This window comes from Lissotriton helveticus, chromosome 3_1 (genome assembly GCF_964261635.1).
Source record: "Lissotriton helveticus chromosome 3_1, aLisHel1.1, whole genome shotgun sequence".
In the NCBI taxonomy this organism is placed as follows: domain Eukaryota; kingdom Metazoa; phylum Chordata; class Amphibia; order Caudata; family Salamandridae; genus Lissotriton; species Lissotriton helveticus.
In genome coordinates this window covers 163,307,848-163,536,606 of record NC_136061.1, presented here as the reverse complement: position 1 = coordinate 163,536,606, position 228,759 = coordinate 163,307,848, and the positions used below count along the sequence as shown (strand labels likewise).

Below are 228,759 nucleotides of genomic sequence, written 5' to 3'. Positions count from 1 at the left end.
TACCCCGGTGTACCTGACCTAAGCCTTTTACGTGGGAAGGAGTAAGTAAGTAGCAGTTTAAGTTAAGTTGGTTTTGCCAAGAATCTGAGTCAAGAATTCTCTTTAAGGGTTTAGTCAGCTCCATACCTGGGTAATAGAAAGCAGGAGGTCCCCATTTGAAATGGATCGCATCTCTAAAATTTGTTGGACGCCTATCAGTTTACCAAAAGAAATTGCCGTAGGGACATAGGATGCACACAAGAGTGTTAAAGACTTTATCAGTAGAGGCAACTGCTCTGCAGGTGAGATTGCTCAATACTGCAGTCTTAAGACCAGCACTTTTCACATGGGTGAGCTATGCAGTGCTAAGAGAGAGAAGGTTTCAAAACGTTTCTGAACACTGTACAAACTTTTAATGTGTTGAGGGTATTGCAGCATACTGCCCCAGAGACTGAGAGAGAAAATGGCAAAGAATGGGATGTGAGAAGGATTCCAGTGACATCTGGGTATCCAGTGATAGAAAGCCTGTGCTTTCAGACTCCATTTTACCATTTAATGTGAATCATGTGCATGAAGCACCACGTGTGGTACGAGATGGAATGGTGCGGGCATACTGGCTGCATTGGTATAATCTACACTTCCATGCAATGGCAGAGAACCTGTGCCAACGCTGAGCGATTTGCCAACAGCAAAATGTGGGCAAAAAGGCTGTAGTGACCATGAGTCCTATAGAAAAGTCTGATGGTCCCTTTAACCGTCTCTAGGCTGATTTTGCAGAAATGCCCTGGTGTAATCAATTGAGGTATATCCCAGTCATTATATGCATATTTTCTCGACTGGTGGAGGCATATCCCACCATAAGATGCGACAGCCTTGTAGTTGCCAAACTACTACTGCAGGAGTTGATCCCCCAATTTGAAATGTAAGTTCATCTTATATCAGATCAAGGAAGCCACTTCAAGAAAGAAGTTTTGCAGTTGCTATGTACGACGTTAGGGATAGACCGAACTGGATACGTCTCCCTTACCATTGGGGTGAGACATAGCATGAGACCTGCCTGTGATATAATAAACTACACCAGTGTGTGGGTCTGCTACTGCAGTCGCTTGCTACGAAAAGGTAAAAAAATGCAACAGCGACAAAGGAGAGTGAGTCATCTCCAGTGTAAACACACATGTAGGATAAATGCTATTTTACTTCACCTATTTAGCTTATTCATTTTAATCACATTCAGCAGAAAGAGGTCTTGTTTGCACATCAAAAAAGGTTTCATATATGAGGTGAAATCTTTCAACGCTTGCTAATGCGGCCCCTGGGGAAGTAAGGTCGCAGACCAGTCTTCACCCGGGGTGTTCGAGGAAAGGCGGAAGGACAAGCAGTTGGGGGGTCAAGGGGCTGGCCAAGGGGTGGGGTAAGGGTTGGAATATAAGGGTGTAGGGAGGAGGGTTCTTCCTCTTCCTGCACCTGGCGCCATCGGGGAGGGAGAAAAAGTTTGAGGAGTGTCAGACAGTTGGGCCTAGTTAGTAGTAGGCACCAATCTGATGGTTGGTGGGGGGCTGAATAGTATTTTAGGCAGGGCTGGTTAGAGGTTACCTTACCGGGGAGCAGCGGAGATGGCGGGTCCTGACACGGAGGCTGTCCAGGCCAGGTAGGACACAATTACCTCCTGCGACCCGGCGTGCTTGTTCAAGCTTGGGTCGACATGGCCCGTACCCCCCCCCCCCCCCCGAGTTGGCATCCGCTGGAGTTGCAGATGCAGTGGTTGCATGTCTCGAGGAGTCACCACTGGACAAAAAGGTAGATGCGGCGGGGGCGGGGCCAGCCCAAAAAGGAAAATGCGAAGCGCCGGGGCCGGGGCAAGAATCTGCCTGCGCGTATGTCGGGAGACGCTACTGTTCTGAGCCCAGCCGGGCAAGGTGAGGCAGCAGGGGGGCCTCAATGCACAGCAGCTCGTGGCTGCAGGAGAGGCAAGTGGGAAACAGGGGAGGGGCAGGGCACTGCCGATACAGCTCAACAGCATGTGGGGAACTGGGGAGGCATGATGAAAGTTGCCCTGAGAGGTGGGGAGGGTGGAATGGGGGGCCTGGGAATCGGGCATGCCACCAGCTCGTTGGGAACAGCCAGGGAAATGGCAGGAGAGGTCAGGCCAGGGGATGAGTCACCCATGGACCTCACGTGGAGACCGGTGTTACAGGCCTCACTGCAGTTGGGTGGACAGGGGACCACCCCAGTTCATATGTAGTAAACCTCTTCAGGGAGGGGGGATCAGGGTCCCTCACCTTACCCAAAGTGATGGTGCAGGAAGCGGGCAGCAGGGGCACTGTCCACCACCCATACTTCCCAGATAGACGGGGTTGTCCCTTGAGGAAAAAATAAGGGAACAACACAGGATAATACTGTACACTGAGCAGAGGTGGGCGGCCATGTTCGCAGGTAGGGAAGCCAGTGGGTTTTAACCCTGGGGGGAAGGGCCGCCTTCTCCCACTTCTGAAGAAGAGGCACGGGCAGAAAGCGAGACCAGGGTTGAAGGCGCCACGGGCAAATAGATATGGGTAAAAGAGGAGAGTCAAGTGAGAGCAGGAACAGGGACAGCCGAGACGGTGGAGAGACCCGGTGGTGTTGGGGCCTCCTCCAGTTGGAGCAGCCTGGGGGGGCACAAACCAGCAAGAGAGGCCGTTAGAGTTGCGGGGGCACTGGTGGGGCACAAAACAGACCCGAGACTCTGGCACGAAGCAGCAGTGGGGTCCGCGGCGGTCTACCCTCCACCGAGGGATCGGGCAACGGCGGCGAATGTAACAGAGTGTAGTGGTGTGTCTGTAAGAAAGGAAAAAGGGCAGAAGAGGGTGGTGTACGAAGTGATGTGGGCGCTAGCAGAGAAGGAGTCAGAGTTGCAGTTGGACTATGGTGATGAGAGTGATGAGTTGGAGGAAGGCAAATTGCGAGAATATGAGGAGCCTACGTGTGGGACGGCGAGTGGTGTGGGGAAGGCAACCAGAGAGGTTGGTGTTTTGCAGGAGGCAAGTGCGGCCAAAAGCAAGACGAAGACGGTTGGCCAGAAGACATGCACCAAGATCAAAGAAAGGGAGACACAAGCAAGCCTATCAGGTGAGGGTGCCTGGTGGGAGGCATGGGGCGGAGGTCCAAAAGGGGGGACAGAAAAAAGCCTGCCGGTCGGTGGATGTGGGGGAGGGATCTGTAAGGGACACAGGGGCGCCAGCAAGGGTAGCATCGTCTACCGCGGAGGGGAGCAAAGGAGACTAGGACTAAACAATTGTTAGGAGTGACTGTCAAGATGGACAAAGTGGAGGGGACGGAAGGGAAGGAAGAAAAGGGAGATGACAACATCACAAAAGTCTCCCTTATATGGGTTAGGCCCTACCATTGGGGTCTCACTTATCGGACAAAATGAGAAATAGGATTTGGAGGCATGAATATGTGGATGTCTTTACGCTATTACATAGGGAGATCCAGGCAAAAGAAGGGTCAAATGAAGAAGAGTGGGACTTAACAAGGAGGCCCAGGGTACCCGTTAACATGGGGAACTGGACCTCGGCTTTTCTCATATATACGCTAGCATTTATTGTCAAAAACACCTAGACAGGGCCATAGCCTTCTTGAAATACATGGACATCATCCAAAAGGGGGGTTTACTGAAAGTTTTCGGGTGGGATACCAAGGTCCCAGGGAGCAGAGGTGGGCAGAGAATTTGAAGTCAGCCAAAGAATTACCGGAAGTGGTAGCAGCAAAATTGAGAAAAGAAGTTGAGGAAGGGAGGATCACGGGCCCATTTGAGAGTTGGCTGATAGAAGACCTGATCATATCACCTCTTGGGGTGGTTCCTAAGAAAGAACCAGGGGAGTACAAGATGATCCATCATTTGTCTTGGCCCGAAGGGAGGTCAGTTAATGATTTCATCACAGAGGAGGATTTGAGGGTTCTATACACTTCAGTGGACGATGTAATCCACTTGGTGAGGTTGTGTGGGCGGAAATGGCTAAATGTGAAGTGAAATCTGCCTCTACACCCTGCGGATTTCTCGTTGCTGGGGATGCAGTTTGAAGGGGCCATTTTTGTAGACAAGGTCTTGCCAATGGGTTGCGCAATCTCTTGCTCGTTGTTTGAAATGTTCAGCACGTTTCTACCGTGGGTTTTCATGCAGAGAAGCAGTCATCGAGAAGGGTCCCATTACCTGGATGACTTCTTATTCATAGGAAGAGGAAATTCCAGAGACTGTTGGAGAGTGCTACAACAGTTTCAAGCATTGGCGCAGGATTTTGGGGTTCCCCTAGCACTGGGAAAAAACAGCTGGGCCCAGCTGCAGATTGACGTTTCTGGGCATTGAGTTGGACTCAGTCCAGTGGATGGCCACGTTGCCCGCTGGGAAGGTGACAGACATGTAGGCCTTCCTGTTGAGGTGATCGGGGAGAAGAAAATGGACTTGTGACGGGTTCAAAACTCATGGGTTTTATGAATTTTGCATGCCTGGTGGTGAGATCTGGGAGTACATTTTGCAGGCGCCTCGGCATGGCCATGTCCGGGGCAGTGCTACCACACCACAGAGTCAGGATTTCAATGGGGGTCAGAGCAGATCTAATGGTGTGGCAGATGTTCCTGACTGACTTTAATGGAGTGGTATTTGACTTCGTGGAAGATAGGATGATTTGGCAGGTTCAGATTTTCTCTGATGCAGCAGGGACCTCTGGATTTGTTGTTTTTTGGAACGGGCGATGGTGTGCTGAACAGTGGCCCGGTGACTGGTTGAGACAAGGGAGAAGCAGAACGTTCCTTGAATTTTTCCCGCTGCTGGTTGCTTTAGCGGTCTGGGGTCCGGATTTCAGAATAGGTCGGTGCTGTTCCATGTAGACAACATGACGGTAGTGGAGTAGTTAACTGACAGAAGGCGAAGGATTTGAGGGTCTTGCGATTGCTGCGGAGCTTTATGCTAAAATCCTTACAGCTGAATGTAGTATTTTGTGAAAAGCATGTTCCAGGGGCAAGTAATGACATTGTGGATGCTCTGTCTCGTTTGCAGTGGCAGCGATTTCGATGGCTGCCTCCTGGAGCGATGCATTCAAGACCGAGCTGTCGGATGGCATCTGGGCATGGGGGGAATAAAAGTGATAGTCTTGGTCGAGAAGTCTATAGTGGAATCGACAAGGAGCAGCTACAGACTGGCGTGGGCTGAATTTGGATCTTTTATGGGATGGACCGTTGAGGCATGGTACAAGTTATGACTGGACACTAAACAGGGAGTTATAAGTTTTGTTCTAAGCTGTATTGATACAGGTTTGTCACAGACAACAATACAGGGAAAATTGGCTGGGATCTCATTTTACGGTAAATTGTACTTGGGTTTTGACCCAGCAATGGATGAGATACTGAGCAAGATGTTGAAAGGCTGGGGACGTGAAAGGATGGGGGGGTTGGCAGGGCTCTGAGGTAGGTCATTACGTTTGAGTTGTTGTACAGTTTACTAGGAGTTTTGCGCAATTGTTGTTAGAATGGGCATGAGGTGGCAGTATTCCGCTTTTGCATGGTGTGGATGTTTTTCGGGGCATTTAGGGTTTCGGAGTTGTTGGGCACAAAGCGGCGGTCTGGGAGAATGAATGAAGAAGTGAAATAGGATGGAGATCGATTGGTGATCTGGCTGGGCAGTCAAAAATGGACCAGATGGGTAGAGGTAAACGGGTATGGATGAATGAGAGTGGATGCAAGGGGGTGTGCCCGGTGCAAGAATGGCACTGTTTTTTGGAAAAAGCAGGAGTAGTGATGGGAGAAATGTTTTGTCACGCATCCGGGGAGAGGTTGACGGCTTTTCAGTTGTTGGTGGTTTTGCGCATGGCATTAAGGAACTTGGGAAGGGACCCTGCTAGATACAGCACTCATTCCTTTCGCATTGGCGCAGCCACAGCGGCGGCACACCTAGGTTGGTCCTGGGACAGAATACAGCAGATTGGGAGGTGGAGATCTAGGTGCTGTGAGAGATATGTGGGCAAATAGGACAGAAGGGGGGGTTAGAAGGAGGAACTGCAGTAGAGAGGATGGAGCCTTACTTGAGCACTAGCATATTCTCTCTTTTTCTAGGTTGCATGGGGGGCCCAGGAACCAAGATTGTTACCTGGATTGTAGTCTTTCATACATTGGGCAGCCAGATATGCATATCAGTAGGTCTATGGTCGTAACCAGGGTCTGAAGTGCAGCCATCATGAGGTACATTGGTGGGGAAAAGGAGGGATGCGTTAAGGGGCATTACTGCCCTGGCTGACGAAGATGGTATCGCAAAGAGGATGTCCTGATATGTTGGTCCTGCATTTGGGTGAAAATGTTTTGATAAGTTTGTCGGGTTTGGAAATTTTACAACAGATGCAGAGAGATCTAGAAGTCATAAAAAGTAACCTGGCAGGAATATGCCTAGTTTGGACGGAATTCATCCCACGTAAAGTGTGGAAAGGGGCAGAGAAATATGCTGCAGTGGAAAAAGCCAGCAGGAATTTAAGTAGGGCAATGAGAGTTTTTTTGCAGCACTAGAGACATTAAAGTGATTGCTGATGTCGGGCTCAAGCAGGGGGAGCCGTTATTTAGGGATGATGGGGTGCACCTATCTGGGTAACGCCTATTATATGATGGAAATGCTAGACTTGATCAGCAAGTTGAGGAATGAATCTACTTGGTGTTGCAGGGAGGATAAAGGTGCACTGTGAACAGGGGGTGGGGCAGGTAACCGCCCAACGGGGGACTCCCTGGTTGGCTGTACTTTGGAGGGGTGGGGAGTCACTGACGGGCTCATCCACCTCTCCGGGGAGGGCGAACAGGTGAATGATGGGGGTGTGGGATGCAGGAGTGTGACGGCACGAGATCCAAGAGAGGATGTTGAAAGATAACTGGAGATGTGAGTGAAGCAATGGAGGAGGTTGCAAAGTGAAGTGGAACAAGAGCAATATGTGTGATGGGATAGATGGATGGAATGAACGAGACGTTTTATATTGGGGCTTGTTATAGTTAAATTGATGTTTGTTTTTTAAGTATTGTGTTAACAACCTTGTCCTAATAAATGGCCTTTTATGCTCAAAGTAACAGCGTGGAGTGTAATTATTGGCCAAATAATGTTTTTTTCACCTGTTGACTTTTGGAAACTTTGCACCCAGACACATTTAAAGTTAAACACTGATGTAAATTTAAAAAAAAAGAATAAACAGTAGTTTTGTTTGTAAAACTGATGCAAGTGAAAACTGCAGCACAGCATTGTTGCTTCTTTTCCTGGTGAAATCTCTCTGCTACGCCCCTCCTTCCTGTGCCACAGATTACAAAGAGTGCCTGTCTATCCACTGTAGCCATTCTGCCAATATTAGTCACCCCATCCCTGTTGGAAGTGGAAGCCAGCTACTCATAAATTGGGAGTGGCGGCAGGAGAGGGATAGAGTCATAACATTTGCTTTTTCTCATACTTTCTCTTATATGCTGGGTTATGACAGGGACACATGCAGCACCTACTGCCGGGTCTCACAATTAAAAGGGCAGAGTGTGATGCACACGCTGCTCACCAAATCTCTTCTTCTCTGGCCTCAGATTCGACCTGACAGGGGTGGATTTGGATACCGAGGCCTGAGCTTGCTCACTCCATATTTTCTTTCAATTACTTGGTGGCAGTTTTGTTTTCTTGTTCTCGGTCAGTTCTGTGATGGACAGCAGGTAGCAATGACGCCCATATTCATACCCGCCATTCGGTAGATGTCACCTGCTTTCTACTCCTATTCACCCGCTTGACAAACAAAATGCCTCCATAGGCTTTAATGGAGTCACCCATTTTTCAAACCAGTATAAGCAGCCACAAAAGCATTCATTCCCTATTCACCTTATTGCGATCACCACCTTACACTACATTTTAGGTACCCAGTTATGCTTACCATGTGGGCTCATTTATTTAAAACCTCTGCTGACGTACTCAGAATTGAACCATTAGCAGCTAATAACAGGGGAGAGAGGTCCTTGGGCCACAGATCAGCCTCCTTCAACTCACTGGATACAACACCCAAAGAAATAGGCAACCATGAAAATGTAATGGTAAATCTTTTTAAGCTACACATAGGAGAACGCCAGGGGATCTGCTGCAGAGTTCTGTATACAGCCTCTGGTCCAGCCTGGAGTTATCATTAAATATCTCAAGAGGGTTGTGGTGTATGCTCTAGAGCACAGAGCGTGAGCGAAGGTCACAGATTTGTATTTCATGCAAAATACTACAGGAGCTTAATCCTGGCTGTAATCCTGGTAATATTGCTCACTAATGAGCCTCCTTCAAATCTGTTCATGTAATCTGCTGGGCATCTGTTTGAAACCTTGCAGGTTTTAACCAGGGTTGGACAGAGACAGAAAATAGTCCCCCATTAGAGAATCCAATAGCTAAAAAAGTGGCCCATATTTGCAAATCGGGGCTGTTTATAACTTTCTAAAGTCAATCTGTGTAGAGGTTTTGCAAGGTCTGGGAGACTGCATGCATTTGGGCCATTGCAGGAAATGTGCGTGGCAATATCAAGGAAATTTAACAGTACAAATCGGCCAACCAGACTGTTAGACCTGGCACCTTGGCGTGAGTCTCCCTTCCACTTTTTGCTGATGTGCCTCAGATGTTTTGCTGGTATTCGCTGCTCAGGGCACTGCGCCACGGCCAATCCGTGCCGCAGTGCAAGTGCTCCCCATATAACCTGTACCTATGATTGAGTTCCATGATTGGCTCATTGGATTTACTGTCAGTCCCCTGTAAAGTGCACCCGGAATGCCAGGACTTGTAAATACCAATACTGCTAGTGGGCCTGCAGCGCTGGTTGCGCCACCCACAGAAGCAGCCTTTTAAAATATGTCTAGGGTCTGCCACTGCAGAACCTGCGTGCAGTCTGGTACTGTCATGCTGGCTGGGCAAGTGCACACACTTGCAAGCCTCTAAACCTTCACTTTACTTCATGTGAGTCACCCCTATGGTAGGCCTAAGGGCAGGGTGCATTGTAAGCATAAGGTAGGACATGCCCTGGTATGTGTGGCATGTCCTAATAGTGGATTACAGCCATTTTCGTTCTTCACTATTGTAAGGCTACCTACTCTCCATAGGCCAGAATGGGCTGCTGGAATTATTACACTCTATAATCCCAGCAGACTCAGGGAGCATGGTAGAAAGTCAAGTTTAGTATGCCTGAACTCAGAATAATAAAATACTTATTTTAGTAAAGTCTATTTTAATATCCTGTGTTTGCAAATGCTGCTTTTAGAAAGCTAGCATTTGCTTGCCTAACCATTTCAGCCCGCCTCTGCCAGGAAGTGCATCTGCTGTCTGGGTTGTGTGAGTGACGGGGCTGAGGATGACAGTGGTGAATAGGGGGATTACATTACTAGGAAAGAATGTTCCGTCGTGGGCCATTGATTTCAAAGTGGTGGTAAACATCCAACATTTAAATTAGAAAAAGGTGACAGATATGTGACAATTTTTTTGTATAGTTTTTATTTTCTTTATTAATTTGACTGTTTCTTTATTTTTAGTATCTCAGTATTTCTATATTCTTCATTATATTTCAGTTCATTTTAGACCTTACATCACAAATACAGTTTATAAATAGATACATAATTCATAGAAAAAAGAGAAGGACATTTTTAGTACAAAAACTAATATGCAATAAATAACAATATACCTAAAGAGAAAACGTCCCTGGTAACATACATTCACTCAAGAATTACCACCACAGTCATACCCATACTTCATTCAACAACACAACAAAAATTAGGGGGGAGGAAGAGAGAAAACTGAGTTTTAATTGGCAGAGTCGTCATGCCAATTGGTAGGTCTCAAAACACAGTAAGAGACCCTGCAGGATGTTTTGAGACCTACCAATTGGCATGACGACTCTGCCATCTGGATCAAGAATAGGTTCTCGAAGGGGAGTCCAACTGGTCTTCCCTCTGTGCCAACATGCACCACAGTCATTGAAATGTGAAAAGAGGGCACTTGGTAGTAAGGTTTGTGTCTTTCAAATTATGGTTCCAACTCTACATGTAATATGTGGACTGAAACCTTTTTTTTATTAAACAAAAATGCTTGTTAAGAAACAAGCAGATAAATAGAATGAATCATATTGGCAGCATTCAGAAAACATACGGAGTTGTGCTTGGGAAGTACCATAGCTCTGAAGTAGTAATGTAATGGATGTAAACATATCTCATCTTACATCCATTTTTCAACAAATGCACATTCTGGTGAGTCACTGTAATCTATGTACTTTTAGTTAGTTGCAAAAAAGAACCCTTTATATCATTTGTGTGTTCGCAGTCTCAAAGTTTCGATGATGGTATTCAATGTGGAATGTACATTAGTTTAAACCTTCTCTGCCCATCCCAACACTTTCTATGCTCTAACCACAGATTTCCTGAAGGGTCCTTTAGAAGATCAGCAACTCTGCCTTCATCTATTTCGTAAGGTCGTCTTTATTTTGAATACTAGGGGCCCAGTTGATTTGTACAGCTTTACTAGCTTTCTTTAAGACCAAGAAAATCCAGACGTGATAACATAGTTTGTTGTTCCCACTTCATCTGCGGGGTATGGTACCCAGCAAATATATCTAATGTGTGGCTGAATCCAATATCTCCATTAATTGCTGTACTTTTGTAGATACATTCACACCGAATTTTTAGGGCTTGTCTTTTAGAGGATGTCGAAGACCTATTGTGTACACTACTAATGCTTAGAGTGGACTTATCATTGGTTGGCCTTCTTGTCAATTTAATTTTCTTGCTTCTCCATGGAGCATAACCTCTTTGCCATTTTTTAACTGGATGACTTGTACTCATTCACCATTGACATCAGGGAACTACCTTTTTTCTTTTTGGAACAGTACTCCATGGGAGTGCATGTGTTCTCTCTCCTGTGTGGTGTTTCTCCTTCCACTGCACTCTTATCAGGATATTCACAAAACTGAGTAATTTACATGGGTAATTTACTTTTACTCTTTTTTTTAAACTCTTTTTATTGTTTTCATTCAACACATAGGCAGTGATGACAGAATGCAAATAATCACTGTTAAGATAGAAATGCAGGAATCCAAGGTATAAATAGGATTTATTATCATAAACGATAACAACACCAAAGACATCCAGTAACCACGAAGTCCAGCCTTCAACTGCTCTGGAACAGCACGGCACGAACCTAAGACTCTAGAACATCAATAGAGTCAAAGCTAGGTTCGTGCCCTAAAGGCATATTAACATAGCAAAAATCATCATAACAATCACATATTACAGTTAGGTTACATAGTTCTGGATACATTTCTATGATGAAATCAATACTAGTCTGAATATCTCCGAATAATCCCTTCGGCAGTTCAATCCACACTGATCCCCTATCCCCCCCTTTATTCATTATCCGAGCTATCTTCATCAGATTCGGGTATCGGGTCACAAATGTCTCCCCGGTAGGCATTCCAAGCCGCCCATATTTTGGTCCATTTCCGGGGGCATCTCCGATTTATATAGACTGTCTTTTCAGTCACCATAGTGAGGTCCATGTCTCTACACCAGGTCTACAGCGAAGGCAGTTCCACTGCACCCCACTTCTGTGCTATGTTTCGTTTCGCTACCATGAGTCCCAGTGTGACCCATGTTTGTCCATGACGTGTGAGATCATTAGGCTCCCATATGTTGAGTAAGCATCTGCGCGGTTCCGGTAGAAGTGACACCCCCACCGCCTGTGATATTGTTCGCAGTACCTTCCGCCAGTAATCTGCTATTGCAGAACAGTCCCATATTGTATGTATAAAAGAACCCTCATCCTCACACCCTCTGAGGCAATATGGATGCTGCGCCCTCCCTATTTTATGTAGTGTGGTCCTAGTATAATATCCTCGGTGCAGGATCTTAAGCTGCACTAACCTAAGCCTTGCAGGAATTCCTACCTCCTTGGGCGAAGCCAGGGATTCCTGCCATTCTGTGTCATCTATGTCTCCCATGTCTGTCACCCATTTGCCCCGTAGAGAAACTGTCGGGTCTGGCAGATTGTTGATCGGTTTTCGGTACGTGAAGGATGTGGCGCGTTTCGGCATGTGGTCAGTAACCAGTCGGTCCTCCAATGGGGAAGCTTCGGGGACTTCAGTGTCTTGAGGGAGCACCGCCAGCAATGCATGACGTATTTATGTGTACCTGAAAGCCTCAGTCGGGCCCAATTCGATTGTTGCTGGAGTTGGTCAAATGGTAATACATTCCCCCTGTCCCACAAATCCCCCACCGTGGAGATACCTATACTGTCCCACTGTTCAAATTCCTTGCTATTTCGCAGCTGTCCTAATTGTTTAGTGCTCCAGAGCGGGGTGAGTTTGGTAATGACCCCCCTCTATCCCAACCGTGTCTGTGCTGTGTGACACAGCATGGCCGTATGCTTTGTGGGACCCTCCAGTTTCACTGCTTGCCCTTTGTTATATAGGATTGTGAGCATATTACTTGTTCCTAGTTGGGCCCTATCTGCCCTGTATGCTGGGTCATCCTGTGGTGCGTGTATCCATTGGTTAATGATTTTGAGGTGTGCCGCCCAGTAGTAAAACTGTATGTCGAGGAGCGCTATTCCACCATCATACCAACTTCTATGTAATTTTGCTTGCGCTACTCGTGCCGGCCTGCTACCCCAGAGAAGTGTGGACACCTGCGCAGCTATTTGCTTAAAGTATTGGAGCAGGACTGGAAAGGGCATGTTATCAAGGGCGTATAGAAACCGGGGCAGGGGCATCATCTTGCACAACGCCGCTTTACCCAGTAGTGTCAGGAGCAGGGATGCCCAATGTATCATGTCTCTCCTTAAACGCTCCATTGGTGGCGTTAGGTTTTTGGAGAAGAAATCTGCTACATCTGTTGTGATATGTATACCTAAGTATTTAAATGAATCCCTCGGGCAATCAGCAGGGAGCTGGGGTGCGGTTCCCTTCAGTATATATAAGACCGATTTGGACCAGTTTATTGTGTACCCTGACACCTTTCGGAAGTTATCACATATGTCAAGGAGCTCTGGTATAGAATGTTCTGGATCTGTGAGGTACACCAGTATGTCATCAGCATGCAAGGAGAGATGGTCTTCCCATCCTTCCTTCCATCGGATTCCCTTTAATAATGGAGCACCTCTAATTAGCGTCGCCAGGGGTTAGATACCGGGTGAGTGGCAGTAGCCTGGCTCCACTGGGAAAGGCAGCACGCCCAGGAGTGACATCTGCAGTCATTTGTTTAATCTATTTTTACATTGCAGGCTATTACTTCTAAGGCCAACATTTTAATTGTTTATTCACTTAGTTGGCAGCCTATTTTCACTGTGTTAGCGGCGTCTTGCAGAGTTAAGTGCAGGCGCTAGCGCGTAATTTTAAATACAAAGCAGTTTGTTTCTCACTGTTTTTCGGCCCACTTTGCCCTGGTCCATCGTGGCTCCTCTGCCGTTGCGTGGAGGGCTTGTCTCCTACCGCGGCTCTTCGTGCCGGTCCGGTGGAGTTTGGGCGCCATATTGAGAGGGTCCGGTGGAGTTTGGGCGCCATATTGAGAGGAGCCTGAAGGGCTGAAGGACCGGAGTTAGCGGTCCAGTCGCCCAGGCTCTCTCGCATAAAGCGATCCTCTGTTGCTGGCCTACTGTGGATACCGGGTGAGTGGCAGTAGCCTGGCTCCACTGGGAAAGGCAGCACGCACAGAAGTGAGATCTGCAGTCATTTGCTTAATCTATTTTTACATTGCAGGCTATTTCTTCTAAGGCCGACATTTTAATTGTTTATTCACTTAGTTGGCAGCCTATTTTCACTTTGTTAGCGGCGTCTTGCAGAGTTAAGTGCAGGCGCTAGCGCGTAATTTTAAATACAAAGCAGTTTGTTTCTCACTGTTTTTCGGCTCCCTTTGCCCCGGTCCATCGCGGCTCCTCTGCCGTTGCGTGAAGGGCTTGTCTCCTACCGCGGCTCTTCGTGCCGGTCCGGTGGAGTTTGGGCGCCATATTGAGAGGAGCCTGAAGGGCTGAAGGACCGGAGTTAGCGGTCCAGTCGCCCAGGCTCTCTCGCATAAAGCTGAATGTGTCTACGGGAGCGCAGCGGACGAGCGCAGCGGGCGCGACGATGGCGCGCCGGAGGTGCACCAAAGGTAAGCCCGTCTGCGCCCGTCCGCGCACGCCCGGGACCCGGGGCCTTTCCCCCTGGCCAACTTATTAAATACTCCGCCTTGGACTTAATGACTCTTAAACCTCCACTGAGCCATCCACTGCCTTTACCATCAGTCACGCTAAAACGCATTCAATTTTTGGGCATTTTTAAACCTCTTCCATTGATTGCTCATCCCAAACATAATACTCCCATACGTTCGGATTGTGGCCCTTTTCATAATGCAACGCACGACCTGCGATGTATTTACTTAAATACTAGGTCACTGATTAAAAACCAAGTGGATATCTTTCTCCTACTGACCCAGGAGAAGCCGGATATCCTTCTACTGACTGAAACCTGGATCACCCCCAATTCTTTACCAGATATCCTTGCCTCACTCCCTTCGGAGTATTACATTCTCACAGCTAACCGTACCCCTGGGAAAACAGGGGGCGGAGTGGCGGCCATCATCCTTAAGACCTACCAGTTCCGAGAACTGTCCCCTCTAGTTCTCCCAGGTACTGAGAATTTAGTTATTAAATTGGACTCCGAGAGCGGGGCTCTGATATTAGTACTAATTTACCGCCCACCTCAACACATGGCTAACTTCTCCTCACTCCTAATAGAACAGTTGGCTTCTTATGTCGTCAACTATTCTAAACCTATTCTAATAGGAGACCTAAACTTTTGGTTCGACAATGTGGGAGAAGACCCCCAGGCTGCTGAGCTTAAGGACCTACTGGAGGATCTCAATCTGACCCAACACATTCATCTCCCCACCCACCAGAAAGGTCACAGCCTCGATCAAATTTGGGCACATAACTTACCTATTCCAACACTTTCCATTTCCCCCTGCATCTGGTCAGACCACCATTTTATCCATTGTTCACTCAGAATGGGAGGGATGACCAAAACCAGGCCACCAGTGGCCAAAGAGTTTCGTAAATGGAAGTCCTTGGACCTTCCTGTTTTTTTAAAGACCCTGACCACTACCCTTCCTCCCTTGGGCGAGGATGCAGAATCTAGTGAAGGGGTGCTCTCAAACTGGCTACTTCAAGCAGCCGACCTTCATGCCCCCGTGGTAAGCCTTCCAAATCTACGAGGGAATGACGCCCACAAATGGGTTTCCCCTGAATTAAAATTACTTAAATTGGGGATTAGACAAAAGGAAAGGAAGTGGAGAGCAAATTACTCGTCACAAGATAGAGAAATATATTGTTCGGCAAGGAAACTCTATCAAAAAACCTTGCATCAACACAAGACCAACTACTTCTCTGCAAAAATTTTGAACTCTACGAATAGGTCCAAAGATATTTTTAACATCGTGAATGAGCTCTGTGATGACAACCGAACCGCCCCGTCATTAGTACCCACGCAAAAACTTTGTGATTCCTTGAACGAGTTCTTTTTTGAGAAAATCGTGACCATCAAACAGAGTATCACTAGTTCCCCCACCCCACTACCTCTGGCCGACACTTTTTACAACCCCTCTACGTTTTATGTATTTCCCCCCATCGACTCCAAAACACTATCTGAACTGATGGCACGTGTTAAGTCAGGATCACCAGATGACATTTGTCCACCTTACATAATTAAGGAGATAGCACAGGCTATCCCCCAAAGCATTCTCCCGCTCTTAAATAAATCTCTTGAACAAGGCATGGTACCTGATAGTTTTAAGCAAGCACTGTTGATCCCTTTGATCAAGAAACCTGGCCTGGATCTTCATGATCCCTCAAGTTACAGGCCGATCTCCTTGTTGCCTTTTTTGTCGAAAATCCTAGAAGCACATGTTTCCAACTGTTTATCCAATTTTATCGAAAGTACAGAATATCTTGAACCCAATCAGGCAGGGTTTCGTCCCTGTCATTCTACAGAGACAGTGATTTTGGCAGTTCAGAACACCTTGCGTTGCAACGCAGATGGGGACGTCCACCAGGCACTGGTACTTCTGGATTTGTCGGCCGCGTTCGACACGGTTGACTATGCCATCCTGGTCCACCGTGTCGAACAGGCCGGCCTCAGGGGGCCTGCCTTGTGCTGGCTGAAGTCCTTCATCTCCAGCCGCACTCAAGCTGTGAGATTGGGAACTTTCACAGCCCCCAAGAGAAAGTCCACCTGCGGAGTGCCTCAGGGATCGTCTCGGTCTCCACTTCTATTTAATTTGTACCTGCGCCCCTTACTTTACTCTTTGAAAAATTATAAGGTCACTATTTTTAATCACGCAGACGACCTGCAACTGGTGTTTCCTCTGAATTCCTTTGATGCCGTGTCGGAATTTCAACAGGTCATGTGCCACATCCAGAGATGAATGAATCTAAACCATTTGAAACTTAACCCAGGCAAGACAGAGTTGATCCTGCCTGGGAAAAGTGAAATTAGCTGGGGGCCTCACTTTTGGCCTCCTGACCTGGGTGCCCCTCCGACTAAATCTAACACTGTCAAGAGTCTAGGGGTTACTCTTAGCAACGATTTATCTCTTAAAGCCCAGATTGGAACGGTTGTATCCTCTAGTTTTTTCCAACTGCGGAGATTAAGAAAATTTCTCATTTGTTGACCCACTCTGCCCTCATTCAAGCAGTCATTACCCTAGTCTTGTCCATCCAGATTATTCTAACAGTCTGTACCTAGGACTCCCAGCTGGGCAACTGAAAAGATTACAGTATGTCCAAAATCAGGCAGCTAGGCTTATCTATAATTTACCCAAATGGCAATCTATCAGGTCAGGACTAGCCAACCTTCACTGGTTACCAATAGGTCAGAGAGCTATATTTAAAACTGGTTGCATTATATTCAAGGCTTTACAAGGGAAAGGCCCCAAATTTATGATCAACCTGGTGTCTAAATATACCCCTTCACGCAATCTTAGATCTGCTCACAAAGATCTGTTAACTATGCCCTTAGTTAGGAGGAAGCGTCAAGGTGGTAGCTCATTTCAGTTCTTGGCCGCCTCTTTGTGGAACTCTCTGCCTGCCTCCTTGAGACAAAGCGATAGTCTCCTCAATTTTAGACACGCCTTTAAGACCTGGCTTTTCAGACAGGCATATCCTTAGATTAGTTTTCTGACTCTCATGTTGTTGTGCTGTTGTGTTGTAGTTCCCAAAAGTTCCGATAGCGCCATGAAGCCCACGGGCGTACGTGCGCTGTATAAATTAAATTTAACATAACATAACATAACAGGGGTTCCAACACCAATGCGAATAGGAGCGGTGACAGGGGGCATCCCTGGCGCGTCCCTCTCGCCAATGATATCTCGCCTGATAGGTGTCCGTTAGCCGTTACACAAGCTAGAGGCCCCGTATATAGGAGGCGGATCCATGCACAAAATTTAGGACCAAATCCCAGATGTGGAAGGACCGCAAAGAGGTACTGCCATTCCACCATGTCAAAGGCCATCTTCGCATCTAGAGACAAGATGACTGCCGGCTCGGACAGGGACGGCGCCTTGGCCAGCGCTCCATGTAGGCGTCTGAGGTTTAGTGCGGTGTTTCTATTTGGCATGAAGCCAGACTGGTCCGGGTGAATTAAATGTGGTAGGTGTGTCATGAATCTATTGGCTAGTAGTTTAGCTAGAATTTTAGCCTCTGCATTTAGCAGAGATATTGGGCGGTAGGAGGTGCATTCAGATGGGGGCTTACCGGGTTTTGGGATTGCCACTATCGTGGCTATTCGTTGGTCTAGCGGTAGTTCGCCTTTCTCAAGGCCGTTATTATACATCGCCAGTAAATGCGGGCCAACAGTCTGTGCCATCTGTTTATACCATTCTATTGGAATCCCGTTGGGTCCCAGTGCTTTACCTGACTGCAGCGAACGGATTGCTACATGCAACTCGTCGTCCGTAAGATATGCCTCCAGTTCCAGGGAAGCCTCCTGCATCAGCTTGGGCATTTCTATATTTAATAAGGATGCTGCGACCTCAGCCTCTGATATTTCCGATGTCGGTGTATAAACCTCTCGGAAATATTCTGCCAATGTGTCCACTATGTCTCCGGGGTCCGTCGTGAGTCGCCCCTCTGCCATCCGTATTTGCCATATTCCCCTAGTACTATTCTCGTGCCTATCTAGCCAAGCCAGCAGTTTCCCTGCCTTGTCCCCAACGTCATATATTTTATGCCGTGTTGCTGTGAGGTTAGTCACTATTTTATTTCGTAAGTAGTCTCTGTATCGTTGTTGTGTGAGGTGAATAGTGTGTGCCGTGTCCGGTGTGGGATCTGCTGAGTGCTCCGTTTCGGCTGCATGCAGTGCTATCTCTAAGTCTAGTAGTTCTATTGCTTGCCCTCTAAGGACAGTCTTATAAGCTTCCCATACCATTGACGGTGAACTAACCGATGCAGTGTTTTCCGCGAAGAAGTTTTTTGTGGCTTTACGGAGGTCTTTTCTGATATTTGGAATTTGAAGGTACCCGGGATAAATAGGATAAATCCTCCGACGAGACTGTTGGCGGTAGGAAAAAGTCAATACCACCGGTGAGTGATCAGAGATGCCCCTAGGTTTGATTGCTATATCCTCAACATTTTGCAGGCTGGCATCTAGCATCATAAAATAGTCTATTCTGGACAGACTGTTATGCGCATTGGAGTGATACGTGCATTGGCGCGCTGTGGGATGGGAGCGCCTCCAGACATCCACAAGCCCTATTGCATCTGCGAAGCTCTGTAAGCGAGAGATTCCAGGTGTCTATGTCTTGACTGGATATTTGTCTATGGTGGCGTCCATTGTGGCATTGAAGTCCTCCCGAGAATGATAAGATCCCTTTTGGGCAGTGTAAGGAGAAAGTCGCTGAGCGCTGGGAATGCCACTGCGTGTAGAGCTGGTGGAATGTACACCGATATCACATTATTAAGCCTACCTTCCCATTGACCCTGCAGTGCAGCAAACCTTCCCTGGTCGTCTTTCTTAGTTTGGAGGACTATGAAGGGAGAATTTTTACGCACCAGGATGCCTGTCCCCCTGGAGCCCGATGAGAACTCGGAGTGCACTACCATCCTATACCCCCATCTGTCCAATGCATTACATGCCGTGCCCGTGAGGTGCGTCTCCTGCAAGAGTGCTAATGTGGCGCCTTGGCGTTTCAGGGCCTGCAGTACCAGTCCCCTCTAAATCTTATCTCCCAGTCCGTGGACATTCCACGTTACTAGCATGAGGGGGGTCACTTGTGCTTCTTGGATCGTGGCCTGGGTACGTTCAGTTTGGATGTGTGGTGCCATGGGTGCGTTGTGTAGATACCATGAACTGCTGCCTAATTAAGTCATTTGGGGACCTGCTGGTCAGTCGATAGTCTGCCCTGCCATCAGTGCTGTTACAAACTAGAACAAAGAAGAACATAATCCAAACTTCCCAACCCCTTGTCCCTCCCTCCCACCCTGCCTCCCTGCTTAACGGACTCGAAACCGCCCACCACCCCAACTCAGCAGAGTGCTTCTTCCCAAACCAAAACATAGTACTTGCTTGACGGGGGTAAGAAGTCCAGGAGGAAGCATAGACCTTCCCTTCCCTCCATGGCCTGCTTTAGTCCAGTGTCCAAAGTCGGCGCGTCCGTGGTTCTTCATTTATGGGAACTCTCTCCCGGGTGTTGTTTTGCAGTGGTAATCCTATCCATGGCCGAGAGTCTCTGTTTCGGACCGAGGTGAACAGTCTGGGTCCGAGTGTCGTAGAGCTTGGCTGCCTGTGTCTTCTTCCTAGGTACGGCGGTGATGGTCTTTGTTCCCACGACGCGGTCCATCCACTCGACGCCACCCCTCAAGCCAGTCATATGCCTCTTCTGGTGTTTCAAAAAACCATGTCTTGCCCTCCGCTACTACTCTGAGCTTCGCAGCAAATAACATGGAATAGGGCAGCTCTTGAGCCCGTAGTGCTTTTTTTTACTTCCAGAAAACTTCGCCTCCGCCGGGAGACCGCTGCTGTATAATCCGGGAAGAAGGAGACCGTTGAGTTTTGGACTCGAATTGGTGGGGAGACTCTCGCAGTTTGTAAGATGGTGTCTCTATCTCGGAAGTTAAACAGTCTGGCGAGTACAGGTCTGGGGGGCGCCCCCGATTTGGGCCTTCCGCCCGGAACTCTATGGGCTCTCTCTACAGAGAGGAAACTAGAAAGTCCTTTGGGTTGTAGTCGCGTTTTCACCAGGTCTTCAACATAGAGGTCCATTGCTTGAGCACCTTCACATTCTGGAATACCAAGAATGCAGACGTTGTTCCTGCGTGAGCGCCCTTCCTGGTCATTGAGCTTCTCCGCTAGTAGCTTGTTTTCCATCTCGAGTCGGGACAGCGCTTTTTGCAGTGCTGTTGTGTCCGTCACCAAGGTTTTAGTGACTGTCTCGACTTCTGTAACTCTGCCCGCCATTTTCTGGTAGTCCGCTCTTAGTAGGGTGACGTCAGTGGAGATCGTCCCCACTGTAGTTTGGACACGCGAAAGGGCTGCCATGATCTCCTCCAGCGTCACTTTTTTCACCCCTTCGCCCTCTACCGCTTGCCTGAGGATGTTCGCCCCTCTGAAAGTGGTGGAAAACCTTTGTCATACGCGTACTTGTCCAATTTGGCTTGCGTATTTTGAGACCTTGGGCCCCTGCCCACCATGGTGTCACCGACGGTTGTCCAGTTATTTCACTGCGCCGTGCTATCGTTTCTCTTGGGCTTCCGGTCCCCGTGGCCTGCTGGGCATGTACCGCTTTACATGCACTGGTGCCAGAATTAATGTGAAATGTCCGGTCGTGCAAGTGCTGCGAGGTGCGCCAGCACATATCGTCCTGCTCCTGCGTCTGGTTCAATTCTCAGCCTCCAGCCTGCACCACCCGCTCTCCAGATAGCATGCACCTTGCCAGCACTGTGTTAGCCAGTCACATGGGCTCTCAGTTCGATAATTTGGTCAAGTTTTTCCGCGTTGATAGGTATTCACAAAAAGGGGGGGGGGGCTGGTGCCACTTGAGCTCCTTCTAGCTGTAGTTTGTGCCCTCACGGCTTTCGCAAAGTCTTGGGCCCCCACACCCTTAAGTTCGGCAGTAGTTGCGGCCCCCAAGAAATTGAGTCCCCGGCTCTGTCCCTGCCACCAGGCCTCACCTTTCCGTCGCTGCTCCACTCGCGGATGTCCCCGCGGCGCTGGTAGCTACCCATCCTCTAGAGTGTGTCCAGGTCGGGTCTCCACTCGTCGTTACTAGGGGTGCCCACGGCGCCCGGCACGCCGCTCGCCTCGATCCGCCTCCCTCCTGCCTCGCTCTCGGGTCTCGAGATAATCCAGGCCCCGGTCTCCGCGTGAGTGTTAGGCCGCTGCAGGTCACTCTCGGCTATCGATTGCACCCGGTGTCGGATTTCGCCCGGAGTCTTACCTACCGCCGCCGGTCGGTCCTAGACCTCAGCTCAGACCCTTGGAGCGTATTCATGTGCCGGATTAGCTCGAAAGGCTGCGTCGTCCTCGGAGCTCCTTCACTAAGCAGCCATCTTGCTCGGCTGTTAGCCACGACCTCCCTACTTTTACTCTTTTGAGTAATGTTACTACATCATAAAATCTGAGTGTAAAGATTTTCGATAAGTGCAGACTTGCAAATCTTCACCGCTGAAAAAAGGGATGGAACCAAATGATACTACTGCCAAAAATAAAAAAAAACATAGTAAGTCCAGTAACACACATAGCTAACCACTAATACTGCAAAACCCTCCCATCCAAAATAATGGAGGAAGGTACTTAAAATAAAACCTCATTTGAAATAATGTTAAATTCAAATATTTAAAATAGTTAAAAATATAAATATAATTGTTACAAAAAATCTAAAAATAGTTCAGATTTATTCATTATTAAATATTTTATTAAACTTTTAAAATAATATAACTGTAAAATTCATTGATTAAAATACAATCCAATTACTTCTGCACATCACTTTTAAAAATTATTAATGCACAATAAACAACATTATATGTTTTATTTAAGGTGGGAATTACATTTTTACTTTAAACTTCAGAAAAATAAATGTAATTTAATGTAACAGATCTAAATTAAAGACGAAATTCAGAATTAAGTTAATAGAGTTGTAGATTTTTTCTTTTTTCTTTTGTTGTACATTTATATAAAATTCATTATATATGTTTTTTAAATGCAGCACGTTTTCAATAAAGTCCCTTTAAAACTGGATTACACCTTCTGCTCACTTGAGGCAAAGGAATCATGGCTGTAGTTGCTGGCGTTTTCCTTCTACTTCACTGTGCCCTTCTGCCGCCTCCCCAGGGTATCTTACCATTTGGATTGTGTCCCAGCCCTTTCAGCCATATTTTCACAGATGGGCTGGGATTAACTCCCTAACAGGTAAGTGGCTAAAGACAGCACACGGAGTGACTACTATTTCCTTGTTGTCCTCACAATAGGGCATTTTTACAGTGTGCAATGCTATCACTCTTTGTGCATACCTTGAGGACCCTTTGCTCTGAAATGTTTTAGCATGCTTTCTTTGCGTATTTTTTGTTTGTTTGTTTTTTGGAAGGCAGGGTTTGCTTTCATTCTTGTAGATACTAAACCTGCCCATACTTGATACCTGTGGTCTGCAGTTTCCTATTTGCTCTCGGTGATTCCCAAGAGAGTGCAAGGAAGGTTAGAGTGACAGGATGCCATTTTTGAGATAGAGAAGAATGATCTTCTAATGATAAGAGCCACAGGAGACCATTTGTCTTCTCCTCAAAGTCTAATCAAACCTAGCGTCAGACCAACAGGGGACAAGATTGACTGATGGAGTGATGCAGTTTTCGTTTTATGAAAGGTTCTTTTAAATCTATTGCTCATGTCTGATACCTGTGTCTTTGGCACCTTTGATTCTATGTGTGTTTAACGAATGTACAATGTGGTTCATGGTAACAGAGAGCCATTTTTCTTCTCTTTAAGTTCAATGAACTCTATAACACCCGCAAGGACACAATTGACTGTGGGAGCGTTTGACTGAGTTTTATGAAAGGTGTCCATTTTTACTCTTCTATATATTTTGGATTCTTATTTTATATTGAATGGTACCACATTTCTGGGTAAACATATCAGAACATACTGGTTTCAACACGCGTCTATCCATGATGGTGCATGTGTAGATTATGACTCATTGGTAGAACATGTCTAATTTAGGCACTGCCAGTGTTTTTGTGGGTCAGCAGATCATACCTACAGGTTCCAATGTTCTTGGGGCCTGACATATTACAGGTTGCATTCTACGTGAATGTTAGTGGGTGGCGTATGTTGGTGCAGGATATTGTACTTCTGGGAGTCAAAGGAGAATCTTTAGTCACTCTCACTATTCTTTCACTATAAGCAAAATAATATGGATTCCAGAAAGTTAAATACACAACTTTTCTTTAAGGTTTCAGAATTTTATTCTGTACATTATTCCTAGTGTTCATCCTTTTTTATGCTTAGAGTCTTCACAGCTTTTCAAATTAGACAACATACGGAAGAGACAAAGAGAAAAACAGCAAGTTTGACTGTGAACAATATCCTACATTCATATTACAACTTCTTTCATACAGAGGTTCCCCCCGCTTTTCTCTGCCAGCCAACCTTTTTTTCATTTTCAAACTGACCTGTACATATTTAATAATCAGTTTTACATGTATTCATTGTTTAAAATTAGATTACTATGTACAAGCTGCAAACCGCTTAGTGTCTCAACACTGCAGAACTCTAACTTTCTATTTACAACTCCTTTTAAATGTTATTAAGGCCATTTGATTAATAGGTTAGTCTAGAAAGTAGTGCTCCCTAATCTTTGTAATGGAACAGCTCCTGTTTCACATACAATGTATTGTAACATTTTGTCGAAGAATGTTACTTGCTGGGAGACTGACATGTGATTTTAATGTTTGTGTGGCCGAGGTATGGAGTACTAGAGTGCCTTAAAGTGCTGGTATCATAGATGGGAGTGCCCTATGAGACTTTCGGGGTCTTCAATGAGGGTACCCTTTGGAGTGCATGGTAGTTAATGGGATTCTGCTCTCTTTTGTTTTGCCCTTGCTATCCCAGCTCCAAAACATAAGAAGATAAAAGTGTATTTGTGAAACGCTTATTCAACACTGCTGTAGTTTCTTCACACTGGCAACAGATATTTATTGCAACTCAACTCAATGGTGAAGATTTTGTTAAAGAAAGAAAGGTTGAGTGGATATGCCAGGATTCAACTTATAGCCACACAGATAAAGACTGACCCTCAAAAGTAGGTGCATCAGTTCCCTAAGCCACCAACCAATTGTGCATAACCGCAACCACATTACCGTGTAGCTAAACCCCAAGTTAAAAGCTGTTGTATTAAAGCGCCCCTGTCCTCCAGCTCTATGGCCTAATATTGCATCATACTGCATCACAGTCTGACACATATACTATCTCTCAGTCTATGCAAAAGCAATCTGTAGCTCAACGAGAATGCCTCTTGCCTTGTATAAAAAGGAACTAGAGTTTAGACACAGTTGCAGTAGCATAAGAAAGGAACACTGCCACAACGGGCCTTGACTACTCCAGGAGAACACAGGGAGCAAGGAGTCTATATCAGATGTTATCCAGAGGGCTGCACACGTTCTGAGTTTATGCCAAGCTGGGCAGTTCGTGGTGGATGGGTAGCAGAAAGGCATGTCAGCGAAAAACATAAAGGCAGCTGTATGTGCAGAGTGAGGCACACACCAGAGAGAAGGGCATCAACATTTTCTGGGAATAGAGCATTGCTAGAAGGATGAAGATCTTACAGCACTAGAAGAAACAGGCAACATTATCCTTAGAAACCTAGCTTCTGAATATACACTGCATTCATAGGCATTTTCGTCTTGTGATACAGGGTTCATAAATGCAAATCCCCTACATGAAGGTCCCCCTCAATTATAAGGTTTTGAGGCATTGTTCTAGGCTTCAGAATAACACCAGTTGTCCAGGATGGTTGTGGCCGCTGACTCTGTAGAAGGACCTGAGAGCTCTTACTGGATGCCAATCCTAGTGCAGTCAGTGATTCTCACTGTTTATTTCCAGTGTGTATCCCAAGAGGGTCAAGATAATATCCTCAAATGTTCAGTGACAGTTTCCAGAGTGCTGATACTCCTTCTAGGTCCTACATAAGCAAGGGGTACACCTCCTTATGTGTCACTGAGATGCAAGGAACCACAACTAAATATCGATGGTCAGGGGTTTGTGTGACAGTCCCCAAGGACAGGCATTCTGCATTTTTACAATGAAGATTGAGGAGATAGATTTATGCGCAATGAATATTGAATGGATGTTATTTACATATGTATTAGTTATACTGATAACTAGGCCAGGCAAGGGCCAGCAACTAGTATGTAGGTCTTATGGCAATATTAAGAACTGAGCATCATGCCATCCTACTAGGTGAGATGTATGACTTTTGAATTTGCTTACCTTAGTACTGAGTTTGTATGCCCCCAACCATGAATACAATTGATAACTATGGAGTGGCAACCTTAACCACAGAAGCGTAACTGCACATGTTTAATACACATATAAGTGTTAAACAGAGATATCCGCCAGGAATGATCAAGTACTCTAGGAGCATTACCAATAGCTTTTATTGCATTTCCATATTCGCCACATTATCAGCCATGATGATGTAGTTTGACTCACTAATGAGTTTTTCAAACAATGTATTACCTTGAGAAATGTAACAATATATATATATATATATATATATATATATATATATATATATATATATATATATATATATATATATCTCCATCTCAGTTTCGGTTGCCACTTTGTAGTTTTAGTTAGCACATCGTTGACATAGTATATGGATTTTTTGTTTTGCTAATAACCTTGGTGCCGTTTGCCGAATCTTTGCAAAACTTTCCAAAAACAAATTTTAAACACCTCAGCAGCTTTCGTGAAAGTTAGAGGATGACCTGCTAAGTGGGGGCCGAGACAAGGGGGCTCCCACGTGCACTATGAGAATTGTAGTTTATTTCAAAGTCTAGTATAAAAATTTCATTACTCCTAATTGAAATGAGTCAATTACTGATTCTTCATGCAGGATGTCTGCAGAAGTTGTAGATCATCTCCAGTGAGCTTACTCAATATCTTTTCTCCAAATATGTGATGTAATTCAACAGGAATTTTTAACCGTCTGGTGGGCCCCATACTCATTTCTTCAGTCAATAATCAATTTAAACTGTGAAGCATTTATCAGGAGATGGAATACTAATGATTACATAATCATAATATTCTAAACCTGCATACATCTCTTCATCCTGCTTATGACCTATTGAGTGAGTCATAGTTAGCGTTATTATATATTTCGATTCTAGGTGTATAATTTTCCTCTCAGAGTCAATAATATCAAAGTACATCACTGAGCTCGCATTTACACCTCAGAAATGTTATCTTGAGTGCCTGTTGTCAACTGAACAGAGTTGGCCTTCACATATGAGGGAGAGAGGTGTGTGTGTGATGAATGCCTGAACTTAGTTAAGGTCCTACGCCAAGGTCCACAGCCATTTTGGGAAGCCTATTATTTTTCCCATCCTAGCCAATTCTTAACTGAACTGCATTAGAACATTTGGTGGTGATCAGTCATTTTATAGTTGTATTACTTTATCCCTCTCTGTTTACTGCACTGCAACACCGATTAGTTAAGACCCCTGTATACATTTCTTGTTTCTCTCCATTTCACATCATACCCTGACTACATGGTTATGCAGAAAATCTACATGATCCCCCAGTTGGGCTTGGAAATATAAGTTCTGACTCCAGGTATCACATACAGAATGATGTAAAGGAACACAAGCTATAGATCTATACGACTGCCAGACCTAGTGCCAACATGTTTCATATTATGTTTTCACATCTGACACTTGGGGCCCTCAAAATGATGCACAAACCCTTGACTTTGATACTGGGCAGGCATTATAAGACGTGATTCAGCAATCAGATGTCACTCTTAAGAAGTAGGTGTACAAGACTTACTACATACAATAAGTACCAGCGTATACGCTCAGCCACAACCCAACCTGTACCAGTTGACCCTAGATACAAATTCCTTTTTCTAGAATCTTTGTTCTCATCACTAAGGATTCTCACCTGTACAACTCCTTCTCATGATAGAGGGCTTGCGTTGCCAGAGATGCCCTCCTAACACCTTGGTGAGAGGCGTGCTCCACATTTGTGAGCTACAACAGACAGTAGGATGGCCCTTCGCTCACCACCAGGTTATCTTAAATTCATAGATGGGGCGTTTACAATAATAGTGGTTGATAAGATGCTTGTCGCACACCCCAATGCACTGATGATCCACAATGATCCCCCTGTCCGACAGATCAGTCACAATACAGTGCAATAGGTCATAGACATCTGCCACCGCATCCCAGGGACCGAAGGACACGTCCACGTCACAGTGATGCTCGAAGAGCTTGGCCTCGCTCTCACTTCTTTCGAACCGGAGTGGGTTGAAAGGAGGACACTCGTATGGCGTGACCGGCATTTCTTCCTTGAAAACACAGATCTTCAGCTTGGCGAAGCGGGCCTTCCTCTGCATGGCTCTCAGCTTGGCGATGTCGATGATGCGCTCCAAGTGTTCTAGACAGCAAGGGCAGAAGATGTGAGAACAGAACTATTACAGGGCAAGAAGGCAACACAAAAGCTTAACCGGGAGTCAATACGAACAGTGTAATCTACAGGGCACACTTAAAACAAGTACGTGTAACATCTGTATAAAGGCATTTCTTTATACCTCTCCTCACACTCTTGTATGCTGCTTAAAACCAGCAGTAACAAGTTGAATCGGTCAGACTTTGTTAAAAAAAAATCCATCAAACACTGAGCACTAGGAATTCACTCATTGTGGCACTCAAGAAGCAGGCTCTGTGGTAATACTGATATTCTGCAGTGTGGTAGTGCTGTTATTAAATTATTAAACACTGTTGTGCTCATCTCAAAAGTAGGCAGAGAGTGCCACCAACTGGAGGACTGTCATTAGTGCCGGTGTTGAGAATTAAGTGCTGGTGCAGAGCACTGGAAACCATCAGCTCAAATTAAGCACTGCTTCTTCAGAGCTGCTGCTCTCCTGTGGCGGGGTCGTAAGGCAGCTGCTGGCACCAGGCTGAAGTGTTTGCAGTGTTGCTGTAGTATTGTGATTGTAGTACTGTGCTGTAGTTTTAGTGCTATACGTAAAGTGATGTTGACATGTTGGATTGTTGCAGTTCAGGTGTTGCCTTGTGGGCTGTATTCTAGTGTTGCGACCCACATTTAGGGAAACACTGGTCTACAGGCTTCAGTGCCCTCTTGCCCCCTTGCAAGTTACAGCAGATGTGTACTGTGTCAAGCAGCCTTTAACACTGGATTCCTTACCCGCGCCCCATATATACGCTTTAAGAGAAAACAAAGAGATGCATTAGTTCTTGATTAATAGGAAGGGCATTTGATTCCAACCATACACTGACAGGCCGGATGCATAGCCTAGTTCAGAGACGGATTCTTGGGAATGGAAGAACTTTTGACTGGTCTGTCTTAATTGATCCATTTTGCTCTGAATTTAGATTTTGCAATATTCCTGTTACTGAATATCAGTCACTTAGTTCTTGTCTGTACTGTTTTTGTATTGTTTTTATTTTTATCTCTATTATTGTATCTTTTATAGTTATACTTCGTGTATACCAAATAAAGAAACTTGTGACTCTAAAAGGGTACTAGGGTTGGGGAAGATCAACCATACACATGTTTAATTTGGCATGCCACAGATCTGTGGTAAATAAATAAATAATACCTCTATTTTTGACTAGATATACAATAACAGATAGCTCAATAAATAAGAGTCAAGATTCGAGGTAGTAGGAGTTTGCAGGTTTAATACAGCATAAAGGACAGGAACAGGACCACCTGCACGGGAATAGGATGGCAGCGCTGCACGGGGCAGGGACAAAGGAATGGCAACTTTTAATAACAGTGCACAAGTATATATACTTAAACAAAATACATGGTATTCAATACAATAGGCGTAGCAGTGGGCAGGGCCTGTAGCAGTCGCGAAAGATAAGGCAGAAAGAAGGTGTAACAAGAGGCGTGAACAGGGCGTATACATAGACATGTGATGTAAACGTAACGGAATATGTCACAAATGGGGCGGAAACATGGAGGGGGCTACCTAAGGAGCCGGGACCTCTAACCTAGTGGTGCGCGCAAACTGACAATGACGTGTTACTAGGGAGAAGCTGGGGGCTATGACTTCTGAGCTAGAAGGAGAGACGAAAGTCTGGAGAGTCAGAGCGACATGTACCTAAACACTATCTAGTATCTGATGTTTAGAGAACATGTTGATAGAATCCAAAAGTTATCAGGGCAAAGGCTAACAGACACTAAGACTGGTGCATGCATTATTCTACATGTAGTGTGTGTTGAGGAATATTAAATGACCATAAATACAATATTTCTCTTACATGGAGACGTAAAGGCTAGACGATGACTGAAACTATTGATGCGATTCAGTAGCTTAGGAATGCAGAGAAGGAGGGCTGGACTGATAACTAGAATCATAACATACTCTTGGCAGACTGGCAGGCAGAGCCAGGCCGAGCCGGGCACTGTGAGGCAGGAAGTAAGTGAAGGGTCAGGGATACAGGTGGGGGCTGTATCGCTCCTCGGAGAGGGTTCAGGAGACAGGAGCTGAATCTGAGTCCGGGCCCTTTTGAGGCCTAGAAACGGGGACTTTCAATGAAATAACGTGCACACTGAGAAACGTGGCAATGCAGCTTTACATAGGCCTAATACTCGTAGCTTTCACGAGAACTGGAAACTGGCATACTAGAGATGGACACAACTGTAATTGCGTCTTTAATCGATCATGGGGAATACATATGCATATTAATCATGCACATATAGCATAAGATGGGGAACACGTAGGGACACAGAACATGGCAAAATTTACTTTTCCACATTCCCTCCTTGTCACTACGTTTCCATCAGGAAACATCAATATTCATGATACCATCTATCATTTCATACAGTATCATTTGCTCGTCTCGAATTTTCTTGGAACGGGATCTAGGACGGGACTTGGGACTAGGAATACAAGAGGTAGCACAAATGCCGCAAATCGCAGGGCCACATTGTATACAGAGGCAGCAACTGAATATGATCGCTACTGCAATACCTAGAAAGGACAATACTTTCCATCCCCAGGCAGAAATTATACTCCAAAACCAACCGGACCATGTCCAGGTGCCTGGATTCTGGTGTAACTGATGGGCAATTTTATGAAGTCTGGTTATAGCTGAATAAACAGACGGCGCGTTATTAGGAATGAAAATGCAGCAACTAGATCCGATGACTCTACATGCTCCTCCTCTATCGGCCAGTATGACGTCAAGAACGAGACGATTTTGGAGCACGACAAATCTCATAGCAGATTGCTCTTCGGTTAAGTTACCTAGAGCAGAGGCAGTCTCATTCACTACTGCCTCAAGGGTTCTGGTTAATCTACGGATTAACTTACTATTCTGGATAGGTCCTATAAAGAAAAAGAATCCTCTATTGAAATCTGTATACTGTTCTAGAGCAGTTTCAGTTTGATCGACAATCGGGGACTCGATCTCCCTTCTATGTCTAATGTGTACTAGATGTGTGTGTCTATGATAATCAGATGGGGCTAGAAAAACTGGTGGCAGTAGGAAGGCAATGTAACAGGTTCCCTCCCAATCGAGGGGCAGACGAACATATGCGGTCTGACCACAAATAAAATAAGAATGACGTGAAGCTTTGAAAATAGATTTCCCACTGTCACTATACTCGACAATAGTAGTACAATCACTATGTCCTACATGTACGGAACCATTATTTCGGACACATAATTCGCCTTTGACTGGTAATACTGAAATAGCAGGTAAGTCTGGAGTAGGATCAGACTGAACATTCAGAACCATGAAATTCGAAGAATAATTACCCAAATTATAAACTTCATTTTCTAGATCTAACCCTGTTCTGTGGGGAAGACCTTGCTTGTCTGGAAAACATGTACTGTTCAGAAGGGACATATCAGTTGAGGATGACGTTAACGTGGACCATGCTCCACATGAACCATTATGTGAAAACGGATAAGGAAAGAGTGGCAGAACTCCCTTCGGTGTCTGGAAAGGGGGGAGTCGACCACACACCCAACAATTAGTGGCATTGCTGGTCTGGTGTGAATAATGCAACATACGGATAAATGTGTTATTGCGCATAGCAAGACGATAAGATAGTTCATGAGGAGGCAGATCACTAAACGTGTGCTCTACTGTAGCATTAGAAAACTTATTTACATGAGAAATTGGAAAACATAAATGAAATGCATAACTCGTGCAGGTAACCATTAAGCTTAAAAACAATATAAAACTTAGAAAAACGATACATCGGATAGAGTTTTGACTAACTCTCTCACTATGGGGGTCTATCTCATACATGTCAGATACCTGTCTAACCGTTTCACCCAGGGGGACTTAGACAATTAAACTGGCTGACTTATTTTACTAGACCGGAGCTTACTTTTATACTCCTGCTGCGGAGTTTTCTCTAACAGGGAGGGCTTGATATCAATGTCATTTGCGGGACAGTCCTTAAGAATAGTATCTTGGCAGTCTTTAAAATCTTGACAATCCTTGGAGATGTTCTTGGAAACAGTTTTTAGTCCGTGAAATTTCTTGACGTGTGACAGGTGCACCCACCCCTTCCTGCCTTCCAACTTGACGGCAGTACGGGTGGTTAGAAGGACTAACTTCGGCTCCTTCCAGCGAGGCTCCAGCGGACTTGAACGATCAAAATTGCGGACGAGGACCAGGGTGCCGGGAAGGATCTCGTGTGGCTTGACTTCAGTATTGTCGGGAAATGCAGCGGCAACCTGTGAACGACAAGAGTGTAGGGCAGACATCAAGGAAGCTAGGTAATCTGTCAGCATATTACTGGAAACATCTGTAATACTTCGGGGTCTAGGTGTACCCCACATATTCGGGGGGCGGCCGAATACGACCTCATAAGGGGACAGACCTGATCTGGAGTGTGCGACCATGCGCATATAAAACAAAGCGACTGGCAGAGCAACTAACCAGTCTACACCTTTTTCTTGACAGATTTTGGCAATGCGGATTTTCAAGGTTTGATTATGTCTCTCTACGAGACCGGCTGCTTCTGGATGGCGTACACAATGGAACTTCCACTGGTACCCTAACAAAAGGGAAACGTGCTTCATTAGTTCAGATGAGAATGGCTGGCCGTTATCAGAATACACGACCCTAGGGAGTCCATAACGGGGGAAGAATTCACGAACCAACTGCTTGGCAGTGGTCGCGGCTGTATAATCTGGGACTGGATATGCTTCTGTCCACCTGGACAAAGCGCATACAACTACAAGGACATACTTGAAACCTCGACATCGCTCCATCTGAATATAATCCATCTGGAGGACTTCAAAAGGGTGGTCAGGAGGTTGGAATCCACCTTGTTCCACCGGGACACTTTTACCTGGATTGAACTGGCAACATATCATACAAGTACGGACTTTCTGCTTGGCTGCAGCTCGTAAATGCTTGTTAAACCAAATGTTCTGGATACTGTCTAACATGGCTTTTTCTCCTAAATGTGCAGGACTATGTGCGGTATTGATAATGACTTGAACCATTGAGTCGGGGAGAAACCATGTGGCTTTTCCCCTCGTCAACCATCCCTGATCTGTCTGGACCCCTCCTTGTTCGGACCATTTCTTAATTTCCTCGGGAGTAGCATGTAACTGGATATCTATGATATCTTGAGTAGGGTCCTTAACTGTCATACAAGTAGTCTGTTCGAGAGTGGATGTCGGTGTCTTGTTAACTGGCATGTCTGGAGTCTGTGCTGTAAGCTTGGCTGTTCGATCTGCTAGATCATTTCCTTGGGAAATAATGTCAGTAACTTTAGTATGTGCTTTGCATTTCATAATAGCGATGGATGTCGGTAAATGTATTGCATCTAACAGAGCTTGAATGAGGAGACCATGCTGAATCTTGGTTCCATGAGAAGTCATGAAACCTCTCTCCTGCCAGAGCACTCCGAAGTCGTGTACAACTCCGAATGCGTAGCGTGAATCTGTGTAAATATTAACTTTCAGGTTCTTGGCACATATGCAGGCTTGTGTCAGAGCGACTAGCTCTGCTGCTTGAGCAGACAGGGTGTCAATACGGTGTGTTTCAATAACTTCAGTGTCAGTAGTCACTGCATACGCGGCTACTAGTTCTCCTGTACTTGTTCTCATACATGAACCATCCACATAAAGTGTCAGGTCGGGGTCTGGTAACGGAATATCTGTCAGGTCTTGTCTTGGCTTAGTCATAGTGTTAACAACTTCCACACAATCATGCATGGCAGGATTTGAAGTAACTGACGGTAATAGTGTAGCAGGATTTAGAACGTTGCAGCGTCTGATTTCTATGTGTGGCTGGAACAGTGTCAGTTCATAACCTGTCAAACGTGCAATTGTCAAGTGCTGAGTCTGTGTTCGGTTTAAAAGAACTTCCACGGAGTGTGGAACTTGTACTGTCAAGGAATGTCCTAATACTATGGAATCACTTTGTCTAATAGCTAGCGCTGTGGCTGCAACTGACTTGAGGCACGCAGGCAGAGCCTGGGCTACTGGATCTAGTGTGCTCGAAAAATAAGCACAGGGCTTGTATTGTCCGGCTTGATCTTGTGTGAGAACGGATAATGCTGTACCATCACGTTCTGTAACAAAAAGCGTAAAAGGCTTACTGTAGTTCGGTGTAGCTAGAACAGGTGCTTGGCATAAAGCTTTCTTTAATTCATTAAAACTAAGTGTATGTTCAGATGTCCAAGGGAGAACAGTCGATACGGCTGCCTCCTGTGTCGTTAACTGTATCAGTGGCTTGGCTAGAAATGCATACTGAGGAATCCATTGTCGGCAATAAGAAGTAAGGCCGATAAAAGCACGTACCTCCTTCTGTGTCTTGGGCTGAGGGAGACTCGCTATTAACTGGATACGGTCAGGTGTCAACTGCCTACCCCACTTGGACAGTAAGTGGCCTAAGTAGATCACTTGCTGGACACAGAATTGAAGTTTTGAAGGGGACACCTTGTGCCCCATCTCGGCTAGGAAATACAGAACTGTGAGTGACGCTCGCTCGCAAACACGTTCAGAACGGGCAGTGATCAGTAGATCATCGACATACTGGAGCAGGGCAGTGTCAGTTGGCATGTGAATATTGTCTAGTTGTCTCTTAAGTGCTTGACTGTAAATACTAGGACTTTCTGTGAAACCTTGAGGAGCTCGTGTGAATTTATAGCTCCTTCCATTTAAACAGAATCCGAAAAGGTACTGGCTGTCTGGATGAATGGGGACACTGAAAAATGCATTCTTGAGGTCGATTACTGTAAAAAATATTGCCTCAGAATCAATGGCTGTCAATAGAGATGAGATATCTGGAACAACTGGGTACTGAGGAATGATACATTTATTGAGTTCTCGAAGGTCAATCACTAATCGATGTACTGGGGGTGCATTTGGATCAGTACGTTTCATGACTGGAATGATAGGAGAATTACATACATTGGAGTCAGTTTCTACAACTACTCCTTGAGCCATAAGCTCGTCAATAATTTTGGATAAGGCTGCTACAGCCTCAGGTGGCAATCTGTACTGTCTGATTCGTGGTAACACTACACCTTGCTTGAGAGTCACACGATTGGGTGTGATTCGCATGAAACCATCATCAGTTGGACCTTGCGCCCATAGATGTTCCCGGACATTTGACAATCTCAGGTCAAAATCTCGTAATACATAGTGACCCTTGAAGTCACGTAAAAACAAACGTATCCCCTCTGGGGAACAGCAAATAACTGCACCTAATTCTTTCAGTGTCTTAATGCCTAACAAATTTTCTGGACATGACTTTGTAAGCAATAGATCAGTAGTTCGGGACAATGGACCAACTTCTAAAGTAACTGGCTTTGATATCTCGTTTACAATAGGCTTTCCTGAAAATCCAAGGGAAACATTTCTAGAGCCTGAGAGCGGAGCCCCTGGAACCTCGTCGTGACTAATGGTAGTCCTACTTGCCCCTGTTTCAATCAGAAACTTTCTGTCTTTCCCTAATACTTGACTGTATACGTAGGGACCTTCTTGATCTACAGGAATCTCGATGAGAGGCAAGCCTACCTCCCTCTCTAGGCTGTTTCATGAATACGCTTGATACTCTGGATACTCGGATTGTGCATACTGGTACATCTGCTGTGTAACATGCTGTGTTGCAGCTATAGGCTGCGGTGCTGGAACTGTCTGTTGTGCATTCTGCGGTGACTGAGAAGTCTGTGAAACTTGTTCTTGTCTAGGCGGACGTGGTCTTTCTTTAGTTTTACCAGTGGCTATATTGTGTTTCAGAACTGCACACTCGTTTATAAAATGACCTGGTTGTTTACAATAATTGCATGTCCCTTTAACGGGAGCTGCAGGATGACTGGCTTGATTCGGACCCCTCTTCTGACTGTCTTGAGGAACAGATTGTGCAACTAGTACTTTCATTTTCGTGTCTTTCATACGTCTCCTCTCGTGTTCTTGCTCTTCTCTGATTCTATTCTGGTGATACTGGAGCATTTGGAGCATCTGGGATGGGGTACTAGCTTGCCAAGTACTTTCGACTTTCAAAACTCTATTCTTAACTTGTGGACTTGAATTCTCGACTAATTTAGTAACAAAAAGATGAGGGTATGACTCGCTACTCGTCTTCAAACCACTGTTTATTATAAAACATTTCTCAAATCTAGAATAAAAATCACTAGTATCTTCGTCTGGTTTCTGTTTACATGCTGAGATTGCATCCCAGTCTTCCTTTTTCGTGGCTAATAATCTAGGCAAAACTTGTATCAATAATTCTGGTAATTCTTTACATTTGTCTCCAAGACCGGTACCTGGTACACGTATCTTATCTTCAGCTTCTAGAGCTGTCCAATCGATCTTTTTCTCTCCCACCTCCCAATCCTTTTCCTTGAGTTTTTCATATATGCCCGCAGGCAACAGGACTTTTAACATTTTAATAATATCTGGATACGTGTATTCTCCCATACGGAGCATGTCTTTTAATTCTCGGTGGAACCCTGCTGGATCTTTGTCGTGACAGGGAATTAATTTCTTCATCTCTAAGAGTTCCATCTTGGTAACTGGGGTGTAAACAAATACTCGTTGCATTTCACCACCCGCTGTCCTAACTGGGTGTACTTCTCGTAACGGATGCTGTCTATCTATATAAAACGGTTTACTTTCTGGAGGTGAGACATGAACAAAATGCGGATTTAGGAACGTTCTATATTTGTGGCGCTGTTCTAGAATGACACTAATTAAATCGGTGCCTAAACCTTTCCATCTATACTGGAGTAACTCGTTCAGGACATCATGTAACGGACCTGGATCAGAATGTTGACCCTCATACAGAGTAATGAGGTGTTGGATCATATACATACCCACCAGTCGCTGCTCGGCTGGGGGCAGTTTCAGAAACATTTGTGCCACTATTTCGTCTGGAAAAGTGGTAGAATCAGTAATCCATCGGACTGCTGATCGGGCTAGTTCTTGTTCATGCATGGTACTTAACTCACTATAACCGATTCGTGATTTCAGAATGTGATCGGTAGCTTGAAATACTTGTTCTAGAGAACCTTGTTCTGGTGCTGGAAGAGGAACAGTTTTCTTGTGTTCTAGGCGTAAATGTCGGTCTGGAAATCTAGATTTACCTACATACGCTATTCTGGCGGTGTTCTCGTCGTCTACCTCTTCAGTAGGAGAGTCATTTTCTTTCTCGCTTCCTAGAGCTTCTTTGCGTTGTTCGTGTAACCTTATTATTTCTTTACGTATTTTCTTGTACATACTCTCTATACTATTGAGTGTCTTGTGCTTACCCTCGGCTATATTATCACTCCACTTTGTCAGAATTTTCATTTCGGTCGGATCTTTAGTCGGGGAATCTTGTTCCCTAATTAAACAATTGATCAGAAACTTTAACAGCATGAACTGGATCTCAGATTTTCTGTGAGACATGACTTCACCAATACTTTCTGGATCTTGTCCTGTACGAATGAAACGATACATTCTGTCTAGATCTTCTTTCATATTCGGTAGGGTGTCCAAATACTCGGTCACCCGTCTTACACGTAATGAATATATAACCATACTATCATCACCTGGGACCGGATCATAACGGCATTCGGTAAGAGCTCGTCTGATATCTGCAACAGACTGATGTTTGGGCGTGCGCTGTAACGCACGTTCATGTAACTCGACTGACGTTACACGTTTGTGTGGCGGCGGGGTTCCCGGAGGACCTCCTCCCGCGGCCCCTAAACTGGAATCGTCGACTGATACTCTTCGTGCTGGCAGAGTGACCAGTGTAGCGGGTACTTGTAATGTAGGCTGGACCGGGGGTACCGTAACAGGTGCTGTAACAGGTGCCCCGGTGACTGGAGGAGCAGGATTTACATTATTTACAGGAGCTGGCGGAACAGGATTTGCATATTCTGGGACTGTGTCGTCCAAATAGGACGAGAGAAAAATATCAGCTGCGGTCGGTTTGTGACGTAGCTTGGTCGGAACTAAGGGTGGCGGAAAATTACTGGATGCTTCCGGGGTTGCTTTTGGCAAGCCCTCGGCAAGAAGAGGATACATACCCTTAATGAGGGCATTCCTCTGTCTGTCTGACTGTTCGGTTTTAACTCGTTCACCTATTTCGATTAATTCCCTTTCTTGGGCTCTTTCTAAGGATTCTCTACTTAATTCTGACTTTCTGATTTCTTTTTCGGTTCTTTTATGAGATTCTTTGCGCCATAACTCGATGGCATCTTTCTGTGACTGTCTGGCTTTCTTTTTCCATAATGCTTCTTCTACTCGCATGATGCACTCGGCATCCCATGTACCCGATACGGGCCATCTATACTTTTCTTCTAACTGTTTGGTGTACTCCACCCATAAATCTAGATACAATATGGCACTTATGCCATGCTTTTGATACATAAAATGACCTGGACTGTCCCTAGGCGGGACAGGAACTGCTTCTTCTAACAGACCTTTTCTAGTTTTTAACTGACGTAACTTGGAAAACAATGGCATGACTGGGCTGGAGTCTAGACACAATACAATACACAATGAACACGATAATTACTGCAGAAACACCACTTTCATACCACGACATTGAAATACATGAATGACATTTAGGATAACAGTTCGGACAAAATACTACCTGGAATACTGGAAACAGAATACATGAATTTCTCGAGAACAGAACGGACTAGAACAGAAACTAGATGCACTGCTAAAACAGTACGAAACTTACCGGTCTCATAAAGAGACACGTCAGGACCCGCATCCACCTAAGTGGACACTTCGTGTTGGATCTGCGTACCCAAACCCACGGACCAGAGACAATGCAATTGACCCTGTCTAGATACTACCCCAGCAACGGTACTCACCGGGCAGCAAGAACGGAAGGCCTCGGACTGGACTGCTACGACGACGGACGGACGAACTTCGGACTTCTGTTACGGGTGGGCCTCCGGATACCTCGGACCTTGGACTCTCGGCTTGGGCTCTGGTCGGGACTCGTCGCGTTCCTCCACCACCTCGTCTGGACGCTGGACCGCAACCTCCGTCTCCTCCGTGGGCCTGAGGGATACTTGAAGCAGAAATATCTGCACGTGGCTGGTATGGTTCCGTCACGGCTGCAGAGGATCAGGGGGCTTGCGTGGCTTCACCGGCGCGTGGGGAAAGGGCAAGTCCCTATTCGGGCGCCATTATGTGGTAAATAAATAAATAATACCTCTATTTTTGACTAGATATACAATAACAGATAGCTCAATAAATAAGAGTCAAGATTCGAGGTAGTAGGAGTTTGCAGGTTTAATACAGCATAAAGGACAGGAACAGGACCACCTGCACGGGAACAGGATGGCAGCGCTGCACGGGGCAGGGACAAAGGAATGGCAACTTTTAATAACAGTGCACAAGTATATATACTTAAACAAAATACATGGTATTCAATACAATAGGCGTAGCAGTGGGCAGGGCCTGTAGCAGTCGCGAAAGATAAGGCAGAAAGAAGGTGTAACAAGAGGCGTGAACAGGGCGTATACATAGACATGTGATGTAAACGTAACGGAATATGTCACAAATGGGGCGGAAACATGGAGGGGGCTACCTAAGGAGCCGGGACCTCTAACCTAGTGGTGCGCGCAAACTGACAATGACGTTTTACTAGGGAGAAGCTGGGGGCTATGACTTCTGAGCTAGAAGGAGAGACGAAAGTCTGGAGAGTCAGAGCGACATGTACCTAAACACTATCTAGTATCTGATGTTTAGAGAACATGTTGATAGAATCCAAAAGTTATCAGGGCAAAGGCTAACAGACACTAAGACTGGTGCATGCATTATTCTACATGTAGTGTGTGTTGAGGAATATTAAATGACCATAAATACAGTATTTCTCTTACATGGAGACGTAAAGGCTAGACGATGACTGAAACTATTGATGCGATTCAGTAGCTTAGGAATGCAGAGAAGGAGGGCTGGACTGATAACTAGAATCATAACATACTCTTGGCAGACTGGCAGGCAGAGCCAGGCCGAGCCGGGCACTGTGAGGCAGGAAGTAAGTGAAGGGTCAGGGATACAGGTGGGGGCTGTATCGCTCCTCGGAGAGGGTTCAGGAGACAGGAGCTGAATCTGAGTCCGGGCCCTTTTGAGGCCTCGAAACGGGGACTTTCAATGAAATAACGTGCACACTGAGAAACGTGGCAATGTAGCTTTACATAGGCCTAATACCCGTAGCTTTCACGAGAACTGGAAACTGGCATACTAGAGATGGACACAACTGTAATTGCGTCTTTAATCAATCATGGGGAATACATATGCATATTAATCATGCACATATAGCATAAGATGGGGAACACGTAGGGACACAGAACATGGCAAAATTTACTTTTCCACAGATCCAGACAAACTCAGCTCTCTGAACCTTTCAGAGACAATGTAATCAAGACCATTGCTGTCAATTAGGTGCACAAATGGCGGCTCTCATTAAGAATCTGCTTGTTCAGCTGTAGATAGTGTCAGACCAGGACAGAAGATAGGCAGGGCCATCAAAATAAAAGTGGCCACATTAGTGAATCAGAAAGCTAAAAAGGTGGCCCTTGTTTACAAATGTGGGCAGATTTGAACTTGTAAAGACAGGTTGGATACGTGTTTTGCAAAGTATGGAAGACTCCTTGCATTTGTGCTTGCTGCAGGCACCGTGTTTTTCATTATCAGGGAAAGTAATAGTACAAAACGGCCAGGCAGAAAATAAAATGTAGTGGGCTCGTCTGTCTCGCGCGCCCTGCGCGTGATGCCTGTAGAGTGTGTCTCGCGCTCCCGTTTGGGACTCGTGAGACTGTGACAGTTGGTGGCGTTACGGCCATTTTATGTGCAACTTGCCATCGAATAGACGTGCCTGTGGGAACTGTAAATAAAGCTTTGTCTGTGAAACACTTCTGTCCCATACGAGTTATTACACTTGAATATGGCGACGAGGACAGTTCCCACGAAGAACCCACAAATGAAGAAAGAGTTTACCTGGTAAACGAAGGAAGGAAGTAGCAGACCTCAAGTTGGAACGGTTTGGCAGATCGGGAAAGGAATCACCCGGTGAACGAACCGAGAGGCGGTCTGCGACGGAGCTGAAGAGCCTAGAGGTGATCGGCTGCTACACGCATGGGTGATTTTATGCCTGTCGGCTTGCCGCCGTATCAGGAGGAAAGCTGAGGTGAGGAGTCGTCGGACGCGCTTTGGTGGGCGTGTATTAGACGCGATTTATCCCGCCTTCCTCGTGATCCTCTCAGGGCTTGCTCGTAAATTACATCACGCCCAGCCCTTAAAGGAGAAGCTACGAAGTTAAAGGCATTTGTCAGTACCGAATAGATTCGTCAAAACAAAGACTGGGTAAAAAATTAGTTCGACAATGACACCTCTGGGGCACAAATTAAACCGCTATTTGGCAAGGGAAAAATCGTAGCACGTCAGAGGCAAAAATAAACATATAATTCACTTTGTGTTTTCCCAGGATGTAGTATGTGGGAAAAAAACACATTATAAACCATTCTAGCCCTCATTGGTATTAGTGTTCTTGGGAAAGGTAAAAGAGCTACCTATCGTTGTTTAAGAAAATTCTGGGAAATTGAATTTTTTCCTATTCATAGTAAAAAAAAAAAAAGGAAAATAAAAGTTAAAAGGAGAATCACTTATCGTCAGTTTATCTTGTCCGTAATAAAAAAAAACAAAAAAAAAACTTGATGCAGTCTATCCACCCTCCACCTTCTTTTCTGGATACACCAGGTGAACCACCTGTACCATGGAGGAAATGGTTTGATGCGTTTGAAAATTATTTGGGAGCAATTGGAGCACATAGGTTCAGAGCGGAAAGGAAAAGGTTCTTACTACTTCACTCACTGGGGTTTGAAGGAATGGAAACTCTCAAACATTTACCTGATGTGGTAGGTGAAGTAGGTGAAGAAACTGATGAATACCAAGACACAGTGAGAAAATTGAAAGTGAGATATGACAAGCAACCCAGTGTCGTGGTATCAAGGCATAAATTCTTTAAAAGAGCGCAGAAGACGGAGGAAGATGTTGACACGTATATTACCGCCTTGAGGAAGATGGTGGCAGAGTGTGAGTTTGAAAACTTCAGTGAACAATTAATACGTGACCAGTTCATAAGCAAATGCCTTGATAAAACCATAAGACAAAAGCTGTTGTCCTTGGAAAATCCGTCTCTAGATGAATCCATCCGTATAGCTAAGAGCATTGAAACTTCACAATCCTCCATCAAAGAGTTAGAGAGTAAAAATGCTGAGGTGGTTACCCCTGTGTGAATAAAAAAAATTGTAAAAAGGAAAGATTACCAATAGAACAATTTCTTCAAAAGGACTGACATCTGCTTCAGACGTGGATATCCCTCTCATGCTAAAAGTGGAAGACCTTGTCCTGCGAGGAATGCCTCTTGTCGGAAATGTGGAAAATTAGGGCACTTTGATAAAGTATGCCAAACTCATAAAAAAAGTACAAACCAAGTCGCATCCGTAAAGGACTCTAGTGGTAGTGACAGTGATGACATTCTCCGTGAACTTAAAGACATGGTTTTAGTGGTCAATGATGGAAAAATAAAAAGTGGTGATCCTAATGACTGTGTAGATCCCTACGCAATCATCAGTGTGGCTGAAAAGAAGCTGAGACTGTTGGTAGACTCTAGAGCAAGGATCACAATGATCAATGAATCTTTATTCAGGGAAAAATGGGGAAATAGATCTCTGCAACCACCAGACCAAGAGCCTTTATCCTATGAAGGGAGGAGTATAGACCTTCTAGGATATTTTGAAGACATCCTGATTTTCAAAAACAGACACATATAGGGGAAAATATATGTGGCCGTGCATGGTTTAGACATATTAGGATGGTTCCATCAAGGTTTGTTCAGCATGATGCTATGCCCGGGAGCAAAAGAACAAATATTGGTTGTTCGCGACCAATCTCATGTGGAAGAATTACTCAATAAATACCCAAGAGTATTTTCTGGAGAATTGGGGAAGATCAAAGGATTCAAGCACACAATTAAGATAAAGAGCGATGCTGTGCCTGTAAAACACAAAATAAGAAGTATTCCTTTCAGCATAAGAGAAGACTTGGAAAAAGAACTCTTGTCCATGCATAAAAGAAGGGTTATTGAACCCATTGAATCGTCGGATTGGTCTTCGGCTTTGGTGGTAGCCCTGAAGAAAAACAACGAACTAAGAATCTGCATTGACCTGCGCAGCTTAAACAAGGTGATGTGGGTGGATTCGCACCCTCTACCTAATATTTCGGAAATGTTGGGGGTAGTTGCAGGAGCAAAGGTTTTCACCAAACTGGATTTGGCCTCAGCATATCATCAAATCGAACTTGACAAGGATTCTCGTCACTTCACAGCGTTCAATACTCCATCTGGATTATTCCAATTCTATCGTATGCCTTTTGGCCTGGCATCGGCAGCCTCTGTCTTTCAGAGAGTTATGGTCAATCTGCTGAAGGGAATCAAAAACGTGGCCATATTCCAAGATGATGTTCTGTTATTCGCAAAAGATCAACAGGAACATGACATGGTGCTGAACAAAATCTTGTCTATTTTCCAAGAACATGGTGTGGTGTTAAAAAGGGGCAATTGCGTGTTCTCAAAAGACAGTGTGGAATATCTAGGTCACACCATCTCAAGCGAAGGAGTCACACCTAAGCCGAGCTTGGTTCAAGCCATTGTTGATGCTTCTGCACCCAAAGACAAAGCTGGTGTAAAATCTCTTTTAGGTCTTACTGAATTCTACGCCCGCTTTATCCAAGACTATGCTACGAAGATACGCCCAATATCGAGATTGTTACAAGACAAAAGTGAATTTATGTGGGATGATGAATGCAAGCTTGCTTTCCTTTGGATTAAAGAACAACTGAGTACTGTCAAAGCTTTGAAGCCATTTGTACAGGATGTCCCATGTACTCTGACTGTGGATGCCAGCAGCTATGGTTTAGGGGCTGTCATGACACAGATGGTTGATCAAAGGGAACACACTGTAGGATTTGCATCCAGGGTACTCAGAGAGGCAGAGACATATTACTCAGTTATCGAAAAAGAGCTACTTGCATGCTGGTGGGGCATTGAGAAATTCAAAAATTACTTGTGGGGGCGTAAGTTTACACTTCAAATGGATCACAAACCATTGGTTGCAATCTTAGGTAACACCAACAGCCGCAGTTCTACACCTCGCATTGCACATCTAGCATCAAAACTTCTACGATTTAACTTTGAAGCAGTACACATTGCTGGGGGAAAAAATGTTAGGGTTGACGCATTGTCACGTTTGCCCGCAACAACCAGTCAGGACATGCAATGTTTTGATGACTGTGGTTATGACGAAAAAAAGGATTATATCATAGCAAGTGTGGAATTGACAAATGTATGTACAGTAGGACAGGAAGGTTGGAGGGAGGCACTAGCAAGTGATGAGGTTTTAAAAGAGGTGATAAAGTATATTACCCAAGGGTGGCCTAGGGAAAATAATGTGGAAGTGGCTTTACAACCCTATGTGAAAGTGGGTGAAGAGCTTTCAATTGAAGATGGTCTGGTATTCAGGTTGGAGAAACTTGTTCCACCAGAGAACATCAGATCCACTCTTCTAGCCAAAGCTCATGAGGGGCACCATGGAGCTACACTTACCAAGCGCAGAGTAAGAGAGTACTTTTGGTGGCCCCAGATGGACAGAGACATTGATGCTATGGTGCAAGAGTGCACGGTCTGTTCTTCCAGTGACAAAAGTCTTCGCACAGCTTGTTCCCCACTCACGCCCATTCCCCTTCCTGGTGGTCCGTGGGAAAAACTTGGCATTGATGTGTTAGGACCCTTCCATAGTCTACCTCAACAATGCAAATTTGCTATTGTAATGGTGGATTACTACACCAAGTGGCCAGAAGCCAAGTTCGTTTCAAAGGTCGACTCCAAAGAAATCATTGACTTCATGAAAGAAATATTCATGAGAGAAGGGTTTCCCCATTTCATTATTTCCGACAATGGAGTGCAATTTGTGTCAGTTGAGGTGGAAGAGTTTCTTAAAGAATCAGTCATCGTTCATCTCAGAAGTTCTCTCTACCATCCACAAACTAATGGTTTGGTGGAGAGACTCAATAATGTTATAGGTGACTGTGTCAAATGGGCTATAGAACACAACAAGGCTGTTCCCCAATGTGTCAGGACGATGTTGTGGTTCTATAGGACCACCCCCCATTCTTCCACAGGAGTGTCTCCTTTCGAACTATTGAGAGGCAGAAAACCTTGTACAGAATTTAGGCCTGCTTGGATGTCTAAGTGATTTAGATCTAATTCCACTCCCCAAGAAATGGATGAAAAAGTAAGGAACAGGAATGCAAAAGTCCAGTCCAAACAAAAAGAATACTTTGATGAAAGGAAGCGGGTTAAAGACAGAGAGTTTGCAGTGGGTGATTGTGTCAGGATAAAGAAACAAGGTTTTGTAAAAAAAGGTGAATCCAAATTTGGGGAAACTGTGGTGGTTGATAAAGTGTGTGGAAGTGCTGTCCGGGTCAAAGGGAAAAACTGGTGGAATGTCAACAAGGTTGTGAAAGTCAAAAATGTTCAAAATGATACCAAGAGTTCTATTGATGTAAAAGATGTTTCACATGTCATTCCTCAATGTGACCTCAGTGTTCAGGGTTCTCCTCCACTACCCTCTACTGTCAGGAGGAGCGCCAGAGTAATCAGAATTCCGGTTAGATACCGACGTTAGGTCCTTTTTCCCTACTGTGCTCTTTTCCGGTTTTCTTTCTTTCTTTCTTTCTTTCTTTATTTCTATCTCTTTCTCTCTCTCTCTCTCGTCTCACTCTCTCTCTTTCTCTCGCTTCTGCTTCTCCTTGTTTTAGGAAAAGGAGATATGTAGTGGGCTCGTCTGTCTCGCGCGCCCCGCGCGCGATGCCTGTAGAGTGTGTCTCGCGCTTCCCGTTGGGACTCGTGAGACTGTGACAGTTGGTGGCGTTACGGCCATTTTATGTGCACCTTGCCATCGAATAGACGTGCCTGTGGGAACTGTAAATAAAGCTTTATCTGTGAAACACTTCTGTCCCATGCGAGTTATTACATAAAACTTGGCCCCAAACAGCCCAAAAAGCAGCCCACATACATACTGGTCAGAGCAGGCCTTCTGTCACTACCTGATCGTCCTATAGGGCAGTTCGAGCATGGCTATTAAAGGAGCATTTTCAACTGGTGTGTCTTCCCAAACCGTAGGCCTACGTGCACTGTGTATTTCAATAAGAACAGTTTGCGTCATCTCCTGTTTCCAAATACAAGCAAAGATGTCATTGTGTCACTAATTGATCACCATTTCACGCTTTCCTGTCTCTGAAAATTCACACCTTTAGTCTTAGAGGAGGGAAATTACTTGCAGTATTTTATCAACTGTTAATTTAGTAAATTCTATAATCAATTATAGTACTTTTGTGATCAACAAAAACCAAAGGATATACACATCTCTCCCAAAAAGGATATATTCTGGTCCATCCAACGTGGGCACAAATCTCTAGCCCATCCTTGCATAATGTACATAATCCGGTAATGTAAGGTATTTTGCCAAATCCTGGTCAGACCCAAGAAGGGAGAAAGTTCTAGGTGTAACATGGGATATTTCTTGCATACCTCTACAGCTCGTGGGAAGATGGTTATTGCTGAAGCACTCATGTTATCTTTACTGCTGAGCTAACTGACAACCTATAGCCCAACAGGGATCAGATAAAAGAAAAGAAAAAGAGTACCCATGGTCAAACTTCTCATCTAGATGGCGATTTCACCGAGGAGCATGTAAACACCCTCTGACCCTTTACAACTGTGGTGAGCATCCCTTATATTATATTCAAACTTGAGAGCGGGTCCCACAGAAATGCTAGGTCGATTTCTAGCTGCACTGTCTTCCCATGGAGCAGTGGCGTAACAAGGTCAGATGGTACCCGGGGCTGAAATTTCTTGTCACCCCGGCTTGACAAAGTGGCAAAAATGTGTTTAAAACACATATCTTTGCCATTTTGTCACCCCCCTTACTGATGACACCCAGGGCGGCCCGCACCCATCGCCCCCCCCCCTTCCTATGCCACTGCCATGAAAGACTGCCCAAGCCCCTTGATATTCCTTGAGAGTGCGCTACCACAAGCTGCTTTAGTAATATATTTGCAACAGTGTGCACCAAAATGTACCACCAACTACATACTAAACTCTTACCACTCTCCTGCTGAATACATTTGCTTCACTTGTTCTTTGTGTAAAGCTTGGATTTTTCACAATCCCTAGGACTTCAGTGATGGACAAAATAACGCATGCCAATTACAAAATGTCATTTGCTCATGAGCCCTTGTTGGTACACTTCTTTTCAGCGATGCTGTTTCTATGCAGGTACTGAAAGAAGCAGTATACTGTAAATTAAATAGCATTGGCTAAAATATCGGGTGCGCACTTCTCAGCTTTTACTTACGCTGAAAACAATTTTTCTTCATCAATAAAGCATATATACAGATTACTGTATCACCATCTGTAATTCACATCTGAACAAAACATAACGGATATTAATAAGAGGCGCTGAAAACAGTGGAGGGACACATTCAGAGGACTCTAAATATACAATAATCTAAAAATGCCGTGACAATCAAAAGCAGAAATGAAAGTTTGAGTATGGACAATACAAAGATTAGAAGATCCACACAATAATAAAGTTACTTCCTATGCACACTTGATTGATAAAGGTAGTGATAGCAAGCAGCGACGGCTTACCTAAAGTGCAGTAGATGGACAGCAACTGAGATACATTATAATACATTATTGCCAAATCTGAGTTTCTTCTAGTGAGGAAATCATTTAGAGGGCACTATAGAATAAAACCTGCAATATAACTCCACGACTCACTGTCTACACCATTTACATGCCTTACTTTATCTAAACCCAACTAACATCCACCTCTTCCCTGACCCCTGCCCTGGCATCAATATGGGCTTCAGTATATTTTGTGGCTCCTGGTAAATGTTTGCCAGTACCCATGGTGCAAAGCATCACTAAAAACCATTGGCAAATTTAACAGGTTCCAAAGGCGAGACCTATTGCTTTTTCCAAGGCTTGATGTAAACTGTCACCAAGTATCCTCCTTCCAATATTCCAGAACCACTCTACTCAAAACAAATACTTGGAATGCTGCAGAAAATATTGACGCCAAACCAAACTGGAAGAGTCAGAACTACAGCATTAGACAATCTGTTCGGACCAGTTGTCACAAGCTTCTTCAAAGTTCTAATATTTGCTAGCAAAACAGACGAAACAAAATATACAGTGCTAGAATGCTGACCCTACTTCCAGCATTCGTTGGAAGAGGGTGCCACCATGATTCCCCCACTGGCAGCTTCTTAATTCTGTTCCACCTTACCTAGTCACTTTCAAGTCATCAGAGACAATCCGTTAACAAACACTTTACCACTGACTCATACGTTCGAGGCTGTTTCTGACGTAAGCACTCCTTCTACTTAGGAAAATTGTTATAAGGCTATTTTAAACTGGGCTTCAAATCAATCTGAACAACCTTATTTAATGTCTTGCTCCTCTTAGCCCAGCACAGTGCCAAATGATACTGTGCAGTGACTGTAGCCAAGTTCACACGTTGGAGTATATTGGTTGGAATGTGGTGGAGTCAGTCAGAGCTGACAACAAAACCGAAACTAAACACTGCCAAAGGCTACTCCTAAGATGGCCTCCTGGTCATACCCCCTTTTCAGTTACAGCTAGTTCGGTCCAGGTGGACATGTATAAGTGAGCACAAGATAAAAGCATCCACATCATAGCAAGACGTGCCACACGCATGTAGAGACACCTTAAAAGTGTTTTGGATTCTGAACATAGGGGAGATTTTAATCTTGACAACTGCCACCCGCGTGGGGCCGAATAAGGGAGTAGACCTTTTCCATGGTGTAATTTTCATTCCAACCCACAGTTCAAGAGGTCAGCCGGAAGTGGTCAAAAACTTGCTAAAATCAAAAGGACATTCCGCTGGAGAGAGCGTAAATTATGAAAAACATTAATGTGTTATGTCCTGTTGCCGCATATGCTGCCCTATGGCCAGCTTCACTGCAGCTAGCGTGGGATTTTAACTCTCTGATGTGGAAAACGTGGAAGACAGAGGTTTTCTGATTTTTCAGCAGATATCATAGGTTTGGTCTTGCGCCTCTGTTTCTTCGTTTCTCTTTGTGAATTACAGGGTCTAGCAAAATGTCTAAGAAACTGTGTTAAGCTCGGAACACGTTAGACACAGTGAAAAGGCTTACTGGGGAAGTGCAAGCTGGATTCCCCTGTAAAATAATATTATTGGGTAGCTAGGAATGTCCATGGGGAATTTGCCTACCCACATAAGCTCGTGTCATGAAACTGCCTTCTAAACCTTCAACAGTGTATGACAGCTGCACAGCACAAAATGAATACAATGTGGCGTAAGGCAGACGGTCACTCAGAAGCAGGAAGTGACGTACACTGTCAGAGATTCACTCTCAGAGACACAGCTCCAGTCACATGAAAAATCTTCAGGAACAGACTCCCCACCAATTGTTTGCTCAGCACAATAAAAGTGAAATAAGAGGCTTAAACACACTGCAGTGTTTATCCAGTTTTATATGAGGCAGTGCAGCGGCTCTTTGCCAGTACTAACGGCAGCGGAGGAGCATCGCACCACAGCAGTGTAAAAGGGGAAAAAAATGATAATAATGCAACATTAATAATGTGAAGTTATTAACATTGTTTTTTGTTATGGAGCCAGATTGGAGCGGGGCAGAGCTGTGTGATGTCAGAGCAGGGAGGAGGAGTAGTGGTGGGCACCAGAAGTGCACGTAACGGTTTGGCTGCCTGTTTTGGGTTGGCCAAATCATCATGCGCACTTAGCATTTCTCCACCTGGCTGTGCTGTACAGCCGGCTGGAGAACTGGCACAGGCTCCCAGTCCTTGTCTGAACGCTGAACTAGGGCACTCAGACCAATCCCAGCACTTCTCTCAAGCTGGAAATAGTATTCACAGCATGAGAGAAGCACTGGGATTGGCATCTGGGAGCCTGACCAGTGTGCACCAGCTGCCGGAGTCTATGAAGGAGAGAGAGGAGCGAAGCGGCGGTTGACGCCAGAGCGGCAGGTATATACAATTTCTTTATTTTTAATGATGTCTTTTTGTTTGTATTCTTCCCCTTCCCCGACTCACCACTTCACAATGCTTGCAACCGCTACTGACTAATGGCCCTGTGCAGACTTTGGAGGACAACATATTATCTCAAAACATTGCAGAGATCTCATCCGCCATATTACAAGTGTCATAGGCTAAAATGCACTTGTAATACGTTTAACGGGACAACTGTCATGTCTGTAACAAATTATGCTGTCTGCGTAACTCTAAAAAAACAGGCCTAAATAACACTGCTAGGGGGCCCAGCTTTCTTATATCAAAGCTATCTTTTGCCTCTTCTGCACTGTAATTCCTGCTGAGGCTGGCAGCACTAGGCGCCTGTGTAGAAGTATCATTAGTCATTCACTCATTTCCAAAGCAAATATTGACCCTGCAGAAAAGATCTTTCCAGTAAAAAAGCCAAGAAGCTGAGAAAAAAATGGAAATAAGATACATTAATGTTGTTATCAATGCAAAGCCAAGCAAATGTTAGAAGACATGCTGAAGCTGAGGTGTTAAATCATGCACAGTTCATCCAGAACGTCACGACCTTTAACAGGGATTCCTTTTTTAGGTTTCACCTAGAAAGCATGTGCGCTTTCTCTGCGAGACTTTGGTTTAGATACAGTGGCCTTACATCCCACCCATAGCTTACCATTTGTTACCTTCAGTGTTGCTCTCATTTCCTTCATCCCAGTTTGTCACACCATGTGGCATCATACCATCTTCTTGGGTTTAGCCCTATCAAGGAGCATAGACCAAGTACGTGAGTGTTTGTTCTTTCAGTCCCTCCCACATTCCCACCTATGTAGCTTATATTACCTCCTACCCGTCTCCCTTCAATGTTGCTTCTTTTCCTTCCCACCCCATACCCTGTACTCTACGCCACTGAACTCTACTCTGCACCGCTCTATTCTGTACCGCTGTATTTAACTCTATGCCACTGTACTCTTTTGCACTCTACGCATATGTGCTTTATGTCACTCTACACCACTGCACTCTACTCTGCACCACTCTACATCACTGCACTTTATATCACTGTACTCTACCCAACTCTACGCCTCATTAAGCCACTCTACCCCACTCTAAGCTACACTACTCCATACCACTCCTCACCACTCTACGTCATGCCACTCCTCTAGACTACCCCACCCCACTCCACTCAACTCTAGTCTATTCCAATCCACTCTACACCACTCTACGTTATGCTACTCCACTCCATTCTACCCCACTCTACTGTATGCCACTCTACGCCACTTCACTCTACTTTATGCCACTTTACTCCACTCCACTATACTCCACGCTGCTGTATAACATGGCTAAAAGACATTTGCAAAGTCAATAGCTCTAGGGTAGCCAAAGCTTATTTGCTTTGCCAATGCTTGTCTATCTATGGGATTGTCACTTTAACGGTTTAAATGCTTGCTTGTTTATTATTTCCCACCTAAAATACTTCGCGGTAGGGTGTCAGCTAAAGTGACACACTCTGATAAACATAGTGAGTTTAAGCATGCAATGCAGGACCACCTAGACTTTCAGCAGGACCAGGCAGTGTGCACTCAACTCTTCCACTACATTTACAGCAGAAACCGTTAATTACAAAGCTCAAGGGCAGTTCCCCCATACAAGCTATTCTCGGTCAGAGACCGAACATGGCACAAACCACCAGGTACAAATTCCTGCTAGTCAGGTGATCCTGGCAGCCACATGGTCAGAGGAAATGAGAATCTCAGTGTTCAGATCTGTGTGAAGCTCCTTTTAAGGTGGATCGTTGCCTAAAATACAGATTCAATCAAATAATAAAAATGTCTCTGGTGTTTAAATCAGCTGGGTAAAAGGAGAGTAACAGCTGGTGGAGGGGCTGCTTGCAGACCGCCTGGTTAACAGTGTAAGCGCTTTATGGATCCACCTCCAAAACCACCATTACTAGGTTGAAATCTGCAAAGCGATTCTGAAAGCCACCAGGGCTGGCCAACTCCCTTCGGTTCAACAGTGGTGGCCTAAGGCTACCTGACCCACACAAAAGTGAATACATTCATTGAAACCTGCAATAGGATGTTCTGCTCCCTCCTTTCAGCACACTACATAAAGCAGTCTTAATTACTTACATACAAGTAAGATACAGCACACTTGATTCTGTAGAACTGGAATGGGTTCAACCAACAGCGCATTGATAGACCTATTATATCATTGACGGGGCATGTCCAGTGGCGAGTGATCTAGCCTAAATCTATTAATTATGCACTCATCTATGACCAAGCAAAATACACCACCTATTCTAGAAGCCTCTTGTAAGAACAAGAGACTAAAGACTGGGACCCAATCTTTGCATGATAGCCGATAAGTGCAGAGGTTGATTCGGATGCATATGGGTGTAATTGTATATTGGTACCTACCTGTTTGATCATGAGTTTAATGCAAAGAGGATTTTTGTGTAATTCCCTTATGACTTATTAGAATAGATCATGATAAGTGCATTGAACAAATACATTAGGTACTTATAGTAACAGACATTAGTGCACAAAATAGCTCTTGGAGTAATATTAAAATGTAACATTTCTGTCATGTAAGGACTGCTATCTGTAGTACCATTTTGCAGAACCTTGGAAGGCCTGTGTGATTAACATAAGGTGTATATGTAAAGCGGATATTCACCCAGAATGGTATTTTGGTGCTGAATAAGAGATAATCATTGTTACCCAAAGTAATGGTAGCCATGCTATCTATCAAAGAAGCATAAAAGACCAACTTCAGTTGAAAGTCTCTGCAGAATTCCCCATGGCTGGCATAGCCAGTGCTGTGCACCCATAGACACGTATTTCAGGATATTTGTACTTCAGTAGAGAGTAACACTTTACATTTGGGGGTGCTGGAAATGCTCCTCATAGCCTTCTCGTGTTTCTGAAGTACTCCCAGAGCACAGGTGCATCCCAATAAGCTCCTCTGCCCACTAACTGAACATGGAGCCAATCAACAAAGAGGGGAGGCAGCATACTGCCAGGCATGCTTTTACACAATTCGCCGAGATTCACTGTGGTAAGTGTAGAGCATGATAACACTCACTTTAGTTGAAAATCTTTGCAACTTTCCCCATTGTTGGAGCAGCGAGTTTGTGTACCTCCAGACACATGTTTCAGGGAGAAATGTTTGCAGGCATGCCAGTCAGTATGCTCCCTCCCCCTTTTCTGATAGCCTCACAAGCATAAAAGGCTGTGTGGGCCCACCAGTATTTAAATATATGACCATGACGTCAAACACAGATCCATACAGTGGACGTATTGGTCCACTAAGGCACCACAAGACCCAGCAAAAATGAATGGCTGGGCAGGCTCAGTTAAATTGGGAGTTTACATTTTTAGCCCCTCTGATTTACAACATAAGCCAGACTATGCAGAGCACTGATGCAGGCTGTTGTCTACTGTTACTTCTTTGCATGCCTAGGAGCTCAAAAGGACTAGAGAATCAGTATTGTTGTGTTAAAGATATTTGGTGCACCCTCTATTGGCATTAACATTGGGGCGGAAGATGCTGCAGCACCCCTAGATAAGAATGAAAGAGTTCACTTAGAAAATCAACAAAACAGCCTTAGCATCTTTGCGTTGCAACATGTAATGCTTTTTCAAATACAGACACTATTTTTCAAAGACAGACACTATTTCTAAACAGCTACTGATAATTCTATTTACAGTGTTTACTTTTCCTCTCCCTGTCTTGGAAGTGAATGGATTTCGTAATTTCACATTAGGGACCTTCTTGCCAGGGTACAGGGGAGTGTGACAGGTGCAGCCTGCAATATGCAATGTTTCACAGCACACATACAACTGAAAACGTACTTTGTTTACAAAATGAAATTTTCCAACATTTGAAAAAGTATCAACAACACTGAAACACCATGGTTTTAAATATGACACCCATGGATTGGGAGGTGGTAATACCGCACCAAGTGCATGCACCTGCAGTATTTACCATGTGTGGTATTACCAACCCATTACAAGGAGTACACTTCTGAGTGATCGATCAAATGGTAACACATGCTTTCCTTTGTTACCAGCTGCAAATCTTAGATTATTACTGTATTTGACATATCAAATTCTGCCAGGTATTACAAGGTAAAATCTATGCACAAGTTTGAATCAAGCTCCAAGAGCAAACATCAGGACAATAACCTACACCTCACATTTTAGCCATATATTTGTAGCATCTGCTCCAAAATGGACGATTGGACTTCACATTTCCCCAGCCCTTTGCATTAAAAAGTAACCCCTATTAAGTACACTTATACTTCAAGGAGGATTTAGATTTTTCACAAACTTTTGTTAATAGTGAGTCTCCTGGATCATTAAATCCAAGACTTGAGGAAAGATTACCACATATATATCTAAATTTGTATTTGCCCATTATTGATCATTGCTATTTGCACGTCAGTCTGGAATCACTTACTACTATAATATAATACTGAAAATGTTATGTGTTTCACAATTTTGCCGACCTATTGTTGAAATTTATCATTGGATAAATACAGAATTGTCATTCATGTCAGTCTGTAATTAATTGGTTTTGCGGGGGGTTGTTGTGTTTATGACAGTATTCACTACCTCTTTATAAATACTAGGAATGTATGCAGTGTATTTTAGTAGTATTAATTACTTAAGGTTGCATATCCGAGTATGTTTTCTAGTTTTATTGTAGTTTGTGTGGACTGACCGGAACATGTTTTTCGTCACTATAAAGAGAGAGAGCGAGAGAGCGAGAGTGTGTGTGTACACACACTTTTTTTTTATCGCTCTTAGCTGGAGCTCAATGCTCTTCAGTTCAAGTGCGGTGCCCCCTTATGATTGGGTCTATGGCTGCATTTTGTTGCTTGGAAAATGTCTGTGGCTGCATTTTGTTGCTTGGAAAATGTAAAAAGAGTCAGACACGTTGATGTTTTTTTGTTGATTCAACTTTATTATATTGTTTTATAGCAATCACTTGTTCTCAACAATGCACTGTGTTAACCAATGAAATATACTTATTATTATAATTATTAGTGATTAAATAACAAAGCACATGGATATGCTTTATATACATATATATATATGTATATATATATATATATATATATATATATATATATATATATATATATATATATATATATATATATATATATATATATATATATATATATATACATATCCTGGAACCTTCATAAAGCCAATAAGCCCACTTTTTATATTTTGGTGTTCTGACCAATTCAGTAGTCTGCCATGTGACACCTTCTATTCAGTCAGCCGTGCACACCCACAGGATTTGGGTGCCAGGCCAAATGAAGTTAATTTATTTAGGGTGGATTTCAGAAAAATCAATGGAAAAGACACATGCAATGAGCAAACGCTTACAGCTACAAGGTTGCATGGCCCACATTGAAAAAGTAGGAAAACCAGTGGGGAACATGTCGTTGGATGTGGTCAATGCCTCTGACTCCCTAGAATCACCCAATAGGATTAGAGTTCTCAGGAAAATGGGCTTAGGAAGCAGATTTCTCGAGTGGCTAAAACAAACTGTTGATCAGGATGAAGATTATTAAGATCCTGTTTTTAATCTCCAAATTAGACTGGGGAAGACACAACAACCGGGTGGACGTGTTACAACCTGGAGGTGGAAATCAAAACAGTATTTCATCTAGTGTGAATAAAAATTATACATAGGACACAATCTGCTAAAGTATGCCTGAAAAAGTAGACAGTAAAATAAATAAGTGCCTTAGGTGAGGTTGGGCACATACAGTCATGCCCAAGTGTTGACAATTTTTGGTCAGGAGGGAGGATTGAATCCTTGAGACAGCACGTGGGAGTTGTGGTTGAAAAAACAATGAAATTGTGCATTTTTGGGGGGTGAGGTGAGAAACCCCCCACTAACTATCCAAAAATACTCTCTAGCCTTCAGTTAATGGTGGCTAAAAAAATGTGGTGAGGCTCTGGATTATGGAGGTTCCCCCAGACATCGATACATAGAAAAAGGATATGGATTGGTTCATGCTGGCCGAAAGGTGTATATATGAAGGAGAGGGGCTGCCCACAAAATGGGAGAAAATATGGGAACCATGGTGGACTTATATTTATGCTGTTGGACAATACCGGAAATAAGAACAGATAATAGATTCTCACTCATTGAGGCCCGATACGGGAACATAGCCAAGGAGGCTCTAGAAGTACGTTATGGGGGAATGTGTCTTTGCTACTACATGTCTGAGGCTGGGAAATATTGTGTCCAATAAATGTATAATGTACAAAGGTAATTGCATCTCTGTGACTGTACATTGGAAATTAAAAGCTAAAGCACACATACATAAAAAATAAAAAAAGTTCAATTATTCTATAATCCCACACTTCTCCTGATAAAAACAATACCTTGCTTGTGTGTCTGGGCATATCACTGACGACATGATAGGCCCTAAAAAGCAGCACAGAGACATATCATTTTCTCCATGAATATTGACCCATTTGGTGATGTAGGTAGCTGCGGTATTTGGGCCTTGGCTTAGCCGCCAACCTGGGAAACCTACTCTACCTAGATATTTTAGAAAAATAGACATCCAGGATAGGCCAAGGTGGTGAGACTTACATGGATCTCATGATATTGCTTTACCCAGAATGCTCTGCAATCATCCCACTTGGCAAAAATCAAATTTTCCTCACATTTCTGTGAAGGAGAAATCTGCAGGGACCCATAAAATGTATTTCAGCCAATGTTCCCACACTTCATATGGAGGGGAGTGGTATCATGACTATCAAGACTTGGCACTCGAGTCATAGCTCCTCCCTCCATTCAACAGGGGTAATAAAAGCATATAACACAGTGTAACGCTGCATTATATACGTGTGTGTGTGTGTGTATCTGTGTGGAGAATGGGGTAGGAATTGGCACACAAGGTTTTTCTTGGTGTATGAGACACCTAATCGTTAAATATGTTGGCGAGGGGTAGCAGTGCTGAACGGATGAGATTGGGTGATATGATTAAAGTAGAAAAGGTATTAAAAGAATGCTAAAGCTAAAGAGCTAAAGCTGAGAGTCAAACTTGGAAGGATGGGACTGATATAAGTGAAAGAGAAAATGGCCAGTAACAAGTTCCATTGGTGCTTTGTAAATGAAAGGCATCAGTTTTGCTCACTGTCATTTTTTATATGCTCATAGATAGCCCTATGACTGTGCCCTGGGATACCTTTGTGTCACCAAGAATTTCTCTTTTTGGAGCTCCTATTGCCCCATTTTGTAAATCAATAATCAATAACACCAAATACGTTTTATATGCCCTGCTGTTTCCATGACTAAAGAAAATGTTGATCTCTTTGACCCGGTCGGTATCACTAAAAAACCTACTGATAGTTTGGGAGTAAGTAGGTTGCAAAGGTGAGGTGCTTGAAAACGGCGGGTGGTAGGGTGATCGGATGCGGGGAACGGACCCTAAGATTGTGTTACGCCACTGCCCAATCCGATTTGAATACCTAAGTAGGAGACGCCATATCTACAGTTGCAAACTCAAAGTTGGAAATCGTGCGGTTGTTTTTAATGTACACCCAAGGCAAAATTCCTATGCACACTTAATTTTTCTTTTTTATGCGTACTTGTTCTATGAGATCGTTTGTGGTGTGATGTTTTCACATCCATAACAATTTTTGAGCAACGAGTAATTAATTAGCTTTGGTTTAACAGACCACGAGTCACAGCACTTATGATTTTCTCCACCATTCTGCAGGCGCGTAATGCAAAGTTCTGCAAAGGCTTTCGGTCGCATGTCATGCCTTCCTGTGACTCCAGTGCTGTTAAATGCGCTGTTATGCAACTTGAGAAATGAACGTTAGATGGCAGCAAATACCAGCTATACCAATGTATTCCCCCATCAATCTACCTGCCCTTTCTCTTTGGCTCCACCTAACTGGTCGCCGTTTAGCTCTGGCAAAATGACTGACATTTATTTGCTTATATTTGCAATTTTGTGATGAAAGGAGACGCCCGCTCAGGTCATTACCCAGCAATCACTCTGCTTAGAAGACCAAAGATTGGATATCAGACCTAAGACGTTAGATACAGCTGCCATGCAATGATTCCGAGGAGGCTTTGTCTATTTCAGTATATTTTGACTGCACTTGGCTCGCTGGCCCCACAAATGGAATATGATCCAGGGTCGGTCCACTTCCGCAGAGTTCTTCCTGTTGCCCACCTCAGATAACAGTACAATTCTTCCCCTGGCAGTCACCACAGCAGGCCTCGCATTGGAGTGTTTCTGCTGCCTGTCACCCAAGGTGGCGGGTCTCCACAAGCTTGAAGACACAGCTAGCAGGCGCCTCAGCTGAGAGCACCAGACAGGTCTCTCTTCGGCTAGACTGACACTCGGATGACTGCCCCGGCAGCTCCATCGCCCCAGGTAAACAACCGAGGCTTGTTTGCGGCAGACAATGTCGGACAAAAGGGAGAATCACAGAACAAGTCTGGCTGGTTCTTGAAGTTCACTTAAAGGGCGGCCATCGTGAATTCCTGCAACATGGCTGACCCCCACGACCCATATTAGTTCACAGGGAGTATCAATGTGTTGAATGAACGTGGGACTTACAGGCTGATTCATCAATCTCCCGTTTTGCGAGCCCCTAAGGAATCGCTATTAAGGACTTGCAAAACGGGATTCATGTAGGAATTGCAAAAAATATTGCGATTCCTACATGTTCCTTATTTGCGATTAGCAAATTGCTAATTGCAAATAAGGAATAACTCCCCATGCGGCCCATAGGAAGGAATGGGGAGTTATTCCTTATTTGCGATTAGCAATTAGCTAATCGCAAATAAGGATGCGATTTCAAAGGTGCAGGGGTGTCCAAAGGACACCCTGTAGCACCCCTGAAATGTAATCTACATTGGTGTTGCGCACACACATGTCCAAAGGACAAGTGTGTGTGTAACATGCAACTTAGAAAAATGCATTTAAATGCATTTTTCTACGTTTTTGCTATTTACCACGAGGTCTGACCTCTCGGTAAATAGCGGCCCAAAATTGCAATTTCGCAATTTTAAAATGATTCATGAATTGCATTTAAGGAATCTCAAATAGAGATTCCTTAAATGCAATTCTTCGCAAATGTGTGAATTCTTTAATAGCGAATTTTGCATTTGGGATGATGAATCCCAAATGCAAAAATTGCACTCGCAAAAGGCAAGATTCTGAGAATCTTGCCCTTTGCAAGTGCAATTTAGCTTGATGAATCAGGCTGTAAGACCTTGGAGGACCCAGTTTAAAGGTTTCACCTCTCGAGTAAAGCCCCCTCCCCACACTCAACCCCACACAAAACAAATAGTATATTGCACCGAGTATATATATACATACACACACACACATATATATATATATATATACACACTACATATACACACATATACAATACATTTACACACACAAATATACATATATCCAATGAAAGAAACCAAAGGTTAACACTTTGTTATAGTTATGATTTTTTTTCTCCTATAGAAACCAAACTTAAACTACACAATTTTTGGAAATTCTAAAGTTAGTGTTATAATTTTCATTTATAATGTATCCACCACTTGGACATTATAAGTAGTGCACCTCCATACACACTCTTTTCACCTCCCTAACCAGACATCAGATGTTATAAATGTTGGTATGAATGCTATGATTTCACATGCCCTAAGTGATGTAGTATGCAAGGGTATATATAACCAGTGCATGAGAAAGGCGTGATTTACAGTTAATGTAATGTGGCGAGTGAGGTGACAGACTTATAGAACGCTATCTCACTCCAGTGTACGGTTCTCCACTCTATGCCACTCCAGTGTTTGCTACTCCATTGGACGCCACTCCAGTGTATGTTATTACACTCTACCCCACTCCACGCCACTCCTCTATATGCTACCTACTGTATACTATTTCACTCTACACCGCACCAGTGTATCGCACTCGACTCTAAGCCACTTCATTCTGTGCTATTCCATTGGACCCCACTCCACTGTATGCTATTACACTCTTCCCCACTCCGCGCCACTCCTCTCTGTATGCTACGCCATTATATCCTGCTACCCCATTATATCCTATTACACTCTACATCACTCCAGTGTATCGCACTCCACTCTACGCCACTTCCTTCTATGCTATTCCATTGGTTGCCACTCCACTGTATGCTATTACACTCTACCCCACTCCACACCACTCCTCTCTGTATGCTACGCCATTATATCCTGCTACCCCATTATATCCTATTTCACTCTGTACCACTCCAGTGTATCCCACTCCACTGTACGCCCCTACATTCTATGCTATTCCATTGGATGCCTCTTCATTGGATGCCACTCCACTCTACACCACTCCTCTTTACAATACTCCACTCTGCGCTATTACACTGTATGCAACTCCACTTTATGCCACTTCACTCTATGCTTTTACACTGTACGCACATCCACTCTCTACTATACCACCATACACCACTCCACAATGCTCCACTGTACACTACTCCAATGTACGCCACTTCAGTGTATGCCACTCCACTCCACACCACTACATTCTACGCTATTCAATTGGATGCCACTCCATTGTACGCCACTCAACTGTATGCTATTACACTCTACCCCACTCCAGTATATGCTACTCCACTATACACTATTCCATTAGAGGCCACTCCACTGTACCCCACTCCAGTTTACGCCACTCCAGTCTACACCACTTCACTGAATGCCACTGCACTGTACGCTGCTCCACTATATGATATTCTACTCTACACCACTCCACTCTATGCTATTCCACTGTATGCCACTCCAGTGTACTTTAACCCACTCAATGCTATAGCACTCTACACCACTTCACTGTACTCCATTCTATGCTATTCCACTGTACACCACTCCATTGTGCGCAATTACACTGTACGCATATTTGTCACTCTACTGTATGGTATTGCACTCTACCCCGCTCCATTCTATGATATTCCATTGGACACTATTCCACTGTCTTCTATTACACTTTACTTCACTGTACACTACTACACTATACGCTATTATACTCTATGTGACTCCAGTCTATTGTACAACACTCTACTCTACTTTATGACAGTTTCCAATATTGTACAGCACATCATTCCACTCTACTGAATGAGACACCACTGCAATTTATAACGGCTTCCTCGACTCTACTCCATGCCACTTCAATGTACACCACTCCACTATGCGCAATTCCACTCTATGCCAGTCCACTATTCTACACTGTACGGTATTCCCCTGTATGCTACTTCATCGTACGGTAATCTAATCTACGCCACGACAGTGTATGCTGTTCCATTGTTCAACACTCTCCTGCACTCTATAAAACAATCTGTAAAAGTCTAGTACACTTTATGGCACTGTGCTCCATTCTATCCCCGTACACTCCACTGCTCAACTCTGTACTCCACTCTAAACCTGTACAATCCATTGTAATCAAATCAGAGTATATTGTTATGAACGTTCAGTCCCAGAGAAATGATCTCTAACTGAATGCAGGTACCCTAAGAAGTATGTGCTTTTGAGAACAGTTGTCTTCACTAACCCCAAGGTGACATGTATCATCATTGGAATATGCTCCTCGACAAACCGAAACTGCAATGCCTGTCGGGCTCCGCAAAAGGGGACTTTACCAGAGATCTTTTAATAAATACACTGGATAAGCACAGTAGGACAGAGAATGCTGTGTCCTACAATATAAGAAGATTAGTGAAAGTGTGAAAATTAAATCAACTGCCGACCAGATGCCACAATATATTTAATGTGATCTTCTTGGTCGATGCTGAGATTAAAAGAGGTGGCAGAGAAACTGGGGAATTAAGGGTCCCTGTCTCTGTAAGTGAGAAAGCGATGGTCACCTTTAGACCTGCCAATAGGCTAGGGTCTATACTTCAGGTCAATATGTTTCATGACTTGAGTCATTGTGGAGCGATCTGTTGGCATTTTGTCAGGACCAAAACGGAAAAACAGGTAAATGTGACCTAATCTTCTCTGCAGAGTGAGGAGCTTATTAACTCAAAGCCCCACACCGTGCATATGTGATATGGTGCCAACTGACATCTGGTTAGCACAGTTCTAACCGAGTGCTCTAGTTATGGTAGCTGCCACTGGTGAGCACCATTCTAACTGAGTGCTCTAGTTATGGTAACCCTCCTGAAAGTCAGGGCAAAAGGACCTATCTGATAACCTTGCGCTCTTAGGCGGAGTCCTCGCTATCAGATAGGTCAATCTGCCCTGACTTTCAGGAGGGTTATCATAACTAGAGCACTTTACTCCACTAAACCCCCTCTAAAGACTACACTCTATGCCACTCTACGACACTCTACTCGATGACCCTCCACTCCATTTCAAAACAATCAAGACGACGACACTCCACTGTACAACACTCAACTCTACTGCTCGACACGCCACTCCACTGCACAATATGCCGCTCCACTCCATTCCGGTATACAACACACCATGCCACTCTACTGTACAACAATTAACTATACTGTACGCCATGTCACTCCACTCTCCTCTATACCACTCTAAAATACTCCACTCTATAACACTGGACTCTACAGCACTCTCCATCACGGTATTGGACAACACTCCACTTTATGACACTCCAATGTATGACACTCCACACTACGATTTGAAACTGATATTTAGTAAAAAAATAAAAACCATTAACATACAACGAAAAAAACAAAGCTTAAGGATAATTTATAGTTAGAAATATTTTATATATTCGTTCTATACAAACCCAACTTAAAATACACAAATGTTAAAAATTGTAAAGTCATAATTAGAACTTCATTTTATAGTTTACCCACCACTTTCAAGCTACTATAAGTCGCACACCTCAAAACACAGTCTTTTCACCTCACTCACCATGTAGTGTAGTTCCTATTATCCCAATAGGCTCTGCGCATTGGAATAATACCTTCAATAGTATAGGCCTAGACCAGACGTTAACTAGGTCTACTACTGTCGATATTAGACTTAAAGTTTTGGGTTTGCCAGCTAGCTCAGAGTTCACTAGAAACTTTCTCGAATAGGCAAGGAGGAGTTGAACCTCCCTGGATAGACAAGAAGGGATTTAGTTTCTGACAACCATAGAACATGACAACTTTGCTCTCCCCTAATCAAGAGTGTATCTCGAGAGTCGTGTGAACAAAAGGCAATTTATTTTACTCAGTCAGTACGTGCATTCTTAGTCCCACCAGATTGTAGGGAAAAGGAAGAGACGGGCGTGTTCAATAAAAGATGTTATTTATTGATCAGTCTCTTTTCTCGTACAAGAGAAATGGATCGATATTATTGCAATACTTATGGTTAAGTAAAGTGCATACATTAAGAGCAGAAGTATAAAATAATACTGTAAAAACATTGATATGGTTTCTAAGCCATATGAAGGTTTAAAATGAATAAAATATAGTTATATACACATATACATTTGACTAATCGTACTCAACTGGTGTTTCTAACTACGCCTACCCCGTGTACCTGACCTAAGCCTAATACGTGGGCGGGAATAGAAAGTTACAGTTTAAGTTAAGTTTGTTTTGCCAAGTGACTGACTAAAGAATTCTCTGTGAGGGGTTATTCAGTTCTGTACCTGGAATCTAGGATGGATGAGGGATGGTATCTCTCGTCTCTGGTCTCGATATTCCAGGCTGCCTGCGAGGGCTACCCGGAAGCGCCGGAGCTGGATTTTCTCGACAGGAGAAAGGCAGCGTCTCGTTCTCAGCGCGTCAGGAAGGCGGGGCTGCGCCAGCGGGGTCTGCTCTGCTCTGGGCTTCGGCAAGTCTGGCTGCTCCGATCTCGTCACCACCGCGTGTGTTTGCATAGGGCAATATCGGTAATATTTATACCTTTAAGGTGCCGAGATTGACGTAAGGATGGACATAGATACGTCAATAAGGATGTCATACGACCAGGTCGTTAGCACATTCTTTTGCTGAAGTTCTCGGTGAAATCAAAACAATGGCCGCAGGGTTTTTCCCAGGTTGTCATAGGTTTGATTTGTTTTGAGAACTCCGTATGCCTTATCAGGGGCTGGAGGAATATCGCTTGTCTAATTAGATGGCAAGCGTTATGACCTAATCAGATAACACGTTCCTGTGCCGCAGTGTGGCTTTATCAGATAACGGTTCCTGCATCATGGGGGTTTTCTGCCTCATGGGATGGCTACTAGTTAACTTGTTAACCAGAATAGGGTCAGGAATAGGGGGATCGATACAGAACCTATAGGAATACATCACACCCACTCCACGCTAACTATGGACATATTTACTAATCTATGCATAGTAAAACATACTGTAGAGTATCGTGTATACCTTACCACCCCAAAATACATAAATGCATTTTGAAATTATCAAATATACGGAAAAAAACAGTCACATGTATTGATGTACTCAAGCTGTAGAATAACGCTAAAGTAAACACGCATTTGTATACATTATTGTTATTTTGTATATGAATATTTACACATGAAATGGCTCTTAATACAGAAAAAAAGGTTCGAGACCATTTCATCACAGAAGAAAATAGTTATGAACATACCAGCGGGCAGCTAATGTCTATAAGCTATCTAAAATCAGAAATTTTAGTTCTCTAAGAATAGTTCTTACTTTAAGCAGAAGATAGTGTCCCGAAAAATATGCAAAAATATTTTGGGGCTGCTGAAAAAATTGCTGTCCGTGAACTGGAGGGAAAATTGTTCATGGTATTTAGCTTTTCTAGTTGAAGGCCAAATTCAGGGAACGCCGTGTACGAGCTTGCTCAAAAGTCTCTATTTCTGCTCTGGTGAGAACATCATATCATTTAGACTCTCGAAGAAGTTGTCAACAGCTTCCTGGGAGAGTTCCACTAACTCGGAAATAGGTGTAACCATGCATTCGTGTGCATGATTGTCTCCATTGACATATCGATTTGGATTGCTGACAGAAGGTCGTACCTGATCGATGCTGCTTTCATCTTGAACTTCACTACCCCTTAATCGTAGTGGTGAAGATTCCACGAATACCGTCATCAGGATTGGAAGCCGTTGAGGGCAGCACAAAGCATGAGCCTTTGTTGGACTCAACAATGTTTCTGCATCCATTGGCGCATCCGATTGTAGCGTCAGACAGGTGTCTAACACGCATTCTTCTCCGCATAGCAGGCACCTTAATACAGGTAAAACACATCGTTGCCACATTGGTCGAAATGATAGAAACCAAGTCATGTTCAGGTCTCTAAGCCGGGATAGTCCCAGGATTTTTGATATCCGGTCCCGGTATCCAATGGCTAGGATTGTTTCTTCCCTTGTCGCAGGTGATTTGTCTGTGACATGGTTTGCCATAGCGAAATATGAGGACTAGGAACAGGATTCCTGCAATCAGTCCTAAAATGAGGGGAAGTCCGCCAAAAATCGAATGGACGAAATCTGGAAAAATACCCAGTATGGCTTTGAATGGTGTTAATGCCATCGAAAATACTGTCTTAAATACCTTTGAGACTCCACTGGTATCAGAAAGATTTAAGATTTCATTCAGGATTTCTGTGAAATGTATGGCGGAATTAGTTGATAACAATGAATGTATCTCTGCAGTCGTCCTTGCGACTTGGAGATCATACGTTTCTTTTGATGACGTGAGCCTTGTCGGCGTCTGAAGAAGCACTGTTTTCATTCTGCTTAAAGTATCTATTCGAATAGAAATAATTTTCAAGTTGGGCCATGCCCTTGCCTCCCTGTCTGGAAGGGAGCTGGGGAACAATAAGCGTCCACAGCACTTGACCTTCGCAGTCGTAGTTACGAGATAAGGAGTCCCGGGCATAAGACTACAGCATCTGCGATCTACAATTAGAATGTAACTCCCATTACAGAGTCTTTGAAAGAATGGTTCTATCTCTGTTGCAGGTGCGCCTAGCTGGTGACATGAAAGGTTATTTGAGTTCCCTTCACAGGCTCCATGCAAACTAATTCCGTTACACAGAAGTGTACCGCTTAGTGACATCGCACAATTATTGCCACTAAGAAACACTTTCTGTCCTTTATTACTGACACATGCATGTGAATAGGGCAGGTTCCATGTTGTTTTAATGTACCCTTTTCCCAATTTTTCGTACATGCCAGCCTGTATATATTTTTGGCAGTATTGAAACCTGAAGGTTGATATTGGAATATTAATTATCCCATGTATTATCCATTCACTGACAGGTCGTCCTGACATTGTCACTGGTAATCTCTCAAGTTTCTCAATGCTCAGGATTGTATAATCAGCACCCTTCTGGGCCATACTGATTTGTTTATCAGTAAGGTTAAAGATATGGAATAGTGACGTTGTGTTGATTAAACGCCAAGGCACAGAGCCTGAACGCAGATTTTGTAACGTCCAGCCAAGCTGTACAAAAGAGCGCAATTGGGACTGACCGTGTTGTAACAACAGTAAGTCTTGCGATAATATGTCGATTGCTGAAGACACAATGCTGTCCAGAGAAAAAATTCTGGAGGACAGAGTCATTAACCCATTGTCCACTACAGAAAGTGATTTTTCCAAATTAATACGGTCAATTTCCCGTATCCTTTCTGCTGTCTCAATTTGAGTAACCTTCCAGGCCTCATTGTATGCTGCATATACAGAGGCTGCTATGAAACGCTTTTGACGCTGTTTGCGTGGTCCCATAGTGAAATCACGCAAGTCAGCACCATCAGTAAGTAAAGTTAGGTGTTGCTTAATTTCTGCCAGTGTGGAAGTTTGTAGCCATTGAAGGCATAATTTGCCCACACTGTAGGTGGTTATTATTCCTGGGTGTTGTCTTTGGGAATATCTAGGGTCTGGCCTGGTCATTTTGAACCCCTGTGTTTTGTTCAGGAATCTGTCTTGACAGTTATTAGTATCTGTGGGCCAGATCAACCACTGTTTCCAATCAGGATGTGTTCTGTTTTGGTTTAATACATAATTTACGTCTATCTCTTCATCTGTAGAGCTATTGCTGTTTATTGTTGGTTTAGGAATAGACGGTTTATTTAAGTCTTTGATTTTGGCTAAGCCAAGACAGGTAGTTTGTTGAACAGTGTCATTTAAAAATATAATTTGTTCTGGGATCATGCAGGCTCTAAACAAAGATTCTATACCCTGTACTTGCCATTCTTTTGTGCCCCAAACACTTTTCAATTCAACATTTTTGTCCCAATAATCAAAACCAAAAGTATTCATTTGTTCAAAGAATGAGTCTGAATATATCAATTTCGTGTTTGTTATCATGGTCTTTGTCCCTGTCTTATTTGACAATTTGAAATAAAATGTTTCAGCATTACTTATGTTAAAACCTGAAAAGTATGAATATTTGTCGTAAACGGTTCTTGAGCTTCCTTTTGGAGGTGTTGCACAATGTTCCCATTGATTATAATTTAAAACATTTCTAGGTTGTGCAGATTTATGTAAAAAACGGTTACCATAGTGGTTGTAGCAATACATACTATCATAATTTGTAGAACCCTGCAAATAATCATGTTTGGTAAATTTAGCAGACATTACTAAGTCAGACATCATATTATTTATACTTTCGAAGTCCCAATCATCAGCAAATGAGCTTGGTTTTACAAAGTCACTCAATGAGATCTTAATTTGGTGTGGATATTTCAGGATTTCAACCGGACCATAGATTTCGTAGTCAGTTTTGTCCCATGCTACCCCACCCGGTATAGGATTGGCTGTGAAGTTGACTGAAGAAAGTTCTCTTTTCTCGACGTGTGAAGATGTGTGTGGTTTGAGGATCAAGTTGATTTTCTGACTTGCTGTGTCCATTTTAGCATATTTTCCCTCAATGAAACGTCCCAAAGTTAGTATCATGATGAGCCAAAGTATGAGGATAAATGCACCAAAACCCACCCAAAATTCAATCCATGGAGAAATTAGATATGTTTCTTTCAGTTGTTTCAAAAGTTCTTTAACTTTATCTTTAAAGGTTTTTGTTGATGGCTGTGTTTTTGATTCACTGAAGCCTTCAGAGGAATCATCAAAGTTTATGAAGTAGCCGGATGCAGTTCTGTCAATAGTTCCAATTGCTTCAGGATTACTGTTTCTTGCATTGTCGTTTGTTACTTCATTATAGGTTGGTGTGTCTCTGCTAAATGTTTTTATTTGGGTTTTCAGAGGTCTAAGTTCCATTGCATTGTTGCATAGTCCTTGTTGTTCTTCTGTAGGCGTTTCAAATGTGATTAGCCTCTTTGTTAGGACCTCTGTACTGGTAGCAAACCTTGGTGTTCTGCTACTTATTGGGAGTCCACTTGGCCTACTATTTGTTATCGGTCACATGATTGTGGTTTTACCAGGTCGATGGATACAACTCGGTTCTCCTTTTTACCAGCAAGTGGCGGTAGTACTACTGATCTTGTCCCGTTGACAGACAAGACAGGAACTGCTTTTCTGTAAGAAGGCCCAAATTCCTTCTTTACCGCGATCTTTTCTCTGACTAGATCCCCGACTTTTGGAATCCAGACAGGTCTTGCTGGGACAGGTGGTGGTTCTTCAGTGGTTGTTGGCTGTTGTTTCAATTTTATGTTGCTCAGGTCTTTTCTTGTTTCATTCAAGTCCTGCAAAATAGCCAAACGGTCTTTGATATCAAAGCTTTTTTCCTTTACCACTGAAGTCTGACTGTCAAGGTCAGAGATTAACATCCTAGTTCCAAATAATAATTCGTACGGACTGAATCCCTTCAGAGAATTTCTTGGCAGGTTATTTAGACTACGTTGGGATGTTTGACCCACCCAGCTCCCGAACCTAATACCCTTTCTGTTATAGATTGCTTTATGCCTTGGTTTTTTCTTTACACCATCCCGTATCCCTCAGGAAGGAAGTGAGAAGATTCCCGTTGTGCTATGCTCATTTGGCCATGTTTCCCCTCAGGCTGGAGGGCTAGAGTGAAAACAATGGTCAAACGTAGCATGCTCTTAGCGTATATGCCATTTAGACTCGCAAATCTTTGTATAACAGTCCAGACGTCAGCCGAGTGCTGGTGATCTACATTATAAGTGGAAACTAGCCTGTATATGTTAATCGCAAGCCTTGCTTTTTACTGTTGATTTTTTCTGGAGTGAAACGACACGGTATTACACCGTTTCTCTCCCCACTGCGATTTCTGTTGCAGTTTGGGCAGTTTTTTACAAACATGGTGTGATGCAGGCTCATGCCTGGCCACCGGTACCTTGATTGTAATTCTTCCAGAGAATCTTTTAGTTTGAGGTGTCTAAGACCCTCACCCTTATGCGCGTCTGCAATTAACAAGTTTCTCCTGTCCATGTTTGGAATCACTCTATCCCCCACTCCAGGGATTCGAGCAAAAGGGACGGAGTTTGCATCGATTATGTATGTATAATTGAGTGGATAGTTGATCGGTAGCGCTGAGCAGTCGCCTTTTGATGACGTTTTTACTGCCAGCACTGTTTCACCGTCAATATACTTCGCTGTACGCTTTTTTCGAACTACGGAAGCCGATTTAGTTGCTACCGCTGTGGCTGTCTCAGCCAATGAATTCCCTGCAACGTGAACGCCATCACGCTGATGACTCAGTGAGTGTGTCACGTGAGTCTTTGGTAGTTCTTTTTGTAAAAGAGCTATTTGTTCCCAAAGCAGTTTTTGCTTTATTGTTGCACCCGTGTCATCTTTGTAACCGTTTTGAATCCATGCCTGCAAATCGTTGTTATATGATTTGACGCAGTAATATGAATCGGACACTATAAGTGTCGGGAATTCACGATCCGCATTATCTAGCGCCATTTTCAATGCTATTATTTCAGTCTGTTGTTCTGAATTGGTTTCTACTGAGTGTGTTTTTGTTAATAGAGGTCTTAGTTTACCTCCGCGCCACACTTCTTTTGTAATCTCACATGCGGGGTTGTATGCTTGTTCTCCCCAAACGGAGGGTTGAGCATGTCCGTCTGTATAGATTACACAAGCGTATTGTCGTAAGGGCAGAATGTCGATTGGCAGAGGGAATGTTCTTTCATAATCTAGATTTTTTAATTCCTCTAGTTCTGGATCAAAGTAGTAGTATACTTTGTCCGTTGTAATTGAATTCACCCATTGTATCCATTCCGGATTCAATATTGTTGTTGGTAAATTACACGGTGTTGTTAATGCCTCAAAGGCTGATTCTGCTGTTCTGACTGTGATACGTCTACCGTCAGCTTGATCTTTTTCTCTAGCTATTGCGGTTTGAACTGCACGAACAATGTTTTCTTTAATGCTGAATTTCTTTTCAGCTTCTGTATACAAGTGTGATTTGAATGCAATTGGTACCTTTTCTCCCTCATTAGAGGTCAGGTATGTGAATCCGCATCTCCCTGGGATGACTCGAATCACAAGATTGCGTGTGTTATCACGTGTTTCTAATTTTGCTTTAATTAACATGTCTGTTTGTAAGGATCTCAGAATTTCTGTGTGTATTTGAGTCCAATTGGTTCTTTTAAAATCAGGTTTTATTAGATCATAAAGGGGTTTAACCCTTTCTGCGTAATTTGCAATGTATGTTCTTCAGAAATTTAGGAAGCCTAGAATTGAATGTAGGTTTTTTAGTGTTCTAGGTGCTTGGAGTACGGCACATTTTTCTAGAAAATTGTCAGCCAGGCTTTTGCCTTCACTTGATAATTCGTACCCTAAGAATAGGACTGTCAGATGGGCAATTCTGGATTTTTTAAAGTTGAATTTGTAACCCTCTGCTGCGAACCCAAGTATTATGGTGGTCACTCTCTTCAAGTGAGTCTCCAAGTCATCATCTGTTAAGTATATGTCGTCGACATAAGATAATGCTTCGTCATCATATGTTTGTAGTAATTCTGTTACTCTCGCTGAGAATACTCCCGGGCTGTTCTTGTACCCCTGGGCTAACCGACAGAATTGTTTTTGAGTGCCATTTATTGAGAACGCAGACAAATATCTGCTCTCTGGTGCTATGTTTTGACAAAAGAATCCATTAGAGATGTCTAATGTTGTTTTGTATTTTTTGCGCACTATGTTATTCATTAGTGCAGCACTATGCGAGTTTTGTACTGCAAAAGTTTTGCAACATGAGTTAAGGTGTCGGTAATCCAAAACTAGACGGTATGAATTGTCTGGTTTGGAGACCGGAAACAAAGGGTTGTTCATTTGTGAGGTGCAAGTTTCAATCACCCCCTGGTATTCTAGCTGATCTAGGATTTCTTTTACCTGTTTTTTAGCTTCTTGCTTAATTGGGTACTGCCTTTGTGCAGTAGGTTGTGATTTTAACTGGATTTTGTGAGGAGGAGAGTCCTCATCCCATCCTACGTGATTTTTATATAAAGCAGGAGCTAGAGCTACTGCCCACTTTCTAGCAAGTGTATATTTTTTATGAATTGGGATATGATTTGAGAAGGCAGGCATAATTATTTCTTCGCCATGAGGGCACTCCCTGACAAACTCTGGTGGCCAGTCTTTTTCAGCTAGAAGGATGTCATAGCCCTTGGAGAGATTATCCCAAAATAGTCCCCTTATTTTTCTGGTCTTATCCCCCTCTATACGTAAAGTTATTTCATATATTTTGTGAGGTTTGCTAACTCTGGTGTCTGCAGTTTCCACTTGAAGATATTCATTCGTGTCCACTGTCTCCAGATGATTCATAAGGACTTTGCGAGCTATGCTCACTTCTGCTGCGCTGTCTAGCATTGTCTGAGCCCATTCTCCGTTTTTCAGTTGTGTCCTCAGTATTCTCGGCATTGTTAACTACCTTGATACTGGCTACCTTCTTTTTTGGAAATTGTAATTTCTTTTTTAGTAGAGCAGGTTCCTTGTCTTTGGACTTGGCGTGCTCTTCTCTTTGTTCTGATCGTCCTCTTCTTTCCGATTTCTGCGAGGAAGTCTGAAAAGATTGAGAGGGACGTGTATCAATGTCTTGATATCTATCAGGCTTCTTTATATTATCCCTATTTCTAAGGTTATATCTTTTCCCAGAGGGGTCACTCTGGGGTGACCTGTGTCTTTGGTTCGGAGATTTTTCTCTTCGCCTAGGAGACCTTCCTCTGGACTGGAATTTCTTTTCTTTAGGATTGGATTGTTTGTTTCCATCCCAGCTCTTTTTTTGTGATGTTGAGTTATTATTAAAATATATTTTTTCAGGACTTTCAATCAGTTGTGGTTTTACTGGTATTCCACCTAAACTATCTCTACCTAGTTCCTCATAGGATTTTTCTATGATTCTGGCAATTTCAGCTGGTTGGTCTGCTATATCTGTCTCTTTTAACCTCTGGCGGATCGCCACGTTTGCTGCTTCTCCCTTTATGTTGGCTAATAATATAGCCGAGACCTGCTTGAAGTCTTTCAGTAATTTCATACCAAGAGTTAAAGCGGGTTCTGGACCATATTCATCTTGAATTTGTTTTAGCACATCTGGTATTACCGAAATGGATGGAACACCGTGCGTTTTTGTGTAAATGGAAGCAAAGACTGTACCCCAAGTGTCAGAGTCCTCAATGTGTGGTGCGATTCCCATTGGAAGATAGATAGTCAGAATCCTGTGTTTTTCTAACGGGGTGGTGTCTGGAAACACAGCCTCTATTTGGGTGATTTTTTGTGCTAACCAGAATGGTATTTGTTCCCGTTTAGCTGGTACTTTACCTAGGCAGGATTGTATGTTCTGTGGTGTAATTTTATTTGTGTTCCCCTGGTGAGGGGTCATCTGTGGAATTTTAATTGCTGGCTGAATTGTTGAAGTCCGCATCACATATTGGACTAATTGTCTATGTATCTTTATTAATTGTTTTAGTTGTACTAAAAGATCTGCTGCAGGCATTCTTTCGAACTCTGGATGTGGTGTGTATCCGGCTAGGATCGGCCACGTTGCTCCTGGTCTACCTAAAGGACCGAGCCTGGTGATGTGATTATTATGTTTTAGGGCGCCATTAAATAAGAGCAAATGCTCTTGAAATTTAAGTGGTACTTCCACCTCCTCGAAAGGAGTATACTCTGCAGGAGGTTCCTCCGTTTTGTAATAGTGGAAGTACTTTGTTACAGCATTTGCTGCTGGAAAATGTATCCATGAATAGTATACCTCTGTCTGCCGATATTCGTGTGCCTCAATTACGAATATGACTGGACCACCTCTAGGTGTCAGTCCATTTTCTATAAGTTTTAAGGTTATAGATTTCCTTTTGATGACCGGGATGAGTATTATATCCTGGTCTGCTTCTTGCAGTGCAGTATCATCTGCTGCGAGTTCAGTTGCTAATCTAACTGCCTCTCTTTCATCATCACTGTCTACCATTTTACCGACAGGATGGTTACTTTGTTTGTTTGCAGATCAGGTTTCTTATGGAATACAAAGATTAGATGCACAATATTTTGGAACGGTTTATCCTTCAACGTTGACTAAACCAAGTACCATACATAGGAGTTTCCTCCTGCGAGGTTTGGCGGATATTACCTTTTACCCACTCCAGACGTCTTTGGAGTATTATGGGAGAAAGGGGTCTGAGTGAGAAAGCACGACTGAGTTACTCTAAATGTCTTACGTTAGTTTTATCGCCCTTCCAAACGCGTTGGGCGCCATGTAGTGTAGTTCCTATTATCCCAATAGGCTCTGCGCATTGGAATAATACCTTCAATAGTATAGGCCTAGACCAGACGTTAACTAGGTCTACTACTGTCGATATTAGACTTAAAGTTTTGGGTTTGCCAGCTAGCTCAGAGTTCACTAGAAACTTTCTCGAATAGGCAAGGAGGAGTTGAACCTCCCTGGATAGACAAGAAGGGATTTAGTTTCTGACAACCATAGAACATGACAACTTTGCTCTCCCCTAATCAAGAGTGTATCTCGAGAGTCGTGTGAACAAAAGGCAATTTATTTTACTCAGTCAGTACGTGCATTCTTAGTCCCACCAGATTGTAGAGAAAAGGAAGAGACGGGCGTGTTCAATAAAAGATGTTATTTATTGATCAGTCTCTTTTCTCGTACAAGAGAAATGGATCGATATTATTGCAATACTTATGGTTAAGTAAAGTGCATACATTAAGAGGAGAAGTATAAAATAATACTGTAAAAACATTGATATGGTTTCGAAGCCATATGAAGGTTTAAAATGAATAAAATATAGTTATATACACATATACATTTGACTAATCGTACTCAACTGGTGTTTCTAACTACGCCTACCCCGTGTACCTGACCTAAGCCTAATACGTGGGCGGGAATAGAAAGTTACAGTTTAAGTTAAGTTTGTTTTGCCAAGTGACTGACTAAAGAATTCTCTGTGAGGGGTTATTCAGTTCTGTACCTGGAATCTAGGATGGATGAGGGATGGTATCTCTCGTCTCTGGTCTCGATATTCCAGGCTGCCTGCGAGGGCTACCCGGAAGCGCCGGAGCTGGATTTTCTCGACAGGAGAAAGGCAGCGTCTCGTTCTCAGCGCGTCAGGAAGGCGGGGCTGCGCCAGCGGGATCTGCTCTGCTCTGGGCTTCGGCAAGTCTGGCTGCTCCGATCTCGTCACCACCGCGTGTGTTTGCATAGGGCAATATCGGTAATATTTATACCTTTAAGGTGCCGAGATTGACGTAAGGATGGACATAGATACGTCAATAAGGATGTCATACGACCAGGTCGTTAGCACATTCTTTTGCTGAAGTTCTCGGTGAAATCAAAACAATGGCCGCAGGGTTTTTCCCAGGTTGTCATAGGTTTGATTTGTTTTGAGAACTCCGTATGCCTTATCAGGGGCTGGAGGAATATCGCTTGTCTAATTAGATGGCAAGCGTTATGACCTAATCAGATAACACGTTCCTGTGCCGTAGTGTGGCTTTATCAGATAACGGTTCCTGCATCATGGGGGTTTTCTGCCTCATGGGATGGCTACTAGTTAACTTGTTAACCAGAATAGGGTCAGGAATAGGGGGATCGATACAGAACCTATAGGAATACATCACAACCACACTACATTTAATTCACTCCTTTTCCCTGTACTGGTTATATATACCCTTGCCCAACACAACACTTATAAAACGTGAAATCATAGCAATCGTAACAACACTTATAACTTCTCAAATAACATAATTTGTCACAAAAAGTCAAATGTTCCCAATAGTCAAAAGTTCATTTCTCAACATGGCGTGATAGTTAATGTAATTCTCTATATTCAAACTGTCCTCTAACAAACTCTCAAGGAAGCAACTGTTTTTGCAAACCAATTCCTGATTAGAAAGGTTCTGATGCCAACAGCACTACTGCGCAACTGCTGAGCAAAGACACCATGCAGTACGAGAGAAGTTATACCAGGTGATATAAGATGCCCGCTGCCATCTCCAAACAACTTGAGTTCAATGACTGCTGGGAGACGTAATTAGTTGTCAGGGGTGGTCACATAGTGAGTAGAGTGGCCAGGTGTCCAAATATTAGTCTTGATAAGGAGTCTCCTGCCTGTTCTGCGATCTGTCCTAGGTGTAACGTCGTGCTACCAACCAATTAACCGACGAAAACAAACTAGAGGGAATAGGACAGACATCTCACAAGGGCAGGGGCTGAAGTGCATTCTGTTGAATGCTAGGTCCTTGGTAAAGCACAGTGTGGAGTGTTCCAGATTAATCGAGGAAGAATATATAATGGTTGCTTTCATCACAGAATCTTGGACTGATGAGGCATCCGGACCAGACAAGGTTACACCCCCAGGCTATTCTTGTCATACCTTAAATAGGCCTATTAGGAAAGGTGGGGGTCTTTACCACACCTCCATTAAGGGGACTTTTGAAACAGCATCCATCTCAGATTGTGAGGCATTGGAGTTTTGCTTATATTACTCCCATCAGGCTACTTTCAAAGGCACCCTCTTTTATAGGCCGCCTAGATGAGGAGACCGTTTGTAAAATCGGTGGGAAATCTACTGGAAAAGGGACTCTGTGCCAGCACCTAAACCTTATTGGGATACTTTAATTTCCATTTAGAGGCACACACAGGCCCAGATACGTTGACTCTTTTGGATTTTATGAAAAGCGTAGATCTCAAACAGCTTGTTGTTGGGCCTACCCATACGACAGAGCACACGCTGGATGGGATCTTTTCCAACAACTCGCAACTTACTTTTACAGGCCTGCTTCCCCTGGTCTGATCAGACCATGTGGCAGTATGCTTTGAGCTAGCCGTTTCTAACCACCATGAGATGGACAAACTAGCCAAGAAGCAAAGATCCTCCAGAGCATGGAATAAAATTGAGGTTCAAGTGTTAGAAGATTTGGTGAACTCTACCTCATTCTGTCTGCCTGTAGACATAGAAGAGGCGACTATGCTATACTCCAACTGTCTCGAACCAGCCGGCAATAAGCTAGTGCCCGAAAAGGTCTCATACTCTAATAGAGCTCGGCCCTCCGCCCCATGGTACTCTCAAGAATTGAAAGATCAAAAACTAATGTGTAAATTGTTGGAAAGGAAGTGGAGGAAGGGATACAACAACGCAAAAAAAGAGGCATATAAACAAAGCCTGATGGCTCATAAACACCTACTTTTAACAACTAAGAAAAAACTCTTCGCCAAGCCAATTAATTCTGCTATAAATTCGGCTGAAGAACTCTTCAAAATAGTTACCAACTTGGCGTACCCTGATACATCTAGTGTTTCCCCGATACAGGGGCTTTGTGATGAAATAGCCAGATTCTTCTGTAGTAAAGTGGAGGCTATTTTCACCACATTTAAAGGCCCAACTACAGATGGAGTACTGGGTGTAAGGGAAAGATATACTTCTCAACCGGGTCTCCCTCCGAGTTTTGTAGAGTTCGCACCTTTAGCCATCAGGTCATAAGTCATTGATGTCATTGATGTCAACCAAATCAAGCTCTCCTTATGATGCTTGTCCGGTGACGGTATTTGAACTAGCCCCAGAACCCATTGTCATAACACTTACCGTTATGATGAACTCTATGTTCAAGGAAGGACATTTTCCTAAAGCCTGGAAAATCGCATCAATATTACCTTTCCTCAAGAAGTCTAACCTGGACCCGAAGGATACAAATAACTTTTGGCCTATCTCGCGTTGCCCTTTGCCAGCCAAACTGGTAGAGAAAAGTATGAACGCACAACTAAGCACATACCTACATGAAACGCAAGTATTGGATCCAATACAATACGGTTTTAGAGAGGAACACAGTACTGAGTCTGCTCTTTTAAAATCCACAGAGGAAATTAGGGACCAGGGAGGTAAAGCCAGAATGATTATGCTGGACCTGTCAGCGCCCTTTGATACGGTCCATCATGACTTGCTGCTGGACCCGTTGTGGGAGTGTGAAGTACAAGGTAAAGCATGGGAAATCCTGAAGTCTTTCCTATCGGGCAGAATGCAAACAGTGTCACTTGGTACATTCTGTTCTAAACCTTTCCCACTGCCTTGCGGAGTTCCACGCTATTTAATGTTTATGTGTCCTCGTTGGTCCCCCTGATCAAATCCTTTGGATTTGCTTTCACATCGTATACAGACGATACTCAGATTGTGGTGTCCCTGTTACCAGGGTAAGAGACGAGGACGGCAAAACGGTTTCATGACTGCATGGAAGCTGTGGGCAAATGGATGTCACAAAACTGTCTTAAATTCAATTCTGGTAAGACAGAAGTCATTCTGTTTGGCAATGACCCAAAGCTCTGGACCCCAAGTTGGTGGCCAGATTAGTTGGGGGTGCTTCCAATCCCTACTAGGAAAGTAAAACAAACTTGGGAGTGCTGATTGATGACAAACTTAACTTTGAGGACCAAGTTAATTCAGTTGTCTCGGCCACTACCGTTGCTCTTAGAACGTGCAAGAAAACCTTACAGTTTCTACCTAAGGAAAATCAATGTACTGTAGTGACTGCATTAATTATGTCCAGGTTGGATTACTGTAACAGCCTTTACCTTAACATTCAGGAGCAATTTTATTTATTTTGAAAGTTTTATATAGCGCGAACAAGATCTTTGCAGATATCAGAGCGCTTTACAAAGCAGGGAATAACAACAAGAGAGTGAGTAGCAGGTCATTAGGTATATCGACATTATAGGTAGTAAGAGATGGATAGGTACATGAGGGAGCATAGTGACATGGGAAAATCAATAATGCAAGTAGATAGTCGGTAAGTGAATCATTAATACAGTTAAAACACATAGTCGTGGGGATCGAGCAAAATAATACAGGGAAAACACATAGTCGTAGGGCTCGAGCAGAATAATACAGATCGGTGCAAAGACTTTACAGATCCACGTTAATAGGTCAAATGTATTTGGCCATGAGAATAGCTTTTACTTCTTTCTTAAAAAGTGTGACGGAAGAGATGAGCCTGGTTTCAGGAGGGAGTGAGTTCCAGATCCTGGGAGCCATTCCTGAAAAAGAGCGTTTATAAGTTTTTTCCTTTCGGAATCTCCGAGGTTTTAACAGAAGTTTGTTTGTGCCTCTGATTGACAGCTTCTGAGTGAGGTATTCGGGAGAGCTCAGGTGTATAGCCTTGTGTGTCATGCATGCGATTTTCAGATGTATTCTGGCTTCAAAAGGCAGCCATTTCAAGGATTTCAGGTCAGGGGAGATATGCGAGTGTTTTTTATACCCAGTGATGAGTCTCGCTGCAGCGTTTAGAGAGGCTCTTAGGGGTGCAGTAGTGGTTAACGGGAGACCGCAGAGGGCGATGCTGCCATATTCAATTCGCGGGATTACTAGTGCTTGTACTGCAGTTTGGAAGTCTTTGGCTGGTAGGAAGGGTTTAAGTTTCCTCAGGGTATTGATTTGGAAGTTCGCTCCCTTAGTAGCTTTGCTGATATGTTGCTGCATGTTGAGATTCGAGTCGAGAGTTATGCCTAGAGATTTTGCTGAGTCCACGATGGTGGGTAGGACATTGAGTGCAGTTAGCTGTTTAAGCCAGGTTTGAGTGGTAGAGGTCTTCGCGGGAGGTGAGATCAGAAGGAACTCTGTTTTCAGAGCATTGAGTTTGAGATGATTGTTGGCAAGCCAGGATTGGGTGCTTCTGATCATTGAGTTCAGGAGTAAAATGTCATTGGGGGATTGTACTTTGAGATACAGTTGGGTATCATCTGCGTACATGTGAAAAAGTACATTGGATGCTTGTAGCAAGGTGGTGAGAGGTTCCATAGCTAGGTTGAACAACGTTGGTGATAGGCAGGAACCTTGGGGGACACCTAACGAAACAGGTATTGGCGAGGACATCAGGTTGTTACACTTGAATTTCTGCGACCTGTTGTGTAAAAAGGAGGTGAACCACTTGAGAACAGTCCCAGATAGCCCCATTCTGGTGTTCAAAAGTTCGAGTAAATTCTCATGTTTAACAGTGTCGAATGCTGAGGAGAGATCAAGGAGGATGAGGAGGCAGGTATCATTTTGATCTAATATTTGAAGGGCGTCGTCAATTATGTGAACCATAGCGGTTTCAGTGCTGTGTCCTGCTCGGAAGCCTGATTGATGTGCGTTGAGGAGATCAAACTGATCAATGTGTTTAGTCAGCTGTAATTGTGCGCATTTTTCCAATAGTTTGGCGAGAGTGGGAATATTGGTAATGGGACGGTAGTTGTTTAGGTCGGATGGATCAGCAGTAGGTTTCTTTAGTAAAGGTGTGACTTGTCCAACTTTGAGGGAGTCAGGGATGGATCCTTGTTGGAGCGAGCTGTTGATAATTTTAGTCCAAAGTGGAAGGAGCAATGAGGTGAAATCTTTGACAGCGTTGGCAGGGAGGGGCTCTGTGAGGTGATTGGAGGGTTTCAAGGTGCTGAGCAGTTTGCCTATTTCTTCTTCGGAGTAGGTGTCGAAGGATGACCATGTAGCATTGTTTTTTAGTTCGGTGGGTGTTATGCAGTTGGGCGTGGTGTAGAGTCTTGCGTCAATGCGGAGATCACTCTTTATGTTGTCAGTTTTTTGAGCAAAGAAAGCGGCGAAGTCTTCACAGGAAGGTGCTTTGCCCAAGGTACTGAGAGGTTGGGGTTGTTCCTTGGCTTGTGATCTGATTAGTTCAAACAGTTTTCTTGGACGGTTTTTTGCTTGGTCGAGCTGGAGGCTGAAGAAGTTTGCTTTTGAGCGCTTTATTTTCCTGAAGTAGGCATTTCTCTTTTTCTTCAGGGTTTTCAGGTGCAGTGCAGAGGGAGCTGTTCTCCAGGTGCGCTCTGCCATTCGCATGGCTCGTCTATCTTCATTGAGACTCCCATCGTACCATGGATTGGAGATTTTAGCGGAGACTCTTTTTAGCTGCATGGGAGCAGCCTCATTAATTATTGAGGTCATGGCGTTGAGATAGTGGTCAGTCAAGGATTGGACATCTGTAGCGCCCGACGGAGGGAGCAGTAGGTCGTGGCTGTTCGGGGGTAGGGAGTGTGGATTGAGTTTTTTCAGGTCTCTTTTCCATATTTTAGGTCTGGTGGATTGAGTCGTGTTGAGTTTGATTTTTTCATTGATGAAGAATGTGACAATGTAATGGTCTGACCAGTCACAAGGTTGGATAGACTCAAGTTGAATAGCGTCCTCTTTGGCGATGATAAGGTCGAGGATAGAGCCTTTCTCATGGGTCGGGCTGTTGCATAATTGTGTGAGGTCCAGGGCGTTGAGGAAATTTTTAAGACTATTTACAACCGCATCATTGTGATCGTTCCAGTGGAGGTTGAAGTCACCAAGGTATATTTGGGTGAGCTGTCGTCCGGCGTTAGTTGAAATTATGTCCATGATTTGTTGGCCGAAGGTGATGTTGTCTCTGGGTGGGTGGTAAATGCCGTGAAGCGAGCATATCGGTTTGCCCTCGCTGATAATATCGAGGCAGATGTATTCGCAGGATGTTGGGGAGGGTAGGGAGGGTGCGGAGAATTTCAGAACAGAAAGGTTGTTCCTGTAGATGCATGCTATTCCACCCCCTATCTTGCCAGACCTGTCAAGCCTAATGATGTGGTAGTTGGGGGGAACCAGAATGTCCATTATAGGTGTAGAAGATTCGGTTAGCCAGGTTTCAGTCAGGATGATTAGGTCAAGGTCCAATGATAGGATAAGATCGGCGATGGCGGAGGAGTGTCTAGAAGCCGATCTGCAGTTGAGGAGAGTGCATTTGAGACGGGGTGTGTCAGGGGAGGTAGAGGGTACTAGAGAGAGGGGGACTTTTTTAAGGTTATTCGGGACGGAGATTCTGTTGTTTAGTGTGGGGGGTCTACGGGGATTTGAGTGTATCGTGGGAATGGGGAGGTGCGAGGCGGTTGTGTCCTTTAGGGAAGCTGGTTCGTAGGAGCGGAGGAGGTTGAGAGTGTCGACATCCGAAAGAGGGTTGCATGTGCGACGGGGGCGGTTGTTGCGATTGTGTGCAGGGATCACCGACCAATGTGGGCGGCGGGTGCGGTTCTTGCGATTGTGGGCATGTATCACGGTCTTGTGTGAGGAGTGTAGCTTGGGCGCGTCATCAGGACGGGTGGGGAGACGGTTGAGAGGGGGGGTGGTAGTGAGTGGGGCGTGTCTGGGGGGTTTGATGAGTAGCTCTTTGATGGTGTGAATGTCTTCTTTGATTGTGTGAATGTCTTCTTTGAACTGGAGTAGGGAGGACATAATCTTGTCCAGCGTGGGATAAGTGTTAGTGTTGGGAATGGAAGTCATGGGAGAGTGGCTGACCTGGGAATTAGCGTGCGTGTGGGGGGGTGGGTTGGTGTTCATGCAGGGTTCCGTGGTGTAGGCGTATGAGATGGTGTTAGGGAGGAGAGAGGGTAAGGGGGCGATGGGAGGGGATGACGTACGGAGGGTGTTGATGGCGTAGAAGAGGGCAATGGTGGCAGGCGGAGAGGGTGGTGCGAAGGTGGAGTGTATGTTGGTGGTGATGGGGGAGCCTGAGGGGCAGTGAGGGCTGAGAGTGGGGGGGGGAAATGGTGTTGGAGATGGTCCTGTCGTGGGGGGGAGTTATAATAATAGATGTGGTGTGCTCTGTGTGGTTAATTAGCGGGTGGTAGTGGGGACTGAGATTGGGGGGGACAAAGGGTGGGAATTGTCGTTATGCGTGTCATTCTGGTGCTGATCTAGGTTAGCGGTATTGTGGGTGGGGGCTGTGGTGTCATGGGAGAGAGGAGTGGAAGTGGTATGTGTGGGGGTCCAAGTGTTGGTGTTAGGGGGGCTGCTAGTGTGAGAGGGGGAGAGATTTGTGACTGTGATTGAGGATAGTGGGGTGGTAACAGCCGGTGGGCGATTGACTAGGGTGCTGGGGGTAGAGGTGAGGTGCGTGTCGTTCTGATGCTGAGCTATGTTAGACGGGTTGCGGGTGGGGGGTGTGATGTCAGGAGTGGGAGTGCTGGAGGAGATATGGGTGGAGGTCCGAAGCTTGGGAAGGTGCTCTTTGAACTTGGGGAATAGGTTGTCTAGTAGTTCCAGGTTCTTGTCTGTGGATTGAATTAGGACAATCCCGTTATTGTAGATAGTAATGGTGGTTCTGCCAGGGAAGAGTTGGGATGGTGTGATGGAGAGAGTTAGGCCATGAGCCGTTTTCCTAGTGGTGGAGACGGTGAGCAGGGTGAGGAACGCTTTTCTCCATTGAGCTCTACGCGGGGTGTGGAAGATGATATCAGTGTTCAGGGATCCATTGACCAGTGAGAAGTAGGTGTCAGCAAAGGGTGTTTCAGGGTGGGACCTCAGGAAGTTGTGTTTAAAGCGTTTAGCGGCTTTTTTGGTGAGTGTGGTTGGGTAGTTGATTCTATATGTGTGCTTGCCGATGAGATCCATGTTGGGATGGCTGTAGAGGTGGGTGTGGGAGGGAGAACGATAATAATACACATGTGCAAAAAAATAACTGTCAACCGCAAATTACATAGCACAATAGTGGCACTAGTGAATGGCCAAAAATGACCACAATATAAGAGGTAGCAATCGGTGCAGTCCAGAAATAACGATGAGTGGGTGCAGCTTTACAGAATGTACAAGGTATGTGAGGTAGCAGTCAGTTAACTGGGGCCATAGTGACACTAGTGAATAGCCAAAAATAGCCAGAATGTAGGAGGTAGCATCGGTATATTCCAGTAATAGAAAGTGATTGTGTGCAGCTTACAAGACTGAGCAAAATATATGAGGTGGCAATCAGTGCATAATAAGGATAGAAGTGAAATGGGAGCAGTTTACACACTATACAGTATACAAATGGGAATAAAATACTAAAGATATACTGGAACCAATATAGGTGCAGACAGAGGCTACAGTATGCAAATAGAGAGCTACAGTATGCAATTACTCATAGACTCCAACTTCTACAAAACTCGGCCGCCAGATTGCTCACTGGGACAGCTAAATTTGCTTTCGTCTCCGGTGATATCAGAAGACTTCACTGGTTACCCATTAAAAAGTGAGTGCAGTTCAAGTCACTCTGTACTGTCTACAAAGCTCTTCAGGGTACCGGTCCAGAGCATCCGAAGCAGCAGTTTCAGTGGTATGTTCCCAACAGACCACTTGGCTCTCTGGGAGCAAAGCTGGTAACAGTCCCCATCTCTAAAAAAGTCAGCTGGGGAGGTAGGAGTTTTTTTTAGCAGGTTCAGCCAAGGCATGGAATGCCCTCCCACTCCATCTTAGAAATTGCTCTGATCCATTGGCATTCAGGAAAGCCTTAAAAACTTGGCTTTTTGGCGTTTAAGCTGGGGCTCATAAGTCGGGTCTCTCTGGGTGAGTTTGTAGATAGCGCCAGGACACCTTCGGGTAGCAGTTTGCGCTTTAAAAATACTAATAACATAACATAACATAGCGTGTTCTCCATACATAAGAAGCCTCATACCAGACAACTCCCACCGCTAGCCTTTGCTTCTCTGAAATGTACTCAGCGTGAGTTGATTTGGAATTTGAAATGTTGCACCCCTATGTCCGTCAAGCCATAAGCGGTAAGCCATGTCTTGTGACACTTATTTTCTCGTAAGAAACTTGCCATTTCCAAAACATAAGCATAAATTAGCGATTCAAGGAACAGTTACTAATGCTTAACAGGAAGAGATGCAATCACTAAATAAATGAACAGAAGTCGTAGTTACAACAAGAAATATTATATTAATTTGCTCACAGCTTGTTCTTGCTACCTTAACATTTGGTGGGGAGAAATCAGAACAAATAATCTGAAATCAACCCAGTAAAATACCTCAGTGAACTCATGCATCCATAGCAAATGTCTGTCTGGAAGAACGCTACGCAGTCTCCTCCTTTGCTTGTTCTGGGCCAGATGCAGACCTCGTGTGCAATGGGACACATTGACACTGTCCTACGGGCAGGAGGTATCTGAAGCCCTAGCTAGATAAATTGAAAGGTCTGCCCCACTCAACCCCATTACCCAGAGGTGTGCCACTGGATGGCACTGATATTTTGACAGTGTCCATGGTGTGCTGGGTATAGGGCATGCTGCAGCGCAGACTGAGTGGGGGCCCCCTCTACTCACCGATATTCCATAAAAAAATAATCTATGGCTTCCACTCATGGGCAAACCACTGGTACAGCGCACATACCCAGAAACCGGTACCAGGATGCTTGTTTCCGGTCCAAGGAAGACATAGCTTGGCAGTTTGGGCTAGACTGTTCCCATGAGGCACAGGGTCAAGACTGATTTGCATATAGCTGTGTCTGAACTGGGGTGGCAAAGTGAGATCAGAACAATTATGGATTCAACCCAGACTGTGACTGGGGGTGAGTGTCTGAAACGTTTCAGTGCTCCGTCCATCATCTTCTTGTGTTTGCTTTTTTCACCCTAAGTTGTCAGGGTATGCCTAGACGTGGGTCCCTTGCTCACTTTGCCACTGGATCCAAGCTAGCCTGGCTGATGACGGGTGTTACCTAGAAACCGATACCTGGATGCATGTTTCGGGTCCAGGGAAGACATGTCTTGGCAGTTCGGTCTGGACTGTTCCCAAGTGGCACAGGGTCAAGACTGATTTGCATATAGCTGTGGGTGAACTGGGGTGGCAAAGTGAGCTAAAGAACAATGATTGATTCAACCCAGACTGTGACTGGGAGTGAGTGTCTGAAAAGTTTCAGTGCTCCGTCCATCATCTTCTTGTGTTTGCTTTGTTCGCCCTAAGTTGTCAGCGTATGCCCAGACGTGGGTCCCTTGCTCACTTTGCCACTGGATTCAAGCTAAACTGTCTGATGGAGGGTTTTAACCAGAAATTGGTCAGAGGATGCTTGTTTCCGGTCCAGGGAAGACCTGGTTTGGCAGTTCGGGCTGGACTGTTCCCATGAGGCACAGGGTCAAGACTGATTTGCATATAGCTGTGAGTGAACTGGGGTGGCAAAGTGAGCTAAAGAACAATGATGGATTCAACCCAGAACTGTGACTGGGGGTGAGTGTCTGAATAGTTTCAGCGCTCTGTCTGTCATCTCCTTGTATTTACAGCACACATTATCACACTATTACTTCCGCACCATAGGGGACCTCGACCCAGATGGCCATGCAGTGCAACTCGCAGATGTTCCTAGATTCCACAATATGCCGTACATGCACCACTTTGTATTCCAGAACCTTTTTGGCACTCTCAGATCCTAGATGCCCACTTACCTCCTTTTCCTAGAAGACTTCCCACCATTAACGCTTGCAATAACAGATACAGAAGGAGCCCATTTGATTTCCAGACTCTACCGCACGTGCAAAGTGCTGAAACCCGACACAACCACTAGAGTACGAGAAGTATGGGCACGTGACCTGGGTGCCCCGTATCCGATAACGTGTGGTCATATTGCTGCATGCATGCAGATACAGAAAATATCACTCAATCATAGACACAATTTACTACAGTTCAAGTTCCTACCTAGAGCATATCCTAACCCGGTGGAAATAGATAAATATGATGCTAACAGAACGGACCGTTGCCTTAAATGCCAGAACCCGGCAGCACACTTCACATTTCTCACATGGACCTGTCCCCTCATTACCATGTAATGGCTATTAATATATTTGCACATTGCAAAATGACAGCCATTACACTTCCGCAAAATCAGCAATGGCTCTTATGGGTCATACCGCTGACCTCCCCGATCAGCAAGCAGATTATTTTCAAAGGCCCTGCTATTGGCGAAACGCCAGATAGCTGTGCACTGGGATGGTATGGCACCCCCCACTCCTGCTGCCCGGCTCAAGTCTATGGCAAAATGCGACACAGTCAGCGCAGACTACGCAACCTTACAATCCCATTGTCATGTCCTGTCGATTTATGGCACCTACTCACGCTAGAGTGAGACTCTTCAGACCCCCAGACTTCATTGCTTCCAATCTCCCCCTGACTGGCCTGGACCAGTTCTATGCTTAGATACACCCCTGCTAGTATTGGGTAATGTCATACACATACAGGATGTCTCCCCAATCTCGCTTTCCTATATACCCTATGCTTGGTCATTAGTAGGGTACCAATACACTAAAGTAGTACGATATTGTACTGTGGCATGAATATTTAAAAATGTTGACGCATGTTATATCTCATGTTTTTGTGTAAAACTACTAATTTTAAATGTTTTTAAAAAGCAGAGGTCTGTGTTGAAGTTGAATGTCATAGGCTTGAATCCTCATGAGTCCACATTCATTCTTCTGAGGCCTTTCAATAAGTGCAAATTGCAGAGCATGCTATACAATTGTAGTATTTTACACGATTTGTTATAATATAATTGTCAAAACTGGAAAGTTGTGTTTAAAAGTAATAGAAAAGTACTGTCTAACAAAAATGAAAGGCTCAAGGAGCTTGAATGAGCAGATTTGCAGCAAGGATTCTGTATTCTGTTCTTGTAGTAAAGCCAGGCCTGGACTGGGAACCCAAGGCAGTCCTGGCAAATTTGTCAAACTAGCCCTGCGTGAAGCGGGCAAGGAAGTGCAACAAGGAAGCCGATCCACCACAAGGAGAGTTTTGGGCGGCTGTCCTGCCAAAAATATATTTTTTTAAATGGGGGAAGTGGGGCTGCTTTAAGTGATGTATTATTACATTTTAAAGATAAAGATTTTCAGAAAGAGCATGTCTTAAATGTTAAAGACCAACATCAAACACCCAATGAGTGGAGACCATAATCATAGTATGAAACCGAAGATTTCTCCATCTATTGGCCAAAAAAGGAATGACGGCCAGGACTCCAAAAGTCATGAGGATACAAGACGCGGCTTGAACAGCGTTCACAGGTAAAGCAAAGATTAATAGAGAGAAGATCCCCTGACTAGTTCTAGGGCTAGAAACTCCCTCACTGAGGGCCCCTTGACTAAACATGTGAGTGAACCTGTTAACATTCTAGTAGCACGGGCTCTATTTGAAAATATGAAAATTTCTGTGTTGACTGAGTGGTCTGCATCACACAGTATGCAGCGGGTAGCAACCGTAACCACTGATCAAATACATCTATACAAAATCAAATAAGCCTACAATGATTCATAGGTCTGTGTGAACATTAAATCAAAGAGTTACTTGATCTAATAAGATTGTTAACCAACAGTGACCAAATAATCTGGTTACCAAACAGTAACAAAGAGCAACGTGAGGCATTGTGGTCAGGGATGCACAGGGATAGTTAAGGAAAGAAAGTATCCCAACTCTACAAGAGTAAAGAAATACACTGATATTACAGCCAAAATCTGCAAACAAATGCCGCATACACCAAAACAACAGTCCCTTGCACACGCCAACAGTATATATTATGTATCATTGACAATAATAAAAAGCACTCTTATTTTCCGTTCAAACACTCACTTCAGTTTAACCCCTTGCTAGTGTCGGACGGCCGTCCTACGTCACTGTGGACGTGTGCGGACGGCCCCCGGCCGTCCGAACCCCGCACGTGTGGAATTTGCCCACACCGCAGGGGAATTCTGACCACGCCCATAGGGTTAATCTTCAGATCCTTAGCCAACACGTGTTTCGTTGCACTCAATTGTTGTGCACAGCGGCTTCTTCAGGGCTAAGAAACAAACAAGTGTATAGAAGTTGAGAGTAAAAGATATCCATCACTAACATCAAATGTCCGTTACTCTTTGTGACAGTATGTTTGTCGCAAAGAGCTGCTCAAGTATAGTCCTCGAGCCTGTGGAAACCCATGCTGTTTTACTAAAACATATCGCCATTGTTGTCTCTAGACAGACTTGTGTAGTTAAAAGATGATCGCTATTCCAAACAAAAATTGTCAGCAAATGAAAATAAGCCAGTTTCTGGTGACTTATTTAGGGACACCCAATCTCCGAACATTTAGCAGTGACTCTTCTAAAGTGATTTAAGAAACACAGCCACCCCTCAATGTTGCCTCAGATCAAGAAGAAGTATATTTAAAATCTAAGAAGTATCTCTAATCTCTTAGGATGGTTCCTATATGGAGAAAAGGTACAAGGGAAGAAAATAATGCTGGATTAAAATAACGAATCCACTAGGACTGGTGAATAGTGATAAATGTGGAAAGATATTGTAGGGAAACCAACCTCAGTTCCGGTTGTAATCCCGACCCAGAATGGGTTCTAGTACTCCAGTGATATTTGCACAGTAAAGGGCAACAGTGATTACTGTGTCCAAGATTTAGTGTATTCCAGAATTCTTTCTGAGGATAAATGAGAAAGGCAGACAGAAAAGTCCCAGTTACAATTGTAAAAAAAAACACTTAAGTTAGGGCTTGTCATCACCCCATTCGTAGCTGACAACAGGAAGTACCACGTACCTTAAGTGTGGATCTTGTGTGCATAAGTCATAAATCGTTCATGAAGAATGACAACATGGTATAGTAAAACCACTCTTTGGGGGCTAAGTGAGTCCCTCTTGCCAGCAACCAAGTCTTTGCTGGCGTAAACGTAAACAATAAACACAAGAAAGGGAAGATGGGGAATTTGTTACAATCACAATATATGTCCTCCCCATGTAATACTATTAAGGAGCGAGTTAAGGGTGCGCGTCTCAAGAGTGTAAAGTATGCTACCGCTGAGTGCTACTGGGTTTTCTAACACTGGCGCTTTTCTCTGTTCAGTAGCAGGGCTGTCTCCCACAGAAGAGTTTGGCCTGCTGAGGTTTCCGCCTAAATACTGGAGAGACCGCAGACATAGTCATAGGACTACACCCACTTACTCTAACAAATTAAAGAAATGGCGTCAGCCATCTTGAAATGGAGTAAAGTTAATGTTTAAAGTACCCCTGCCTCCAAAAAGTTAGGTGGATGGTGCAGTCCTGAACCCAAAGTGTATCAAGGATCATATACCAATGTATTAGGGTATCTGCATGGTCACAAATATATTGTAAGGGGCCATTCTGTATAACGTCCAATTTATAAGTTATGAAACAGATGCTTAATAGTATGAAGAAAACGGTCGGCCATCTTGGAGCAGTGAAGCTCCACATTCTAAGTTAGATCCTATGTAGTATTGAGTGAATTAGTAATACAAAGTTATATTGAGGTCAAAACCAGTGCTAAACTATGGCAACATTGAAGCAGAGTCGAGGGAATAAATTCCAAATCTCATGAAATTGTGTCCAAAACGCTCTAGGACAAGACGTGCAAGCAGAAGTAATCATAGGACGGTTTTAGACACTCACAGAACCTGCAGGCACAGTTCTGTGAATTATCTTGAGAACATACTTTTGAGACTTGTAATATATAAATCACTGCCTGAATAAAAGCAAAGTGTTGGAACAAACATAACATATTCATACAATACGAAAGTTTGTTAAGGGAAGCAGGTTGCCAGTCAATTGTGAGAGTAAAGAAATGTCAGTCAGCATAGAAGAGCTGGATTAGAAGTAAGAATAGGGTTGTAACAAGTATAACATAATTCAGTAGTTTGTCATTTCTTAGAACGGTCTACACGTGTAAGCAAGAGAGCAAGTTGACAATTTATTACTTCTAACATTTACAACGGTAAAAGGTTGAAAGTGAGTAGAAGAAAGGTCGGTCAGCATAGGAGAGCCATGCTGGAGACGGGGATAAAATGGGGGTAGTGACGCGCCCACATGAGTAGTGTTGTATGCAGTAGCTTAGACATACTATGTCCTGGTGAAATGATGGACAAGAATGGACCACGGGTGCTAGTCACCCAAAAAGTAATGTAATTCATGGTCTGTATTCAAGCCCATCTCAACACTTCTCAATCACATAATTCAAGTTGCTTCCCTCCTCCTCAACAAAAGTTCTCTATTGCCACCCCTCACGTGTCTGGGTATGGTGTCAAATCCCAAAAAAGAGAAGGGCTTGTGGCTGTCCTGAGCTGTACAATCCATTATGTGCATTGCCACAGGGTATCTAGTGTCAGCCTGTGTGACTGCCCTGACGTGTTCTACAATGCCAATATACTTTCATTGGCATTTGCAAACGATTGCGTAAATCACATAGTTGGTCTGACAGGTGATGTTGGTGTTTATCTTGTAAGTGCGATGATTGGGGCCAGAAAACTCCTCCTTTTTATCTGAGGCCCAGGCATCTACATGAGGAGCAGCGTCCACACTTGTAGAAACCCAGACCCGGTGACAATAGCCAATTTCTCTGCGTACCCGCTTTCAAGTAGCTGGGACTCAGGAGATTCCTGTGGCTCTTACCCTTATGAAATGTCACCTCTGGTCTAGAAAAGATAAAAGCCTCCAATGTCTTTGTGTAAAAGAACAAGGACCCCCTGGTGCGAGTAGCGATCCTGGGTCAGGGTGAGAAGTATGTGTGAACTAAATTACCCAGGCATGCACAACAATTACTAGCGTATTCAGGTGCGAGACATGATATCTACAAAATCATTGTGCAACTGCTTTCAAGTATAAAAATGGATTTTAATATCTCAAAATCTTTTCAAAAAATCCTTTGATAAAACTGTTTGTTAAATATTGAGGGTTAATACAACCTTCATTGTGATTTTATATTAGCATACATGATTTGACAATTAAAAAAGATTTAATCATTAAACAATATAAAAATGGATGGTTTCCTGTCGACGCGTTTCGACACGTGGGCTGTGTCTTCATCAGGACTGTACCATCAGAGTGCTGTAAATGACATTTATAGACATGATTTTACTGTTTGTTATTTTTATATGAAAGCAGTATATATCTTGTTTAACAATTCATTGCATATTCAAGATCGCTAGTAAATAATTCATTCATTATGGTGTACCGCTGATTTCTTATTATTTGTGCTCAAAACTCGACATTAGTCCTATATATACATTTATATCACATTTTTTAACTAACATTGAGGGTATCTTAACGATAAGTACAAGAAAACACTTTGCTGTTTTATATATTATTGGTCGTCACTTCAGACTCTTCTTATATACCATTATCATATAGCATTTTATGTGAACATGTTTTATTCATACATTTCCAACGAAAAAAGGGCCTAGGAAACAGGTTCATTATTTCTCAAGCAATACGTAGGAAACAGATTCATTATTTCTCAGGCAATATAACATTGGTACATCCTATGCTGTATAGATCGTCTAATTTACTAACTTTATGAAGACTGATTATATAAGAAGGGACATGGTTATATCTGGGTTCTATACTGATTTGTTCAGTATGTATAAGTCCGTTTAATTAAAAGAATTATGTCATTATCGTTCTCTAGAGGCAGTGATTGCTGAACTTGTTTACCAGGTTCTGTTGTGTGAGACTATTTATAGGTCCCGCATGTCTATAAAGATTGTTATTTTATAACCATATTCGTACTAAAGATAGGTTGGGGTTACATTTTGGGAATAGGCCGCCTGACTGTGTAAATTGTACTGAGTTTATTTAGAGTTACATTTTGGGAGTGGGCCGTCTGACTCTTTTAATTTATACTGAGTGGTGTATATTCTCATCTTATCTTTAATAAACCACATCCCTTGGTGTTGATTCCCTTTCTCTATTTTTCCGCTCTCACCTGTTAAAATGCGGCGAAAATTGTAGCCACAGTGATGATGTTCTTTTTAATAGAGGAGTACGTTGTACGCAGTAAGAGGAGATAGTAGTTGCCTAGAGATATAAGCAACATATGTCACCCCACGAATGTGGATCGACTGGTGTTAATCTTAATTCGAGAGAACACATTTCATGACCACTAAGATGTGTATTACCTTAGTTTTAGATCTTAAAGGGCACTCGTGATGTGGTGCTTAATCTGCAGGATTAATTGCTAAATAAACGAGGCTAACAGGTCGTCTTTGGTCGATTGGATTTGTGGGACTTGTAGTCATAATAAACCATCCGGTAGGCCAGGGTTTTGGAGCTACCTGTAATTGAAAGAATGGCTATTAGGGATATATATATCTCTCTCTTTGGTTGTTAGTCAGGGGTTCTAGTTGTTCTTACCGAGAAAATATAGCGACGTTGACCACAGTGTGGATTCGGTGCAGCGCGTGAGTTTTCAAGGGGACGGCCAGACGTGAATTTTCAAGATGACGGCCAGACTTGCAATATCTCTATATTATCGGGGAAGAAGGGAAAGGGAAGGGTCACAGAGGGTATTATGGCTCTGTATTATCGTCTCAGTGGGAGTAGTTTAATTTTTATTTCTAATCTTACCGGCAACAGCGTTTTCTCTCGCGTAGACTGGGTGCGGCGTCTTCTTTTGTTTGATAGGGATCTCGACAAGTCGTTTACTGGGCTCTTTTTATGTTAGGGCTCCGGCTATTGGCTGTGTGTGATGCGTGTTTCTTAAAGGGAAACTTTGTTGGCGCCTAACACGAGAGAAATCAGGTGTTGGTATATTTTCCAAGCCTAAAAACGCTGGCCATTAACATTCTTATATTAACAGAATGTAATGTGTTCCACTCGAGGCTGTGGAAGTAAAGAACACGCAATGGCATTATTTTCTATTTTTAATTAGTTTATGTAAAGAAGAGTATAAGATTCTCCTATTTTTTGGGGTGAAATATTTGTGTGAGTCTAATACCGGGTCTTTTTATTTATTTATTGTATAGGATGGCATTGGACCACGGTAGGTCATTGTTCAAACCGTGGGTAAAAGTTTTAAGTGAAAAAATCCAGAACACCTCCTTCTTTTTTCTTATTTTTTCACCACCATTGCTGTTGGGAGTATGAATTTTTTCTAAGATGCGCCACCTGATATCAGTGGGGGCATGGCGATATTCCAAGTAATGGCTCACTAATGGGGATGTTATTTTTCTGGTCTTTATGGATGATTTATGTTCTGTTAGGCGAGTTCTTATTGTGCGCGCAGTTTCGCCGACATAGCCCTTGTTGCATGGACATAAAATCAAATAGATGACATTACTTGAATTGCATGTCCAGAGTTCCCTTGCTGTTATTTTAAAGTCGTTGTGTATTAGGGTTTCCCCTGGGATTATGTCATCACATGATTGGCATGTGCCACATCTGGAGGTGCCTTTGTAAGCATCAGTGCCTGTTATTGATTTCTGTATGAATGGATTCTTTACCATATAGCTGACAAACCGCGATCTAACTACTAAATCTTTCAGATTTTTGTTTCGACGGTGCGCATATATTGGCTTACCAAGTTTGGGTTTTGATGCGTCCGTGTTTAGTAAATGCCAGTTGGCATTGATAGTCTGTCTAATGGTAGCATTCAATGTAGAGTGTTTTGTGATGCATACCAGTTTTGATTCTTGGGTAGGTTTATCAGATTTAAGGAGAGCGTCTCGGTCATAAAACCGGGCTCTTTTGTAAGCTTCTCGTACAAGGCGGCGAGGATAACCTCTATCTATAAATTTTTGTTTCATTTTTATCGATTGGTGGTCATAATCTTTAATGTTGGTGCAGTTTCTTCTGACATGCAAAAACTGGGAAAAGGGAATTCCATCTTTTTGACTTCTAGGGTGGTAACTTGTAAAGTGGAGGAGAGTGTTCCTCGCTGTAGATTTTGTAAATAAGTCCACCTCTAGTTTATTTGATTGGCTCCTTATGTATATGTCCAAGAATTCCACCTGTGAGGCATGAACATGCGCAGTGAAACGGAGGTTGCTGTCTGCCATGTTAATCCATTCAAGGAATTCCCGTAGAGTCTGTTCCCCACTGGTCCAGATGAAGAAAATGTCATCTATAAACCGGTACCAGTGGGAAACAGACTCAAAGAATGGGGCCATTTCATTATATATATGGTGCGCCTCAAAGAGGGCCATATATATATTTGCTATAGACGGAGCCATGGCTGCCCCCATGCTCACGCCCTTAGTTTGCTGGTACATTTGGTCCCCAAATTGGAAGACATTCTCCTTTAAAACCAAGGTTAGACATTCGAGGATGAACTGTTTATTGCATGGTATGTTATGCAAATCAATAAACAACATGGTGGCCTCTACTGCTCCTGTCTGGGGGATGTTACTGTATAATGCTTCAACATCAAGCGTGACCAGTAGGTCAATGTTGGTGTTGAAGGGTAGATGTTCCACTTTAGAAATGATGGCTCCAGTATCCTTAATGTACGAGGGAGACAGTGGTATATAAGGCCTCAGAATGTTATCCAGATATTTAGACAGGGCCTCAGTAGGGGTGCCTATGGTAGATACGATGGGGCGGTAAGGTGGGTCTTGTTGATTTTTGTGCATTTTGGGCACCCCATAAATGCATGCTATCTTTTTTTGTGATTTGTTTAGAAACTCATATTCCTTTTTGTTTATTATTTTATCCTCAAGAGCTATTGTGGTGATTTGTTGGATTTTGCTAATTACTCTATCTGTGGGGTTACTGGTAACTTTTTTGTAGAACAAGGGGTCGTTTAACATGCTTAGCATGTTGGTTTCATACTTGCTGGAATCCATGAGAACGATACCCCCTCCCTTATCACTACTTTTAATGATCACAGATTTGTTGTTCTTTAGATTGTTTAAGGAAATATATTCATCTTTAGAGATATTATACTTGGGTTTAGGTATGTATCTTAGGGCTTGTTCCAATTTTGTTATGACAACTTTCTCAAAGATTGCCATTTCAGGACCTAATTGGTCTAGCGTAGGAGTGAACGTAGAGGGTAGGGCCACAATATTATTAGTTCCAGTATTTTGGTGCATATCAAGTTTATCCAGAAAGAATTTCTGCAGTCTTATCTTTCTGAAGAAAGCATGTAAATCTTGATAGAGTTCAAATATATCCACATTCGCGTGGGGGACAAATGTTAATCCTTTTGTTAATAGAGATATGTCTGATGTTTTCAGATTGTAGTTGGAGAGGTTGAAAATGGGTATTAAATACATTGTTTTTGGTATTGTTTGTTGCGTGTTTCTAGAAAGTTCTGGTGTTCTGGAGGATGTTGGTGTGTCTGGTAATGGGCTCGAGATTGGGATTGGAACCTTACTAGTTGTCGTCCCCGCCTTGACCCGCGATGGCCTAAAAAAGGCTGCCTAGTGTTATTACGTCCATTTTGTGGGTTATACGGGCCCTCTTCCTGGTAGTTGGAATCCATATCCGAATCGGGATCTGATGAGTCTGAGAAGTTGTTTATTCTCGGTTGGTTATAGTGGGCTCCTCCTTGTTGATAGTCAGTATTGTAATAGTTTTCTCCCAAGTAGGGGTAAGTGCGTTCTAATGTAAAAAACCTTTTATCTTTGGTGAACTTGTCCCCTTTTCTTTTTGATAGGTAGTCTGCGAAAGAGATAATATCTTGAGCACTTCTAACTGGTTATCTGCATCTTCGATTGTACTTGATCTTTTTATCTTTTCTTCTAAGTCTTCTATCTCTTTCTTTAGATCAGTGGCTAGCTCTTTAGATGTATTAATGATTAGGATCATAAGATTCCTTGAGCATCTGCTCGCTATCATACTCCATTTATGGAGGAAAGTTTTGATATCTACAAATAGACCAGGAATATTTCTAATACGCAGTCCCATGGGTATGATGCCTGATTTCAAATAGTTTAGCATGAATTCCCCATGGGCTTCTATTCTTATACGTTTCTTTTTGAGATTAGATAATTTGCCTACGTCACTATTATTCTGGGTTTTAGACATGAAGCCTCAGCTTGAGGATACTGAGATCCCTACTAATGTTTCAAAATCTGCATCCGAGAAGCCGAATGTTTCCATTTGGGCCATGTTGGCGGTGGGATTAAAGGGTTGGAGTAAGGGGCGTCAGGTAGGGTCTTTAATATCTACAGTGCAGTACAACACATGAGCAACAAGTTTAAGCAGTTCAAAAGAAATGAGCACTTACGGTATTTGTATCTATAGCTATCTAAATTGTCGTCCCACACGGATTAACCGTGGGTATCACTGTGTAAAAGAACAAGGACCCCCTGGTGCGAGTAGCGATCCTGGGTCAGGGTGAGAAGTATGTGTGAACTAAATTACCTAGGCATACACAACAATTACTAGCGTATTCAGGTGCGAGACATGATATCTACAAAATCATTGTGCAACTGCTTTCAAGTATAAAAATGGATATTAATATCTCAAAATCTTTTCAAAAAATCCTTTGATAAAACTGTTTGTTAAATATTGAGGGTTAATACAACCTTCATTGTGATTTTATATTAGCATACATGATTTGACAATTAAAAAAGATTTAATCATTAAACAATATAAAAATGGATGGTTTCCTGTCGACGCGTTTCGACACGTGGGCTGTGTCTTCATCAGGACTGTACCATCAGAGTGCTGTAAATGACATTTATAGACATGATTTTACTGTTTGTTATTTTTATATGAAAGCAGTCCCTTCTTATATAATCACTCTTCATAAAGTTAGTAAATTAGACGATCTATACAGCATAGGATGTACCAATCTTATATTGCCTGAGAAATAATGAATCTGTTTCCTACGTATTGCTTGAGAAATAATGAACCTGTTTCCTAGGCCCTTTTTTCGTTGGAAATGTATGAATAAAACATGTTCACATAAAATGCTATATGATAATGGTATATAAGAAGAGTCTGAAGTGACAACCAAGAATATATAAAACAGCAAAGTGTTTTCTTGTACTTATCGTTAAGATACCCTCAATGTTAGTTAAAAAATGTGATATAAATGTATATATAGGACTAATGTCGAGTTTTGAGCAAAAATAATAAGAAATCAGCGGTACACCATAATGAATGAATTATTTACTAGCGTTATTGAATATGCAATGAATGGTTAAACAAGATATATACTGCATTCATATAAAAATAACAAACAGTAAAATCATGTCTATAAATGTCCTTTACAGCACTCTGATGGTACAGTCCTGATGAAGACACAGCCCACGTGTCGAAACGCGTCGACAGGAAACCATCCATTTTTATATTGTTTAATGATTAAATCTTTTTTAATTGTCAAATCATGTATGCTAATATAAAATCACAATGAAGGTTGTATTAACCCTCAATATTTAACAAACAGTTTTATCAAAGGATTTTTTGAAAAGATTTTGAGATATTAAAATCCATTTTTATACTTGAAAGCAGTTGCACAATGATTTTGTAGATATCATGTCTCGCACCTGAATACGCTAGTAATTGTTGTGTATGCCTGGGTAATTTAGTTCACACATAAGCCTCCAATGTCTTGTCAGCACACAATAGGTGCCAGTGTTTTTGCATGCTCTTGGTGAGTGTCATACTGAGTGCATTGCAATCTGTGACAGGTTGAAAAGTTTTAGGATCCCCTCGTTTGCCTCTATCTTGAAGTGTTTGTTGTCTTTCTACTCATGAAATCGTATGTGTACATAAAATACAAAAATATACAAAAATTAAATGTTATGTTAAAAATAAATAAAAATATTTGATTATGAAATATTTTATCAATCTTTTTTAATTTAAAAATTAAAGTAAGATTAAATGTTAAAAAAATATCATCTGATTTCTTTTAGTTCTATAGAGTACTTTTAATAATCATTCATGCATAATAAAAATATGTAACTGTTCATTTGGTGGGAATTTCTTTTGTACTTCAAACATAAAAAAATATTTTTCTTTAACATTATCACCCCGATTTCGATGCCAGTCGGACAAATGTCCGACCAATATCGTCTCGAAATGGAACTGGCAGACTAATAGTCAGCAGTGCCATCCGACAAATTAGGATGCAAACCCCGCGCCCCAATCAGGCGGTCGGGAACATCCAGTTTTCCATTGCGGCTTGTGCTGCAGCCGGAAAAGAGCCGCAGCACAAGCCGTATTGGAAAAATTGATGTTTGCAAACATACATGCACTGTGTGCTGGCACCATGTGGTGCCTGGCACACGTGGCATGGATGTTTGGAGTGCACCATAGATGTCTACAGGCCTCAGAGTAGAGGCCGCAAAAGGACAATGGCCCTGCTAGGGGCCCCTAAAGTCAGTTTCTGACAGCCTTTCAATGGAAGTCAGACAGCCATTGAAAGGCTGTATGAAAATGACATCGTAATCCCTATGGCAGTGCCTGAGCAGGTACCGCCCTATTGTAGGGTATTACATTCCGACAGACGGTCGGTCTGGCTCCTTGAGCCTGTCAGAAGCATTGGTCAGTCCCTCCTCTGCTGCCTTTGACCACCGTGCGTCATAATGCGGAGGTCAGCACGAGATGTCGGTCAGACCGCAACCGATGGGCTGTCGGTGGCGATCCGTCCGACATCATAATGAGGCCCTTAATATTAAAATTAATATTAAAATGTTATTAAACATTAAAATAAATAGTGCTGCAGCATTCATTTCTTTCTTCTATATTGAAATAAATAAACAAAATTAATTTACAATATATCATTCAACATAATATTTTAAAATGTTATTCTGAGTTAAAATAACTTTTTTGTTTTCCCTATACTGTACCCCAGGAAAACTATGCAGTGAGAATGAAGAGTTAGTAAAAATATTTTTATATTAAATATGATTGTAAATTAATTTTAGATATTTATTTGAAAGTAGAACAAAAAATGCTACAGCACGATCAACTTCTTTGGAATAAAATATTTAGTCTTAATATATTAAAAAAATATATTTTTTCTGAAGTTTAAATTACAAAATAGGTATCCACCTAAAGAACCGTATCAGTGTCTTCTACAGAAGCCAGTCTAACATCGGGCAGTGAGGCGGAAAACGAGGCTGCAGGGCCCTCCACGGTGGGGTCAGGGAGACTGTCATTGGCGCAAGAAGTAAGCTGCCTATGTCAAGACCGGCGCGACACTTTAAGACCAAGAGTGAAAGGGAGGACACAGGCAAGCAACATCGTGCCAACCAAAAGCGGCACGCCAGGAGAAAATGCCGCAAGTACAAAGCAGCCCAACTCAAGTCAGGCAGCAAGGGGCCGCTGGAACAAATCGAACCGGAAAGCGACCCAAAGCTAAAAAACAGCAATAAAAAATCGATTTTTAACCTCACCAATCTCACCCTAACACCTAATGAGGAAATGATCCTAGGCTTAGGATTATCATATTGTCCTCCATCTGATTTTAATTATGTTGATGCAAGAATGGACTCCTATCGGTTTATAAGAAAGTTGAAACTTAACAAGTTTTTCCTCCTGCAACCAAAAAGAAAAAAAACAATAGGGGCACAAAGTAGTCCCTCTTTGTTGGAAGCAGGGGATTGTGGCACATTTGATGAGATCTGGGGCTTATAACAAGAAGGAGAAGCAACCAATGACCTGCCCTTAATTATATCAAGTGAGGACGGTGCTATGAGTCACACTCCTTTTAAGCCCAAATCGACTTTCCAACCTGTATTAGTTCATGACAACTTGGAGATGTATCACAAACTTGTTATCAAAGAGCTTAAGCAACTTTACATTGTTACTAATAAAAAACGTAAAGCAGCCGATAAAAAGAATCAATGTTATCACAACTTAATCAAAAAATTGGGAGTCCAATAAAAATGTGATTGTCCGCCAGGCTGACAAAGGCGGTAACATTGTTTTATGGCCGCGAGATATGTATGTTGCCGAAGCCGAGAGTCAATTATTGGGCACTACTTGCTATAGGAAAAGTAACTTGACTATTTTGAAAGGTGCATGGCAAGAACAAAATATGAAACTAATGGCATGGAGGAGTGCTAAACTTTTGTCCAATGATGAATAAAACTTCATGAAGAACGACCACCCGGTAATACCGACATTTTATTTAATACCAAAGGGACATAAGGACATTAAAACACCGCCTGGACGCCCGATCATATCGGCGATAAACATCGCGACTGAAAATATCTCACGATATATAGACTTCTTACAAGAATGGGTAAAAGGTTTAAGATCTTATGTACAGGACACATCTGATTTTATCAGAAAATTGAGCAATGTTGTGTGGAGTACGGACTGTTTATTGATAACGTTAGATGTAACTTCACTATATACATCAATCAAACATTCTGATGGGCTTAAAGCGATAGAATTTTTCTTAAATAAGAGACCCATGAATTTCTCGGCGCACAACAAAATGTTGTTGTCAATGATTGAAATGTGCCTTGAACAGAATTTCTTCCTTTTTAACAACCAGCTATATCAGCAGGTCAGGGGTGTCGCAATGGGGGCCTGCTTCTCCCCGAGTCTGGCATGTTTACACATGGGACTTTGGGAGGAGCAGGTCCTCGGAGGCACTCTGAGTGAAGTAATGCAGGAACATGTTCCCTTATATCTAAGGTACATAGACGACCTATTTTTGATATGGCAAGGTTCATGGAAAGAAGCCAACGATTTTGTGGAAGCAATTAACAACAATGGTCTGAATTTGATATTTACTTCGCATATAGATGCTAGGTCGGTGGTATTTTTGGACACTGAGGTTTATATAACGGAAACAAGTATAGCCACGAGGATGCACAGAAAACCGATGGCTGGAAATACAGTCCTGCATGCGTCCTGCCAGCACCCTTATCACCTGATCAGCAGCATTCCCTTTGGGGAAATGCTGTGGATCAGGCGAATTTGTAGTACTGATTTAGATTGTCAGAGAGCGCAGGAAGAAAGCAAAGCACGCTTTCTGTCGCGTGGCTATTCAGCAAAGACTATTCAGAAGGCTATAAACCGGTCCAATTCTATCACAAGACAAGAGGCCCTAGCAATCAAAGATAGGCCCAGCGACCAGAAGGCAGAAGATATAGTGATCAAGCCACGAGTCATTATCAAATACAGTAGACAGCATAAGGAAATTCTGCGAATTTTCTATATGAATTGGAATTTAATAACAGGGGATCCTGTTATTGGGAAGTACATCCACAACAAACCCAACATAACTTTTAGAAAATCTGTGTCCATGGCAGACAAGTTAGTGAATAACTTCCTTGAGAAACAAGTTTCGGATACATGGAGTGCCCTCGGAGGAGGGTTTAAGAAATGTGCAGTCTGCAAGGCATGTAGGCATGGGTGCAATAAGACACAATATACAGTACCCTTTAAAAGTGAGCCTGTGCTGATTAGGAAGCGCATGTCGTGTAGAACAGAGTTTGCAGTGTATGTGCTGCAGTGCCCTTGTGCTCTCCGGTATGTGGGGAGTACCCGCCTCCGGTGCACAAGCGGATACTGCAGCACATAAGGGCCATCGTGGGGAAAGATCAGTCGTACCCGGTAGCCCGTCATTTTGAAAATCTGCATAACAGTGACCCCGTATTCCTTCAATATTATGCCATAGATTGTGTCCTGCCATTAAAGAGAGGAGAAGACAGAGATGCGAAACTCCGGGTATTGGAAACCAGGTACATAATAGAATTAGACAGTAAGGCCCCGCGGGGGATGAACGCTAGTGAAGATCTCTATACTTGTCTTTAGTTTCATATTTATACTGTACCTGGCTAATTGAGAATTGAGAAATTAGATAACTTACAAACCTGGTAAGATGTCCCCTTTGTCCCCCAAGCTCGCTGTGAATTATAATTGATGTCTCTCAAATTGGTTTTTGGTACTCGCTGACTAAGGGTGGTATGAAGATGTCCTATAAAATCTGGAACTGCTTCCCACACCTTTTTATGACTTTACATAAAAATGAAATTTTGAATTATTATTTTGCATTTTTTTTTTTACACATAGGGTTAAGGTATTGACGAGGGTAAATTATAAGATTGTGTGACTTCATATGAATTAGATGTGAATGTAGTTTTTAAATATTCTGATTATTTTGTCCTGTTTTGAAAAACAATACTGTCATTTTATAAAATATGCACAAGGGTTTGCACATGTTCTGATGTTAACACAATATTTATTATGATGTTTACAGAATCTGATATTTTTTTTTTTTTTACATTGACAAGCATTTATTAGAATAATAACAAGGTGAAATTCTATTGTATTGCATTAGCAAAGCTTAAATAATCATATTCCATGACATATTCCCTTCACAAAGGAAAATAACATTACATTATTTTTGCTGCACTGATCTACATCAATTCGAAAGGGCAAGATACAAGATACGGTGCATTCCTGTCCTTTCTGCCTGCGCCGGCGCACAATTTGAGGCTGAGCAGCATCGCAGGCACCCTTGCACTAGTCTATGATGCAAGGGTGTCTGGGTTGTTGGCAGGATTGATTTTGTGCATCAAGGGACACCATCCTGCAGGAAAACAATCACAAGAGACATTTTCATCGTTCCATGTGTGCTGTGTGGAAAGAGGAGAAAACAAGGAGAAATGTAAACATCTCTCCTCCTTACTCCTGCTCTAGGGAGGTGCAAGGCTTTGGTGCCTCCCCAGGTCCACAAGACATTGTATGTCTGGGGCAGCATCAAAGTCCATGGGTGTTGCGTAGGAACACCCACAGCAACACTCATGGAGCGCCTCTTTGATGCTGAGTGAGGCAAGGCAACGACTTGCGCTACCTTGTCTTACTTCATATCTACAAGGCCATGAAAAAGCCAGGCAAGGTGACTTTACATGGCCCTGTAGATATGGCCGAGCGCAAAGCGCGCCACTGAACATCACAAAAAGTGCTGTTCCGGCTGTGCACAGGGCTTGTTAATAAGCCCCCTGATTTTCAAACCTGGCTTCTCAAATTGCTCAAATTTTGTGATCCAAGAATATTTTATTTGTTGCAGTTTTCTTATTTTCTGAAACTGGCTTCCAGCAAGAAGGATGAGGTATCTTAATAGAGGAGAGGAATTCTGCAGTTTGAAGTGTGTTTTCCCATTGCATTTAACAATATTGCGCCTTTTAAATATGTATTGTTTTTTTTTTTTTTTTTTTTTTATTGGTGTAAGAGTTGTATTTGCACTCACCACATAAGAAATACGTTACATGTGATTCGCCTACATCCGTCATCGGCCGGCTTCAGTAGGGCATGCCCTACCGGGCTCAATTGGTCATGTACACAGCCCATCAGCCGACATCCATAGGACCGGCGGCGTCTTACATTGGAATCATAGTACTAAAATCAAGTGCTTTAGACATTCATACTCCTGCCAGGGTTCTTACTTTTTTCAGTAACATTTTCTTCCAACTTTAACTGGATGGAACCATCCATGAACTCAACTTAGATGTGTCTATCAGCAACAAAAACTCTGTGTCCCAGCGACCTCCCTCCCCTCCCACACCACGGTATTAATGTACAGCGACTGGCCTCCCTCCATGTGTCTTTTCTAGTTGTTAGCATTAACTTCCCCGACCTCCCCATGCTCCAGTAAGTAGGTTCTGAGGTACTCCCAATAGTCCCTGGGCCTTGATCTAGTCGGTAGTTCCTCCTCATAGGTGTTCAGTGTGTCCCTACAGTACACCATATCTTCCACCCATCTCTTAACCTCAGGCCCTCGTGTACTGTTCCAGTGTAGTGAGACCCTCCTCTTTGCCAGTAACAGCGCTATTGCGCAGAACTTTCGCCTTGTCGCTCTCAACTTTCGTTCAATACCCAAGAGGCAAAGTTTTGCATCGCATACCAAGGATGTACCCAAGATGTCATTCAGCATTTGTACCACCTGTTCCCAATAACCCGCCACCTTGCGACAGTGCCAAGCTAGGTGCACGAAGTCCGCTCCCTCCTGTTTACACCTCTTGCACTTTGAGTCCTCTCGTAACCCATATCTATGCAGTCTCTGAGGCGTGTAGTACACTTGATGTAGGTATTTGTAATGTATGATACGTAAGTTACCGTTAGGTGTCAGCATATCAGTTAGCATGCATGCAGATGTCCATTCCTCCTCAGTTAGAGGTGTCACTAGTCCCTCACTCCACCTATTCCTAGCTTTGTCAGTTCCTTCCCCTACCGCACCCTGTAAGCTAGTATATAATTTAGACACCAGGTGAGATGCCGTTGGTGTTGTGAGTAAGAGCTGCAGTGGCGCCAGAGGCGTTGGTTCCTCCGGGTGTGTCGGGTAATGCTCCGTAAGTGCTCTCTGTAGCCTATAATAGTTAAATTTGAATAGGAGTGACTGGTTGCTGATGTATTGCATCGTGTTCAACGTTTGGAAGACCCCATCTTGATACAAATCACCCATTTTATCTATGCCTGCCCTTGGCAGCTGATCCATGCCAACCTGTTCCTGTGTTACCGAGATATGCGGGTTATGGGCCAGAGGAAGTGCCGGAGCGTACAATGGCAGAGCGTTAGCCACTTTACCCATTAATCTCCATGCTTCCGTGGTGGTGTTCACAGTGTTTATGTCTCGGTCATGTAGCCTGGGGCGTTTGTGTAGTAATATATTTGCCAGCGGTATCGGGTCCGCGTCCCCCGCCTCCACCGCTACGTGTGTCATGAAGGGTAATTCGTGGTGCCAGTAATGCGCGAATTGCGCTTGAGCGCACAAGTAATAAAGATAGAAGTCCGGCACCTTGAAGCCCCCCCTAGCATACGGAAGTGTCATGGTGTGTAGCTCCATTCTTGCTTGCTTTCCAGCCCATACCAAACTAACCACCAAGGAGTTTATATTACGGAACACTGCTGCTGGCGGCTTAATAGGGATGTTGTGAATAAGTACAGGAACTTAGGTAGGAGCACCATTTTTACAATAGCGGTCCGGTCTGCCAGGGATAGTGGAAGTTTATTCCATCGTTTTATTTTATCTTCCAAGGCCGCTATGACTCGCCCATAGTTGGTGCGTATAACTATTTCTGGGTTCCTATGAAACCACACTCCTAAATACCGCGTAGGCTCTTCCTGCCACTCGAGCGGGTAGTCCAGGGGTATAGGGCGTGTGCTGTCTGTCAGTGCCAGGACAAGAGATTTGTCCCAGTTGATTTGCAGTCCGGAGTGGCTCCCGAACTTGATGTACTCCCGCATCAGCGGATTCAGGTTTTGTGCCGGATTCTTGACATATAGCACCATGTCATCCGCGTAAAGTGATATGTGGATGGGGCGTGATGGCATCTGTATGGCTGAGTAGTGATGGTGTTGTCTGATTTTACAGGCCAACGGCTCAAGGATCAATGCAAAGAGCATCGGCGAGAGCGGGCAGCCCTGCCTAGTTCCTCTGCATATCTGAATGGGCTCAGAAACATGTCTGTTTATTCTGATGCGCGCTGACAGGTTGGCATACAGCATAGAGATCCAGCCCAGGAACATCAGGGGAAACCCCATGCGCACCAAGACCGCCTGAATGAAGGCCCATCCTATGGTGTCAAACGCCTTGGCAGCGTCCAGTAGCACTGCCACTGCTTTCGTGTCCGGAGACAAGTAGTGGGCCAGTGCAAATAGCGTGCGGGTATTATGTGTGGTAGCTCTGTCTGGTATAAACCCAGATTGGTCTGGCCTAATTAAGAGAGGCATGAGTGGCTTCAACCTGTCTGCCAGCAGACTGGCGATTATTTTAGTGTCCACGTTTAATAGGGATAAGGGCCGGTACGAGTCACATTTATCTTCCTCCTTACCCGGCTTTAAGAGCGCAATGAGTAAGGCTTCTCTCATGGAGCCTGGTAGGGTTTGGGCCTCATGCGCTGCCCCGTACAGCCTCACCAAGTGGGGCGCGAGCAGATCTGCGTATTCTTTGTAGAATTCTGTCACGTACCCGTCCGGCCCCGGTGCCTTGTTGTTCGGCAATCGCCTGATAGTATCCGTAACCTCCTCTACCGTGACAGGTCGCGCTAAGTATTCTCTGTGTCCGTCTGACAGCCATGCTAATTCCACGTCATCCATATATGCTAACAGGTCCTCCTGTGTGGGTGAGGGGCGTGCTTTGTACAATGCACCGTAGTGTGCCATAAATTCCGTTATAATCCCCTTAGTGTCATTTACCCTTTCTCCCGTGGCTTTACAGATGGCTGTTATGTTTTGAGGGGCCCTCCCCGAGCATATCTTGTCTGCCAGCGCCTTGCCTGGTCTGCCTCCTTCCCCATAGCGCCTGGCCGTCGCCCGTTTAGTGACATACTTGAGCTCGTCCGCCGCAAACTGTCTGTGTTCCGTCAGAAGAGTTTGTATGTCTCCCAGTACCTTAGTGTCCCCTGTGTGCGTGTATTCGTGCTCCAGCTCCTGTATGGCTTCCTCACGGGTGCGTAGTTGTTGTCGGATGTCCTTCAGTATACCCGAGGACGTACTAATGCACACCCCCCTGATTGTGGCCTTAAACGCTTCCCACAGAAGACATGGGTCGTCAGTAGTTGGGCCGTTTATGTCGAAGTAGTCTATGATTGCTGTGTGTATAGCTGTTACATATAGCGGGTCCCTCAGGGCAGTCGCGTTGAAACGCCAAGTGAAGGGCGGCGGCTCATACTTCGGGACCATTATTTTTAGCAAAACTGGGTTGTGATCTGATAGTGTCCTGGGCAGATGTGAAATGTGTTGAACCCAAGTTAGTATCTCCCGGGTACCCAGCCAATAGTCTAGTCGCGCCCAGCTATTGTTCGCAGCATTAATGTGAGTCGCAGCTGTGACCCCGGCGTTACTATTCCTCCATATGTCAGTCAGTTGGAGGTCTTCTATTACATCCTGCAACATGTGTCTTGCATTGCCATGGTGTTCCGTAGTATGTGCAGCTCGGTCTAACTGGTCTTGCAGCGTAACATTAAAATCCCCTCCCCATAGAATATGATCTATATGTTTGTCAACGAGTGTCTGCCACAGCTTCCTGTAAAACCCCGGGTCATCCACATTAGGGCCATATGTGTTTAGCAACAGGATCCTCTGCCCTCTAACCTTCCCCTCTACCATTACACTTCTGCCCTCCGTGTCTCTGTCCACATTCGTGATTTCAAAGTGTGTCCCTTTACGTATTAGGATACTAACCCCTCTAGAGTATGTCGAATAATTAGAGCTTGTTACTGACTCTGCCCATCTATTACCCAATGTAGGTGTGGTCGTGGTGGCCTGGTGTGTTTCCTGTAAATACACTATGTCCACACGCAACCTGTCAAAGTAAGCAAACATTTGCCTGATCTTTTTCGGGTTGCCTAGCCCTCTGACATTCCACGTGAGAAGGGTCAACGCATCAACTCTCGACATTGGCACATGTGTTTATCATGGTATATCGCACGTGGTGCAACCGCAGATTACGGTTCAGTGTAGACACTAAGCATTGATGTGCGAGGTGAGCGAGCCACGTCCAATCGGTGGAACTGTTATAACAATAGACCTGGTTATGTATGGACATGAAGGTCGCTATGCTTCTCAGACACAGAACTTGTAACTCTAACAACCCCGGTTTCCCTTCCCTCCCCCCACCCACTTTAGCGCCCGAACTTTGCCAAAGCCATCCCTTAACTAAGTATACCCTTATTTGAAAACTCGGTGTGGGGCGCACCCGCTTGGGGGTGTCGCCAGGTTCGCACATCTCCATCCACGTAGTGGACGTGGACAGACGCCTATTCCGACTTTTAAGTCGTGTGTGAGGTCCTTCACCCTCCCCCCCCAACCTCCATCCGAAAGCAAGAGCGCGCCATCGAGCAATTCCAACAATCATAGCTCAACATATCCCAGTTCCACTTGGTAGTAGAGGTACAATGCAGCACAAGCAGTGAGAGCCAGTCCGAGGGCCTCCCAGTGTGTGTGCCCCCGTTAGAAACTCAAATGTCAGGTGAGCTTCACAGCTTCTCGTCCATGGTGACTCCATGTGCGCCAACCTGAGGCCTCCCGCTCCCCAAATACTCACTGCGAGGACATTCATCCCAGGCCCACCGTTTCGATGTCCAGTAAGTACGTTGCCGTAGGTCCACAGTGTCCGGCCTAGCGCCTCGGGGCAAGTCAATGTTTGCCAGCCATGTGTGCCTGGGGCCTAGCGGAGCTCCTGAGCCATTGCTAGGGCATCGAAGTTCCATGACTGCACCTGTGTTCATTCCACATCGCTCGTTGAGTCCGTTCTGTTCTGCTCTTTCCGTCGCTTAACTTGCTGCTTGATAAAGTCATGTGCCGCTTGCGCCGTTTGTAAAAAGACCGGCTTGCCCAAGTTCGTGATTTTGAGTTTAGCTGGGTACAGCATGGCGTACTCGATACCCATTTCCCGTAGTTTCTTTTTGGCTGGTGCAAATTCTTTCCGCGCCAGCTGCACCGCCATTGTATGGTCCGGGTAGAATTCTAGAGTATTCCCCTGATGTGTGATTTTGCCCATGTCTCTGGCAAGTCGGAGGACCGTGTCTCTGTCTCTATAGTTAAGTGTACGCGCTATGATCATTCTTGGAGCAGCCCCCGGTTTCGGAACAGGCGCCAGGGAGCGGTGTGCCCTCTCGATCAGGAACACCGAGGATAGTTTGTCGGCGCCAAATATGTCTTGCAGGAGTGTCTCGACATACGTTTCCATCCTCCCTGTGTTGGTGGATTCCGGCAGGCCGGAAATTCGGATGTTGTTCCGCCTGGACCTGGCTTCCTGATCCTCCACCTTCGCGCGAAGGGTCTCCACAGTTTTCTCCAATCCTCCACACACCTTCGACGTGGTTTTATGCTCGTCTTCCACCCTGGAAATCCTCTGTTCTGCCTCCACAAGGCGCCCGTCGTGGTTCTCTATTCTGGCCGCCATATTATCCACCCTCTGCACCACACTGTCCAGTTTCCCGTTCATGTCCTGCAAACTTTTCTGGATTGCGCGTAGCACCGATTCCATGGCAGACCCCTCCGCGATGTCTACGTCTCCCTCGGCTTCAGGGGTGGTCGCCACAGTTTTGGGCTGCTTCCTCGTTTCGAAGGGGAGCTTGGTCTGTTGTTTCTCCGGCTTTCCCATAGTCCGCTGTGGCAGAGGCGAGGTGTGCTCGGTCGTTTTCGGGCTACAAGCCGTCTGCGTACTACGTCTCGCCGGAGTTTGGGTCCCCCACCTCTGGGTTCGTCTGCTCATCGACCTTGGTAGCGGGCGGAAACGGTGACGATGTGATTGGCTTCCCGTCTATGGACTGGTGGCAGCGTCCGCTGCGGGATCACACACCGGCGCGATGTACTGCCGAGTGCTCACTGGTGAGTTGCTGGTCTGTGCGGTTTCAGTTGGATTGCCATGTGCTTCTGTGCCCCCGGTGCGCCAAATAACTACCTCATGCACTCAGAGCTGTTGGCGCGCTGTTCGGGGGGGGGCAGCTGAAAGGTGCACACATTTGTTTATCGCTGGGCTGGCTCACCTCGTTGATGCACTATCCGACGCCTGCTTCTATTTCCACATACGCTGAGGCTTCATGCTGCTTGTCCCGGGGGCGGCCGAAATCGCCGATTTCATGCGTTCCAGCGCCGCCGCCATCTTACATCCGGTGGAACGCATCTCGCAAGGCTCCGCATTCTGCCGCATTTACCGGCCTCCACTGTCCCACGGCTCCACAGCCTTCACAGCTTCCCCGGTTCGTCCGGTTACCGTCTCGTGGCAGTCTTCAGCGCTCCGCAGGCACTATGTCCGTTCCAAATCAGTTACTGCCAGGCGCGGCCATCTTGACAGCGCTCCGGCGCCTCACCGTTTTTCCGCTGTTTTCTCGCTGAGTGGCTCGGGGATCGCCACCGCAATCACAGCATCATGTCGGCTTTACTTTCCGACATCAGGCGCTGCCCTTTGTTCAGCGGAGCTGGGGGTTGAAGAAGGCGAAAGGGCGGTTATGGTCGCGTCTGTCCGGCGGAGCCGACAGTTCAGCCAGCCATTCCGCAGTGCGCCCTCTAGCGCCCCCCAGAATCTGATATTTATTGCTAAAAATTGCACATACATATTATCAGTGGCAAATTACAATTATGAGTAGGAGTAAGTTCTTCTTCCTACGCACGGGCACTTTGCCTTTTATTGTAAATAGTGTGTACATAGAATAACAATGAATTTTATTCTATTTATGCATATATATATATATTTTTTTTAACTGTATATATTTTATATATATATATATTATCATATTGTATATGGATGGTATATTTATGATTGTGAAATTTGCACTATATATGTTTTGCACAGAACAAAAATCCTTGTGAATGCAATGTATGGCACTATGCCATTAATTCAGTTTTAAATGACAAATATCTCTGTCTAAAAATGTGAACAGTAAAGGGTTAACAGGGGTAGGTTGGAAATAATTAACACCACCCCTTTTTTTGAACTCCTTAAGTACCCTCGTCACTGTTTAGCAACTGTATCATGTGATCAAGCCTCGAGCTAGAGGCGAAACGCGTCATGCGGACTTGCTGGATTTTATTTCTGAAATAAAACACTAAATTTGCACCAGAAACTTTGGGTCTGACTTGTTCGCTTTTTTTAAAACTGTCCGAGCAGAGAGGACAGTGATGGCGGCTGCAACATCGAGCGGAGTACAAGGAATATATATATATATATAAATATATATATATATATTTGTATTATGCTAATTATTAGCAGCGACATATACAATGAGTTCAAAGTAATTTAATTACATTTTAATATAAGTTATTGTTACATTCATTTTTAAATAAAAAAAGGTTGCTAAACTATTTCTAATTAAATAACAAATGTTTTATTTTAGTGTTTATGATTACATTAGAATTATTAATATTTAACAATTTTAAATAATTTAATATCGTTTTTATGGGGTTCTATTTTAAGTTCCTACCTCCATTATTTTCTATGAGAGGATGCTGCATTGGTTGGCCATGTGTGATGCTGGACTTACTACGGTTTCTTTTTGGTAGCAGTATTTTACATGCTTAAATTTGGCTCCACCCCCTTTTCAGGGATGGTGACTTGTAAGTCTACTCTTTTGAGTAACTTTACACTCAGACAGCCAAAAGTAGTAAAGTTACTCGAAAGTGTAAGAGTAAACTTACATGTGTAAATTACTAACAAGCATAAGTTACCTTTGGGAATAGTCACCTACGTATTTACCTTTACTCATGTCTTGTTCATAGGCAGCAATCCCCCCTCAGCAATTTGTTCTACTTATGTTTCTAAGTTTTCTTTGGGGATTATCAAGTTTACTTTTTGACATTAATGTGCATAGGTTTCTGCAAGATGAAATACAGCCTGACCCCGTACCCCTCTCTAGGCGGGCTCTCCTCCTTCACCTGAAGGGGGTGCTATTTTACCCGATTATGGCAGTATTGCCACTATCTTAAGACATGTTTGGAATTTAGATGCCGGTCTGGAAACGAATATTGTGCAAATTGACTTCATTTTGTCCCTAGCTATAAAAAAAACACTACTGCAGATATTGCCTTAAGCTCCTATCAGGAGTTTTGAATATAACCTTTTAATAAAGCTTTAGGTGAAATAAAATGGACTGATGGCACTTTTTATTGTAAAGCTTGTCATAGCAAGAATTAATTTAGTGTAGAATGTTGTTGTGACATTTTTACAATGGTTACTTGGCATATATATTCTGCAAAATGTTATGACATGAAATATAATAAAATGTTCAATAAAAAAATAATCATGTGTTAGGGTCAGTTGGAATCCATTACTCCTACATTTTGGAATAATCAAATAGAAATAAATTGCAATTCGTAAATATTCCAGTCGCTCCAAAAAATATAAATTGGAATGAGAGTTTCCATTTGTAGCCAGAGGAGAGCTATTCGCCACTCTTATTTATGCGTTGCCTTGACTGCTTAACTCACCAATTAAGTTTATTTATGGTGCATTCTTTAGTAATGCGCAAGCGGCAATGCATGGAATAAGCCATACATAGGCTTGGCTGGCAGCCAGGACTGGTGAAATATTTCCAAGGAGGCGCAAAGAGAACGCTCTCATTTTTTAACCTAACACGTAATCCTCCTATTCTGGCGGGATCTCGCACTGGGCACGAGAATTAAACAATTTTCCGATGATCGCACAGTTTTGGTCAAACTTGGTTAGCCTGCAGCCAAGACTAGAACGGAATTCTCTTAATTTCGTAGTCTGCATCAAAAACGTTCTTATTTTGCTTTAGACAACTGTGGATGAACGTGTGACTGAGGGGCCGGCGCCGCCTCCCCCCTTCGATGTGTCACTAATAACAGGACGCCATGCGGGGGGCATGCTTGAAACGTGGACTAGACATGGGTTGTGGTTTGTCTCCATGACAACAGCCTGCCCTCTCATGGCACGGGCACATGCAGAATACAGACCTCTTATTAAGATGTTGGCCATGTCTCTAGCTAGGGCTTACAAAGAATCAATTACAGGCAGGTGGTTTGTTTCAAAGCCTTTTACAATAACTGTTGATTGACACTGCTTGTCAAAACATTTTACATAGCTAGAACTATAGATTAATGAATGGAGAAAGTACATATGCAAGGAAGTGAAACAAAGGAAGGTAAATATGCAAAGAAGAGGCAAGGGGAGATAAGTACACAAACAAGAGGAAATAGGGGAGGTTAAAACACAAGTTACAGGATCAGGTAAATACACAAGCGAGAGGAACTGCTATAGTAAATGCACAATAAAGATGAACAATGGAAGGTAAATAAATAAGGAATCGAAACAAAGGAAAGCAAACACACAAGCAAGAGCAACAGAGCGAAACAAACGCACAAGAGGAACTATATAAGATCACCACACAAGTTAGTCCTTACTCTCTCCCCCATGCCCACACTCAGGCTCTACTTTTTTAATTTACTAACTTTATTTTTTCTATTTTGATAGGGCTTGGCAGCTGCACATTGCTACTGGGATGTTTGCTTTTGGGTCCCTATCTGTTATCTTGCCTCCATCACACGCGTTTTTAATTGATTTATTTATCATTCTTTTCATGACAGCCCTATGTACTAAATAAAGCAAGCGGGACATCGGAATATTGAAGGTGTATCAGTCGGAGAGTTAATAGGAGCGGACTCCTCCCAGCTGGTCAGGAAACAAATGACAAGCTGAAGAACGGTCCGCTTCAAAACATAACATAAAACACTCCAATGCCAATATTCCAAAACACTGGAGAGCATAATAGTAAATATAACACATCTTCCCCCTTTCCACCCACCAAACAAGAACGGAAAAAATAAAGAAAAGAGGAAAGGAAAACAAAAGAAAACCAAACCAGAGAACAAAATAAAACCGACACAACCATGTTCATCGTACACAGTCTTTCAAATACAAAGGTGGTTTGCGACTCCTTTTGCTTCTTACTAAACGGGAACGCTCAGCACAGGACTCTTGAGCATCAAGACTTCCAGAGACGCTCAAAATCCCTGACAAAGGCAATGTGGAACCCTCACCTCCTGCTGCAGCCACCCCAAGCCTAACTGTAACAGCTGAATCATCAATCTCTTGTGCCAAGACATACTCCATCACCCTTTTGATTAAGTGCTACATGTCGAAGATTCCACCTCTCACCATTCTCCAATACCACAGAATGCTCCAAAACAATTTTGACCCTGTAAGGTCCCATACATTTAGAAAGACCTCTTCCTATCCTCCCACTCTTGATCTTTACCAAATCACCCACTCTGACACCGCCACCCGCAGAAGATGGCCTACCACTTTGAGACTTATCAACCCCTCTGCCATGAGATACCCACTCTTTCATCCATGCACGAACTAATTCGGAACCTGGAGACGGTCTCTGCATCAATTCAAAAGGGGATTTTCCACTGGTACCCTGTCTGGTGGTACCTTAGGAGAGTTAATAGGAGCAGACTCCTCCAAGCTGGTCAGGAAACAACTGACAAGCTGAAGAACTTTCCTGTTGTAATCTTCCTATATTTATATAGTTAATATTATGATTATTGTACCCTCCCCTACGTCTCTATAAATATGGTTCCACCCAGTCCCCCCTCCCCTCTTCCATAATAGAATCTTCTGCCAGGAGTTCATCTTAGAATGTTGAGGTGGTCCGTTAGTCTAGGAGATTGGATGACTGGAATACAGAAGTTCTCCTCTTACCTCGTTTTGGAGTATTCATTCCTTTGGATTCGCAACAGTCACATAGAACACTACAATGCCAATATGCCACAATACTGGAAAGCATAATAAGTATAACACGCAGCAGCAACACTCTGCTAACTGGCTGTTCACTTTTGCCCCCCATTCCCCGTGCCATTTTGCCCCAACCGCAAAACCCCCACGCCCTGGCCCAGCCGGTCCTCATTTTTTTGATTTTCAATTTTTAAATATATTTTTTTCAAGGGTCCTGCAACGGCACTCTGCCACTGAGCTTATTTATAGGTTTTATATAGTGCTAGCCAGACCCGAAGGTATCAGAGCGCTTTACATATAATGCAAGATTGTTTGATTGAAGTACATGCACATATACAGACAAAGAAAATCGTTAGGCACTCAAGGTAGTTACAATATGCAGACATCAGAACAGCAAAGTGGTGCACTCCCGTTGTGTTCAGCAAGCAAAATAAGTCTTCTCATGTCATCAGTGTAAGAAAATAAGAGAGAATAGTTTCTTGGTAAAGAAACTATTCTCCAGAGGTGGGACGGACACAAGAATACATAGGAAAACCACTTTATAAAGAGTAGGGAACTGAGAAAGACTAGAAAGTTACTCAGGCATGCACAAGAGGCTGACCGAAAAGCGAACTCTAAATAGGTATTGCAGATGATATCTCTTCGGCAGCAGACAATTAAGCTAATTGTAGCTCGAGACCTAAAAATAACAAGCATTGTCAAAACCAATAGGTCTAGCCTATGTAAGAGCTATTGCCTTTGCCACGCCGTACATCAGCTCGGCAGCTGTTCAGCATGGTTAAAAGTAGTTAGTGGAGTAGAGGAGAGTCGTGTGGAGTGTTGTAGAGAGCAATGGCGAAGAGTGGAGTGGCAGAGAGGGTTGCGTATTGGAGTGGCAGAGTGCAGATTCCCGTAGAGTAGCATATCCTGGAATGGCATAAAGTAGAGTGGACTGGTGTAGAGTTCATTGGCTTAGAGTGTTGCAGAGTGCAAAGGCACTGAACTCAGCGGCATGCACTGCAGCGTTGTAGAATGCAGTGGCAGAGATAACAGTGCTGCATAGTAGAATGCAGTGGCGGAGAGTGGAGTGGTGTGGAGTGGTGCAGAGTGGAGTGGCGCAGAGAGGAGTGGTGCAGAGAAGACTGGCACAGAGACGAGTGGTGCAGAGTGGAGTAGAGTGGACTGGAGTGGCGCGGAGTGGAGTGGCGCAGAGTAGCGAGGCACAGAGTAGCGCAGAGTGCACCACTCGCACACAATAGAGAGGCATATATTAGCGTGGTGTGGAGTAGAGGTGAGTAAGGCAGAGGGCAGTGTTGCACAGTAGGGTCGAGTGGCATAGAGTGCAGTGGCGTAGAGTGCAGAGCAGAGTCAAGTGGTATAGAGAGCAGTGGTGTAGAGTGGTACAGAGTAAAATAGCATAGAGAGGTTTAGAGTATAGTGCAGTAGAGCGCAGTGGCATGGAGTGCAGTGGTGTAGAGTAGTGCAAAGGAGAGTGGCATAGAGAGCAGTAGCGGAGAGGTCGTGTTGCAGAGTAGAGTGTCAGAGTACAATGGTGTAGAGTGTAGTAGAGTGGTGTAGAGTGTGGTGGCGTAGAGTGCACTGATGCAGAATAGAGTGTAGTTGTGTAGAGTGCATGAGCATTGAGAGTAGTGGTTAAGAGAAGAGTGGTGTAGAGTGCAGTGTTGCAGAGTAGGTTAGATTGGCGTACAGTGGATTGGTGTAGAGTGCAGGGGCATAGAGTTGAGTGTTACAGAGCAAAAGTGCATTGGTGTAGAGTGTGTTGGCCGAGAGTGCATTGGCGTAGAGTGCAGTGTTACAGAGTGGTGCAGAATCGAGTAGTGCAGAGTAGATTGGTGCGGCCTAGATTGGAGTGGTGTAGAGTGTAGTGGTGAAGAGTGCAGTGGTGTAGAGTGGCGTAGAGTTCATTGGCGTAGAGTGGTACAGAATAGAGTAGAGAGGCGTAGCATGAAGTGGCATAGAGTGCAGTGGCATAGAGTGGAGTGGAGTGGTACAGAGTGCAGTGGCACAGAGTGCTGTAAAGTGAAGTGGTGCAGAGTAGGGCGGGGTGGCGTAGAGCGGAGTATGAATGGTATGATAGCGCACTGCCATTACAGACAACACATTTTCAATTGAATCGACCATTACATGTGCACAGACATACAGTTTTACTAATAAAACTATAAAATGCACAAACGAAAATGTGTGGAAATTGCATCACCTAATGTAATGATTTGTTTTGATCATATTTAAGTATTTGCTTTGAACACATTTCAGAAATAACAAAAAATTTGCTTCCTTTGTGTTCCTAATTCTGATATATTCTGAAATACTTGCACAGTTCATTTAAATGTTGTGTGCTACTGAAAAACCTCTTTCCTACCCCCAGTATGCAGCACAATTGTCACATAAATCCTCTTACTTTGAAGTCAGAGAAAGAAAAGTAAAGAAGCGCCCTCCCCTAACATTTGACATTGGTCTTTGAATGCACAGCAAATGTGACAAGATCAAGATTTAAAGACCTGTTTACAGAAAGGGAGTTTGTGGAAGAATACAATGCACACGGTTTAGGCGCAACGGAGGGACAAATTGAATTTGGAGAGCCTAAAACAAATAAAGCCAGCAAATGGAAGGTCAGAAAATGTGAGTTACAAACCACAAGGTCAATGGGCAGAATGCATTCTCAGGTCAACTTTCTGAAAGTCCCCAAGATGTCTTTAGCAAACGAGAGAGCTGTGCTGGCTGGTAGACTATGACCTAAAAAAGGGAAGCTTTATTATATATTAAAAAAAACACATAACAAGTGGGCATGATGCTCCTCAAAGTGGCAAGTCAGAGTCTCCCAGAATCATTCCTTGCTTATCTTTTGGTAGCAAAGACTGTGCACGAGACCAACTCTTTCAGAAGTATGATCCAGCAACTTAAAGTGCAATATAGTTGAGATAAACAAAGAGTCCAATCCAAGGATAAAATAGTAAACATGATTAAGAGAATACTATAGAAAATAGAGAATGAAAAGCTAGAGCTCTAAAGATAAAAAATAAGTTTAAGGATTCCTATTAGTAATCACTGGGACCAAACCAAACATTAAAGCCTATGGGGCCCTTCTAATTCTCAATTAAATGTAAACTCTCAGAAAAATTAATTAGGTACAATTTTAAAACACTTTATTTCAAGTCCACCAGTGTGCATATAAGTTACTTATCCGCGAATTGTCATTTTTTGAAAGATCAAATTGGCCTGCATGGTGATAATTAAAGGTTTTTAGGTCACGAGAAATGGTCAGCCATCATTCCTGGTAGACTGAAAAAACCGACACAAACATTGGAGCTGATGGCCATCAGTTAATCCACTTTCCATTACCCTCATAGGGTGTTCGAACATCTAATGGAGGACTGACTTAAGTGAAGTTCCGTCAATTTTTTGTTGAAGCCCCATACCATACTCCCCAAAATTGAGTCCACCGTTCCCCCCAGGGGCTTTCAGCTGCATTTAGGGTCAAGTTAATGATTTGGCCTGAGAACATTACATTTAAATTGAATCTCAGGAATGGAGGCAAAATCAATCAATCTATTGCCCTGGTTCAGGCTCAATGGCTAGTGCCAATGGGGTGAATCCAGCAAGGCTTTCTTGGTTCAGATGAATGTTGGGGGGGGGTTTATGCCGGAAGTCTTTGAGGACCTGAGATTCATCAGAGTTGGGATGATGCACTTCGAAGTCAGAAGAGGCTGTGTCTTTCTTGAGTGGATGCTACCAGGTTAGTGAAGTCTTCCAATCCTTCTCCAAAGATCTTTGTTTTGAAAGCTCTTCTAGACATCTCAGTCCAGTCTCTAAAATCAAGCCTCATCCAAACAGGCACACAGGACTCCAAATACTTAGGCTCAAAACAGCATGCAATCAGGGAACAGAAAACCATAGACTCCACTGGACAAAGGAGTCTGTCATGGAGCTGGGTTTAAGATAAGTGAATAGATGAAGAGACCAGTAAAGTATTTTCACAGGCTCTGTACTAAGGTTAGTTGGCACAGATAGACCAACTATGTGCAAAAGCTATAACTGTAATTATGTAAATTATATGCCCAAGGAGTAACAATCATTAACAGATTTATTAGAATGTTGAGACTGATAATCACTATAATCAATATCTAATACTAAAAGGATTATATGCCGAATATATTTATCCTAGTAAATCCTCTGAGAATAATAAAAACATGGGAAAAGGCAAGGACAGTTGCTAACTAGTGTCATTTTGATGTGTGATAAACATGAAAATACATATTTTCGATTTATTTGGAATGAGGAATTTACACACAAATAGGACCCCATTGTTTGGAGACAAGCTGAATGGCCTAGCAATAGAAATCCCAGCATGTCTAAAGCAACTAACATATAATGAGTATTCTTATTTCTAAATTGAACAGTATGAACACCAGCATGTTTATATAAAGTAAAACTAAGTCCAATCAACCATTGCTGGCACTGTCAAAGTAGCATTAGTTTATATAAGACTAAACTTTTTGATTACACTGAATTAAATGCCTTCTGGAAAAAAAGTGGGGCAAAACAGAAGACCTTTGAAAAAATCAAAACTTCACTTAATTGTTACACAGCTATTTTGGGGCTTAGAACCGTAAATTTCACCTTGCTAAAGATACAAAACTTTTGTAACATCACGATTGTCGCTGGAGTAGGCACTATAGCACAGTTTGAAAGACAAAATCCTTCAGGTGAAATGGTGGAATATAATATGTAATATGTATTGTTTGGAAAGAAATTACATAGACTTTCCAGAAGATTTGAACATGCTAGTACTCATATAATTATTTATGTGAATGTGCTTGAAATGACGGATTACTAAAACCTACAACTTATAATAACAATTTATTATACAGAGTAGAAAAGTACTTTGTCATCTCTATTTGTACATGTCCTGTGCTTTTTTCAGATATGGTCATGTTTTCTCAAAGCCTAACAGGAAGGCATAATTAACCATGTGATTGGATTGACATAGTAATGACATATTATACATTCTACAATTGCATTGTAATTGCATTTAGATAACGCTTACTACCCATAACGAGGCGTTAAAGCTCTTTATGTCTGGCAGCGCTCCCAAAGTTAGTGGTTAGGCTAGTTTTTATTGGTTATTGTGATTAATCTTGAGCTGTTAAGGAAACCATTTCACATATTTACTTTGTTTCATTATGATAGATCAAATGAACTGTGAAAGTCTTTTCTTTTCCATTTCATTCACCCCCACCTTTGCCTTTTTACGGATCCTATTGTACAGGGCCCCAGTACCTATGCTCACTTCCTACAGGCATTCCTCGAACGGGTCACCAGCTTGGCTATTTTTAAGGCCAAATTCACTCTGCTTGGCGACTTTAATTTACATGTTGATGATACCAATAAAGGCGCCTCGAGAAATCTTCTACAAGACCTTCCTTCCCTACAGTCTACACAATTGGTTGAGGGCCGACTCCTGAAGAAGGTCATACTATTTATCTAGAATTTAGTAACGTCACTAACCCACAAGTGCAAAGTCCCCTACCTGTAAACTGGTCAGGTCATGTTTTACTCCCCATCACCTTCTCTTCTCCTTTATCCCCCTCCCACTGTCCAGGAGGAAGTAGCAGCGCTGGCCTGAGTTAAACCTGAAGGAGTGGTCCGCTTCCCTGAATGAAACTAGAACTGAACCATCTGACCATATTACCAGGTCTACTCATAGGTTCAATGAGTGGATTAACAACTGGCTAAACCAGTTCCTAGTGGCAAGATGGCACAAGAGTGCTCGGCATGGTAACAAATCTCCCTAGTTCAACTCCCATCTAATGGCCTTAAAAAAAGAATGTAAGCAACTAGAGAAGAACTGGAGGAAGTCCTATGACGGGGTAAGCAAATCCAAATATAGGAAAGTCATCAGAAATTACCACGCATAAATTAAAATCTCCCAATACTCTTACTTCTCTGCAAAGGTGAACCTCCAGTTCACCCTAAGAAAATGTGCTGATTCTTAAAGCTATTACAGAGCCCAAATCAGTCATCTCCATAACAGAAGCATCCTTAGAGCACAGCAACAATGTGGCATACTTCTTTTGAAAGAAGATAATGGACATTTGCTTGTTCTTTTCTGATAAGACAAATTTGAAAAATCCTCTTCCCAGAAGGCCCCGCCTAGAGCGACCTAAAGATGGCCTTCTAGTCTTCCCCGACCTTACACTGAGCCTTCTCATAGACTTATTCAGCAAGGTAAAGTCAGTTTCCTCCTTAGAGCCAACCCACCTCCTTGTCCTTGTTCAAGGGTCAGAAGTAGCTTCCCTATCTTGCTTGATATGCTGGACAGGTTTCTAACCAGTAGGGTGGTACCCCCTCAATGGAAGCAAGAGGTGGTGAAACCATCATTTAAAAAGCCTATCCTCTTTGTTTGCGAAACTATTGGCCTATCTCCCTACTGCTTGGAGTATCCAAGCTCCTGGAGAAACTTGTAAATAAACATCTTTCCATCTTCATTGAATGAAACAAAGTCCTCCACCCCAACCAAATGGGGTTCAGACCACAACACAGCACTGAAACAGCACTGTTGACTAGGATGGAGGAACTTAAACGCCTCCTGATACAAGGGGGCTCTGCGGCCATTGTTCTCTAGATCTCAGTGCAGATTTTGACACTGTTGATCTAGTCACACTTATTGAGAGAATCCTAGCTACAGGTATCAAAGGTAGGGCACTGAAATGGCTCACCTCTTTCCTTGAGAGTAGAACCTTCCAAGTGCTAGACCAGACCTGTTACTTGGACAGACTACAAAGTGAGCTGTGGGGTGCCCCACAGCAGAGCTCTGAGCCCTACCCTCTTTAACCTATATATGTGCCCCTTGTCAGAAATTGTACGATCTTTTGGGTTGTTGTTAGTCTCCTATGCTGAAGGCAACCAATTAGTCATGTCAATCCCCCCCAGAATCCAGCTCAAATCACATACGACTGGCCCGCTGTCTACAGGAAGTGGCCAGCTGGATGGCAAACAGTCAGCTGAAAAGTAAATGAAAACAAGCCACAGGTTATGCTGCTGAGCAACAGCTTTTTTAACCACTACCCGACACTCTGGGTGCCTTCCAAGCCCAAAAAGCCTGGTAAAGAGCCTTGGTATGTGGCGTGATTACAAAATCACGCCCAAAACGCCGCTGCGTGACTTCTCTTGAACATCCAGAGGCATCAGTCTACTAAAAAGGCACTGGTGGAACTACATTGGCTTCAGTTAGAGCAACGAGTGGAGTTCATGGTTCTATGCATTCTGCACAAAGCACTTCACAAGTACCCCGTGGTGTTAGTATCTATCCTCCCCTTGTACCCCTGGGAGACAACAAATAACATCCTCAGCCCAATGTTTGACTGTTCCAAAGTTTCTCAGAACTAGATGGAGGAGGCCATTCAGTGGCCTATATAGCCCCACACTTTGGAACTCCTTACCAACTGAATTACGCCAGTTGGACCAAGAACGTCCTTCCAGAAAGGCTCTGAAAACTTAGCTGTTCTGGAGATAGCCTCTTCCCATTCTGTTGCAGTTTGGCTAATGCTGTTCTAGCACTGGGAGGCCCCGGGAACCATGCGCTTTACAAGTCCTGTAGAATAGAATATAATTGGGTGGTAAGGGTTTTTTTAAGCTTTTGGGGTGGTTAGGGGTATAGGGTGGTAAGGGTCTTTGTAGGGTTGCATAAGGGTGTTTTAGAGTTATGTGGTGGGTAAGGGTATTGCATGGTAAGGGTGTTTTTAGGGTTCAGGGGTGGGTAGTGTTATAGGTAAGGGTATTTTAGGGTTCATAGACCTTAGGGGTGGGTAGTGGTATTGGGTGGTAAGGGTATTTTTAGGCTTTTGGGGTGGGTATGAGTATTAGGTGGCAAGGGTGTTTTTAGGGTTTAGAGGTGGATAGGGGTATAAGGTGGTAAGAATGTGTAGTGATGAAGGTCCACTCAGCAAGGTTGTATTTCAAGATGTTTTATTCATAAAGACAACAAGTAGTAAAGTACAGGACATCATGTAGATATGTGGTAGATCAGAACCCCAACCGGAGCTGCCTGGCAGCTGCTCAGCCCGTGACCAACTGCTTCACCTCTCTGAGTCCCAACATTCCGAGGCATCATCAGACTCCAACATTCTAATGAGTCAGAGCACAGGCACTGGCTGAGCAGGGGAGGTAAAACATCTTACAATATATATGCAGGATACTACAGAATGTTTTTAGGAATTAGGGGTGGGTGGGGGTATTGGGTGGTAAGGGTGTTTTTAAGGTAAATGAGTGGATAAGGGTATAGGATGGTAAAGGTGTTTTTAGGTTTTATGGTGGGTAGGTGTACTGGGTGCTAAGTGTGTTTTTAGGGTTCAGGGGTGGGTAAGGTTGGAAAAGGTAATTAGAAAAAGAGGAGTGTTTGGGGGGTTCCCCAATTTAAAGACAAAAAAAGATATATATATATATATAGTGAATTCACATTCTTATATATACTTAGCTTGCATTGTAAAGACGTGTGGTAAAGGAATATGCTTGGTAAAGACTTGAGTCGTAAATGCAATGCATGTGAAAGGCATGCGTTGCAAAGATGCGTTGTTAAGACATACAACCGGGAGAGAGGAGACCCTTTTCAGACAATTAAAATATATTGTCTTTATTTCTGTGGTTGGATATTTTACATCCAGACACTGAAGTGAGAAGTGTGGAAATAAGGCTACCATTAGAAATTCGATGAAGACCTTGTTGGCTGCAGATTAGCTCTTCCTGAGCTCAGCCATTTGGTGGATGGTAGGGGTGAGGGCTAGACTGTACTTTCTCTTCTTAAAGGTGAGGATGTTTTGCGGCAAGGCCTATTGCTTGTCTGTCCCTGATTGCTGTGTCAGGATGGCTGAGGTAGAGAGATTTTACACTTTATTGTGGCCATGTTGTGGGTGTGCCAGCCCCTGCCAGTGCTTAATTTCAGCCGGTGCTCGGTACCGGCACCTAAGTGCCAACACGAGTGCTTACGACAGTCTGCCACACGGTGGCGCTGTCTAGCTAATTTAGGTAGGAGCACAACAACAGCTCTTTATTAGTTCAATTTACATTTACAATGACTAATACATGCTTACCAAGTTATTCTTTTAGCTTTGGGGGCCTGGAATAGTTTGAATTGTCACACTTGTAGGAGTGCGGTGGTTAGTGGCTGTATTTGTACTGTCATTGGCTGATGGTAGGAGCAATTTGTGGTGTAAGCTGCAGTGATTCTCCCTCCCACACAACCCCTCCCCCCCGCACACACCCTGGCAGTTATTCTTTTACAAATTAAGAACTGGCCCTGCGCTCAAAGCTGTGAGAAGCAAGTCTGTATTGAGATGGGAGGGGTGTGGTGTTCTGCCTAAGAAGGACACTTGAAAGAAAACAACCCTACACTGGATCTGCAGCAGGAGACAGTGGATGCACTCCCTGCAGGACTGGACTCACAATTTTTACTCAAGTATTTTGTTTCCTCACGATTGTCACTTTTACCTTTACTACCTCATGTATTTTGGTTGCTCACAATTTTTACTCAAGTATTTTGTTTGCTCACGATTGTCACTATTACCTTTACTACCTCATGTATTTTGTTTGCTCACTATTACCTTATGTAAGTAACGTATGTTTTTGCAATCTGTTCTTTTGTAATGTTTCTCATTATGTTTCATGTCTGTTCCTAATGTGAAGCGCTCTGACGCCTTCGGGTAAAGTCCGCGCTATATAAAAATGCATAAATAAATAAATAAATAAAAGAACAAGTGCACCAAAGGACCACTCCAATCGAAAGGCAGAGAGGCTAGGCGCGTCGACCAATATGATCGGACTCCGCTTTGCAACCCCTCCGCTCCTAGAAGGTCATCTGTAATCCTCAGTTGCACCTCTTGTAATATTCTGTGCAAAACGTGTCGGTGCCTTCATGGCACAGCAGAGCTATAGGAAAACATTATATGAAAATCATACATCACTGTCATCAAAAGTGTGCAGAAAGGAGATGTTTCTAGACAAATTACAATAATTCTCAGCTCTTAGGAGAAGAAAAAATGCACGAGACCGCTTCCTCACATGTGTAATAGTTGCGTTGATCTGCAAATTACGTATTTTGCGAACAAATATATTACAAAACTGAACAAAACTGCCAGATTGTCTTCTGTTAGGTTAGGTTGTAAAATGCCGTCTTCGGGATTTTGCTAACTTAATGGCCTTACTGCAATAATCGCTTTTCAGATAAGGGACACTCCTTTTTAAGCCTGAATAGTTGTGTGAAATGACATGTTCTGTGTAACGATTTCCCTTCTGTATTTAATGTTTGTTATCGTAACTTTCGAGTCCTGCGATGATGTTATAAAAGGTCCACAGTGCATGGTAAGTGGTGTAACGAGGACCGCATTGTGGATTCGGTTTCAGTTCCCACTGAATTGTGAACAAGCACAGCTAGGAACAATGGACGTGCCCATGAAAGAGACCTGCACTTATTTTCATCAGACAAACTAGGGGAGTCGTGGAATTCTGAGGTGAATCACTGCCCGGCTCGGGGGAGGGTGAGGGGGGAGGGGGGTCAGGGACAGCCATGCAGGAACAGAGGCTCGGCACAGCAACAAATGCCTAACAGATGGTGCCTCCAGGTAACAACCCAGGCTGGCCTAACCATCTATAGTCCATGAATACTCCACAAAATAGAAACACGGAAGACAACAGAGACAAAACAAATGAGTCACTAAACGCACAAACTCGTCTTCTTTCCATTATGACGAAACACTTGAGTGTTCTTGTGAATATTTTCAGTTGGAATTCAAAACAGGAAGGACAAGCAAACGTGAATGTAAATGTAGCCATGTGTGCCATAAATCTGTACTCACCTCTGGTATTAGGACCTCTATGCTTTTCCCATGAGACAGATTTCAGATTGAGACTTTAAACTTGCGCTTTCTGCCAAACTGAGCAGTTGGATTTGTTGTCCGAATGAAAGAGGAAGCAAACGAGCAGCCTTGTGAGGGTGCTTTTAAGTTATTTCTTGTCAAACTTCTACCCGACAGGTTCACCGCCGGCCTTTCAGCCAGGTTGGTCTTTGATACTTGTATTATGATCAGGTTTTCACTCCCAAAGAGGTTTTATGACATGGCCACAGTGGCAAAAGTCCTTGAGCGTAGGTATATGTTGTAATGTACTTTTACTTATTACACTCTTCCTACTGTGGTTCTCTATCCCTATGGATCTAACTACATCTGGTCATCTGTAACTAAGAAGAGATCTAATGAATAAAACAGAGATCTCATTACCTACTTCACATGGACAATGCATCATTTACCGTTTTAACAGCCTACCCGAAGGTGCCTTGGTGCTAGCTCAATTGATACCTAATAACTTCTAGCTCAGGTGCAATTAATGTTTGATGGCTTTTAGATAGAGAGGTAGTGCATTCCATATTTTGCATGCACTATTGACGAAGCTTCTTCCTCCCCAAAAGGCTAACTTAAATCTTGAGATAGAGACATTTTTGCAGTCGAGGATCTTAGGGTCCTCTGAGAGGAGTGCCACTTGAATTTCTTCTTCAGTTAGTCCTGCCCTTAAATGTGATACAAAGAGCTTTAAAGAGGACTGTTTGTCTGACAGGCAGCCAGTGCAGCTATCTAAGTGCTGGTTAGACCGACTGGAATGCCCAAAAGCAGTCGAGCCGCAGCATTCTGTAGACTTTGAAATGTATTTATATGTTGTTGTTGCATATTTATGGACAGAGCTTTGCAGTAGTCAATTTGTGAAAGGACCATGGATGCCACAACTGTTTTGTGAAGCTCCGATGCTATAAAGGGCAGAACTTTCTTAGAAGTCCTCAGAGTGTAGAAGGAAGATGATGTAACTGCATTGACCTGGGTTCCGATGGTGAGTTGGTCATCCAACAACACTCCCAGGTTACAGACCTTTCTTACAGGAGTGGAAAAAGATCCTAGTTCAGGTGGCCGCCAGGAAGAAGGCCAGAGTGACGTTGACATTCCAAATAGAATGATCTCGGTCTTGTGAAGTTGAGTTATAAGCCATCCACTCATTGACTGCTCACACTCAAGTCAAGTCAAGAAACTTTATTCGGTTGTTCTTATTGACAACCATAAAAGCATTTACATTATACAATTATTAACACGATTCTTCATTAAAAGAAGAAATCAGATAAAAATAGAGACATAAACAAAACAGATCTACATTAAGCATTCAAAATGTTTAAAAAAATCCTTAAAAGAAACAGGCAATAGCAATTCATATATCAATACTTTTAACCTTCCATACTGTTTCTGAATTTCATTGCCAGTTTTAAAAAACTACATATATACAAGGTGTATTCACTTCTTAGCAGCTGAAGGAAGTGTAGAGCAGGGCGAAATTGTAGAAAATTCAGCTTTTTCAAGCAGGGTTTTAAATATAACTTCCTCGGTATAACATAATAGGGACAAAAAAACAAAGTGTGCCAGGTCTTGCGGAGACTTATCGTCGCAGCCGCAAGCCGGCAACACTTGCCCACGATGAGATCCCCTAGGAACAGCCAACAGTAAATGAAACAGGTTAAACCTGAACCTTGTCAATAGAAAACGGTCATAACTAGATATTTGCCATGTTAGGTACGGTTCCAAAAGCAATGTACTTTTTATTAGTACGTGATTTCGTACACTATCTTTTTTTAATTCACATGACTCCCTATCCTGGTATCTAGAATCAATAAAAGCCTTCTTGACCGCAATAACATCCGATTTAGTAATGGATTCAGGAAATAAGAAAAGTTCAGGACGACCTAAATCAGTAAAGCACTTATACAAGTACGTTAACCAGGGAACCTTCATCCTGTTATCCCATGTGAGTGCTTCTCTTAATATAAGTTGGGTGAGTGGTATGTTGTCATTTAGCCAATAATTCATCCAACATAATAGGGGATTTACTGCAATTTTGTCACATATGAAGGGGACCCCCAATTCCTCATGCACAGAGAAATTTGCCGTACCCCTGGGAACCCTTAATAATTGTTTTAGAAAGTTATTTTCAACTATCTCTAGGGCTTCCAGAGGAACATATCCCCATATTTCACTACCGTAGCATGCTATAGTAACACTTTTGGCCTGGTAAAGTTGGAGTAATGCAGCTACTGGACTGTTTCCCATTTTCCTGGAAAAGTCCATTATAGCCGCATTTGCCCTGATAACCTCTCCCTTCTTTTTTTGAATCACGGGTCCCCAATTTAATTGAGTGTCAAAAAGGACCCCAAGGTAAGAGAATGTGTTTGTTACAGGGATTTGTACTCCATTTACATTTAAGCGATTTGGTTTTTTATTTCCTTGGCCAACCTTCATTATGTAGGATTTAGAATTATTAATGCTTAAGTCTCTGTATTTCATAAAAGAAAAAAAGGAGTCTAATAAAATTTGAAGTCCATTGGCGGTCCTAGATAAAAGGACTGCGTCATCCGCATATAGCAGAACCGGCAGTCCCTTTCGGCCAATGTACGGGTAGTCTGTATTAGTACTTAAAAGGTGCTCTTCCAAATCATTTATGTAGAGGTTAAAAAGGAACGGGGCCAGGATGCATCCTTGTCGAACACCCCGATACACTCCAAAGTCTTTTGTCACATTTAGATCTTGTGTGTATCTGACATTCGCTTTAGTGTCAGAATGCATATCTTCTAGTAAATTAACTAAGTTCTGGTCCACACCCATTTTTGCCATGGCGCCCCAGAGCTTCCCGCGACTCACACAATCGAAAGCCGAGGAAAGATCCATGAACGCCATGTGGATCGTTCCTTGCCGGGCCTTAGTATACTTCCCAATGATAAGGTATAAATTTAAACATTGAGAGATCGTAGAATGCCCAGGCCTAAATCCGTATTGGATTGAGGATATTATTTTGTTTTCCTCCGACCACCTGACCAATCTATTCAAAATTACTCCTCCCACGACTTTAACCACGGAGTTTATTAGGGATATTGGTCTATAGCAGAGAGGACTGTTACGGTCTCCTTTCTTAAATACGGGCACAATAGTAGATACCCCCCATGATTTTGGGCATCCACATGACACAGCCGCATTAAGTACTGCTGTAAGGACCGGTGCCCAAAGTACTATACGAGATTTAAAAAGGTCAGGAGGAAGGCCATCAGGACCTGGGGCCTTGTTGTTTGCTAGCCCTTCAATTCCCTTTATTACCTCATCAATTGAGAAGAGCAATACATTTTCACTGCTTTCATTTAGTCTATATTCTGCCTGCGACTCATTATTTTTAAAAATAGAGCTGAAGTGGTTAATCCATTCTTCCTCTGGGATGTTAGTGCCCACATTGGAAATGCTAGTATGGTCAAATATAGGCTTATTAATAATCTCCCAGAACTTCGAGCTGTTTTTCAAAGTCTCAGGGTCTAGCAAAGACTCCCATAGACTTTTTTTTAACCGCTCGCTTGCGATTGGCACATGACTTCTTGTACCTAACCCGCAAGTCCCTGACAAGCATTAGGTCTCTAGGTTTTATTTTTAGTGCTTTTTTAAGTTCACGACTGGCCTTCGAACAATCACTGTCAAACCATTTTGGATTACTGTTTGGGTTGACTTTCCCTTTGGTAGGTACCGTTAAAATTGACTCCACCTTTTTGGCAATCTCCTTGAAAGATGCTAAGATTTGTAATGGCGCTGATACAGGAGATGTACATACTGACAGTTCATAGTTACACACATTATTAATAGAGGAGTAAAACTGTTCACAATCCACCATTGACCATTTTAAGCGTCGGTTACCGTTAGTACATTTTATAAGACCTCGATCCTCACGGGGATTGCGTTTTTCAAATGTATTCTCACCCATTTTAATGCATATAGGGTTATGGTCGCTATAAATGCTCAATTGAATCGAGAAATCCTCAACAATATTAACAAAGTCTGCCGATAGTAAAATATGGTCTATGTATGTCCCTGTCGCGTGACCTTTAAATGTGGGGGTTGGGAAAACAGTTAGCTCCGATACTATTGACATTGCTATAAAGAAATTATTTTCATTCAACAATTCATTTAGTTCTGTTCCCCTCCGTGAGTGATCAAAATGAATTCCTTCCGTACTATTACAACCCATTTGACCAACAATTGTCATGCTAGGGTTCCCACATAAATGTGTGTTAAAATCACCTACTATTATCTTTTGGCGAGGCAAAGAACCGACATTTGCCCTTAGGAATTCACGCAAAGACTCAATATGACAATCTCCGGACTGATTCACTGCGTTGTAAAAGTTGATCAGTACAAGTTTTGTTTTACCCCTCTTGAACTCTAAAACCTGAATATTACTGTTACCAGAATGGTGTTCAACTTTATGGCATACAAGTGTCAAGCTAACAAAAATTGCCAAACCCCCTTTTGCTCCTCCGCTAGCTGATGGAACTGCAGGAATAATAAAACTCTGGTAGCCTTCAATATGTACATTTTTTCCTGCTACCCAAGTTTCTTGGAGACATATTATCGGATATTCTTTGACAAAAGACAACCATCCTTTATCACTCAATTTATCATGGAGTCCTGCTATGTCCCACGATAATAACCTCTCCTTACATTTTTGCAGTTCACATTGTGTTGTGTCAGCTTTCTCGTATACATCTAAACTAGTGGGTATTGGACCTGTACTGCAACATACCCGTTCTATCACAGAATTGGCCGTAGTATGTACTGGGAAGGGGACTGAATTTATATCATTATGTGGTCTGGTTATATCAGTTAACTGATTCGCAACTCCCAACATCGCAACATTACTACCTTGCAATTCTAGGATTTGATTGTCATTTCCTAAACCTACATCTTCTGACAGGCGATCATTGTAGTCAGGATTAAGAGGTGTGTCAGGTAGTCATTCCACCCCTTCCAGCCCACACTCAGTTATGGAATCTCATGCCAGTGCCCTGCAAACTCTTGGTCGGAGAGACAACGATCTCAGTGTCATCGCCATAGGATGTAAGCAAGAATCCGAAAGATATAATTAACTCGGCCAGACCTGAAACAAATATTAACCCGTTAGGTGCTGGTGACGGAACCACTCCGTCACCAGCCTCGGACAGGCTGTGCTAATGACGGAGTGGTTCCGTCACGGCCCAGCCGCCACGCCTGCGGGGCAGCGATTTTACGCCTGCGGGGCAGCGATTTTGCGCCTGCGCTGAGTGTTCCATTGAGCGGGCGGGGCCGTAACAGAACCACTCAGTCACAAGCACAGCGCGCCCGAGGCTCGTGACGGAGTGCTTCCGTCACGAGCATGGTGGCGCCGCGCGGCCCCCCTCCCCCCTAGCGATGCGGCGGAATTACCGCCGCAGACAAGGGGTTAAATAGCGTCGGACTCCATGATGATCCCTGCAGAACCCCACAGGGAAAGGAAAAGGAATCAAAGTTGAATTCATTGAGTGCTACTGATTGCTTCCATTCACGCAGGTAAGAGCTTAAAAGAGCAAGAGCGAGTCCACCAACCCATGTTTTGGAGGTGGCCAATCAAGTGATCGTGGTAGACAGAATCGAAGGCTGCTGTAAGGTCTAATAAGATAAGAGCAGCACTTTATCCTTGATCAAGGGATTCTTGCCCCTTGTAGAGTGGGCTTTGGGTCTGGCAGGTAATTTCTTTTTTTTTGGGCTACTTGGTAGGTGAATAGGTACAAGAAACTATCCATCTAGAAATGGGTTGCTTAGCTGAGGCGAAGCCTGTTCTCATAGGGCCATAATTAACAGATGGTCAGAATGTCTGATGGCATTGGTCTGGTCTAAATAAAATTTCAATACTCTCTTTCCGCTGGTGTGGAAGGATTTGGAAATAATGTAGGGTGTGAAATTGTCTGGTTGATGTGGAAATCAGACACTACCTTGGGGAGAAAACTCAATGCACTGGCATGGAACACCATGTAAGGCTCTTTGGCACAGAGAGACTGACTCTCGCTGACTCTGCATGCCAAAGTAATAGCTACCAGAAAAGTAGCTTTCCAGGTAACGTCTTTAAGGATGCCTTATGTATAGGTTTGAAAGGGAGACCCATGCATTTCGAAAGAACCACATTTAGTTACCAAGGAGGAGAGGAAGAACATACAGGTGTCGTGCCTGTAGCGATGCAAACAGTCGTGGTTGGCAAAAGGTCACGGAGACTGATTGGCAAAATGAAAGTAGACCCAGCGACACGCATGCGCTGGAAATAGCGCATGCGCAGTACACTATTATTTGAGACCGCCTCGCGCTCTCGGAAGTGCTTCGCGTTCGGATTAGTTCCTGAATTCGTTCCGGGTCACGGTGAAGGGCGTCCGAGGAGGTTTTGACGTTACGAGTGGCTTTTGCGGTTGCGAGGCTCTGTCTAAAAGATATTTCTCCAAGTTGTGAGTACGGTCGGTTCCAGTCCGGTTTTGGAATTCTTAAGCCGATTTATATGAAGGTCGGTGCTACACGTTATTGTAGCTTGTTTGTTTAGTTATCGGGTATTATCTTTTGATTTACTTCTCAGAGTTCCTGAGACTCATCTTATGTTGTTTGCGCTCTATGGCTGTTTCACACGGTTTGTGATATTATTAACAAACCGGTCAGGAGAGCGTTTTGAATCTAGTGAAGTGTATTTACAAGGCTTAAGTTTCTTCCTGATAAGGTGAGACTATCTCCTATTGTAGAGAGATACGGATGTATGTATTGGCTCCAGTATAACAGCCTTTATTTTTTAAATGTTAGAATCCTGACTATACCACTCTGGAAAACTCATATGCAGAAGTCAGACACCAGAGGGAATACTTAATTATTACAGTCTCCTTGATTCAGGTAGCCTTATAGTCACACTAGTGATAATCCCATACAGTCCAGTGAAGGTCTGATGTTAACATATTGTGTTTTCTTCACACAGCTGTCCTGTTGTCCTGACGTACAGAATATCTGATATCGCTGAAGACTGCTGAAACCTTGTTTTCCCCTATTTTCCTTGTTTTGTTTCCCTCTTTCCCACTGGTCACCATTCATTGTGTTGGTGTCGTACATAACACATTGTGGTGATAGGGTGAAGGTGTGGAATTCTCTTCTGGGTCCGTGACGCTCCTGAGACAACAGATAGAAGCATTACAGAACGCGCAGCCTCCTATATATTTGTCTCCTGAGCGACATGGAACACACTCTTACGGATTTGACCACCATGATAGGGAATCTCCAAAAAGAGACCCAAGCTCTATCACAGAGATTAGACAGGTTGCATAGAGAGCGAGAGAGAGAAGAAGGGGCTAGTTCTAGTACTACTCCTCCTGTAGTACTCGTAGTAAACCCGCAGTCCATCCCTTTGGCCTCATCTGAGCGCTTTTATGGAGATTCAACTAAATGTGCAGCGTTTCTTACACAATGTCAGTTGCATTTCGTTTGTAAGGCAGCTTGTTTTCCTAACGACCAAGCCAAGGTGGCGTTCGTCATTTCCTATTTGGGAGGGTCAGCGGCTAATTGGACAATACCTCTCATAGAGAAGGATGATCCTTTGTTATTGAATTATGAGGCTTTTAAAAGAGAACTCCGCAAATTATTTGATAAGCATACTTTCACACATGCTGCAGACACTGAGTTACTCAATCTTAAGCAAGGTTCAAAAGACATAACCACTTACATATCTACGTTTAATAGACTTGTTGCTGAAGCAGAGTGGCCTACGGAAAAACGTAGAGCTCTTTTTTATAAAGGGTTGCGTGAAGAGCTTAAAGACGCCTTAGCCTATGTCGTGAATCCCCCTGAGACCTTTTACAGAGCTGATTGATTTAGTTGTTAAATTAGATCATAGATTAGGGGAGAGAAGAAAGGACAGAATCCGGTTTGACTATACCAGAACAGGAAATCGAGAGAAGAAAGCAGAAGGTGAGATTAAGACAGATGAGAGCGAACCTATGCAGATAGGCAGCATTAAAGGGCCTTTAAGTGAATCCGAAAAACAGAGGAGAAGAGATCACAAATTATGCTTATATTACGGGAAAGCAGGACATTTTTTAAGAGAATGTCCAGTGAAACCCAAACAATTCTGCAGGGCGGAAAACTAGTAGACCCGAAGGTAAAAGAGACTGCACCATCGGGTCATTCCAAACACATGGTCTCATCCCTGTTGTCACGTACTGGCCACTTCTTTGTCACAGCACAACTATATTGGAACCATACCATGATAAATATATCTATTATGATAGATTCTGGGGCCTCAGGTAATTTCCTAGATAAACAATGGGCCAAAGACAATGCCATACCTGAAGTAAGAAAGGAAGTCCAAGAAGAGGTCTTTACTATAGATGGGAGTTCACTTAAATCAGGACCCATCACGCATGCTACCATTCCTTTGACACTAAGTGTTTCTACCCACTGGGAAGTATTGGCTTTTGATCTAATTCAATCACCCCAATTTCCTGTAGTGTTAGGACTCCCCTGGTTACGAAGTCATAATCCTTGTATTGATTGGCAACAATCCCAAGTATCTTTCTTATCTGAGGGTTGTAAGGACCACATCAAAGAAACCGATTCTATGACTGATACAAATATGGTGTGTACCTCGCAACTACCAGAAACTCCTACGGTGTCTCACATTGTAAACGTGGTTCATCCATGGAATGAAAATTTGACTCCAGACACACCCGATACTATGTTGCCTTCTGAATATCATTCTTTTCAAACGGTTTTTGATAAAGAACAAGCTACCACTCTACCCCCTCACAGGGTATACGATTGTCGTATAGATCTACAACCTGGGGCACGTATACCTACCAGTAGAGTTTATTCCTTAACGGAAAAAGAAAACTTATATTTGAGGGAGTACCTTGATACCATGCTTGAGTTAGGTTTTATCCGGGTGTCCAGGTCTCCTGCTTCATCTGCTCTTTTTTTTATCCCTAAACGGGAAGGAGGATTAAGATGTTGCATAGACTATAAATCACTCAATGCTGTTACAATCAAGAACAAGTACCCTTTACCACTCATCTCCTCTTTACTCGATCAAATTAAAGGAGCCAAATGGTTCACAAAACTTGACTTACGGGGTGCCTATCACCTTGTTCGAGTTAAAGATGGAGATGAGTGGAAAACTGCATTCTGTACCAAATTCGGTTTATATGAATACCTTGTAATGCCCTTTGGGCTATGTAATGCTCCCTCCGCATTCCAGTATTTTATAAATGAGGTATTGAAAGAACTCCTCGATAAATGTGTAATTGCATATATTGATGATTTACTCATCTACTCACAAACACAAGACAAGCACATCCTTCATGTACAAACTGTGTTAAGCAAACTACAGGATAATAAGTTGTTCTGTAAGTTAGACAAGTGCTTCTTTCATAGACGTCAAGTAGCCTTTTTGGGATATCTTGTTTCTGCCCAAGGTTTGCAAATGGATCCTCAAAAGGTTGCCGCTGTTTTACAATGGCCTCCTCCTACAACCGTTAAAGATGTCCAACGCTTCATAGGGTTTTCGAACTTCTATAGAAGATTCATCAATCATTTTTCTGAAGTAGTCGCCCCTATACCCAAACTATTATGCAAAGGCGTTCCTTTTCTACGGTCCCAAGAAGCAAATGCTGCTTTCGAACAGCTGAAGACCGCTTTCACCCAAGCACCAATATTGCGGAACCCTGATCCCAAGTGTTCTTATGTAGTAGAAGTCGATGCCTCCCAAGTGGCAGTTGGGGGAGTATTGTCTCAAGCAGATGCGAGCACTGGAGAATTACATCCTATTGCCTACTATTCCCACAAGCTTTCCCCTGCTGAAATCAATTTTGCTGTCGGCGAAAGAGAACTCCTTGCTATAAAGAAAGTTTTAGAAGAATGGCGACAATATCTATTGGGCACTCACCATACAGTCAGTGTTCTAACCGACCATCGTAACTTACAGTATCTTAAGACAGCCCGACCTTTATCTATGAGACAGTTACGCTGGACCCAGTTCTTCAGTGAATATGACTTTGTTATCCATTTCAGAGCAGGAAAAAAGAATGGAAAGGCAGACGCCTTGTCACGTATTGGCTTTGAACCACCCCTTACTATGGAAAAAACCCCCTGTTATCATTAGTCCTCACAAGGTTATAGGCGCTCTTGTAGTAGAAAACCAATTCATGCAACAAATAAGAGATGCCCAGCAAGATCCCTCGATACGACTATTAGGGAGTCCACACACACCTCAGATTAGGGAAGGGTTACAATATGTCCAAGGAGGAATAGTTATTCCAACGGTGCCTCTTCAGCAACAAGTCCTCGAGTGGTGTCACACTCAGGAAATCGCCGGACATTCGGGATATAAAAGAACACTTGAGTTAGTAAGAAGGTACTGTTGGTGGCCTCAGTTAGCTAGTGATGTTGCATACTATGTACGTACCTGTCATATGTGCACAAGGGAAGGCTTCCCATAGAGGACAAGTGGGGTTGTTACAACCGATACCCACTCCTTCTGAACCATGGCATACAGTGTCGATGGACTTTATTGTCGAGCTACCTCGCACCAAGGACGGGAATACTACCCTTCTTGTAGTGGTAGACATGTTTACCAAAACAGCACACTTCATTCCTTTGACAGGTCTTCCTTCATCTCATGTCCTAGCCACGGTGTTCTTACATAATATTGTCCGTTTGCACAATCTTCCTTCTGTATTGATCACAGACAGAGGAACACAGTTTGTATCCAAATTCTGAAAGCAGCTGTGTTCAGCATTACATATAGAGATGCGGCTGTCATCCAGTCATCATCCACAGACAGATGGACAGACCGAACGCGTTAACCAATGTTTTGAACAGTTCCTACGATGCCAGACACTACAGACACAGTCAGAGTGGGATGAGTTGATATGGGTTGCTGAATTATCCTATAACAACAGTCATTCTTTTTTCCACCCTGTATACTCCTTTTTATGGCTCTCACGGTTTCCATCCTAGAGAATTGCCCTTGCCTCTGATTCCTTCCTGTAATACTCCTGCCGTTGTAGATTTGGTTAATCATTTACAAACGGTACATACAAAAATACAAGACAATTTGGATAAAGCTAAACTTGCATACAAGACAAGGGTAGATGCTCAAAGGAAACCTGAACCTGACTACAAGATAGGGGATACAGTCTGGCTGTCATCTAAATATCTAGCCTTGAAAGGTTCCTGTAAGTTTAAACCCAAGTATGTGGGCCCCTTTTCTATTTGCAAAATAGTGAATTCCGTTGCCTTTACATTAACACTTCCTGACTCTATGAAAAGACACCCGGTATTCCACATTTCCCTTCTCAAGCCTGTAGAACCTGGTACCCGTCTCCCTGCGGTCCCAGCTCCCATACTGGTTGATGCCGATACAGAATACGAACTAGGAGCTATAATTGATTCTCGTAGGGTGAGACGACGTCTTCAATATTTGATACATTGGAAGGGCTATGGTATCGAGGAACGTTCTTGGGAACCTGCTGGTAATGTGCATGCCCCACGCCTAGTCAAGGCTTTTCATAGGCGCTATCCTCACAAACCCAAACCGGTGGGGGCCCTTGTAGGGGGGGTGTTCTGTCGTGCCTGTAGCGATGCAAACAGTCGTGGTTGGCAAAAGGTCACAGAGACTGATTGGCAAAATGAAAGTAGACCCAGCGACACGCATGCGCTGGAAATAGCGCATGCACGGTACACTATTATTTGAGACCGCCCTGCGCCCTAGGAAGTGCTTCGCGTTCGGATTAGTTCCTGAATTCGTTCCGGGTCACGGTGAAGGGCGTCCGAGGAGGTTTTGGCATTACGAGTGGCATTTGCGGTTGCGAGGCTCTGTCTAAAAGATATTTCTCCAAGTTGTGAGTACGGTCGGTTCCAGTCCGACTTCATTACTTCTGTTGTTTCTGCCGACGCTCGTGTAGCGTTTTGAGCTCCGTTCCTCTTTTGTTTGTCTGCCTTCCTAGTCTGGGCAGGTTTTGGAATTCTTAAGCCGATTTATATGAAGGTCGGTGCTACACGTTATTGTAGCTTGTTTGTTTAGTTATCGGGTATTATCTTTTGATTTACTTCTCAGAGTTCCTGAGACTCATCTTATGTTGTTTGCGCTCTATGGCTGTTTCACACGGTTTGTGATATTATTAACAAACCGGTCAGGAGAGCGTTTTGAATCTAATGAAGTGTATTTACAAGGCTTAAGTTTCTTCCTGATAAGGTGAGACTATCTCCTATTGTAGAGAGATACGGATGTATGTATTGGCTCCAGTATAACAGCCTTTATTTTCTATATGTTAGAATCCTGACTTTACCACTCTGGAATACTCATATGCAGAAGTCAAACACCAGAGGGAATTCTTAATGATTACAGTCTCCTTGATTCAGGTAGCCTAATAGTCACACTAGTGATAATCCCATACAGTCCAGAGAAGGTCTGATGTTAACATATTGTGTTTTCTTCACACAGCTGTCCTGTTGTCCTGACGTACAGAATATCTGATATCGCTGAAGACTGCTGAAACCTTGTTTTCCCCTATTTTCCTCGTTTTGTTTCCCTCTTTCCCCCTGGTCATCATTCATTGTGTTTGTGTCGTACATAACACATTGTGGTGATAGGGTGAAGGTGTGGAATTCTCTTCTGTATCCGTGAAGCTCCTGAGACAACAGATAGAAGCATTACAACAGGTGGGAATACCTTCTGCAATCCTTCTAATAAATCCTTCACACAGGAACTGGGAAGAATGACCTCTTGGTGGGGGACTTTATATAAGAATTAATGACTGTGATATGAACCTTAATAGATGAGAATTGCAGACCAGAGTTTGCTAAATGTAGAATATAAGATAATACAACATCTTCCTGCCCCAGAAATGGATGGAGTTCCTGTTGAACACACCACATGTTAAATCTCTTTTACTCAAAAAGTCTGGTGGATGGCCGTTTGGACTCTTTTAGAATGTCAATACACTCCTAAGAAAGGCTTATATGTCCATACTTCAGGAGCCATGCTGTCAAGCTCAGTGGAGGAAGGTGGTGGTGAAAAACCTTTCTGCGTAGCTTGTAGAGGAGATCCTGTCTGCATGGAAGTCTCCTGTGTGATCTTTCGGACAGGTGGAGGAGATCCCGGTACCACCACTGGTGAGGCCATTCCAGAGCTATTAGGATTATTCTGGTCCTGGCTTGGTACAGTTTGTTGATGACTGTCGGGATCAGGTTAATCAGGGGAAAACACGTAGAGAAATGTCTCGGACCAGTTTATCAAAAGGGTATTCCCCTTTGTTCCTGGTTGGTAGAAACTGGATGCGTAGTCTAGACATTTTTCGGTCACTTTTATCTGCAAACAGGTCTATTTGCGGCTGCCCGCATTCTCAACAAAATGTCTTGTATGACGTTGTGCCAAATACAGTCGTGTGTGTCGGCGAAATTTCAGCTCAAAGAGTCTACTTGTATGTTCGGGACTCCTAGCAGATGAATCGCTGACTTCGTCAACTTCCTCGCTATGAGCCAGTTACAGATGGCCTGCACTTTGAGGGAAAGGGGCGAGAGAGAGTGCCCCTTGCTTAGGTTGTGCATCTAGGTCATGTTGTTCGTTTGGACCAGGGGCGCGCTGGTTGAATGAATGGATAAAGGGACTGGGGGCTATATGGACAGCCCGCCACTCCAGCATGTTGATGTGGTATAGTTGCTCCTTCGACAACCACAATCCCTGTGTCTGTAGGGCACCCATGTAAGCACCACATCCCTAGAGAGGGGCATCTATTATGATCGTTTGCATTGGAGTGTCCTGGTGAAATGGGACACCGATCAGCAGTGCGGAGTGTGGAGGCCCTTTGAGAAACTGGCCCCTGACCATGAAAATATTCCTGCCCTGGGGTTTTAAAGTAATTTTGTAGCAGCATGCAGAAGAGTGAGGTCCTTGCAAGAGTCAGTGCTTCCTGAGATGAAAATTGACTTATCTTAGAAAAATAAGGATATTACTCATAAGCACATGAAACGCATAGCACAAAAGAAGTCGAAGAGGGGATCATGAGGTGTGAGGGCTTGCAGTGATGCGGTCTCATATTTTTAAACAAGCATTTACAATGCAATGGTTTCGCCTTTTGAAAAGTTTGAGCTATTGGCATTGTAAATGACAATTTTTATTTATGTGTTGGTTTTGAAAATAAATAAATAAATGGCATTGTCATTTACAATGCCAATAGCTTAATCTCTCGCAAATGCGAGACCTATAGCATTTGCAATGCAATAGGTCGCGTATTTACGCGAGTTTGAGCTAATGATATTGCAGATAACAATGCGTTTTATTTATGTTTCAAAAACCAAAACATAAATAAAAGGTCTCTCACACACTGCTGCCTCTCACACACTGCTGCCTCTCACACACTGCTGCCTCTCACACACTGCTGCCTCACACACACCATGCTCTCCCACACACCATGCTCTCCCTAGAAGACTCACACTGCTGCCTCTCACACAGCATGCTCTCCCACACACCATGCTCTCCCTAGAAGACTCACACTGCTTTGTGCTGGATAGTGTGAGTTCGATAGCCTGTAGCTATAGGAACTGGTTACTTCTAGATAGGGAGCAGATGTAGCGATCTGATAGGTCTGCTTGCACAGTTAATTGTTGGCTACAGAAAACTGTAAGGAGGGGGGTGGAGATGGTATGGCCAGAGTGTATAATCATGGCACTTATAGTACTGGACAAACTGTGATTGAGTTAGTGTCGACGGGAAGCATGAATCGGGCAGAGCAATTATTTTTGTGCAGAGCGGGACATCACGCAACCCACCCCTGCAAACGACACCATGCACAATTAAGCTATTTTACATTTTGGCTACAAAAAAGAGGGCCCTGCCATCTACATGTTAACAGCTGTTTTGTATGTAATAGGAGCATGTAGAAAACACTTAGTTTATTTTGTTAGTCTCCTGAAAAAATGCCTTGTATCCCAAAGACATGATCACCAGTGTCACAATTTTGAGAAAGGCATAACCTTGTACAGCCATAACCAACAAACTTATAAAACATCATTATCAGCAACAAAACACCAACTATCCTTACACTTCTTTTACTTACCATAATACAAAAAGAACAATAGGATCTTGTAAACCAGGGAGACGAGGTGTAAAACCCGATTTGTACTGGGAGGCCAAACTAGCTGCAGAAAACCCAACATACGGCTATACATCACGTAATACAGATATTCTAAATCTAACAGGCATATTTCGAAACAAATACCATTTTAATGCAGATGACTACTACTTATATCTGGTGCATGTGGCGTTGTTAACTTTTCAACTAGGAAGGAAATACGACACACAGGCCTGTAAGTTTAATCGGATGCCTTTCAGTTTGGAGCACGCTCATTGTACAAATCTGCACCGTTAACCTGTCCCTATTTGGCCAAGCAAAATGAATTCAGCAGGTGGTCTAGCCCTGGCCTGGTGTTCGGTTATGGGTTGGGGCATAGGCCATGTCGGGTTCTATAGAAACCGTTGGTCCTTACCTAAGTGAGGAACAGGAGGCCCCAAGGGCTTCAATGAGCAGTCTTCTCTTGTGCTCCATTATAAGAGCCATGTATTTGGTATGACACAACTATCCAGATGGTCGTGGTTGCACGCATAGATGGAATGAACGTGCCGAGTAGCCAATAAGAAAGCTTATTACCGTTGTCGGTGTCCGGGGACTCACACTTGTTCGTGTGAATGTAGGTCACGATAGGTACTCACCCAGCAGATTACGAGCCTTCATGGGGAGGGTGAGCTCTGTACACATCTTCCCCTCCACACGGACAGCGGGAGGGGGGGCGGGAACGGACAGCGGGAGGGGGGGCAGGAACACGAACAGCTGGAGGGGGGGCAGGAACAGGAACACGAACAGCGGGAGGGGGGGCAGGAACGGGAACACAAACAGCAGGAGGGGGGGCAGGAACGGACAACGGGAGGGGGGCGGGAACACGAACAGCGGGAGGGGGGGCAGGAACGGGACCACGAACAGATGGAAGGGGGCAGGAACGGGAACATGGACAGCGGGAGGGGGGGCACGAACGGGCACACGGACAGCGGGAGGGGAGCGGGAACGGACAGCAGGACATCACACAACCCACCCCTGCAAACGACACGTTAAAAATGGCCAACACAAACATTTAAAAAAATAAATAAACATCCGCCCCCTGCCGCATGACGGGCTAAAAGGGGCAGGATGAGAAAAACATCGCCGGAACGCCCACGAATCGCCTCGGACCATGACGGACAGATCTCACTTCCAATGGCTAGCCTCCATTTATGGAGCTAGCCAATGGAAGTGAGAGGCGTGACAAAGGCACCATACTCTTCTCAAAAGTTTTCGCCTGCGCGAACGCTGCTGCGCAGCGGACGCCAGGCGAAACCTAAAAACTGAAAAAAACTAGGATGTGGTGGTTTGTGAAGGGTTCAACGGCCCACGAGCGCAAAAGCAGATGCTGTCATGGTCTGCACTTGACCCCCACCCATAAATACAACCTACCACCTGGACACAATAATATTGGAAAATAAAACGACAGATTAAAAATAAATAAAAAAAGAGCTTAGATTCCGTTGTGTGGGCGTGCACCTTATGTGGAATGACTAAAGTGCGGTTACAAGCAAACTATATTGTCCAGGCTGCTTTTGGGAATGTGTATAGCTCTGCATTCCTCCGTGTCGTCATTCACGTGCTCCGAGGCCAGGCCTGCCTCGGCAGGTCCGACGCCTGCACATTTTACGTACCCCCGGGCGGTGGATCCTAGCGGGGGAAGGCCAGACAGCTGTGAACAAGTTACCGGTGAGTAAGGGCTTCTGCGTGTCAACTGTCAGGGCTGGGGGGGAGGCCGACGAGCCCCCTCAATGTACTTTTAAAGGGCGCCAATGGACTTCCTCCAAACTCAAGAGAAATATCATCAACGGGTGCACTCAAGAAGAGGTTAATGGTGAAAACTTGCTAGATAAAGTAAATATTACACCTGGAAAAAAATAACACACGTTTGACCTGCTGCTCCCAATCGCCCTACCATCTCCTCGGCTTTTATTGTGTTTCCTAAAAAGTGAGACGCGAGACTGATGTTTACATTTTCTTTTGTTAAAGAAGTATCGCATTTCATTTTGTATAGCCTTTCCACACACCTGGTGAAAGCGGCTCACAACCCCTGTCTATATTCCCGCAAAGACGCAGGCATTGGAAATCCGGGACCGTCAGTCCTGACAAAGACAGACACTCCCCCGGGCCAGGTGAGGGAACCAGGACTTCGGAGGGCTTTCCCCGATTAGCAACAACCAACACACCGGGATCCGAGCTCGGGAGCTGCAGGAAGGGCCCGCCGGCCTGGCCGCCCCGGTGTTGCCTTTTGTATTGTACACAGTGCGTGCGCCAGCGCCTGCACGTGTTTGGCAGACAAAGAAACACAGGGCTCGGCGGCCGGGCTTTTGTTCCCACACACACCGCTCCGTGGCGCTGGAATCACCAAGCACACCCCAGAGCAAGCGAGGGTGCGCGTGGGGAGAGGGGGCACGCCCTCATCCTCAGGGGCCACATCTTTATTTTTAAAGGTCCATTTGTGTGTTTTACGAGCACAACAGTGATGTCTCCCATCCCATAGGGAAATCGGAAGCCTTCAGGTTTTTCGAATTGTGCTTGCTCAGGGACCACCCGGGTTCTCTAGATACTGAGGTGTGAGTTTTGTTGAACAGAAAACAAGTAAGGGGTCATAAACCGCAAGGGAAGAGGTCATGTGAATTCTGCACAATAGAGATGAAATGACACAACACTTGGATCATGTTAATGTGCGTATGAAATGGCCCATCATAAAAAAAATATATAAAGTTATCCTGGGAAGACAATTCGTGTTCCATAAATACCCACAATCTCACACCAGCTGAAACCATGACGCCATAAGAGACATACAACTTGGTGACATCACAATGGCTAACCCCTCAACGATGTCAGGAGTTGAAAGGCTGAGCTGTGTGACACTGTGTCCAAAGTCCACCAGAGATACTCAAATTCTGCGCACTACCTTATGAATCACCGTGTGACGCATAGTATCACAACACACGGCTCAGCCCAAGCAACCACGAGACAAGATCTTTACACCCCTCACAAAAAGTACACACATGTTGGTGTGGCCAGCCACCATGCTTGTAAGTGGTGGCATAAACTCTTGTTAGGCACTTGGAAAGCTCTGGTTTCTAGCTCGATGGCGCTATACACACGTGCCATCACTAAAGTGCACAAAGGCCACACTTGTCCAACAATAACACTTGCTCTGTAGCCAATCCCACTGCTTCCCGGGCCAACATCAGCCATGACTGGCCAGAGCCCATTCACCAGCAGGCATGAGGGGCGCACTGACGCCGTGCCACAACAAAGGCTGCCAGACAGGCGGGCCTGCGCCGTCATCAGCACCGAGACCCCTCCAAGCAGGGATGGGTACCAGGCAGAGCACCGCAGCTTCCCCCCTTTGTTCCACCACACTTCCAGGCACACCGAAAGTAGAAGCCGATTATGAGGCAATGCAAGAACAAAAGGCCGGGGACTCACACTTGTTCGTGTGAATGTAGGTCACGATAGGTACTCACCCAGCAGATTACGAGCCTTCATGGGGAGGGTGAGCTCTGTACACATCTTCCCCTCCACATGGACAGCGGGAGGGGGGGGCGGGAACGGACAGCGGGAGGGGGGGCGGGAACACGAACAGCGGGAGGGGGGGCAGGAACGGGAACACGAACAGCGGGAGGGGGGGCAGGAACGGGAACACGGACAGCGGGAGGGGGGCAGGAACGGGCACACGGACAGAGGGAGGGGAGCGGGAACGGACAGCGGGACATCACGCAACCCACCCCTGCAAACGACACGTTAAAAATGGCCAACACAAACATTTTAAAAAAAAAAAAACATCCGCCCACCGCTGCATGACGTGGGCAAAAGCCTAAAATTCTCGGGAACGCCCACAAATCTGCTCCGGCATTGACGGGCAGATCTCTGTTCCAATGGCTAGCCTCTATTTATGGAGCTAGCCAATGGAACAGAGGGGTGGGACTACACACACACACTGTAGACATAAGATTTCGCCTGCGCGAAACGCAGCTTGCGCAGCTTTCGACAGGCGAAACCTAAAAAGAGCTTAGATGGGATTATTGGACCACAAAGATTTCAGATTAGCAATGGTAGGTTGGCCAGGACAGTTGTGGTCAGTTTACTTCTAGACTAGGGAATCTGGTAATTATGTTGTATCTCTGTAACATTTGCAGAGAAACACCGCAGTGGTACCAGGTAGCACCAACCAAAGGTGAACACATCCCAGAACCAACTACTCTGCCTTAGGGAAACATGAATTAGGCGCAGGTGAGCACTCCGTATTAGATACTACTACTGTTAGAAAGCAACATTAGGCGAGATTTAGATCTATGGTGGGGAAACTAAAATATATAGTATAAAGTAGGTAAAAAAAAAAAGATGATCAACAGCTGAATTTCAAAATACCCACGTCACAAAAGACAGTGAGATTTGGCAACCCATCAGGGTAAAGCTACAGATTCTAGTGTGACTGGATGCCACCACAGCTAGAAATACTGTCAGATTTGTGTGCAAGGTCGACTTTTCCTACCATCACTACACGAATATATGAATTAAATATTCCTTATAAATACAGCATACCAGCTCCCAGTGTCTTATAACCGATGTGCCAACACATTTAGACTTACCTTTGTAATATGGCATTAGGTCCAGGAAAGACTGTCTAACTTTCTCCCCGGTGAGCGGCTGAACTTCTTCCAGGCTCTCCAGCAGTGGTCCGATGGAGTAAAATTGGGCCTCCTTATGAACTGCCTTTGCGCGTTCTCTTGTAGGCAAGTCTCCACATCGGAGGTAGTTTAGCACATCTCTAAGCCACGCAGAAAACAAAAATATTTTTTAAAACACATCTAACAAAATATTTGCCAATGATATTTGCACACTGCATTCAAGTTCAACATTTAAAAGAAAGTGCAAGAAAGTATAGGCAATCCAAATGCACAAATATTTTGCCCAAAGCTTGACAGTGGCCGACAAATCGCGTCATTCATCTGGACTTATAAGGAATATGGGCCAGAGGTGCGAAGAGATTTTGCAGTCACAAATCCTGAGCAAAAATCACAAGGTTTGTGACTGCAAAATTCCTTTTCCCTTATGTACTTACCACATTAAAGAATTTCTGAATCGCAAAATGGGTTAGTGCCCCACACTTGGAAGCGGTATGAAAGCGGCATTCCTTCCAAACTGCAGGACAGTAGAGTATTTATCAATGGTTGATGTCTGCAGCTCTGTTAGCAAACCTTGAAACAGTTACCGACTCCCAAGCTGGACCCTTCCCCTTTGCAGCCTCCATGGTGGTGGTTGTTGATCCGGGGGACCACTTCCTGCTCCCAGTTTTCCAAAACTGAAAACCTTTTTTACTCCCATCCGAACTGGTTCCTTTAATGAACACGAGCTGCTTTACTCACAGGGATGGAGGCCTGCTGTAGCATGCAGGTCACCATTCCTGTGATTTCAGCAAATAAATGTTAATTACGAAGGTTATTCTGTGATGCCCCGCAACATGTTAATTTGCAAACAAACCTGTTTGTATAGAAGTTGGTTGACAAAACCCGATTTGATTAGCAAAACGTTGGTGCGTATTTTGCAACGGTTTTTTTGACAATCTATTTTTAATCTATTTGGCTTCCTGATTGGTAAATATAATATGACAGTCTCGTTATCATAGAGAGCTGTAGCAGGGTCCTATTTATATAGCTAGTAAAAAACACAGGGTAAATCATTATTCAGTATTTAGCTTTCTGTGTGATTTGGAGTGGAGAAATTAAATTTCGCTACAGTGCATATTACAGAACTTTTTTGAACCAAGCCAAAAATGGAAGAATGGTTTGTCGAAACATTCCTAAACATTAATATCCCTTTATTGGTCTCCAATTACATTTAAAAAACTCATAATATAATTTATTTAAAGAAGATTGATACACTGATAAGCAAAAATACCTCTTAAGTACCAGCGAGGCAAAATAAACAATCAAGAATAAACAACGGCTGTACAACACAGAATTACCTCAATTGAGTTAAACCTGAAAATATAAACAATTTATAACAAATCCTATTTAACAAAGGTTACTAATTCTGCGCAGAGTAAATATAGCGCTTATAATGGTAACAATCCAACACAGTTAAGAGCCAAGAGGCAAAGTCCAGGGATTCAGGAGTAATCTAATTATGATCGATTTGTAATCTAGCAATAGTGCGCGCAATATTTTGAATTGTGGAAGACAATTTGTCCTGTATGTCATCTTAAAAAACTCAGCTCCATTATTTATTTGTTTATTAATACCGGTTAACAAATATGCCGACATTTCCAGGTAAATAATATCATTTGCCATTAGTCAACGTTCAGCAAATATAGTGCAATGCATTTACATAGAACTCAACCAACTTCTCCATAGTGTTTGCGGCCCAGTGATACCTTTATTGCCTGTAAATTCAGGCAGAGGAACGAGAAAAAAATAACACATACTCTAAAGTACTTCAATCTCTGTATTAAACTGATTTCATGGGGAAGATCATATGAAATAGCCATGAAAGAATTTGATTTGATTTAGTCAAATTACCTCCTAAATTTTACTCATACTTACCAAAATGTAAAGTCAAAAGTTTGAAATTCACAAAACATTGTTAATTCCTTAGAAATAATTGTGTGATGGAAAGAGTTTCTGAACAATCCTTTTAAAAATATATCCTTGATGCAAATACGGTTTATTTCATTCCCCACTACACACGCATCAATATTGGTTTAATTGGATTTGTTTTGCTTTGATCCAGTGCAAGGTTTCTGGAAGACGACCCTTGACACACAACACAACCCAGGATGCACACAAGAGGATGTTATCTACAAGATAAATGCCACCTACTGATGCAGTGTCTCTGCCTCTTCTCTGACGCTATATTTCAACTCCTTTAAGGCAGTTTTCATAAAAAAGCTATTGCAGGCCTGGTAGCCTATTATTATTAGTTAGTTTTGGTTGATGGCACTGGTGGAAAAATGTTGGGTTTATGGTTAAGTCTCTCATCTTTAAATCCCATTTTGTTGAAGAAGAGAGGTAGCATTTGAAAGGAACACAAATGTGGTGATCTCGCCAGGATCCTATTTGGTAAGCAGTCTAAGTGGTGTTGTGGTGGGTTGCTTTTTTTCCTTTCTGGGGTCTGCCTTCACGCATACTGTGTCACCTGGGTCCTGTCCGCAGAAGCGAGTTTGGGCGAGGAATCGTTGAGAACATAGTTATCCTCAGAGATAATGCATTCATGAAAAAAACAAATGGGAAGATCAGGTACATAAATCATGAGTTCTAACGTTTCTTAAACAAGTGTCTATTCCATAATGCTTTGTAAATTTGGCAGCTTTATATCTACTTTTCTTATTTGTACATCTTCAAAAGCTCCTCAGCTCATTTCGCTCAATTGCAATCAGAACCTGCGATTCTTTCCCATATGAAATGCCTTTCTTATTTTTTTATACTTTTCAGTTTTATGCAGAAGTTAGCTCCATAACTACCCTATTGGGTATTCCTTAGTCACTACCTGTCATTTCAGGCAGCTCTTCAGCTGAATGCCACCCTGAACAGTTCAGTCTTGGGCAGTTTCCTCAACTGTTGGTGGCTGTGGTCTACCCTCAGATAGGGTTTAAGGTATTGCATAGGCTAGATGACCCGCAGTAATCCGCTTCCACGCTTTTTGCTCAAGAGCCCAATGGTGGATCAGGGTTGAAATAGCCAAATGTAGATTCCCTCAGGAGTGAAGAGCAGGATTATGCATGTAGCCCTAGCCTGCGTACCAGTACCTCAATGCTCTTTAAATGTTTTCTAGCAACAAATTTAACTTGTAACTAATGTAACTTTGTAACAACGTGGAACCTCATGTAAAGCGCTCTGATACCTCCGGGTCTAGCCAGCATCCAAGGACCGGGTTCGGGCTTTCAGCCCTCATCAGCCAGGATAGCTTAACTCCAGTGATATGGAGAGCACGGGACTCACGTCTGAGCATACCTGTCCCACTCGAGGTGACAAATGCAAAAAGAACAATTGATGGACAGAATGCAGAACAATGCCATACATTCACCCCAGTACAGAAATCTGGGCCTAAATCCATTGTTTTTTTGCTCACCATGCCATTCTAGTTTGGGCCCAGCCAAATGCAAATTAGTCTTGACCCTGCGCCCAATGGGAACAGTCTAGCCCAAACTGCTATTCTGTCCATCAATTGTTATTTTTGCATTTGTCACCAGAGTGGGACAAATGGGGACAGATTTCTGTACTGGGGTGAATGTATGACATTGTTCTGCATTCTGTCCATCAACTGTTGTTTTTGCATTTGTCACTCCTAAAGCAGGCCACTAGTGCCCCTAAATGTTGTTAACAGAACCTACCTTTGTCTCTGGTCATGTATATCCCCAAGTTTCTGAAACTCTAAGCATCAATCATGGAGGAGAATAGCTCCTGTTATGACTCCATTGCCTTTCATTACCAACAAATATGCCAGACTTGTCCCAATTGAACTTAAATCCTGAGAACTATCCATAGATCCTAAACTTCTTAAGGAGTCTACTTATTGCCCTTTTGTTGTCTGTCACGTAATGATTTTCTATCTTTCCATTCTGGGCTCCATCTCGCACTGTTAACCAAGGTGTCTCTACCTATCCAAGAGCCAATGGGTTCCAGAGTAAGGGCATAAAGAAATGGTGATATGGTAATCCCCTTATGTTAAGGGAAAGGCTGTGTCAATGTATCGTATCATCACCATGGGATCCTTGCAAAGCAATTCTATCCAAGTAGACATCTCGGGACCTTGGCCGATCTTTCTTAAAACATGAAACATAAATGGCATTTCCACTAAGTCAATCACTTTTTTTGTATCCAATGACAGAATCATCATTGCTTCTGTCCCCCATTGTGAGCAAGTGCCACCAAGGTGAATACAATTCCAACTTCACAGCTCTCAGCACCATATTACTCTAACGTAACATAACCATTGCCTAGCCATTGCTCCATTGCTAGATGTAAGTTAGATGGGGAGATCCACTGTATTTATTAAATACTATCAATTGTCACCATCCAGTATCTTTAGCCTCTACTGTGAATGGTGGGCCATCCCTCTGTGTTCTGAGGAGCCCCTGTGAATCACACAGGTATCTGTACCAGTTTAGACATCCTCAATAGTTTTAGAAAGCAAAAGTTAACATGTTTAGGTAGGATTAATAAAGGTGACCGGTCCTAACTGGCCAGCTGGATCTTCTCCAGAGCGGGAAATCCTTCTTCCTTTTGTATGCCTGTAGCAGCAACACGGGCCAATGAATTGACACTTGTAGAGTAGTTCAGGTCCCTGAGTACCAGCAGAGCGAGGAACCCTTAAGCCTTCTTACCCCAGCAGTCAGCAGAATTTTCTTTCTTCTTCCAGGTGTTCTTCAAAGTCCAGGAATTTCCTTACTTGCACAGTTCTTGCTAAATGAGTGGATATTGAATCTGGTTTCCCTATCGAAAAAGGAGAATGTCATGAAATGCTGAGACAAATATGAGAGTGTTTTGCATTTAATGATTTATATGTAGGATTTATTTTTTCTTCTTTGTTTTTGCACCTTTTGAGTTTGTGGGTTATTGATGGGCGATCTGTGAATAGTATGGGGGTATATCTGTTAATTGTATTTTGTTAATATTTTAGAGTGTTTTCTATACTTGAATTTAATATTTAATGAAATATAAAAAAAATAGGCAGGCATGGCCCCAACGTACATTTTTCTCTAGTTGAGAGGGGCATTTTGTCCAGTCTATTGGCTAAGCCACCCTGAAGGTTTGCCGAGAGGGACGCTGGGTCCATGCTACAGAGGGACGCTGGGTCCAGACCTAGCTGAATTCCTCCTGCTTCTTTCTTTTATTTTTGTCTGGCATGGGGGTAGCTTTTTCTCTATTGAGAGGGCTTGAACAACAGAGACTGTTTGAGAGAAGAATGGTGATTAATAAACAATCTGTAAACATAGTATTAAATGACACTATTCTAGCTTGGTATCACTTCTGAATTATAATTCTGGCTGTTGCACGTGTGCAAAGATACAGCCCCCTTGCCAACCTTAATTTGGATGGAAGCAATGTTGTTTTACTTTTGTTTGTGGGTGGGGTACTGCGTTTACACTCATACTGTTTAAACAATTTTTTTCCAGTAAACATAAAAGTTTCTTTTTAAAAAGGCGCATGAAAAATGAGTTGGCATGGCCCAATCATTCTTGATTAAGATCAATTAAGGATGATTACGCGAGGAGCCAAAGAAGGGGATTGGTGGAGCTTTAATTCAACTCCTCTGTTCTGGGTGTGCAGTGTCAAGGCAGAGTCCAGGATCACACTCCGGTTTGGACTTAAGGCTGAGAGTGACTGACTGCTTGAATACTACAGACTGCCTGATGAATCAGTTGAGAGTCTGCTTTTAGAAATGCAACATTTGTTTTGTGCCTGTTAAGTTTAAGGAAAACTGAGTGACATCTTAAGTTATGATTCGGTGATATACATTCAGTTTTGAACATTCTTGTGATTTTATACTCAATGTCTTTATTTATAGCAAGCAGCCTATTCTAAAATAAATATCCAGCAGGATAGAGATTATTAGCATCACGTTTAGATTATTTTGGTTCTATACATGGCTATTTAAAATAGGACTAAGATTCGAGGTTTCAGTTATTTCAGATTTTAAAATTGTGCAGAAATAGAAAATGTAGGCGCCACGCTCCTGCAAAATATGTCCTCGTTTTCAAATACAATAGACTTTCAGCTGGCCGAAAAAAGTCCCTTGCTAGACACCAAAGCAAGACACCAACGTGCAGACTTTTGACAACGTTTAACACGTCCTACGCTGGAAACCTAAGAATGTGCACATCTGCCAAAAGCAATGGGGCCTGTTTGGCTTGTCCAACCTTCTTGCAAGAGGGCATCTCCACACCCACAAGGACCACTGTCGGCAACCAACTCCAAGACTTTTCTGGGTTTGAAATAAGCCACAGAAGTATCATTTATTAGAATGTATTTTTGGTGAAGTGTAACACCTTATTGAGTGACAACCTACGACAGACTCAGGACCTGCTTGCCTTCAGAGAACTTCTCAAGACCTGGCTCTTTGATCAGTAGCAGCCCCAGACCCCCCCCCCCCCCCCCCCAGCGCCTTGAGACCCTACGGGTATGTAGCGCGCTTTACAAATGCATTGATTGATTGATTGACAAGCTCCATTCCCAGTAGTTATTATTCATGATTAGGTTCCTTAGGGGTTTGGGTGTAGTCATAGATACGAAATATCCACTCCTCGGACACATTAGGTGTGAGAGATTTTGTCTTGTTCTCTTGCACCCAGTGCACGTATTTATTCTTGCTGGCTGCTGAGAATTAGTATTTGAGGTTCGTTTTGAGGAACCAGAGTTTCACTCTACGAAAGATTCACTTTTGCAGTTGCTGAGTCACAGGACAGGGCCATTGGTTGCATTCTTGGATGGACTTCACATTTATCAGCATATCATCGGTGAAGCGTAGTGAAACTGGAGGTTTGCAGTTAACTCACAAGGCATTCTTAGAGTACTTCCACATCAGAGATTGCTTAACGTGCAGTTCTTTAATTATTATTTTTTAATCATTTTTATTAATCAGTTAGACAAAGAAAACTGTAGTGACAGTAAACCTTTCAATACAGAAGGTCAATACAGCAGCATCAACTGAGTTCCTGTCTACAAGCATTCCACTTTCCCTAAATTTTATTCCATTTATTTGTGCAACCTCTTCCCACATATACCACCCTCTTGATGCCAGCATGCACCAATCCATATCTCACTTCCAATTCCCCAAACTCGGGCTTAATTCAGATCTCCTCATGCAAGTTATATTTCGCTTGGCTACCATCAGTCCCAATGTGAGACAGAGTCGGTCCATAGGATTGAGGAGGCACCATATGGCCGGTAGTGCCAGATCAGCCCCCACCACTTCATTAAAGGAAAGTCAGTATTCCCCCCATGAAATGTTGAAGCGCGGGGCAGCTCCACAGCATAAGAAAGAACATTCCCTCTTGACCACACTTGCTGGGACTCCAAGCTTGATCTGTTTTGCCCATTTTAACTAGGGCAGTTCATAGTAGCTACGATGAAGAATTTTCAATTGTACCAATTGAAATCTGGACTTTATGGCCACCTCCCTTGGGGAGGCCAGGACTTCAGGCCACTCTCCCTCCTCCAGATCCCCCACCTCTCGCACCCAACTCCCCTGCAGCTTTGTCAGGGGATCAGGAGAGTAATTGACCAATTTACGATAGGTGAGCGTTTCAGCATCTAATAATTCAACAACCTATAATAATGTAGAGAGGACTCAGGGAGGTCTACCCACCCCAGAATTGCTCCATAGGGTGTGTCCGATATGAAAATAGCGGAAGGTATCAGTGGGGCCTATTTGCACTCTGTAACTTTGAAAACGGTATCACATCCCCCTGCCTCCGTAGATCAGCAAACTTCGATAGACCAATTAGGTTCCATTTGTCAAAGCCTATTTGTGTCGCTAAGGTGCCCAACTTTGCCGTGCCCCACAAGGGAGTACCCTGCGTGGTCTTATCCCTCCACCCGATATTGTGAAATGCGCTGAGCCAGAGAGCTAATGTGGTAGGGCTAAGCAAACCCCTATAAATGGCTAAAATGACCTCCAGGTCTCATGTTATCTCTATTCATTCAGAATGCCGGCTCCCCCTCCGGGGTATGGATCCAGTGGTTAATAGCCCTCAGTTGTACCGCCCAGTAATACTTTTTATGTCAGGGAGGGCTGTACCACCATCAAAACAACTCAGGGTCAACTTCTGCAGGGCAACACGTGGGGGACCCCCTTCCAAGAGAAGGGTACGCACCTTTGACCTGAAAGTAAGACGAAGGAACAGGATATGGCGTGTTATGGACTGCATACAATAATCGGGGCATGGCCATCATCTTGAAGAGGGCAGCCCTACCCAAAAAGGACAGGGGCAAAGCGCTCCAAAGCCAGACTTCTACTCTTAGTCAGGCCAACTGCAGCTCCAGATTATGTGTGTAAAAAACCTTCTGATTAACCTGAAGAAAATTATCAGGTATCGAAAACCACCCGTTACCACCGGGCCTCGCACTGGTTGGCAATGCTTGAGCTGTTCCGCTAAGTACATAGATCAGTGATTTATACTAAATGATGGTGTAGCCCGAGTACCTTCAGTATAATGAGAACACATGGATAATCCTGTCAAGGGAATTGGCAGGATTAGCAACATTCAGCAGAATATCATCCTCGTAGAGGGAGATTCTGTCCTCCCATTCCTCAGTCCATTTCAGCCCTCAGATCATAGAGTCAGTTCTTACTCAGGCTACTATTGGCTCTAACACCAGGGTGAAGATTAAGGGGGTAAGAGGCCACAGCACAATGAAAAGAGGGTGGATGTGCCATCAAGAGCTGAACCAATGAAAGGAAACCGGGGCCAAACTCAAGCTACTCCAACAGCGCATAAATAAAGGGCGACTCTACAGTGTCGAAAGCCAGATGCGCATCTAAGGACAATATGATGGCATCCTCCAGGATCCAGTCAGGAGTTCTTTATTTTTAAACCCAAAGTGTACGGAGAATTTGTTACATATTAGGATTCTTGATACAACTCCTGCTGGTGGTAGCCTGCATTGAGATCTACCTCGGAGATCTAATTGTCCCACTATGTTTATTTATTTATTTTGAAAGTTTTCTATAGCGCGAACAAGATCCTGGCGGATATCAGAGCGCTGTAGAGACAATAAAGGTTACTTATACATAACATCAGTGTAAATTAAGGCACATATACACAACATTTTGTAGAAAGCAAGGATAGATCGATGCAACGCCAAATCTCTCTCGTAGAGTGCGAGATACGAAAGTTAAGATGTATAGGTTGTTTAGATGGTTCTTTATCATACTCTGGTGTGCGGTTGGTCCCAGAATTTCAGTGGACCTTATTTCAGGTGAATTTGGCCATGAGGATAGATTTTACTTCTTTTTTGAAAGAAGCGGTGGAGGGGTTAAGTCTGGTTTCTGGGGTAAGGCATTCCATATCCTGGGTGCCATCCCAGAGCAGGATCGGTTATATGTTTTCTTCTTGTTGATTTTTTGTGGCTTCAAAAGTAGGTTACCTGCACTTCTTGATGATCTGATCCCACCAGAAATTATCAGTTTCTGCGCCAGATAGCAAGGTGCATTGTGATGCATGGCTTTGTGTGTCATACATGCTATTTTCATATGAATTCTGGCTTCCAGAGGTAGCCAGTTCAAGGATTGTAGGTCCGGGGAGATGTGTGCGCTTTTTTTAGAACCAGTGATGAGTCTCGCTGCTGCATTGATTGATGCTCTTAACGGTGCCGTTGATGCTTTGGGTACGTCGTCAGTGGTGGTTGATGTACTTCCCCATCTTTATTTCGTGGATGGACAGCCTCATATCAATGCATATTCAGATCTGTCAAACTAATTTAGCCTTGTAGGTAACCACAGTGGAGAAATCCATGGATGGACCATGCACTCTTTTTTTAACAGTTTTTTTACTTGGGTCAATGTGTTTGATGGGTATGTGAAGTCATGACTGAATAAATTACAAGTTGATCAACGGCTGTGGATTGTCAGAACATGGACTCTGTGGCAATGAACAATTCAGGGCTGATGATGGTGAACAAGGTAAGAGAATAACCTCGATTAGACAGAGCGACCAACAACTGGGAAAGTTTTACAAAAGAGAATCTGAAGAACAGCCTAGATCTGGGGCAAGCACTGTTGTGAAAAACTGACTTATTTCCATGATACGCTTATGTTGAGGATGCAATATGAAAATGGACTGTGAGAGTAGCATAGTCAGTGTGGTATATGCGGAGATCTCACAGTGGGTAAATGCAACTAAGTAGTGCTGAAACATTGATCTGTCATGCTTTGCCACTTTTCCCTGAGTCCTCTGCAGCCCTCAGGCAATCTCCACAATTGCCTTTATAATGTTGTCGATACCAGTTTAAACTTACCATTGGCACATCCGCCTGCAATTCCGGCACAGGAATCAACAACTTGCCAATGCATGCGAACACAGGTAGGTGCAGATTCTGGACAGGGCAGAGGAGGGGGAATTCAATCTGCTTGCAGATCTTGGCACATAGTCATTGCGAGTGATTCCACCATGGACTGACAGGAAATTTCAGGCCTAGCCTGACAATTAGGTTGACCTGAGTGTCTTCACACATGCTCGCATAGTATAGTTGCTGCCTTACCATCAAGAGAGTTCAAACATTCAGAGAAAGAATCAGACACTTATGGATTTCCCACATCAGGGTGGGCGGAGGTGCCTCTACCCATTCTGGATGGAGAAAATAATGGTTGGCATTACATCCTCTGAGTGAGAGCTACTTTATAGACAGATGTTTATGTGATCCAAATATGGCTGCATTTGCCTCCTGATTTCCCTGGTTCGGTATGCTTACCGTCTACATATAATATATTTGACCTGGATCGTCAGGCACATATCCAGCTTTTTAGATATGCTTCTTTATCTCTTGAGGCACATAATGGAGGATTTGCTGGTCCTAGAAAAATAATGGTGTGCCATAAAGGAGGCACAGTGATTATTTTACATAATTCCTGTACAGGCTAGTGCCAGCCGACCCTCAAATGTACTAATGCCACCGGGGTAGGTGTATACGGCATCAGGTAAGGAACCAAGCCTATATTACTAAAAGGTATGTGAGGTAGCAAAATGCATAGATGTAGAAATTTGCTCTAGTTGAGAAGCACAATCAACCCATACCAATCAGCCAAAACATTTGTGTATGTATTATTTAAACATGTGTAAACATCAGTATACATGTGTGCTTTAAAACATCAAGAAATGTACACAACCACAAGCATGGGCTTGGGGTTCTTATACGCACCCAAAGTATGTCCCGTCCCGGTCAATGAAGTATCTCCCCTCGGCATCTGTTGGAATGTAATGTCTTCCGCTAAACATGGCCGCCAGCATTGTGTCTTCATAGCGCTTCAGTGTCGACAGCCTGGTAGTGAAATACATACCGCCCACGTTAAGTGGAATGACTTCAGGGAACTGTAGGAGCAAACACATTAATAAATATGCTGGCATGCTGTAGACCTAGGAGGTGCCATGTTCATGGGGGTGCATCGTAGTTACATGGGTGTTATTTTTTTTCTCCTCCAGTAATACCATGAGAGGATTTTTTTTTCACTAAGCAGTTCTGGTGTTAGAAGTGTCAAAAGCTGCACAGGAACTGGTCTTATTTATAGCTGTAATGTAGCATGCCAACCCATAAGTTCTCCATTCAAAGTCACCAAATGTGTATTGAGGACATTCATACTAGACAATCTAAAACAGCAATTTAGTGTAATTCAAAACCCGATCTTCTTTCATATTTTGAAAGCTCGGGCTCTCAATATCGATGTATTACTCACATAACTATATAAAACCTTCAAAATAAATAATTAAATAAAATAACTCCCATTCCAGTGCTTGACTACAAGAACCCTTAAAGGTATGTGCACACATCTGGTCGGCCATGCATTTTTCCCGAATTCCTATCAGAGATGTTCTCATAATATGCAGGTACCAGCTACACCTCTGTAGAGCATGGAAGGCTTTGACAGCCCAGAGTTGTTCACTCTCCCTGACAGCTGGGTGCTTTATAGCATTGTAGCTTTCTACATTCAAACACCTTACTCTTGGCTGTGTCTCCATCAGGAGTTGGCACTGATTTGTTTCTCCCACTTCCTTGCCTCAGGTTTCTTAACACTCATTTACCTGAAGACTCTGTTTTCCTTTCTTCTGGGGCTCTTCATCTAGGATAGTGAGACCAGTAACTGCTATAGGGTCAGTGTCTGACCTGTAAAGGGACTCTTCTTCATTGCATAGACACCTACCAGGGTGGTAGCGATCAGTCTAACATGGGAAAAGAGACATTAGTGACTTCTCCCACCATGACATAGCCCCTTCTCCTGAATTCAGTGTTGAACGCTCCTGAAGAAGGCTCTATTTGGTCTCACCACTATTTAGGTAGAAGATGAAAGGGAGCGGACGCAAGGTATAAACCTCATTTTCTAGCCTTGGAATAAAAAAAGGGAGCTCCTAAACCGTCTCTCTTTACCCTCAATGTTAAGCTTCATAGGAATAGTCAATGTAATCAATCAAGGTGCCCTTTATAAATAAAAAAAATGGATAGATGGAAATTTCTTCAATGATCGCAGCATTGAAAGACAAGTGAACACACAAACTATAGAACCATAGCTGATAATTTATAAACTGCAACAATAACCACGAGAAAGAATCTACCACCTGTTACGAGGTTAGAAATTCCTAAAGTCAGTGAATCTTAATTCCTCCCATTGCAGACTTTGGTTAAATTGTAATTCTAAAACCATCCCTACCATTTTTGGAGGTATATGCTTGATTGCACTATGCCAAGGCAATATAGTTGGTAGGTAAAAATGTCTGTATGGTCTTTAGTGGTACAGTGTATGTGTCAGAGTCTTCATTGTGGTAGTCTACATTTATATGGTCTTGATTTTCACAAGTATAGTTCCCCATTTTCAATGGACTACGCCCAGACTCCAAAAATTCTACATTGTGTGAGATGCAAGAAAGAGTCCATCCATCTTCTTTGAGCCCTTGTTTTGGTCAGTCTAAGAATATTCAAAACAGCTTTTAGCAATATAATGATATCAGATAAAGCCTTTAACTATGCTGGCTGTGTTCTATTACTGTATTTCTGCAATTCGTTGCTCCATAGTAAGTGGTGCTGCTGAGTATTCACGAAAAAAAGCATTATCTAACTTGTAGGCTTTCATACAGAAATACATTTTAAAGGGTGCACACCGAAGTCTTTGAAAGATAAAGTGTTTAATAAAAAGAGAGGCACAATGCCCACAAGGGGACAAGGGAATTAATGTAATGGGGTGGTATATATTCAGTTTTCTTTGCAGGAAACTTTTCTTAGAAAGCAGTTGCTTCTACATATAAATATATGAAGCTAAACTGACATCTATAGTGGATTAAAAAAACTATCAGATCCACAGTGTCAACCCATTTTCCTGCCTGTTACAATATGATATATTATATTAAGTCTCTAAAATTGCATTGCACCTTAAGTGCTGTGTATGTCTTAAAACATTGTTACCACTAGAATTAGAAACGTATTTTGGTCCAACTATTAGTTAGGCACCTTTTTGTCGTTGGTTGGTTGAAAGCTTTATTCGATATGCAAAGATATCTTACAAGCATAACATACATTAAAAAACAACATTTAGAAAAAGTACAAGTATGTCATACATTTTAAAAAGGTAAAATTTTAGGGAACTCCCTAAGATAAATTAACTAAAAAATAATTAAATCGATATAGTCAATCTATTGCAACGAATCAACCAAGAACGTTTTAAAAATTTAGAGACACCACAAACTATAAGTGGAGAGGTATCAGTCAATAAAATTTGGAGAGCCACCGAATGCATGCGTGTTCCCAGGCGTTTGAAGAGGGGTTTCAACCAGTATCTCCTTGGATGGATATAGTCTGGGCACTCAAAGAGTACATGTGCCACCGTCTCGGGCCTGGTTGGACAACAAGCGCAAAAGGGGGATAAATGAGCATAGGACTTCCACTTCGATACAGTTGTTTTTAACGGGAGAGTGCCAACTCTGAACTTGAAGTAAAGGGCCCTGTCCATTGGCATAGTAATTAGGTCCATGTAGGGTTCATATGATACCACATCCTTTATTTTGAGGAACGCTGCCGTCGAATTGCAATGATGTGGATTCCCAATTAGTTGGCAAGAGACCCAATCCCAATATAGTTTTTTGAGGACTGCCTTAGGAGGAGCAGATCTTGTAGTCCAGCAGTCTCCTAGGCCCAGTTCCCCCAAAAGAGTTTTTATGTCCCTCAGCCACTTGATCTTATTCCAGCCCCCCGTGTTCAATATTTCTAATAGGCCGTCGGCATAGGATTTAAATTCCGGGACCCTCCATATGCGGGACCATAGGAGCAATGGGCAAAGACGGGCCTGGTCTTTGATGCTTTTACAGCCCAAGTCCAAGAGCACTGGAACTGTTGGAGTGCTCAAGGGAAGAGCTAGGAGGTCCTTCAGGAACTTATTTTCAGTCTTGGATAAAGAATCCAAATTGCAGTGACCCCATAACTCCGCGCCATACAAGGCAGAAGTAACCCCCCTTGCCTTGTAGATCTCAATTGCAGGCGCCACTGAAGATCTGGGGGATGCATGATATTCCTTGAGTAAGGCACCCCCAACCCTTTTGTGACAGAGGACCATCTTGTCGATGTGTGAAGGCCAGCTCATTTTATCATTCAGGCGTAGACCCAAATAATCAAATTCGGTCACTTTCTCCAGATGGACTGAATTCAAAGTAGGAGGGCGACCTAATTTGCTTGGTGGACGTAGTATCAGATATTTCGTTTTTTCAACGTTTATCACCAGCCCTCTGGTTACGCAAAAGTCCTGAAAACGGGTCAACAACTTCTGGAGCCCCTGGGGGGTCTTTGAAATGAGCAGAGTGTCATCCGCGAACAATAATGTTGGGATCCGCACACCCCCCAGACAGGGTGCGTCCGCAGGTTCCTGTAGCAGATGCTCCACCACACCATTTACATATAGGGAGAAAAGTGTGGGAGCTAACACGCAACCCTGTCTGACACCACTACAGACAGGGATCCTATCTGTTGTTTCGCCATTTCTCCCCCAGCGAACCTGGGCGAAATTGTTCGTATGGAGTTTCATAAGAAGAAACAAAATATACGGGGCAGGCCCAAACGATGAGGGACCCTCCAGAGTTCTTCCCTGGGTAATTAGGTCAAAGGCAGTCTTCAAGTCAATAAAGGCCAAATAGAGACTGCCCTTGCCCAGTTCCACCACCTTCCAGTGCAGTAGTGTTAGCCTAAAGACCCGCTCAATTGTGCTTGTTCCTGAGCGAAAGCCTGCTTGGAAGTCCGATAGAACTTGATTCTCATCCACCCATTGAAGGATTCTCCCCAGAATGACTTTTCCAGCTACTTTTTGTGTAGAGTCAATCAGGCTTATTGGCCTATAGTTCCCTGGAATGTCTCTACTTCCCTTTTTGTATATGGGGACTACCACTGCCCCTCTCCACGACTCTGGGATCGGGCTGCCCTCCAAGATGGCATTCAAGAGGGCCGAAATCATTTGGCCCCAATCAGATGGGTAGGCCCGCAGTAAATCCCCTGGGAGCCCATCCGGGCCAGCAGCTTTCAGTGGGACCACGGTTTTGATGGCATTCTCGACCTCCCGGGGTGTAAACAAGCCAAAGGAACTATCCTCCGTAGAGAAGGGGAATAGAGCTGGCTCATTTAGGGGCCCTTCTATCGCTGAATATAAGGCCCCGAAATGATTAAACCAGTTCTGGGGTGGGATGGTGCAAGTTCTCAGAGTATCGTCGGGTCTACTACGGGAGCCTATCAATTTCCAGAACCCCCTAGCATCTTTATCTTTACTAGCAACCAACAAGTCCGCCCAGAATTTCTCCTCCCATTCCTTCTTTGCTATCTGGATCGACTTGGAGTAGACCTTCCTAGCCTCCCTTGTCCTGACTTGGGATTTTGCTTTAACTGCTTCGACTAGGTTTTTTTTCGCCTCCCTACAATTGTGGGTGTACCAGCCGTCTCTTTTGTTGGCCCTTTCTTTCGCCCCGCCATGCCTCTTACGTACAGTAAACAGATTTGTCAAGGCCCCAGTTAGTCCACAAAATACTTCACATACCTCCCCCAAACCCCCTTCAACTGCGCCTAGTTTCTGGTGGGCTAGGGCCAGTAATTGGGACACAGCCTCAAGTTTACTTGCAGACAAGAGAAGTTTTGACCACTTCAGGCGTCTTCCGCAAAGGGACACCTCCGCCTCACCTAAGTCAACTGTGCGGCTAGATACAGGACCCCCACTACTAACAGACCACCAAGGGGCTAGAGTGAGGGACAACAGATTATGATCACTTTCAACTGAAGGTAGTATTACCATATCCCTCACTGAGCTCCATAAGCACACATCAAGCAGGATGTAATCGATTCTTGATGTGTGATTGGGCCTATTATATGTATGGGCACCCCCCCTGTCCGAGCTAGTCCTTCCATTTAAGGCCCTCAGACCGTACTCTATACTAAGGGCGTTTAGCTGCAATGCCACCTCAGACCATTTTTTGATCGGGGGCAGCTCTAGGACAGGTATCCCCCTCCTACCATCCTCCTCGTCCTGGTCCTGGGTAACATCCGAGCCCAGGGGCTCGAACGTACAGTTTACATCACCTGCAACCAAGCTGCAGGCTTTGTATGGCGTTGCCCCTAACAAGTCCTCCAACAGAGCAATTGTGGGAGACTGCCTCCCTCCCTTAGTGCCACGCGCATAAACATTAAATATATTCAAAACAGCACGGCCCCTGGCGTCCTTCAGTGTGATGTTAAGTAAATCTGGGCTGTTGGTCTTAGTTTCCACTACCCTACAATTTAGGGATGAAGCTACCCAGATAAGAAGTCCCCCCGAAGGTCGTCCACTGCCCGAGTCTGGGCAGACAGCTGGGATGGCATAAGCAGAGTACCCCGCCCTGTGTACTGGTTCCCTACTCCACGTCTCCTGAAAAATGCATATGGAATACTCTTCCACTAATGCATTCCAGTCGGGCAGTGCCAGTTTTCTAGTTATTCCTGCAACGTTCCAGCTGAAGACCTTTAAGACTTGGTCCGTCACAGTAGGAGCGCAACAGGAAACTATTTCCTGGCATGGAGCCGCCCTATCTGTACCGGACAATGCTCCCCAATGACCGCTAGGAACTGAGTCCCCCAAAGGGTCCAAAGTAACCAGTGGTATAGTTTGGGTTTCATTAGGGGAGGAAGAGGTAGGTGACATTGATGTATCGTATAGGGGCTCACCTATTTCCCCCCTGTCTAGGCCTCCCGATACCTCAAGTCAGTGGCTCATAGGGCCACAGTTTTGGCCGAGCCACCTAGTCTGTGGATAGGGAAAGGGCTCAAACATGCTGTACATTCCGCAAATAGCACCCTTGCTTGTTTCCCCCAACACAGGCCTAAGGATGGCATGATTTACATGACGCGGGTAGAAATAGGTCAGGTCCACTGCACTAACTCCAATGCCCCCCACCATTTGATCTTGACTGCATATCAATCTGGCCACTCTATTATCCTGAAAGTTAATAATGACGCAGTCCCCCTCCAGCTGCTTCTTGCTCTTGCCAACCCAGCTCACCCTGCGGACACCGAGGATTAATCCATCAACGCCCGCAGGGAGTGGTCTATTTGTTTTTAGCCAGTGGAGGCATTTATTTTTTAAGGCCTGGTGGGTCTCTGGTTGGTTGTCTTTCAAGGGTGGGACCTTAACCAGTACAACTACATAGGGGTGGCAATCCGGGGGAAGGTCAGTGCAAGGAATACGGGGAAATTTCTTCAAGGCGGGTGCAGCTGGAGCATGTGCTACCGAGTGGGTTTCGACAGGGTTAACTAGGAGAGCTGCCCCATCTCCCTTGGTCGTAGCACTATTTAAGGGTAATTGCTTAAGTTTGGAGTTGGGATTTTCCCCACCCACTGGAGCCTTTGGTTGCGTTACTATCTTATGGGTTTTGGGGACGTTAGTGGAATTCCCTTGCAGTGGATTAGATTGCGGGGCAGGACCTGGTTTGGACTTGGGTGGGGCAATAATGGTTGAAGTTGGCGCCACACTTGGTGCTATTGGAGACACCGTCTTTAGCGTGACTGGATCCTGTAGCGGAGCAGCTGCAACAGCAGCTCCTTTTCCCAACTTGCCACATGTGGGGTCCTGACTATTTCTAGTCTGCTGTTTGATCTGGGTTTTGAGTGAAAAAAAGTTGTCAAGAGTCGACTGCTCAAGACTATTTACTCTGGCCTCCACCCTCTTAATTAGGTCTATGAGCGGTATCAAAGAGCGATTGAGCGCGTTGATAAATTGGTCCAGGCAAACAGGGACTTGGATTGGGGATAGCTTGTCATTAGAATCAAGGCCGCTTGCTTGGGACAGGGGCTCTCCCAACCCATCTAAAAGCTCCGGACTCTGACCATTGCCTATTTTTTCACCCGTGGCCCTTATCCCTTGTTTCCTGAAGCGCTTGCACAGTGTAGGGTGACTACCTTTGCGTGTGCTCACAACTATTTTCCTCTTGGCACGTTTCAAAGCACCCTGAAACACACAAGACACCGAGGTGCCCACAGGAGGAACAGGGTCTGGCAACGGGGGGTTATGACTAATAACAGGGGAAGATAAAGGTGAGACACACCCTCCCTCAGTCTCGTCACTAGCAACACCTGGTGTTGGCTGTACTACTAAATTCTCTAACCTGTCAATACGTCCGCCTATTTCAGATAGCCGGGGATGCTCAGGCACTTCTACAATAGGTGGGGATAAAGCCCTAACTGTGAGAGGTGACAAGACTTTACCCGCAGGGCCAAGAGAGGATCGTCTGGCTGGTAAAAGATCCCCGGAGAGGCGACGTTCCGTCATCGCAATCTCCTTCTCTATGACTGCCGCTACTCTAGTTATAAACCTATCCATAGTGCCTATCATTGGATTCCCCCCAACCCCTTCTCCTACAGCTCTGAGCGGTTTCCCAGAGCGAGTGGACATGATTGGTGTTTTGCCCTCTAGCAGTGACACAGTACCTTTCAGGGCCAATATAGAAGATGTTGGGGACCTGGCCCAGCCCAGCCTCTGTCAGCCCCTGATTGCCACAGACTGCCCGCCCTTTGCTCGGGCTTCGCTCGGCGTCCCGCGAGACGGTAGGCGGGCTGTTGAAATGAGGGGCGTTGCAGGCTGGGGGTGGCGCTATCAGGGGGCGCATCCGCGATCTTCCTGGGTGTGCAGGGACTACTGGGAGACAGAGTCTCTGCCGCGCACCACCACTGAGACAACTGCCACACTCCAAGTCTCCCACACAATCCGCAGCACAGTCTTGCCGCCTGAGCCCACGGTCCTGAGCGCGAAGCGGCACCCACGAAGCGGGTGCGGCAAGCTGCAGCGCTGTTAGCAGAAATCCACAGAAGGGTCCAAGAACTGCTGCCCAGCCCGAGACACAGCAAGATGGTAGGCGTCCTTTTTGTCGTCTTTGTTAAATTGTACAGACAATATCTTTAGAGCTCTTTCAGAAGTCCTTGACACAACTAAAGACATAAGCAAATCACAAATCATAAAACAGGGTTCGAAGGCCTGATTTAAAGTTTGGTGGATGGAGTACCCTGCCCACCAAACCCTAGGTCCACCTGCGTCATTTAGAGGCTGCAGAGCCTTAAGTATTCCGTCCACAGAACCCCCGTTAGCTCAGTCTACAAAATACTTCTTCGATGGCTCAACAAAATAGGGCTGTCAGAGGAAGGGCATTACACCAGCCCGCCCTATTTATGGTGGAAAGTGGAATGTATTTTTCTTCCGGTCAACACCAAGAAAAAACTATGATGAACCCCACACCTTGAAGAAAACTCGTGGGTATAGAGGTAATTTTTGAAAAACAAAAGAAAGTTAAAACTTTGGTGGACAGCTGCTAAAAGCAACCATCCACCAAACATTTAGTACATTGAAAGGAACCACTGAGATGGCGGTTCCCTACAGCATACAGAGATGATGACTGGGTCGGAGTACCACCGAAATGGTAGAGGTATTGTCCTCTGCAATCTCGGTAGATACTACTCTGTCTGCCAAACGCTAACTCAGGCCCAAAGCCTTTTGACCATAAACACTTGGTCAGACTTCGTGTCTGTGTCTTAAATTGTGTCTGTTTGAGGCTCTTTTCATTCCCTATGCCCTTGTGTGAGTTCAAGATGGGTATAAAAGCATACCACTAAAGTGTAACTTACCAAGCACCCCCAACAAGACAAGTTCCACAAGAAAAGTGATGGTCTGATACTGTCCGAAGTACTTAAATAGCAGCCAGAAAGCATCAAAATGCACATGATCAAAGTTACAAAACGTTTTCCGCCACTTTGTCATCTGAAGGAGGATTATGGGTTTCAGAAATCTGCAAGCAATATCGCTTAATGTATCAAATTTGAGGTGCGTCACTTTCCAAGGCCTATAATCAATATTAGAACATTGAAATGTGAAGCACTCTATTACAGACAATGGAGTGCTCCGTGCCTCTACGGGCTGGTAAAGGCCCGCAGAGCAACATTCCAATGTTGTTTAAACAAAGGCCTCTTGGAGCCCTAGGGGATTTCAATCCCCTCAGACTCCGAGAGGCCTTTGTTTAATTTGTTAGAACATTCTGCCATCTAGTGGCAGAATGTTCTAATAGCCTTATAGCTCTTCGTAGCTGGGCTATACTGGCTAGTAAAGGCCCACTCCATTGTTAAAGGGCAGAGCCGAACGCTGGAGCGGGCCTTTAATAGCCGGTATAGCGCGCTACGGCGAGCTATAAGGCTATATTAGTCACAATGCATTAATGAAAGCAAATTACAGAGACTGTATCAACAATGTGTTATTCCACAGACATCAAAATACCAATTATTACAGGACAAATAACTCATTTTTTAGGTCGAGATGAAAAAAGCAATGTAATCAATTAGTCTATTTTGACAAATGGCTTTGTTAATCACCGGCAAAAACAACAGGTGATGGACAGAATGCAGAACATTGTCATACATTCACCCCAGTACAGAGATCTGGGCCTAAATCCATCGTTTTTTTGCACTCCACACCACCCCAGGTCAGACACTCTCTGTACTGGGGTGAATGTATGACTATGTTCTGCATTCTGTCCATCACCTGTTGTTTTTGCCTTTGTCGCCCCGAGTGGGATGGGTATGCTCAGACGTGAGTCCCATGCTCTCCACACCACTGGAGTCAAGCTATCCAGGCTGATGACGGCTGATAGCCAGAAACCGGTCCTTGGATGCTTGATTCTTGTCCAGGAAAGACATGGCTTGGCAGTTCGGGCTGGACTGTTCCCATGAGGCACAGGGTCAAGGCTGATTTGCATATGGCCATGTCTGACCTGGGGTGGTGTGGAGTGCAAAGAAACGATGGATTTAGGCCCAGATCTCTGTACTGGGGTGAATGTATGACAATGTTCTGCATTCTGTCCATCACCTGTTGTTTATGCCTTTTTCGCCCCGAGTGGGATGGGTATGCTCAGACGTGAGTCCCATGCTCTCCACACCACTGGAGTCAAGCTATCCAGGCTGATGACGGCTGATAGCCAGAAACCGGTCCTTGGATGCTTGATTCCGGTCCAGGAAAGACATGGCTTGGCAGTTCGGGCTTAACTGTTCCCATGAGGCACAGGGTCAAGGCTGATTTGCATATGGCCATGTCTGACCTGGGGTGGTGTGGAGTGCAAAAAAATGATGGATTTAGGCCCAGATCTCTGTACTGGAGTGAATGTATGACAATGTTCTGCATTCTGTCCATCACCTGTTGTTTTTGCCTTTGTTAATCACAAACAGCTTAGTGACTATAAGGTTTACAACAAATAGCATTTATCTATAAATAAAATTAAGCAATACAGCTAACAAAGTAACGTATTTGCAAACTTTTGAGACGAAATATCATCTCAACAAGTTGTGTGTAAATGAAACTTTGAAGCAAACATACACAACTATTTTTTCAACAAATATTATGTCTACCAAATCCGCTGACAATTCATTTTTAGGGGTTCTGGTTTCATGGTATTTATTTTTTTAACATTTCCGTCTGTATTCATCCATATTTATTTTTTGACTCTCTTATTGGTATTTATCCATATTTATTTTGTGTTTTGAGAATAAACAGAGTTGTAAAATGGCATATTTCCACATTTATTTAACTGATAAACATGCACTCCTACGCTCATCCATGTTGCGTTTTTGCAAATTAGGCTGCCAAATATGGCAAAATGATATATCCTAAGGTAAATTTTGGCATTACATTACAACAAATATATATTAACATATGCATATATTTAAGAAAATCTCAACCTGTTTTTTTTTTCTTACCTCCCCATGCTGTCTATGTACTCATCTGTTACGAAAGATAGCATGAAGAGTCACTCACTAGAATCACAATTTTCAGTATTTTTCTGCATTTAAACATAAATACAAACAGGGAACATATTGTTTTTTGCCTGTATTTATCTGTAAAAATGGAAAACTGACAGCCTAATTTATAATGCAAGATTTCAGGCAAGAAAGGCGAGGTCTAATATTAGCTTTTGCGGTCATGCTTTTCCCCCCTCACTAACAACCCATATGCTAGCAACCACTGAGAAGGAATGCACAGTCGATGTTATATTTGCTGGTTTCATTATGATATACGGGTATCCCTGGCCTTTCTTGTTTCAGGTTCTTTCAATACTGGGCTGGCACTGGGGAAGGCATATACGACTTGTTAAAGTTAAGTTATGCACATTGGTTTCAAAACATAAACTCATATGCATACAGCCTGATGATGAACAAATAATTGATCTAATTAGTCAAATTAAGTTATGAATGTTGGACTGTCTATGAATAATTTCTATTTCTATTAAACTTTTTAACAAGGTACAAAAACCTGAAATCAGATTTATACAGTGGTACTGAAACATCGACCATACAGTAAGGGCGAGACCCTTATTTTTTAAATTGTGGTAAATCATTCTTAATTATATACTGCCAGAGGGATTGTCGGATATATGGCTTCAGAGACTTGTCAGATTTTGGAGTGATTGCTTTAATGGTGGGCTTTTGTTTCCCAACAAATATTATTGTCGACAAACGTAACTGGTCTAGTATGACCAGGTTCCCAGGTAGTATAGTATACATAGTAGCATTAATGATGTCAACTTTTTGATTTGAATACAACAATTGAAAAACTAATGTAATCAAACATATTTCCCCAACAATAAACGGCAGTGTCATACATTTGGTATAGAGATGAGTCCATGCCTTACTCAACCACCCGGATCAAATAGAACATCATTTAAAATCCTGTTCATCCCAAGTCATTTATCATTTTGTCCATTACTAATCAAATGATGTAGCTGAAAAGGGCTCCAAATACAAAACCACTATATTCCGCCCATCTCTTCCAAATATTGAGATCCTTTTGGGGGCAACCTCTTGCTTTATATACTGGTAATTCCAACCTCATACAGAAATCAAGTCCTTTTTTCCATACTCCTACTGATGGTGAGGAGGCGTCTTTCCTTGCCTTCGCAATGTCTCGTTTTGCCAGGTAAGGCCAAGGAGTAATAAGTGCCATTTGTATATGTTGACCCCAATACCATCAGTGATGTGGAGCAAGATAATTTGTGGTGAGTGTGGGATGTCCCACCCCAAAACCTCCGACATGCAAGTAAGTACGCCCTGCCAGAACTCAGAAAGTGCTGTGTCTTGCCATACAGTATGTAAAAGGGTACCACCCGTAGTTTGGCAACGCAGGCATAAAGGGGAATCAATTAGCCCAGCGCGCCAGAGCCTATATCTAGTACAGTATGCCCTATGAAGGTATTTAAATTGTATGAGTCGCAATCACTCCGCAATGGCCGCACTATGTGGAGACTCCAGTGCCTCGGCCCAGTCTTCGTCATCCAGGGGGCCCAAATCTTCCTGTCAAGCCTTGAGTGTTTTGCTGAGTGTGGTGGGGCAATTTGTGACTAGTGTTCGATATATCTTAGTGATCTTATGCTCTCCAAGTTCTCACATAAATACTTTAGCCTCAATAGGGTTAAAATCCGGTATAACTTCCTCTCATGTGAGATAAGGGGAAAAGGAGATATTTATTCAATTGCGACCAGGGCATTTCATATTCTTGTTGGAGTTCCTGAAAAACCTTAAGGTCCGACCGTAGATTTACCAATAGCCTCCCAGCCGGAGAAGCCAGATAGCCCCGCTTCCTTTGTAAGTCCGTCCCACCACCCCATTTGATGTAGCGATTATTTACAGATCTTAAATATCATAGCGGTTGCCGGCAGCAGCACTTGTAGTGTCGGGCCCGCATAAAGGATTGTGTGTAGTGACAGACTGCCCATCAGCCAGCATTACACTGCATATGTGGGATTGCATCCATCTCCATACCCCCAATCGCTCAAGATAAGGAGGTGCGAGGCCGCATAATATGACTGGAAGTCCGGCCTTGCGAGACCCCCACAATATGTAGATTGGAAGCATGTTCTCAATGCAACTCGGGCGGAGCCCCCACCCCAGAGGAAGTGTCTAAGAGTTGCACTCAATTGCCCAAACCAGGTGGGCGGTATCGGGTATTGGTGGTTTTGAAGTTGTTCTAGCAGTCGGAGCAGGGAGACCCTCTTGAAGATGGCAGATCTGCCAAACAGGGAGAGCGCCAGGTGTGACCAAGATCGGGTCTGTGCCTTAATCTGCACCCACAGTGGGGCCAAGTTCCTTTCCCAGGATATGGGCTGGGAGGACGAGAGAAAAACCCCAAAATACTTAAACCTGTCCTGAACCATCGTTACCGCACATGCCCACATGCCCATGTGGCATCCACCCCGCAAGGGCCATAGAAAGGATTTACAGGCGTTCATATAAAGCCCAGATGTCTCACTGAAGATCTGCATTATCCTGAGAAGTCTTGGACCTGACATATTAGGTGGTGTAAGAAAGAACAAAAAATCATCCGCATAGAGTGCTATCCGGTCGGAGACTTCCCTAGACCATTCAAAACCTTGGATGTGTGCATCCATCCGTACCCAAGCCGCAAATGTCTCAAAAGCCAGTGCGAATAGATTACGGAGAAAGGGGACAACCCTGGCGGGTCCCCCGTCCGATGAGAAATGAGTAAGAGGTTGAGTCCGCAACATGGATAGAGGCGGTAATGTCAGTATAGAGAAGTTGAATATATTTTAGAAGGTGGGGGACGGAATTTAGTCGACTCAGGAGTGCAAAGAGGCAAGTCAAGCTACGAGAGTAAAATACCCTATCAATGTCAGCCAGCAAGAGTGCCCAAGGCTCCTCAAGGGGATCCTATTGAGATGGCGTTGTGTGCACAGCGAATATTGTGTTGTGTAGCATTGCCTGGCATGAAGTCGGCTTGGTCAGGGTATACCAGGTCTGTAATGTGTGGTACTATGCGGTTGGCAATAACCTTAGCTAGAAGCTTGGCCATCACATTAAGAAGTGATATTGGGCGATATGAGGCGCGATGTTCAGGGGTTCAGCCAGGCTTTAAGAGGAGCACTATTTCTGCATGATGCCAATCTCTTGGAAGGCGCTGGTTGTATATTTCTTGTGGAATTCGCACGGAAAGCTGTTTGGGCATGGTGCCTTGCCTGGGCGCATCAGAAAGTGCCTGTTTACGTTCCTCTTCTGTTATCGGAACATCTAGCTCCCCTCTTGCTGAGTCTGCTAGGACTCGTGGAGGCATATGGTCTGTAAATTTATAAATAAGGGGTGGTGAAATAGTCTCTTTAGAGGCAGTGTCTCGGTCCCGAAAATTCATGATGCGAGCAATGGTAGGTCTAGGCAGACAGCCTGGGTTAGGACGCGGGCCCAAGGTGCGGTGGGAGCGCTCGACTACGAAGACAGGTGTGAAGGCCTCTGTGCCAAAAAGTTCGGTAAGTAAGAATTCCACAAAAAGATCTATGCAGCTAGTATGACCCCCAGTATGCGAAGGTTGTTATGCCTACTGCGCGCTTCTAAGTCTTCCTTTTTGATTGCAACATCTTTAAGTTTGCCTTCCACACATTCCAATTGTTTGAGAGACTGAGCTGCACTGTCTTCAAGATAAGAGATTCTCCCTTCCGCCGTGTCCAGTCTCTTATCATGCACTAACACAAGTCAACAGCAGATGACCAAGGTTGAGCACATTAACTTCCTCTGTTTCTTATGTTGTTGTGGTGCTACCGCTCTCCACATCCACTGCCAAGGATGTCTATTTGTTGCAAAACACTATCAAAATTTGAGAGGAGCACTCAATAATGTGATTAACAGACAAATGTTTTTGAATTAATATGGATCTTCCGTTCCTTCTTTATTCGTTTCTTTATTTCTTTTCTTTACAAAATGCAGAGGCACAGCCAACGCGTTTCATTCCCTTTTTTATGTGCCTTGGGAATTTCGTCAGGGCAATAATTTTATCGTCTCGATCCCGTGGTTGAAGGGAAAGGCTCACCGTAGGCGCAGACGAATTGTTATCAAATACCGACTGTCCAGTACCTTCATAAAAGGTGATATCCCAAGGAGAATTCCAGTCCGTTCCTCCGTGTGTGGGAATAGGTAGTGCTTGTAAACAAGACAAATAAGAGTTCTTAACCCCAAAGGGCTGTGGTAGGTCCTGTATACTGGGGGTTCCTTATGTGGATATGAGCGCACTGCCGGATAGCATCTGTATAAGTTGCCGAGAGTAGTATGGAATACTACCGGGATACCTTTAATAAGGTTCACGGCACCGACAGTTCCTTCGTCCGTGTTCGGGAAAGTTATCATGCACTACAGTTTTGGCCCCCAGGTTCTCGAGATTTTTTTTCCAGAGCGTCACGCCAGCTCTAAGCTCCTGTAACCAAGAGGTAGGAGGCTCTGCAAGGGCTCTCAAAGGAGTGTGTCCATCCTCTGCCATGTCAGGCCTGCTTCTTGTGCTTTTTCCGTGATTTTCTCAAACAGCAGTACTTTTTGCTTGGGGTCTTTGCGGCACATGCCGTTATGTAGGAACACTGGGGGAGTTTTCTAGTGGCTGCCACGTGTATGGGCTTGTTAAGAGGCCATGTGTCATTATTCCATCATATTAGTTCCATATGGTGAAATTGTAAGAGCTTATCCATCATTGGTTATCCATCATGCATGAAATTACATCCATTAGGTAATATAATCCCCGATGCATTTCGCGCTGCTAGGCGCTTCTTCAGGGGGTCTGAAAATTAAAAGGGAAGGCATTTGTATCATACTGCATTACAGGAGCTAGATTAACATTCACAGAAAACAATATACTGAAAGTGTTTAGCATACTGTGTGGTAAGTGCAAGCTAATATAATAAACAATGCAGGTAAATCATAACTGGAGAAATAATGATATTATAGCGGTCTCACAAATGAAACAAAACTTAGATCGTGGTTATAGAACAAAAGTGCCCGCAGGCATCCCACGTAACCACCCATTGGTGCAAGTGCCTAAAAGTGACAAACATTAGTACTGAGCAACGTACAACGTAAATAGTAGAAAAGCCTAAGAACAACTTAAACAAGAACTTAGCCAAAAAATGACACCGGAAGAATTAAAAACATCTCTAGAAGACATCACCATCCAACTAGATAAATACGTCAAGGAAATCAACGAAAGGAAACTAAGGAAATTCAAGCGTGATACCGTTGATTACAAGTTGGGCGAGGTATATAACTGGGTCGAAATATATGCGGCCAGAAGACAAAACCGAAACCAACCCAATCGATCAACAGATGGTGATACTACATCGTCAGACGATTCCACTCACAAATTGCCCCCACGAGGCAGACCAAGACAACAATCTGCCACATCAGATAACAGACCATCTGAACAAGCATCAACCTCCAAAACTAATACCGGTCCAAGGAACACTTCACCAACACCTACAACTGTGGAGCCTTTTTTAGAAGTAGGCCCAGACCCACTAGACGATCGAGGAGGTGCAGAAGAGGACAGTTTGCTTCCACCAGCCAAGTCGACCAGAAGTCACAGAATTTAGTGGTAAACATCTCACAAAGTCCCTTAACGCAGATACAAGTACAAGTGCTACAAAAGGGCATGAATTTTGTCCTCACCTATCAAACGAATGAATTAGACACTTCAATATCATTTTACAAATTTATGAGAACCTTGCGTTTGAGACATTTTTTTGAGAATGTATGTGTACCTCAAAACACAGAAGACAAGGATACACTCATGGGCTTAAGACCCCATAGCACTTTTTTGGCCCCAATGAGCCACAAAGTTCTTAATGTTTTTGAAAAAGCAGTGCAACAAGATCTACATACGCTTTTCAATACCAGAAAAAACAATCAATGTAACCTTACTAATCAAGAAAGACAAGCTTTACGCGAACTATCTAACAATCAAACAATCACGATATGTAAAGCGGATAAAGGTGGTGCGATTGTAGTTTTAGATTCAACATATTACCAAGAATGTCTTCAAGAACATCTACAAAATCCTGACCTATACATGCGTATGAACTCGGATCCTACCATGGTCTTCAAAGAAACACTCACCAAGATCATAAACACAGCCATATCAACGAATGCCATTAATGAAAGAGACAAGAAATTTCTTATTAAGGACTACCCACAGGTACCATACATGTACTTAGTACCTAAGATCCACAAGAATTTGACACGACCACCATTTAGGCCAATTGTCAGCACCACCAATTCTATTCATGCACCTACAGGAGCCTACATTGATAAACACCTACAAGCTAGTGTAAAGGGTATGACCACGTACATACAAGATACTACCGATTTTCTAAACAAATTGCAAAATATTTTGATCCCTGCCAACCAACCTATTATTCTATGTACTATTGACGTCAACGCCTTGTATACCTCAATCCCCCACAATTTGGGGTTGGAAGCTTTGGAAAATGCTCTAGTACAAACCAAAAAACCTCTGGAACTTCAGGTCTTCATAATGGAATTAATGCAATTTATTCTACACCACAGTTACTTTCAAACCAACGAAGGTCAACACTATCTACAACTGTCTGGAGTAGCCATGGGCAACTGTGCTGCCCCAGCATATGCCAATCTTTTCATGTACACCTTTGAAAAACAACACATCCTCCAAAACGCTTCATGGCAACCTTTCCTATGTGCATACTTTCGGTACATAGACGACATTTTCCTTGTTTGGCGAGGAAATGAGATGCAATTAGTCTCAGCCATAAGGGATCTCAACCAAGTGAATGAACAGATACAATTCACCTACACGCTGAGCATGACTGAATTTCATTCTTGGATGTACAAATTCAAATACATGATAATCAATTCATAACTTCAATTTTTTCAAAAGCTACAGATCGTAATAATTATTTACATTACAAAAGCTTTCACCAACCCAGTCTGAAACGCCACCTACCATACTCACAGTTACTCAGAGCAAAACGCATTGCATCAACGGAACACCTGTATCTAGAGAATAGTTCCAACATCCTCAACAAGTTTCACCAACAAGGTTACCCAGAACCTATTACACTGATGGCTGAAAATAGAGCCAAAATGAAGAATCGTGTGGAACTCCTGAAACCTGCATGTAAAGATTCGCAACAAACAAGTAGACCTGTTTTTGTTTCTAAATATTCTACTCATTCAAGACAAATCAAAAATGTGATTCGCAAACACTGGGTATTACTACAAACTGAAGTCGATTTTAACCACATTTTTGAGAGGCACCCCATTTTCGCATACCAACGGACCAAGACCATACAATCTTTTTTAAAACAACCGACTATGATCACGAACACCAGGTTCAAAGGAAAAATTCCATGCTACAATTGCAGTCATTGCAACAGTATAATACCTGGATCTACACTAACCCACCCTACCCAAGGAACACCTATCAATCTTGCAGTAAATGCTACATGTGACTCAAGTAACGTTATATACATGATTAAATGCCCATGTGGCCTCCCATATGTGGGCAAAACTGAACGAAAGATCAAAATCAGACTCAATGAGCATAGAAGCAACATTCGCACAAAGAACCTAAAATCTAATATAGCGGCTCATTACACTCAACAGTCGCACAACCCCAGCCAAATTAGATTTTTGATCTTGGAAATAGTGGAGAAAAAGCCTCACAAAGATAACAATAAGATCTTGTTACAACGTGAACTTGTTTGGATATACCGCTTACAGGCTACACAGCCTAAAGGACTAAATGACAGACTTGAATTCAGTTGTTACTTGTAAATATATGTACTCATTCACACATATGACTTCATGATCTCTCCAGCAGCTGTGATGACCTTCATCATTCTTTCTATTTATTTTACTATTTTGGTTTCTTTTTGGTTTACTCTATTGAAAAGCTTCTTGGGCATTCACTTCCACCTACTTTCTATGTCTTAGTTAAACATGTGGCACTCCTATTCTTTATCACAAACAAACACATATATAGACATATCTTTTTCGTAGTATTGTATAGATGTACCACTACCAGCACTTTTGGTATTTTCCCATTAGTCACTAAATAGCATCTATAATATCGAGGGTTCTCTTGGTATTTTTATCGTCGAGGGTTGAAACTAACTTTATTGTCACGCTCGTATTCACACTCGGCGAGTCTTTTTTCTATTCCTATCCACCCGTCGTTACTTATGAACACACATCGCGCACGCGCGGCGTCTTCCGGGTTCGCGGTTACACGGGACCCGATTTTCTCTGTTACACCGTCTTATATTGGAACCAGAACACCTTCAATTATGGGTAGGAATACAACATAGTGTAGATCTTATTTTCCCGGGGTTATGTACCTCTAGTCACCATCCTAACAATTTGGGTTAGCGTGCACCGTCGGAACACTCGGGTTCCTTTAACCCTCAGGGCTTTTCAACACATGGCAACTGTGTTTCGAACACTTGTTCTTAGGCTTTTCTACTATTTACGTTGTACGTTGCTCAGTACTAATGTTTGTCACTTTTAGGCACTTGCACCAATGGGTGGTTACGTGGGATGCCTGCGGGCGCTTTTGTTCTATAACCACGATCTAAGTTTTGTTTCATTTGTGAGACCGCTATAATATCATTATTTCTCCAGTTATGATTTACCTGCATTGTTTATTATATTAGCTTGCACGTACCACACAGTATGCTAAACACTTTCAGTATATTGTTTTCTGTGAATGTTAATCTAGCTCCTGTAATGCAGTATGATACAAATGCCTTCCCTTTTAATTTTCAGACCCCCTGAAGAAGCGCCTAGCAGCGCGAAATGCATCGGGGATTATATTACCTAATGGATGTAATTTCATGCATGATGGATAACCAATGATGGATAACCTCTTACAATTTCACCATATGGAACTAATATGATGGAATAATGACACATGGTTAAATAAAACTTTTGGAAACCATTCAAACTACGACTTTTCTATAAAAACTTTATGTGTACAGATACAGAACACACATTGTGTCCAAGAGTGCACCGGGTTATTCTTACTCTTCAGTAAGATCTTGCAATTTTTTGTACTTAAGCACCCCATGACCCAGGAGGTGAACACCCGACGCACCTATACATTTTTTTACTATTGATCTACCATTCTATACGAAGGAGTACAATAAGGAGTGCAACGGCTACTATTTCTTTTACTTGTTAAGAGGCCTCAATCCTCTTTTGAAGTTCTTTGAACCAGCAGTGCGACAGCTCATTGTTCAATCTACTATCTTGTCTCGATTGGACTACGCTAGTGTGCTACTCCTAGGGGCTAACAAAGCTGTGACTCAACGACTCCAACGAGTCCAAAACCTGGCATCTAGGATGCTGGTGGGGCTTCCCCGCCGATGTTCGGTCAGATCCACCATCAAGAGATTACATTGGCTCCCAATCTCTGCCCGGATTCAGTTTAAAGCTCTGTGTCTGGTGTTTAAGATTGTCAAACTTGGAAGCCCAGAACTTCTATGTACCCTTCTGACCCCATATGTTCCTCACCGCAACCTACGCTCACTAGGTCAACATCTGGTGACGGTCCCACGGATAAAGCTCAGCCGCATTGGTGGCCGTTCTTTTAGATATATGGCGGCCAAGCTATGGAACTCCCTGCCGGCCAGGGGGATGGAGGATGTGTTGGTCTTCAGGAAAGCAATTAAAACTCTCCTCTTTCCTTCAACATAGCCTTGTATGTTGCTTGGTGAGCTCTCAGGGGATTTCTGTGCCAGTTAGATTTGTCAGCGCCAGGACGCCTCTTTGCTGGGGCAGCTGCGCGCTTTAAAAAACCTGTAACATAACATAACATAACATAATTAGCGGTTCGGAGGCAGCTGTCTTTTCTCTCTGGTGGCACGGTAGTGTGACGCTCTCAATACGAGCCCCCCCGATATCCAGGCCCCAGAGGGACACAGGCTGAGTGAAGTGTGGAATTTCTTTAGACCGTTGTTGAGGTAGAGGTGTGTGCCATGGAGCTTTGGGTTTCGGTCAGCAAGCTATGTTGGAAAACGCAGGCTGCGGGGCTCAGGTCTGATGCCAAATGTTAGTATCTATCCGTCATAGACAAAATGGCGGCCGCCCTCTGCGCCAAAGAGATAGTGTCGCAATTTGTGGCTCAAGTGCTCCACGCTGTGACTCTCGCCGGGATTCGAGCTGTTGATGATAGCTGCACGGGGCCTCTTGAAGCGAGCAATGGGGCTGTAGTGAATATGCCCCCCCCCCGGTGTGCTCGTGCAGATAGCCGGGTGGCTGCCTCCCAGGCTCGCCTGAGGACCCTGTCTCCGCGGGGCCTCAGGGAACAGCACAGGGCGATGGTGCAACCTCTGGGCCAAACGGCGCTGCACCCACTATGGTTGCAGGCACAGATCTTGTTGTTGCGGCTATCCGAAGGGCCTCACTCGGGCTCCTATCAGCTGGCTTCCAGGCCGTAGCTCTCCTGATGGCTCCACCCTCCAAGTGGTGCAGTGCACAATATGGGCAATCCGCAGCGGGCGTTAAGGATCTCTGCACACCTCCGTGCTCACTGCTGCTTCGGGATCATGCCAGTTCAGTTTGGGCTACCTAAACTGGTCTCATACTGGAGATAGAGCGTCTCTGCTGGGCAAACTTGGCGGAGCTTTAGTGCTGCGCGGCCATCTTGGTCGGCGGCCTGGCCACGCCCCTGAATATATCCAAGGTTGGATTTTAAGTCACTGTAGAGTTTTATTGTATTACAATTGTGTGTACATGGTATTTTACATGCTTCATTATCTCTTTATATTTATATCAGCCGCTCATAATACAGTTCATACACTTTGGGGTCGATTCCGATCCGGTAAAAAGCGCTCCGAATCGTCGTACGGAGCATTTTTTTCCGTACGAATCGTACCCGTAACCGTCCCCGTACGAACGACGTAGTACGATCCACAACCGATGCAGCTATCCGTCCAAATCGTACCAGGGACCGTACAAATGAAATTCCCGTACGAATCGCCCTCGGAAGCCGCTATACACATCGTTCATATACGTTTCGCGGCTGCTTTTTACGACCCGGCAAGTACGATCCGTGTTGTGTACGCTCCGTACGACCCTTTTTCTACGGGAGCTGGAAACTGTCGTACAGTCAGAGTTCGCCCCGAAACAGGTACGGAACGCCCACCCAGGGTACGGCGCGTACCCCGCATGATCGCAGGGGTACGTGCCGTACCCCTGCGATCATGGGGGTACGTGCCGTACACCCAACGTACATGGGGTACGTGCCGTAACCCATGTACGCTGGGTGTACGACACGTACCCCCCATGTAGGCTGGGTGTACAACACGTACCCCCATGATCGCAGGGGTACGGTGTGTAGGTGATCGTGCGCTTTTCCGTACGAATCGACGTGGACCGTACGAATCGCGTCCGGGTCGCCCGATCGGGATCGGAATCGTCCGGTCGTACGGCGTCCGTACGAGTCGTACGGAAACGGCTCCGGATGCGAGTCGTACGGACGGTGATTTTACCGGATCGGAATCGAGCCCTTAGTAATTTTCTTAGGGACAGTACAAATATGTAACAGAATATTTATACACAATCGAATGAGAAAAAAAATTGGGAGACTTTTCTTTAATATAAATAGTAATATGTTAATATAAATATTTGATCATTATAGTGCTAAAACCATGCTGTGATATTCTGGTTCTAAAATAAATAATTTAATTCAGTTTCGTTTTTAATCGAAACTCGGTATCCGAAGCTTTGCCAGAAGTTGTTTGAAGAAGTGTCAGTCACTAGAATAGCTAACCTCCAAGGAAAGAAAAAAGCGGAATTACAAGCAAAGTATATACTCAAGGAGAAAAAATATCATCAAGCCATCTAACAGTTCAAAGATTTTACAACAACCACATATGTAACCAGCCATGACAAACGAGAGCTTGGCCAATATCCATAACACTGGTGTGCAGCTGCACTAAAACAAAATCGTAAATACCAAAAATCAAATACTCTCCGTTTTGTATGAAAAGGTAAAAATGCTTCCAAGCTTCAAAACACAGCAGAAAGCCCCACATGAGGCACATACAACCTAATGCTGCAAAAGATGACAACCACAAATAAATACCCGTCACACTGGACAATGTATGAAAATAAAAGACAAGAGGAACCGAACAAACCTCAACAACGCACATAACTCACACATCTATTAAACTTCATTAGAGGTTGGACTTTTTCCACCACTTATCTTTGGCTAGAAAAGTAACCACAGCCAGTACACTACAAGTTGTTAGTGCTTTTTGACCAAAGCTTTCCAAGCCAAACCAAATAAAGGATTTTCGATAATCCATGCCAACTGGCAACTGTATAAAATATTATCAAATATCTTGCTGGCAAGGTCAAATATTTAAATTAGGCTCTTTTCTTGCTCAATACTTCAATATTTGTCTTCAAGTAAGAGATGGTTGTGTCCTGCTGACATACCTAGTCTGACTATATGAAGAAAGGTTACATCATTATTTTTTACACCCTTCTTTGTACCAGCCTTTCCACTGTCATGTAAGTGTGCCTTTTTAGGTTGAAGCCTACCAGAGAGCACATTGGTCCTGTTTGCTAACAACATCTTAGGGGCATTCAGAAAGCTTCCGTGCTAATACTTTCCACCCATTGCTTTCCATTGGCTTTGTGGTTTGTAACTCAAGTTTGCTAGCTTCCTGCTTGCTGGCTCTATTTGTTTTAGGTTGTCAAGGTCGAGTTTTACATTCCCTTGCCCAAACCCTATTTATGTATTCGTCCACCAGTGCTCAATTTCTGTAAATAGACCTTTAAGTCTTGTTCTTATTTGATCACATTTGCTGTGCATTCAAAGACAGAGGTCAAACGGATCACTGACATAATATAGAATGACAAAATATAGACTTACCAAAATATAGTCACCAAAATATAGAATGCCAAAATATCGAATTCCTATCTACAAACAGGTAAGTACAAAAATATAGAATCCAAAATATAGTCTGTAAAAAATAGTCAGTCAAAATATCGAATTTTTTTAAATGTCTTAAAAGTAATTTAAAATTAATGAAATAATAAATATAATTAACTAAAACATACTTAAAAATACTCAAATAACCTTAAAATTAAGATATAATTAATTTAAGTTAATAATAAAAAATGTACAATATTTTACCGTAGGATAGCAGGAGGGTAACATTTAATATTACCACTTCAGTGAGTGCAACAGTAGGGAAAGCGTTGGATAGCGTAGGGGTAAAAATTACTATTCCCACTCCAGAGAGTGCAACAGTAGGGAAAGTGTTGGATAGCGTAGGGGTAAAAAATACTATTCCCACTCCAGTGAGTGCAACAGTAGGGAAAGCGTTGGATAGCATAAGGGTAAAAATTACTATTCCCACTCCAGAGAGTGCAACAGTAGGGAAAGCGTTGGATAGAGGGAGGGTAAAAATTACTATTCCAACTCCAGAGCGGGCAACAGTAGGGAAAGCGTTGGATAGCGTAGGGGTAAAAATTACTATTCCCACTCCAGAGAGTGCAACAGTAGGGAAAGCGTTGGATATTGGAAGGGTAAAAATTACTATTTCCACTCCAGAGAGTACAACAGTAGGGAAAGCATTGGATAGCGTAGGGGTAAAAATTACTATTCCCACTCCAGAGAGTGCAACAGTAGGGAAAGCGTTGGATAGCGTAGGGGTAAAAAATACTATTCCCACTCCAGAGAGTGCAACAGTAGGGAAAGCGTTGGATAGCGGGAGTGTGAAAATTACTATTCCCACTCCAGATAGTGCAACAGTAGGGAAAGCTTTGGATAGCGTAGGGATAAAAATTACTATTCCCACTCCAGAGAGTGCAACAGTAGGGAAAGCGTTGGATAGCGTAGGGGTAAAAAATACTATTCCCACTCCAGAGAGTGCAACAGTAGGGAAAGCGTTGGATAGCGGGAGGGTGAAAATTACTATTCCCACTCCAATGAGTTTAACAGTAGGGAAAGTAATGATTTAATATATTATTAAAAATAAATTAAATATCAATACCAATAAAACATTAATTGAAATTAATAACCAATTTAATATTATGTAATAATTAATTAGAAATAGAACTACATATTAGTTATTAAAAATTAATAACCTATTCATAATTATTTAACAACTAATTAATTTTCAATAACAAAAACTAATTAATAATAAAAATTAATACCAATTAAAAATTAACAGTAAATTAATTATCAATACATAAAAAGTATTTTTAATATGTAATGAATTACAATTGCATTACTTCCCACCCTATTCCCCTATAAACCCACATCCCACTACAGAAAATACAATAATACAATTATCATAATTATCAAATATTTAATTAATACAAAATAGATACCAATTAATGAAAATTAATTGCCAATTAATAGAAATTAATTACCAATTAAAAATTAATTAACAATAAATTTAAAATCAATACCAATAAATGAAAAAAATATTTACTTAATTACAATTAAATTACTTCCCACCCTATTCCCCTATAAACCCACAACCCGCTACAGAAAATAAATTTAGAAAATTAACATAATTAACAATTAATCAATTAATACAAATTAATTGGCAATTAATAAAAATTAATTACCAATTAAAAAATAACAATACATTCAAAATGAATACCAATAAATAAATAAAAATATTTAATTAATAACAATTAAATTACTTCCCACCCTATTCCCCTATAAACCCACAACCCGCTACAGAACTAGAAAGCAACATTTAATTAAAAATTATTAATAATTGCTAAAAATTAATATTTAATTTAATATAATTAAATTACTTCCCACCCTATTCCCCTATAAACCCACAACCCGCTACAGAATTAAATTACGCAAAAATTAAATAACATAAAATTCATTACTTAAAATACATTAAACATACATTACAAAAATTAATATACACTTTTCACACATATACTAACATACAAAACACTTTTAAAAAATTGATATTATTAAAAAATCGATATATTTAATGCCTATATTGTATACTTCGATATTTTGACTTCTATATTTTGAAAATCGATATTACTTACCTTAAATTCGATATTTTTAACCACTATATTGTGTCCATTCGAGATTTTGTCCATTCTATATTTTTGCTTCGATATTATGTCCATTCTATATTTTGGAATCGATATTATGACTGTTTACCAGGTCAAACATCAGGATCTCTCTTCCAGGGAGCTTGGTGTTTACTTTTCTTTCTCTGACTTCAAGGTGAGTGGCTTTATGTGACAATCATCCTGGCTCTGGGGAGTGCTTGAGAAATGCTGTACAATGTCTTTTTTAATAGCACTCAACAAAATGTAAATGTCTGTGAAGGAACTGTGCAAATATTTCAGAATTTGAAAAGTCCAAACGAAGCACTTTTAGTGGGAATGCTGATGTGTGGTGAAAACAATTATTTTAAAATTATCAAAACATCGAGTCTCTCCAGAGACAGCTTCTTTGGGAGGGTAGGCCTCGAATTGCATTTGCGAAATTGACATTACCATGGTACGACGGGGGGATTGGTCTGCCAAATACCCGGAAGTATTATTGGGCGTCACAATTGGCGGCGGTTAATCAGGCTGTGTACGGCTCGCCGTTGGACCCCGGCTATATTATGGATCGTGGCCAAGTTACCAGGGGGGAATTCACTAGAGCACTTTATGCGAGGCGTAGGCGTTTTCCCTTGGTGGGACCAACGGCGGTTGCTGTTGGGGTCTGGCACGAGGCTAACCGCTCCCTTGGGTGGGAGGGGAAGATCACGTTGGCTACACCCCTCTGGAATTCGGAACGTTTGGGCAGTCTATGGACATCCAAGGGTTTTGACAAATGGGACCTCATTGGGATTTCCCGAGTTGGGGATCTCTGGGGTAAGGATGGCATCCTTCCATTTGAGACTCTGCAGGAATGGTATCAAATGAAGGGGAGCGAGAGGTTTCGTTACCTTCAGATTAGGCATGTGCTGCTTACCAGTATCCCCTGTGACACGACGCTCGCTGAGGCCTCCCTGTAGGAGGATCGAGTGTTGGATGGTCATCTCCCGATGAAAACGATCTCCCTGATTTATAAAAAACTAAATTAATCACACGGAGGATCCCTTGGTGGCACTAAGGGACCAGTGGATGGCGGATGGATTGATCCTAGATGATGAGGAATGGAGGGCGGCCGTGGCCTCTCCGATGGTCGTTGCCATCCAGATGAGGCTCCGACTGGTACAATTAAAGATCCTCCACCGCTGTTATGTGACTGGCCCACGGTTGGTGCGAATGGGTTTGGCTGTGAGTGGGGAGTGTAGGAGAGGGTGTGGTGAGTCTGGAACGTTCTTTCATATGTTGTGGGACTGTGCCCTCATCGGGGGGTACTGGTCTGCTATTCATACCAAGGTGCTGGAGGTGTGGGGAGTGAGTTTTGAGTTGGAGGCGCAGCGTTGCCTCCTGAATGTTTGGGACCCGACGGATCTCCCGTCCCATGGAAAGATGTGGGTCATGTTGGCATGTAGTATTGCGAAACGTAATATAGCTCACTTGTGGGGGACGGTTCAGCCTCCGACAGTCGGGAAATGGATGGATGATTTGGATTGGTGCATGTTTAGAGAGCGGGCGGTGTATGTGGCAAGGGGGAGGCCCAAGAAATGGGGCAAGATATGGGGGCCCTGGAATGTTTACAGGGGCGATATATGCACCCCCCCCCCGGTAACATTGGAAGACCCTGAAGTGCTGGAGGATCCCTGAACCCGAGTGTAGTAATCATTGTTGAGCCCTTTTTAAATGGGAGGTTATGTACAGGCTTATTGTGCATGAGTGGCAGTCCAGTGTATTTTTTGGTGTGTGTGTTATAATTTTGTTGAGTTTAATAAAAAGAATAAATAAAAAAAATATATATCAAAACAGATCAGTACCCTAGGTGAGGACATTTCCACACATTATCATTTGTGCACTGTATACTTTTATCAGCGAAACTGTAATTCCCTCCAAATTCGAAAAGTCCATTTTTACAGCAAGTGGGCTACTCATTATATGTATCTGCCCTCACCCGGGGAGCGGTGGGGACGGCTACAAAAGGACAGTGAGGAACATGGGGAGTGTGCTGGGACTACAACAAAGGGTTGTGCACTCATGAGTACTGCACGTTTTGGCACAGGTGCTCAAGAAGGTCTGGTCAGCACACACTCATACACTGCTTCACATCCACAAGGGGATACCAAGTCCAGGCAACAGGGCAGTGTCAGCAACATTCAGGAGGCGCTGGCCAACATTAGCCACAGTAATCGTTTGGACACAAAGGAGAATGGGGGAGGGGTAGGAGACAGGTTTGAACAGTGATCTGGGGCAAAAAAGGCTTGTACGCCAGTTACGTTGCACAGATTAAATTTTGGCTGCAATTTTACAATCTGGAAGAGGATGCAGGTATACTGAAAGATGGTTTCCGCTGGGGTTTTTGACTGGGGTATGAGGGTCTGCGGGATCAGTGATGAGCAGATAATTTGAGGTCATCCAAGCAGGTGATGAGGGACAAGCTGAGGAAAGCAATACAGAAGGGTAGGATGGCGGGCCCTTTTGATAAATGGCCTATGGCCAGTTTGTTTGTGTTACTAATCGAGGTCGGGCTATGTCATTTGTAGAAAATGTACGTAGGGGTGCAGAAATGGCTAAATGCAATTTCTAGTCAGTGTTCAGGCAGCTACCGGTTTCACCAGTCGATGTCTAATTGCTGGGTAAGCAATTTGATGGGCAGTGGTACATTGACAAAGAACTGCCGATAGGCTGCTTCATATCTTGTGCACGATTTGAGGGTTTCAGCTCATACCTGCAGTGGCTGTTTATTTTTAACAAGGTACATGAGCTGGTGACACATTACTTGGATGACTTTTTCACTGTTGGTTAACCAGGCTTGGCGGACTGCAGAAGCTGCTGGTACATTTTAAAGAGATCATGGGTGACGTATGAGTCCCTTTGGCACCAGAAAAAAAGGTGGGTCTCAGTACAGTGTTATAATACCTGGGGATTGAGATTGACTTGCAGGCAATGCAAGTGTGGTTGGCTAATGACAAGAAACAAAAAAATGAAGGGCCTGTTGCACGATATGCTGAGTAAAGAGAAAATGGGGGTGAAGGAGGTGCAGGTGCTACTCAGGAACTTGAACTTTGCATGCAGAATAGTCAGAGCAGAGCAGACTTTTTGCAGACAGTTGGCATGGCACTGTCAGGTTTGTCTTTGCCACATCATCATGTTCATTTGTCGGCAGGGGTTGAGGAAGACCTCCGCATGTGCCGTTTCTTTTTTAATTCATTCAATGGGATGCACAATGTAGCTCAGTTAAAACAGAGGGGGACAAACAGATCTTTTTGGATGCGGCAGAAGGCATGGAGTTTGGCCTGGATTGGCAAGGACGTTGGTGCGCGGAGGGATGGCCAGCGGACTGGAAGTCAGGGGGCAGGAGCAGGGCCGGACTGAGAACGAAAACCGGCCCTAGCAAAGTGCTCGGCCGGCCCCCTGGTGGTGCGACCGAGCAAAACGTCCCTGTAACAAAAGCGGCCCCCAGGGCCCAAAACCGGCCCCCACCCTTGCGGAGCACCGGGGTATTGCCTGGTGCCCGCAACGGCCAGTCCGGACTGGGCAGGAGCATTGCATACTTGGAGTTCTTCCTATTGGTGGTAGCTATCACATTGTAAAAAGGGGAATTGGGGCATCAAAGGGTATTGTTTAAGGTGGGTAACATGGCAGTGGTTCTGGTGGTGAACAGAAAGTCAAACAGGGATGCACAAGTGTTAAAGTTGTTGCAAGTATTTGTGCTTGGATCCTTGAGGCATAACATTATGTTTAAAGCACTACCCATCCTGGGTGTGGACTATGACATTGCAGATGCTTGGTCTCATTCACAGTGGGAGAGATTTCAAAGCTGGCCTTGGAGGCAGACAGATACAAGACGCTCATGCTGAAGGAACTGTGGACAGTAGAAAATAAACAGACGCTGCAGCTGATGATAGGATTGTTGGTTGAATCCACTAGGAGAGCATACAGTCAGGCCTGGGCCTAATTCCTGGAAATGGAGGTGCAGTACAGAGTGGCAGGGTGGAGGTGGACGGAAGACGTAGTGTAATTTATACCAATGATGACTCTGAGGGGGCTGTCCCAGGTTACCATGGCTGGGAAGTTAACAGGAATTGCTTTCGTGGGAAAATTGGTATGGGGTTATGTGCCTTCATCAGGGGAAGTTTGGAGGAGAACGCTCAAAGGTTGGGCCGCTAGCAGGGTAGCGAGGGCCAGAGGAGGCACCTTCTGTCGAAGCAGTAGTTTTCCAAAGTTCTGCACGTGTTGCCAACAGCATGCTGTGGGGCCAAGAAAACATGTTTGTTCACCACGCTTATGACCTGGATGGTCTTTGGCACTTTTCAGGTGTCTGAATTGTTGAGGGGGTTGTGCTAGGAGTACGTGACACAATAGGAAGATAGTCTGGAACTATGGCTGCATAACTCTAAGACGTATCAGTGGTCAAAAAGCAGGAGCATGGTTCTGCGATTTTACCTGGTACCCTCCCACTGCCCAGTAATTTGGGGCAACAAGTGTAGTGTGTATTTGGGCCAACAAGTGTAGAGTGTTTTTGGATACTCCAGTTGGTGAGTTTTTAGGAACTTGGGGGGCGCCCCGTTTGCCGGTTTCCAACTGCTGTCGGTTCTGCGCAAGGCATTAAAAAGGTTGGGGATCCTGACGGCAGCATATGGGAATCATTCTTTCCACACTGGGACAGCAACTGAGGCTGGCAGGAGGGGATAGACTTGTGAGGACGTAATGCATCGGGGGAGATGGTCTTTGAATTACTTTAGAAGATATGTGCGGTTGGAATGGTTGGATGGTTCAGAACAGGGGCTACTGTTTAAAATATTTATTGTGTTTATCTGCTACAGGTGCGGTTCTGAGCCCAGCAGTTGAGGACATTTCCATTTGGGTGGTGAGCCATTTGTTCATAAATTGGGCAGAGAGGCAAGCAGCTCAAAGGGGACATGGAATGAACCTGGGTTTTGACCGTCCTCTCTTCCCGGTTACGTGGCGGAGAAAAGGGAGCATGCGGTGAAAAGTGTTATTGATGGGTTTAAACAACGTGATGTCAGGCAGGAGATGTCCAGATGTTTTGGTGATCCCCCTGCTGGAAAGTGATATAGTGGTAGAAAGGAGGGTGGCATTGTTGCAGTCAATGAATTGGGACGTATTGGCAATAAGGAGACAGTGGACAGGATGCTTTGTGATCTGGCCGGAATTCATTCCTAGAAAGAGCTGGCGAGGAGCCAACAGTGTGACAGCGATTGAGAGGGCTCACAGGAAAGGCAGAAGGGAGAGAAGACTATTTTGTAGAGATGAGAGTTCCACGCGTATTGAGCATGCGGATATCATATATGATAATGTGGAATTTTTTAGGGTAGATGCGGTGTATCTCTCCAGGTTTGGTATGGATTTCGACTATCTGGAATTGAGGGAGGTGCTGGTGAGGAATATTCTGAGGTGATCTGGGAACAGATAGTCAGATGGGGCGCAGGGCGAGGGGGTGGGGGTGAAAAAGCCAGCAAGGAAGCCTTTTTCTGGGAGGCGGTGGCCTGGAAAGTTTTGCATGCATTCACATAAGTTTTATTGGCCTTGCCATTGGCAAACCACGCTAAAAGAGAGGGGGTGAACAACCTTTCACCAGGACTACACAGCAAGTTAAAGGTTAAGTATAGGAAGTTGAGTTGGTTAGATGTTAATAGATGCAGTGATAGGCTGTAGGGGAAAGTTAAGGTTACAAACTGAAGAACTGCAGTACAATAGGAATAGTTAATTATGGGGTCAGATATGTGGGGGGGGACCTTAAGGGTCAGGGTAAGAGAATAGATGGCTCATGTTTTTGTATAGTGAGGTTTTAGTTTTGTAATGCAGAATGCTCAGGATAAGTATTGTGATGTGCACCCGTTTTAATAAAGCACCCTTTTTAAACACAAAATGATGTAGTCAGTGGCATGTGCTGCGTTCCCCTCTCCCAATGGGCGTTTGGGGGACAGCCAACCAAGGGGAGGTCTGTCCCCGGGATTATTGGGAGGGTGGTGCAGTCCAGACGACTGTTACCTTGATTTTGGACTTCTTCCTGCCGGGAGAGAGCCCAAGGCGTTTTAAATCGGGCTGTTTTGGGCTCCCTGCCATCATTTTGGTTATAGGTGGCTGGTGGCAAGGACAGTAGGCAGGGTATTTTTTGGCCCGCTCACCCATCCCCCTTTTTCTTTCGGGAGTTTTGAAGTCAATTTATTTGTAAAGTGCTTTCTGCAAGGGGCTTGATTGGGAAAGGTGCAAATTAAAAGGGGCTCCTCTGTACAATAGTTGTCGCTTGAGACTGGTTCTTAGCAGTGGCCTGGAATGTTTTGCATGTGTTTAAATACGTTTTTTTTGCTTTGCCATTGGCGAACTACGCTGAAGGGGAGGGGGTTTAACACCCTCTCACCTGGACCATGCAAGAAGTTAAAAGTTAAGTATAGGAAGGTAAGTTGGTTAGATGTTAATAGAGGCAGTCATAGGCTGTAGGGAAAAGATAGGGTTACAAACAGTAGAACTGCATGTGGGGGGGACATTAAGCATGGGAGGTGGGAGATGTTTTTGTATAGTAAGGTTTTAGTTTTGTAAGGCGGAAGGACCAGGGTTAGTATTGTGATGAGCACCTCTTTCAATAATGCAGCCTCTTTCACACACAATTAAGTGGTCTGCGATGCACCCTTCTCTCCCAATATGGTGTTGGCTTCATGACAGAAGGAGCCTGACTGCAGTTCAGTATTATGTGTCTGAGTAACAAATATATTTTTAAAAGCTGTAAATCTACGGGTAGGATTCATCTTGCGATTTAGCAGGATTTCTGGCTTTTTGGGATTCTTATATATCCCCGAGAATGCAAGGCAATCTGCCCAAGTCATAGGCTTATATTTCAGTACCTACATTGGGGTTATATCGCATTATCGATGTTTTAATATGGACCTGCACTGATATCAACTCCGCATCATCGACTATTGCAACAGATGTGGGGTTGGATTAGCAAATCCAGTCTTCCATATCTATATATGCCATCCTTAACAATATGATGGCAGTCGATAATCTAGAAATGATACATGAGCAGAGCGATGATATTTTGGGGTCCAAATGTGCAGATCAATGATAGCTTGGAGTCAATATATGTGCAGATCGATATTACTGGCATCAGTATTGTGACATACAACTCCTTCACTCACTTCTGCAGGAGGTACACAGAAATGACTGGAAGAAATGCCAATTAGCACATGAAACATATATAGTTTCCCAGTGAAGACCAAAAACATAAAAGTGTTTAGTTAACGCTTCCACTCCACGTAAACACATTCTGCAACCGTTTATTGGGAGTACATCTAAGTTTGTAAAAGTGGAAAAAGCTTTTGGAAGGTATGTGAATCCCCTCAAAATGACAGCTTTTTGGATCTTCCGTTTCTGGCCAGTAGCCTACACCACCCCAACTCGGGGTACACCCATTCCCCCACCCTGTTGTGAATGTAACTACTGTAGAATTCCAGCACTACTAATGGTTTCTTTATGATAATTAATGTCAATAACCAGTTTTAATTCTGGGAATCAAGGGTCTGCCATTAGCGACCGCAGGAATGTTTTTGTGCACCCCCACTGGACTAGGGTATATGAAAACTTGAGACTTGATCCTTTTGTATTTATATCCCATATTTTAGTAAAATGGATCAACGTGGCACAAGCACAAACTGACACATTTACTAAAAACAAACTTTTCAACTTTTGGCATTGATTTAGCTGGTTTAACATGGGTGCAAAACCCTAGCCTAAAACAGTCAGAAAAAGGGATTTTGATTCTTCTCTGCCCAGCTCTGGCTTTTGACCAACTCACCAGAACATAACCAAATTATTAATAGGTGCTGTTTTCAGGCACCAGTGTTAATTTCCTGGCCAAGTTATGGGCAATTGACTGCAACCAAAACTGTTGAAATATATTGAACCATTTCACTGTGTAAAAAGAATAAGAAAGAGATTTTCTAACCAACATCGTCTTCTGTTATCAATTAAAGGGCTGTGCAGATGATCTTTTAGTGTGTGCATAATACAGAACACACATAACTGGGAAGAGGTATGGGGCAAGTGGCGCCCTTTCCGAGGGCTCCGAGTCAGGGGAGCAATACCGAGGAGGGAGGGATGGGGGAAGCAGTGTTTCTCCGAACTGTTACAGGCGGTTGAACAAAGTTGTTCTGGTCCATGATGACCACATTCCAAATGTACAAACCTGTTATAAAGCGTAATGTTCCTTATTCCGGTCAATATGTGTGGCCTATTTAATGTTATTTAGTTTTTATAAGAGAAAGTTCACCAATTACTGGACATCTTACTGCAGTTATAATTCTATAATATGATTCAACTTTTGCATTTCTCATCAGACATAAACCCCACAGCTGCACTGAACAGAAAAATATGAGTTTTGCACTTAGATTGGTCCGCGATGGACTGCAGGAAGATCTGAGCCCAAGCATGAGGTCGCGTTTTAGGATCAAAGAATCATTATGATGCAGACACCTCTTAGAGAGGGCTAGAACAGAGATCCAGGACTCCATCCATTGTCTCTGCTCCACGGTCATGCCATCATGAAGCAAAACAGTCGCATTATAACCCCCACATTACAACCCGCCCAGGTACCATCGTGCTCCTGTTCCCAGCACCATCCCGGGCCACCTTAGTCCCAGCACGTATTGCTCCAGGACTGCAAGAAACGCTTTGCAGCATCAGGGCTCATCAAAGCACCTTCTGGAACCACTTCAGAGGACCCTTATCCCAACCGTGGAGATCTCCAGCATACACCACTCTTTTCACTATTCGCAGCCCCCGGGCTTTACGTGGGGTAGTTACTGGGCCTGCCAGTGTTCTACACCTCTAGTAGTTAAAAGCAGGCTATAAAACAGGTCCCTACAGGGCTCCGTATTCATGTCCTTAACTTTGCAAGCAAAATAACACAAATCGGTTTCTCACCACTGCCTGCAAAGTCCCTTTATGGTATCCATGTCAGTGATGCAGTCCCATTTTACGCTTCACTTCACCTTGCATTCCCTACAAGTATTTGCTTTTTTCCAGATGTTTTATTTCTGTAGTTTCTTTTAATGCGAAATGAGACTCGCGTATAGGGCATTCTTTGAACTGAAATACCTGTAAATAGCTGGGTGAATTTAGGGTGTGAATGGTTGTTCATGATGGGCACGATGGAGAGCTCTGTAGTTGAGGCTGAAGGCAGTGTGTCAGTGGCCTTAAATGTCTTTACACTACAAACTAACCCAACCCTTGGATTCCGCTGAGCGTAGAGAGCAACAGTCACATATGTGGCAAATGGAAGCCCGATTCTGTGTGAAGTAGGCACACAGCCGTGGAAATATGGACAACATCAAAGGAAAAGAAAGCACATTGTGTGTGGATGGGTGGGTGGGTGGGTGGATGCTTGAGAGGGGGGTTGTGAAGGAGAGGAGTACCTGCAGAAGAAGACAGTAAACATATGGGGCCAGATGTAGGAAGGCAAATACCGTCAGTAACGGCCGATTTCGGCCGTTACCGACCGGTATTTGGAGTTTGGGATGTAGGGGCATGTTAAAATACAGATTCGGTAATTTTACCGAATCGGTACAATACCGAATCGGTAAAATTACCGAATCTGTATTTTGACATGTAGGTAGCACTGTAATCAGTGCTACAGGGGTTTAAGGATTCGTTATTTACCACCAACTAGAAGTTGGTGGTAAATAATAAAAAACCCTTTAAAAAGCATTTCTTTTGTTTTTAAACAGTGCCATGTTGCAGACATACATGCCCTAAGGGACATGCAACATGTGCACCCATGCACAATTGAGGAGTGCAACATGGTGTCAAAGTGACACCCTACCACCCTTCAATGTTTCCCCCAATTACCGAATCGGTATTAACGAATCATACCGATTCGGTAATTAAATCGGTAAAATTACCTACATCCCGATTGCCTGTTCTTAAATACCGAATCAGTATGATTCGGTATTTAAGAATCAGTAATCTGGGATTACCTACATCTGGCCCATGGAAAGGAATGACATGAAGTGTGAGAAATGCACATGGAATGACTTTAGAAAGAGGTGTGGAGAGAAAGGGCATAAGTGACTAATGCACAGAGGAAGTTCTGGTGGGACCCCTGCAGCTCTCACTGGAGCCTCGACGGAGCCCTGGACGGCGGCTGGACCCCTGCAGCTCTCCCTGGAGCCTCGACGGAGCCCTGGACGGCGGCTGGACCCCTGCAGCTCTCCCTGGAGCATCGACGGAGCCCCGGACGGCGGCTGGCCCCCTGCAGCTCTCAGCTCTCACTGGAGCATCGACGGAGCCCTGGACGGTGGGGGCGAGCTTGTTGTGCTGGCTGGCGTGGCTGTCCTCCGTGCGACCCGCGGAGCGTTTCGAGGGCACCTGTGGACTGCCTATTCAGGGCTGCAGCCTCTGCCGTGCAGCCCGGGGACTGCCCCTTGACCGGCAATGGGGCGCAGCGTAGAGGCTTGACGACCGGAGCCCTCTGGGGGTGACTAGCGCTCGTAGTGGAAACCTTGCTCCTGTGCAAACTTCCACCCCAGCTCCACTTTGTACATTGGCCCCCTCCTTGCAGACGCCAGTACCAGCGGTGTGGAAAGAGATTACCGTGCAGATTCCAGTATCTGACGCCCGGAGCCCTCTGGGGGAGACTAGCGCTCGTACTGGTTGCCGCGACCGGGGCGGTTGCGGCGCACCGAGGGTGTCTGGTCTGCCTGGGGGCACGGGCGCTGACTCCCTGCGCGTGGTCTGAACGGGAGACACAGGACGGGAGACGGGTGCCCGCTGCGGGTGTGCCCGCCTTCGTCCATCGCCTTGGTCCCCTTCATCCTGCCTGCGGACCCCATTCTTGACGCGGCGGGGGTCTGCGGAGGTGTCCGTGCACGCATCGCCTGTGCGCCCCCGCCCAGCCTGTGGACTCGAACTGGGCGCAGCGCATGGGACCTGGCACTAGCGGGACAAGGGGGAACACGGGCGTCCTGACGAGATGGCTCGGCGTCCTTCCCCCCCCCCCACCAACCCCCCCCCCCCCTCCCCCCCCCTCGATAACATCGTTGAAGCGACTGGGCAGGAAAGGAAAGAAAAGGACAGCAAAGAAAGGAGAACGAGTGCAGATCTGCACAGCGCAGGCATTGAGGAAGACCCAAACTGCCCCCCCCCCCCATCCTCCTAGGAGACTCTCATTGTTCATGGAGACTACAGTTTCTGCATCTGCCGGATGATCGCCCTTGAGTCTGCTTTATATCCTACGCTCTAAACTGAACAGCCTCAATATTGCCTGACAACACTGAAGGTATTTGCACGCATATTTTTATTTGATATTCACATTCTGCCGGCTCTACGTTCTCTGCCCTGAAGCACACATAATTAGTCTGCATATAAACTACCCTCGTAGCTTGGAGGTTCTTTCACTCCTCTCACTCTCCACTACCTAAAATGGCGGGGGCCATATAACAGGAGCCATAAATCGCCTCCACTGCCTACCAGATGACCATGAGGCTACATACCAACGTGGTCACAGGTCACCTAAACAGAGATAAGTCTCCTGTCTCGTCTCCGAGCAGCACAGAGGCTACTCTCTCTCCTCCCCAACAATGAACACAGTCGATGGACTAACTCGACCTGCCCCTGAGCATAAAGTGAAAATGTCTCTCTAAGGCACATCAACAACAGAGAAAGGACTACTACCCCTGTCCCCCTATATGTTATCCCGGTGGCCATCTTTGACTAGTCCTCCACTGGGGCAGCCATCTTAGACTAGTCATCCCCACCCACCGCCCATACCTAAGACCACTTAGGCTTACAGCCCCTCAACCTCACAAACTCACCCACGTACACCCCCCCCTCTCTTCTGCCTACGCCTCCTCCACCATGGAACGCACAGGCGAGCACACATACAAAATCAACTACCCACCAGGGCACTCCAAGAAAAACGTCAAATGCTACAAACACAACTTCCTGAAGGCTCACCCTGAAACACCGTGTGTGGACACCTACTTCTCACAGATCAATGGAGCCACGAGCACCAATATCATCTTCCACACTCTGCGTAGAGCACAGTGGAGGAAAGCGCTCCTCTCCATTCTCACTAGCTCCACCACCAGTAAATCCGCTCACAGCATGACGCTCTCTATCACGCCATCCCAAGTTTTCCCTGGAAGAGCCACCATCACCATCTACAACAACGGGATCATTCTATTCCAAACCACAGATAGGAATCTCGACCGACTCGACCACCTGTTCCCTACCTTCCTAGATCACATCACCAAACGGCGGTCCCCCACTTCGCACACACCAAGATGCACCACACCCCCCAATTCCATTCCCCAATATAACCCTCCCTGCCCATCTCAGCAGCGGAATGACACACACCCCACCCATCCCCCCAGTGCTATAGTTAGTCAAACACCCAACGTAATCCCTCCACACCCCTCACTCACTGACGAAGATCGTCCCCCTTCCCACATCACACATACCCCCACCCTCCCTTCCACCCACTCCACACCTCCTACGAGTCTCACTGAACCCACAAAGGCCCGGAGCATATCTCCCCCCCTCCGTGGCAGATGTCTCTCCCACCCTATCTCCCCCCCATTCTCACTCCTCACTTCCCCACCCTCCCAACCAGACACACAGAGCTCACCACCCCTCGCTCCTTAACATCCCCCCTCTCTACCCCCCCATACTAGGCCCCCACTACCTTCCTGCCACCCCTATTGTCTTCAGTCTTCACTCATCCCACAACTCACCGGCGTCGCCTCCCATCAACGTCCCCGCCCTTACGTCCCCAGCCTACCCCTTCCTCACCCACACCCCTCGCCCACATTCTCTCTCATCCATCGAATACCACCCCACTCACTATTACCGCAGAACACTCCGCTGACACTTGCATACCCCACCCCCCTGTCCCCAACTCGGGACTCAACAACCCACCCACGGCCCTCATCTCCAACGCTAGCCCCAACCCACAGCTCGACCTGATTTTAACAACCCTCCTACAAGTCAAAGACGAGCTCCACACCATCAAAGAACTTCTCCACACACACCCCAGACAACACCGACCTACAACCAACACCTCCGTATCCAACAAAGGCCACACCTTCCCCACAGGCCCTCGCACTCAGCACGCTCCAGGGGTGAGACGGGTGGGCTCACACTCTCCGCGTTGGCCCACTATTCCCGACCGCAACAACATACACCGCCCCCGTCGCGCTCATGACTCCCTGTCGGATCAAGACTTAGACACCCTCCTCCGCTCATTTGGCCCTGGTCCGGTAAAACACACATCGTCCTCACAACTCCCCATACCCACAATTCTCACAAATCCCTCTAGGCATCCAACTCTAAGCAGCAGAAGCTCCATCCCCAACAATCTCAGAAAAATCCCCCTCGCTCTAGAACACTCGACCACCCTTCTCACCCCCAGACTCAAATGCATCCTACTCAACTGCAGATCGGCCCAGAGGCACTCCTCCAACATTGCAGATCTCGTCACATCTATGGATCTTGACCTAACCATTTTGACCGAAACGTGGTTAACTGAAGCCTCTAAACCTATCAAGGACATACTAGTTCCCCCCAATTACCACATCATTAGACTCGACAGGACCAGCAAGACGGGCGGGGGAATCGCATGCATTTTCAGGAGCAACCTCTCCGTTGCTAAAATCACTTCGCCCTCCCTCACGTCTTGTGAACTCTTCTGTCTTGATATCTCCAGCGAGGGCAAACCAGTATGTGCTCTACATCTCATCTATCACCCGCCTGGGGACAACCTCATCTTCACCCAACAACTCATGGACACGATCTCATCCAACGCTGGTCGGCAGATCACGCAAATCTACCTGGGTGACTTCAATCTCCACTGGAACGATCAGAAAGACGCAGTGGTGAATAGTTTCAAAACTTTCCTTGACGCGCTTAACCTCACCCAAATATGCAACAGCCCAACACACGACAAAGGCTCCATACTTGATCTCATCATCGCCAACAAAGACTCCACCCAACTAGGGGCAATCCAACCTTGTGATTGGTCAGACCACCACATTATCACCTTCTTCATCAATGAAAAAGTCAAACCTATCACGGCTCAACCCACCAAATCTAAGATCTGGAAAAGGGACATGAGGAATCTTAACCCCAACTCCCTGCCTCCTCTCCTCACCAATCGCCTCCTTCCCCCTCCTGGCACCTCTGATGTTCAATCACTGACTGACCACTACCTCGACTCTATGAATTCAATAATCAATGAAGCCGCCCCACTGCAACTAAAGAGAGTCTCCACCAAGATCTCGAACCCTTGGTATGACGGCAGACTCAATGAAGACAGGCGTGCTATACGAATGGCAGAGCGCACATGGAGATCTGACCCCTCATCACGGCATCGCAAAACACTTAAGAACAAGAGAAATGCCTACTTTAGGAAAATCAAGCGTGCGAAATCTGACTTCTTCAGCCTTCAGCTGGACCAAGCAAAAAACAGACCAAGAAAGATGTTCGAACTAGTCAAAACTCAAACCAAGACGCAACCCTTACTATCAAACGACACAACAAACTACATCCCATACTGTGAAGACTTTACTGCTTTCTTTAAGCTAAAGACTGACAACATAAGGGGTGACCTCCTTAATGATGTAAGTCGAGACCCGAGCCTCATCAAAAGGCCCGACACCCAACCTAAAAATAACGCTTCCTGGTCGTCTTTCGACACCTACTCTGAAGAAGCAATACACAAACTGCTCGGCACCTTGAAGCCCTCTAATCACCTCACAGACCCCCTACCTGCTAATGCTGTAAGAGACTTCACCCCCGTTCTCCTCCCACTCTGGACTAAAATCATTAACAGCTCCCTTCAGCAAGGTCTCATCCCAGACTCCCTCAAAGTGGGGCAAGTCATGCCTATACTCAAGAAACCTACAGCTGACCCTGCTGACTTAAACAATTACCGCCCTATCACCAATATCCCCACTCTGGCCAGGCTGCTGGAAAAATGTGTGCAACTCCAACTAACAAAACACATTGACAAATTCGAACTCCTCGACCCTCATCAATCAGGCTTCCGAGCGAAACACAGCACGGAAACGGCCATGACACACATAATCGATGACGCCCTCCAAATCCTTGATCGCAACGACTCCTGCCTCCTCATCCTCTTGGACCTCTCCTCAGCATTCGACACGGTCAAACATGAGAATCTATTAGAGCTCCTAAATACCAGAATGGGCTTATCCGGGACTGTGCTCAAATGGTTCACTTCCTTCCTACACAACAGATCTCAGAAGTTCAAGATCAACAACGTGCTGTCCTCACCTGTACCAGTAGATTTAGGCGTCCCACAAGGTTCTTCCCTCTCACCCACGCTGTTCAACCTCATCATGGAACCACTCGCTACCTTGCTCCAAGCATCCAATGTACACTTCCATATGTATGCCGATGACACTCAACTTTACCTAAAGGTACAATCCCCAGATGATATCAAACTTCTGAACGGCACACTTAGAAACACCCAATCGTGGTTGGCCGACAATCACCTCAAACTAAATGCGCTGAAAACTGAGTTCCTCCTGATATCACCCCCTGCGAAAATTACCACCACTTAAATATGGCTCAATCACCTAACAGCACTCAATGTCAGACCCACCATCGTGGACTCTGCGAAATCCTTAGGTATCACACTTGACGCAAAGCTCAATATGCAACAGCACATTAGCAAAGCAACGAAAGGAGCTAACTTCCAAATCAACACTCTGAGGAAACTCAAACCCTTCCTTCCAGCCAAAGATTTCCTAACTAATGTACAAGCCCTAGTCATCCCCCGCATAGACTATGGAATTGTGGCCCTCAGCGGACTACCTCTAGCAACAACCGCACCCCTAAGAGCCTCCTTGAATGCTGCCGCGAGACTCATTTCTGGCTCAAGGAAACACTCTCACATAACCCCTGACTTGAAATCCCTGAAATGGCTTCCCTTTGAAGCCAGAATACAGCTGAAAATTGCTGTTATGACACATTCAGCCATACACCACAAGGCACCCAACTACCTCACTCAAAAGTTGTCTATATCAGGAGGCTCGAGATCCAATAGAAGTACAAAAACTCTGCTCCTGAAACCTCGCAGATTCCGTAAGGAAAAAACATACAAACGCTCCTTCTCAGGAATGGCACCCAGGATCTGGAATGCACTCCCTCCTGAAACGAGGCTTATCTCCTCCACTGCACTCTTCAAGAAAGAAGTGAAAGCCATCCTTATGGCCAAGTTCACCTGATCCTTACTGTTGTTGTTCAGAGACTTTGCCTCGTTTCGGTAACGTTGGATACTTATTGGTCCAATAACTTTATATTCATGACCTCCTGACCTCCTTTGCAGTTGGATCAAAGACTCTGCACCGTCTTATAGTATTGTCTATTTTGAGTGTTTATTGGTATCTTCTGATCTCTATTGTAGTTGGATCAGAGTCTTTGCACCGCCTTATTTTATTGTCTATTTGAGTGTTTACTGTTATCTCATGATCTCTATTGTAGCTAGATCAGACTCTGCACCGTCTTATATTATTGTCTATTTGAGTGTTTACTGTTATATCATGATCTCTATTGTAGCTAGATCAAAGACTCTGCACCCCCTTTATTTTACTGTCTATCTGAGTGCCTATTGGTATCTTATCAGCACATGACTGTTATCCTATTATGCCACGTTTACTATACTGTACCCAATTATTATGTCTAGTCACCCTCCTGTTGCCCACTCCCCCCCTGTGAAGCGCTCGGATATCTGTAAAGATCTTGTTCGCGCTATATAAAACTTTGAATAAATAAAATATAAATAAATGAAGATTGCAGAAGAAAATGACCTGGAGGGAAGAATGGGAGTCGGTCATTCAGCTGATGCCGATTTGTTTTTTATTTTAAAATCACTTCAAAAATGTTTTAGGAAAGCCAACAGGGCTGCCTTGTTTTAGGTGTCTGGGTGCTCAAACAAAGCACAGAGGCATAAACACAGGATTCTAATTCACTTATTTTAAGCCCCACCCATACATAAAATGGCAATGCCACTTGGAAAGGATTCCTAGTTACGCCTCTCTGGCCATATCCCTTTTAGAGACTCTCCACCTTGTTCATCCCACTTAAAGCACTGCAGGTCTGGAGTGGTGAGAGGAAGCACTGTCAGGGCCTCCCCGTTTAGGTCACAAAGTAGAGTGCCTCTCCTCCAACACCCGCCCACTGTCACCCCAATTCTACCTCCGAGAGGCCCCAGCCAACCGGAAAGTGGACCAATGCCTGAGCAGCAGAGAAAGAGCGGTGGCCGCGCTAGAGCTCGGCTAGCGGTCCCCCCTGACCGCCATTTCTACTCTGCATGTTACTCTGCTCGTACAACTCACAAACCGACACTCGCAATTATGCACCTAGATCTCTACATACAATTACACATCAACATCTGCCACAAATTCAGCAGGACTTCATGATTCGCGGTCAAACTTGCGACTAAAACGAAACGCCCAAAGCACAGAACTTTAGCCTCCAACGGTCCTTGTTTGTTGGTAGCACAGTCCTATTCCAAACCCTGGACCACTACTCTACCAGAAGGCGCTGACGCAAGTCCCACAGGGCATTTAAATTCTACAGGCAGCGGGGAATTCCTCATAGTGGGACCCACACTATGGAACACCCTACTGCTGACCCGGAATCACTAGCTCACCAACAACTACCGACACTTTCCAAAACCGTGAAAACCATATCAGCAAATAAATACTATTCTCTAACCTTCTAGCTAGCTCATCTAAAGTACACTAAAATACCTTTGAGTCGAGTTCACGCTATTATAAAATTGCACAAAAAAAATGCTGGAACTGGAAAAGTCATCAAGGGTGTTATGCAGCACGTGGCATGTGCCCACGTTATCAGCACCATGCCATCCTGCCTCACACAGGAACAAAAAATTTACTTTGGATGTTGGCCCAGTTCTTGCATCCAAGTAAAACAAAGTGGTCTGGTTGCTGGGATCCTGCCTTCCTGACACCCAACCAGGCAACCCCTGTAGTCACCAGCCGGTCTGCTGGTGAGGTTAGAGAGGAATGCGGCTGTAGCAGGGAGTGGGGCCCTCGAGTGGCAGGACCACGGCAGCGTGCAGGATGCAGGGGTTAGTGGAAGTACTGCATGCTGGAGATGGGCGAGCCAAGCCCGAGCCGAGCCATGGGTCTGGCTTGGATTGTATTGTATTGTAATTACAGTTATATAGCGCTTACTTACTACCTCTGACGAGGCATCGTATTGCTTTTTCGGCAAGTAGCACGTTACTCCCGAATCCATAAAGGATTAGTGGTGAATTAGTATAGTGAAGATATGAAAGTAATTTGAGTGGTGGATATGTTAGTCAGATTATTTGGATTGAGCAGGATAGTGGAGGGATAGAGAAGGAAAAACGGATTCTCCAGCCACTGTGTTCCAGCACCAAGTTGTGAATGGTCATGGAATGGAGTTATCCAAGGAGTGCTGTATGACCAGGACTGGTGTCTGCCTGACAGCTGGTCTTCCAGAGGTGCGGGGGCATCACCTAAAGCCTGCACTTTCTGCTGGAGGAGCCGAAGGTCTGCCTAGTGCCTAGAAGCCTGCTGAGAGAGGGAAGGAGTGTGGCTGGCTCTGGAAGAGGAGACACTGTCCACAGGAGAAGCCCAGCATGTTTTTGGCCTAAGGAGCACTCGCAGAAAGAGGACTACCTGAGACCGCTTTGCACAGGGTCTCCTAGTGAAAACTGTGAAAGCCAAGTTACATCCGCACATCAGCCTGAGACAGGCTGCACCTACCTTGCCATGTATCGGCCCAGCTACGGGCTGCACCTGCTATGCCAATGTATACTGGCTTAGGTGAGGCTGTAACTGCTTGAATGAGTGCGTACCAGTTCGGGGGGGCTGCAACTGTCTTGAAGTGCGCATAAGAACGGTAGGGCCACAACTGATGTGACAGGCATTTACATATGCCTAGGAGGAGGCTACAACTGCCAGGAGTACACACGCACTGGTGCCGAGGCCCCTGAGTGACACCAAATCATCCATGATGGACCCACTTAGAGAAGACGCAAGCCACACCGACTCCCTCAGCAGTCGCTGCTGAAGCAGACGGTGAGCATAGCAGGTCTCCACCTGCAGTGGGATGGGGTCGCTGAGCTCGCTCTTAAGTGTAGAAAGCAGCAGGAAGTAAACCACCACGACACCAGAGATATGAACCTGACTGAGCAATCACGCACGACGCATTTGGCACTTGAGCCTTATTTGAACTCCTACAACAGTTTTTCTGGAGGACAGATCCAACTAGCATCACCGTGATGGGGTTAAGTATTGATAGAGGGTAAGAGGTGCAGCACCCACAACAGAATTTTGATCAGAGGCACCATCCTGTATGCTGTATTGTATTGTACTGAATACTGCTGTTGAGAATAAAAGCACTGAATTTACTACAACAACAAGCACTGAGCTAGACTCTAAAGTCATTATGCCTCTTGGCTGATTGTGGAGTTGGGAGTTTGTACCCTGCCCACACAACCTCACTGAGAAATCTGTGACTCCTGGCCCTCGTCATCCTGAGAATTTAAATGTATAAAGGGTTGTACCTGGCCCAGTTTACAGAGCCATAGCAGGACAGACACTAGTAGCACATCAATAACCTTGGCTGGGGTCCAGGAGCCCCTGCCTGCTCTTTAATGCCCCGAACAGGGTCCAACAATGAGGAATACAGGGAGCCTCAAGGTGAAACCAGGGGAAACACTAAGAATAAAGGGAACAAGACAGTGAGACGGAGAGGAATTAAAAAAAATAAAGCGAGCCTCAACCTGAGAGAAGGAGAAATACTAAGAATGAAGGAAGCTCCACATTGAGGTGGGTATGAATACCAAGAATAAAGGGAACCTGAAGGAGGGACCAGAGAGACATACTGAGAATAAAGAGAGCTTTAAGGTGAAACCAGGGAAAAATATCAGAACAGGCATCTCCAACGAGTAGCTTATGTTGTAAGCTACTGGAAGCTCTCTGCTACCTGTCAGTAGCTGTCGAGTGAAGCCAGCCTAGTCAGTTAATACCTTTTGCATGGTTGAATCATGGACGTCATTTAGGGGTCGCAACTGTGACCCCTGGCTTGCTTCTTGTGAAACCCAGGCTTCAGAAAAGCAGCCAGAAAGAGCTCCTCGCTAAGCAATATTTTTTTCTGAGTAGGAAACGTGCGTCCTTAAATTATTTAATAAAGGCTTATGATTTTACACTGTCCTCTGTTATCTTAAGGGATAAATCAAGGCTTTTCTTTTACATGCATTTAGGCCTAGCTTTTCTTGGAACTAACGGCTTTAGGGCGGTGTGACATGGTGGCGCCCACCAAGTACCGCGCTTCATAGATGGTTCTGTGATGTGCTATATGAAAGTGTGTTAACTTCCATTGTGCAGTAGGGTATCCCATGAAAGAGGCCCAGCTGCCCAGAGTCCAGAAGGTGTTTATTTATTTATTTTGAAGGTTTATTAAAGCGCGAACAAGACACTTGCGGGTATCAGAGCGCTTTACAAGGTACATATACATTTGCTCTCTGGGATGATGCAGGTGTGTGCTATGAGAGGAGCTGGACAGCGTGCAGCTGACTGCAATGACACGGCCTGTGAACGCCTGTGCCATTGACAGTGACTGCAATTCCACCAGCTAGATCTGTGCCAATGCCAGCGGAGCTCAGCTGCCAGCCTGCGTTACTGACAGATACATATAAACCACTGGATTAACAACAATTTATGCCTCTTACCTTGGTAAGCATTTGCATCTATTTAGGATTTGTCTCCAATGCATTTAGTGTCGAAACAAAGAGCTCTAACACATAAATATACATACACATATATGAAAATGAAGCTAGTAAACAGAAAATATAAACAATAGGTGAAAGTAGTACAATGTTCTGTCATGGTGGAAACTTCAGTTGCAAAGTAATACATGGGGTTTTGGGCTGGCTTGGGCATATGGTGATTTTTAAATAAATCCAGTTGCGTAGTGAAAAGTATATTTTTGTTTCTGTGAGCAACGTGTGGCTTATCGCGTGTTTGCTTGTACAATTTTTGGATTCTCTGTTCACAAAGTTCACATAAAATATCCACTTCTCAAGATGTTTTAAACAATCCTCTTTGCAGGAATGCTCTCCCCTCCACACCTGTTTGTTTCACATACTCGCTAATAACAAACAGCCACAGTCCCCAACATTATGAGATGCACAACAATCTTTGATGTGTGACTTTTCTAACAATGATTGATGCTCAGTGATATGTGATCTTTAGACATGTTTACATGTGGCCGCTCTTCGTGTGATACAAGGCACTGCAGCTACACTTTGCCCTGTGCTGCAGGGCTACTCTACAGTGCCCAGTGGCACGAGCAGACCTCAGGAACTTCCTGCCTGATCTGCTTTGTCGTATTTTGGAAACATTTCTAAAACGTTGTTGGTGTAACAATAAATCAGCAGACAGGATGCTGACCGAGGCAATCTGTGCAAAAGGTGTGTCTTGTCGTCACAACTGCAAAACCTCTACATCTCACTCGCCGTACTACTATAATAAATTCCTCAGAAGGTAATCTGGATTGTGGTCTGTGCCTATATACGTGACATACATATTTAGTGCATATAAAATTACACTATGATAATAGTTGGGGTGTGCGATATACATGCCAGACAGATTTAGTGTATATCAAACCACACTACCGTAATTATTGGAAGAGTTTGTATTTGTTGAGAAGCGTGTTAGACAGAATACCAATTTTTCCACTAAATGCACAGAATAAAATACACCCAAAACCAGCTAAAAACGACCTAAAAGACTACCTAAAACGCTCCCTGGGGACATGACCTTTCCTGCACAGCTGAGCTCGAGAGCTCCTGCAGTCCCATAATTACGCCTGCTCATCCCTCAGCAGTTACTGAGTGAGCCCCGGGCCGTCGCGCATCCCCAATCCCTGGGGGACTCTGCGGATTAAAAACCACTTTAACCATTTACGGCGTCAGCATAAGCCCTCAGGGCGGGCATATTCTTTTAACGAGGCTCTGCCCCGCCGGGACACCTGATTGCTGGTGTATGGATTGCGTTGTACTCTGCGGAGGCAGTGTGCATGTTTATTTCTGCAGGTTGTTTTTTTCCAATTCCCTGTGCCCGTTCACTTACAGTATTATTGGAGCTTACACTGACCCTGCCTGTCTCGTGGCCTGGCAGCTGCTCTTTTAGGGTCTCCCGCTGACCACATCAGTAAAAGCCAGTAATAAAAATATGAATATTATTATGTGCCTAGTCACATTGCACATGCACCTTCCTGGAGCGAGCGTCCACCTTCAGCGGGCCCTTGCAAGGCCTGGCCAAGCCTTTTTGTCCCTGGCCTCAGGGGCCGTGAACTAAGGCAGAACCCCTACAGCAGTGGCGTAACGAACCTTGAAGTGTGGTGCTGACGGGGCCCCCTGGAGGTTGAGCCCCCCCCCCCCCACACCGCGGGGGCTGCGGGGGCCTGTGTTATGCCCCTGCCCTACAGTAGGAATGTAATATTTTAAAGCACCAAGGCAGGAGGTCTTGTGTGCGGCCCTGCCCGGGCACCAGTGACAAGATTGCGGATGGCGGCTGCAGTGTGCCGGCCATCACGCGGCCTTGAGCTCTTCTGACAGTGTGGGGTCAGCAAGTAGCAGCCGTCTGCTGGTGCTGGCAGATTCAGATACATGCAATGTCCTCGCCTGTAGGAATGACATAAGCGTTGTGTGTGCTTCAATAAAGTTTGTGATGTAATGCAAAGTTAATTCACGGTTGCACTCTGAAGAATAAAGATGTGCAGTACAGAGCTCAGTGTGTTGCATAGTCATTTGCAGAGGCGCAACTAGAGCCAAATTTCGGGGGGGGGGGGGGCTGAGAAAAAATTTCGGGGGGGGGGCTGAACCTTTAATCAGTTAGCAGAGTGGAGCTGCGGGGGCTCTTAGAAGGGGCCAAACAACTGCAAGACCTAATTAGCATTCAAATGGTCTTTTAAAGACCTGTGAAACCTTCGGGTGCTGTGTGTGTGCCCGGGATCTGGGGACTGAAGCCTGGTGAGTTCAATGGGTGTTGCGTGCCTGGTCATTTGCATGCTACAGGCCTGGGGAAGATGCTACAGCTGGCGACAAGTCAAGGGATCTGTAACCCAAAGACCCGAGAGTGCTCGCACCGACGGTTTGCCGGGATTCAGCAAACTACTCATGCGTGCCACGTGTGCCTTGTCGAAATATTAAATCGACAGTTGGTGTATGTGGGGAGCAGGGCCGGACTGGCCATAGCGGGCACCGGGCAATCCACCGTGCGCCGCTCGGGTAGGGGCCGGTTTTGGGCCCCTGGGGGCCGTTTTAGTTACAGGGCCATTTTTGCAGCATAGCTGCAAAATCGTCCCTGTACCAAAATCGGCCAAAACCGGCCCCAGCAAAGAGCTCGGCGGCACCTCCAACCCCCCCCCCTCTGAGTGGGGAGGGGGGCAGCAGAGCACTTTGCCAGGGCCGGTTGTGGTTCCCAGTCTGGCCCTGGTGGAGAACGCTACGTTGGGGGAAAACACTGACTTTCTTAGATAAACCGATGTTGGTCACATTTAAAGCTGCCCATTTATAATTTTTTATAAGTGTCAAATAATAATTTTAAAATAGAGGAATAACAATTTTTAATCTATATTCACCCTTATATTGCTGCTATTGCTGGGCGGGGGAGAGTATTCCACTGGGATGGTAACAACCGCATCCATAGAGAGGTAGCGTTACCCCAATCTATCAGAGCGCGGTAGAGCAGCCAGAGGTCAGCGCTCTATTTGTTAACCGCCTACGTCTTCAAATGGCAGCGGAGGTGCGGGCGAGCAGCGGGCACACCGAAGGCGCACTAAAGGCAAGCCTGTCTGCGTCCACACGGGACCACAGGCCAGAAACCCTGTCCAAATCTGCCCCAAACAACTGAAATATACAGCGGACCAGGTGATGTCTCTCAGGCAACCTCCTCTGTCACGATGCGTCCTCCCTCTTAGAGTGGATAACTTGGACGAGGGAGTTGAGGTATGTGCATAGTGTAATTATGCTTTAAAAGGACATAAAAGAAGACTATTTCGAAACAACACTTACAAATTAAAACTAAAACTTGGAAGCTAGGTCTAGTTAACAGTCAATCTCTTCCAAGACATAAAATAGAGATAAGGATCTTGTTGAGAGAGGGAGGCCTGGATGTTCTGTTTATTACAGAAAGTTGGCTTCATGACAGCTCCATCAAGGATATTTTATTGGCCCTTCCTTCTGGGTTCCAAATACAGGACAAGACAGTATAGGAAAAGTAGTGGGTGGCTAAGATATTATATTAAAGGAGGAATTCAAATGCATTATTACTCCCCGCCCAATATTAGACTGTGAAAGTCTGCAATTTACCATCTCATTTTCCTATATACACTTTCTTGGGAGCCTTAATTTATAGACCGCCGGATCCTAGTGCAAATTTCATAGACAACTTGACAGACCATCTTGGGTAACCTTAATATACATCTTGACAAATGTCATATTTCTTATATTAACAGGTTGTCGCAGGAACTAGAAGTGGTGAAACTAACACAACATGTCACCATCCAAACCCACGTGAAAGGGCAGACACTTTATCCCATATTCTCTAACAACCCTAAGATTCAAGTCTCTACCCCAGTCCCCGTGCTGTGGTTGTACATCATTTGATTCCTTTTAGTTGACTTATATAGCCGCCCAAAGACATCATAATACTCCCGCCAATCAAGTGCAGAATTGGTCCAAACTTGTCCCAAAGGTATGGTTGAAAATTCTGGAAACCTCTCCAAATTTAAAAGGTAATCTGAATGAGGTCTACACTCAGTGGGAAAACTGGATCACTCAGTCACTAGATGAGTGTTTCCCAAAAAATGCAACAACATCTAAAATGAATACAAAAAGAGCCCCTTGGTTCAACACCCATATAGTTTCCCTAAGGAAGGACTGCAAGAAGCTGGAAAGAAAATGGAGGAAGGATTATGATCCATCTTTAAAAGTTAGATATTCAACCATTTGGTTGTATCACAATGAAATCAAAAACGCCCAGGCCAATTTTTTTGAGGAAAAGATAAACCAGGCTGCAAATTTCCCTAAATAACTTTTTTAAGTTGTCAAAGCTTTGACAACCCTAAACCACGGTAATCTCCCTTCACAATCTTCCAAGAAAATATGCAATGAGTTAGCAATCTTTTTCCGAAAAAAGAAGGTTAAAGATATTTATGATTCATTTCTGGGAAGTACAGGGACAGACCCAAGGCAAGCAACAGACTTTCTGGCGACTCAAAACCTCTAATGAAGACATAGTATGGGCCCTTAAGGATAGAACCAAATCGGGATCTCCTTTCGATCCGGCACCCCCCATGTTCTATCTAAAGGCATTACGGCTATCCTCCCTTGCACAGGTGAAATTCTCAATTGCTCATTAGATTCGGGAACGGTCCCAAAAATCTGGAAGCATGTACTCATTAGACCGCTGCTCAACAAACCACATCTAGATCCATCACTACCCATTAACTACTGTCCTATCTCGTTGTTACCTTTCGTAGAAAAACTCCTAGAGAAGTATGTAAATCAGATGCAGTCTGCATTTCTGGTAGACAGTCATTCATCCCACACAGATGGGCTTTCGTGCTCAGCATAGCATCAAATTCACCTTTCTGGCAATTACCGAAGAGCTTAAAAGCACACTAGACCAAGGTGGCTCAGCTGCAGTCTTGCTCCTGGTTTTGAGCGGTGTGTTTGATACGGAAGATCACGTCATTTTGCTAAAACAGACTAAGGGAGGTGGAGATCTGGGATAAAGCCCTGGATTGGCTTACATCTTTTCTAAAAGACACATCCTTCCAAGTCATGGAATCCGGTTGTTTCTCTGACAGGATGCCATTGATATGTGGAGTACCACAGGGTTCATCGCCCAGTCCTACTCTATTTAATGTTTTCATGTGGCCACTGGCAGATATTGTCCAGTTTGGCCTAACCATGCTTTCCTATACACGATACACAGCTGGTAGTCTCCTTTGACAAGTGAGTAAATCTTGAATGCCAACAATTGGCGCCATGTTTGGAAAAAGTTTGAAATTGAACGGTGACAAGACAGAGTTGATGATTCTGGGGCACAACGCTGTCCTCAGGCCTCTGCCTAGCTGGCCAATTTGTATGGAGAGCTCTCCGGCCCCTAACTCTTCCATTAAGAATCATGGAATATCGATGGACAAAGAATTAACAATGGAAGAACAAGCAAAAAAGCTGACAGGCACTTGTTTTGGATTAATAAGGAAGGTCCTAGAATTGATCGCAGAGTATTTAAGGAAAACAGGACTCCAATCCATTGTGTTCTCACTCCTGTGCTAAGGTTATTCCCTTTATCTGGGTTCTCCGAAAAACGGTATAAAATGACTTCAAATAGAACATGGCAGCTAGGCTTCCGTCCAAAATCCCAGGTCACGAATTAGTAAGGAAGCATCTGATACAGCTTCATTGGCTTCCGAGTAATGAGAGGATCGAATTTAAGGCTTTGTGCTTGACACATAAAGCAATAAACACCAGAGGTCTCCCTAAAATCAGAAGCCTGGCTCTGCCACAGGTCCCCAATAAAAGTCTAAAATCCTCCCAAGAACGCCTTCTCAGAACCGCAAGATGGGGTGGCAGATCCTTTTCACAGCTGGTAACTATGGTTTGGAAAGTCTTGACCCACAATTTAAGACTACTAGAAGTGGAATCAAGATTCAGGAAAAAGTTAAAAACGTGGCTATTTCCTCAGTAACTTTACAAACATATTCCGTCACAGCAGCTGGATCACTTAGCTCTGGGAAGACCTTCGGGGCAGCCATGCGTTCTATAAAAAACTTTTAACATTAACATTAAAGTGCCATTCCACTATGCCTCATAGGTTTACGTATACTCAGGTGAAGCCTATATCCGATCAAAAGTGCCATAATGAGACTGTCGATTTGTATACATGTATTGTTCTGATGCCCATTTGGGTGGCGGGGGGGTTGTTTAACTGTACATAACAAACCTGAAAAAAAAAGTTTAAAAAAAAGTGCCATTCCAGCCCATGCAAGGCCTTTGAAGAAGGTGAAGGCCCCACGGAAAAGTTCAGTCACAGACGGCCAGGAATTTGCTGGTAAAGCCGAAAGACGACATACTGTGCCGTGGCTGAACACAAAGCCATCATTCATACAGAGGAATGCTAAAGGCAGCGACAACCAGGTACAGAGATGCGCTGAGGGCCCCAAGGTGCAAAAGTGTGCCAATGTAGGTGCCATTGTAGGTACCACGAACATTAGAAGACCGTGAAGCCAAGGTACAATGCACAAGGTTGAGAATGGCACTGAACACATGCAAGATAAAAAAAAGCCACCACTCGCCAACACAGCTGAAAAATGGTCCATACGACATCATGGTGATCGCGACGGCAGGCCTAGAGATGGTCTGAATGGTCTCAGTGCAAGTGGCCAGCCAATGTCGCCAGAGTAGGCCCTATTCTCAATGGCTGGAAGTTTCACAGGTGGTGATGATGCCAACGTTTTTCTGAAGCCGCCACTTCCTTTCGATACTGCCAAAAACCAGAATACTGGTGCCAGATGGACTGCCTGGATTGAGAAGTTTGATGATTTCATTGATACGATAAAAGAAGCAGATGACAAGAAGATCATCAAATACTTGAAGAACTTTGCAGGTGATGGAGTGAAAGAAGCAATAAAAGAAAATACCACAAGCTAACGAAGAATCTTAAAGTCACATTATAGCAGCTTCCGAAGTCAAGTTCAATCCAATAGCGAATGTCGACTATGAAAGGTGCATTTTCATTCAAGTCAGAAAGCACGCTGGACAAACAATGGATGCACTGGTTGAGACTTGACACGCTCATCAAGCATTGCAAGTTCAACTGTTTCAATGATGAAGTCCTACATTTCTCAGTAAACAATGGTTGCCTGTCTGACTCGTTCAGATTATGTATGCTGTGCAAGACACTCAGCACAGAAAGAGTGCTCATGCCCACGAGAGCAGAGGAACAAGCAGATTGACAAGCTGCTAATATGCAGGCTGGAGGAACTCAGAGTGAATCAGCATTAAACATGAAAGTAAGCAGATAAACTAAGTTGAGGGCCATAAAGTGATGTCTCCAAAGAAAAAGAAACTGTGCTTTCGATGCAGATTCTCCTTTCCACATGAAGGTAAATGTCCCGCCATTGGACAAGTATGTAAAGGTGGCGGGAAAGAGAACAATTTCTTGAAAATCAAAAGAGAAACCAATAAACGTCACGTCGAGAAGATAAGATGGATGCCAGAAAGTTCCAGAAGCACTCTAGCCAGGCCCACAAGGCGAAGTGGCTACATCATTTGAGGCAAGTGAAAAAAAAAAACAGTCAATCGTCATCCAAGTCGTCGCCCACAAGCTCGTCAACGCCATTGTTGAGCGACAGTTAAGAAGATGTCTGTGCAATGACAATCTCTACCAGTGAGCGACGTGAACATGTAGGTTTGGCCTCATGCAGAGAAGAGTCCAAGTCCATGAGAGATCGCCATTCGAAACAACCAAATTCCTTTGGACATTACCCAAGCTCACACACAAAGTGAATGTTTGTCCCATTTCCTTTTATCACACAGAGGAGCATCGATCAACATCATGCCGGCGGAAAAGTACCATGAACTGTCTCCAGTGACCCGTCTCACGCCTCTGAAGACAAAAGGTATACATGTGGGCTGCTTCTATGCCATTACAGAGTCAAGGAGATTTGTAGCGACACGAAAAGATGAATGTACAGTCGCTGATACGTGTTTTTCAAGGCACTTCGTGCAGTGCATTCTTACTCAGTTTCAGCACTGCTGCTGACATGGGTCTGATTTTTATCAACTAAAGTAACATAATAAGTCAGTTCCCGTCATTGTTTCATGCACCTAAAGGCTTAAAATCATGAAACTGCAGCTTCACAATAATGAGGACAATAGCCCTGTTGCTCAACAACATTGATCAATTGCTTTTCACTTGCAGAAAGCTGTTGAAAAAGAACAAGAAACACGGTTAAAGCAGGACATCATTGAAAGGTCTACTGGTCCGACGCCATGGTTTTCACCTATAGAGGTGGTGCCAAAAAAGGACAGTGGAGGTGCTTTGTATATCTGTGATGATATGCGCTAAGCTAACAAGGCAATGGAGAGAAAACAACATCCAGGTCTTCACATTGCAGACATGATTACACAGCAGAATGTTGACAACATTTTTTCCTGCCTTGATCTGAACAAAGGGTATCATCAACTCGAACTGGAAGAAAGTTGCAGGTACATTATGACCTTTTTGATCCATGTTGGTTTGTTCAGATATAAATGATTATGCTTTGGGGTATCATCTGCAGCAGAACTCTTTCAGGATGTCATCAGACGCATAATACAGACTGTCACACATGCCTTTAATTGCAGTGATGGTATACTTGTGTTTGGGCCACTCGAAACGACCATGACAAAGCCCTGACACGAATCTGCCATTTACAATGAGTGTAGTAAAGTGTGAGGTTCACAAAACAAAACTCAAATTCTTTGAGCATATTTTTCCTGAAGGGGGAAGGACACCAGACCCGGCTAAAGTACAAGCATTATCATCCACTAGTCCCCCACAGGATGCGATCGTGCTGTGATCCTTCCTTGGCATGGCCAATTACTGTTCCAGGTGAACTCATAATTTTGCCACGGTCAGTGCACCATTGAGAAACTTGATAAAAAGGAACGCTGTGTATAGGTGGTCACATGAATGTGATCACAACTTCAAGAAAATCAGCATGAGATAGAGAATGCTACTGAAATGGCCTCTTTTGATCCAAAACTGCATACTGAGTTAGTGGTTGATGGAAGCCTGGTGGGGTTGGGTGCAATCTCAGCTCCAAACAGTGGTTGTGACAATGCACAGAGACACATTGTGGCTTATGTGCTCAAGAGTCTGTCATAGACCGAGCATTCTTACTCCCAACCTGAAAAGGAAAGCCTGCTGTAGTGTGGGCTTGTGAACACTTCCATGTGTTTCTATACAGAAAACTTTTCACACTTGTCACTGACCACCAAGCGATGATCACCATTTTCAGGAATCCAAAGGCCAAGATGCCCCCTCAAATTGAGAGGTGGGGGTTGAGACTGCAAGGGTAAGATTACACTATTGTGCACCGGCCAGGGGAAGATCAAAATCAAGCTGACTACTTTTCACAAGTGCCACTGCAGTGTCATGATGCAACGTCTAAAGAGGTTGAGGCCTATGTTAACTTCATAGTCAAATCTAGTATGCCTGCTGCTCATTCTGTAGAAATAATTCTGGCTTTAACAAACACAGATCAAGATGTAATTGTTCTCAAAGATATTACTTCACAGCAATCCTGAAGAAAACATATTCGACCCCTAAAGAATCATTTTGAATATCAAAAGTTCAAAAATGTCAGAGAAGAACTTTCTGTTACTCAAGAAGGCATTATTTTATGAGGATTATTATACCCGCAGCCTCAGGCAACAAGCTATTGAGCTAGCTCACTAAGGTTATCGTTACCTTGTAGCAACTATGAGAGCCATCTCAGCTACCAAGTGTGGTTTCCTCGGCTTGATGAAAGAGTTGAAAAAGAATTAAAGGCCTGCCATTTGTGTACCTGTCTGTCTCCGTAGACAATGCAGCGCCCACTAACCATGTACGATCTCCTAAAGCAAGCGATGAAGTGGATTGCCATTGATCTCTTTGGTCCCCTCAACAATGGACATCATACCATGGTAATCGTTGATGAATAATCCAGGTTTCCCCTTGTGGAAGACATGTAATCAACTACACATGATAAAGTCTTTGGGGTACTGAATGATGTTTTTGCGACAAAGATTATCTCACAAGCATGAATGTAAATCATCAGAAAGCATACCTCTCTGACCATATGTGAACGGGGTTGTCGAACGATTCATGGGCACTCTACAGAGAGTGGATCAGCATGCTGTGCCGGAAGGAAGTGACCGCCGTTCTGCTTTGGGTTTGGCCATTCATGATTACAGGTCCACTCCGCATTCCACAACAGGTAAAAGCTCTGCCACCTTGATGTTTGGGAGAGCCATGGGAACTAAACTGCCACAGTCGACCAACACGAGAGTGACTGATGCTGACGCGATCCGTGAAACTGATTTTGTGAACTAGTCAAAAATGAGGACTTATGCTGATAAAGGAGGAGGTACTCAGGACACGGTTTTCAAGGAGGGAGACCGAGTCCTGGCCTAGCAACAACAGAATGCAAGTCGAATGCTCCGTTTGATACTGCTGAGGGTCATGACGGACAAGGAGATATGGTGAATACGACTCCGGGTAACTACCGCGCTTTATAAATCGTCTTTCTATTCCATTCCATTCCAATACTGAATGTCCTGAAAAGTCCATTATGAGAGACTCATCACATTTCAAGCTTCTTCCCTCGGTGTTTGTCGGCTCTAGATATCCGCACTGAGTTATGTCCACCTGTGAGTTGTGGAGCCGGACTCCTACACCTGCATCACCTACATCCAATGCAAGCGTCTCACATTCACCTCCACAACCTCAGACGACAACATCTGGAATGCTGCTTTGAGCTCCTCGACAACTCATTGAGGAGCTGTGATGTACATTTGTAAATTCAGTATGTTTTATTTCACAGAAAAGAGGCTGTAGTGTGTTGTATATATTTGTATAGCAAAACGCTTCTGGTCCCTGAAGGACTTTGTAGAAATGACGTAAGCATTGGTGTGATTAAATAAAGTTTGTGGCGTAATACGAAGTTAGTTCACGGTTTCACTCTGAAGAATAAAGACGTGCAGTACAAAGGTCCATGTGCAGTATAGTTATTTGCATGCTACAGGGCTGAGGAGGACGCTACAGCCTGTTCTCTTTGTCTACCATAATCTCGCAGCTATTTGTTCATCTACCATTTCCTCCTTTCTTTGGGTAAACCTTTTTTTGAACTATTTCATCGTCACCATCACATCTACCTTGTGTCTTTTTCATAATAATTTTTTTCCCTTGCGACTTGCTGTTTTTCCTGTGAGGATCTACGTCGTGCACCCTGCTTTGGTGTGTCTGCTGGGCGGAGGCGGCTTCCGTGAACAACTCGCCGGACCCGCTGCGCGGGTCCCGCAGCGCGCCTGTGGCAGAGGAGGCGGTTGGGCACAGGCTGCTGAGGACTGCGGGAGGAGAGCGAGAGAGGCGTTGGGACCAGCGGGGTTGCGAGTGTCAAGCAGGGACTCCAGTATCCAGGAGCCCCTGCGCGCCCAATTAGTAACACCTGGGCTGCTCTCCCCGCTGGCCACGCCCCCCCGCCGAGGAAGTGAAAACCGGCATCCTCCCCTTCCCACCCGGGACCCTTGCGACTTGCTGTTTTTCCTGTGAGGATCTATGTCGTGCACCCTGCTTTGGTGTGTCTGCTGGGCGGAGGCGGCTTCCGTGAACAACTCGCCGGACCCGCTGCGCGGGTCCCGCAGCGCGCCTGTGGCAGAGGAGGCGGTTGGGCACAGGCTGCTGAGGACTGCGGGAGGAGAGCGAGAGAGGCGTTGGGACCAGCGGGGTTGCGAGTGTCAAGCAGGGACTCCAGTATCCAGGAGCCCCTGCGCGCCCAATTAGTAACACCTGGGCTGCTCTCCCCGCTGGCCACGCCCCCCTGCCTATCAGCCAACCAACAAATCGGTCCTGTGTACTTAGGCCTGCGCAGTAGCCGCTACGCGGGAGCGTGCGGGAGCGCGCCGGGAGAAGCCCGGGACAAGGGCGGGACCGTCTGTGGCCGTCCGGGGCAGGAGGAGGCAGGGCAGGGCCACCCCATTTTCATCTACCGTACCGGTTTCAACTTGTGGTGCCGCAACTCAGCATGTCAACTCGCTCCGGTAAGGCCTTGAGGGGTTGCGGGGAGAGTGCCCCCGGGGGTGCTATGTTCGGCTCTATGGACAAATTCCTGACAAGGGTGGCGGCTGTCATCGACAATGAACTTGCCATATCTGAACGGCGCCTTTCTCTTGACTTTCCTCCTGCTAAAAGTCCATCTCCAGCAATAGTGTTGTCCCCTTTAAATCCTACTTCCCCTGCACCCTTGCTTGGGGATCTACCTGGGGATTCTTTTATTGCACCATCAGTGGGTGGTATAGAAGGGTTAGAAAGCTCACTGACCGGTAACCACGGTACTAGTCCTTGTGCCGTGCTTATAGATCTATGCAATGAGCTCTCCTTAGCAGGCTCACCTGGCATTCAGTCCCAACACTGCCCTGAGGTTCCTGCTCCCGTCCCACAAGCTCCGACTAAAAAGCGACCTAACCAGGAGCCTATCAAAAGGAAGGGGAAAAGGGCAATTTACACTCGAAAGGGCTGCTCATCCAAGATTACTAACCATCCCAGGTACCCGCCCCTGAGGGGTCCTTCCCCCCAGAGCGCCGCAGGACCTGTATCCTCAGGGACACCTATTTGCGCTCCAGCTGTTATTGATACAGTACCACCTTCCTTGTTGGCCCCACCAACGCCTGACCAGGCCAACGTGGGTCACTCCATGGAGGCGATTGAGAAGCTGGTCAAGTCTCTTGTGTTGCCACTTATAGACCAGGTCAAGAGGTTGGGGGACAGGCTTGACTGCTTTGAGCAGGTTACTAGGGACAATTTTTTTGCCCTAAAGACCCTTCTCAAGCACCAGCCAAAGCTCAGTGAGGACAGGACAGATAGGTTAGATAAGTCCAATAGGATAGAGGTTCCAGTGAGACCCCCCTTGGGAGATCAGCTGATGCAGCCGCCCAAGCATCCAGCCCCTGGGAATACTATCTTGGCTGCTCCTAAGGTTGGTCCTAGACAGATAAAGCCGAAGGCTCCCACTCATGCTGCTCACGTGCATGCTACCCCTCCCCCAGTAGCAATAACCCCGGTGGCTACCCAGGACCTAAGGCAACACCAGAAGGGAGGGACGGGCCCTACTTCGCAACCTGGGGCTGTTATATCTGATGCAACTGGCGGTGTTGCATCAACTTCTAAGGTTGCATCTATTCCCGTCCCACCTACAAATCGTCTCCCTTTAGGTCCTCCTCAGAACAGTAGACGAAAGTGCCCCCCAGTTAACCTCCCCCCTGAGTGCCACCCGTATGTTGTCATCCTTACGAAAGTCCCTCCTATTGGGAGTACCCAGCGGGAAAACCATCAGGCACTCAAGAATAAGGTCATCCACTGGCTGAAAGCCAACAGGCCCCTGCCTGCGGGAGTGGATGGTATTATTCTTGGTGTACGCAGGGTGGGATGGATTGGACACGGGAAAAAATCGCTCGAAGGGGATTGCGTGGTGGTAAACTTCCAAGATGCTAGGGTTGCCCATCTAATATGCTCTCAAGGTCAACCCATGGTTGGATCGGGTATCGACATAGTCGATTTGACATTTTTTTACCCACGGTCTATTATGACCACCCCCACCATCCACCTTGGACAACCCACCTATATTAGCAGCCCTGGGGGCCAATTTTCTGTGGAGAACACTGCCCACGGCCTTTCGACCCCGGGAGTTTTTTCCCAGCAGCCATGCCTAGCTCCAGTGATACCAAATTGGGGACCTTGGAGCTGTTGACTCAGTTATGATCAGGGGGAGGACGCTGTGGCCCCAGGCTTTGTCGCTGAGTCAACATCATACCCCAAATCCAATGGCTCCTCCTCCCCACCGCTGACTCAGGCTCGGCCGAGTCTGTAGAGGGGAAGGGGGAGACTGGGGCATCCTATAATTTTCTGGCTGGTCCCCCTGATGTGGGTTCTGTGGTCTTATCACCCCCTGTCGAGGATTGTAGCATTGCAGCTGTAATGGACCCCCAGATTAGGGTTTTCAGCTGGAATGTGGCGGGCCTCGAGAGGAAGCTGGCGTTGCCGGACTGGAGCGAGCGTGTGGAGCAATACTCCATATGCCTGTTCCAGGAAACCTGGAGTCGGGTGCCCCTACACAAGGCGGGCTATTCCACCCACTTTTTGCCGGCAGTAGAAAGTGCAACTGGCAGGGGCCGCCCCTCTGGTGGCCTGTTAATCTGGGTAGCCACTGAACTCAACTGTAGGGTGGAGGAGAGGGACACTAATTGCCCTGACCTCCTAAATATTTTGCTTAGAAATTCCCAGGGCAGAGTTATTCTAAATATTTTTAACATCTATGCCCGTGGCACTAAGGGGGGAAGAGAATCCCCAGTTATAGCTTGCCTGGAAGCGCAACTCCGCTCATCTCCACACAGGTCCTGTACCTTGTTGGCAGGTGACCTGAACTGCACTTTCGAGCCCCTGGACCTGGACATCCTAGCAGATCAAGAGGTACTTGATAATGGGTGGGGGATTCCGCCCCTCGAGCTTAGTCCTGTTAAAAAGTGGACAGAAGTGGCCCTCCAGATTAACTCATTAGTTATGGAGTTTGGTCTTAGAGCTGCCAATGGCAGGACCAGGTCCGACAAAGTAGGGGCGCACACCTACAACAGGCCAGGACACACGTCACGGATTGATTATTTCCTCCTTGACATACACCTGTGGAGCCTGGTGGAGGACATGGTAGTTGTACCTTCTGTGGAGAGTGACCACAATCTCCTGTCCCTCACCCTGTCCCACAGGTGTGTCAATAGTACCGTGAGTAGTTCTCCTTGTAACCCCGCTCCGGACCTGTCAGTGGTCACGAACTGTGGACGAAGGCTAAAGTGGGCGAAGCTAGCTCTTTCGGAGGAGAAAACCTCTGCGATTAGGCAGCTTCTGGTCTCAGCCCTAGCCAATCTTGACTGCCAAGAGGAAGGGCTGATGGAGGTGGCACCCAGGTTTTGTGTCATAATTCAGGCCATTGGCGACCTCTTTGTAGTTCCAGCTCACCCGAGCGGAAGGAAACCAAGCCTACGATCGGGTCAGGGCTGGTACAACCAGAAGTGTAGGGAGGCGAAATCACTCCTTATCGAGGCAGTCAAGTCCAAATTACCGTCTAGGACTAGGGAGGCCAGGAGACACTATGCACTCTGCCAGAAAAATGCAAGGATGGAGTGGGAGGTTAATTTCTGGCAGGACCTCCTGGCTGCCAGTCGTGGGAAAGATGCCAAAGGTTTTTGGGACATGGTGGGCAAAAGGAATCGTCCTGACGATTCCCGGAGGACTTGTGCCATTAACGCCCAGACTTGGTTCTCCCATTTCCAAAATCTTTATTCTGCTGTCGAAGGCCCACTTAATGATTCCTTTAAAATCCCACCCTTTACTCTAGTTCGTGACCTGGAACTGTTTTCTCCCCTGGATGTAACAAAGCAGATCAAAACCTTGGTCCCTTTGAAAGCAGCTGGTCCGGATGGCCTACCGGGGGACATCCTCCGTGCTTACCCGGAAGAATGGGGGGTACTAATCTCTGCACTCCTCAATGCAATCATGGGGGGAGGGCCTGTGCCTGACTCCTGGAGAGGTGCGGAGGTGGTCCCCATTTTTAAAAAGGGCAGTCGGGACTTACCCGGGAACTATAGGCCTATAAGCCTAATAGACTCCAGCCAGAAATTGGCCGGGAAAACCATCTTGGGGAGAATCACTCAATGGGTGGACGACAATCACATTCTGTCCGACATGCAGGCTGGGTTCCGTTCGGGTACAGGAACTATTGAACAGGCCTTTAGGCTTTTGTTGTTACACTGGAAGGTGGTGGTGCTGGGCAAAGGCAGTCTTTACTTGGCCTTTATTGACCTTAAGACTGCCTTTGACCTGGTACCAAGGGAGGAACTTTGGAGGGTGCTTCATGGTTTAGGGATGCCCCCGTACCTATTGGACCTCCTTATTAACCTGCACATCAACACCTATGCCCAGGTTAGATGGGGGCTGAATGGGGAAAAGACCGATAAGATCAGGGTCGAGAGGGGAGTAAGACAGGGCTGTGTCTTGGCCCCTACCTTATTCTCCCTCTATATTAACGGGGTAGTAGATCATCTACTGGGCGAACCATCAGACGCTCCCAGCCTGGGTGGAGTAAAAATTCCAACTCTGTTGTTCGCCGACGACACCCTCCTTATTTCTAAAACCCCCCAAGGTCTACAGACATTGCTGAACCGCTTCCAGGACTTCTGTACCACTAAAGGCCTCGTCATTAACATAGACAAGACCAAGTACCTAGTCATGCATCCACCTCGCAAACTTGGCCGCCCTCCAATTCTGAACTCTATACCCCTAGAAAGAGTGGCGGAATTTGATTATCTGGGAATCCGACTGAATGATGCAATGAGCTGGACTGCCCACATTGATAAAATGACTCTGGCCCACAAAAGGGTGGGGGGCGCCCTTCTTAAGGAGTACAATAACTCCACAAAACATTGTGTTGCTCCTATACTTGAGATCTACAAAGCTCGTGCGGTCCCAGCTTCACTCTATGGATCGGAACTGTGGGGCTTGGGCAAAGTCGACTCATTGAGTAAGGCCGAAAACAAATTTATCAAGGATCTTCTTGCCATTCCATCGAGCAGCCCGACCATCCCAGTGCTCATGGACACTGGCTGTAAAGCCATAAGGGACCAGGCTCGGCTTCGTCCCCTTCTGCTCTGGGCACGCTTGTGGAGGGTCCCGGAGCTACAATCCTATGCCAATGGGCTGGCAGAAGTGATGCATGCTGATGGTTGGAGTAGCATCAAATGGCTGAAGGACATAAAACATCTTTTAGGGGAACTTGGTTTGGACTCTTGCTGGCATAGTCACTCCGCTCCTCCAAAGAAGATTCTAAAAAAACTTTTCTGGGAGTGGGTTAGTGTGAAGCGCTCTAGAAGCCAGCAGCACTGCAAAACCACCGCAGCTTTCCTGCTGTTCAAAGACGCTGTCTTGTATGAGCCATATATGGATATTATATCAGTTGCTATGGATAGGTCCTTGTACATTAAATTTCGGCTAGGAACCTTGCCCTTGGCCGACCTCTGTTCAAGGTGGAATAAAGCCCAGCCCACATCACGCTTTTGTGCCTTTTGCCAGGATAAACCAGAGACGGTGCCACACTTCCTTTTTGAATGCCCGGACTATGGTCGCCCCAGATCACGTTGGCTTGGTCCCATTTGCAGAGAACTGGGGACTCGTCAGTACTCTGTTGCCCTTCGGATTCTTTTAACTAATACAGCCCCTCCTATTGTTTGTGCTGTTGCTAAGTTTTTAAAATGGGCTTGGTTGATTAGACTTAGAAGACTGACCATAACAATTTAATTCCTTTTTATCTAATTTATGCTGACATAACGTGTTTTAATTTTCATTCCATTTGTACAGTCTTACTTATTTCGACATGCTGTTTTTATCTTTTTGTACTGCTTTTATGATATGTGCATATCGAAATAAAGCATCAATCAATCAATCAATCAATAATTTTTTTCAATAAACACATATCACCTTGATTTCCTTTGTTAATGTTTTCATTTTTACCAAATAAACATTTCCAGTTTTGGGTGGGGGGAATATATATATATATATATATATATATACAAAATCACCTCTATATAGAGCAACTTAGAACCTCAACCCCCGTCACTGTTGCAACTCAAATTCAACTACAGACTCATCTCCCTCCTACAATACCCAGCAAAGGTATTAGAGAAACTAAACCAACCCCTCACCGACCACCTCAGCAAACACTAGCTCATCAATGGTACTCAGTCCAGATTCAGGCCAAAACGCAGTACAGAAACAGCGCTCTCAACACTACAGACAACATCCACATAATTGTTGACAGAGGAGACATGGCATCTCTCATTCGCCAGGACCTCTCTGCAGCATTTGACTGTGTTCTCCCACCCTATCCTCGTCAGGCACCTGCATGAGTTGGCATCCAAGGATTCACTCTCTGCTGGACCTGCTCCTTAATGGATAGGACACAAGCTGTCAACCTGGCACCTTACTCCTAGGAAGCCTGCAGACTCATCTGTGGAGTGCCTCAAGGTTCGTCGCTCAGCCCTACCTCTTCAAAGCATACATGATCCCTCTTACCAAAGTCATCCACACACCCTACATCAACATCCTGTCCTCCACCGATGCCACGCAACTCATACTCTCCTTCTCGGACAAGACCAACGAAAGAAGAAAAAAAGTTAATTGCCTCCATGACCAAAGTCGTTACCTGGAAGATAGTCAACTATCTTACGCTCAACACTGACAAGACAGAAGAAGTTATATTCAGGAAGAAACCCTTACAATGAGACTCAAACTGGTGGCCGGCCGAACTCAGATCCACATCCACATCCACATCCAGCACTTATGCTATGAACCTCAAAATAATAATCAACAGCAAACTGGACATGGCACAACATATCAATGCTGTCACTGCATCCTGATTCCACACCCTAAGGATGCTGAGGAAAATCTGCAAATGGCTCCCAAGCGACACTAGAAAAACTTACACTCACACCATAGTTACCAGTGAGTTGGACTATGTAAACACCCTATAGGTCAACGGCACCAAATAACTCACTAGAAGACTACAAACATCACACTACACCTGAGAGAGTTCCACTGGTTCTCCCCATACACATTCATTTCAGACTGCTCACACAAACATTCAAGAAATTACACAACTTAGGCACCACCTACCCGAACGGTAGCATCTCCTTCCATTAACCACCCAGACACCTCCGCTCTGCTGGACTCCTACTCTCACACATCCCACACATACTCAGTACAGATCAGGAGGACATGCATACTCTTCCATCTCTCCTAACGCATGGAACAACCTCCTACTCCACATCAGAGTTTCCACCTCTCGCCTTGAAATCCGCAAAAAACCGAAGACCTGGCTTTTCAATGTACCAACCTACCAAGGGCAGGACTAGGCAAACACGCTCAGTGCCTGGTTACCCTTGCGGCTGATAGTGCACTTTACATGCACATATAACAGTGTGGTGAAAGTGGGTAAGGCGCCCGCCCCTCCATGCCTTTATATACAATGCACGGTCTAGTTGTATGCTGGAGAAGAAGGGGCGGCTCCTCCATGTGGACGTCAGAGCGTCGCCCCACGGCTTTCTCGCAGTGCGAAAAGCAGAAACATAAAATGATATAAATACCATTTTACGGTTCTGCTTCTCGCACTACGAGAAAGCAGAAGAAGGGTATGCCTGGTTGGGAATGGGCAGGTCGGGGAGGAGTGGCTAGCCCAATGTTATGGGCGCTGACTGTTTGGTCGGCCCAGGGACGACCAAAGCAGTCATAGCACTCTCCGTTTCCTTCATGTAGGCTGCTGCGCAGCCTGCAAGAAGAAAACGGACACCCCATAGACGCCTGTAAGGAAGGCGTCCTAAGCAATCACAACGCTGCCATTGCAGCATTGTGATTGACTTAGGGGTAGAGAGGGAGGCTGCCTGCTTTTGCTACCAGTGAGCAGAGAGCAGGAGGCTAGACGCGTCAATCCAACACCAGAGGCGAAGGCACTTAAAAAAAATAAATGTAATTAAATGAATCCCCTTCACCAACTACCCACGCATACCCCTCCCCCCCCACCCGCGATTCATGCCGGCTGCGACTGTGGGGAAGGATGCTGCGCTGCAGGGAGTTGGTAGCAGCTCTAAGGCCAGAGACTAAAGCAGCGCATTGAGGGTCACAATGGTACCAGGTGTGCAGGACTTTGGAACAGGTTTTATTTTGGGCGGCAGGGCTGCAGGAACAGACATGCAGGGTGGGCTGGGACAGGTTTCAGGTGCACGGCTGGCTGGGACGGAGAGTCGGGTGCACGGCTGGGACGGGGCGGCAGGTGCAGGGCTGGGACGGGGGCGTCAGGTGCAGGGCTGGGACGGGGCGTCAGGTGCAGGGCTGGGACGGGGGCGTCAGGTGCAGGGCTGGGACGGGCGTCAGGTGCAGGGCAGGGACGGGGGCGTCAGGTGCAGGGACGGGGGCGTCAGGTGCAGGGCAGGGACGGCGGCGTCAGGTGCAGGGCAGGGACGGGGGTGTCAGGTGCAGGGCAGGGACGGGGGCGTCAGGTGCAGGGCAGGGACGGGGGCGTCAGGTGCAGGGCAGGGACGGGGGCGTCAGGTGCAGGGCAGGGACGGGGGCATCAGGGCAGGGACGGGGGCGTCAGGTGCAGGGCAGGGACGGGGGCGTCAGGTGCAGGGCAGGGACGGGGGCGTCAGGTGCAGGGCAGGGACGGGGGCGCCAGGATCAGGGCAGGGACGAGGGCGTCAGGTGCAGGGCAGGGACGGGGGCATCAGGTGCAGGGACGGGGGCGTCAGGTGCAGGGCCGGGGGCGTCAGGTGCAGGGACGGGGGCGTCAGGTGCAGGGACGGGGGCGCAGGTGCATGGCAGGGACGGGGGCGTCAGGTGCACGGCAGGGACGGGGGCGTCAGGTGCACGGCAGGGACGGGGGCGTCAGGTGCAGCGTCAGGTGCAGGGACGGCGGCGTCAGGTGCAGGGCAGGGACGGGGGCGTCAGGTGCAGGGCAGGGACGGGGGCGTCAGGTGCAGGGCAGGGACGGGGGCGTCAGGTGCAGGGCAGGGACGGGGGCGTCAGGTGCAGAACAGGGACGGGGGCATCAGGTGCAGGGCAGGTACGGGGGCGTCAGGTGCAGGGTAGGGACGGGGGCGTCAGGTGCAGGGCAGGGAAGGGGGCATCAGGTGCAGGGCAGGGACGGGGGCGCCAGGAGCAGGGCAGGGACGAGGGCGTCAGGTGCAGGGCAGGGACGGGGGCATCAGGTGCAGGGACGGGGGCGTCAGGTGCAGGGCCGGGGGCGTCAGGTGCAGGGCCGGGGGCGTCAGGTGCAGGGCCGGGGGCGTCAGGTGCAGGGACGGGGGCGTCAGGTGCAGGGACGGGGGCGTCAGGTGCACGGCAGGGACGGGGGCGTCAGGTGCACGGCAGGGACGGGGGCGTCAGGTGCAGCGTCAGGTGCAGGGCAGGGACGGGGGCGTCAGGTGCAGGGCAGGGACGGGGGCGTCAGGTGCAGGGCAGGGACGGGGGCGTCAGGTGCAGGGCAGGGACGGGGGCGTCAGGTGCAGGGCAGGGACGGGGGTATCAGGTGCAGGGACGGGGGCGTCAGGTGCAGGGACGGGGGCGTCAGGTGCTTAACAACTGGGCATGAAAGGTCCAGGGATTCCAGGACTATATCTGTTTTCACAAAGATTTTTGTATATGCAGGGGAAACATACTCAAAAACTCTGGACCTTTTAGAGTTTTGAAAATAGAAAGTTTTTAAGTAAGGAGAGTATGTATTCCAAGTTAAGATGCTATGTAAGGTTAAATCCAGTAGTCTTTGATGCAAGTTTTCACTTAAGAAAGAAAGTCGGTCCAATTTTTAAGAAAGTGAAATTTTTATTTATGCAGAGATTGAGTATTGACAGCCGACACGTGTTTCGCCCTCTGTGGTGAATTGCGCCAGGGCTTTCTCAAGGCTAAGTTCAAATGTTTGGTGTCATTCTGTTGATTTCTCTAATATGCATTACCATTTGTATATCGCAATATATTCTGTAAATAATTCAGTTTCGAGATAAATCTCCTCCGGACAGCCAACATTTCTGTAAACCGCCGTGCGCTGCAACGGAGTCCCGTTGAATTATTTATAGAATATATTGTGATATACAAATGGTAATGAGAAAGCCCTGGCGCAATTCGCCACAGAGGGCGAAACACGTGTCGGCTGTCAATACTCAATCTCTGCATAAATAAAAATTTCACTTTCTTAAAAATTGGACCGACGGGGGCGTCAGGGACGGGACGGGGGCGTCAGGTGCAGGGCAGGGACGGGGGCGTCAGGTGCAGGGCAGGGACGGGGGCGTCAGGTGCACGGCAGGGACGGGGGCGTCAGGTGCACGGCAGGGACGGGGGCGTCAGGTGCACGGCAGGGACGGGGGCGTCAGGTGCACGGCAGGGACGGGGGCGTCAGGTGCACGGCAGGGACGGGGGCGTCAGGTGCACGGCAGGGACGGGGGCGTCAGGTGCACGGCAGGGACGGGGGCGTCAGGTCCACGGCACGGACGGGGGCGTCAGGTGCACGGCAGGGACGGGGAGTCAGGTGCACGGCAGGGACGGGGCGTCAGGTGCAGGGCTGGGATGGGGGCATCAGGTGCACGGCAGGGACGGGGGCGTCAGGTGCACGGCTGGGACGGGGGCGTCGGGTGCAAGGCTGGGACGGGGGCGTCGGGTGCAAGGCTGGGACGGGGGCGTCGGGTGCAAGGCTGGGACGGGGCGTCGGGTGCAAGGCTGGGACAGGGGCGTCGGGTGCAAGGCTGGGACGGGGGCGTCGGGTGCAAGGCTGGGACGGGGGCGTCGGGTGCAAGGCTGGGACGGAGGCGTCGGGTGCAAGGCTGGGACGGGGCGTCGGGTGCAAGGCTGGGACAGGGGCGTCGGGTGCAAGGCTGGGACGGGGGCGTCAGGTGCAATGCTGGGACGGGGGCGTCAGGTGCAATGCTGGGACGGGGGCGTCAGGTGCACGCTGGGACGGGGGCGTCAGGTGCACGGCTGGGACGGGGGCGGCAGGTGCACGGCTGGGACGGGGGCGGCAGGTGCACGGCTTGGACGGGGGCGCCCGGTGCACCGCTGGGACGGGGGCGGCAGGTGCACGGCTGGGACGGGGCGGCAGGTGCACGGCTGGGACGGGGGCGTCACGTGCTCGGCTGGGACGGGGCGTCAGGAGGAGAGGTCTGCCACCAAGTTCTGGGAGGTGTGACCGGACTCCCTCTGCTCGGCAGGACCGCACAGAGGCTCTGGAGAGGCAGCAGCTGCTGCTGACTGCTCCCCAGGGCTCCGCTTCCAGCTCGTTTATGTGTAGGCCTCACTCACCTGCGGCAGCCTCGTGCAGGGGGCGTGCCCGGGCACTCCCATGCCGAAGCGAAAAGGGGTGAGGGCATGGGTTCTCTGGTGGGTTTGGGGGGTGGTGGGTGATTTCTACTGGCGGGGTGTAGGTAGGTGTGTGCAGGGCCCTTGCTCAGGGCCGGATCTAGGCTCATGGTGGCCCTGGGCAGGGAGGGTAGGTAGGGGGCCCCGGAAGAGGGGGTCCGGGCGGGGCGGAGCGCGCAGGCCAGTAAAGAGGGGAGGGGGTCATGTGTTTGGAAGTGGAACAGAGCCGGAGGCCGCCAAATCCCTGCCAGCGGCCGCCACGCAAATATGTATCCATCTTCAGAGGATTATTATGTTAAGGATATATATTGCGTGGTGGCCCCTGGGGTTTGGTGGCCTGGTGCAGGTGCACAGCTTGCACATGCCTAAGGCCGGCCCTGCCTTGCTTGCAGTAGCGGGGCACATGTCTGCGATGAAGCGCCGGCGGGGGTTATGTGCATAGTGCAGACCCCTTCACCCGCTGTAGAGGGGTACTTGTTGTACAACGGAGTGGTCTCTTTACCTGCCGAGGGGTGCAGGGCCTCTGCTGGGATGCAATATCACACCTACCCCGGGAAGATAATCGGGCCCACGTGGAACCACCATGTTGAGTTTGAAGTGGGGGTGCAGGTTTCCTTACCTGCTGCCGGTGCAGATTCTGTGCCCGGGTGGCCGAGGGTTCCCTGAAGCCATCCTCGCTGTCCGAGCTTGCCATGGCATCTTCGGGGGGGTGTGCGAGGCGGTCCGACACTGCCACCATCCTCTGCCCGCTGCTGGCCCGGCTAGGCAGGGGGCGACAGCTACATCCTCCGGTACGGAGGTGAGGTGCGCCCTCAACGCGGGGGTGATGCCCCTCTCCCTGGGTGCTGCCGCCTTCACTCTGGGTAGGTTTTGTCCCCCGCTATTGAGTCACATAGATTGCTCCGGCTCCGTCGCTCTCCGGTTGGACCCCTCGGTTTCTGGCAGCTGCGGGTCCCTCCGTCTCTGTCCACAGGTGGTCCCTGGCCGCAGCACGGTCCTCTCAGTCTCTGCGGCTGCTGGCTCCTCAGCCTTTGGCTGCTGGTAACCCCTCAGTCCGTGGCTGGAGCTGCCCCCCGTCTCTGGAGGCTAGTGGCCCCTCAGTCCAGGGCGGCTGCTGGCCCCTCAGTCCAGGGCGGCTGCTGGCCCCTCAGTGGAGGTGCCTGCTTCTTCTGGCTGCCGCCGCCCTCCACAGGCTTCATCTGGCGCCTCCAAGTACCCCTTGACTTTCACTTTCCCCTGGCCTTGCTGCCTGTACCTGACCCTTTACACTCGGTTTGTCCAGACTCAGGGATCTTGCTGTCTGTGTGTTCCTGGCCCTTCACTCAGTATCTGGCCGGTGCCTGGCTCTGTGATCCTGGCCCTCCCAGTCTTGAGCTGTGTGCTCCTGGCCCTCCCAGTCTTCAGCTGTGTGATCCTGGCCCTCTCAGTCTGTTGCTGGTGCCAGTCCCTCCCATATCACGCCCGCCTTGCCCCTCACACTCTGTTCCCTGCCCCTCCCTGCTGCCCCCTCACTAAATACCACTGGCTTGAACTCTCTCGAGGTTGCTGTAAGCGCCGCTATTCCTGCCCCACTCTCGCTTTTCCTGCCCCGCTCTATGTAAACATTGCCCCTCTGTGCAGAGAGACAAAGGCAGCCCGTGCTGAGATAATGTAATCCGTTATCTAAAGGGATTCAGTGCAGGCTGCACAGCTGACATCAGAGGGCGGGGCCTGCCGCGTCACGTGCTTGTCTGCTGCTGTGCTGGGACCAGTCTACTCTTGCAAGAACCGCTTGCTTATCGCTCCGATCATTTCAGGATCAATACATACTCCCAGTGCCCTGGAAGGGATGTTTTGTATTTATGTCGCGTCACGGGGCGGTCACTGCAACAGACAACGTGAACACCGATCGCTCGTTCTCGCATGGAAGTGCTTAGTGATCTATTTCTAACGCCTATTCGCTGTTCTCAACGCCTTTCTTATTATGCAAGGTATTTTGTGATATAAACCAACGCCAATTTACAGCGGGGCGAGTTAGTGACAGTGTACCTGGCTGGCATCCACCCCAAGAGTCTATGAACAGACATTTAATAGTTGAAAGGAAGCTGTGATTCCTAATTAAATATTATTCTGGGTTTTCACACCATTTTCGTTTGCATTTCACAGCACTCAAGGCATAAGATTAGCAGATGGTCATGACGAAGACGGCATATCCCGTTCCTGGTTTTCATTCTAAAAATACACTTTTATCTGCTGCTGCTGCCTATAATAGCAGTGAACAAGAAGGACTAGAACCCCGAGGCTGTCAAACCCCGGGAGCGGAGCATTGTGGGTCTGATAACATGGAGACACCTGGTTAATTGAATCATCCCGCCTTAATAGTACTCAGTTTCCCAAATTGGGAGTGAGTAAGTACGTTTATTGTGCATGATTAATTAAAACCGTTGCATACACATGATAATAAAATTCATAGTAATTCAGTGAGTAAAAGCAATGCTAAAAGGTCAACAAAATGCATTATATTAACCCCTTGCGTGCTCATGACGGAATCACACCGTCATGAGCAACGGGCGGCGTGTGCTCATGACGGCGTGGTTCTGTCATGCTGCTGCCGCACCGCCATCACGGCACAAATTCCCCGCCTGTGGGGGTGAGTTAATGAGCGGGTGTGGTCATTACGGAACCACAGCGTCATGAGCACACACCGCCTGTACTCATGATGGCGTGGTTCCTTCATGAGCACGGAAGCGCCGAGCTCACCCCCCTGTGCTATTGTGAATGTGAATTCGCGGCGCAGGGAAGCGGTTAAAAGTCACATTTAGACATTGCACTCATCAACAACTCTAAAGTGCATTGTACGTCAAGGAGAGCTGGGCTAACGGGCACTGTGCCAATTTAAACAGCCATTGTTATATGTCATATTAAAATTTACGTTTTATGTGCTGTTAGACCTGGCACCATTGGCGTGGGTCTCCCTTCCATTTTTGCTGTTGCCTCATGTATTTTTGCTGGTGTTAGATGCTTTGGACACTGTGCCACTGCTATCCTATTGTAAATTGATGTATTAATCAGTGGTTCCCTGTTTGGCTATTTGGTTTAAT

At 44.9% G+C, this 228,759-nt stretch overlaps 1 protein-coding gene across 2 annotated transcripts; it reads right to left on the bottom strand.

The window, feature by feature from the left end:
• Positions 1 to 25,799: 25,799 nt before the first annotated feature.
• Positions 25,800 to 227,365, bottom strand: KCTD7 (potassium channel tetramerization domain containing 7). Of its 2 annotated transcripts, none has more exons than XM_078679472.1 (4): positions 226,299 to 227,365; positions 155,637 to 155,756; positions 144,369 to 144,547; positions 25,800 to 27,635 (listed from the first exon to the last, which is right to left on the bottom strand). In XM_078679472.1, the coding sequence occupies exons 1-4, from the start codon at positions 226,376 to 226,378 to the stop codon at positions 27,259 to 27,261; spliced, it is 756 nt and encodes a 251-aa protein (XP_078535598.1). In that variant the 5' UTR covers positions 226,379 to 227,365; the 3' UTR covers positions 25,800 to 27,258. The 2 variants fall into 2 exon arrangements, with proteins under 2 accessions (XP_078535598.1, XP_078535596.1); XM_078679470.1 differs by having other exon boundaries at positions 155,637 to 155,806; positions 226,299 to 227,363.
• Between the last annotated feature and the right edge of the window lie 1,394 nt (positions 227,366 to 228,759).

Excerpts from the sequence above, each read along its gene's own strand:
- KCTD7 (XM_078679470.1), bottom strand. The coding sequence starts at position 226,418 with ATGGTGGCAGTGTCGGACCGCCTCGCACACCCCCCCGAAGATGCCATG. Across the intron at positions 155,807-226,298 it reads AGAATCTGCACCGGCAGCAG|TTCCCTGAAGTCATTCCACT; the intron begins GTAAGGAAACCT and ends TTGCTCCTACAG. Across the intron at positions 144,548-155,636 it reads CGGGACGGGACATACTTTGG|AGATGTGCTAAACTACCTCC; the intron begins GTGCGTATAAGA and ends TGCGTGGCTTAG.